Raw genomic sequence first — 269,762 nt, forward strand, 5'->3', positions numbered from 1 at the left:
TACTTTATGTGCTGCCAACACAACGGGGCAACACCAACAAAAATAACAGCAGGATCTGCAGGATACAAAAAAAATAAATAAAACGAGAATTCCACAAAGCGAAATCACAAACAAAATGCAAAAAAAAATAAGAAACAATGAGAGAAAATAAGATAGAAGCTCTGAAAGGCACCGAAAAGCACACGGATGGCAAATGAAAAACGCGTAAAATAAATAAAAAAAAAATTCAAACTGATTATGCATGGCGGAAAAATCCGATTTTTTATAAAAGGCTGCAGTCGTTCAGTCCGCCTCCATTTCGTCCTTTCGGCCGCCCACTCAGTCGGCACGCCCACAACTAAACTGCGAAAACAGCAGACAGCCATCCGCACAAATCACAACAGAGAACAAAAAGGAACAAAAAGGCGAAAATTTGCATTTTAATGCGCTTCACTTGTTTTGGCAACAATGCGAAGGGACGGCCATCCTCCTCGAGAAGGGCAACTGCCGATGGAGAAAATTGCAGAGGCAGTGCAGAGAAGATATCCTTTCTCCCAGCACCATAAATTTCTCCAAAACTATTTTTTTTTTTGTAATGAAAAATAATCCAAAAGTAATCATTAGAGAAACCCTTCCTAATTAGTGTCATTCCTAACTAAATCTAACTAATTACTTACTAATTGCAATCCTAAGCCGACCACAAAACTTTCCAAATATCCAGTTAAATAAAAAGTTTTCTAAAAACTTTTTTGATAGAACAAAAATTTTTACTAATGCCGTTTACAAATGTAAATCACCATCAATTCCTGTATTGTTATATTTGAATGGGCAATACTCGGAATAAAAATTAAAACTTTTAATATAACAAAACGAGCAAAAACTTTTAAAATATTTTCCATACTCTGTGAAAAAGTTTCCTTGCTGATGCTTACATACCTCGTTGGTCTCTTCGTGTTGACCACAGCGTAAGTCTATCCTGATAAAAATACGAACACAATAATCAAAAATCATAGCAACAGACATTGAAATGACACCTGTCTGTCTATTGTATAGTGCTCGGTCCCTTGGTCCGCTTGATTTGGCCTGAAAACTTTTGAATTTGCATATTTCAGTGGCCGGAAAAGTTTCCTTCACATTGTGTAACCCGCTCCACCAATTGTTGTCTGACAGTTGCCACAGTCGTTTTGAATTTGCAATTGTTTGAGAATGTATAGTAGTGGCCAGTGTACTACTACTACTGGCTTTTCCGATTCCGATATTGCTTTGTGGGCGAAAGGTGTTTTTGCATCTACATACCTCAGGCATGCATCTAAATGTACTTTGCAATATTCTTTTCACTTCACGTGGGAGTGAGTGAGTGAGTGTCTGTGGAATTATTTTGCTGTATTTCTATGAATTTATTGATTGGGACTGGCAAGTGAAAATAAGCAAAAGAGCATAGACCCAACTGAGAACACGACAGCATCATAAATATTCTATAAAGATTACACTGAGCCATTAATTTTTAGGAAAAAGTGGCGAAAAAGCAAGAATATCTAAGCTATAATAAGCTATTTTTGTAACATATTTTCTTACTAAAAAGGAAGATATAATGCCTGAAGTTTCCTTTGGTTATAAAACATGCCCGAAACATTCGGATCTTTATAAATTAAGTTAAAAAAAATGCTTGTATTTATGTTAAATTTATAAAGCTTTTTTTATAATACTTTATTTTATTCGTACCTGAATATGGTATAGTATTCCTTCTCCATTAATTATCATAATAATACACCTATTTAGCTTTCTACTTATTTTAGTTATTCGCCATTTTATGTTAATGCTATCTTTACTGCCCTCATGCCAATTAATTTTTATTTTTTCACCTGTATACAAAAAAAAATAAAAACAACAAATACCACAATTGTTGGCCAAGCTTCCACATGCCAATGATAAAGCTCATTGAATCAATTCAGAGCAGAAAACTACAACAAAGACAATAATAATCAGCATATGCAGCTACCAACAGTCATTGGCGTTTGACAAGGACATAAATGTGAGAGAAGTGGGGAGGGGGGAGAGGGTCCTTGGCAGGATAAGACTAAAACAAAGCAATACGTATGCATTGCTGGAAAAGTTTGGCATTTCTTTTTTTACTCTCGAGATATCTGCTTTCCTCGCCTCACTTCTTATCGGTGGCTGTCATAAAAGTGTGGAACATTTTCAGCTACGTCATCATCAGCAACAATGATGCGGAAAAGGTTCTAGGTGGCAGGATGAGGAAGGACATCCACCCATATACATCCGCCCCTCTACCCTCATATCTTGTCAAGTTTTTTTGGGGGTTTGGGTTGGGAAATTTTTAGAGTCTATAATCTTCAAATAATGGAAAAACTTTTGCTGTTAAGCAAAAGGAATGCCAAAGCTTAGATTTGTCTTTTATTTGCTGCTCTTCCTTTTTTCTTTGTTTCTTATTTTTGTGCCCCTGCCCCCGCAATGCCAGGAGTTTTGATATTTCCTGTTGTGTTGTCCTTGTATGGGTGCGAGAGTTTTCCATGCAGTTGACAACCCTGGCATATATGTAGCTGTGTGTGTGTGTGCTGCTCACTCGATTTTCAATTTATTTCGTTTGGTGTGTGGTAGTTTCAATTTTTTCCTCTGGATTTTCTTTCGTTCATTTCTATTTTTTTTTTTTTGCTCTTGCTTTTGCTTCTTTGAACGAAAACTTCATCAACTGTTTTGCTTCTACCTGTGGCTTAAAGTCTTCCAGCCAACACCGCAATGGGTATACACCTCCCAATGGGTAGCCACCTCCCCACCTCTGCCCCTTGAGCAATCAGCCAACATTTTTTCCCAAGCATTTTTTTCTCTTTTGAATTTTTTTTGTATTTTTGCTGCAAATTAAGTTTATGTCACAGCGAGAGGGAGCCAAAGCATTTATGCCTTTGTGGCAAGTTAATTTCAATTTTATTGCCATTTGATTGAGATTTGAATGGAAGCAAGGCATTGGCAAGGTGTCGCCATTAAACCATTGGCAAGTGGCATTGGCCCTTAGCCATGGCTGATTAATTTCTCACATTTCGCCGAAAAGAAATAAATCAATTGAAAACTCGACCACACAAATGTCAACTGCAAAACACAGGTTCAAAATTTTAAATGGACTCGGAGTTTTTATGTTTAGTGAGGGTTTTTCCAATAAATGTCAAATTGAGATGGCATAGTGTATATTAATAAAATAATCCATTATTGAAAAAAAGTTTTTATATTTATATTTTTAATATTTTCACCTGCCTGCCCTAAAATGCTCCCATCTCTATAAGCCATAAAAATCCAGCCCAAAAATAAGTTCAACTTTGAGCCTCACAATTCCCCAGCTTTTCACAAAAAAAAATCAGAAGAGTAATAAAAATGAAGAAAAATGTATACAAATTCCCAACAAAAAATAATGTTTTTTTCGAAGAATCCGAGGTCAATTGCACCAATTCAAAATTCTAAAGAGGCTAAAAACCGGGAGTCTGAGTATAATTTCAGGTCATGGAACATCAAGAGGGTTTCAAAGGTCGAAGGTCAGTAAAAGAGGCTACTTAAAGCTATTTGGCGTCAGCTACCAGTTTTTTTGAATACGAGTAACATTTAATGTAATTTAAGTAAAATATAAAAAGTATGCCAGTATTTATTTGGTTTAAGATACATAGTTCTAACAAGGCAGATATTTTTGAAATTTTTTTAAGCACACAACAAATTCTCAGAGCAATTTCGGCAAGAAAACCCCCAGATTAAAAAATAGAAAACTCTACAAAATGGTGGATGACTGCACTCCTAGTATTTTTATGATTCCGCCCTTTGACCTCCTGGAGGAGTTGATACAGTCGGCCGGGCTGAAGGCCACTGATATTGGCCGCTTCATAGCCATTGTTCTGACCTTGATAGCAATGAGCTATGTCCTGCTCTTTGCGGTTCGCTTCCTAGTGGCTATTACTGTGCCCACTTTGATTGTGGTTGGATTCCTTCTGATATTACGCATAATTACCTTCATCGAGGTGGCAGAAGGATTCAAGGAGCTAAACGGAGTGCTTAACTTTAGCTTGATTGTTATAAAAGATCTGCTTCGCGAATCAATTGTAAAGTCTCTTGACGACAACGTTTCTAAGGACCTGTGAAGATACTTTCTTATTTTACACGGCTAACTTTTCATCAATCACTTTTGTGAGTTTTATATCTGGAGATTAAATTGGTAATATAATTATGTATAAGATATTTTCAAAATTAACATTATTAAAATTAATAAAATCTAAAGAAAAATATGATGTAAGCTGTTTTTTTAACAACTGTCAGTCATTAAATAAAGTGATAATTTAATCCACTTAAAATACGGAAACCAGACATAAGCCACAGGAATCCGGTAAAAGCAATTTCAAGTTTGGCTCATCCACTCTGTCAGAGTCAGAGTTCACTTGCCGCCGAAATATTTCCATTCGGCCGCAAAAATGTCAAAAGCCCAAACAACAACCATTGGCCATTTCCCGAATTTTCACATTTGTGTGCTGGCCTTAATTTACCATTGCTGGTCGCCAATAAGCCAACAATAAATGCACTCTTCTTCCCAAATAAAAACCAAATTAAATTTCCCCAAAAGGTCTCGGTCGAGTGAGTTGGAAGCAAAAGATAAAAAAACTGAAAATGCAATTTGTGTTTTCCTGGGTGTCGGCGAAAAAACCAAATCGTCGTTTTTGCATCACTTGGCTGCAATTTTATTGGCCTTGGCCATCTCGGTTTTCAGGATTCTGGTTGACACACACGTCTTCCTCTCCAGCGACACCCCGCCCCCAGCGTCCATCCATCTGCGGTAAGTTCTGTTTGAGATTGCACCTGCATGCATATCGGTTGCAGGCCCAGTTCTTTTTCCGGCTCCTGGCTCCCGAACCCGGCCTGGTTGCATATTCATATGCCACCCATTGTTGCCAGGCACTTGATGCGGGCGAGCTGATTTTTATGTGGCTGACCAAGCAGCGGGCATGGACCAGGTTTCGTTCGTTTGGCCATTTTCTGTTTGGTTTTTATGGTCTCGACGATGGAAACAAAAAAGAACCATGGTTAAAATCGAGTCAATTATGGTTCAGATTAGGCGACAGGTGAATGCTCTATTTTTTCATCCGTAACAGGTCAATGGTTATAAGAATGGAAAACATAAAAGTTCAATGATATATTTTAACATTTAATCTCAATTATCAATTGAGAACATATCCTTATATAACCAAAATCCTTCCACCATTAAACATACTCTTCCTGAAAAATAGAGAAATGTTACTCCCGCTCCGTTAGCGACATATCATGGATGGATGATAGGCTGATGGCGGACGGCGAACGACGGATGGGGTATGGCGGCTGGCAGGAGCTAAGGAGAGGTCCTGACTGTGTGTGCGTGTGTCACTTTTAAAATATGCGCATTTTTGCAAATGACATTTCAGTCGCACCGCACTATCACTAATTGATATCATATGATGGAATTTATGCACAGACACCAGCCGACCGACCAGCAAATGGCAGACGAACTGCAAAGGACTTGCAGCCCTCGTCCTTCTGGGCCGTCCGGCAGATCGGTAATCGGTGCTTTTCATGACTGTTGGAATGGCGGAGTCCTGGTGGCGACGCAGAAATTGTCGGGTTCATTTTTACCCTTTGTTGTTTTTATTATAGGTAGTTTTTGCTGTTGTCGGTCGATTGCCGTTTCGCTTTTTGCGGTTTGTCGACGCGTCAGGACCGTCATGCGCCCCTGTCCGATATCCTCTAGCCGTTGTCGGATGTCCTGTCCGAGGTCCACTGTCCTCGGTCCGTTGTCCTGTCCGTTGTCTGGTGCCTGAGGTTGGCCGCTCTGCGGCGCTGAGACTGCGGCCCGATCATTCATTTGTCAAGTTGTCAGGACACTGTTCGGCAGCGGTCTCGGGCAGGAATGCTGCCGTTGACATCAAGTGCGCCATTTAGATTTCACAGCTGGCCATTTTGGGTTTATGTTCCTAGTGTTTCGTTTCCTAAAGCAATTGAATAAACAAAGAATTATTCATATTGTATTGAGGGATTTTTTCACAGTAGTAGGTATTGCTTTATTAGTATTTGAATACCGGAAACGCTACAGACAACCAAATCCTTGTTAAATTTTTGTAAATATCTGAAAATGGAAAATAGCAGTGTTCCCAGGAACTTTACCAATCCAATCGCCAAACTTCTGGACGACTTCCTACAATCAACGCCACTTGTAAATGGAGATATGTGTCGTATCATAGCTACAATATTTGTTATGGTATTATGTTTCTACACTATACTCTTTGTGGCAAGAATAATGGTGGCCATAGCCCTTCCCACCTTCATAGTGGTGGGGTTCCTTCTCTTCTACCGCTTTGTCACCTTCACCGAAGTGAAAGAAGGTCTCAGGGAGATGCCGAAAATCGTAGCTTTGCTAGCAAACTTCACCGGTGACATATTAAATGAAGACCTCCTAAAATAGAAGCTCTCGATACACTGCTAAAGTTGTGTAGTTTTACATGATTTAAATTTTGTTAATCGATTAAAATACTTTCGTATCCAATTTGAATAAACATCAAAAATCTCTTAACGTAAGAGTCCCACTGCAGTGCCGCGTATCGATACCAACTTCCCCATCACCATTTCAGGAAGGACATTTAAAAGGCCTAAACAGCAGACAATGAGTGGGGCAGGAACAGATTCCGATAGAGATACGGGACACAGACTGCAAGCCAGACAGAATCCATGTTTATGTCCTGGCCCTGGCAGCCAAAATGGCAAAATGCAAACCCGTTTTGCATTCCCGCTTACCACGAATACCCACTATTTCCACACCCTCTTTTGAAATAGTTTGCTTTCCGTTCGCCTGACTATGCGACTGTGTGGGCCAAGTTTTGTCTGCTTGTTTTCACCATTGACCGTGACGATGCTCGTATCGCCGGCACGGATGCGAACTTTGTTGCTATTTTACCAACTATTCCCCCGCCGGGCTTACTCCGGACTCCAACTGACGGAGAAACGTGCGTTGTCTGCTACCTGACGGTTGACTTTCTTCCTCTAATGAAATGCGGTTACAAATGCAATTTTACATTTTTCACAAAAAAGCATTTTATCTGTCGACGCCAGGCCCAGTCCGAAAACGCAGACTCCAAACTCCGGGCTTTGACTCTGAAGTTGGCTACACAATAAAAAATACATGAGTTTTTCATAAATTATATAAAAATTAAGCAATGAGGAACTGTCATATTTTAATTAGCTTAAAAGTCAAGATTTTTATTAATTAATATAAACACAATGAGCTCAAACTAGAACACTATATTAGTTTATTTCATTTATTTATTTATTGGAATAAATTCTTTGATATTTTTTTGTTATTGATATATTTCTAAAACCAATAAATAAATTCAATTGAAGCACATAAATTTATGCAATCTAACACCTCAGTCATCACTTGCAGATGTGAATTGTTTTATTTGAAATTATTTTCACAGCATCTTGAAATAAATATAAATTTTCTAGATAAAAAAAAACGATATATTTTTTTTTGTTCCTGTACAGGAAAATGGCAGTAGTCCGTGCACGTGACATCCATGTGTCTATCTGGTCTCCTCCGTTCTCCCCCGATGTATGGGAATTTCCTCCATTGTGTTTGTGTTTCGAGCATGTTCCTGTTCGGGCTAGTGTCCCCAAGCTCCACCCTTGGACCTCCACTTCAATAGACACCTTTTCCACCCACCCACCAACCAGTCGTCAGCTTGTTTGCACCTTGTCGAAATTAGTGTTTGTACCGAAATGAACACGATTTGTTTGACCAGCAGGTGTTGAAAATACACTGTCCTCCGTTGGTCGAGTCGGTTTCCAGACCCATTCCCGCCCTGCGTTTGCCCCTTTTTTTCTGGGCCACCCATGAGCTTTGCTTTGCCATGTCATACGCGGCGTATGGGTAATGTTTTTCAAATTGTTGCGGTCAGTTTCAGAGACATTTGGTCGAAATTGCTCTGTTTTGTTTCGGTTTTTATGCTGGCAGCGGTTGCCGGTGATTGTCGAGCAATTTTATAAACATAATGGACACCTTGTTATTCGTTTGTACATTTCACATGTGACTACTGAGCTTGGCCCCAAAGGCGTTGAAGCCCGAGCCCTTTTGAAACAATATTTACATTGCCAGAAATAATTTAATTTAAATGTGCTCTCGAAAAATGCTTTGAAATTCAAAAAGTCAATTTCATATTTTGCAAATAACTTCACAATCTTCACAATCTGATTCACTTTGTCGCATTTTTGTGCACTTGTGCAAGTAAAGAGGAGAAACCCCTTTCAGAGGTAAAATATTAATGTGCAACATCATTTTTCCATTGCAATTTTTCATGGCCAACGAACATCAAAATGCTGAAGTGCGGCCAAAATATGTCAGACTGAAAATCAAAATGGCAGACAGCACTGACAAATAAACAGTCACTCAGCCAGACGGATGGAAGAATGCGCCAGATGGAAGGACCTTCCAGGAGGAATAAGTGCAGAAAAAGGAGAAAAAGCCGGCAACTGCCGGTGATTGCAGTTGGGTTCGTCGTTTCAATGCCAAATGTCTGAAGGTAAGTAAGTGCAGCCTAGGCCTGTCAGCCATCAAAATGAGAATGGTATTCGGCTGGCAGAGGTGGCTGGAGACAAGACTACCCATCCCTTTGTAGAATCACTCACTTCCCCGGCAAACTCATTAACAAGTTGGCACATAAAAGCCCAACAACTGCGGCGGTGAACGAAAGAAGTCAATGCCTTGGCGACAAGCTGCCGCATCAGCAGCCGCAACTAATGGCTGCCAGACTTGTGTCGGTTTTAGGAGTTCAGTCTTCCCCTCTGTCAATCCACACTACCCACAGATCCACAGACTTACCAAAGTTCTTTTTCGGCAAGGCCAAGGCAAATACTTGGCGGCTGCTCTGTGCAAGTTTTATTAAAAGCCAACAGTCGGCGACATCCTGCAAGCGGTTGGCCCAAGCCGAGGACTTCTGGGAAGGGAGGGAGGACACGGCTTGATAAATACAGCCAAAATTATTATGGCCCAAAGTACAGACGAGACTCGCATGGAAATACAAAGCTCATATGTATATAATTTTAGACTACATTCCACTCCTAAATCCAACTAATTTTGGTTTTATTTGCAAATATATTTTTTTTATTTTTATATTTTAAACAAATAAGTTCCTTTAGCCATGAAGTACTTTACTTGCAATCCAAAAGCAACTGCCGCGAAAATTATGGCTCACATGTGTTGCCAGTCGCAAACTACTCATTGGAACTGCGGATTTCTGGGGCGACTCCAGACGGAGGAAGTCGCATCTTCAGTTTTCGTTTGCCAAGATGGAGTTCCCAGTCGAAATTATCGCCAAATAAATATCCTACGGGTGTGAGGCTGGCCGAAACTATCTCCGTTTCTCCACTATATATTCAAGTGGTTCTCGCAGCAGGAATCGCGGGTGAAGTAGCACCGACAATGGCCGGTGGGGCAGCAACATGATCGCAAGATGGTGGAGCTATAGGGAAACACGATTATTTTCCATTGGCCACCCATCTCGAGGCACTCGTAGTGGTAGCCCCGTTTGAACAGAACCATGGACTTTTTGTCCAAGAAGTACGGCATAATCTCCAACAGGCAGGCATCCATGCAGTTGACAAAAAAATGGGTGCACTTGACAAAGGGCGCTAGTCTATAGATGTCCTTGACGCCCTCGTCGAAAAAGTAAATGGCATCAAATTTCGGGGTCTCGAATGCGAAAATCTCCGCCACATCATCCATGGTGTTGAACGAGTGCAATGTGGTGACTCCCGAAGCGCCGCTGGGAAAATACAGATGGGTGATCGTATCGGTAACCAAAATGGGACTGGCACAAGGTGGGGCATCAGCCTCATCGGCCAGCACATAGCTGACGGGGTGAGGACCGTGTTTCAAGGCCGCGAGAGATCGCTCGAAGTTCGGATGGTTGGCCACGTGGGGCTTCACCTGCCGGAAGCGACTTCTCACCCGGCCAATGAAATCCTCCCGTATGCAGCTCTGAACCGCCACCGTGGCCATTGGAAATGGTTGAAACGGTTCGTGCATGGCCTCCGCCAAGCAGTAAGCCGCCGTATTCAGATCTCCGTTCTTGGTAACACACATGAACCTCGCTCCGGGCCAGTATTTCTTCGGTTTCATATCGTGCCTCTAATAAGTGATAACAAAATTAGGTTATATAGATTCCAGAATATAAAGATTAATACTGGCCATTCTGGGTCCTCGCTTGTTGCACCTTAGATTGTGAACCATGTCGTAAGACACAAAGTTAGATTTTCTTTCACACATGATTATCACAGAAAATTTGTTGGATTATTTTATTTTTCTTATTATTGAATAATAAAATGCTTAGCTATATAGAAATTTTAATCTTTTTTAAATTTATTTATTTTTACTTATCAAAGACTTTTATTTCAACGTTTACAAGTCCCTGAATATCTCACAAATTGAGAAATGCAAAGTTGTGGGAAATTAACTTCCCAGAAGGGGAGCTCCAATATTTTTGGCTGACTGAGTCTAGTCTCTCTTCACATACCCACTTATGGCGGAAAGTTAATGGAACACAAGAAAAGTCAAAATTTCCATGGAATAAAGCAGAATTCTCTCACACAACTAGCGAAAACAAATCAAGCGAAAAGTAAGCCCGGCGAGAGAAAAAAATAACATTCTGTCGCGATAAGAAACTTTCTCAGACTTGCAGCAAGGACTAACAAAGACAGACAAAGATGGAGCGAATCGGGTGAAAGAGATGGTGATAGGGAGCTTGCAAGGATACGGAGACAGCCAGGACAATGCTAATGCCGTTCGCTCAAGTGCCATCAGTGCAGGCCTTGTAGTGTCATATAAAGTCTAAACAAAGGTAATAAATAAGTTGGCTTATACTTTTTATACACTTGCCAAAGAAATTTTTACCTTAATGTAGATTTTTATATTTATTATTAGTTTTTGAAGGGAATGGAATTTAAAAATGCTTTTTATAGATATGTATCCACACACTTATAAATTTTATAAAAGTATTTAAAAGTCTTTTTGGCCACATATTTTTTATGCATTTTGATTTTGCCTTTATGGACTCAACAGTGCTTAGCTCCAAGGCCCATAAAATCAAAAAACTCATCTCTGGGACAATTGCGACCGGCAATAAAGAAGATTTATAAAACAACAAAGCCAACTTTACATCGAAATGCACAATTATTTCAGTGAATTTTATCTCCAGTCAAAGGCCGATAAAAAAGGAAAAACAAATAAACCTGTAATATTCAACTGAATACAATGAAAATTAAATTAGTAATTTGTTTTGCGGTTGATTTGTTTGCAGACTGAAAATTCGGTAGTAGGTTGTCACTTACATGTACAGTGAATACCAGAAATATGGTCTGAAAAAGAAACATATTTTAAATAATAAAAAATCAGGGGAAACACTTATAAAAATTGTTTTAAATAAAAGTAGTTTTTTAAAAACTATGTTGGTCAAGCGTTTCGAGTGAATGCTGTGGGAGGCGTTTCTAACTGAAAGACCCCGACACGCTGACAAAAATTAACTAAAACATCAGTCGCAGCTAGTCAACTACCATGGTCCATTCAATTATTCATTTTGCATGCAGTTTCAAATTTGAATTTCATTTATGCAACGTTTTAATTAAATTTTTTGCTTCTTTTCCATTCCTAACCGCACTCACACCCCCAAAGGCACAGCACCCAGGCACAGTATACGCGTGTGTAGCAACGACAGCAGCTGCCGCTTAAAGCCACAAAAATTACGCATACGCACTGTATAGATTAAATTAAAAAAGTTGACAAAACGGCAGCAGCATCGGAGGAAAAAGTTGTGTGACTTTTTGGATTTTGGTTTCCACATTCGGAAATTCAATTTGGATTTTATTTGAGTCGTTGAGTGCGCACAAAATTAGGTGTAATTTGAAAAATGCTTCACAATATGGCAGACACACTGATTGGAAATTGTTATTCGCCAAACAGAGCGAGGTCTACATTTTCAGATAAGAGTTGGGTTACATTTTTTTGTTGAAGATTAAAAAAAAACATTTGTTAAATGTTTTTATAACATAACCCGTGTTCAGGTCCTTGGAGTAACTTCATAGGCATGAGCCTAAACACGAGCCGTGTTTTCTTGGCAGGGACCTAAGGGAGAAAGGACGTATTGTTATTATATATTTACGTTTTTGTGAGTGCATTAATAATATGAAAATTATTAAATAACACCCTTTAACTCGTGAAAAGAGCTGCTGTTTAACTCACAATATAGAAATAAAGTCTAGAAATAATCACTAGAAATAAATAAAATCACTATATAGATTTTTTTGTAAATCAAATCATGGCGTTCACAGTTTTAATGTTAACAGTTTTTTAATAAGATAAAATTTTTTTTAGCATTAAATGCCATACTATTTATTGACTTTTCATTAAGCATTTCAAATGAAAGCTGAAAAAGCTGAATTTTTTAGTGTTGCTATAGTTTTTTATATAAAATATTAAAAAGCACAACCATCAAAAGCATTTTTTGGAGTACAGATACCAATTTTCGTGATGGTTTCCCGCCGTGCATTGCATGATACGGGCAGGCACTTATGGCGAGGCACTCGGATTTGGCTGAGAGTTGCGCCAAATAAAGTATGAAAGTGCTTGAGCCGAGTATTAAACGCAATGAAAATCCTCCGGTCCTCTTGGCCAACCGCCTCTCCAGCCTCTCGAAATGGGCATGGTTGGTATTCGGGAATCGGGATTCGGTAGTCGGGAACCGGGAAGTGCAAATAACTGTTGCCAAACATTTTCAACGAAAAATGTTCGCATTGCATACATTTTTGGTGGGGCAGCCGGTGGCCGAAGAAGGAGCAGGAGCAGGAGGATTTGGCGGAGTGCTGGAGTGCAGTGGCAGGATCCTGGATGCAGGAAGCTTGCCTCGCCTGCTTGTAGCAATGCATGCAAACAAGATTTAACGATAAAATTTTAATTAGTGCATAAATGGGCGCCTGATTGTGTGGGCGTGGTCGCATAGAGAGCAAGACATGACGGCCATATATGTTCGACTTTGGCAGAAACACGGCCCAGAGACCCTACAGCCAGACACATTGCGGCTTTGGCACTATACTGTTTTTATTTGGCATGGTTGTAGGGGCAGGTTGTTCGAGTAGGGTGACAGGATTTTACTCCCTGGCACTGCCTGGCAGAAATTAAGAAATTTTGTGTCTCTGGCATGGCGTGGCATGTGCCGTGTGTTTGTATTGCCATCGATGCGTAACTTTGGGCTGCAAGTCTGCCACGCCGATAAGCGTTTATTTCAAAATTTCTGTGGAAATTTAAAATCAAGAGGATGCATTTAAAGGACACTTTTAGGGTCTGTTACTGTGTAACTATTAAGAGGCATCCACAAACATATTTCAAAATTAATTTTATTTCAAGAAAGTAAGCAAAAATATTTGCGTATTTGTGTTTATATTGGACTCACTGGCCCAGAAAACACTATTAAAGGAGAATGAGGGTGAGGAAAATCATGTCGACGGCTTTTCACCTCAGGGCAAAAAATATATACTATACGTGTAATACATATACATAGTTTAGACGATGAGGCGTAACAGACCGCCAGGTAGTAACTTTATTCAATATTGTTAGATGGCTCCCTGCCTGTCTGTTTTTATTTACCTCAAGTCCTGCCTTTTTCCAGCGTGTTGCCTTTTTTCCTCCTTATTTTTGCTATTACTCGCCTCTGTTTTTTTACAACTCACCTCGATAGCTGCCCGACATGCACTTTGCATACATTTTGCTTTTACGATCTGACGCTGCGTTTAAATATTTAGTAGATAGCTAGTAGTAAGCTATGGCCTGTTCGGATACACTTCCATATGTGAGACTGTATATGGGGGTGTGTAGAAAGAACTGTGATGTGCGTGAGGTTGTTAAAAATTTATTAAAATAACCAAAGGCATGACAAGGCATCGAACATCTCAAGAGATGAGACACCAAGATGAAAAGACATACACATAGTTTGCAAAAAAAAATACACATAGTTTGCAAAAAAAAATTGAATAAAAAGATAAATAAAAAATATTTTTTATAGGAAAATAATGTTCTGGTAGTACTTATTTAAAAAATTCTCATTTTAAATCTCAAAATAGTTATTATTTTTAAATGATTACTAAATGATTAACTGGAGTTTTCATAATAATAATAAATCTATTAAATAAAAAAAACTATTTCCAATATATACCCTTTAATAAATCACATTCAAATCACGGTTAACTTTTCCTGACATCTCTAATCAATTGCGTCAAAAATGCTCTCCGGCTTTCGCACACATCCGATATTCAGATGACTGACTAAAATACAAAATTTATGTTTTAATTAAAATATGTAAATGCGCCAAATCGTGTGGAGGTTCACCCACAAAATCCCCACGTATGTAGCTACGTAGGGGGAAAAACATTTCACACATTCACCAATAATGCAATTGCCACAAAAATGAAGAGCAGCTCTCGCCGCCGATGGGAGCTCTAAACAAATTTGAAAAAGCTGGGTTTTGGTGGAAATTTTTGGACCGCCAAACAATTTTGTTATTTGCCTCTAATTGGAAACAACAGTTGTCTGATTTCTTTCCATATACATATGTATCTTTTGGCAAACTGACTAACGAATTGATATTGGTCAGCGAAAGTGTTGGTCACAGAATACTATGGATATTAAACCTAAAAGAAGTATATGTTTTTGGCGAAATAATCTGCTAAAGTTGAAGCACATTCTGCTTGTTGACCCCTGACCGGAGAACCCAATTTGAAATCGTTAAAGTTCAGTGCCCCATTATTATGCATGCTTCAGTGGCATTCAACATTTGTGTGCTAAACCCGAAACTCAAGCAGCACCACCATCATCGTCCCCATCATGACCAATAAATTCGCCAAGATGTCCATTTTTATTTATTTTCGCATTTCTAGTGTTTAGTTTACGCTTGAGAAAATCGCCATTTTCTCAACTTCATTTTGAGGAAATATTTTTATATGCAACTGCAGGCAACATGTGCCCCAGGATCCAAGGATGAAGCCCAAAGTCCAGGCCTTTCTATACAGAAAAAAAATGAATAAAAAGAAAAACCCAAAGTATAAATAAATCGAAGGAGCGAAAGGGAGAAGTAAACTCAACTCAAGTCGACTCTGTCATTGCCATTTCAATTTCCGTTTGAATTTTGCACTTCATTTCGCAAGTTCGAAATTTTCTTGGGAAAAATCCAGTCCGAAAAGCAAAAAAAATAAACCCAAGCCGGAGAACAGAAGGCAATGCAAATACTAAAGTGTATAAACAACACAAAACGAGCAGGCGACACTCAGCGTGAAGGAGAAGATGACAATAAATTGTCGCAGAGGAAAGGCCATGGAACGACAAAAAAAAAAGAAATTGTAAAAACGAACAGCTCTCCATGATAATGATGGAAAATCATGGGCCCGGGCGAGAGACAATTGCACGTAACAGAAACAGTGACTGTTTTCTTCCAACAGCCACCCCGGCCCAGGCCACGACCAAGCCTGTCAGGATCCCGACATCATCCATTGCCTGCTGTTTATTTGTTTGACAAATAACGAGCCAAGCCCATAATGAAGGAGGTGCAAATGATGTTGGCATTGTTTATTCGACTGCGAAATGTAATAGGCGCCTTCAAGGAGCAGGAACCAGGACCCAGTACCCAAGACCCAGCACCAAGCCATCAAGCTGGGCGGGGTCTTGACTCCCAGATTTCCATTCCACATCGTTCCTTTACTTTACGTTTTTTATGGCTGATTTGACGGGAAACGGAAACGCGGAATTGCAAAAGCGCAATAAAGTGTAGAATAAACAAAGGCGCGCTCGACGAATGAGTCCAAAAACCAGCCAGCAGATGGAAATAGATATATAGGTATGTATGTGGAGGATGTAGAAAGGACAGCAAATATGCTTCAACTTGAAAGTAAATTTGTTTGCCTGGCTGTTGCCGTTTGTTTTATTTTAGGCGGCAAACAGATTGTTGTTCATCTTTTATCTGCACTTTTATATTCAATTTGTTTCGGTTTCCGTTTTTGGGTTTAGTGAGCGGTACTTGCGGCTGCAAAGTTAAGGAAGTTCTGGTAGGCATTATGCTTTATGGCCGAATAGATCCCCCCACCTTAATATTAAAGTTGTTCAAATTCAAACTGACAATATGCATCCTAGATTGTTTTTGTTTTGCACTTATTTTTCCATTTGATGGCGTACGAATTTCCCATGGAATAACAAAAATTCCTGACTCACGTCTATCACCGATACACACAGTACGGGTGTGCGTGTTGGCCATTATGCTGTGTCAGCAAGGCAGAGGAAAAATACTCTCGTATCCCAAAGAATTGCACACACTCGTTGCCCAGGAAAGGCGCCCGGATTGACGCATGCATATCTCGCTTGAGGCTGCCTGCATATTTATGATTCGGGTGCGTCTTATAAATAAAGCAAATGGCAAAATGGAAATGCAACAGCAGCACATCTCCACTGTGGAACTGTGTCAACAATGCGTGCCAGAAGGCTGCCACACAAGAGCATCTCTCACCCTCAGCAGGCTAGAACCTCTCCAGGTTACTTTATGGCTTTCGGTAAATGATTTTCAAAGGTTTTTATGGTAAGTATTTACAAATAAAATAGATTTATAAAATATTTAAATTCTTAAATATGATGCAAAAGCAACCACAAAGTACCTACAAAAAGGCGAGGAAAAAACCGTAACACATTTTATAATATCCCCGGACTTAAGGGTGGCAGTCCTGTCGGATCAACAGTTGGTTACAGCTAGCAGATACTGTATTTGCTGCTCCAGTTACAGACACAGATGCCAAGGGGCGCTTTCTGGGCGCAGTGAGGCATGGCTGAACTGCTTTATCGACGCTATGTGGGTTGCCAAGCGACCGTAACCAAGAAAAAAATTCAAAACACAAGGCCCAAACACTGAGGAGCCAGCAAGGCGTAAGGAACAAAAATCCCAGGCCAAGGAAGAGCTAAGAAAAAATGGTAAGAAATGCGGCAAGCGCCTGAAAAATGTTGTCAGATAGTCCGAGATATACTTATGCGCTTTACAACCAGATACTTTCACGTGGAAAAACCGACTCGGCAAGCTCGAGGAACGCGGCCAGCGGAGGTCCTGGCAGCGGCCTGGGAGTCACCAGGCAGTCGAGAAAGACTCCGGTGCCGGCCTCTCTCGAGGATTTCATCATCAAGCGCGATTACACGGGTGCCAGGGCTTTTCTGGAGGTATGTTGATATTGAAAAAGTAAAGGATTCCTAGTTTTTAGCACTAGTACTTCCTTTAGTACGCAAACGACGACGAAGACGAGGAGGAGGGTGCCCAGGCCATAAAACAGCGGCAAGTGGATCAATGGATTGCGTTTTGCAACTTTCACCTAGGCGACTACCAACAGGCTCTTGGCCAATACAAGTCCATACAGAAAACCGCCCCTGTCCCCGATGGGAAAGTGGATCTTAACCTAGCCGTCTGCATGTTCTATTTGGGCCTTTACGAGGAGGCTCAGCAGCTGATGGAGAAGGCTGCCGACAGCCAGCTAAAGCAGCGTCTCCTGTTTCACTTGGCCCACAAATTGGGCAACGAAGAGGAGTGGAGTGACCTCCAGGAGGAGCTGCAGAACTCGTCCAGCTTGGAGCAGCAACTGAGCCTGGCTTCGATGCACTATTTGCGAGCCCACTACCAGGAGGCCATCGACGTCTACAAGCGAGTGCTCGTAGACAACAAGGACTACATGGCCATCAACGTGTACTTGGCTCTGTGTTTCTATAAGCTCGACTACTACGACATGTCCCAGGAAGTGCTAGATGTGTACCTTGGACAACACAGCGATAGCACCATAGCCATAAATCTGAAAGCCTGCAATCGATTCCGACTATTTAACGGTCGTGTGGCGGAGCAGGAGATCAAGAACATAGCCGACAATGGAACCTTCGGGGCAGATCTTCTGCGGCACAATCTAGTTGTTTTCCGGAATGGCGAGGGAGCCCTGAGGGTCCTGCCTGGCTTACTGAACATCATACCCGAAGCTAGGCTTAATCTAGCCATTTACTATTTGAAGCAGGGGGATATCCAGGAGGCACATGCCTTGATGAAGGAACTGCAGCCCACCTCGCCGCATGAATATATTCTCAAGGGCGTAGTGCACGCCGCTTTGGGTCAGCAACTAGGATCAGTAAGGGCCTTAAATGTTTAAATTTAATTCACAATTCTTATATCTAATCCCCCACAGAAAGAGCACATCAAGACGGCCCAGCAAAACCTCCATTTAGTGGGAAGTTCGGCCACAGAATGTGACACCATACCAGGTCGCCAGAGCATGGCCTCTGCGTTTTTCCTCTACGAACAGTTCGAGGAAGTACTTGTTTACATGAACTCCATTCGGAGTTACTTCGTCAACGACGATGTTTTCAACTATAACTTTGCCCAGGCCAAGTGCGCCACAGGGTACTACAAGGAGGCGGAGGAGTTGCTAATGCAAATTTCCGACATGGACATCAAGAACCAACACACTTACTGCATGATCCTGGCCAAGTGTCACATCCACTGCGGTCATCCGGAGCTGGCCTGGAATGTGTTCATCACCAGGGACACAAATGCCGAGGCCTTCATCCTGTTGCAATTAATTGCCAACGAGTGCTACAAGTGCGAGGAATTTTGGGTGGCAGCCAAGGCCTTCGATATGCTGGAAAAGTGAGTTTAATTAAATTAATAAAAATGCTACTATTTTATTGGTTTACTTGTTTAGACTCGATCCCAGTCCTGAGAATTGGGAAGGTAAGCGCGGAGCCTGTGCTGGAGTCTTGTTTGCTTTGGCCACCAAGGCTCATCGGGGTCGTCCTGGTGGCGGAATTACTGAAGTCATAGGACTCCTACGGGATTCATCGAATGGTCAAGCAGAAGCTATGATTAAAACCATAAGAAAGCACATCAACAGTTTCAAATAATTTTGTTTATGAAAATATATACATTTTGAATAAACCAAAAGGATTCATGACTTTCTCAATTAATCAACAAGGTGGTAAAATAAATCAGATAATGAAATTTAATCCTCAAGAGGTTTTCTTCTTAATCAATTAAATTTCTTTGATTTTCAGTCAATTTAGGATAATTGAAACTGATTCGCCCAACCAAGGCTCAGTACGAACAAAATTGACTTGGATGGTTCATTAAAAATTTATTACGTATTTAGAGTTGAAAAATAATGCTAATTTATTTACAATTCGCCTGGCAGCATTCTTGGCAATATTACTGATTAATTTGCGGCACACACGCCCATCAATTTGTATCCGCAAACCACTTTTGCTAATTAATTCAATAGAATTCAGTAAAGAAAAGTGACGCTGAAAATTGCAAAAGTTATGCCAGCCAGTGCCCACTTAATAAATCTGGCACAACAACTTTCAAAAACTAATTGATAATTAATGGAATAAAATCCCATCTTCGTCTTCTCTAGCTGCTGACGCTGCCAACAAAATTCTCTGCTCAATTTAATTCCCTTGAGAGGCAATTATGCTTGAAATGTAGCCGCCTCGTCCTTCCGTTTTCGTCCTGCCCCCATGTGGCCCCCAAATGCCGCCACTTTCTTTGCCTGCAGTTTGCTTTTGTTCAATTTGCTGGCCATTTTGCCTGCAGGACCTGGAACTGGAACAGAGACGGAATCAGGACCCATTGCCTGAAGTCGGCAGGCAGGAGCCGGAGCCGGGAGCCTGAAACCGAAACAGAGGCCCAGCAGCAAATGAGAGAAACGCATAATTAATGCGATTAGCAAATTGCGAAAGTGTGACAGCAATAACAACAATACAGGCTATGATAATAATGAAAAGGACAACGGTTCTCAGGACATTAAATACTCTTTTTTTTTTTTAAAAATGTTTCTGATTATTATCTGAAGAATGGTATTAAAAAGAGGATAGTTTTCCATCGCAACAAACACAAATTTTAATGAAAAGAAAGGGCTAAGTCAGTTTCATTAATTACAAGTCTTATGTAAAATTTATAAAAATTATAACGATTTTAAAATATTTATATTTTTAAATACTAACTATAGTATTCCAGCATACCTTTAAGACTTAGTTAGATTTTCTTTTTGAACAACACACTACATATTCCGATTTTAGGTCAGAACAAATCAGGTTAAGACCCTATACCCCGACAACAGTTAACGGCCAGAAGATGGCTCAGCCAACCAGCGGAAATGTGTCGCAGCCATTTTGCTTAATTGGCTTGTCTTTGTACTAACACCAACAACAAATTTAGTTGAGAGATAAACCGGAAATGGCGCAGCATTGAGCTAAATATATAGATATGTTTTTTCTGTTTTCGGCAACACTTTTGCTAATTAGTGAAATAAATATTTAAGCAGGAGCTGAGCTCAAAACTTTAACATCCATAGCGCGGCTGCTATTTTGCAGCAATGAATTTTTTTTACTCAAAAAACTTTGACCCGGCTATAAATCAGCTGCTCCCAGTATCTGCCACTCTTCCCGGCCATCCGCTCTTAACAATTCCATTACAAAAATTAAAAGCAAATGCAAAGCGAACTTTTTTTCAACAAGCCCCCGAAAAAAATTGCAAGAAAATAGTTATTAAATATTTCTTTGGCTCAATTGCTGAGCAAACTTTTTCCAGCACCTACAAATAAACGAAAAAAAAAATCCCAAGCCAGCCAAAGGGGACACCGATGAAGTTTTGTACATGAGTTTTTCCCAAGCTCGTTTTTTTAAGTTCTTGTTAAACTATTCATTTAACTGATTATCGTTCTTGCATTTAAATATATTATGGGAACCTCGGCAAGTTCAACCACTTTTGCAAAGTCATGGGTACCTGGTATATGTATAAAAGGAAGTCTTTTTCCATTCAACAAACTTCCTCAAGCACACAAACTTTTAAATTCCATTAAGTACAATAAATCTTGTAGCCGATATAGCCAGACAACCAATGGCGTTGTGTTTTTTCTTGGCCATGCAGCCTTCGCTGGGGCTCATATTGTTCACCCATGCCTTTTTTGAGGTTTTTGATGGGGGTACCCCAGAAAATTTGACTGAAAATCTAAAAAATATTTTGTCTCTAGATTTTGATGCAGATTAATGGAGAATTGATGTACAAATCGTTTAAGGTATTCCGATTCCGAATCGGATGAAAATTGACAAAGATATGGCCTTCGCCGGGGATCATATGGTTCCTCCATGCCTTTTTTGAAATTTTTGAAGGGAGTACCCCAGAAAATTTGACAAAAAATCTGAAAAATATTTTGTTTCTAGATTTTGATGCAGGTTGGTGGAGAATTGATGTACAAATCGTTTAAGGTATTCCGATTCCGAATCGGATGAAAATTGACAAAGATATGGCCTTCGCTGGGGCTCATATTCTTCCTCCATGCATTTTCCAGATTTTTGAAGGGAGTCCCCAGAAAATTTGACTGAAAATCTAAAAAATATTTTGTCTCTAGATTTTGATGCAGATTGATGGAGAATTAATGTACAAATCGTTTAAGGTATTCCGGCTACGAATCGGATGAAAATTGACAAAGATATGGCCTTCGCTGGGGCTCATATTCTTCCTCCATGCAGATTTTTGAAGGGAGTCGTCCCCAGAAAATTTGACTGAAAATCTAAAAAATATTTTGTCTCTAGATTTTGATGCAGATTGATGGAGAATTAATGTACAAATCGTTTAAGGTATTCCGGCTACGAATCGGATGAAAATTGACAAAGATATGGCCTTCGCTGGGGCTCATATTCTTCCTCCATGCATTTTCCAGATTTTTGAAGGGAGTCGTCCCCAGAAAATTTGACTGAAAATCTAAAAAATATTTTGTCTCTAGATTTTGATGCAGATTGATGGAGAATTAATGTACAAATCGTTTAAGGTATTCCGATTACGAATCGGATGAAAATTGACAAAGATATGGCCTTCGCTGGGGCTCATATGGTTCCTCCATGCATTTTCCAGATTTTTGAAGGGGGTGCCCCCAAATTTCACAAAAAAATCTAAAAAAAAATTATTCTCTAGAGTTCTATGCAGATTAAAATGATGGAGTGTTAATGCCCAATCGTTTTACTATTTCTCGTATAGATTAAATTAATATTGGCAAAAATATATTTTTCGTGTTATTAAAAACTTATTGTTAGATGAAGAAATTTTTAGCACTGAAGCCCAAATTCCTACTTGAAGGCACCCAGAATGTTCGGCATTATGAGGAGCTAATATATGCACAGACTGACAAGGAAAACCTCAAGGTTATCTGCATGATTAACGAGTTGAGTAAGTTTGGCAAAATGGCAGAAAAAGCATAAAAACTTTGTAGACATTAGAAGAAAAACTGGCCACAGGCCAATAACATTGAAACGGAGGAGGCTGGGTACAAAAAATATGAAAACGGAATAAGTTCATACCCTTTCACTACTGATATTAAATTCAAATTGAACGGACAAAAATCTCGAAAGTCCCGAAACGTATAATTAAAATTTACCAAGTAGATATTTGAGAATTTAGAAAATTCGTGTTAAACTGAAACAATGAGTTCGGATGAAAATAAGGTGGAGGCTGCCTTCCAGACCATGGTGGAGGAGAGCGTCAAGACCAACTTTGAGAAGAACGGAATCATGGCCAGTCTCAGATGCGAAATGCACGTAAAGGTCCTGCAAATGATGCGAGGACAGCTGGATATGCCCAAGTCAGAACCTCTGATGGGGATCAGCTCATCCAATCGCTCTACTGGTCGCTCTACCGATCGCGCTCTGATCAAGTTAATTAATCAGCTCGTCATGGAGTTCTTCAGTTGGTTCGGCTACCGTCACACCCTGGAGACCTTTCGCATGGAAACTGGCGACCAAATATCCTTACGAAGTGAATTAGAGAAGCAGCTCTCTATTAGTCCCGAGTCCCCGGATATGCCCCTTCTGGCCCAACTAATAATGAGCGTCTGGAATCAGAGTGAAGACCGGCCGATTCCAAAGAGAGTGGTGCATCTTCCAAATCCCGATCTTCCCAATCCCAAGGCTCAACCACAGCCCCAGCCCCAGCCTCAGCGCACCCGTAAGATAAAAGATGAACCGGAAATTCCGCCAAGTACTTCCGGTGCGGTCATAAAGCAGAAAAAACTAGTTCAGCACAATCAGACTCTGATTTTAAACGATCCTCTAAGGAAGCCCATCATGGTCAAGTCAACGAAGAAGCAACTTCCACGTTCCGTCAACAAACCTGAGCGAACAGAATGTACGGAGAGCTCCGAGTCGGAATTGGATTCGTATTACAGCGAGGATTCGGAGGACAGTGATGCCTACGCCGATATTCCTGACAGGCAGTTCTACATTGAGGAACTCCCACCAGAAAGCAAGTACAATCCTGGCCATGGCGAAGAAGGTCCTTACGAGGAGAAGCAAAGCTTTGCCGAAAACCTCTTCCAGCGATATCAGCGGGAAATGAATCAGCGGGACGATGAGCCCAGTACATCGAGAAAGGCATACCAGAAATGTTTCAATGGAAAGCGTAAAGCCAAGTCCACTGAGTCTGAAAACAGTTCGCAGATGAGCGTCAAGGAGGCCTTGGAGTTGCAGCTTAACACTTCTCGAGGGAAAGCATCAACCTCCCAACCCCATTCCACTAGAAAAGCCAGAGGTACTCTTTGGGCAAAAAGCCATCAGGACATTGGAGACGAAGCTCTCCTGGCTGTCACGAAGCCCCAATGTCCTGAAACACATATTGGGAGTGTGGATATGAATAGCGATGAAAATAGCGAAGGGGCGGACGAAGAGGAAGAGGTCAGCGATTAATTAAAAAGGCACTGAAGACTCCGTCTAATTTAACTCAAAATGTAAACCAACGAATGACATTTCAATATTAAATTCTAGTCTGCTTTGTGCTAAAGGATTTTTGTAATTTTTACATTAAATAGAAATTTCGAATAGTGTGTTTTTTTTTTTTCTTTGGGATGCTGTCTATATTTTATATTTTAAACCTCAGGAAGCAACTCATACTTCTCGTTAGTATTCGAATCCCAATCCAAAAAGTGAACAATTAGTAAGCATGCCTTTAGGGCTCCACGGGGAAAGGAACACAGAGTTTGAGGCATGTTCCAGAATGAGGGCCCAGCGTCCATTGTGCTACATCATTATAATTGAAATCAATATCCCCCAGATGCTCCGATGGGGGAAATGCAGTAAACGCGAAACGGATGCCGCCTGTCAATTGGATTGCATTAAAATGGCGTGCGAGTCTTAACACCATTAATTACAATGGCAATGAGTCAATATTATGACAGTTGCAACTGCGGCCCTGCCACACTCAGGCCATGAGCGATGGAGAGGGGAGTACTGAGGATGGAGATGACCAAAACCAAGGACACGGCTGACATCTTCAATCAATTAATTAGGCCTATTGGGCTTGGCTGTGAGGGTTCGTGACCCGTTCAAGCATTTTGCACAGTTTGATTGATTTTATGCAGATGGTGAAAGGATTTACAGGAGTAGCCCTCCAGGGAGGTCCTTCACAATGAGGATTGAGTGATGAAAATCAATATTGCCCAGGGTTATGGGGCATTTAATTAGAAAATTAAATAAAATACACATTTTAAATTATTAGAAAAGTTTAAGTATTGTGTAAAAATTAAGTAGTAGTCCATCCTTATCCACAATAGCTTCAACTTCATCCAATTCCTCGCAAGTCCTCTCCAAATATTGCCAACTGGTGCCACGTTCAACCAATATCCTTCAACATACTGTACTTACATACATAAATGTATGTCCCCGACACACATATGTATATGCATGTAAGAGGGTATATATCCATGGCATATCAATAACCCGAGGGGAAGCGTACGAAAAATGCAATTTTAATTAGCCAGACGTGCGACAAACGCACGTAGAACGCATAACCGCAAGATGGCGCTGCAATTAGGCGAACCCATCAGGATCCTGACCCCGTACCGTCCATACCCTGCACTCCCTGGACACTGGCCGAGTCACTCAGTCATCGGCTACGTGCTGCTCCGCCAAACAAAATTATGTGGCCAAATGTTCGCGGACGGCGGGACGGACGAGAGGGAGCCGGGTTGGTCGGCTATGGCCAAATTACTTTATCGATTTGCCTGGTACATTTGTACAATTTGGCTTGTTGCATACATTACCCGTTGGATGAGCCGGCGTGGGTGGTCCGTGGGCCGCATCTGAGGGGGCCGCATCTGAGGCAAACTGGATGACCACGCTAACGAGCCTCATTAGTGGCATGCGTGGCATCGGTGGCATCATTTTCTTCTTCCCGCTGACATGTGGAAATGGCCTGGAACGTGATTTCTTACGGCAGTTCTCGAAGCAGTAATGAGTGGAAGGCACAAAATTATTAAGGATTAATGGGTCATCTCAAGAAATTTAAACTCTTTTACATTTTTAAATATGAAAAAAGTTTTAAGCCCTGAAAACAGAAGTAATCAACTGTAATCAGCCAACACTCATAAATGCAATAACTTTCTCTCACTTGTTACTCAGCTATTCAAAAATTTGATTTCTTTGGCCAAACTAATCTTATTTCCTACCAAAAGCAATCCCAAGCCTGGTAAGCCATTAAACCGGACATCCAAATCAGTTTTGAATAAAATTTTCCCAATTATGAACTTCCGATGCCAAACAAAATGCCTCATGTTAGCCCGGCTTACATGGCGTATGTGTAATATTTTTGGTCAATTTTCCTGGTCTCAACCTCAGCTCCTGCTGATCTGTCCTTGGCTGGCATGGCCAATGATTTGCGGTTTTATCTAGACCAGGCCAAAAAGGACTGAACAGAAAAGCTTATGAAAATTTGTTTTCTCGGCCCACACACTGTTTACAGCAATTTTATTGTGGCCAACTTTTGACTATCATTTTGTGGCTTTTGCCTTAGCCCACATATTTGTATATCCTTAATCCAATCAGCCACGCCTCGTAAAGGGCGAGAGAAAGTTTCAAACTCTGATGAATTAAGGAACAATTTACGAATAAAAAAACACAGTAATGATAGAGTGATCGCCACACGATTAATGACATTTTGTGGAAGGCCACTGACATTGGCGTTATTAGTGTGTACAGTGTGCCACATAACGACCTTTTTGAAATCAAGCGAAAAACTCATATTAGTGATTTTTAATGTGAAAGCAATTTGGAAAGTTTCCCGCCAAAATAGAAAAGTTCTTACGACATAATGAAGAATTCCTCGAGGAAGGATGCTAACATCTTGATTAAAACAAGATAGCTTTTGGTTTTGATTGAAAAATCAATACATTTATTTATATTTATTTATTTATATAAAAAAAAGTCCAAAAAGCAGTTGACTGCTTTCCAATAACTATTTCCCAATCTCAGTTTGAAGAGGAACTTTCACCAAGTCGAATGAAAGTAATCAGCTTACCTTTCCCACCTACCTACACTTCAGTAAATATTAATGCCACCGACAGGTGCGATTTCCCACAAACCAATTTAAGCAGATCATATATCGAAAGTATTGCCAATAATATCCGATTTTATGGGGATTATCTAACGAAGGCAAACAGGGAAGGCAATCAAACGAGTGCAATTGCCGAGATTAACATTAAGTTGGTGGGGGGGAAGCTAGGGTCTAGGGAAGTCCTGTGCGCCTTCTGTTCTGTTGTCTATTAAGTTTTCCATTACAGGAGATAGCGATCAGGACACGCCTTCGCAGCAAACATTTTCGAAGCGAAAAACACATGTGGGCCAACTTCAAACGTAAATCGAATAAAAGGCCCAAAGTAAAAGCAGTTACCAGTTACCAATATCTAAGGACTTCAAGCCTTCCAGTCCCCACTTCGCAAATGTGTATATGTGTGAGTGTGGCAAGGTCCTGGGAAGTGCAATGTGTGAGTGTGTGACAACAATGGCATTTTGATACTTTTGTGTGAGATTTAATGAAATTTGAATCCTTTTGTTGAGTGGAATGACAACAGCAAGGAAGTTCTTGTAGATGTTGTAAGCGAAGGTGGAAGCGGGGACGTCAAGGAGCAGGAAGTAGCAACGAAACGGGGAAGGACATGAAGCCTTCGCCTGTGGGCAAGTTTCGTGTGGCTGCACAGAAAAAAAATATATTAAATTATTTTTAATTTTATGGTTTGAAAATTCCAAAACCAAAGATTATTTCCAGGAAAGCCTTACCTTTTCTTTATTTTAGTTTTATTAGAATATTGTTTTTTTTTCAGTGTATAGAATATTCATATAGTTGAAGCCCTCATGTGGGTGTGTTGGTATTTATATGTATAAATAAATGTGTACATTCGGGTGTCTTACAACAATAGTAAAACAATCTTCTTAATGCACACTTTGGCCTAAAGGAATTTTTCCACTTGTAAAGCGATACTTGTAGGACAGAGATATGTGCTTGGGTCCGGGACTCCTTACACCAACCACTTCCCCCCGGCCCCTCATCATGATCGTCAATTTGGCATTAGATACTATACACTTTTGCGTTTATTTATAGATAGGGCACAATATATACATATTGACAGAGAAACATGTTAATAAACAGCTGGAAGTTTGGTTTATTGTCGTCAGGAACTCTTCAGAAAGCTACATCAAGTGGATGGAAATAAAATCTGAGAGATGGGAGAGAATCTCTGAGACAATGTGCTTGGGGCATTGGGGGAGCTTGCCAAAAGGGTTCCTCTGTTTGTCCGGGGTCGGGGCTGAGGTATCAATAACAATGTTGTCCTGGCGGGAGAGCTGCGGTGAGGACTGGGAGCCACAAGAACATAGCTCTTCGTCGGATATTAGTTGCCTGGCAAGGATGTCAGCTGGCAGACTGGGAAGATGTCGATGATGATGATGATGAGGGCACCTCCTTTAATGGGTCCACATGGGTGACGATGATAATGACAGAGCCTCATCTTTGTTGTCAAGCTCTGGACCACATTTCAAGTTTACTCTCAGTTAAAACAAATTTTCAAGTTTAATTTCGAGTAGATTCGACAAAGGACAAAATCAATTTGCCAGAGGCCGAGATCAAAGGACCCTGTCGAGAGGTCTCAATCGAAAATGCATATATTGATTGACAAATAATAGTTTACTTTTGTTTTTTTAAAAAAAAAAAAAACGCTTATTTTACTAATATTTTACATAGATTTTACTATATTTATAAAGACAAGGGTATCCTTTTTCCCAAAACATAGCTAAAGAAACCTAATATCCTGCTCTTGACTGTGCTACACCTCCCCTGCCTCTCGGGCTATCTAGACAAGTGCCAATACATGTATACACATCCTTTAAACACACACATGTAGTATGCCTACAAATTTGCAAATTTACATTTAATTTTTGGCCCAGACAAGACACCTAACATGCAATTACTATATAGCATCGAGAATATTCGGTTTCAGGGCGGTTACCTTTCACTTTAAGGTAATTTCAGGATACCTTGCCCCATCCGAAAGTATTTCATTGCTTAACTGACGTTTTAGCGGTTTCAATGGTTTGAGGGCTGTGGCATTCGCTTTTTGGCAAGTTTTTAATTAAAAAATAACTCATATCACACGCCAAGAACTAGTTGCTTTTATTTTCTGTGCAGCGAAAGATAAATTTTTTGGGTTTGACGCAATTTTCTGGCTTGACGAAATATTCTTGTGGTTCGTTTTGCCTTTTTCGCCGGGAAAACTCGGCAAGTTTATGAAAATTCTTTGTTTATGTCAAGGTGTGTGTGTGGATAAGACTAGTGAGATGAGATGAGGGTGTCAGCTTTCCTCGGCATCTGGGGGCGTACAGAATTGTGTTGGTTTGTTAATTTTACTCTCTATGCCACCGTTGCTACCAAATTTATATGCTGGTTTGGCTCAGCTAGGAAAACTTTTCGGCTTTCGCCCGATGAATGTTCATTTGCAGACGTGCGTGTGTGATTTTCTAATTTATGAGCCCAGTTATATGTGGGACAAAAGAAGAAAGTTCGGTTTTCCATTTAAATAAGTGAACAGAGGAGAACTCAAGCAACTACGAATAATTAAAACATTTTCTGGCGACAAGAAAATAAGAAATATTCTTGTTAGTTCAGCTCCAAATTAGTAAAAACTCAAAGAATATACATTCGAAAAACAAAATCCAATTTAATTATTTGATAATTTAATTAAAGAGAAATGTAGCAAAGGTTCCTACCGAAAAATCATACAATATCCAAGGAAAATATGCATTTTCATAAATGAAAACACAAATAATTCTTTGTTCAATCAACTCACACAGCCAGCAAAGTTCAAATGACCCACAAAAGCACAAAACAATGCTAGGAAAACAATAATATTTGCATTTAATACCAAATAGGAATAACTTCTTACTCATCTCACAATGGGCAACAAACAAAAGCTCAGGAAAAAGAAAGGTTTACAGAAAAATCAGGTGCCCAGGCCCGAGAAGTTAAGGTTTTTGGCAGCTTAAATATTTCACAAAGTAATATCAATTCAATTTGTATTCATTGGGGGTCCTGTGTGCGTATGTTTATTTGGATCTTTGGGCACCTCAGTAGTCATAAAATTCCAATTAAAGGAACTTGAAGGCTGAAAAAATTATTTATGAGCTTGGAACAAGACCAACATGTGAAACTATCTAGTGAGGTTAATAGTCGCAAAAGGAATTTGTTTTATATCTCGTGGTAAAAGTGTGTTTTATTTGAAGAATATATACATTTGAATCGAAAGTTTCTAGAAAAAAAATTATAGCAGAAAGAGGCTAAATTATACTTACTTTCAAAAATTCATTTCATAATTAAAATTTTATATACAATTTTGTATAAAAATTTATCTTATATTCATTAGGTTCTACATTAATTTTATGGTTTTAAAAGCCACCGTTAAATTCCCGCCCAATTCATCGATAAATAATACCAGAATTTTCAGCATTTTTCCGGCTAAGTTGGCAGTTTAGCAAAGACACCAACCATTCACTTGAAAAAATTGCATTGAAATGGTAATTTTGTGAAATATATCTACAATGTATATCGATATATTGATAATTTGATAATTTATACGTGGAGCAGAAAGTCCAAGGCGAATAATGGCAAATAAACCTAAAAAAGAAGAAGGAAGTGGCAATGACTGGGACCAGAGCGATGAGGACGACAACTGGGACGATTGGGGCGACGACGAGGATAAGTTTGTGCATGTGGAGCAACAGGATAAACAGGAAAAGCCAGAGACAACTAATCCCAGTGCAAAAGCAACAGGAGAGTTGACTCAAAAAGAGGAACAAGGAGCACCCCTGCAAACTACAACGTCTCCTACAACTGCTACTCCCTCGACGTCGTCACCATGGGGCCTATGGGGTGGCAAGCTGAGCTCTGTTCTGAGCACTGCCACCGAGGGGCTGGGCACCATAACCACGCAAGTCAACCAGGGCCTGAACCAAATAATAGGTGTGCCCGATCCGGAGGAAATGGCTCGCATCAATGCCGCCGAAAAGGCCAAGGATGCACCAGAACCTGCCACAGAAAAGAGTAAAACTCCAGCTAATACGCCAGAAGAAAATCCGGAAGATGACGAATCTACACCAGCCTTCGGTCTTGGTTTCGTCACCAATCTCGGCTCGAAGGTTCTTAACACGGGGCTGGATACCCTCGAGGGAATTGGAAAGAAAACAATGACCATCTTGCAGGACAACGACCCCAAGCTGATGAACAAGAGAAAACTCCTTGGCCTGGAGGCCAACAAACCCAATCTCAGTGCGGTACTGCTGGAGGCAAAGAAGGATGCAGACCAAATGGAACAATCGCTAATGCAGCTGAGGCTAGAGAAACAGAAGGCACAGCTGCGATTTGAGATTCTATTCGAGAACTACTGCGGCTTGGTCCACTTTGAAGCACTAGAAATCCTCTCCAAGGAGTCGTGCCTTAAGCTGGAAACCCTATTGGAGGCGGTCAGTGGAAATGCCCTCGCAGAACTGCAGGAAACAATCAACGAGGTGAAGGAACTTCTCGAGCTGGAGGACCTTGAGTGCGAGAGCGAGGGGGACTACGATGCGGAGGAGTTGGGCGAACGGCTGGAGGGCACCATAGCAGATGCGGAGCTGGGAATTAAGTTCGAGGATGTGGTCAAGTGAGTAGTCTTTGGCGTCTATAAAATTCAACCAAATTAATGTTGTTTTTACTTCATAGACACTGGTCGCAGTCCCTGGAATGGCTTAACTCCGAGGAGGCCACCTCTGCCGATCTGGAGCAGGCGTATGCCAAGAGCATCCATGCTCTGAGTGAAGCCTGCGCCCTGGAAATCTGCAAGCTGCACAAGATAGCCGAACTGCTGCTGGTAAAGCCGCATCATAGCACAGCCAACGAGGTGGATGGGGTCGTTAATCTCTGCAAGCAGTTCAACGGCCACCTTCAAGGACTCAGTCACAGATACGCTGCCGTGCTGAGCAGCAAGCCGGATAAGGATGAGGCTAAGGCCAAAGTCAGCACCTTCTTTGCCGAAATGCTATCCGCAGCACAATTCATCGAAAAAGCCTACAAACTATTTACTCCAATTCTTCAGATGGGAGCGGTTTAAAAGAATTAAAATTAAAACCATTGTTGTACTTGCTATTTTTACGTTTACTTAGTGTCCTCCATAATGCTTGTTTTCTATAAAAAATTGATTCAAATTGTAAATCAACGAGATGCCATCTATGTGATAACATTCCAAAACCATTTTGGGAATCATTTTCTTGGGATGTGGTCTCCAATTTACTTCTTTGTACTTTAGTCCTAATATATATCTCAAATGGTTATGTATTTTATTTAAAAAGTTTTATTGGAATACTGAAATATTTTTGTTTTGAAAACTTATAGTAAGCGAGGCATTTTATTCATAAACTTACTGAATTCAAAAGCACAAGCAAACGAATCTTTCACCATATCTATTTGGTTTTAATAAATTATTTATGACCATGTCGGAGCGAAGTAAGCGATCTGTAATCCTGCTGAAAGCCCCAACTGCAGATGATTTGTATGGTCCGACGATGCGTAACCACAACCTGGATCCGATTTTCATAGCTCCCTCGCACTTTGTGTTCAAGAATTTAAGGATGCTGCGGGCCAAGCTCATGGAACCGCACAAATATGCTGGGATTATCTTTCCCGCACCTCGGTGTGTCCAGGCGGTACACGAAGCGCTAGACAGGAATCCCCTGCCCAGCTGCTGGCGCTCTTTACACAATTACTCCCTGGGAAACCGCACCCACAGCTCGGCCTGGTTTACCTTTCAAAATCTGCCCACTATGGGTGATCATGCCGCCAACGCCCATAACCTGTGTGATCTGATTGTGGAGACATTCGGACCCAAGAGGGATCTTCCCCTGTTGATGCCATGTGGCAATGGAGTCGGACATACGCTCCGGCTGCGATTGGTGGCTCAGGGCTTTCGGGTCGATGCCTGCGAGGTTTACGAGAGTCAGTCTCATCCAGATTTCGCTGAGCAGATGCGTCACGCTCTGAAGTACAAGCGCATGGAGACCATTGTCTTCTTTGGTCCCTCCAGCGTCCGGTGCTCCCTTCAGTTTTTCGAGAAGTACAATGTCTCGCTCAAGGATCGCAAGCTAATAGCCGTGGGAGCGGGAACCAGAAAGGCCATGGAGGATGCGGGCATGGAGATGGACGCAGTGGTGGACCCGACCGACCTGGGCCAGCTAATCAGAGCCATCAAGACTTAGTTTTGTTTAATGTTTTTACTTGTTTTTAATTTGGTATGCTTTCCAAATCAGTTAAGTGTAATTCAAGAGATTAAAGCTCTGTAACGTTTATCTGAAATATTGAGAATTTTGAAATTGTTTATCGTTACTATATTTATACCGTTGTTCTTTTCGATTGGCTTTACTTGGCTCGATGTCTGATATAAGAACAAATAACTCTATACTTGAGTTGTATTTTTTAATAAAAATATATATTTTTTATTAAATATTTAAAACACTCTTTTGTATAAACTTATTTTAAAATTTTTGAATATCATAATGGTATATTTTTAGCGCACTGTCTACGGTCTTACTACGAGCGGTCACTATGGCATTGCAATGTGAATCTATTTTGGTTGTCAGAATTTTTGTATTACTGTCTCTATTGAGATATCTAGGAGTAAACAGTTTAAGCTCGGAGAAAATCTACGATCAGGACGTCGCAATGGCCGGATCCGGAAGTGCCAAGAAGCTCTTTGCTTGCAATTTCGAGGTTTTTGGACGAGTTCAAGGTATGAACTTTTGCAGGTTTTGAATTTTTTTATTTATATTTTATTCTTTTCAGGTGTGTTCTTCCGCAAGGTAAGTTCTATTAGCTAACAAAACTTAGACCTTTAAAAGCTGAAATTTTATTTTAGTACACGGAGCAAACAGCTCAAAAACTGGGTCTCAAAGGATGGTGCATGAACACCAAAGAGGGCACTGTCAAAGGACAACTAGAGGGCCCCTTGCCCCAGCTAAACGAAATGTAACATTTCTGATATATTTAACTGAAACCAATTAGCACTACTTTCTTGCAGGAAGCACTGGCTCCAGACCAAGGGCAGCCCTAAATCTATAATAGAAAAGGCGGAATTTACGCCATCCCAAGAAATTGCTGCTGCAAGTTTTTCAAGATTCGAAATTCGTCGCTAATTTACAAGACATTATCATTATTATTTTAGTTTAGTGTTCTGATAGTTCATAATGCGCATAGAACCCCACAAATCCACAGAGAACACCTAAACCAAAATTGCACGCAAATATTACAAATATTGCAAAACAGATTAATCGAACCACCCCCCAGGGTTGCATTTTTTGGTAGTGTGGCCAGTGTTGGCTTACGCCAAAATATAGCGAAAACCCCATCTATTTGTACTGCTCGCACACCCAACCAGATACGCCATTGCCTTTGAAAAGACATGGGCGAGAGCGAGAACACTAGCTGGGCGACATGCGTACTTTGGTCGAAATCGAAAACGAAACGAGTACAGCTTCGATACACGTCGTTTGCTAAAAGCGTAGCAGGGCAGCAGTAAAGCAATGAAAAAACTAAATGAGGAGGAAAAACCGTGAAGCGAGCACCGTACAATTCCAATCCGCCATTGTGTAAGCAAATAATAAAACCACTGTGAACATTGTGCGTATACTGAGAATAAAATATATTTAATTTTCCGACAAAAATTACACGAAAAATATTCTTGCGTGCGGTGAATGTGGGCATGTGCATGTGTCTGCTGTGTGCTGTGTGAGTGTGTGGTGGTATTAGTGTGTGTACTGGACAATACTTTCGCGCTGAAAACCATTTTTCGTTCTCGTTTCGCGGAAAAATGGCAATTTAATTATTCAGAGCGCATATATTGGGCTGTAATACACACGAAACTAACAAAGGCGATGGGGTAATACTGCAATGAGATTGTGTAAATAACTGAAAATAGTGAGGCACACAGTCGCACGCCTGGTCACTGCTCACTGGTCGTGTATGTGTGAGTGTTTGTTGGTGTTGGTGTTGTAAAGGCGCGCTACTAATTGCCGTCGAAAAAAAAATTCAATAAACGAAATTACATAAAAACATGGTAGGCTGGCACGCATGGCGGGAGGCTCGCCCGCCAATTTTCAATATTATGATGATGCAAATTTTTCGAAAAATTGTGATTTACGTTGCGAGATGAGAGCACTCTCTAGGATTTCGTCAGTATGTAGTAGGAAATGTGTGCGTTTTTCTGTCTGCTTCTGCTAGGCCGAGTGTGTGTGTGTGTGTGTTCTATACAGTTTTTTTTTATTGCGCATCATTGTGTGCAATAGCGCGCTTTCTGCATGTGTGTGTGTGTGTGTGTGTGTGTGTGGGGCCATTCCGTACATAACACGCCGGAAAAGAAATAACGAATTGAGATTTTTTTTATTCGATTTTGGAGGAGGCGGGCTTGCTGAAACGAGATAAAACATTAAAATATACAAAAAAAAAAACGATGCGGCGTTTGAATCTCATTCTCAAACCGCAAGGGACTTCCCAAACAATAAGCTCTTTCATGAAAAAAACTAATTGTAACAAATACTGTATTTAATGAATAATTAAAAAATATATATATATGGAATTAAGTCTAGTAGCTTGGGTGTTTTGTTTTCAAAAAATATTCAAAACCAGTGAGCCTATGGTTTGCCTTCAAAACGTCGATTTTGCAAATAAATCACCTCACCTCGCATTTCATTTCGTTTCTGAAGCGACCTGTCCAGGATTAGCCCTTCGAGCGTAGAGTCCAAGTGAAGAGATTCCGATTCCGAGCGATTCTAGCGAGCGAGGAGCAACCCAAATGCCCAAATCACAACGATGGCACCAGCGCTCACAGCCGAGCCACTAAGTCCCAAGGAGAAGCTCATCAGCACCGCCTCGCCCTCGGCCTCCATCCGCAGCTCCTCCTCCTCTGGCGGAGACAGCAGCGGCGGCGGCGGCGGAGGAGGCATCGGCAGTGCTACGGGCCTGGCCAAGAAGCCATCGACGCCCATACCGGCCACGGCCACGATCACGACGCGGATCACCCGTTCGGCGTCAGCTGCCCAGCAGCGATCACCGCTTGTGATCAACAACAACAACAACAACAAACGAAAATCAACTAGCATCAAGTCGACTAACGACACAATGGGCCTGAGTACGGCCCCCAATCCGCACAGCAGTAGCACCACAGTGGCTGCTGCTGCTGCTGCAGAGCCCGTGGTGGCCTCCACCAGCGACAGCATCAACAGCGCTGCCAATTCCACCAGCACCAGCCCGCTGAAGGACAACTCGACGGCGCAGCTTCTGGCGGATCTGACGATCAACTTCGAGGAGACCCTGTCCGCGGAGATCTGTCTGAGGAAGACCTTGCCCGAGGTCAGTTTGGGCAAGGAGCCGGCGACGTCGACCGCTGTCACGAGTGCCAGTTCGGAGGAGTCCGGAGGAGGAGTGGCAGTGGCTGGCCAGTTACTGATCCCTGCCGTGGAGGAGCTGCCAAAGATAGAAACCGATAACTTGGAGGGTGAGTGACTAGCGACAATTCCAACTTACATGCCGTTTCAATGATTTCCATGGCCTGCTTGTTTTCAGAACGCCTTAGTCAGTTGGATGGCAACGCCAGTGGGATTCCCGTGGAGCAGCTGGCTGCCCAGCTGCCTCCGCCCCCGCCGATCGTACAGGAGCCGGCCGCGCCGAGCACGCCCAGCCGGCCCCAGCAGCAAATGCAGCAACAGTTGGAATCGCCGCAGCAGCAGCGCCACCAACAGTTGACGCCCCAGAGTACCGCCAGCTCGATTAACTTCCTCAAGGACGGAGCTGCTGGCGAGGTATTAGAGGACCAGGACATCGAGGAGGTTCTGAAGGCCTTGAAGACCTTTGACGGCGGTCACGTTAATCCGGATGCCATCTGCGAGTTTTTTAGTGATGTGTGGGAGGAGGCGGCGCCAGCCGCGCCGTTAGCGTCAACGGCACCGGCCAACCTTCCGGAGGAACTGGCCGTGGACCCCAAACCCAGCATTTCCAGTGTGATCGAGGTCGAGGCGCCGGCAAAGCCCGGCCGGCCCTGGCAGGAGAGCCACGCCGAGCTGGAGCAACAGCAGCATGTCATTTCCCGGCGCATCGACTTCCTGCTGCGACGCATGCGGAAGTACCAGGCGCGCCAGATGTGCCGACACACCAGCGAAGAGGTAGCCGGCATATTCGAATGGTCCGCTCGATCCTCTCACAAGACTCCCAACCCGGTGCGGAGTTCCACGCTGTCGGAGCAGGAGGCGACGGTTCAATCCATTGTATCCGGCCGACCAGGCGTCTCCTTCTGGGACGAGCAGAAGAAGCATCCGTTGCCGGCCAGCCAGATGGGAAGCTTGATTCGCCATATTGCGACAGCCGCCAAGCACCAGCAGATTTGCAACTCGACCAGTGGCAGTTCGGCAACGCTGGCGCCCTCGTCCAGTTGGTACAACAGCTCCAATAGCTCCACGGTTCCGGGCAAGCGCCCTCGAAAGAATCAGCTGGATGTGACAGCAACCGGACCGGCTGGAACGATAGGAAACACGACGACGACGGCAGCATCCAGTTCCGTTGTGGAACAGCATGTGCCGCGGGCGGACGATATAGTGCCCAACTATGACACTTATGTGACCAGCGAACTTACCCATGTGGCCGGGCTGTTGCACACGGAGCTGCGCGAGGTCCAGAACGCCATTGACTCGGACGCCACGGAGTCGAGTTCAGGTGGCGAGTCCGCCGATGAAATGGTCACCTACAACAACACCCATCAGCGTTCCCTTTCCATGTAAGTAGCTCCACCTTCCTTCCTCCTTCTAGTTTTATTTTGAATATATATTCCAACTTGATGCTCAGTCGAAGTGCTTCCGAGTCGAATGTGTTGTTAGGCTTGCTGTCAGCTTTTTTTTTTTATCGAATTATCCAGGGGGATCGATAGGAATCTCGTCCGATAACCTGGGGAGAACAAAAATATGTATCTATGTAACCTTTGACTTTAAACTCTTAACCCTTTCTTCTGATTGCAGCTCCCGACGTGCCGTTTGGAGGTACTCGAGGGATCGGGCCGCCATCGCCCTGCGCTGGTCGTGGCTGTGCGCCCAGCTGACCGACTTGGAGATGAAAATCCGACAGCACGGCGACCTCTACCAGGAGCTAACTCAGTCCAAGGGTCAGGTGCAGCTGGTGCCGACGGACAAGTCCGAAGTCGAGCCTGAACCACCTGCAAATCATCAAGAAGAGGCCACATCGTCCGACTGGCTATGCAGTCGAGCGCGACCATTGGTGCTGAGCGAGTTCCGGAAGCGCAAGCTCTTCCAGACCACCAACATGCACGCCTTTTCGAAGAAGGCCGCCCGACCCAGCAACATCAAGTGCGGCTGCCAGTGGCCCCATGTCCCCTGCGCCCTGTGCACCGGGCGAGCGGATCCCACGGCACCGCGCGAGCTGGTCGAGACGATGATGCCCGCCAACAGGGTGGCGCTGCTAGATCCTGGCTACCATCCAGTGCTCAGTTTCGCCAGCGGTGAGTTCCAGATTCGGTTGGGGGGGAGTTCGGAGAAGCGAAATAAATACAATTTTTGTCTAAAATTTATAGTCTTGACTGTTTCGATAGCTTCTATGAACTGATAGCTTCTTGAATTTATAACCAAATCTCTAATCCATTCTAGATGTCAGCCAGAGCGTGCACTTGGAGGCCATTGCCCGCCAGCCGGACTGGCAGTACCGGGTGATGCGCAGCCAGGCCAAGGCCATTGCGAAGAGCGTGTGGAAGGCGGAGCGCGAGGCGGTGGCATCTGGCGGCGGTGCTGGCGGACATGCCGGTAGCCGAAGATCGGGCGATGGAGTCAAGCGACGATATATTCGACGCAAGGAGCGCAACAATAACTCAAATAAGGATGCGGGCAGTGGATCTGCAGCAGCAGCCGGAGGAGCAGCAGCAGCCGGAGGAGCAGCAGCAACAGGAGGAGGCGTTGGCGTCGGGGGAGGGGATAGCGGAAATGGTACTGGTACTGCTACTACTTCTTCTTCTTCTACTACGCCTACTACAACGCCACTTGTGGCCAACAGTAAATTATTGTAAACATGACGAAATTCGATAATTGTTATTAACATAAAACAACAACAATCTTTTGCATCTCTTCTTCTTCTTTTTCTTTACACGAACCATAAAAAAATTGATAATAATATTAATAATAATATTATTAAAACAACAACAACCGACACCCACAACAACATCAACCAACCAACTTCTACAAATCCTCCATCAATTGTTTTATTTTGCCATTCCGTTCTTTATCTTGAACCCGCACTCCCTATAACTTCTGGCATGGATTACGGATTAAACAGCGGGCACGGGCAAAAGGCAACAACAATCACAAAACCCAACTGGAACGAACAGTTCCAGCTCGCCGTGGACAGACTCTCGCCAACGCCAACGACAACGCCACCACAGTCCCTCCTCAACCTCGATCTCGGCCACGACTAGCGGCGCTAAGAAATCCCGCAAATCCACCAACAGCACCACCACCACATCCAGCAATTCCAACCAGCACAACAACTATCATCTAAATGGCTACGGGGATCGGTATGGAGATCAGCACACCAGCAGCAGCAGTAGGAGTCGTCGCAACTCTTCGCCATCCCACAGCCATCGCAACGAAAGGTAGACACATCTTGTCAGAGTTGTTCCAGATTGGTATTTAATATCACTTGACTTCCTTGCAGATCTTCGGAGCGACGCATTCGTCCTGTTTACGACATCGACAACATCGTTATTCCTTATAGCATGGCAGCCCAGACCAGAGTGGAGATCCTGCCCTACAAAGAGATACCTACACCCAAGTAAGTACAAAAAAGTTTTGTTTTGAAACGCACGCCTACTACATCCCACATACATTATCGCTTTCAGGTGGCGCATTGTTGACAGTGATAGTGATAAGGCCAAGCAGTCGGCACAGACGGATGAGTCATCAGCCGAGAGCAAGCTCAGCAATGGCCAGACAGAGGCCGAGCAGCCACAAGTACCCGAGGTGGAGCAGCAGCCGGCGGCCGAGCAGCCTCCGAAGGTCAATGGGTTGCGACAGAAGCAGAAGCAGGAGGCGGCAGTCAAGCACAATAATAACAACAACACAAACGTAAACAACAACAGGAATGGCCTGGTGAATGGAAATGCTGGCAAAGAAGAGACCAAGTTGGAGGAGAAGACGATACCCGAGAAGAAGGACGACGAGGTAATTCCAAAGGAGGAGCCCGCAAAGAAGCCAAAGCTGAATGGAAAAATCACAAAGACTCCGAGTGCTGAGGCCGAGGAGGAGCCACCACTGCCCAAACGGCCCAAGCTGGAGAAGGCAAATGGCCAGATTTTGGAGACGTTGGACAGTAAGCCGGAGGACCCGAAGCCACAAGAGAACGAGGAAGACGTTGAGATGGAGGACCTTTCCGATGAGGCGTTCATTGCGCGACACCATCTGGCTATGCTCGAGGAGCGTCAACGCTACGAAACCTTTCTGAAGTTTCCCTGGACTCCACGGCCGCGTGCGAATCGGCGGATTGATAGTCGCGCCGAGTCGAGTGGTGCCAACACACCGGATCCCGCTTCTCCGGCACCGGCTGGCGCTGGGAACCTGGATAACGAGAGCATCCCCTCGCCACTGGCCCATCCGCTAGAGGGCTTCAACGAGAGCGGCGAGCTGATAAGCGATAAGTCGCGTCCCAATCGCCGCCGAACCACCTCCAGCAAGCTGAAGGATCAGGCGGAGCGGCGCAGCACCACGCCCGACTTGAGGGAGGTGAGTCGAGCACACGACATAGTTCATTAGATCAGTTCCTAACTCCCCTTATGTTATCCTTGTAGGCTTATGCGATGATGCTACCATCACCCTTCGAGCCCCTGCAGTTTCCGCTGTCGGAGGAGGTGTACCAGCGGATGCTGGAGGAAACCTATGCCACACCCAGGTACTTGACTGCTTCGAAGCGAGCCAAAAGCAAGTCAGTATCCTCGAACTGCGACGGAAGCAGCTCCCAAGGAGCTGGAAGCAAGGGGGGGAGCCGGCGTAGCAGCAAGACGAAGACAAAGCTGAACGGGCAGATCAATGGACACCCAGCGGCTGCAAAGAGCAATGGTGTTGGCAAGGATGGTGAAGTGTCCGAGCCAGAGGAGGAGGATTTGCTGCTGGAGGAGGAGGACGATGACTATCCCAAGCATCATTTGGTGCCGCTGGACGATGAGCAGCAATCGGCACCCGATGGGGAGCAGGATGTGTACGATGAGGCGATCAAGGCCTATCTGGGGGATCAGGAGGGACTCGATGAGGATCTGGGCAACGATCCGTTTGAGGACGACGACCCCAATGATCCGGAATGGAGGAACCGGACCGACGGCGTTCGCAACCGGCGTGTCTAGATGGAGAACCCAGAACCCAAAGCAACTAACTATCGATTTCGTTATTTCATATTTTCGTTAATTTTTTTAAAAAAACATTCAACACCAGAGAACCACAAGCTGCTGGAAACACTGACCAGCCGGCGCAGAGCATCAATTTTTTAATTTGTTTTCGAAATGGAATTGTTTAACTCACCACCACCACAACTTTGCCTACTTTAAGTAATCTTTCTAAGTTATTTAGTTCTACAAACCACATACACAACAAAAACAAAAAAAGAAGTGAAAACAACCCAAGAGCAACACTCGTGAAATATTTTATGTAAATATACAAGATAGACCCTAGTGCTAAGGCAGTTATTTGATAAAAATGTTAACTAATCGGAAGAAGACGTAGAGATAGAGTCCATCCGCCTGATGATGGTGTTTGGTTCGTAAAGATATAGTTATATGATATAGGATGCAGAAAACCTTCGATTAAGCAACCCCACAACCCACTTGGGCTTCAAGCCAAAGTGCTTCGATAATAAAAACACTAAGTTAACCTTAACATACGCTATATATATATATATAAACACAAATACACAGTAAATATATATATATTAAAAGCATACATTTAAATGTAAATGCGAGAGACGCGATTTGAAATGTATTCGCACCTGCAGCACCACCACACAAACGATATAAATGAAGCGTTATCTGTAAATTGATCCAGCTATCCCCCTGGCCTCTAGGGTCTAGACCCGTATTTCTTACTATATATATATATATTATTATATTTTAAAGTTTATCAAAATGTAAATGTATAGAGAGGAATCCAAGGAGGAGGGGCGGTTGAGCGATATATGTATGTATATGTATTTTTTAGTTGCCTAGGCGTTTTTCATTTCTATCTTTAAAAGTTAGTTGCTAATTCTAGAGATTAAAAATTAAAAAAAAAAAAAAAACAAAAAAACTAAAAACCTTTAAAAAAAACCTAGTGCGGCTATGTCCGGGAAAAAATGTTTATTCAATTTATGTTTTTTTTAATATACACGCTAGCGACATGTTTCATTCGTTAATTCTTGAAAAACAAATACAAGGAGCGCAGAAATACAGAAATCTATATTCATAAAAATTACACAACCACCAGATGTCGACTTTGGAGGGACTTGGATGGTGTCTTGAAGCATGTGGTGGAGTGACTTCATTAGTTGGTTATTCGACTTGGAATTGGAATGAGGGTAAGATGGGAAGATGAGTCTTCTTCTAAAGCCAAAGAGTATTAAAGAGTTCTTTAAAAAATCAGCTTTCTTTGGTGTTTCTTCTGGCCTGGAGCTGTGCCTTTTTTGGCCAGAGTCATCAGGCGAGCCGGGATCTCGGCTTGGAGTTAAGGTTAAAGGAACTAGCTTCCATTAAGGAGACATTGGACCAACATACCGACAAGCTAAGAGTTTTGGAAACCAATCTAGACCTGGTTCTAAGCAAGGTCCTTTTCCTAGCCGAGCAGGAGGGAAGGAGCTCCAGAGAAGACCTCCTGGAGAAAGTTCTTGCAAAGTTTAAAGAGGAAGAAAGACCTACAGCTATACTTCAGAGGATAGAAGGTTTTTTGATGGCCTGTGGAAGAGGGGTTTCTGAACCCCCGAAAACACCACGAGTGAAGTTAACCAAGAGATGCTACCCGACCTCGAACCTTCCCTACCAGTGGGTAAGTTTTATTCTTCAAGTGACCTCTGCCCCCAAAAAAATACGTCCAACTCACCTGAAACCATGTCCAGACTTCCACCAGGCCAACAAATCCGATTGCCATGAACTGGATGAGAAGCAGCGCATTAGTGGCGTTTATAGATTTCTAGAACCAGATACCAATGAACTCCAGAGGGACTTCTATGAGAGGTACTGCTTCTTCGCCAGTGAGGGACCCGCCTGGACGGTGATTCAGCAAAGGGGTTTCTCCGATCCACCAGAGGACTTCCAACGCACCTGGGAAGAGTATCGTGCGGGTTTCGGCAACTTGTCCGGTGATTTTTGGTTTGGGAACGAATTTACACACAAGATTCTCTACCGGGACGATTACGAACTTAGAGTGGAACTGACGGATGGAGACAAGCAGCAATACAGTGACTGGGCCGAGTATTCACTATTTCGATTGGACAGCGAGGCGTACAACTATCAGTTGACGGTGGACGGTGGATTCCGGGGTACCCTGGACGATGCCCTGGAGTTGCTCAATCAGGTGGACTTCAGCACCCATGATCGGCGGAGTGATCTCTCCCGGGTAGGAGCCTCCTGCAGTGAGTTATACGGCGGCGGTTGGTGGTTCAACGAATGCACAGAGTCTAATTTGAATGGCCACCAAGAAGACCACCAAACAGCCATCATTTGGCCTGGTTGGGTATCAGGGATCGGGCAATCCGGAACCAGGAGCTCGCGCATGATGATCCGACCCGTTGTACGCGCCACGGAAGAAATTACGGATAAAAACGAAGTTTAAGACATTTGAATTATTTCATCGAAGTAACTTGGAGATTTAAATGGAAAGTTGAATTGTAGATGTTGCCTCGTATTTACAAATAAACGTACAAATAAACGTTACCGATAGCTATTACTAATGAAAGCTTCGATAGTGACATCTCTGGTGAAAGTTTCATCCCTCACGAAAGGTCATTTAAAGTGGCCAGATATTTTGTGACGTAGAGGAGTCCCCCCTCTGATGCAGGAGTTTTGAGGGTTTCATAGCACTGATTTGCAGGGGTGTCAGGGTAAAGATGTAATTTAAATTTTAAATTTTTAGTAATAGCTTTTAGTGTGTTGTTTAGCAAATGGTAAATATATAAATATTTTAAATCTTAAGATGTCGTAGGTTTATAGTTTAAAGACTTGTAAAGCATGTTTTTTACCGGCAATGTTTGCACGTCTTAAAATTATATTCTATTGTTATTTTATTAAGGATTTGTAATAATAACAGTGAAAAGTTAAATTTTATGGTTCGATTTCTTGGGTAAATTTCTGTTTTTATTATAAGCGCCATAAATGTTTAAATTTGTCGAGGTTGCCAGATGTCGCACCGTAACTAGTGTGGCATCGCCATCTCGGATGCAAAAGAAAAAAACTGACAAAAAAAATAAACACTCCGGAGCAACAACAACGCGAGCTCTCGCTAAAAGTATTAAATTGTCAAAGGATAATTAGTTTAATTTATTTATTTTTTTATTTATAAACATATGAGAAGCCTGAAAGCTTCTTAAAGTGAAATAAAAGAGGTGGAAATATGATTTTTTAGTTCAGAAACGAAACGACAACAGCGCGTCGCGTATTTATTGATTCGCAAAGGCTAATTTTAAGCCATAACCCAAGTGCTAACTAAACAATAAAAACTCAATAAAATTTAAATAAAATCTTGGCTAAAAAATCAAATATAATTGATGTAAAATTTAACAAATCTATATAATTATTAAAAATTAATTATCATTAGCGTGGGTGAGAGAATACGCGTGTTCTTGTGAGCTCCTTTTAAGGATTAAAGTAAACACCGCCTGGTATCTGTGTGTGTGTTTGCCTGAAAAAAGTTATTAACAAAATCTGGTTTCAAAAAAGGTGAGAAAATGGAAAATTACTTTCTTAAAAAATATTTTCTTATCCTGTTGTAATGGTTTTCATTGAAGAAACTTTAATCGAAACCAATAAAATGATGTCTTAAGCCAATCACCTCACACCTGAGACTGCCGATCTGCCTGTCTCTCGAGTCAAGATGGCCAAAAATACAGAAAAAATAAGAAAATAAAATCGGAGCAGACGTCTGGCGCTCCTTAACAAATTGTTACAAAATTGCAATCGCAAGAGGAAGCAGAAAACGGAACAGGTGGGGGGGAGCAGAGGCGTAAGCAATGGGGGTTGCTGAAGAACCAAGAATATATATCCAGTAACTAATAAATTCTAAGACTAAGGATTAATATTTATAAGAATATTTATATTATATTTTTAAATAAGATATTAATAAAATCTTAAAATGGTATCGTTTTGGAAATCCTTAGAATCCGCCACTGGGCCAGATCCCCCCTTTGGCTAAAGATATCGAGAAGTCGGCTGGTGGCTTCTTTAATTTATGCAGCTCATCTTTATTTAGCCCGCCTTGCGCTTACTTTATATGCCCATTCATTGAGAATCTTTTCAGATCAGATCCGAAACCGAGGAGCGAAACCCGTTTGTGCCTCTGTTGTGGCATGCAATTCGCTTTTATTTGTGTGCCCTGTGTGTTGTGTGTTGTTGGCATTGTATAATTCAATTTAAATTGATTTTTTCATTGTGAGTGGTGTTGCTGTTGTTTCACTTTTCTCTGACGAGTAGTGGGGTTGGCTTTCTATTCTGTTCTAGTGTTTATTTTGTTTATTTGGCCATTCTATCCATCTCTTTCTCAAGTGTTTGTTCTCTCCTTGTCTGTTCTTGAACCCCAAACCAAACGGACTAGTCCACAAAATCTCCCATACTAAGCACCTTCAGGTGTGGCTCGTTGTTTTTACAACGCCCAGGTGCTAATTGGTAGCTTGAGGTTTTTGTTTTTTCATCTAATATTTTTCAATCAATAATATATCTCTACTAAAAGCACTTATTTCTCTCAATGCATTCCAAATCGCAGGTTCCCAAGAACATACATAAATAAATCTATCCATTCGAGTGTTTAGTTTTTTGCGTGTCGGATCGTTGGATTTAGTTATTCGCACTAGCCCGATTAAGATCTAGACACGAGAGATGTCGAGACCCCAGCCCCATATCGGTTCACATGCTTGATGGTGACTCTATTTGCTATTTTGTTGGAGCTTGGAACTTGGGGCTTTGGGGCTAATTTGCAATTTATAAACATTAGCCATTTTAATCGGGAATGCCAGGGCACGTTGGCTCCCATCCGAATCATTCGCCTCATTTGCATCGGCATTCCATTTAGGTGTCAGGGAGGAGGCCCAAGATACTTGAATATTTCTATAATCATAACAATCGATCGATCATCAAATGTAATGGCCTCGAAATCGTCGCTCGTCGTTGGTGGTCAAGTGGTGGGCCAATGGAGCTGAAAAGCTCTTTTCGCCGGCTGCCTCGCAAACTTGGCCGGTTCATTGACTTCCTTCCAGCCTGGGGATGATGCGGATGGACGATGACGAGGACGGAACCGCAACAGTTACACCAGCGACAACAAAAGCCCCCAATAAAACCAACAAAAGCTCTGCCACTTGCAGTCAACAGCTGGAAAAAACAACAAAAAAACCAACAACAATCTACCACAAAAAATTAAACCAACAAAAAACAAGGAAGGAACAAGTGCAGCTGTTGATACCCTTTCATGGATTATTTTTGGATGAAGAAACAGGTGTAGCCAAGGGTTAATGACGTTTTTAAAGAAAACCTTTGTTTTAGAATGGAATGCTTGTTACGTTTATATTTTCTAGACAAAATAGTTAGTTCTTTTACCCTTTCTTAACACATTAATTATTTGAGCTTCCTTTTCTGATTATAGAAATGAGTCTTAAATACGTAATACCCCTTGGTAGGGTAAAAACCAAAACAAAACCCAAACTGCTACTAAACGAAACAAGATTTCAATGCAGGAATCTCCATTACAAATGTTGCGGTTGTTATTGTTGATGTTGTTGGTGCTACCATGGCCTGGTTGACGTTCCTGGTCGGTTACTGGTTGGTTGGTTGGATGGCTTTTGTCAACTACCGTTGGAGCTATGGGATGTGCTCGGGATTGTGGCCAAATCCGTTGGGGGCCCCTTGAAACTCTTGACTGGCAATTTGACAAACGCTGCACGCACTTGGCCAGAAAACAAGACTTTTCCACCGTTGCTGCACGTTGCACGTTGCACGTTTAGGCCCAAGTGGAAAACTCAAATGTCGCTTTGGCTTCGAGTACTGTTTCTGGGACTGGGACTGGGATGCAATTGACCTGCAAAGGAAGTGGGTAAAGAGGGGTTGAGCGAACGGACGGAAAAGTCTGGGGGGCCAGTCCGCAAAAACTCGTTCGTTCGAGTTGATTTGGCATCTTTGTATTCATCTTGTGGTTCAATGAGTCAGCTCCAGTCCAGTCCGCATTTTCGATGCTTGACACAGCAGCGTTCTGCCTTTCTCTCCAAAGCCCCTTTCGCCAGAGCCCCTTCTTTATTTTCGAATCTCTGCCCTGAATCGGTTTGGCCAACAGATGCCATTTGGCAGGCAGGAAAGACCAGGAGGTGGGACTCCAGCGAGAAAGATAAGCAGATGTTCTCATTGAAAATTCAACTTTTATGCGGCATGCGGCAGAAATTATTAATATAATAAAATGAATTAAAACTTTTTAGACATCTGTCTGGCGTTGAAGGCAAGGGCTCTTCAGATGTCTCTTCAAAAATGATTGATTTCGAAATTAAAGAACCATATTCCGCTTTCAAGTTCTAGAAATAGATATAGTAGGGCTATTTTTATGGCCTGCTATATCTATCTATCTATATCTATCTTTTATGATAGTCCTATTTTTATAGTTCTTTATATTCTTTGTTGGAAGTATCTTATAATTAGCGTCCAGCTCTCAGCTTGGGGTCTCTGTAATTCGTACATATCTGCTAATTTCTTCACTTGCACTTGTTAGGTTCATCATAATCAAAAGTTGCAATTATCATCATCTTGTCTGGTGCCCTCTTCAGTGTCTTCTTGCCTCATTTGCGTGGGCTTTACAGACCAGACCCCCGACCAGACCCCCGACCAGACCACAGACCAGGCCCCAGACCAGACCGAGAACAACTTTTTCAAGGGCCTGTGCCAATTCTTGGCTGCTCTCTTTTCTGACTTTGTTTTGTTTGCCATTCTGGGGGTCTTGGTTCTTACGTCTTTTATGGCTGCTTTTACTTCGCAATCAATAAACAACGACCTTTATTTTTCATCCTCTCCAGCTTTTCACTTTGTTTCGCGTTTGAGCCTCAAAGTTACTGGATTCTCCAGTGGATTCGGGATTCCTTTGTCTTTTCCGTTTACGGGGAGCTTATTCGCCACTCGAGGCAGTCAGCCAGCCAGGGCCTCTTGAGATGCACTACCAGCCAGCCTCTTGCCACCTGCCGTCTGCCACTTGCCCCAGCTCTGGGATTTTTTCAACGTTAATTGCTCGTCGGGAATCGGTTGGGGAAGATACAGAAAGGTAGTTAAAGGTTTAGGCCTCTTTGGAAGAAGAGTAACAGTCTTCTTTGATTTTTTTATAGAAGCTTTAACATCTGTTAGTTATTAAGCGAATGGGAGGGACATTTCTGACTCGTGTTATAGTCAGAAATTAGGATCTCCATTAGTTCGCAGATTAAAACGATTTCAAAGTAAAGATTTCCACGTTAAGGCTGCCAGGAACTTAAAATTAGTTCACCAAAAGCCTATAACGTTCAAGAACTTTACAACAAAATATTCTAAAATTATTATTATAATCTTACTAGACTTTAGCAGAGACTAGTCTTGAAGGCAAAGACCTTAAACCATTAAAAATATTGATTTAATTTCAATTTTCTTCCGAATTTAATCACAAAAAGAAACTGGAATAATAAATAATTACATCTCTAGCAACTAGACCCAAAAAAAAGACGGCTTATTTAGGAAATATTTCCTTTTTACAAACAAGGAACCAGCTGGATCCTCTCCTGCTCCTTCCACCAGTTGTAAGACAAAATAATTCCAGCTACTGGCAACCAAAGAATGGCTAAAGGAGTGAGTTCTGGAACACCTCCGCATTCCAAGGCGTACTTGGCAAGCAGATGGGGGAAGGGATTGGGTTGTTGGGATGTCGGGTTGGGATGTCGATGACGGCGCCGACAAAGCAAATAAAACCCAAAGGTATCTGCAGAATACTCAAGGAAAATGAATAAAATATCAGAGATACCCAGAAATAATCTTAAATTGATTCCCATTAAGTGTTGGTTCTTTCTTGATATTATATGTATATTTTTTTAAAGAATTAACTTTTTCTTAAGGCCCTAACTTTCTTCTCCCAGCCCCGCTAACTTTAATTGAATTTGTTTCTAAAATATGAGGTTATGATTTAATTTTAAAAAACAATCCAGACATTTCAGTGGCAATGTCTGGAGTTGGTAGCACCGCCAGCTAAGGAGAGGGAAGCGACCCCCACATGGAGGGGATTTCGGTGGAGCTGCAGCCGGCTGCTGGCGAGCCGACGTGACCCGAACACCGGCCGAACGAACTCAGAGCCGCCCTGGCTCCCTGACGATACTGGAGCTCAGTTGCGTTTTGTCGCTGGCAGAGGGCGCTTCGCGAGCTCCTCCAGGCTGCTACGGGCTTTGATCCTTTTATGTTCGCCGGTCCGGGACGACGCGAGTGGAAAAGTACATGAAAGTTTAAAGGAGGGTGGTGTTCTACGACCAGGAGATACGAGTGAAGGGTCAACAATAGCATTGTCTCTAATTACGAGAATCCCGGTGCCAGAGTGCCAATAAAAAGGATTCACTTTGCCGTGCATTCATTTAAATTACGGTGGAAAGAAAGGTGGCAAAACTTTTCACTACCGGGTTCCCGGGAAACAAGGAGTAACTTCTAGTCCTGTGTGTGAGTGTTTGTGTGTGTGTGCGCGCACTGTGATTTATGTGTTTTGTCCTTGTTCAGCGCCAGGACGCTTGCAGGACGATTTTTTTTCTCGCCATCCCGGTTTTGTGTGTAAGTTTATGTAATTGACATGTAAATTGTAGTTTATTTTTAGGGAAAACAATGAGAAATGAAAGGCTACAGTTGCCATTAGGGTTCCTTACAATTCATTATTGATTTATGTCTGTGATTAGTAGGATATTTTGATAAAAATATACCGCTAGACCCGCATTTTGAAATAGAGTAACTTATGCCTATGATGGTCTTGATTGATTCAAAGTTATAAAATATTTTTTTTCCCAACTTTCTGTTAGTGATATCAATTCCCTGACTTTTTTCCCAACCGGTAACTAAAGTTTACCATATAATGTTTCCTTTGAGAGTCGGGTTACACCGGCTTTGCATGCCACACGCCTGCCTCGTCGATCCCTGCCCCGGTCCCTGCCCCAGCTTGTCACTTAAGTGGGCCCGTGTATCGATTACCTCGATAAGTGTATTTTCTCGTTGTCGTGCCACTAAAATTAGCCTGTCGGACCCAGGCAGCAACCGACCCCCAGCAAAGACAAGGCTTCGATTTTAACTCCATGTGGTTATTATTTATTTTCATTAGTTTGTATAGGCCCGGACTTGGGGATGGCGTGCTGTCAATTTTCCGGTGGCAGGTTTTTGGGCTGTGGCCATGTCATGTCGTCATGCAATCATATCGCTTTACCGCATAAACCGACTCGCACAAATTCATATCATCCGATCCTCCCCCGGTGGAGGGATGTATGTAGATCCTCCAGCCCCTGTCTCCTGCCTCCAGCTGCCTCCAAGCTATGGCCATTATCCAACGGTGGCTAATGATGCGTGACAAAAGCTGGCCAGAAACGTATGGGACACGTATGAGTTGCCGCTGATGGATGAATGTTTCAGTTAGCTCATTATAGTACTATTGGATAACCAACACTTCTAAGCTCGGATTTTGGCTTTTTTGTTGGCTAAATAGTGCAGAACCCAGGTCGGGGCTGATGGTCATCATTGGACATTGATATTCTGTGTTTCTTTTAGGCGGTGATTAGTGACCCAATTGCTAATGACATGCCATGGGATTTGGGCTTAAAAAAGTATTCAATAAAGTATGATTCAGAACTTATAGATTAAAATAATAGCTATAATAAAAAATATAATAAAAAATCATCTAGTTTCCGTTAAGACCTCTCAAGTATATACTTTAATTATCCCCCTTTTTGGCCTCAAAAACCTCAGGGCTCTCTAATTAGTTCATACTTTAAACAAACAGTGAGTCTGAACTTTTATTTCTTTGGATAAACAAATAGTTACAATGGTATTGTTAGACCCATTTCACACCAGAGAGAGACCCTATCTTGGGGGGATCTGTGTCAAGTCAACGGCTCACTCCCAGTTCCCACAACCCCGCCTCACGGATTATTTAACCCATATTTACTTACGTATATGGGATACGATTGGTAACTGTAAACCTGGCCAACAACCGCGTACATGGCCTGTACGCATTTTCCCACCATTTAGCCCACCTGAAATTGAAACGAAAAATTTCATAACCAAAGCAATAAGCGGCTGCTATTGTTTGAGACTCCCCTCCCCAGTCTCCGTCTGTCTAAAATGGCAAACAAAAACAAGAATTAATTTTCATTTCATTTTCCTTAGCGGCAAACAAAGCAAATTCTGCGGCGAAAGACCTTCTCCAGCACACAATGTAAAAAGTCTCACGTTCCTGGAAAAAAAAAATAAGAAAAAAAGAACCAGCATTTTATGAGGCGACTTGTGCTCCAATGCTCCATTGCTCCAGTGCTTTGTCAGCGTTTATAGCATTTTATAGCTTTCGGCGTTAGGGTCTTAGCTCAAGCCATATCAATAAACTAATGTGGATATGGAGCTCGAATAGAATCGCAAATGGCAGTCGAGGGATAACCAGGATATGTGGAATTAAAATGTGCAATTTAGTTTATGGCTTCAGAGAGGGTAATTAAAATGGAACAGGATATATCCTGATAATGTTATTAATTAAAGCCCAATCCACAATCAATGGGTTTTCAATTTTAAGCTAATTAAATAAATGCAAATATTTACAGAGCTGTGAAATAAAATTAATTAGCATACTTTGGTTGGAAAGTTGCTGACCAAAACGTGAAATGTTACGGAAAATGCGGTTATCTGACTCGGCCCGAAACGATATTATTTGCGGTTGATATGGATGATTGTGGATATCTGTAGAAAATCATTAATAAGTGGGGGAAATCAATTGGATTCGCCTAATTGGCGAAACATACGGAGCCATAAAGCATGGATAATTTGATTGATGTTCAAGTGTCTGGAACGGAAGTGCTTCCAACGCGTACACTTGTATCACCATAGTATCGATGGGCCACTTTTCCGCCATCAAGTGCCGACATTAACCAATGAGTTGTGATTGGCTAACAACCGAAACCGCTAAAGTCCAAGAGAAATCAAGCCAAGAGGAGGAAACTGCAACGATCTAGGGGATCTAGGTGAGTGTTAGCTGGGAGCTTCCTGGTGCTCTTGGGGGGGAGTTATGTTATGGAAACCCCGCAGATATGAATGTCGTTGTTTCGCCTTTCGCAAATTGCTTTTTTCCCGTCGACATTTAATCAACAAACAATCCCTTTATGGTCTGGCTGGTCCGTGCTTTTGGCCAAGTTTATGGGCCCGGACTTTAATGTTGTTGTTTCGTTGATGCCTTTTTGTCCATATGTCACGAAGTGAGTAACTGTGAATTCTAACTGGGCCGGGCTAGCTTGGAGGTTCTACTTGTCTAACGGCTTTCGGTTCTGTATACCCCGAAGCCCCCCACATTTCTCCACTCGGTTGGTTGGGCTCCCATTGACATGGGTGTCGGTGGAGAGGGAATACTGCATTTGGAGTTCTTTTAACAAAACATTTTTTTTGTTGTTGTGCTTCCATTTAGTGAATTGTGGTTGTCGAGTGGGTGAGTCGAGGGTTTTAAACACAAACTAGAAAGAGTTAAAATTTAGAACTTTACCTTAAAGGGCATCTTATAAATACACATCTAAAGCATCGCAATTATTTTGCAATATTACACAACCCTTCATTTAATTATCCGGGAATTCTGAGAAGCAAACCAGAACCAGTTCAAGTTAATTATATAAACATTTTCATTCTAATTAATGACTATTTTCAGTTATGCAATTACCGGCACATGCTCGGAGAGCAAACAACAAATCTCTCGAGAATTCTAAAGAATTCAAATCTTGGTGAAAAGTAACTTAAATTAAGTAGAAACCCTATGTTTTAGCTCCACACTTTGTATAGTTAAAAAGCAATTATGAATTATAAAAACAAAATTGGAACAATCTTGATTTCAACATCTCTGCCGACAACTTCCTTTGGCTAGAAGCCGCTCTGGAGCTATCGCCCCCAAACAAATTGCCATAATTCTTGGTTCTTAGTTTTTGGTTCGCTGGCCATGCTAATGGCTTATATCTGGGCCTCCGGATGGGCCCAAGTTATTTGAATTTTTTGTGTGTCTCAGACACAGATTATGGTATAGGGTGGGCACATGCCAAACCCACACGCTCGACTGGCGGCTTAACCGCCGCATTACTCATGCTCATCTGCTCCGGAAAATTGCCATAACTGGATGTGTTCGCCCTTTTGTGACCCCCGACTCTCTCTGGAGGCCCTTTAGTGCAACGCTAGTTTCTTTAATTAAAAAAAACGCCAAAGTCTTTCTAAAGTTCCCGGGTCCTACAAAGTGAACCTCAGCTGCCATTCCCAAAAGTCCAAAGTCAGAGTTGAAATTTCTGTGTGTTTTTATTTGCCTTAATTTTTTTTGGGTGGTTTGGGGGAGGGGAAACTTTTTTGTGTTGGGCTCTAAGAAAACAGCTTTTAACCGTTTCGAGTTGGCTGAATGGCCGAAAGGAAAAAGGGTTGCCTTCAGCTGCAGCTGCAATTTCCGTGCCATTTATGCAAACTATTGTTCTTGGACTTGTTGTTTTTGGCCAACTCCGACTCCAACTCCAACGCTTACCATTTTTGAACTGAATTTACGTTCACACTTTTGCCTTCTATTTTCTTTTTTTGGCTTCTTTTGTGGGCCTGGTTTTTTGGGTTCTTTAGGTGACTGGCATGACTTTCAATTAACTTTCTGAGCGAAACTTTTAATTAAAAGGAAATTAAATTGTTTTAATTTAAAGGTGTTTGGAATGGCATGTAAATGGCAATAGAAATAAAGAATTTTTCTCTTTAAAGTTTAAACATAAAAACCAAACATCACATCGGGAGTGCAACATGTACGGTTCACACACGACTCCTATGTCAGTTTACAGAATAATAAAAAAAATTGGCAAACAACAAAGTTTACAATTGATTCGGAGTGCTTTCAGAAAAGTTTTCTGAACACAAAACTAGAAATTTGGTTGGGACGTGGAGGACGTGTGTGAAGGCAAAGCAAGCCAACCAATCAATATATCAGAGCAACAATGAGATACAAGTTGGAGGAGTAGACTAGGGCTACCCATTATTCTGGAAAATATTTTAACAAATCCTAATGAATACTTCTATATCATTTTATTTCGAAATTTTTAAATATGGTAAAAAATATAAAGACTTAAAGCCTTAAATCCTTTAAGCCCTGTACTCTTCTCAACTATCAGGTAGCAAGGATATCCATTTGCATTGAAAACACATCCATCCACGTGGGTCCTTGCAACTCGAAACGAAATTAAGCTTCCTGAGACGAGGCGTCAAGGGGTTACAGGTTAAAGGACGTGAAGGGTGCAAACAAGATGCAGAGAGAGGTGGTATCAGGCGGGAAAACTGACTTTGTGAGTTGGGTTCTCTGATGTCCTGATGTCCTGATGGGACAGAAAAACACGCACACGCCCGCAATCAGGATAACAGGAAACAGGGCACTAACGGAAAGAGAAGAGCAACAAAAATCATTTTCCAACTAGAAATTATATTGTGCAGAAGAAGGAGGTAACTGACGGGAAGAAATGGCATGAAAAAAAAGGATAACATGGCAACAACTGAGGCAAAGGATGCCCCAAAGGATGCTACGTGTTGACTCCCAGACGAAGGTTGTCATCTATTCAGAGAATACAAAAAGGTTGACAGAGTGCAATTTGCAATGGAATCAAATTTGCCAGAAAGTCTCCACAACATTCGTGATGATAGCCAGAAATTTCGAGTGGAATTCATTCTTAACAAGATGCACTGTAAAATAATAGAGAAGAGTGAAGAAATCCTAAAAGGATTACTCAATAAAATCAAATAAGTAGTATATATTTTCTTCCTGTTTATGATGCCTGATAAGGGTCAAGGACAACTTGTTTTGACTTACTTTTCCCGGAAGTTATTAAGCTTGTTGGTTGGTCGGAAGGAAGTGAAAATGTTGGACTAATTGAAATAATTGAAGCGCACACTTGGGTCGAGGAAACTTTTCCCGAATCAAGGATCTTTAAATGTAGTCCTTTCCTCGACCATTTCCAGAGAGCTTAAGCTTTGGTTTCGCACTTTGTTGAAGACTCTTTCACGGAAATGGATGTGCCTCTGGGGATAGAAGGGGCAAAAACGATTAAATTACCATGCCAGTGGTTTGTAGAGGGGGAGTCTGTGGCTAGTGTTTTGCATTCTGTTCGTTGTTCCACTGGGTGACAGGTGCGGGCTTGTGGCATCCTCACTTAATGTCCGCTGATTAGCATACGAGCTGCACAGTTAGTGGGGGAGGCACTATCTTTTATTTTGTAAGCTCCCCTTCTGGCTAATTGAATGCGAAACCTGCACTGCCGGCCCTTAAATGGCTTTTAAATTTTTAATTAAATTTAATGCAGTATTCATTGGCGAATTGGGGCGAGAGATAATGCTCCTGCAATGCATGTCGAACAGAATTAAAAACATAAATTATCTCCCAACAAACGAAAATAAATCATGTGCAGCCGTGCAAATTGTTTTATGGGCTTTTTTCTGGTGGTGTTGGCTTTTTTTTCACAAATTACACACATTTTTGTTACGGACTATTAATTTATTTGTCCGCAGAGGACTGGCACTAAGTTCCAGGAGTGGGCGAGGTCGTTGGCTAAAACTTTTCACCAAACTATGCAATAATTTCATCATTGCAAAAAGTTCTGCGAACATGTGAAGAGTTTTTGATTGAGTTTTCAGTTTGCACAGTTCGTTTAGTTAGTTTGACTTTTGTTTGCCAGAAGAACGTACATATAGTATTACTCACATGTTAGTAGGTTTAGTCCTGCTGACGTTAGTTTGAGAAACCTTTTAACTTTGAACTTATTCACGCCTTCAAGGAAGACCATATCCGGCAGTTAATCCACTTCCTAATCCAGAAAACATAAAAATTGATGCATTGTTTTAAACATTTCGACTATGCCTCCTAAGAGCATCTAACCGTAGGGACTTTATTCTAATATCCCTGTATCCCCCCAGTAATGCTAATGCTTCCGAACCAGTTATGCATTCTTTACACCAGGCCCCAGGCAGTGCGCCCTCCTTCGTCCTTGTTATGCTTTAATTAAATTCTAAACGAAACTTCCTGCCCTCGTCCTGGCCTGCATGAAATATTCAAACACTCTTGCGGCAAGGACAGCCCAGACAGGATTAGAGCTGCAAAAATAAAATCACTACAAGGATTAGGCTTGGAAGGGAAGCAGAAGGAGGGCAATAGCTTGCTGTAAACATAAATTGTTTTTATTTATTGTGCTTACATAAGAGATTATTTTATTTTTATGATCTTTTTCTTATATTTCCAGATGTAGAAATTAAGTTACGAGGAAGAATTAGTGAGAGTAACTAGTCCACTTACAAGGATGTCGTTCAAACTATTCCGCCGCGGCTCGGCGAGATGCATTGGCCTCCTGTCGGCCTTTGTGACGATCCTCCTCTGCCTCTACTACATCTCCATTGGCCAGCCCAATCCTGCGCCCATCACCGGCACTGGCCCGCCTACAGCAGCCCTGCGGGGCTCGCCAATCAACGGCCTCTCTGCATTTAGCGTGGGAGGAGGTTCCTCCTCAATGCAAGTCCCTAAGACGCACGTCAGCATCCCCTCAAATACGAGGAGAGTCTCCCAGGAGGACTTCACCAACCGGCAATGGGGCAACAAGTGCTATGAGCTGCTCCAGAGCGACACCAACATAACAGCCAGGGAAGAGCACAGCAAGTTTGACTTTCAGGTGAGAAAGTATAACTAGAGTTTGGTTCTAAAACTAATATCTTATCTTCCCTTTCAGCCCGAGTGGATGCGCTCCAAGGAGTATTGGGATCGTGGCTTCGAGGAGCGCTTCGAGGCCCAGAAAAAGGACAAGCAGCGACCTCCACTCAAGATCATAGTGGTGCCGCACTCCCACAACGATCCTGGCTGGCTCAAGACATTTACCAACTACTTCCAATCGGACTCCCGGCAGATTCTCAACCTGCTGGTGACCAAGATGCAGGAGTACACCGACATGACATTCATCTGGTCGGAGATCAGTTTCCTGCAGCTGTGGTGGGATCAGGCTCATCCCACCAAGCAGCGGGCTCTGAAGCGACTGATAGACTCCGGACGGATAGAGATCACCACCGGAGGATGGGTGATGACGGATGAAGCGAATGTTCACATATATCCTATGCTGGATCAGCTCATCGAGGGACACCAATGGCTGAAAAACAACCTAAACGTTACCCCGAAAGTAGGATGGTCCATCGATCCTTTCGGGCATGGGAGCACTGTGCCCTATTTGCTCTCCGGAGCCAACTTCGAAGGAGCAATCATTCAGAGGATTCACTACGCCTGGAAGCAGTGGTTCGCCCGCCAGCAGTCTGGTGATTTCATTTGGAAGCCCTACTGGAGGAGCCGGAGTGGCAGTGACAAGGGCAGCCTCCTCACCCACAACATGCCATTCGATATATACTCGATCAAGGGTTCCTGTGGTCCCCACCCGTTTATCTGCTTGAACTTTGACTTTCGGAAAATACCCGGTGAGTACACGGAGTACTCGGTCAAGGCGCAGTTCATCACCGACGACAATCTGGAGTCCAAGGCACAGCTTCTCCTGGAGCAGTACGCCAGAACTGCGTCTCTGTTCCCGCACAATGTGGCCCTTATCCCGGTGGGCGATGATTTTCGTTACAACAAAGAGCGTGAGGTGGACCAGCAATACCAGAACTACAAGAAACTGATTGACCACATCATGGCCAACAAAAGGCTGTACAACACGGACATCCGCTTCGGCACACCAAGCGATTACTTCGAGGCCATCAAGGAACGAATGAAGGAGCATACCCCAAGCTTTCCCAGCTTCAAGGGCGACTTCTTCGTTTACTCGGACATTTTCTCGGAGGGCAGGCCAGCCTACTGGTCGGGCTACTTCACCACCAGACCATTCTACAAGCTTCTGAGCTCCGAGCTGGAGCACCAGCTCAGGTCCACCGAGATTCTATTCACCCTCGCTTACAACACTGCTCGTCAGGCCAAACGTGAAAACGCCATAAAGATTTATGAGAAGAACTACGAGCTGATCATCAACGCCAGGCGAAATCTCGGCCTGTTCCAGCACCACGATGCCATTACTGGCACTTCCAAGGCGGCGGTGATGCGCGACTATGCCATGCGGTTGTTTGAGAGCACCCAGAACATGGTAAAGATGCAGGAGTCCTGCATGGAACTGCTGCTGCAGAAGGGTACACCGCGGCATCATGGCTTCCTCTTGAGCGAATTCGAGCGGGACAACTTCAACAAGCTGCCCCGGAAAATGCCCATCCAGATGGTGAGCGGCGATGACTCCACACCCACGACCACGGCTGCTGGAGGAGGAGCAGCGACTGCCGGATCTGTGGGCAGCTTCATTATGTACAACTCTCTTGCCCAGAAGCGTCTTGAAATAGTCACGTTGCGGGTTCAGCATCCGAATGTGAAGATCCTCAACGACCAGGGCGTGGAGTTGAGCCACATTCAGATCAATCCGGTGTGGAACATAGCGGATGCTAACGACCAGGGGCTGGGCACGACTGCCTCGGGAACTGGACGGATTCGCACCTCGACCCGTCAGTATGAGGTGATGTTTGTAGCCGAGCTGGAGCCACTCTCCCTAACCACTTACCGCGTTCAAGTGGACGAGACCAACTACAAGCGGAACGTTGCCACAATATACTGCGATGATTGCACGGAGCAACCTTCAGTAGTATCGAGAGCACCTGGAGAACCAGAACCTTCGTCAGGTGCTGTTTTTGAATCGCGAGCCAAGCCAGCGGGTAAGTTAGTTATCTATAGATTTTAGAGATTCAATAATAAGAGTATCCTCCTCCACCAGGCGACATCCAGCTGGAAAATCCCCACATGCGCCTGCTGTTCGATGAGAAGAGCGGTTTTCTGAAGAGCATCACCCGGAAAAACCAGAAGAAAGAGCTTCTGAAGCCCCTGCAGTGCAACATCAAGTTTGCTGCTTACCGAAGCGCCCAGTTCCACTCCGGAGCGTATCTCTTCAAAACGGATCCCGAGCAGAGCGAGGCGGAAAAGGAGGTGCTCGAAGACGATGCGGACATGCGCATAATTATCACTTCCGGACCCATAGCCAGTGATGTGACCGTCATCTACGGCCAGTTCCTGGCGCACACTGTTCGCATTTTCAACACCCGGACTCACCTGGATGCAGCCATCTACTTGGAAAACGACATCGACTTTGAACCACCGCCCAAGAACCGGGAGACGGAGCTGTTCATGCGTCTGGTCACAAACATAGATAACATTGCTCAGACACCCCTGCCGAGGGATCCGCTCAAGGAACCAGCGGAGCCGGGTCCCATACCCGAACTGCCCATCTTCTACAGCGACCAGAACGGGTTCCAATATCATGAGTGAGTTTTAGATAATAGACAGATATAATATCGGTTATAAATTGTGAAAATCGTCTAAATATTCATACAATTGGCTTTGTCTTTGTGTTCTAAACCGATAAAGATGCATTATTATAACTAGGGATATAGTATATAAGTTGATAAGTATAAATGAACTTAAACAAAAGATTGACACTTATATATGTATACATACTAATTAAGAAAAGTGATTCACTCGCCAAAGTTAGCATATGCGGAAGCATTTCCGAGGGATTCCCCCGTAAAGGTGGTTTTTATTTCATGAATAATAACTATCGGAATATTTATTTTATTATAAATTACACTAAAAACTCGCTTATAATTAAGATATAATTTAAGATTAAATATTTATCGTAAATATGATGTAGGAATTAGCTTAATTATTCTAAACTTTATAATTAATCCCTCGCCTATCCATCGATAAACATATCGATATCGCGTGCAGTGTAAATCTAACATTTAAGTCCAGTTGTCGTTGGTTCTGGTTGGAATACCCCTAACAAATTAGCTGTCAATATCGGCAGAAAAACATACATTTCACCACCAAAGTCAGACTGGCCCAGGTGCCTGCTAATCTTATCGCCCGTGACGGACACTTTGGGAACTTATCGTAACAGAATGTATATTTCCAACACATTTTATTGATAAACAAACTGGGCCCAGTGTTGAGCGCAAGTGATTGGCGAACGGAGTGCTTTTAACCGTCGCTGACATGTCCACCGAGAAGCCCACAACGACACCAGCAGCCACAACGGCCCGGGAACTGAGCCAGGAGCGGACCCGGGCGTGGCTGGACTCCATGGACGACGAAGAGCTGGAGTCCATAACAGAGTCTTCGGTGGTGGATAGCCTGGATGACGAATATTATGACGAGGAGTACGAGCACGGGACCAGCAGCGAGATAACCACAATGGCGCTGGGCACTCAGATTCCCGCCAGCAAGCAGTCCCTGATCAACGAAACTCTCCGCGACCTGATGAACTCCATCAACTCCATACAGACCGTGGGCAATGTCAACATCAGTAACTCCACAAACGTACACATCGGCAACGTGACCAACATCAATGGCAACATCCAAATCATAGCTGAGACTCTGAGACCTCGTCGGGAGCGCCGGAAGGTGTCCGTCACAGAAGTGCCGGCGCCTAGCCAGGACCCGGAAGAATCGGAGGAGCGAGTGTCCTCGGATGCGTTCATCAGTAGCCAAAAGTTTAAAATCCCCAAAGAAATCTGTTCGATAAATCCGCGGCACACTTGGCTGGCCCAAGAACCCATGGAGGAACCAATGCCCCTGAAGCTACCAGTGAACTATGTGGTCATCCTGCACACAGCCACCGAGAGCTCGGAGAAGCGAGCGATCAACGTCCGCCTCATCCGCGACATGCAGTGCTTCCACATAGAATCGCGGGGCTGGAACGACATTGCCTATAACTTCATGATCGGCTGCGATGGGAACATCTACGAGGGACGCGGATGGAAGACCGTGGGTGCCCACACCCTGGGCTACAACAAGATTGCGCTGGGCATTAGCTTCATTGGCTGCTTCATGCGCCGGCTGCCCACCCCGGATGCCCTGAACATGTTACGGAATCTGCTAGCCCACGGCGTGGAGGAGGGCTACATCGCCCCCGAATACCGACTCGTGTGCCACTGCCAGTGCAACTCGACCGAGAGCCCCGGCCGAAGACTGTTCGAGGAGATCCAGACGTGGCCCCACTTCTACAATATCGAGAAGGAGCAACAGTGACAGTGACATTGTCGTCGAACTAATCGGACATGATCGTAGATAACATTATTCTTGAAAAGATAGTGCTACGGCTGAAAGACTTACGTTGGTTTTTTAATTCTTTACGGGTATTTAACACGCAAAGTTGTACGATTTTATTATTAAGTTATAATTGTTAATTTATGTGTGAATTAATAGTTTATTTTTTACAAAAGTTTATGCACCGTTTGAACACAAAATATTGAATAAGAATTGTTATACCGCACATGGATACGTTTACGTTTCTAACAAAAATTTAATTATTCTTTTAAAAGTTTGTTATTTCTACACTGCACTCCTATGAAGTTCAAGAGAAATGAATAAATGAAAAGCAAATGACGATTTTCAAAATTTTAAATCGATTTATTTTACAAAAATAATTTATTTCAAATATTTTCTAAATTATCCTATTTTTTACAGACGCATCAAAGTGCCCGCCATTGGCATCGAGGGAAACTATTTCCCCATTACTTCGGGCGCCTTCATCCAGGACACACGTCTTCGCCTCACCCTGCTGACGACTCACGCCCAAGGAGCTGCCAGCTACGAGCCTGGTCAGCTGGAGGTGATGCTGGACCGGAGGACCCTCTACGACGACTACCGCGGAATGGGCGAGGGCGTGGTGGACAGTCGGCTGACCCGCCACAAGTTCTGGCTCCTGGTGGAAGACATACCCGGGGGTCAGCACGTGGTGCAGCCGCCTAGCTACAAGGTGCTCAGTCAGCAGGCCCAGCATCTGGCCAATACGCTGCGCTACCCGCCGAATCTCTACTTTGTGAATAGCTTGGAGCAGCCGGATTTGGCCGCAACGCTGGTGCCGCTGGTGAAGCTCTTGCCCAAGGGAGCCCTGCCCTGCGACGTGCACCTGACCACCCTGAGGACGCTCTCGGATCCGGAGCTGCAGCTGTTCCCGTCCGCCTCGGCACTGCTGGTGCTGCACCGCCAGGGATTCGACTGCAGCGTCAGTGCCGGCGCTGAGCTCGGTCTGGAGAACGTGTGTCCCTTGTCCAGCAAGGGAATGGGCAACGTCCAACTCGGTCGGTTGGCGCTGCAGACCATCGAGGCCAGCAGTCTTACGGGGATGGAGCAGAAGCCGTCAAAGGAGAGCATACGCTCCCTGTCCGAGATAAGCCTCGAGCCGATGGAGCTGCGCACTTTCAATCTCACGTTCCGCGCGGAAGTGTGAAGCATCTCGGATAGTGGCGGATAGATTCATTGTATTTATTTGTGGCTTAGTTATAGTGATTAGTTTTAAGCGCAGGTTGCAAAGTTCTCAGCTTTATTTAGCTCTCGTCTAAAGTCTGTCTCTCCAACAGTTTTGAAAGTACAAAGCACACGACATAGGTACATTTATAGATACATAGGGTGGGTAGATATTTTTTTTTAATTATTATTTTTTTTTAGTCAATGAGAGTGGAGTAGTCTAGAACTAAGAACAATTTTGAAATCAATTCGTCTTGGAGACTGTGTAATATTTTTAAAATTAATGACCAAAATCAACCATTTTTCATTTGTGATAAGTCCTTCTTGTTCTAACGGAAGCTCGATACTGAATCTCGAGAAATAATTATTATTTTCTGGACAAATCCACCCACCCGAGGCATGAACACAAACACACAGGGAAACCTACAATAGGCCAAAACCAAAAACTCAAAACGACTGCATTCCGTTTAGATAATCTCCCCCAGAAACGTGCAATAATCGCACTAACTAAGCGGCGCGATGGAAATGATGTAGAGTAGCCTAAGAAGTAGCTTGATTTAGATGGAAATATTTAGACAGCATATTAGATAAATTTTCGTTGCGCGATTTGCGTTATTATTGAGTTTTTTTTTAGACTGATTAGCCTAAAGCAGTTGCAAAATTTAAACACACTAATCCCATTCACTATCTCAAGCCTAGACATAATTAAAAAAAAAACTAACAGAATCGAATCGATATATCGAGTGTGAGGCCCTGAAATGTAGGATGTAAGTTTTAAATCAGCAACTTAGTGGGGTAGCGAAAGGATAAGCCAAATATAACATTACATTCACTAGAAATATTGTACATAGTCGTATAGGATTTGCAGGCACGGTAAAAATAGCTCTAATAAACGATAATCCACTTAGGCATAGGCCCCCGGTCGAGACGTATTCTAGGGTCATTCAAATAGTTACTACATTCAATCCAAGCAAGACATCACCCCTAGGATACCGGATGGTGTGGGCAGAGCAGGATAACTAATGACGAACGGATACAAAGGATTTGTGTATTTATTTACGAAAAACTTATTACATTATATGTAATTTTATGGAAACTAAATAATAAAGTATTAAATGAAACCAATTTTAAAGCTCTGATTATATTTAAAGATTAAATAAAGTAACAGGTTTGATTAAATCTAAGCACCTGAAAGTATACTTCAAAAGGCAGAACTCAATGGATAACAATACGATATTCATAAAATATATTATTTTTAAAGTGAGAAATGAATTTAAACTTAATTTCAACTTTAAATAGCGATCTAGCCTAATTAGTTTCTAAAATCACTTAGAACGAGACTTTCTGTAAATATTGACTCGGTCATTGTCGCTTTGTTTAGTCCGGAACCACTTCGTACATGTTTGCACCCTTCTTGAGCAAATAGCCCCCCATGTTGGCGGTCTCCACCAGCTGGCTGACGCCCGTCAAGATGCCCGCCCGCGTTGCAATCTCCTTTAGCTCCTCCATCTCGAAAATGCGCCGGCCCAGTGCCTCTCCGCGCCGCTGCATCATGACCACGAAATTGCGCAGTTGGGCGCTTTTTCCGCCTCCACCACCTCGACCGGATGCACTGCGTCCGGGGCCGGGGTCATCACCTGTCTTGAGGCTGGTCTGGGCGATGCTTTCCGTCAAAAGGGCGATCACATCGCGCACGTGCTGGATGGTAACCATCAGAGATAGATCCAAGCGGGCACGAGCTTGGGACAAGCTGATTAGGCCTTTAAGTTGGCTGAAACGAAAAGATTAAGAATATTATTAAAAAAATAAATAAAATTGGCCAGCTATTAAGGAACTTGACCTTCCCACATACAGCCTTTCAGGAAATTCCCTTTTTTGAAAACCAAGTTTGTGACTTAAGTCTTTTGTTTCGTCACATTTCCTAAAATTCTCAACACGTGTTATTATTCTTCTCTACCGTTTTTGAATATCTCTGATGAGTTGGGCCCTTGGGCTTCCAGTTTGGGCCGTTTTCTTCTTGACCCCCAAATCAATTTCGCATTTTGTTTTAGTCATAATCTACGCTGTTCTACATGGTGGGTTCTACTAAATTATGGAAACTAACAGCCATGTTTGCTTGATAGATCCAAACAAAAAAACAGTCAAAACGAGTTTTATTAAAGAATATTTTTTGGGGAATTACATTGGAGGCCTCTTGGCCGAATCTCTACTGGCCAACAGCTGCTGGTAATAAGGTAAGCATAAATCACCTATATGTGGGCGATGGATGGCCCAGCATCGAACATGTTCCAACGCATTTCGATTTTGCTTTTGCGTTTTGTTTTATTTCACTTTTCCGGGGGAGTTTTGAAATGCCCGAACAGCTCGATGCCCCAAACTCGATCATCATCATTACAGAAAATGCAGCGACCGCTGAGGCTTAGGGTCTGAGGCATCCGTAGACTTGAACTTCATTTCATTCTCGGCTCGCACGTTGGCGCAAACGGTTCATTAGCTAGCTGGTCGGTGTGTCGGTTCGATACCGAGTGCATTTCCTAACATTGACATTGGCCGGACAGCAGAAGCCCGTGGGTCTGGGTCTGGTCACTGGAGCAGCTTGCATCTTCCAGCCGCCTCTTTGTTTTTTTTTCGCTTCATTTATATCGTGTGTCGGTTGATGAAATTTCGCTTCTTATTGTTATTAGTGGTGCGCAGGTGTTGTTGTGGTATTTGATTCGGGTGAGCCCACGGCAATTTGGGTGACGAAAGTGCCAAGAGTCTTTGAAACTCAATCAATTAGAGAGTGCATTACGATCGGGGGAGCTGATTGGATTCATCCCACGATGATGCTACAAATCGTGGCTTTAGCGGCGGTTATATCGGCTGCGCAATCTTTTCAATTGAACAGTAAGTTGGCAACCATAAACAGGATTAATGTATCCCATAAAGATGATTTACGATCCTACTATATAAGTGTGCTAATATTTGTTTAATAAGAATTCGTGCCAAAGTTGTATAACAAGTCAACAGATCATAAAGATCCACAGATATATGCCTACTCATTAATAAATTCTTAGGCTGCTAGAGAAGATTGACTAATTATGGTGTGAGTATCGAAAAAACAAACATTAGAAAAGCAATTATGGCACATGATTAATTCACCTTGAATTTGCGTTTTACCCATTTCCTGGACAAAATGGGAAATTTTCCATACCCACAAATCGGAGTCACATAATCTATTGTAAAGTGACATCTGATCAGATTGCATGTTATGCTTGTCAATCGATATAACTATAGAACATTTAGGATAGGACTGTGATTACCCCCATCATCTGTCTGCACCTCATCCTCCCGATCGCGTGCTCGGCAGCGCAAAAGTTCCCCTTCCGAAATCTTTCCGAGACTGGAGTGACGGGGCATTATTTTGACAAACAATTAACTCAGCCAGAGTGTCTGGATCTTGACAAGAGATTGAGGCTCTATATTGGGCAGTACTGACAAAAAAAAGCATTACAATATTTACATTTGGTTGTTTGGTTTTTTCCCCCCAACGCAGATTAGATGAAGATGCTGCGGCTAGTCACTGCAATAAATGCAAAACAAGTTCAAGTTCTGACAAAGGAACGAGTTTCCTTTCACTTGAGTTAACTGCCATTGAACTCGAGGTGTTCTGCGGTTCTAGAGAAAAAGGATCTTTTCGCGGATCCCAAAACTAGTTTTGCTCTTAATGAGCTGATTCATACATCTGATCCCTCATGACGTTTCTCGATCGGTTTTTTTGCAGTGACGCAGTTCTATGAGATGCCGCCGCTGTACGACTTGGATGACTACGATCGATGCCTTCAGGAGTTTAATGGCCAGTCCTCCACCTACTGCTTTGTCAGGGCGGAAGTCCAGCCGGACGAGTCCGCTTCCTCCTGGCGGGCTATAACAGAGATCTCGCAGTACGATCGCCATCACTTCGATCACCGGCAGCTCTACTTTGGTCTCTGCCTGCGAGAGTGCGAGGACTCGCTATCCGAGCTGAATGAAGACGAGCTGGAGGCCCTTCAAGCTGGTCTCCTAACGGACAACCCCAAGGTAAGGCCCCACAGAAGTGTCACCTCATCCGATACGATTCAGCTTCGGCTAACGATCGATTTAATTCAATCTAAAATTTGAACAATCAAACACGCTGATGGGCAGATATTTCAAAACCCATCCAAGGCGTCGCTCGGAATGGTCAATCAACAATCATTGGGCACAGAAGCCGTGATAACAGCACCAAAGTTTATTCAACTCGCAGGCCGCAAATTGAAAAGCCAGAGGCGGTGGTAGAGGGGTATCTTTCTTGTATTCGATATTGTAAAATAAGAATAACCTTAAGAGCAATTAAATCTTAATGAAGGCTTTCAAAGTTACAACAGTAACATTTCCATTAAACTGACTTGCCATTAAACCCCATTCACATGACGCCTCTGGCCTCCGGTGCGTGATCTTCATCTTCATTTATTTATAAACATTGCATAAATTAGAGCCGGAAAATCCGCTGATTAAACGACGGATAGCTGGGTAATGGCAGCTGCTACGAATGGGAATGGGAATGGGACTGCTGTGGTTTAAGCCATTGATGCAGTCGCCATCAAAATGCATCGTTGATGGCAGATTACACAAAAGCTCTTGTATTGACTTAGGCGTTGGCCAAAATTAGACATGGAATTGAGTGGTGGAGTGGCATCCAATCCGAAATCCGATCCAATTCAATCAAAAACCAAAACAAAGCGAATAATATGACACGCATTTCTTTCAAGGCCAAGGGCCTGCATTCGGAATCTGGCTTTTTAACGACCAGCTCTCCCATCAACTTTTTTTATTGGCAGGTGAACGTGTATTTGGACTTGTTCTCGGCGGAAACCGCTAACCGCCAACGGCACCAGCGACTCACCAATGTCTGTCTAAATTGGCGGTTGCAGCGCCGGGGATTTGGTGTCTTGGCCAAGAGCGTTGCGGAGTATTGCAACGAGGCGGGACAGCATGTGGAGGATGGTCAGTATACTAAGGTTATACCAAGAATTTGTCTTAGAAAATTATCACTTTTTGATGCCTCTCTAGATGCCTGGAACCTTAGCTTTTATGGTATCTTGGGTGCCCTTCTGGTTTTGGCCTGCCTGGGCAGCCTGGTGGACCTTCTTCTGAAGCGACGACGTCACGACAAGATGCTCAAGGAACGCGATCATTACAAGACCCCACCCAAGAGCACTGCCCAACAAGTCCTGCTAACCTTTTCGGTGGCCCGGAACTGGTATCGTTTGAACCAGGAACCCACTGGCAAGATCGGACGCGAGCTGCGGTTCCTCGACTGCTTCAAGTTCTTTGCCATGTTCATGGTCATCTTCGCGCACACCAACTGGGTGATCTACGAGAGCGCCATCAGCAACCCGCAGGACCCGGAGCGTCTGCTCCACACCGCAGCAGGCACCCTCCTGGTCTCCGGGTCTCTAATAACAGTTACGTTTTTTGTGATCAGTGGCCTGCTTCTGACCATCAATTGGCTAGCGGTGTCCCGCACAGTGGAGTCTAAGAAGGAACACTGGAGTGTTGGGCAGTATGCTTTGGTCTTTCTGAAGTTCAATGTGTTCCGGTACATCCGCCTGACAGTCCCTTACGCCTTTGTCCTGCTGATGAGCGGAGTGTATTTTGAAAATGCCGGAGGTCCTCTATGGCGGCACATATTCGAGCGGGAGCAGTTGTCCTGTCGCCGCAACTGGTGGACGAATCTCCTGTACATCAACAACTTTGTGCGCACGGATGAGAGGGTAATGCGAAGTATAATCTTAGTGATTCAGATGGAAGATGACTATTTTTTTAATTGCAGTGCCTGCTTCAGGGCTGGTACTTGGCGGCGGATACGCACTCCTTTGTGCTGAGTCTGATCCTGCTCATGGTGGGTCATCGCTTCGCCAAATGGAGCAAGCACCTTTATGCGGGAATTCTCGCCACTTTTGTGGCTATTCCAATGGTGCTCACCTACGTCATGGACTACTACCCCATCTTTATACCAACACCACAGTGAGTGCCATGGAAATTCTTTTTAAAAACTTTTCTAATATTCTTAAAACAGAACCCAAAAGGACTCATTTATCGGAGATCGCCAGTTTACGGAATTCTACACTTCATCCGTGATGAACTTTGGCTCCTACTTCTGTGGCGTTTTGGCAGCCTTGGTCTACGATCAACTGGCCCTGAAGCAATATAAGCTCCGAGAGCTGAAGAGTTTCCAGCTTCTTTGGTTTGCCCTCATCCCAGTGGGTATTCTGTGGCTGTTCAGCGCTCATCCCATCTTCCAGCACTACTATGTGGCTCCGTCCGCCATTTGGGGAGCCATTTATGCCGGTCTGCAGCGGAATCTCTGGGGCTTTGGTTTGGGCATCTTCATTGTGGGCATGGCCAGCAAAGTGGGATGTAAGTTTCATTCAAAACTATATCTTATCCTTAAAATATTAAAATAGTTATTCTACCTCACCAGGGATCTTTCGGAAGTTCGCCTGTCTGCCAATTTTCCGTATTCTAGGGCGCCTTACCTACGGAGCCTTCATTGTACATCTCCTGGTGGCCCGAATAGTCCTGGCCACTGTGAGGGAACCCATCTACTTTGGCACTGGCATGATGGTAAGTCGGTATGCTAGAGACCGAAAGGACATAAATAATACTTTTCCCCACAGTTCGCGTTTATCTTTTTCACGGTGACCATGTCCTATCTGTGCTCCTTCCTCCTGGCCATCTTCCTGGAGCTGCCCGTCTCCTCGTTTCTCAAGCTCATGCGATAGCTGAATGTCTCAACTTACAGCCCACTTACAATTAATTTAATTTAATAAGAAGTCCTAACTTAAATAAAATAAATACATTACCAATAGCTCACCTTACTCCTATCGGGCCGGAGTCGTTGTCAGAGGAAGTACTGCTCTCCTTCAGCTCCAGAAAGTACTGAAGGATGGCATTCATGGCGTCGTCGCTCAACTTGGGAGTTACTTGTTGCCGGGCGTAGGTAATGAACTTCTTGATGAGCACAGGAGGCACTAGTTCCAGGTCCACATCTTCCGGCAGGAGCTCCAACCGTTTATCCAGATCATAGTCCTGCTGCATGATGGTGTCGTTTTCATCCTCTTTCTTAACAGTTTCATCTGCTCCGCCAACTTCAGGAGCGCGGAAAGACGTATCTTCGCACATGGAGTCGCTGATCTTGGGCTTGAGGGCATAGCGAGCTGCGATCCTGGCCCGTTTCTTAGCCCCTGCATGAAGAGCCCGCACGTGTTCAGTCAGGGACTTGTCTCTTTCCGAGGGTTTGTCGAGTAATATGTAGACCAGATGGAACTCCTGCAACAGGGCTGGTGTGATGTTGATGTTTTGGAGAAGATATCGTCCTTCATCGTACTGGCCTCGCTGCGGATTGGCTGAAGCTATAATCGAGGGCCGTGCCGGAAAGGAGCCAAAGGCTCCTGGAAGCTGTACGGTAATCTCGCCCGATTGTAGGCACTGCAGGAGAACGGCCTGCTTGGAGGCCAACTTGTCCACGTCATCGAGAGTGCAGTGACCTCCTGCGCCGGCGGTCATCAATGCACCTGCCTGCAGGACCTTTTTATTTCGTCCCGAAAAGGTCACGCCCAAATGCTGAGCCGAGTGAGCCCCTTTTTTTCCGCTAACGTGTGCACCACGTTCCATGATCTGGGCGCAGCTCTGCAGGATCTTGCTCTTTCCAATGCCAGGATCGCCCACCAGCAGCACATGGATGGGGGAGTCGCCTCCCAAGAGCGAAAGCAGGCAGGCAGCTTTGGCCAGCTCATGTCCATAGACTTCGGGAGCTATCGACTGGACCAGGAGCTTGAAGCTGTTTGGCTCCGAGTTGATCATGGCAATTGCTTCCAGATCCCGATCGCTGAACTCCGTTTTCTTTTTTTCCGCATCCTCAATACTGACTGCTTTGAGATAGGCCTGCTTTTGGTCGTTGCTGGCATCATCCTCTCCCAGTTCCTGCAGCTTCAGCACTCCCGTGATGATCACCACCTGGCCAACTCGTACAGAGTCCACCAGGTCGTGGCGTAATTCAATATCTATTTCCTCCGGCGGTGTGTTTTCAAAGTCGTTCAAAGACAGGGTAGACTCCTCCAGTCGGATCATCTGCCTGGCAGAAAGTCGTGTATACGGGGAGCTTCTTAGTACCAGGAATCCATCGCGAGCCACACACTCGGATCTCTTGCAGTGGTAGGGACGTGGCTGAAAGGTTCCACGCTGACGCATTGCCATCTCCATTTGGCAGCGACTGCAGCGGAAAGCCTGCCACGCAAGGTTATAGGTTGGTTCTCCAATGCTGGCCACGGTCCCGTGGATAGCGAATAGAGTATCCACGCGGTCGTGGCCGATGCTGCTCAGCGAATTAACGGGTATAAAGCCTAATGGCCTTGCATAGATTTTGCGCAGTCGCTGGGTTGGTGGCACGTACTGCTCTGGCGTGGAAACGGCGCCCATGGCAGTATCCGAGGCGTCCAGAAAATGGTTCACAACCACAGTGTGCATGGCCAGAGAAAGAGTCGAAAGTGTTCGCAGGGGGTGTTCCTTGATGTCCTCCTCTAGCCCGGGCCACACTTCCTTTAGCTGCGCATCCTGTAGGATCTGTGAAGCCGTTAAACTGAAGAATCCTCGATCACGGGTCTTCACAAAGTCGTAGTTGTGCGGATTTCTTTGGTAATGAGCTTCCACGGCCATGATCCTTTTCGCCAGATCACTGTCCTCTGTGTAGGTGTCTCTCAAGAAGTACAACCTCCATCCGGAATATGCACGAGGATTATCCACAGCGATACTTTGAACCAGTAGCCCGTCCTCGGGGGCAGCGTAGTTCTCTGGACGCAAAAAGCTGCAGTCCATGGGTGCGCCACGACCGCGTTTGTTGGATGACCGACCCCAACCCCTGGGTTGACGGGTTGCCGGAGGATCCGCATTGGTGCCTCCCTCACCTGTGGCGGCCTCCCGATTTGGTTGCCGGTTGCCACGGGCAGGTATGACACGCCCATTTCGCCGGAAATAAAAGTACGGACGGTAGGCACCACCTCCGCGGGCCCGCCCACGCACGAAACGAGAAGGAGCCCGCCCTCGAGCCGGTGGGGGATTCATTTTAGACCTGGAATGTTTACAAATTTACGCGCTCCTCAATAGTGATGGAACTCATTCGATGAATTTGGGCGATATATTTTCGTCGCAGCGTTGCCGGATCCGGTATATCTTATATCTTATAGATCGCGACCAAAATTGGTTTGTTTTTATTACCCCTATACAATTGCTAGGTTTCTTAAATGCTGTGAAATAATGTATTAAAAGAAACCAAAAAAAAAAAAAAGGATGCTAAAAACGAAATAAAATTATGGTACATACTTAAATATTTTTAATATATTTAAATATTTTTATGAATGATTACATTATTTCATCTATTTGACCATTTTGTCTACAACCACAATTGCTTATTTTTCCTCAATCTCTTGAGATGCATTAAGAATCAAGTTCTGTTGCTTCAGAACGTCCAACTGAGATGGAGAACAATTCTCAAATATTTTCGAAATTTTATCCTTTACGATGATGAACGTGTTCAGGATGAGCTTGTGTTCCGTAACATTAAGCGGCTTGGCACTATTCAACTCCTGAAGGGTTTCAATGCACTCATCCAGCAGGGTCACCTGCCGTTTTTGCAACTCCCGCAGCTCCTCCTGGACAGACTTGAAGGTCTCGATTTGCCCATCCAGGCGAAGCGGCATATTTTTAATCGATTCCATTTGCTCGAGGTGCTTTTTGGAGTCTTCCGAGTCGTCGGAGGACACAGCTTTTAGTATGGCTTGCTCCTCTACTGGCTTGGATTCATTAACATCACCACATTTTTCGGGTTCTTCCTTGATTACAGTCTTTAAGACACTTAAATTTTAGAAATTCAATTGTAAATGTTTAACTAACAAACTTACTAGAACCTCCTTCTTCTGGTTTTGCAGCGATTTCGATTTGAACCTCTTACCCATATTTTTGCTTCAGTACTACTTTCAGAATCAATATAATTGTAATAAGTAATGAAAAGTAAGACAAACTTTTAAGTCAGCGCCTGCTTTTATCAAGTAACTCGATTACAATTGTCTAGATATGGAAACACAAATTGGGATGAATCGATTATTGCTCTTAGGATGAGGAATTCTGTCGGTTTCTCCCCTGAAAAATGGAATTAAAGGTTTGGGGACATTTTTCAAGGCGCGATAACTGCTTGAGCATGTCCTCCAGAAGTAGACTGGGTCCCTCGTCCGGTTCCCGGATAAGCCCATACGCCTCGGCATTGGCGATCCGGTGTTGGAGCAGCGGCATATACGGTCCTCTGAAATGCGGCGCTCCGCTTACCGAATCTTTTGATGGCAATGTCGCCTGCATTCCGGCCGTATCCGTCTTCATGGGTCGGCCAGCCGGTTGATTCGGACGGAACCTGGGAGCCCTGTAGCCGAACTTTCTCTTTCTCTCTGCCTCGGAATGGTTGTCACCCGCATCCTCTGATTCATAAGGAAGGTTATAAAAACGCAACCCGTAAATTCCGGGTCTTGGCTGGTTAAAGGAATAAATTAAAGAAAAATATATATGAGAACGACGATTCAAAATGGGGTATCCCCTATAAAATTCTGATAAATGCATGGAGGAACAATATGAGCCCCACCAAAGGCCATATCTTTGCCAATTTTTATCCGATTCCTGATTGGAGTACCTTAAACGATTTGTAGATCGATTCTCTATCAATTTACATTAAAATACAGAAAAAATACTACTTCTTAGAATTTCTGTGAAATTTTTGAAGGGATCGGAATATTTGTCCGATTCTTAAGAGATTGCCTTACATGCCTTACAAGATTTACGAATACTTACAGCCCTCATATTTCGCTCAGCATTGTATCCATCGTCGATCTCGTCAGAGTAATCGTCCTGTTCTTCCCCTAAATCGACCGCCCTTCTGTCTCCAATATTTGGCACCTGTGGAACGAACTCCGAAGCACTTGCCCTCAACCCTTGTCTGGCCACAGGTGCCGGGGGAGAAGCGGGAGCCACTGGCCCCGGTGCATTGGCAATGGTATCCAGTTCCAAACACAGTCTCTTGTAGGCCATCGCCGATATTTCTAGTTGACTTAAATTCAATTGACCAGAAAATGGGGCCACGTTATGCAAGAAATGTTTACTGTGATCCATAGAGAGCGAAGGGGACCCAAAGCAAATACTCTTCAAGGAGCGCGCACATCTAAAATTTAATTTTTAAGTTTTTTAGCCAACAAATGAGATGTCAAACAGTTGATTATAACTATTTTTTTTTGTTTATCTGAACGGTGACTTTGTGTAAAATACAATTTTTAACATAAAATTTATCATTTTATTAATGCCAAAGAAAAATTCTTATAATTACAAACTTTGACATTGATAGTTTTTAATTTCCTAAACATTTAAATTCTGTTGTGGCGCGAAAGAAAACAAAAGCGAAGCTCGAATTTTCGAACTGAAGGCACGAACCATGAAATTTACGATATAAAGATACCATTTATGCAAAAAATATCGATATATCGATATGGAGTAATTTATGTAAAAAATAACTTGGTCACATTTAAATAAATCACAATAAAATTGTTAATTACTTCTTTAAATAATAGTATTTACTATTTTATCATGCCGGTAACTAATATAACTTATTTAAAACCCACCTAACCAATAAACCTTTAAAGTAATCAAAAGCCATAGTGCATCTATGCTTTTTTATTACTTTGAGACCCCCTGCTAAGGTTGGAGTTTTGTTGAAAAATAAAAATAACATCAAATATTTTCACAGGCCTACCACTCCCAGATCAAGGAATTTCGCCAACAGGTGGGCAACATGGCAATCTTGCCGTTGAGGACCCAGGTGCGAGGACCAGCGCCCACGGCAAACACAGAAAGCGACATCATTGATGAGTCACTTTACTTCTTCAAAGCCAATGTTTTTTTCCGTACATATGAAATAAAGGTGAGCTTTTAATCATGATTCCATTTAAATGCCAAATAATCCCCATCTTAATTCAGTCCGAGGTGGATCGAGTTCTAATCTATGTTACCCTCTACATAACCGAGTGTCTGAAAAGGCTCAATCGATGCACTAGCAAGGCTCAAGGACAACAGGAGATGTATAGCTTAGCCATCTCCAAGTTCGACATTCCCGGCGATGCAGGATTTCCTTTAAATGCTGTTTATGCTAAACCCCAATCAGCCCAGGATGCGGACCTAATGCGTCAGTACCTGTTGCAAATACGCCATGAAACCGGCAACCGGGTGGTGGAAAAGGTTTTCGGCACCGAAGATGGCAAGCCTAATAAGTGGTGGACTTGCTTCGCCAAGAAGAAGTTCATGGAGAAGAGCCTGGCCGGCCCAGGTCAATAAGTAACTTCCCATAGAATCTGCTAGGACTTCTTTTTTATGTTTGCCAAGGCAACTATTGTCAGCTTCCATAATCTAAAAATTTGGTGAAGCTACATTGCTTCGTGTCCTGATTAGCCAGGTTATAAGTTACGATATCAAAGTTTCACCATAAAAGCATTTAGCTGTTTAAAGTTATACATAAATTATTTAAATTCTAATAAAATCTTCTACATCTTTAATAAAAGTCAATCTATTGGACTGCATTTGAGAATCAATCCTTTAAGAAGCAACAAAATATTTAAGACGCAGCCACGGCAACGATCTTTAATTGGAAAATCGTTCTAAACAAGGAAATCTAAAATTTACATTCATAATTAACGATAGAGATGATCGGCCTGCAGGTTAGAGGCGATTTCGGACTCCCACTTGTCGCCATTGCAGAGAAGCTTCTCCTTGTTGTAAAGCAACTCCTCGTGCGTCTCTGTGGAGAATTCAAAGTTAGGTCCTTCCACGATGGCGTCAACGGGGCATGCCTCCTGTATAAATGGAAGATACCAATTTTTAGATATTGATTCTTGCAATTTTAAATTTTATGTTAAAAGAAATGTTTCCCACCTGACAGAAGCCGCAGTAGATACACTTGGTCATGTCGATATCGTAGCGGGTTGTTCGCCTGCTTCCGTCAGCGCGCTCCTCTGCCTCAATGGTAATGGCCTGGGCTGGGCAGATGGCCTCACACAGCTTGCAAGCGATGCAACGCTCCTCGCCACTGGGATAGCGCCGCAGAGCGTGCTCGCCACGGAAACGTGGACTGAGCGGTCCCTTCTCGAAGGGATAGTTGATGGTGGCCGGCTCCTTGAAGATATGTGCCAGGGTGACTGCGAAACCGCGGAAGAGCTCTCCGAAGAACATGGTAGTGGCGGCCCGATCAGTAATATCCGCAAACTCCATGCTCAGCTCCTTGTTGTTTACGTAGACGTAGCCCTGGGGTACTGGCACAATATCTTTCGGTTCGGCTTTTTGGGCGGCCAGCAACCTGGCGCCATGGGTGCCAAACATGCGCTGACCTGCGGAGGAACCAATCCATAGTTAAATCACTGGTTAAAATCAATTATTTATTCAATTTTGTCCTTTGTTTTTCTATGACATAAGCTTATATAACCTCACTCGGCGCTATTTTCCCCCGGATTTTACGGTTTTCCGGCGCTTGGAAGTGAGTGAGATCAAAGCTTTCCATTCGCCACTAACCATTGCGCGATGCGGTGAAAATTCGCATAGTTAGCGACATGTTTGCGGCCCAATTAGTCTAAAAACTGCCAAAAATATTGTTTTGCTATTGAATTTCCTCGAACGGTTATCGAAACAGTGACTGCCAACTTATCTGAAATGAAGAGAGTGAAAGGAGCTATCGATAAATTATTTTTATGAATAAAAAATTGTTATGGCGAGTTTTAAAAGTCAATAGGGTAAAAATAAACAAAGTTAGTAAGTTAAATAGGTATTAACCTAATAAAATATTAATTTCAACAAAGTTTATTTTTAACATGAAAATAATTTTTGTCAAAAAATAATGTAATACGGACATTAAGTGTTCATTATGAGTCGATACATAGAAAATGTTTCTTCCCAATTTTCTAATTCATGCGTAATTATGCATGCATATTCTTGTAGTTCCCCAATTTAAAATAAAATCGATTTTGTCAGTTAGCTTTACAGCGATAACAGAAATCGATGAGAATTTTTATCTCATGTTTCATCCCTAGAGTCTAGACTCGAATTTTTACCGTTCAACTTTAGACGCGGGCAGAAGGCAAGAGAGTTTCGATTCGTGCGCTTCCAAATATTTATTTATACATTTGTGTTTAACAAGACGTATATACATACTTGTATTATAAATATTTATAGAATCGTGTTTCCATTAGTTTTTGAAGGAAACGGCTGATTGACAGCGTGCGGCCTTCAACATGGATGCCGAAATAATGGACTTCTTTGACTTCACCAAGGATTTTAAACGCCAGGAAGCACCATCTGGCTTTATGGCAAGTGATCCACACTCTACGACCACCGAAACGTTCAATTCCAAACCAATAAAACGTGAAGTGATCGGCACAGATTATGTGTCGGAAATCGTTGCCAAAGAAAAGCTTCTCATGTGTGGGGTAAGAAGCAGAGTCAGCATTTTTTTTCGGTTCATTCTTGACATCTGACTCCTTTCTGATAGCAATTGAAGGCCGACGAGATTCCCGGCCAATACAATAGCACAATGGATGACGTAGACTCCTATGACGAAATGGATGACGAGGAGACATTCAAAGTACGCCTCGATGAAGAATATTACAAAAAATACAGATTCAACTTAAACCGCGACAAGAACTTGCCCATTTATGCCAAACGCGAGGAGATTATGAACGCCATAAATACAAATCCAGTTGTTATTCTAAAGGGCGAGACGGGTTGCGGAAAGACTACGCAGGTGAGGCATATAATTATATTATCATCTTAACTTGGGGTTTCCCTGTTCCTCGGCGGCCATTTTGTTCAAGTGTCTGGTCACGTGCCAATCTAGAACACGTGCTTTTTACAGTCTTTTTAATATGATTAAATACTAAGGTTTAAAATATAACAGCATCTTTTAGTTGTATAAAACTACATCTTTTATAAACAAAGCCCCCAAAAACTTGTAAAATAAGTTATTTGAATGATAAAGTATTTATTTATTTTAGAAATATAAAAAAGCAAGAAAATTAAAATTTAATTGTCGCTTTCTGACTCAATAATAAAGTCTTCTGCTTCCAAAATACGTAGAAGCTTCTCCGCTTCATTCTTGTCATGGCTTTCGGCATTGCTTGAGTCCTCTTCTTCTTGATTTTCTTCGCAGTCTTCAGTCCAGCCATTGATCATATACTCCCGTTCCACTTCCTCCGGCAGTGGTTGCTGGAAAACTGTGGCTGATGACATGCGTCGTTGATAAGCTTCTTGAACTTCCAACTCCACCTCTCCGTCATCTTCTCGGGCTCCTTCGTTCTTTTCCCTGCCGTACAGGGCTTTGTATCGAACCTGTTGGCGCACCTCCAGTTGGTTCTTTGAGCTCATGGGCTTCTCGTCTTGGGCTATCTGTTCCTTGTCCTCTTCTTCTCCCAAAAGCCTCTGTATATCCCCAAAGACTTCGCGCAACTGGCCAAAGATTTTCGTAGGTGGCAGGGCTAGTTCTTGGCCCGTCAGACGTTCCTTCCTCTCATTATAGGCTGCCTCCAATTCACACAGTGGTTCACTGGCCAGGCGGAGTGTCCGGAAGCCATCCAGCTCGTAGATGAGACTTACGCTGTTGGGCCGCTGCTGCTTCAGGAGCATATTATCCTTTTTCTGCTGCTTGGCACCCATTTTTGGTTCAAGTCGGTTATAATCCACCAGATCATCCAATCCCAGGCAATAGTCCACCGCTGTGAATCTGAATGCCTGCTCATTGACCAAACGCCAAAACATGAAGGCCACCTGCTGAGTGTCTAGTTTCTCGGGGCTTTCCTGGCGCAACTGCAGGACATAATCGGTTAGTTCCTGCCACGTCCTTCGTGCAACATCGATCTTCACGAACTGGTGCGTGGGCTGTTTATTATATATCACATACAGCAGATAGAACCCGGCTATCCTCAGGTGGCGAGTAGCTTTGAATAATTCACCGGTGGTCCGTCGGGAACAAGCCAACTGCTTGGCTACGTGCAGAGCCGCCAGGGTGGTAGCCACAATCTCTATATTGTTTGACTGTCCAGTGTACAGATGCTGCATATTTAATTCCCGCCAGCAACGGCAGAACACTTCGAACTCGCAGCTCTCACCATCGTTCACCAGCCGCTGGAAACGCTGCACGAGCTCCCAGCAATCGTCGTAAACATTAGCTTCCATTCCATGAGCTTCTGTCTTCCAGCAAATTGTAAACAATCCAAAAGACCGGCTGATGTTATCGATAACCGATAAATCTTCGGTGTTGGAAAACGGAAATAGACTTTTAAAATACGTTAGATTTACACTGTTCAAAATAATAGCTATATTTGTTTTAAAATTATTAACAAAAATGGGCATTAAAAATAAATTTATATTAACTTTATTATTTTCCCTTAACTTTATATATGTTTTTAGTTTTTTTTTTCATTCATACTCATATACATATTCTTTTTCTAGGTGCCTCAATATATTTTAGACGAGGGCTTTAAAACTGGCCAATATTGCAACATTGTTGTGACCCAGCCTCGTCGCATTGGTGCCATTTCCATTGCCGATCGAGTTTCCCAGGAGCGAATGTGGGAGCCAAACACTGTGTGCACCTACCAGGTTGGTCTGCATCGTAAACCAAATACGGAGGACTGTCGTTTACTATATTGTACCACCGGTGTGTTGCTGAACCTCCTCATTCGCAACAAGACCCTCACTCATTACACGCATATTGTGTTGGACGAGGTTCACGAGCGTGATCAGGAAATGGACTTCCTACTGATTGTGGTACGCCGGCTTCTGGCCACCAATTCTCGTCATGTAAAGGTCATCCTAATGTCGGCCACCATTGATGCTCGCGAGTTCTGTGACTACTTTTCCACGAAGGTGTCAATACCTCCTGTAATCACCGCCAGCCATGGTCGAAAGTACTCCATTGAGAAATTCTATCGCGACCAGCTGGGCAATATTAATTGGAAAGACGATCCGGAATCGGAATACATCCCGCAAATTCCTGACGAGGCTTACAAGGCGGCGGTAAAGATAGTCCTTGTCATTGACAACATGGAGCGTCAGGCGGAAGTTCAATCGCAGCTAAGTTACGCCGATGCCAAGAAGCAGGGTGCAGTGCTTATTTTCCTGCCTGGTATTTATGAAATCGACAACATGGCCGAATGTCTTGGCAAAATGACTACGGAAGAGTAAGGATAATATTGTGTTTAAAATAACATTTTTTTTAATATTCCCTTTTATATCAGACCCAGTATGAAATTGTTCGTTTTGCGATGTTTCTCTCTGATGACTCCGGATGCACAACGCGATGTGTTCGCTCCTCCACCACCCGGATTCCGCAAGGTCATCTTGGCTACCAATATTGCAGAGAGCTCCATTACAGTGCCAGATGTATCTTACATCATTGACTTCTGTCTTACCAAGGTGATGGTCACCGATACGGCCACTAATTTCAGCTCGCTCCGGATGACTTGGGCCTCGAAAGCTAACTGTCGCCAACGCGCTGGCCGCGTGGGACGTCTGCGAAGTGGACGCGTTTACCGCTTGGTACACAAGAACTTTTATAAGATTCATATGCAGGAGTTTGGAGTGCCGGAAATGTTGCGCCTGCCCTTACAAAACTCTGTGCTTAAGGCCAAGATGTTGGACATGGGTACTCCCATGGAGCTGTTAGCTTTGGCTATATCCCCGCCGAATTTGACGGACATTCAAAATACCGTTCTGTTGCTTAAAGAAGTGGGTGCCCTTTTCCCCACCGTGGATGGTGTGTACAACGAAATGGATGGTGACCTTACCTACTGGGGCACTATTATGTCGCGCTTACCATTGGATACTCGTCTAGCTCGCCTTATTATTTTGGGTTACGTTTTTAATTTCCTAGAAGAAGCCATTATTATAGGTGACTATTGATATACTCCTATAGTTTATTTGAAATATAATTCCTTCTTAATTTATTTTATAGCTGCTGGATTGTCCATGCGAGGTGTGAGCAGTGAAGCAGGGCGAGGCCGTCTTACATCCGATGCCTTTTGGATGAACTACATTTTTGCTGATGGATCTGGTTCTGACTTAGTTGCCATTTGGCGAATTTATCGAGTAAGTGTCTTGATCATTTTCTTTAATTTTTTCTAACTATTCTTTTTGGATAGACGTATGAGAACATGGTAGCGCATGGTATGCATCAAGAGTCAGCGGAGCCGTGGGCAAGACGATACCATGTCTCCTTGCGTGCACTGAAAGAAATGCGCCTGCTGGTGAATGAATTGAAGTCGCGGTGCACCCAACTCGGCATGACTCCGTTTAATCTTAGCTCAAGTGAAATGCCGGACGATCTGGAAAAGGCACTTCTTCTAAAAGTTGGTATAGCCGGAGCCTTTTATCCAAACTATTTTCTGCGATCGAAAAAGTCCTGCTTGGACCAAGAACGTGATGTCTTCCATGTTATCTCTGGTCGTGATCCGTGTCGTACAGTCTACTTTACAAACTTTAAACCCGGATACATGGGGGAACTGTACACTCGCCGCATCAAGGATATGTTCCAGGAATTAAAGATCCCTCCCGAGAGTATTGAAGTTACTTTTCAGCCTGGATCGCAGAAGATCTTCATCACATTCAAGAGCGACGAGTGTGACGCCAACTGCACTCGACTGATTAATGTGCCAGGCCTAGTGCTAACCGATGTCTACAAGTCCATCAGGATGAGATTGTACCAATCGAGTCGCACAGTGCGCATGATGGAGTGAGTTATATATACCTTAATCATATATATGCTATAGAAATGATCTTCAATTCTAGTCGAAACAACGCGTTGATGTATGTGCAGAAAAATGGGATTGGCACTGTTAAAGAGGGCCACTGGATTCCACCGTCGCGCTCCTTGAACGTGGAGATGGTGGCTCTGCCGTCCGTTTATGCTAAGAAGCTGACTGGATGGATTACCCATGTAAGACAGTTTGAAGTAAATATATGAAGTGTTTCAATATTTATTTATCTTTCCAATTATTCAGATCAATCACTGCGGCAAGTTCTTCTTTCAACCGCAATCATTTGCCAAGTGCATTCGCAATATGTCTGAGATTATTAACACGCCGATGCACTTGGAATACGAAATTCAGAATGCCGGTGTCTTGACCAAGGGCATGATGGTATTAGCCAAGCGGAATGCAGATACCTTTGAGCGTGCCACAATTGTTCGGCCGGAATCCCAAAGAAACCGTCAGCCAAAGTTCTTTGTGCGTTTTGTTGACTATGGAGACACTTGTCTTCTGCGCTTAGATCAATTGCGTTTGATGCCGGCAGAACTTCTAAGCCAGTATGGCGATTTGCCGCCGCGTGTCTTCGAGTGCCGACTGGCGTTGGTGCAGCCATCGACGATGAGTAGTCTTCTTAGTCGATGGTCCAAGGCCGCCAACGATATGCTTCGAGCTGCCAGCAAGCACAATACCGTTGAGCTAGAGATATACTCGTTGGTTCACAATATAGCCGCTGTCCTCGTTCACATACCTGAAGGATTACTCAACGAAAAATTGGTGGAGCACAACCTGGCTCGCCGTGCCGACGAGAATTTTATGTCTCGCCAGGATCATGACTTCCGTAATCGCAAACAGGAAACCGCGCGCTACATATCCAGCCGTGGGAGGCAGCAGGTTAATGAGGAGTATTTGCGCTCTTGCCAAATGCCAGAGGATCTCGATTTAACGCCTCCTCCACTGGAAAAGTGCAACATGATCGTTACGCTTAAGGGACCATTTAGTCCGCTAGAAACTTCGATGTTCTCTACCATTCGTGTGGGGCTTTGGAAATCCGTCAAAATAGACAAATGTTCGGTCAATGCCATTCTTTTGGATTCCGATCCACAGGATAATCACGATCAATTGATAGTGTCACACTCCACGGTGGAGAGTTGCAATGGAGACGAGCTAACGGCTAGGGGAACTACCCTGATGCCCAATATTCACGGATTTGCCCCTTTGATGGCTATGCTTTTCTGCCCAACCATGCAGATAAAGTGCAACAAAGAGTGCACCAAGTACGTTTCCATTCTGGCTGGTCTTGGATTCGATAAGGAAACCATGCAGCCCTATTTCGAGGAGCACGATATGGTTATAAATTTGGACGTAAATTTGTATGAGGATGATGTCCGCATGGTATGTTTTCCTATAAAGAAGTCCTTGAAATAAAATTATTTATAAGCTATATTCTTTATAGATTAATCAAATGCGCTACAGCATTGACACCATGTTCTTTAACTTCGAAGGAGAGGACCTACCATCCCTGAATATGAACGACCGTGTTGGCGTATTTAAGCAATTGAGGACCTTGCTGAATCGGTAAGTTCGTGGAAATAGAATCAAAATTGATTAGTAGTCACTTTTTTAATAAAAATATATACAGTTTGCTGAGTAAGGATCGTAGCTACATTGAGCTTAATGCAAGCAACTCTGATTTTACTTGGGAGAAAGTGGAAAGGATTGAGCCTCAACCCGAACCGTTCGGCAAGCGCTCCATCTTCCCCATGCACGTTATTCCAGAGCTAATGGAGGAGGATATCGGTACTCGCCTCTTTCTTATTGAAAATTGCAAGAAATTGTACAAATGTCGGAATTTGTAAGTGTTCGAAGTCCATATTTGATTATTAAATATTAAACTGCTCTTAATGTTACAGCGAAGGAGCTATGGATGTCCTAAACTGCAAGCTATGTAATATGACTCTGGAAACGACTCCCCAACTACGTCTACACCTACTGACCCAATTACATCGCGATCGCGAAAAGCAAATTGGTTTCAAACAGGAGTAGAAAATAGTTTTATCATAATTATAATAACTGACGTTCTTAGTTTATTGCCAAGTTATTATATTAATATTTTTCTTTTGATCTTATGACTCATCTTTGTGCCTTAGCTTCTTGACAGTAAGCTAAATGTTTCATTAGCTATTGCCTTACTTTGAACATTACCAAATATTCTTATTTTTGGAACCAATTTTCAATACTCAAGAAAAAAGAGTTGAACTAGTATGAGACTAGAAATTTGATTTTTTTTGTTTATCCTAATACTTCTTGAAGAAGTGAAATATATTTAATTTTCTGTTTCAAGAAACCATTATTAATAAAGTTAAATATTGTTCCAAGTCCTGGGATTTGAATGATCTTCCCGGTTGGGCTTAATTTCTCTTTATTTTAGGATAAGCTTTAACACATTATGCTTATGCAACTACAATTACATCGGAGGAGTTCTGGAGAGGAACGTGCACGGGAAGGGGAGTCGTGGTGCCCGTCTCCTCCAGTTCGCAGATCGTATAGTTCTGCATACGGTTGAGGGGCTTGCTGCACAGTCCACACAGCTGGTGCTTGTGCCAGGCATAGATCTCGAAGTTAAGGATATTGTACAAATCGAACTGGATGGTGGCACTTATCAGCGAGCACTCGACGATCAGGATGTTTTGTTCATTGAGCTCCACACTGAAAGAAAATTGTAGTAAAGAGTTAGTTTTAAATAATACAAGTATTTTGTTGTGAAAACTAACCGAAAATCGTAGTCACTGGATTCCAATGGCCATTGGTAGGGCTTCTGGCGCACATTGTGTGCCGTCTGGTTCTGGTTGAGATAGATGAAGACCGGCTCATCCAAGGGTGCCTTATCGGTGTGGACTGTACTATTGCGCGGATGCAGGCTGAAATAGTTTTGGCCGATATGGACGCGTAATCCGTAATTCGTGACATTCTCGGGTGTCTTCGATGGCGTTAAAAATGCGGCCATCTGGGGCACCGGAGAGCAATCGGCCACAAGAAGAGTCAAACAATCGGCCCGCACCGCGATCTCCTCCAGATTAATGAGGTAGTCGTCGAAACTATTGACTATGCCATTGATTACCGAGCAGGAGCGCTTTAGTCCCGAGTCGTAGGTGAGCTCGTGAGAGGCGTCGAACTTGGAGTCCAGTTTGAAGAGGAAGGGTATCTGATGGAAGCGCCACTTCACTCCATTGACCTCCACCGCCAGCCGGAAATAGTCGTGAGGTGTGTGCATGGAGATGTTGATCTCTTGGCTCATGTGGAGGCTATCCACCTTGTGGGAAGATAGGGCAGACACCACGTGATCCAGGCGGTTGGACCACAGCTCAAACCAGGCGGGCATCTAAAATATATATTTTTATTTTTTTATATTATTAAAATATTTTTTGATAGTTCACTTGCCTTATTAAACTTGAGGTCCATGTCGTATTGGGTGATCGAGGTAAAGTTCTCAAAGTTGCTGCGTTTGCAATACTTGGATGTGGGAATGGGCGAGAACTTGAGGACCTCCTTGGGGCAGAACTCTGTATCCGTCAACGAGATCTTATTGGAACGCAGGAAGGCGCGGGCATGCTCCGATGGCTGAAAGTATAAAGTACTATTGGTATTAATTTCTTAACGTGGTTAAAGCCCATCATCTAACAACATACCCCAGCTCGGGCGGCAAACTGCACCGAGGAGCCATTCTCTGGGCATTCACCCTCCTCGGTGGCCAGGCCGAATACCACATTGCCGTATAAAGTGTGAGGTCGTTTGGTGAAGACGAGGGGTTCATAGGTCAACTTGCTGCAGGCCTGTGGATTAAAAAACATTTTATTGATTTTTAAAAAACTTTACTTACTTAAACAACTTTAAGAAAATGAACTTAAAACAGAGGATTCCTTTGGAGTAACCAACAAACCATGTACCATGTACCTAGTAAGTCAACAATCGGCTCTTGACACTAGTCGAGTGCCTTCATTAGGCGGCGGGGCGGACGTGACACCCTGTAAGGTATGTGTGGATACACTGATGGACAGAAACGTAGAAACCAAACAACAGGGACACTCCCCCCGCCACCGGGATGTACGGTCGGGTTCACATTACCATGACGAAACGGTAGACAACGGGACCACAACAACGGCGACAACGATTAGCGAGCGTACATACATCCTGGCTGCACACTGGCCTAGTCTCCTCCTCCTCCTCCTGCTGCGTGGCACTTTGTTACACAAGGCACAAAAGCCCAACCACTGGCCGTACAGCCACAATTGGTGGCCCACTTATGTGGGCGCCTCTCCTTGCCCTCGTCCTTGCCCGGCATCGGGGAGCAGAGAACAGAACGAACAGAACCGAGTCAAGTAGAGTAGAGTCGAGTGTCGGTATCTAGTAGGCGGGTAGAGGCAGGCAGGCAGGCAGGCCTGGAGTCGTACGTCGTGGCGTTTGATCAATACGGGATACGAGCTAAGGGATAGAAGGCAGCCAGTTAAGCTACTGTTCGGACGCATTTCTCCCGTCGTAAAATTTTTTGGGAAAAAATTTCAATTTCAATTTATTTTTTAAGGACGTGCTAAAAATCTGTACAAAAGCCCAAGTGCTGTCGAAAGTCTATTTTCGGATCTGCCATCGAAAACCTTTAACTTTGCGTTGTGTTTTATAAATTTATGTTTACTTGACTTTTGCTCCAACCTACTTCAAAATGACTTCGGTAAGTGGAGGAATGCCAATCCTACTAACGGTTGAGGTATTCCCGAATACAACGTGAATTCCTTCCACCTGAATAGATTGAATCGAAACGCGTGCAATACCGCAAGTATCTGGAACGGGCAGGGGTTATTGATGCTCTCAGCAAGGCTTTGATCAAGTTGTACGAGGAGCAGAACAAGCCGGAGGATGCCATCCGTTTCGTCCGCAAATTCATGTGCGAGAGCTGTCCGGATGATGCTCAGTATGACATCATGAAGAACGATCTGGAGGAGGCCAAGACACACATCTCAAAGCTGGAGCAGGAACTCGAGCGTCTGCGCGGCCAAATGTGAGTTCAAAGAGAGATTCCTAGTGAATCCTATTTCATATTTTCCAATCCAATAGCAAAAAGTCGCCGGAGGAGTACCAGGAGCTCACCATTGCCGGCTACAAATCGCTCATGGATGATGAGGAGAACATCAGTTCCCTGCTCCGCAAGTACCTCTCGCCAGAGCTCTTGGAGGAGTACATGCTCGTCACCACACCGGCGCCTGTGGACGCCTATCTATATGATTGTGCCGTGTCTGGATTCGAGCACCACGAAGCACCCGTGGGAATTTTTGCGGCCGATGCCGACAGCTACGATGTCTTCAACAAGGTCTTCGATCCGATTATCAAGGACTACCATAACCAGATGGACAACGAGAACGACGTGCTCCAGAAGGATGCCGACTTCGGCAACGTGGATGAGATTGAGAACCTTGATCCGGAGCGCAAGTACATTATGTCGGCTCGCATCCGTCTGGCCAGGAACATCGAAGGTCTGCCCTTCTTCCCGAAACTCACCGAGAAGCAGTTCATCGAGGTGGAGGAGAAGGTGCGTGCGGCCACCGAGACAATGGATGGAGAGCTGATTGGTTCGTACCTGACCATGGCGGATATCGATGCTGAGACCCAGGCGGAGATGGTTAAGCGCCACATACTCTTCCAGCGCGGCGACGAGCAGATGACCACCGCCGGTTGCTTCCGCTTCTGGCCGACTGGACGTGGTGTATACCACAATCCCGCCGAGACGTTCTTCATCTGGGTGAACCGCTCGGACCACGTGCGCATCATGTCGATGGCACTGTGCGGTGACCTCGGCGATGTCTACAATCGCCTGGTGAACGGACTGGCCGAGCTTGAGAAGACATTGACCTTTGCGCGTCATCCGCGTTACGGCAACCTTACCGCGTGCCCCACTAACTTGGGCACCACCCTTCGCGCCTCGGTCCATATTCGTTTGCCCTTGCTAAGCAAGGACCCGGACCGTTTGTTCGCTTTGGCCGAGGAGCTTCAGTTGCATATACGCGGTACTGAGAGCGAAACAGCCCAGATCGAGGACGGCATTATGGATATATCGAACAAACGCCGCCTGGGCTTCACAGAGTTTGAGTTGGTGAAGACCCTTCAGGACGGCGTTGTGGCTTTGATCAATGCCGAGGAGGAGCTCGAGATAGCCGGACAGGAGGGCTAATCCAATAACAAATCCTCGAAACACAGAACACAAAAACACACCCCAATGATTCAGAGACCCACATAGACACAAGACAGGAGCAACCCATCTTTGGTTAAATAAATTTGTCCCGTAGTCGCATTAAAGATATAACACTCACCTTCCAGTCCTCCTCATCGTCCTTGGAGTTGCGCTGTATCTGGCCAATTACCTTGAACCAGTGCGATTTGGGCGACGCCTGTACATCGAGGGTGATGTTCCATCTGTGCAGGATGTCGGAGCGGGAAGTTTCATCCGTGTGCTCGAGGGTGAGGCTTATCTGCTTGCCCTTCAGATCGGCGGTTTCCAGCACATCCTCGGCACAAAAGTTTCCCTCTATCTGAAAGGATACGTCTATAAAGTAAGTTTTGTTTCAAAAATTAAATCTTACTCTGGTGGCCTTTTCGTTGTACATCAGCATGGTGAAGTTCCTGTCGTGGCCGAGGTGAATGGAACTGAGCTGGGTGAAGCCAAAAATGTACATCAGGACACTGACGACCATGTTGCCAGAGAAGCCACTAGAATTTCAAAGAAAAAGGAAGTTAGAGGGACATTTAAAAGTGCTCCATTTTCGATTACTTTTCTGTGAACTCCGACTTGAGGAGCATTCCCCGATACTTCATCAGTTCATTGAGATTGGTGCTGATGCTCAGTTGAACTCCCAAATCCGGGAGGGAATATTTAAATTGTTGAACCTAAAAAATATTTAGAGTTATAGATTTGGAAGGAAAACATAATCTGATTGTAAAACGCACCACATCGTTCCTTTTTTCGGGCAGCATTGTTTCCTCGAAGGGCGCCGCTGCACTCTTTGTGATTAGACCCCGAGTTTTGGTCACTACCCGTGACTTGAAGGACAGACCACTGGTCAGGTTCTGGGGTCGGGAGAGGGAATAGCTCCGGCACGTGGTGTCGCTTTCATTGAGAGTTAGTTCACTACTGAACGGAATGTAAATCAGGAAGCCCTGCTCCCTGTTGATCTCATGGTCCAGGTTCAGGAATGGATTGTAGCTGCGGCTGCGCACGGATGCGTATGAGGAGTATCGGGCATCGATTTCCAAGGTGTGCTTGGAGATGGGCAGGTTGCGTTGTTCCGTCATGTTACCACGCAGCGATGTCAGCACCGTCGTCTGCAACAGGACATCGGAGGCGGTGCCTAGAACCGTCGGAACCGAGTACCGATTCATAAAGGGCCAGCGCACTGTCTGCATGTTGATGTGGCTATCCGTACGGATGATCTGCTGCATTCGCTCCAGAACTGAAAGATACATACTTGGTAAGGATTAAGGATAGGAATCTAGGCCCACTCACTGTTGTTGTAGGTCAGTTGGTCAAACATTCGCTGATTGAGGTAGTACGAGAGGACTGTCTTGCCCTCCATTTGCACCATAAACTCCAAGTGGAGGTCCTTTGCATTGATGAGGGGAGCATTCAGCATGGCCAGCAACGCCTTAATACTCTTGACGGTGAAAGGTTCACTGCTGTTCCGCGACTTCCACTTGTTCAGGACGGTGTCCGGTAGGCCACGAGCCTTCACATATAGCTTTTATGGAAAAAGACATCATATTTCATATTTTTATCCGATATATGTACTATGCTCCACCAACTCACCGCCAGTTGTCCCGTGAACTTTCCCAGGGCTTCTGTGTCAAACTTGAAGAATGCCACCACTGGCATGTCCGACTTGGGGTCACCGACCAGGAAGACCTGTAACATGGCTCCGATTCCGAACTTGGAGTCGCGGTAGTCAAAGATGTAGTTACCCGTAACCCAGTATCTCGGCTCCGGCTTCTGGGGCAGGTGGCGGTGCATGTAGGACAGGAGGCGGCGCCTGAAAGAGATGTCCGCATTAGGTTTGGATGTATTTGGGGCAAGTGAGACGGGAGCACTTGCAGCGGCTGGTAGCAGGGATAAGTAGTTTCCGAGATGCTCGTCACCGTGGTCCTATAGTAGTTGATCATGTGCGGATCCGTCTCGCTCTGGATGATGCGATGGATACTGATAAGGCGGGCGGGCGTGGGATTGGAGATCAGCAGCAGGGTTACGGCGGCCACCCGAAGCTCCAGGCTGGCATTTCGCGACTCGAAGATTGGCCAGTAAATCTCGTAGATTCGCTCTGCTCGCCGATCCGCCAGAGCCAGAGTGGTCCACGCTGCTTGGAACTTGAGATCATCGTGCTCGTTGGGGTCCTGGACAATGGGTTCCAGGTAGTCGGCCACGTTACCCAGCTGCAGATTGTTCAATCCCTGGAGGTATAACATCTTCTGATCAAAGTCACGTTGGGCTAGAAAGGAGTTAGGACAATTATAATTAAATAATTTATTAAAACTTATTTTTTAAATACTTACATAAATAGTTATTAAAAAACTGCTGCACGTACTCCTCGAATTCCTCCTTGTCGATGCCCTTGGCCATGTACACATTGTGGACCAGGGTGGCGAAACTGAGGATAGCAGCCTGGCGCACATCCGGACGCTCTGGTCCGATGTTGAAGAAGTCCACACACTTGAGGACCAGTTCCCTGGACAGTTCAAAGATGTGGAACGGCATGGGGATGAGCAGTTGCACCGCAATTTGTGACTTGGTCATCTTGTTGACCACCAAGTGGTGGGTGAGGAAGACGGAGGCCTTGGTGCCGATGCGGGGTATGATCTCGTGGAAGATGTTACGGATGGTCTCCTGACGGTAGGACGTGCCAATGTTGACCTCGTGGTAGAGTCTTTTCAGAGAATCAAAGTCCATTTCGCTTAGCACCTTAATCACGTCGGAAAGAGTGGAATCGTACGGTTCGGAGAACTTGAATTCCGTGGTCTCTAGGCCTTCCGCCAAAAGGTCCAGAATAGCGGAAGCCTGGGCTATTAGGGTCTCCTGTTGTTGCGGATTCCTTCCGCCAGTGGGGTCGTTCGGATCAAGCAGCTGGAGCTCCAGATTCGAGGGCGCAGAGGCCATTGAAGTTTCAATGTCGATGGGATTGTCGATGGCTGTCTCGTTCAGAAATGTGAGCAGCAGCTCCGAGTTGATGTACTGGGCCTCTCCGGTGGACTCAAATGTGTGGATCAGAGTAGTGCCCTTGACGTGAGCGGTTTCGAGGAAGTAGCCGGTCTCGTTGTGGGGCAGTAGTCCGTAGATCGCCTCGTTTCCAATAATTACGCTCTTCTGGTGATCGTACTCGCAGGTGTTTGGTGGCACATTACTCCTCGTGTTGTGTACTGCTTCCGTGTACGGAACACAGGTCTTCAGTTCCGGCGTCTTTCGAATGGAGATGTAGTTGGTCTTGTTCGACACAAAGTACTCGGTGGCACAGGTGCCATGGATGCCAAGCTGTTTCAGGAGATATTTTTTATTAAAAGATAAAGTAATAGTTTCTTAAATGGTTACCTCATTTACGACGAAAGCCCCGCTGGATTTTATCTGAAATTGGAGCACCGAGGCAATAGCCCGTTTGAAGTTCATACTCCAGATGGGATCGCCCTCCTTGAATGCCACGTGCGTGATGGCACCCTCCGGAGTGAGGACGATTTTGAAGGGCTTGTAGGGCGGGTACATCTCCTTGTTCTGCAGGAACTTCTCCCCCGAGTTGTTAAGCGTTACATCGTCTATGACCAGCTGAAATTAAAGAAGGGGTAAACATTGTCAACGATTGTCAACGGGGAAGCCCCGCGATGCTGTAATCTCCCATCCCGGCTAGGGTCGCGTCGGATCCCTATCCGACCGGCTGATAAGGGTTATCACCGTTTATCGGACAAACATTATCTCATTTTTTTCAAATGAGAATCGCGCTCATTCTCTGATAAGCGAGGGCTACTCCTAGAGTCGCTCAGTCAAAACAATCAGAGCTGATTACCCATTCGTATATATGAGCATTCATACACTATACCCCACACATTCACTCTTTGACAGGGAACCCGGGGACCGGGGCTATATGCGGCTGTATTGGCATTATCTGTGGGAGCTCAATGAAAGAAGTTCACAGCCGAGTTCAGCTCATTGTGGGCACTTCGCTCTGCCTCTTGGCGACTCTGTGAAAGGTTAAATTTTCTTCAATTCTTCTGCGAATTCTTCTCGGGCTGTAGCTGTCTCTGGGAATGGGGTATGAGTCGAAGAATGCGCTGATTGAATCGTACAAATTGATAATGAAATCAATAAATTGATTTGATTTTTCACTGATTTTTATTCAGAATCTACATATATGCATGTAGATCGTGTACAGACAGAAATTAAGTATATATATTACTAAATTAAAATATTTATATATGATGATGATCACACGGCAACCGCGTATTTTTTTTGTGTGTAAACAAAAATATTATTTCAAAAAGCAGGGGAATTAATCATCGGGTCAGTAAAGATCAAACGAAACATTCCTAAATTGCTTCCTAAAAAATTCGAAATTATAGCTAGAAGTATAAATGCAATAAAATTGGCAAATTAGAACATTTGTTAATTTCTAAAAAATTGTATTTAAATAAATAGATGCACCAGTTCCTCAAATATTATGGAATTACCTATAGTTAGGGCTAATTCCAAAATTAATTCTAAAGCTTCTCGAAAATGTTGTTTGAAAAATATCCTGCAAGTTCTGGGCTTGAAAGATGTATATTAAGGAACTCCCCCTAGCCATATTACTCAAAAAATAATCCTAGCCTAAAAGAATCTCCAAGAACTTACCGCTGCTGCCAGGACAAGTTCACTTTGCCGCTGGAGAGTAAGCTTCCCCCGGACTATCCAGCCGGTGGTGGGTGGCGACGGCTGGCCCTCGTCCTGGGGCTTGGCACCCACCAGGACATTGCCCGCGTACTCGTAGAGCATCTGTTTGTTGAGGCCGATGATGCTGAGGGCATGACCGGCATCGAAGATCAGGAACAGATCTGCCAGATAGATAGACGGGAAATTGAAGTTCAATTCACACACACAGTATGCGTTCGCCTGTGTCGCATTCTGGCGGATGGGCAATAAACTCTTCAATTATCAATTGAATTTTGTTCTTATATATATATGCATATATATATATAAATATACTCATGGGGATGTGTATATGGAATATATTTATATATACGCATATGAATGATCGCAAAATGCTTTAATCAATGTTGCTCCTCTGCTTCTTTTTTTATGCGCACTCGTCAATGAAACATTACGTCATGTTCTTGAATTAATTTCTGATATAGTTGGGATTATCAACTAGGTTACTCTTACGTACACACAAACACGGAACACTTGAGTCGCCTCATGGCCTGCGACTTCCTTCCGAGTGCTTGACACTCGTTATCTCACGGATTTTCCAACGATTTTCACTCCGCACAAGATTGGATCGTATATGGTATGATGTGACGTTTTCGGAAAAATGTCTATATATAGTATACGAATGCGACTTTGTATTATCAGATATGTTTCAAAGGAGCCGCCGCTTTTACTTCTTTATCTGTTAATTTTTTTCTTTCGAAACACACAACTGCGACGTCTGCTCGGTTCGCGATCCAAACTCGGACTGAAGCTGCCAGCCGGAGCCGGAGATCTGGCCTTGCTGGAGGTTCCATTCCACTGATAAGCATCAGCCCTCCAAAGAGCAGCTGGTCCCTCTCATAAGACGCTTGCCTCTGCTCTTAATAATCCTAAAAGATACTTCTCTAATCTTAAACACGGAGTTGAAACAAACTGGATGTTTGGTCCTTTAATTTCTTTTACAAATTATTTGAAAGTTAGCTATTATTTTTTATTTGTACTTCTTAAAAAGCAATGCTCTTACGCTCCCACAGATTGTCTATAAAAATCTAAGTGTTTATTTAATATAAGAGTAGCGTATAAGATTACTTAAAGACGAACTTAGACTTTGACGAACAGCTCAGACCTATAACAATATACCATTAATCACATGGAAACAGGAATAACAAAAAGTACTTTGAGTTTGTCCGTCTTAGGACTAACGCGCTCCTCCGTGAGCATGTCCTGCCCTAAAATGAGCACCACCACCACCACCGACTCCAGCACCACTTGGTCCGGCTGCGGGTCCTGGTCCTTTACCACCGGCACTGCGTTTCTCCGATCCCGAATCCGTGCCAGTATCGCCGTTGTCTGAGCCACTCTGATCCGTGTCCAAGTTCTTGAGCTGCTGCTGCCACATGTCCGCATAGACTCCATCATCCCGCAGCACAAGTTGATCGTGTCGGCCTCTCTCAACTATGTTGCCCTCTTTCAGCACGAGAATTTCATCTGCGTGGATGATGGTAGACAGTCTGTGGGCCACTATAATTGTGGTACGATTGGCGCAAACCCTGGCCAAGGCAGCCTGTATATTCCGCTCCGTATGCGTGTCTAGAGCAGAAGTGGCCTCGTCGAGCAGCACAATAATGGGGGCTTTCAGGAGGGTCCGGGCGATGGCCACTCTTTGTTTCTCTCCGCCACTGAGTCGCAGACCCCGCTCTCCAACCTTGGTCTCATAGCTATCCGGGAAGCTGAGAATCTTCTCATGGATATCGGCAGCTCGGGCAGCTTCGTAAACTGCATCCGCAGAGGCACCCAGTTTGGCATACTCGATATTATAGAAGATGGTATTGTTGAAAAGAACTGTATCCTGTGGCACGACTCCGATGGCCTGTCGCAGGCTTTGCTGTTGAACCAACTTTATGTTTTGGCCATCAATCAGAATGGCTCCCGTTTGGACGTCGTAGAATCGGAATAGCAGTCGCATAATGGTGCTTTTGCCGGCTCCCGAGGGTCCTACAATGGCCACAGTTTTCCCAGCGGGCACTGTAAAACTCACGTTGCGTAGCACCAATTTTTCTGGAGAGTATCCAAAGGTCACATTGGAGAACTCAATGGAACCACCGGCGGTCAGAAGTGGGGAAGATCCTGGCGCATCGACAATCTCCTCCTCCTCGCGTAGCAGGTCAAACATGTTCTCCATATCGACAAAGTTCTTCTGGATGGCCCGGTAGTAAGTGCCGAACCAGTTGAGTGGCATGTACAACTCCATGAGGTAAGTGGAGAAGAGAACAAAGTCACCCACAGTCAGTGTTTGATGATGAACCACCAGATAAACACAGAGCAGGGATCCGGCCAGCAGTCCCAGGCACAGGATTATGTTTTGGGCCGTGTTTAGCATATTCAGTGTCAGCATGGAGAGGAATTCCTCCTTTTGGTACTTCAGAATGGCTTCCCTGTAGCAGTCTACTTCGTAGTGCTCTGCCCCGTAGTACTTTACGGTTTCGAAGTTCAGCAGGGAGTCAACACTGCGGGCACGTTGCTCATTGTCCGCCAAATTCATCCGTCTCTGGTACTGTGTCCGCCACTCAGTAATTGCAATGGTAGAAGCTGAAGGAGAAAAATAGATCAGTGATGGGAACTATTACATTGATTTTAAAGCTTACCTATATACAAAAACATGGTGAGGAATACGATTAGTCCAAACCACCAGTTGAATGCGTATATAAAGAAAGCCACAGCCACCAGAAGATCCAGGATTGTGGGAGTTATGGAGAAGACTATGTAATTAAGCAAGTTGTTGATGGAATCCGTGCCACGATCCATGACTCGTAGCACTTCTCCGGTCTTCCGGTGCAAGTGCCACCTCAAAGACAGCTGATGCAGATGCCTGAACAGCTCAATCTCGATCTCTCGGGTAGTGTACTGCTGTACACGTATCCAGAGGAAAGTGCGCAGATTGTTAAACAGTCCCATGCTGCCAGTGCCACCCCCTTGAAGAAAGGATAGCGCCACATAGATAAGCACAAAGTCCCAGCGGAAGATAATGGGTGCAATGGTCAAACTGTCCACTGTAAAAAGATGAAATTAGCAAAATGTGACTCAATTCAAAAGATACCCTGACCTACCCAACTTCTTGCGATAAATGGGCAAAAACAGCTTTATGACTCGTCCCGCAATCAGCAGTATAATGCACACAATTACCGCCAGCTGCAAGGCCAGATCCTTTTTGGGCCATAGGTAGGGAAACAATGTCCGCAGTTTGCGCCAACCATTCCTAAAAGCAGAACCTGTAGGCGTTGCTCCTTGGGATTCGCTGGAGGAGTCGTCTAGCCTTTGGTGCGGGTTATACGGAGCCATAATTCCAGGCGCCTTGAGACCCAAAACAAATATGAGCAGGGAGCAAAAGAAGCGGGTAACGAACAGTCCCATTTCAATGGCATCTTTGTTGCTGTTAAGACATGGATTTATAATTTCTGATTTTAAATAAATATCTCCCAGGCTGAACTTACGATTTCAGATGGAACCACCAGTCCTCGTGGCGAAGGTTTATAAACGCCAGTGACTCGTTGATGAAAGCCAGCGTCCAAAAGAGTAAAAGAATGAGGCCATGCCCACGAGTGGGTACTGAAGGAAGCTGATAGAAGCGTTCTTTTAGGATCAAACATATACTAAACGGGTAGGAGACGCACACAACGCAGGTTGAAAAGATCTATAGAAAGAAAAAAAATATATATAATTTATAGATATAATTTATACAAGGAGAGTTTCCCTCCTCACCATGTAACCATAGACGACACTGTCCGGATATATTCGAGCATTCAGGAAGAAGCGAAGCAACGCCACGACAGGAAGAAAGAGCAGGAGGAAGAGTTGCACGGCATACAGGCGCGATCTGGAAAACTGAGTGGGATCCGTGATACGGGTGGCATACTTCCTGTACATCAAGAGCTGAATGCAGCCAAAGAGCACAAGAAATCCGCCATAGACTGCCGGACCCACGGTGTCCATGAAGCAGTGGGAGATGCCATGCTTTGTCCAGACCTCACTGAGAGTCACGTTGGGCGGGCAGTACAACATTCTGAGGCCTTATTCCTAGGACGGACAGAAGAGTAATAGTAAAACACACTGAATGATAAGCTCTGATAGCCCTGATGGAAACGAAAAAGATAAACCCGGGCTGTGAGTGTTCGCTGAACAATTACTTTGTTTTATGGGGCGGGCGCAATTTCGCAACTAATCACCAAATAATCAGCCGACACCAATAGGGAAACCACACTTTCAGTGCAAATTCTCTCAGCTTTTAATTATATTTAATTCAGAATGGGGCTCGTGTGGACCGTGGAAAGTTGCAATTCATCGAGTCCATTGGCTATGTAAAATTATGCAATGGCCCAAATTTTTGTGGGTACCTTCCTTCGCAAAGCACTTACCCGCACTTAAGGGCCCAGATGAAACCGGATAACTAATTAAATCAATTAACGATTTAAAACTCCGGCAACAAGATCGCACCTCGACAATTTTTTTTTTTTTGTGTTGTTATTTATTTACTTGTCGCTTTTGGGGCTGCCAGATCTATGCGATTTGGGCCGTGTGGCAGTACTGAAAAAAGTGTTGGAAAGCGCTGAATAAAACATTTTCAAATAATCCCGGGCTCTTGGCACGACTATTCAAAATTCTTTGCCGATTTTAAACTCCATAATTTTCTTCTTATTTTAAAATTTAAATCAAAACATAATCTGAAGTACCACTAAAAATTCATTAAACTGGTTTCAATCGCAATATAATAGTTGTATTTAATAGTTTACACAGAGTTTGTTATTCGTAAATTTTAAAAATAAATATTCATATTCATCTAATACTTTACTTACACGAAATTTTCACAAATTGCCTACGCTTAACAATTAAGCTAATATCTACTTTAAAATAAGTTTCCGAGTTTGGAGAAAATTAATATTCAAAGTGCAAGGAACAAATCGGTCTTGGGAGTACTTTTCTATATACATCGAGTTTTGTTTTTTAAATCTTCTTTTTCGATTAATTACATTTAAAATTCGCTACTTATGAGTAAAAGGAAAGGACAATTAAACGCTAAATAACATTTTCAGAAGATTTTCCGTACGAATTTCGAATTTGATTCGGTCGACTAAAGAATTTAACCGCTAACTTGTTCAACTTGGGTTTAACTTATTATCACAAACAAGTACCTTTAATATGCATATGATTACGAGTGGGTGGTGTGCGGGTGGGGGGCGGACTTTGACTGCCCCCCACCACTGGCTTATAGCTACGAGTTGATCTTTGCCAGGAGTGGCTGGGTGACGCCACTGCCCGCCACTGGGGGACATTGCTGCTTGAAACTTTTAACCAGGTAGCCGTAGTGATTGCCCTCCGGCGGAATGTTTTGGTTTACAACGCTAGTGCTGCCGCAGTTGCTGCCACTCCCGCTTCCACTGCCACTTCTCTGGGGACTAGCGTTCAGAGGCAGCGACGGTGAAGCTGTGGGCGGAGGAACTGCAGGTAGCAAGGGTGCCTCATCTCCTTCAGCAAACTTGATCCTTATCTGGCCACTGCCAATGCTTCCGGTTTCTGCGGCATCTCCTGCCCTGGCGCCCGTCAGCAGCGTTGAGATCGTGGGCGAGGGCTTTAGCCGGGCGCCCCTGCTGGAACCCATCATCATCATCGGCGGCGGTTGCAGGATGCCGCTCAGATTGGAGCTAGAATTCGATTGCGCATAGTTATGACTATTGTTGTTGTTGAGGTGATGGTGGCTCTTGAGGGCTCCACTTAGGGGCAGCCGGAAGTGGGCCAGCTCCCAGCTGTCGGAGGTCTCCTCCATGTCCCGCAGACTGCGGCTACTGTAGATGTCGCACTGGCGCTGCTGGGGCTCCAGATACAAATTCTCAGTCTTGTGATAGTCGAAGCTACTGCCATTCAGCTTCGGGGAGCTGGAGCTGATTTTGCGCTTCACCCGAAGATTGGGCGAGTCCTTGGATAGGGAAGTGGGCGGCGGTGGCAGGGCAATGGTGGGCGTGGCCACCATCTGGGGCGGGGGTGAGGCCACTACCAGTTCGGAGTACTGCTTGTGCAGGTGATGAGACTGACTGCGTTGGGGCTGCTTAAGGGATGATCGACGGGTTAGCATTAGCTTGCTGGGGGAGATTAGGCTATCGGGACGCGGCACCTCCCCCTCCAGCCAGTAAGTGAGCATCTCACCCTTGCCCTTCATGGGAACAAAGCCACGTCGGGTGGTCACGAAGGTGCCGAACTCGTCGAGAGCCTGTTTGGTAGTTTCGCTAATATGAATCTTTAAGGCCTCCCCGTTAGACTCCATCCGAGAGGCAGTGTTGACCGTGTCTCCAAAGAGACAGTAGCGTGGCATCTTCAGGCCCACTACCCCCGCCACACAGGCTCCCGTGTGCAGGCCAATCCTCAGCTTAAGCCGGTCCTCCGGGCGGTGGTGGATACGGAAATTGTGAACCGCCTCCAGCAGGGCCAGAGCCAAACGGGCTATCTCCCGGGCATGCTGGTTGCCATTTCGTATCGGCAGGCCTGACACCACCATATAGGCGTCTCCGATCGTCTCTACCTTGTACACATCAAAGTTCTCCACTATGGAATCGAAGCAGGTGTACAAATCGTTAAGGAACTGCACCACCTGCATGGGCGTGCTCTCCGCCGAAATGGCCGTGAATCCCACGATGTCACTGAAGTATATCGTCACCTGGTCAAAGGTCTCCGCCACCACGGGCTGTCCGCTGATCAGTTGTGCGGCCACACTCTGTGGGAGCAGCTGGTAGAGCAGCTTCTCGCACTTTTTCTTCTCCTCGTGGTAGTCCTGGGTGCGCTCCTCCACCAGTTCCTCCAGGTTGTTGGCGTACAGCTCCATGCGCTTCAGTAGGTTGTCTACTATATTGCCCGTTTCATTATCCCTGAAAGAAAGGACTTATATGACTTTTGATTTGGAAATATGTGATGGAAGAGGAACTTACTTGTTGAACCTCCTTATCATGGACTTGAGGGTATTGAAGTCTGGGCGGTCGGCAGGATCCTCGGCCCAGCAACGTCGAATGATGCCATTGATGTCTGCTTTTGTGTCGCCATTGGGCTCCAGCTCTGGTCGGAAGGGCTTCTGCATTCGCTGCGGATGATATCCCTTAACCAGTTCGATAATCTCTGCAATAGGAGAAGGCCTTGAATTAATTTGAATATCTTGAATTAGGATGGGAGCATTTTTTCGTCAGTCAGTTATGTAAATTCCTTGTGTTTAGTGTTGTTTTGTGTCAACACATACATATCCTGTTGCCCAGACAATCAACAACAACACCATCAACTCTAATGTGCTCCAGGAAACAATATTTGGACTGGGTGTGTCCCTTTCTGGTGGAGAGGCCATTACGACCGTATGCTCGCGATCGTCAGCCCCACGAACTCCTGCTTCAGGCGATCTGCCGGCAAAAGAAGTGCCTGCCCCACGACCAGCTGGCGGATCTTCTGAGAAACCTGACCGTCGGCTCGACAATGCGTCGGCTATCCAAATCCAGAAAGAGACAATGTGGCGGCTCGGAGGTAAGACCTGAACCCACGGATGCCGAGGTGGTTTTTCTGGACATGAGAAAGTCATCCCCTCATGCCGACCGCTGCAGCTGGGGCAGATCCCGCATCGAGTGGCTCCAGAAGCTGGAGCAGCAACAAAATCAGTATCTTCTGGCGCTACATGAGCCATCAGGAGGGCCTTTGTGCAAAAGCCCCAGTAGGATAAGCTCCCCGACGAAGAGCAGGAGCAAGGACAAAGTACGCAGCATGGATAAGGATATTGGTTTGGGAAAAAGGAAGATACCCGGCTGCTGGGCCTTGATGCCATTCTTCTGCGGTTGGAGTATACCCCGTACCGATTCCGTCTGCGTGGACGTGTCTCGCCCCCAGAAGAGTTCGTGATTTGGTAGAGGCAGCAACTTTTTGGCCAGCCTGCAATTTGATTTCGATTTCCAGAGCGCCAAGACCGCAATTAAATTCGTCCACAGACACAACTCTCTCTTGGCAAGTGGCTGCCAAAGTTGCATTCTGCCTGGCAGACAAGTGGCTGTGCCACTGCGAAGGACGAGTGACTTCTGATTCCCACAGCCGGGGCGCAGCATAATTTGATGAATCCGTCAAGTGTCTGCCAGCCACGGTCGACACACTTTTGCCAACTCGAAGACCAAGTTTCCAACGGCAATTCAAATCGGCGCTAGTCTCGTAAACGGGCTTAAAGTTTTCTATATATTTCGAGGGTCGGAACTTTAAGTGTGGTGGCGCAAAACAATAAAAAACCAGCGCAACCCCAAATCACTTTTGGTTTTCATTATTTGGCATTTGAAATAAAAAAACCAAAATCAAACCCTTAAAGTGGCTAAAAAGTATCTAGGCTGACTTGTAGATCTACTATTGGGTTTCTATCTTTAAGGTTGTCGAATATTAAGTCATTTCAATATAAATCTATTTAAGAAGTTTGAGAAACACATCAACATTCTTGAGATTTTTGGTCGTGGAATTGAGAAATACATACTTTCGCTTCGCCTGGAGTATTTCCAGCACGTCTCGTGCTAATTTGCCCTGTCTCCCACATGCCCACAAACCACACTTGCCACCGAAAGGCCAACTGACGGACCGGAGTAACCGCAGCATGTGCAAAAATCCGGCATTAAAATTCCGTACAGACAAAATCGGCCACAACACGAAACGAAAACGAGCAAGTGGATGGCGGGTTGAGAGGGTTCGGGAGAGGCCATAAGGGCCATAAGAGTAATTCCATTGCATACCTTGTGGGGATTTCTCGTAGGCACACTTGCCCAGATAGAAAGGACCTTGTCGAGTGGTTATCTCATGCACAATGATTCCAAAGGCGTAGACGTCGCCCTTTTGGGTGCCCTCGGGTGCCCTTTGGTGTTCCAATCTCAGCAGCTCAGGGGACGTCCACAGCAGCTCTGAAGAAAGAATATATTTGATGTTAAAGTATTTTTTAAAAATTATATACGTATTATTTATACATATTTAATTAACTTAATCTTTAAAAACTTTAATAACTTACTGCTCCAGTAGGCGTGGCTGTTGCAGTTGCCGCCATCACTCTCGAGATCGAACCTCGTCCGCCGCAGGCTGTGCAGTCCAAAGTCTGTGATCTTGAGCACGAAGCGAGAGTCCACGACGCAGTTGGAGGACTTGAGGTTGCCATGCGACCGAATATCCGAGCTGTGCAGAAACTGCATGCCCCTCACGATGTCGTGCATCAGGGACAGTCGGAACATCCAGTCCAGCTGAAACTGCTCGTTCTCCAGGATGTCCTGTAGGGATCCCTTTGGACAGTATTCCGTTAGCAAGAAGCTGCGACGCTGGTCCAAGCAGGCTCCATAGAACTTGACCAGATGGTCGTGCTGAAGGTCCTTCATGCGCTTCAATTCCAGCATCAGGCTGCGAGTGAGCAGGCCGTGCACGTTGTCCACTTCGATGGGCTTGATGGCCACCTTGCTCTTACGGAACATACCCACCGGTATAAAGATCTGCCGATCGCCGTTGATCGAGACCATGTCCTCAGACATTAGGGTCAGCTGGGAGCTCTGCTTCACCAGAGAGTGGAAGGAGCCGCGTAGTCCCCGCTCGGCCGCGTCCCGAAACATCACATCCTCCAGGGACACCTTCCAGCTCATCGAGTTGATCTCAGCCTCGGCGATGTAGTGACGATAGCCAAAGAAAAAGCACACGGCCATCACTACCACCATGCTGCCCAGGATGATCGAAAGGATTGCATAGCCGGGTAGAGCTGAACAGTAGTTGAAATTATAGATAAAAAGATTAGATTTGAAAATTCAGGGTCTTACAATTATCGGGACACAAGGCACCATCATATCCGCAACTAGGACGATCCGGTGGCGCCTCCTCGCGATCTCCTGCCCAGTGTATCTCCTTGTTGGCCTCAAACTCCAACCGATTGTGCAGGAAATGGGCCACTATCTCGAAGCGTCCAGTGCTGGGATTCATGTCCAGGAGAGAGTAGGCCGAGAGTCGGTCTCCATTGGCGTCAATGGTCACGTTTCCGGTGATGCCAGTGAAACTACGGTTCCACATGCGGCGCACCATGTCCGTGCCGTTGATGGGACGCGTCAGCATGGAGGGATCCTCCCGGATGCTATCGTTCAGGGCATTGGCGTAGAGGAGGACTCCGTCGAAGAAGGAGGTGACGAATGCTGAAATCGGTTCGTTGTCGCTGAACGTGTAATTGTATTTCTCCGCGGCGATGGCTTTGATCTGTAAATGGGACACAGAGTGGGAAATCCCAGACGCATTAATCTCTCTTCAGCTGGCAGTTAGATTCGCTCCATTCTCCCCATTCCCTAAGCCCCATTCCCTGTCAACCAAATGCCGCCAAGGGGCATCAATTGCTGTGCGCTTTTCCAGCGACGCTTTTCCCCCTTTAATTGCTTTGGCCCCCGTGAAAATTCAATTACGCGTCCGCTCACTCGGAACGGAGACGGGATAAAGAAGGAACTTCTATAGAACGTTTTGTCACAATCCATGTGGAAATTATTGCACACCGCACTCCAATCCGCTACTGGCAACTGGCGGATTTTGTTTGCCGTCCTTCTTTGGCCAGCGAGGCTGGAATGGATTTGGCAAGAGCTGCGTTTTCCTAGAAAACTAGCGATTAAAGTTGAATTTCTTAAAGAAAACTGTTGGGAACTATAAATCCTATTAGCGAAAAATTTATAAAGTTCTGAACTGCTTCTTAACACCTCTTACTTCCACTATTAAGAGGCAGTAGTCTGTAACGTTCAAAGTCTTGTTAAGTGCTCCTCTGGCATTTACTTTCAGGTGTTGTGGGCATTGTTGTAATTTACCATGTATCAACAGAATATTGTTTACAATGCCCAAAAGCCCCCTCCCCGCCCCAATGCAAAATAGTCTGCGGCCGAGGGCACTGGAACGTGCACTGGCATTGAGTATGCATGAGGCTGGCCAAAAGAGGAACACGGCTGGCCAAAAGAGGCGAAAGAACCAGCGTAAAAACAAAAGAAATCTGCAAAAATTTTCAAATTGGCTTCCACATCCATTTCCATGCAAATGCCTGTAATTCCCATCCCCAACCGGAGCCACCAAAACTCACCTCATTGGAGACTCGCGTGTATTCGTTGTCATTCGGTTGTTTGGGTGTTACGGTCAGCATGGCGGTGTAGGCCTTCTGTGCCCGCTCATTATTCAAATCCGTATCGTTCTTATCGTACCACGGCTGGGACGTCAGATAGGGAACCCTAAAAATCAAAAAACCCATATATTCATATATTATATTAATTAAATAAATTCGAATAATCATTTTCAATCTGGCACATACAGTAGTCCATCAAAAAAGTAGAATCGTTTGGTTTTCTTTGGTTTTATGGACTTTATTTTTTTGGTTTGTAATATAAATTATATAAATTTATTTATTATATAAATTATGTTGTTTTTATTTTAATCGAGTTTAGGAAAAAACATTTTTAAAGCTAACACTAGTGTATTTATATTTGTTTGTATACATCGCTGAATACATTTATAAAATGTAATTAGTAATAAGTATCCATTTTAAAAATATTCTTTATATTACACCGCTTATTTTTTATGCAATACTTAAACAAAAATATAAGTAAAGTATACACTAAAATAGACAGTACTCTGTAATCATTAAGACTTAAAAGCATTGTGGTATTTTTTAATTTTTTATATCATTTGTTTACACTTCATAGCCCGGAGTATACTGAATGTAATCTTTGTAGTTTGCCCTTTTAATTGTAATCACGCTTAGAGGTTTTTCGATTTGTTCTTCTTTTTTTTTTTGTAAATATAGTTTTTTGTTATCAATGCAGTTTTAATTCGCCTTTGTGCTGCCTTTGGTTTGATTTTATTACCAGCTATTGATATGCGTCATAAAATGTTTATAAATAGAGTGTGTGGTTTCCACATACAAAGGAAAACACACACTAAGTGTGTGGTTTCCACATACAAAGGCCTATGAGAACCAATACTCCTATGTTCGACTTCATGTAAATTGTAAATACATTTGGAATTCATTAGACCCCTCAAGACCCCATTCTGCCCGTCCACCCCGAAGTATATTTACCCTGTTATCATTTGGGGCTTGTTAGTGGTTGGAAGCATTTAAATTTATTGATTTACTTTCTTAGCGTATTTATGAAAGGAATTTATGAAATTCTGGGAATGGGTTTTAATTAAGTTACATTTTTATAAGATCTCGTGGTTGGCTTTTAATCGCATAGCATTCCGATTAGTTCGATCTTTTTTAAAACAGGAAATTGATTAGCTAATCCAAGTAACGTACCGGCATCACATACTATGTACAGTTAGTATATAGATTACTGTGTATATACGCAATAATTTTCCATTGATTGCGAGTGTCATGAAGGTCGGGCGATTAGAATGCATTAAATGCACATGCAAATACAAGCCGTTGCAATTCTATATATTTAGTGTGGAATTTTAGAAAGAATTCCAGGCTGAATCGAACACCACCCCCGTAGAAGTGTTATAAGCGGGTCAAAAACAAAGACCTGGCCAAAAGAGCTGGTCTGCGAGATTGCTTCAGCAAACAAAGAAGCTTGGGCATTACTCAGCACTAATGCTTATGGATAATCATAATGAACTTGGCTCGGAGTCTGGCTTGAGCACTTTGCCTTTTGGCCATTATTCGGACGGCTGCGACCAGACGGAGAGATGAGGTTGAGACTGGGGCTTTAATCGATCGGCCATGTGCCGAAATATGGAATTTCCTCAATTTAAAAATAGTTAGGGCTCTTGTGTGGTAAATGCAGAAGCTATTTTTGTCCAGTGCTTTGGTACATAACATTTCACAACATTAACAACCTTGACTAATGTTGTTCATGCGCAGTTTGTAAAGAATATAAACTTTTTTTTCACAAAATGTGCGCGTGGATTTTTTCACAAATGTTTTATTTTTGTTATTCGATCAAAGTGAAAGGCAACAAATTGTTTGGCAATTGCTATAAATGATCACCTTTTGTGTTTGCCCGTATGTGTATCTGACTTTGTTAAGTAATTCATATGTTTGTCTTCTGTTGAGATACTCACCGCGAAAATAATTCAATATTGATGAAAACGTATTCGCCGCTATCGATCATATTCAACTCCTCGGCTGTCAGCATAATTTGACGTATCGACTGCGGATCGGCGCACATTATGACAACTGCAAAGCAAAAAAAAGAAACCCCAGACAGGTTAAAAATAAAAGTCAAAATAAGATCGATAAATGGGTGATTTTTTTCTTATTTGTGGAAGCTACCAGTCTAACAGGCAACCAACCACAGCCGCTGGTCTTGTCATTAAAAATGTATTAATTTATTTTAAAGCTTCTCCGTCTCGAAACGAAACTTGTAAGCCTGTCAGTCAGTTTCTTTGACGTCAGTGAATGCAAAGCGTAATTCCAAACGAGAAGCACAAAATCACATTGTTTCTTAAATTAAAACTCGAAAAAATCTTGATGGTACTTCAGGTTCAAGTTGATATATGTTTGACAGTACTTGAACAAGTTCTCGATATGTTTTAGATCAGAAGAGAATGGTAAAATCTTGATTGTTGATGAACCACTTTAAGCCAAATAGAATCTTCAAAAGATTGATGTTTAATAAACTCCTTTTGATCTCCTCCTCCTTTATTTGTTAAGTAAAGGATCTTTTTGACAATCTAATGCGGTTTTTACATGCAATTATTTAGTATTGTAAACTCCCAATTAAAAAATATTACTCAGCTCGTATTAATTCCATCAACTAAAATAGATTGTCAATGAAGTTTACAAACAGCTAGGATTTATCGAATCCAGCATAAACTAATACATTGCACATGTAGTTGCATATAGGAGGTGTTGTCCACAAAGCTTGATATGCAAATATGTTGCCATATTTGCTGTACAAATATGTTGCAATCACAAATACGACACAACTATGCCACAATGCAAGCAAATGCCACATTAATTGTTAAGCTTTCACCATTCATTGATACTCACATATCAACTTGCATCTCAACACCCAAGACAATCAATTTCAATTTCAGCGCAGAGCTCTTGCCTCATAATAGAACTTTCGACGTCATCTTGAATCTTTCTGGCAGAAATATAATTACTCAGAGGAGGCGTAGAAGCCGTACAGACAATTTCAAGTTCAGGGCACAAATGTGCAATTGACTTGATTTAATTATAAAATTTTTATTTTCCTTAGTTGTCTCCTGCTTTTATATATTACATGTCTCGCTCTTGTGAGCAGCCAGTTGAGTCATAATATTTATGTTACATACATACATATATATCCAAAAAGGCATTGTTGAGCATAATTGAAGTGAAATGAATCATGGGCCTGAGTTGTAAAATTTGTATACAAATTTAAATAATCACTTTTATTCATAAATCAATCCGCAAACAATGTACTTGTTTTAAAACAATACGAAAACAATAAATAAGTAACGAGTCCAGGAAGTTATCAAATTACCAATAAAAGGTGAGGAATATCTTCCGACGGTATCAAAGTTTGCTTTAACAGAATGACAATATGACCCCCATAAAAGGCCACCAGATTTTTTGTCAATTTTTTTGGAGTCCACAATAAATTTCTAAAAATAGAATGAAAGGTCAATATGAGCCTCAACGAAGGCCATATCTTTGCCTATTTCTATCTTATTTAACTTGTATATCGATTCTCCACCAATCTGCATCGAAATCTACGGACTAATTATATTTTCGATTTTTTGACAAATTTTCTGGAGGGTCCCCTTCAAAAATGGGGAAAATGCATGGAACGACAATATGGGCACCTGCGAAGCTCATATCTCAAAGAATAATCATCCGATTCTTCAGGGGAATACCTTAAACGATTTGTAAGTCGATTCTCCATCAATCTGCATCAAAATCTAGGGACTAATTATATTTTCGATTTTTTGACAAATTTTCTGGAGGGTCCCCTTCAAAAATGGGAAAAATGCATGGAACGACAATATGGGCACCTGCGAAGCTCATATCTCAAAGAATAATCATCCGATTCTTCAGGGGAATACCTTAAACGATTTGTAAGTCGATTCTTCATCAATCTGCATCAAAATCTAGGGACTAATTATATTTTCGATTTTTTGTCAAATTTTCTGGAGGGTCCCCTTCAAAAATGGGGAAAATGCATGGAACGACAATATGGCCACCTGCGAAGGCCATATCTCAAAGAATAATCATCCGATTCTTTAGCGGAATACCTTAAACGATTTGTAAGTCGATTTTCCATTAATCTTTATCAAAATTTAGGAATAAATTATTTTTTCGATTTTTTGTCAAATTTTCTGGAGGGTCCCCTTCAAAAACGGGGAAAATGCATTAAAGATTCTTTATCAAATTGGAATTTTTATTTATTTTTATATATTTTTATATATTTTATATATTTTATATAAAATAATATTTTTTTTATTATTTTATATATTTTTGTCAAAAAATTAAATATTTGAATAAAAACACAAATCACGTCCTGATTTATATCAAACATGTGCTTGATCATTTCTTTGCCCTTGAACTCGGTTCTATTGTTAGAAATCTGAACAATAATTCTCCACTTTCTTTGTCGGCTTCCCCAAATAATTTTTGGCAGACACGAAGCATTTAGTATTCCAGGAGCATGCAAGCCATTAATATGCTTCATTAAGTAAGAAATTGAATTATTTTGGCATCATTTGAAATCAAGGCTTGAATACTTGTAAAATTGATTGTTTCGGCATTTGATATCCGATGCAGTCGATTTTGATTTTATTAGCTAAAGCAAATGCACCATTATGAAATTAATAGCTTTCACCGTATGTGTGCAAATCAATGAACAGAACGCGTTCCCCCACCATTGCCAAGAGCTAGTCCCTAGTTTTTTTTTTCTCGCAGCTTTTTCGCAATTAAAATTCGATTTGCATAGGACTGTTAATCGTAATGCTGTGACTGCCTCACAAAATATGAATAACGATTGTGATTATTTACTGTGTTAATTGCCATTAAATGAAATTAAATGAGCCGTAATTAAACAATTTCGTTACCAGCGCATTGCAAGAATGCAAGTAGGCGAGCGGGTTGATGGTGCGTATGCTTAATATGCGACTATCAGCTGTCTATAATTCGGCTATGACAGCTGACGGCTCAATAACCGCTGGGCTATGGTTTGCCAATGTGATGTTTTAATTAACTGCACGGGTTCCTCCTCTGATCGGAACCTTCAATTCATTAAATTAATACATTTCACAGCGTGTACGTTTGTTGGCAAACATTGCTCATACGCGGCGTAGTACCAGAACGACTATAAATAATATTGTAATTATGGCACATTCACCATCTGCTTTGGCCTGTGGCTTGATTTGGTGCATCTACACACTGCTTCCTATTTATTTGGTTTCTTGAACTTGTCGTTGTTACGTTTGCCAATTATAATTAGATCGATTTCGCTTTCAATGTTGCACGCAATGGGGTCTGGGAGTTCAGGGTGGATGCAGCCCGACATTCATTGGCACGGCAAGTGCATCAGATGGTCAAGTGGCAAGGTCTCTATTTAGTTTCATTACAGATATCACATGGGTGTAATGTGACTAATAAGGTCGATATGTATAGGAAATGATTTTGACTTTAAATAAAATATAAATTATTTAAGAATTTTCATTTTTCGTTTAATATTTATTGCAAAGATTCTAAGAACATCACCACTTACTTCTCGTTTGCATGGCCACATTCTTAAGCATCCGCGTGATGTCCGCCTTGGTCCAGGTTGAGGTGTCGAAACCCAGCTGGTAGACCGAGTGCTCTTCGATGGTGTCGTGGATGGCGGCCAGACACAGGAAGCACACCGAGTTTCCCTTGGTCTTGGCGTTCTCGTTCTGATAGATCAGGGCGGTGCGTGTCCAGTTGAAGCTGTTTAGGATTGCCCGCACCACATTGCCCAGATTGTTCACCTGGGCGCCCTTGAGTCGCGTCAGGGTGGAGTAGCTTTCCGATTTCTTGTTGAACTCCTTAGCATTGCCACCGGTGGTGAGGACGGGAACTTGCCACACATCGGCGTACCTGGAGATGGGGGCCAGGACGTACTCGCAGGGCAAGCCGAAGACGGCGTTAACCTCTGGCCACTGGGTATAGATCTCGAAGAAGCCGATGGGACCGTACTTGGACGAGCAGAAGGTGTCCCGGGATATGAGCTGGATGTCGAAGTGAGTGCCGCCCACGAAGCCCAGACTCTGGATGTGCCGAATACCCAGCTCTAGCACTGGCAGGACCTTGGGCATTATACAGTCGTTCTTGTTATCCGATTCCACGGACGGCAGGAGTGCCACGAATACCAGCTGCCTGTGGGCCACGTTGCCATGGCCGTCGTTGGTGCGAAAGTGCTGCACCAGCTCAGTGGTCTGGGATTTGTGCGAGTTCTTCGTCTCCGGCGTCTTGAAGCTGTGCTCATCAGAGCCAGCTCCGCCCCCCGAGGGTTCCGCATCGTAGAACCACGCCGCCGTAAGTCCCCGACTAGGGATCAGGAGCAGCAGGGTGAGCAGCAGCCGCGGCAGGAGATTCGGAAGCTGGCACTGTCCTCGTTTTCTGGGGCGGAGTGATTTGCCAGCCTGGGGCATCTCGGAGGGAGAGGCTCCTGGAGTTAATTTGTTTGATGGTTTACGCGGTTCGTGTTCGTCAAGCGTTGCTCTCTGTCACTGATTTTGATCGCATTATACATACGAGTATTTAATGTATACGATTATTTTTCAACAATCTTAACTTTGTTTTTGTTTTATTATTTTATCACAGCTCGTCTCCTTTAATTCATTTTGCGAGCGACGCAGCCCGGCGACCTGAGGCAAATTGGAATTTTTTGTTTATTAATTGCACTGTTTTGTGTGTCTCAATTTTTATTAATCACCGTCGATTGTTCAAATTTAATTATCCGTCTCGGACTTTTCATTAGTAAACTGGTTCTCACTCTACCGTATGCACTGGACATGTTTTAACCCTTTTTCGCAATAAATTTTAATTAACACTTTTGCAGTTTATTGTCAGAACAGAATTATTGGAGCGTTCCAAGATGCGTCTGATGGCACAGATGGCCAGCCATTGAGAGAGAAGCCCAAAATGCAAAACAATAATATTTAATATTTGTATTTTTAAATGCAACCCGTGTAGAACAAGCCAAGCCACATTGCAGTTCATTCTTAAAGGAAAAAAACACTTGTGTGTGCCTGTTTCGATCAGGGGATTTTAAATACAAGTCGTAGTCCAGACACTCTCGCAATTAAATTCCATAAAAAACGTATACAATTTTGAACTCATTTAGAATGACTTGAATTTAGTCATTTCTCTAATTATAAACCAAAATTTTTGCATCCACTCATTGCAAAGGCATTAAATTTGGGACTTTGAATAAATTATATATTATTATTAGAATTTCAACCGTAAATCCCCGACTTTCTATATTGGGTTGGACTTCAGATTGTTCACAATTTCACAATTCTTTTACATAAGAATTCTCCTATTTTTAGCCGTAGATCTTTGATTGAACTTTACTTTTCCATATGCAAATTAGGAATAGGCCTAGAAAGTCAAGCTAAATCAGAATTGACTAACAAAGGATTTTTAAAAAATGAAATAAATCCAAATAATACAAACCAGCCTGAGATCTTATTTTTTGTATTTGCTGGCTTGAACTTTGTGTGTGCGAAACGCGAAAAAAATTAATTGATTGAGAGTCGTAAACAGAATATAATTTTTTAAACTCACTCCAAGCTGACAAGGCATATAAAAACAAAAGGGCTAAAAATAAACCGAAATGCGGTATTTAAAATTCTCTTGACCTTCACCTGTGCTGGGTAGAATTTGTTTGCGGTTGACACGTATTCGGAGGGCTTTTGTACTAAATTAGTTGGAACGATTCCGCAGCTGGAATATTACAAAATCTATAAGCATGTAGGTTCCCCCAGATTTCGAATTCGTTGCAAATTTAACGGCAATTAGGAAAGTAAGTAAAGAACGTGGAGAATGGCTTTGTTGTACCCTGAAGAATGATTCGACAGAATCTTCCAATCGCTTTATCGGGGACAGTTCCTGGTCTTGCCAAACATTCTGCCAGATAACTATTGACCAATTTTTCTCCATTCACCGCCGCGTCGGTCATCATCATCACCGGCCGCAGCTATCCGTTCATTAAACTTCATCCGAATGTGAATAAAGCCATGAAGATAAACTTTTAAAGCTAAAAATAGCTTCAGACACAAAAAGAGCCCTCCAGGGCATTTAAATGTGGCCAAAAGCACCAAAGACAAACAAACAATAGTAATAAATACAATGCCGAAAAGAAAAAGTTGCCACAATAGATTTTGGCCAACAAGAAACACGTCCAAAAAAATGGTTAAAGCCCCGTAATGATGCCCTTTGGCGTTCTCGTATATGTAATTTTTATATTTTTGATCCAAGATTATTTTTTGGGATAAAAAATATATTAAATACATATTTTTGTATCCCAAAATAATCTTGTGGTTTTAAGCTTGTCAGCAAACTTATTTCCTGTGACACCGACAGTTGCCAACACTTTCAGTTATTTCAGTTTTGATTGATGCCTGGCAGACGCAGGGTAACTCAATTCCCAAGGTTGTCTAATTGAACGGCCAAAAAACAATTCGTCAAACGCCAAAAATACTGCTGTATGGGAAATATGGGTCAATTTGCGGCTTGAACGGCAGCCAGACAGTCCAAGCTCTCCCTGGTGGGTTTGGTTGTTGTTGCTTGTTTCATGCACTTTTTTGTGTTTATTACTTGAATTTTTTATTATTTATATTGTGGCTGTTCAATTTTCTACGCTTTGGATTGGAGTATTTTGAAGCCATAAGAGGCTACACGTGCCGTGGATTAGGAGACCCCCGTCGGTGGAGCCCCGGCTACCTACCCCTGCCCCGGATCTCATCGTTCAATCAGGTAGCTTTCAATCGTTATAGGTGTCTTGAGATGCCGTTAGGCCACCATCTCCCACTGTGATTGGGCCGAATGATTTATGAGGCTTTAATCTATAATTCGCACATTCGGATAAGGCCTGAAAGAGCTATGTCCATTCATTCATCCATCCATCCATTCAGCCAGCTGTTCATCGGCTTATGCTAATTCATTTATTTGTTTCTCTCGCCTCTGACTAATGAAGTTCACGCTTTATTAATAGGTTGTTTAACTGGTCAACTGGCCAACTGGCCAAATGGGCACTAAGCCCGACGTCACCTGTCGGTTTGTTGGTATCTATTTATAGAGCGTATAGCCCGGTCGAATTTCGCCCCTTCCTCCCACCCGCTCGACTGGGCCATGTTGGATAATTACTTTTCGGAATCTGAAACTATGCAAATAAACCGGCAATGATGTGCTTTCCATTTTGACCAGGCTGACAAGCTGGAACCGTTAAACGTCGCTTAATTTATCATTCGGCCAATTAAATTATTTGTTCTGATTGAGGTTTATGAAAAGTTTATTGGATCAACGCCAAATCATTTATTCACAGTTGCCTTTTGGTTTAAATTATTCATTGGCTTTATTAATTATCACTAATTTGCTGATACGCTTATTAGGGTATTAATATGGTCGTTAATATCACCACTTTAATAGCCTTCTTTGCGGTCATTACTACTCTCCTTATTTGTTGGCTAATATTATTGTTTTGGACTCTTTATTATTTGTTTGTTGGTTGGATTTGTGCTGGCATGGCATATTTTTGTTTTCCTTTTTTTTTCTGTGCCGAGAGAAATATGAGCTGCATATTCTGAGGGTATGGTTTATTTTTAGCTTTACTTTAAGAAAATAAAAACACAATTGAACGACGCGTAATACTTGAAGTTGGGTAATCGCAGACAATAGTAAAAAATGAACGCCATGAACATCCAGTGTTCCGTGGAATTCGGCAAGGCAAGTCTAATAATAATGCCTCCATTTTGCTATAAACTTATAACTCATTAGTCGTGTAAACAAATTGCATGGGAAATACTTTTTAATTCCAATGAACTCATATCAATTACGCTATTTATTGCATTTATCAATCAATTTAATTAGCCATTTGCATGTTGTGATTCAAGCACCTGCTACAGGTGACAGAATGCAGTAGAATGACTGGGCCAACATGTTTTAAGTTCGATCTTTCCGTGGGCGTTTCAATTGCACTGTTTTCATTCACTAGCTCGGTGCGGTCTGGGGAGGTGTGAGTGTTTCCCTTTTACAAGAAAACTTTTACAAATATTTACGATGAACATTTATTTGTACTTTGCACACTTTATGCTGCGAGAATTGAACGGGCAAAAAAACCAAAACAAAACAGGCAAAATGAAAACAAAATGTGAACAATGTTGAATATTCCATGGAGGACGCGAACCCGAGAAGTACGAAAATCTAAACAAAACTATCAAAATAGTCGAAGCTTAGATGCGCTTTTCTGGGGGATTTTAAACCAATTTTTGAAAGCCTATAGTGATGTATTTAAAAGCTCTCTAAGATACTTTTTTGTGAAATATCTTTACGAATGGTATTTCAAGTTCAACACGTCTGTCAACACTGCCGGGTGCCCTGGGGAGTGCCCCAGCACATCGATAGTTTTATAAATTTTCGCACTTCATGTCACTCGTTTGTCAGAACATTTTGTAATGCCTAGTTTTTTTTTTGGGACAATTGGAGGGAGCGATGGAATAAACCGTTTATGCCAACTGGCCGTTCCATAAATATCTCTGGCAAAGCAATTAAACCAACCGAAAAAACGAAACCCCAGAAAAAATATACGTAAGCCTAATAAAACATGCAGGTTGAACCCAATTCTGTTGTTGGTTTGCACCTGAAAACAAGTTTGGCTACTGAGACTGGAATCTGGCTACTGGCTGCTGGTTCTAAGTATTTTGTTTGCTCCGATGGCTAATATTTGGAACAAAGCACAAACATATCAAGGTATCATTTTGCGAAAAAGACAAATTAAATATTTTGAGGACAAATGCCACTTAATATTTCTATCTAGAACCCCTTTACATTCATTTCGCAATCAATTCATAGTCTGTGGGCCATTTTTGGTCAGAAGTGTGCAGTATTGGCATGCTTGTGCCATAAATCAAATATATTGTGTGCCTAGGAAACTGAAATTGTAAACAATCGACATTGACAAATAAATAATTGCGGATTCCGTAAATATTTGAATAACAAATCAAAAGGCAGATCGATAGTGGTAAGCTGGAGAGGTTTTTTGTGGCCAATAGATTAACATTAATATTTCTGTGTCATTGTACCGATATAAAAGTGTTAATTGCGAGCATGGGTTAAGCACTTCATTTCACATTTGGCGGCGTCGCCAGCCGGCAGATAAAACTCATCTGGTCGACAATTTTCAATTTCACTTTTTCTCAACGGGTTATTTATAGTTTGCCTTTCTGTTGCAGCACATTGCGGCCGCTCAAGATCAAATTGTGACTTTATTATTTACTTTTAATTATGCGCTTTTATCTTATCGCCTTGTGGGGGCAGCGGCTGCTACAGCTGCCTCATTGATAAGCCCAAACCGCTGGGCATACAAGATTTTCAACAATTATATCCACTTGAAAAAACCAAAAGCAGTCGCGTTTCCAAATAATACATAAATACTGCGAATTTGAAAAACGCGCGTTTTGGCCTCTGAATTCCAACCGATTCTCGATGCGTTTCGTGCGCAGTTTTCTGAGCGCTTCGCACACGCTCGACCCGCAAAACCGAACTGAACGAGCGACTCGGAGGCAGCGTCCGACGACGATGGCGCTGCCGGCAGTGGGCGGCGACGGAGGCAGCGACTGCGGTGGAGCAGCAGCCCCACGGCAGCAGCAGCAGCGAAGGCGTCGACGGCAGCTGTGTACCGCTAGGCGTATACGCAATATTTTGAATAATTCAAGTCAAAGCAAAATGCAGGAATATGTCCTTTTAAAAAAAATTATAATTTTAATATATTTTAGCTTTTAAAATATAAGAACTTAAAGAATTTTTTTTTTAATTAATAATAAGAATAAAAATATTACCAAGAGAAATGAATTTTCTTTGCAAAAAAATCTTGTCTAAATATAAGAATGGATCGCATTTAATATTTAATATTTTTATGCAAATTCATATCCGTGTGGTTTCTGATCCCTTGTGTTCCCTCATAATTTTTTTCGACAGCTGTTGTTATGATACCCTCAAAAATCAATTCAAAGTTTCAGTTTTGAACTCCAAGTGAATAATAAATCATAATCAACAAAAGGAAGACCGAGCCTTGGGAATACGCATGTGTTTGGCGTAAAAGGTCCAACTTGGTCTTAGCCAGCTCTCACCGGACTGCATACAGTTGCCCGTTGTCCATTACATTCGCAAATCCAATTTGAATTTCAACTACGCTGTAGATACATTCGTCGGCTGTCCTTTTCTCCGGCTTTTGCCCCCTCTATCTCTCAGTATTCTGCTCCCTGTTTTTAGCATAGATTACATAGCCATGCATACAGGGGGCAGATAATACGCATACGCAGCGTGGCACGCATAAAGTGTTCGGGACACAGAACATTTCCTAGTCTTTCCTCCTTCATATTTCAGTTTTTATCTTCTCTGGGTTTTCTTCATTTTTTTTCACAGACCATTTCTAGGACTTGAACCCAATAAATCACTGGGATGAGACAGAATTTTTGGTAGTAAGGACGAAGGAATGAAATGCACTTGTTGCCCATCACTTTATCTGTGTCTACGCTCGGGGGCTCATCTTTTGTGTTTCGAGGGCAAGCGTGTGTGCCGGCGAAGGTTTGCTTTTTGTAATAATTGTTTGCCGACCGAGTGCAAGTTTGTTGTGCCAGCAATTTTCGGGTTAAACCAACTGGGACTTGTCATTGGAACTGGGACAGAGAAAAAGGACATGGAGTGATACTGAGAGCCCTTTATGCATAACCAATTGTGGCACTCAGACACGGACCGGGCCATAAATTAGATTCTTCCTGTCACGCATCAAATTCAATGGCAGCCATTTCTGCGCAATTCCCATTTCCTGTTTAGGCCATCAAATATATGTGTGCTGTCTGATGGTTGATAGTTGATGGTTGAAAAGATAAGCACGCCAATCAAAAGGAAATCTATTAGTTTGACTCCCGACCTATGGCGATGTGGCACTGGCATTGTAGATGCGTCGGGTTATTGATACTCTGGCTAGGCCAGCACTGAATGGGCGACTTAAGACGGCTTTGTCGCACGCGTATCGATTTTCCTTACCGATGCTGGGGCGATTCAATCCTTCCTTTTGAAATTGAAATTAAATTCCTATTCAGTTTTGCCAGCCACTTTGTCAGCCATTTTTATATTCAGCGAGGACGTTTACATTAAGGTTTTACTGCCAATTCGCAGCTCGGCAATCCTTATAAATTGTCAATAAAGCGCAAATGAGTCAAATGAAGTTGCATGGTAAAAATGTAAAGCATGCTTCTGTCCATCTCCATCTCTGGTTGCTACTCCTCCTGCAGCTCCTGCTCTTATCCGACAGTTGTCCTGGCTCTTTCCGGCCAGGAGAACGGAATGGAAATGGTTGCAGCCAACAAAGAAGGCAAAATGCCACCGACAGAGAAGGAGCAAGCCGAAGAATGCCAATGTTGATTGCTCCGGACAAGGACACGGCCGGAAAAAGCACAATGACTGGCTTAAGGGACAAAGCCGTTCACTATTGCATATTACGCACTTTTCGTTTGTCAAGAGACCAGAACGAAATGAAATCCTCTCGTTAAGTAGTATTTTTATCGAAATTAATAAATAAAAAAACACTTAATATTCCCATGCTCCTCCTCTCGCAGGCTGTCTCTGTTTTATTTCATTTCCCATTGGATGCATTCAATATGCGGCATGCCTGCGGCCGGAAGTGCAAGTGCGTGCTGCGTGCCATTCTTATTTGTCTAGGAGGGGAGAGCTTCCAGCAATGAGCTGCGGCTATAAATGAAAACAACAAACAGTTCCTGAATGTCTATCATAACGAACTGGAGAGTTATTGATTGAAGAAATACTCTTTCAATGGCTATGAAACTAAATATTACATTAGTCTTCGATAATGGAAGTCCACAAAAAATATCTGTCCATGACTAGAATATTAAAGAATATTTCCATTAGGATACAAGCCCCGCAAATTTTCATGAAGCTGAGTCAGAAATTAAACCATTCAAAGAAATTCTAAAAATGCTTTCCCTTCGGGAACATGTAATGAAAAAATCTCGCAAATAACTTGTTCACAAGTCAATGTCTAACACACATTTTTATCGCAGCACATGGAGGTGCTTTGTTTTGTGTTGGGATGCATTGTTTAGCCGCTCAAAGGACTCGTGTGTGAAAATCCTGCATACGACAGACCCCACAACTAGCTGATGTGTTGTGTGTTTTTCTGATTTAATTGTTCCACCAATTAAGTTTAGCTTTAACTGGGACTCAGCACCACTCCAGATCCAGATGGAGGTTCAATTGCAGCAGCTTAGCTCTTGTGGAAGCCTTTGTTCAATTAGTCTTATTACGGTATGCTTACTACACAAAATATCCGGTTAACTTTGCAACGCAATTACGGCGTACTTATAGCCAACCTTGGACCGTCTAACGAGGCTAAGATATATTGGATAAAACGCAAAACAATGAATGAAATTTATAATTAATTCGCTTTGCAGATTTTAATCTAAAGGTTGCATGGTCCTTTATGAAAACTTTGCGGAAACTTTTCCAGGACCTAAACTAGTGCTCCGCGGGGTGCAGTGCAGTTTATCAAAACTTTTGCTTCGGCAAAGTCACAAAAATGTAATATGAAAAAAATGTGGTGCATCCTTAGGCGCAATCATGCGGCAAAGTCCACACAAAGTGAATCAGTTTTGTACTCCCACATCCGGCCTCAATCGCCTTGCAGCCTTACAATCCCGGGCGTGACTGTACCCCTGCTTAGTCGTGTGTGAGTTGGTGTGACTGTCAGTTTTGTCAGCTTTTCGGTATGGATAACTGACTGGTTACCAGTATGTATGCCAACCGCATATCAGCATTGCAAACTAATACCCAAGCTTCAAAGTGTTTCCAAAATATGGCTTTTTAATACCCTTTTAAGGATGAGAATATTATTTTGTAATAGTTTGAAGTATACATCGCTTTTCATAAAGCTCACTCTATTTCTCACATCTCTTACCCAATTTATTTAAATTAAATTAAAAAAAGTTTTACTGAAATTGATAAAATAGATTCTCTTCGGCAGAATACCTTCTGAAAAAATAAAACTTCTAAATATTCAGAGAAAAAACTTCCACTGACTGGGACTCAATTTTTGTGAAGTGAATTTCCAGTTCGTTAGTTTTGCCAAATTTGATTGCTGGTACTGAGTACTTGGGGTCTCAGATGGGACGCCTGAGCTATGGCCACATCTGTTGTCGGCGTTATTACCCAGCTCAGGGCTGTTAATGATGCACTGCGGCCGGATGACAGGCAGTTTGGCCATGACACTACCGACCACCACCGACCGCCACCGACCACCACCACCTACCACTGTCACCTCTGCCTCTTTTGGGCCAGTCCATTTCTCTGAAGGGTTTTTGGCATTTTATAGTCTTGCCACTTTAACGATTTGCGCCATGCCGCAATGCCCAGAAGTCAGAATAGCCGGAAGCATGTAAAATAATTGAAAAAATAGGAATTTCATACGATCCACATAACAATTAATTAGTCTAGAAAAAGTTCATATATTTCGTGGCCCAGGGCGAGGTTCAAAAGTGAAAATATTTGAGAGAAACCCAAAAGCACTTGGCCATATTAAATGCGAAAAATTTTAAAATATTTCTAAGGAATAACAAGTGCACTAGAGAACTTATTTAATTAAAAAAATAGAGCCACAAGACATATTCTTCATATTTTTTAGAATAGCTGCAACTGTTTTTGGCTTTAAAAGTAAAACATAAAATTAAGCCTGCAGCAATGTTGGGTATGACCTAGTATGCAACATTTAAAACACTTTTTGGCTACCAATTACATGAGGGAGGAAACAGGAAAAAAAATGAAAACATACAGAATGTATGTTGAACCTTTTTCTGATTGCCTTCCATTTGCATTCTGTGGCTGCTTCTGATTGCTGAAATATACGAAACAACATGCAATTGTATAATTTATGTGCAATTTGCGCCTGATTTCATTTTAATTTGCTAATTGCTAGCTAACAAGGTATAATGTCAGAAAAGTTGGTTCGCCAATTTATGGAGGTCCTATTAAATGATAGCATAGGGAAAATAAATTATGGAGAATCCTTAAAGCTTCTGTTTTAACTTTGTTGACTTCCCTTTGCTGTTCGACCGAAAGACTTGTAGGCATTTGAATAATTTATTCTGGCGCGGGGTTAACTTATCCAGTAGCTATTTGTTTGCCTGATATCCTTGTTTTCAATAAATACCCAATTATTTATAATTAAAGCAATCTGTACATTCCCACATCCAACTAGTGCAATATGGGGATATTAAATGTCACAGAAGCACAAATTGTTTGGCATACCAACCGGGGGTCTAGCAAATGACATTTGAAAAGTGGGGTGCATTGGAGTAGATTTAATTGAATTTGTGTCCAACTTTCAGAGTGGAATGTTCATTTTGAGTTATTTGATTGTTATTAGCTCTTTGGGGGCCTTAGTTCTTCAATGATTTGGTTTGGTGGGTATTAGGAAAGACACATATGTTAATAAGGTTGCCCCTAAAATCACAAATATCATTATTTTAGTGCTATCATGAGCATACATGTAGGATAATATACACATCCGGGCACAAAGGTATAATTTGAATTTAATTTTGTCTCATAAAAAATTATTAGAACTACGGCGTGGCTCTGGCAAACTAATTTGCATACCTACATGCTGGACTGTTTATCCTGGCAGTGGGGCGGTGGGTTATGAAGGGTTGAGTTTGCAGGACAAGTGCCAGAAGGAGTGTGGTAACAAGCTGCATTGTGGTCTATTGTGTTGCCAGTTAATGAGGTTTACAGTGTGCTCCTCGGCCGGGCTTGTAACAACTTTTGTTGTGGGCTCAACACGGCCGTCTGGTGGGGCACAATGTAATTCATAAGTGCGACTGGTTTTTTGTTTGCAAAATACATTTAAAAGATTGTGTGTTTTTTTTATTGTGATACTCTGCACTGGAAAATGGACTATAACTAGCCACTGCTATCGCTAAACTAGCTAAAAATTAAAACCGTAAATTCAGTTTAAACTTTTCGCAGGATTTGAGCGGATTTTCAGCTGTGAACACGGCTTTTCACTCAACGGCGCTAATTGTATGCATTAAAATAAAACTTTTTGCATTCTATGCCGTGGGATGCCGTAGGATGCCGTGGGCGGGGATTTTTATCTAACAGTTGCCACCTTAACGTTCAATTTGCTACAAAATGACAAATCAGTTGGAAAAAATTTGAAAACTGGCAACTGCCAACAGCCAACATCCAACAGTGTAATGGGAAAAGTACAAAAGTAACAAAAAGTGAGAAATAAATTAAGTATGAAAATGAAGCTGTCAATAAACTTGGTTCAACTTGCAAATTTGCAGCAAATATTTGTTGGATTTAATCCCATTTTCCAGTCAGCAAAGTGCTGGCAAACACAATTAGTTGAGTGCTCAGCATTCCTCAAAGATTCTTCTATTTTTTTTTCGTTTCGAAAAAGTTTCCGGCCAAGAGCAAGCAAAGTTTTAACAAACACATTCAGTTTCGGGTCATGGAAAAGAGCTCTATTTGATGGCATGATTGTTTCAAATTTAAGGATAAATTCTTTGATTTTTTATGTGAATTTCGGTGTCGGAATTTTTATCATTCTGTGACTGCAATTTCAACGCTGCATTACGCGGAGATGAAAATACAATTTTCCGCTAACTGACAGGCGACAGCTTAGCATACGCTGACAGCTGCAGGACCGGTGTAAAAAAAAAATGGAAACATAAAATTGACACGGGAAATGGTGCGAAAATCTGTGTGAAAGTTATCACAAAACTGTCCCATTGTTCTAGGAAATGCATTAAAAATAAATGGCGAAAACTGGGAGAGTGTGAATGGTGTTGGCCAGAAATGTGCTAAGCGAAGACCACTTTCTGCAGCGCTTAAGAATTTAAGTTGAGCTTAACCAGACTGCTGAGTAATGGGCAAACAAAGGAGGGATTCGGAAAAGTGGCCCCCAAAATAATAAATTACTGCGAGGGCAATTTTATTGCATACTTGCAGGGGCAAGGAGAGATTCCCCCGTTTGCATGTGGCAAGTATCCGCGTGGTATCCTTGTGGCCGACTGGCAGTGAGTTTGTGCCTCTTGACTTCTCCTCGCTGCTGGGGACTGCAAGCTGACGCCAAAGCCAAGTAAATAAAACCAAGCAGACGCGCATCCACGAAGAATGGAAGCGGAAATGCAACGCATTTCATGGCACTTTGAGCAGAAAAATGCATTTAAGTGGCATATAAATTTCGCACGCTCACAACAAGCCGCAGAATAAACTCGGTGGCCGGACTCAGACTGGCTAAAGCCGGGTTATAGTCAAAAGTCTCGCGGCGGCGATAACTGTCTGCTGCTGCTATTTATAAACAATATGATTGCTCAACAAATTCATCCTTGCGGCCGTGGATTTAAGAGCTAAAGTGAAAAAGTAAAGCGGGCATGTCTGGCATGTAAATTGAGTTTGGCTTGGCCGAGTAATGGAGTGTTCATGAAATGATTTCAACGGCTTCGCCGGAAACTGGCGAGGCTGCCGAGGCGAAGGCCATGGAAAGTGGTAAGACATCTTGCGGCCAGCAAGGCAATTAAAAAATAATTTGCATTCATTTTGCCAGAGATGGAAGAAAGGAAAGAAGCTCTTGAAAAGTAAGTAATTGAGGGAGAAAGTGTATGAATCATGAATTATATACAACGGAAAATGTACTCGATTACTTTTCAATTACTCAAGACTTTAAAGAGGATTTCTTAGAAAATAAGTAGAAACTGTTATACCATTAAATGATATACCATTATAACAAAAATGTATGTATTAATTTAAGGCCCCAATTTTTTGAAAAATACTTTTTATGGTGCCATGCTACATTTTCTTGTGTCAAACCATTTACTAACTCAACTAATTTTTGACCCAACCCAGGCAAACACAATCCCGGCGAAAAACCTTTTACGGCCAACGTCAAGTTGCGGCCACGTTTTTTCATGCATGACCGACCTGCCCAGCCATGGCCACGCCCCCCTGCCCCGTTTTTGCCCAGTTTGAAGCTAACCCAATGTCTCGGCTTCCGGACGCGGCGCGCTCCCGCCAACTTGCAACGCCGTGCTGTGCACAATGTTAACGACAGGACAAGAGGAATGGCTCCGGCATAAAGCGCCGGACAGGTACAAACACATAGCCACCGATACAGATACAGATACGTTGATGGGGACACCAACACAGATACAGATACGTAGAGACAATGCATGGTGAAAAGCGCAAAGCCGGTAAACAAAACAAAAAGAGCAAACGAAACGGAAACTAAATAGGGTTAACAAGCGGCTGAAGGAAGGGAGACTCCGGGTACTAGGACCTAAAATCGAAAGCTTGTTATTTTACTTAATTGCATGGCCAGGATAGCAATTTTCATATTTGCCAAGTGACACGGGAACACGACAAAAAATATGGAGCATTTGGCTAATGCAAGTGATGGGAACAATGAAGACACTTTAGTGGAGCAAGTCACTTAGTTAATTAATAGGTGCCTTAATTGAACACTTTTGATAGGCTAATTCACTCAAAATTAAATGTTTAACACATCAAGAGAATTCTCAGCATTGCCATTATTTTAGTCACGATTTTTTTTCGAATTTTTCAATTCGATTTTAAAACCAATGTGGCGTATGCGTAATCTCAAAAGCCAACAATCAACAAATTACACAGCGCGCAAACAGAAAATTCGCTTTACGTGACACGCAACTCGTTCGCCTTTTGTTTTCCTTATTTTATGTTTGTTTTTCAGCTCAGAGCAATTTTCATTTGTCAAAGGAGCACATCCAGGGTTGGAGCCTGGCGGAAATGTGTTTACCCCTGTCGCATTAGCAGACAGCTCTTAATGCCTTTTCCTCCCATGTTGTTTTTTTTAGTTACCACAGCTCATGCTAAATGAATTACATCGTATGCACCATTTACTAACGTTTTCACATCCCTTTTGATTTATTTATTGTGGTCGTGCAGTTTATGAAAAATTCTAAAGCCTCGGTGTTACATTAAAATTATTGAATGTGCAAATAAAATTTATGGCACTCGCATCTTGCTTAAATATAAGGTTTCTTAATTGTGGTATAATGGCAGGACCGGAACAGGATCCTGAATACTGGCCAAGAATGTCAACAATAAACAAATGGCCGCCGCAGTCATAACACTAAAGTTTCGGTTGATTTTCGGGTGCCGCCTGCTATCTCACCCAGGCAGCAGTAAACGAAATTTATTAAAAACATCACGGCCATTGCAAAAGTTAAATGTTTCGTGTTTTTTTTTTGTGACTTTGCATTGAATTGCAGATTTTACCAGTTTATAATGGGTTTTCTTGGTTAAACGGATAAACTCTTGGGGAACATGCGAAATTCATTATTCAGATGAAAACTTGAACTTTTGCCAATATATATATTATTTTATAATAAAAAGAGACTGCATTTTTCTTTCACATTCGGTTCTCTTCGAAATTGTTTTTTGTCTTGAGTTTCTTTCATGGATTTCGTTGCCTCTAGCTCGGATTGGTATTTATGGCAAGCCGAGGGTGGAACAACAAAAATTGCATTCAAAGAACCGGCAACTGCAAAAATTTATTTATTTAATGTCTCCGAAGCGTTTTGCAAACGATTTTCCATGGTCCTTCTTTGTATGCAAGGCAGATGATGTAGAATCGCCTAACGAGGAATTTGCGAATATCGATGAAAAATAGTTTCAAGCTTAAGCTCTGTGCAATTTTTCAATTTGTTTTAACAAAAGAATAGTACTTCAATAGAGAGAGGATTTATTATTCATTTTTTATTTTGTTACTTTGAAACAAGCATTTGGCAAAAGTTTTTAAAGGAGTTAAGTTCAACACTGTTCTTTTAATTACTTAGGATATCATTTATTTAAAAATACTAAGTAGTCTTTTACTAAGTACCATCATAAAATTTACAAAACCCATCTGGCAGCCATTTCTCATTTGCCTTGTGGCCGGAAAGTATGCAACAGTTTTCTCTTTCCATTTTTTATGCAGATTAAGTGATTTTTCGCTATTTTAGCCTTGGCTCGGGCGTTTTGCAAATGACAAACATGTCGGCTTAGGTACGAGAGCATTGCTCACAATCTGCTCAGGAAGTGCTTCGGATTCTGCATGGCACATTACCCTTATCGCTACCACAGAAGGCATAAGAATGTCTGCCAAGTGCAGGGACAAAGTCTCTTTTTTTTCGTTCTTTCCCTTCAGGATGTGTTCTACATGCAAACATTTGTTTTACGTTTTGTGCAACGCTTCTTTAGTGTTACTCTTTTTTCCTTTTCTTCTTTTTTTGAAGGTGTCTTTTAGAGCTTTTTTCGCTTTCAAGTATCTCAGTTGCCAATAAGCGGCTTACGCTATTTACTAAGAATTGCTTTTGGTTTTCCCAACGGTCGACTTGTGGTTAAATTAAGGTATTATAGTAAGATTTGAATTCAAGACTACTACGAAGTAGTTTAACATTTTTTTGGCTTGGTCTTCGAAGTTAAAAAACAGAAAAAAAACTAAATGTCTTTGTGGTAAACATTTAGAGTAATTTATCTTGGCCCATTTTCCTGTTCATTTTCACAAATAAAGAAAATTATTTAGCATTTAGCAGATGCGCCTTCTACACCAGAATGTTTTCAACCTCATTCCCTTCCCGTGAAGCAAAGTTTTTCTTGACTAATTGTTTTTCTAGGCTTCCTCGCTGACAACTTGGCCAAAGTTAGTGTCATAAGTCGGCTAAAGTTGTCCCAGCAGGAAGTTTAGTTTCCAGAATAAGCAAATCCATATTTCTCTTTTTGAGTAAAATCATTTGGTATGCCAGTAGCGTTCAACTGTTTATGTTAACAGGTTTTGGCTTTTAGTCCAGGTGCAGTCAACACGTTAGTTGGCTAAATGGGTGTGAAAACCCATCTGTGTGTGTGTGCTGGTTAGCCACATATGTAGTACTTTACTTTTTGCGGCAAAGTGCCTGGCATGTGAGTATTGGTTAACAACACTCTGCAACATCAGCAAAAAGTTTTTAATCCAGTGGCAGGGCGGAAAAAGTCGCATATAAAATTTGTGAAAAACTGGTGGAACAATTGGTCCGTTGGCAAAAAGTTTGAGCATTGGCCGACTTTAATTACGGCAGCTTGACAGAGACAAGTTATTTGATTATTTTCCAAATGGTAATTACTTTTGTGATTGAATCAATGGGATATTTTCCAGGATTCCATTTCATATCTATTGTTTTCTAATTCGATCTGGCTCGTCCTGCCATTCGAGCCGGTTCGCCTGTGTGATGGCTAATTGCAAATGCACTTAGCAGGCAGTAAGCCCGGCAACTAGGCAGGCAGGCAGGCAGGCTGGCTCACACACCCACGTGCAGGGGAATCGCAGTTCTCAGAGCCTCATTTGCATGTTTGTTTCTCGCCAAAGCCCCATCTCCATCGCAATCCTGATTTCCATTGGGCACCTTGAGATGGTGGCGCTTTTGATTCCCCCGCTTCGGGAATGGCAATCAAATTTTTCCCTCTGCATGCCAATGCAATCCTCTGCCAAGGCTACTTTGCCACGATGTTTTCATTTCCTACATCTAAATAAATAAACGAAATCTACGTAAAGCCCTCCTCTCTCGCCGTTCAAAACGGCAATGTTCTCTTTATAAAATCTGTGAACGGGTGAATTATATTAAAGGATAGTCAAAATTTCATAAGTAGCTCTCTAGTACCACATAACGTTGAGAAAAAGTACCTACATATGCAAATTTATGGCTTCGCGTTTTCTAACTTAGTTGGTTAAATGGCTTTTGTTGTGAGAGATTAACAAAAAAAAACCGGGGTTTCCCGTTTTGGGAAACGGTCTGCTCCTTTGGACTCTCAAATTTGTAGAGTTTCAAAAGGCGAGTTGCATAACAAGGATGCACTAACGAGTAAGATTTATGAACGGTTTAATGTTATATGATTTAGGTCTTGAGAGAATTGTTGGCTTCTTTTTTGGTAAATACTTGTGTATTCTCCATGGCTGCCACAGGCGCAAAAACGGCACATATTCGGGGGCAAGTCGAGAACGGAGAAACATTTTAATTGTTGGTGGCAGTGCCTTGGCTTGCATATATCTTGGCAACAGCTGCTGGAATGTCCACGGACATGTGGCAAGTGCCAAGAAGGAAGCAGTTTGAATTGGCAGCCAAGAGCCGCCAAAAAGGGCGACTTTTCCTGCATGACAATGAGCACAAGGAGCCAACTTGTGTTCAAAGTTTTTTGAGATTTTACTGAAAACATTTTCCCTAATATGTTTGTGTTTTTGTCACAAATAATAGCATGACATTTTTTAACTTTTACTTGTTACAGATTTTTATTTTAAATTAGAGGCAATATTTTTCTCAAGATGCCCATTCTAGGACTTAAACAGAAAACTTGCAAGCTGGAAAATTGCATCTGCAGGCTTTATCCCCTTGTTGTCCACACAGTTGCCGATCATTTATCAAATAATGCAGCTTTGGCTTGTCAGGCAGGCCAACGCTTTCCGTGCCACATGCCTCAAATTATTCATTATAAGTATAATTTTCTTTCCGTCTTTCACTGTACTTTGATTTGTATTGTTCTATAAATCCATCAATCATTGCTTTCACTTTCCACCATAATTTCCATTAGTTATACGTCAGGTTCTTCACCCACTCTCACTTAAACGGCCGATTTCCGTTTCCGGTTAGACACGCTTTCCGCTTTGGCTGTAGTTCACTTGACGGTTTATCACCGGCTTCTGGCGCCTTTTCGCCATGGCCCGACTCGATTGGTCTTCGTACTCTTTTCGATATCGAAGCATTCGAATTGCACACAGAACCGGCATTTTTAACCAGCAATCAGCTGGTGTGGCAAGTTGCACGTGGCAAGTAATCATAAAGCTTTTGCGGGGAGTTTATAGGATTGGAGAATGGGTTTGTTTATGTTTTTTAAGTTTACGGGGTGAGCTTGTTTATTTTTTTGGCATTTAAAGCTTTTTTTAGTTATATGGATAACTTATATGGTTTTTAGAATTATGGATTAATAAACTTTAATTACCTATTTTCCTTACCTTTTACATAACTAACATATCACCTATCCCATTACCAAAAAATATTTATAATCTTATTTTAATACGTAGAAAATAGTTTTAATAAAAAGTTAAAATAGTATTCAGTCAAATAATATCGCTCGTTAAACTTTTATTTCTACTTCCAAATATTTACACTTTCGCGGTCATTAAGTATACGCAGTGTTGACCACTACAAAAGCTGTAACAGAAAACTTGTATGCGCTTATTGCACTTTCCTTACTGGTTGCTGTCTCAGCTTAAACGTTGGTGAAACTCTTAACAGAGTTTCCCCTTCTTAGCCCAGTTAACAGTGGGTAAAAATCTTTGCTACAAAATCGTTCTAACACTCACTTGCATGTTTATTGCCAATTTCTCGGCGCATTTCCTCCGTGCGATTTGTCAAGTTGGGCTCTAGTGGAAATTGGGCAAATGTCATGTTCTCGTTGCGCATTTGTTTTCCTAAGGATTTCATCATGAGAAAGCAGGTGTGCATTCCGGCGACACTTCGTTGCCCGTCACGTTCGTAGTAGAAGATAGAATGGGACCAATTGTGCCTGCAAGGATGCTAGTGCTTTTGGCAGGGATTATGAATATCAAAAGGATAACACACTTACCGTTTCATCACGTTTATGGTCAGTTCGGAGATGGTCTCGAAACTAATCATTCCCGTTCTCAATAGCATATAGAACTCGTCATCGCAGTCGGTCTTCTTCTGTTCAAAGTCGTAGGTGGACCCACCCACTGAGATCAAGGGAGTTCCCTGGCTATTGAAATACTTGGTGATACGGCTAACAGCAGCTGGTTAAAGGATAAAGGGTTTGTACAATTTTAATTAAGATCCAAGGCTTCAATGTTATAAATAAAAAAAAATTGAGGGACAAATGCAAAAAAGTTCTTGTCAATTTAATAAATTGAATTTATACATTCAAGCTTAAAGATTGAAAATATTATATATTCAAGGAAAATGTCAAAAGAAATTTGCAATTCTTTGTATATTCTAAGTACGCATTAAATGTTCCATACCCTATATTGTTTGTGACCACAAATTTAAGGTGTTTACTTATTTTTGCTGGCTTGGTTCCTCTTGCATTTTTCTGAGAAAACAACTTCAATCTTTCTTGATATATATTTTAATAGTATTCTAAGCAATTTTTAAAAATTTGATGCCACTTACCCAGAGAGTAATCGCAGACAGGTCCAAAGATCACCTGGGCGCACTGCTTGATGATCCCGTCCATGGCCTTGATGACTCCCAAGGAGGCATCGCACTTGGTGTCGTGGGCCAGCCATTCGAAATCTATATGCGGCGGTATCAGAGCCTTGGCCCGGATCTGTTGCTCGGCCACTTTGAGGATAGGCAGGACTCTTGGCAGAGATGCCTGGTACATGTTGTCGTCTGGCAGAAGGACGAGAGCTCTAATCGTGCAGTTCCTGCCACTCGCATCGCATATAGCCTCGCAGTCCCTGGCCGGCTCCTCCCGGCAAGTGGCCACGCAACTTTTGGGTCCCAGAGCCAATACCACAAGCAGAAACAGAAGCATTAGAGCCAGGTGTTGTCTGCTCATTTGGGTATTGTTAACACCTGTTCTTGGCAATTGCGCTCCAATCAAATCGAGTGACTCGCAACTCTCGGCTGCTCTGTCATTTTGAGAACCAAATAGCCTGTGCTGGGCTTTGGCCTGGCTAATTTGCATAGTCTCTGCTTTGAACCAGGGGCCCCCGTTTCTCCGGATCCTTTGCTCCTCCCCTTCCAATCTGTCTCTCCGAAGGACTCTTGTGACAGCCACTGGGTAATTAAGTTGCTTTGATTGCTCGCATAATTGAACCGAAGTTTCGCCGCAACATGTTCTGGCTCGGGGCTGGCTTTTTGAAGAGACTCCCTCCGTGCTCGACTCCTTCGGTTCCTGCTGGTGTGAATCAAGTGATTGAAGTCATTAGCAGTTTCCTCGCACTTTGTGGATACTACATAAATCATTTAAGTTTTAATGGGTTGCCTTTGGGGCTGAAGTGCATTTCTGTGAAACGGCTCGAGTGCCGAGCACTTTAATGTGAAACTGACACTTGCATGCAAATGGAAAGAAGGAATAAAAATGGCAGGGCGAAAGAATATCTAACTTAGAATGCATAGCAGTGCATACTCTGTATTCTTAAAAATCAATTAATAAACAATTTCCTTTTTTATCGAATGTCAAAATCCGAAACAATAAAAATCAGACCCTTAGCCATAAATTTATTTATTTTCCCCGACAGCTATCACATTTTTTAGTATTGATAGCGAAAGACAACAGCCTTTATCTTCGATTGCAGGGGTTCTATAGATGCACGCACGCTCCAAAGTAAACAGAACCTTTAACTGCAGAACCTCCCTAGCCATAGGTATTAATCATATACCTCTTTATTTACGACTCCGCACCATAACAACATTACTTTGACAAGCATTGCGAATGAATGGGTTTTACGATATGCTTTCGGGCCCCACAGTGAGTCACGGCTACTGATGCCCAATAATTTGTTAGATTTTCCTCGACGTTACTGCAGTAGATAATGAACATGGTACCTGTTGTTTGCGGCAATTTCCATAGAATTGTTGTGGATTGCATGCGGCCTGTGATAAGGCGGCTCATAACGAAGGCCATTCGGGGTAATATTCCGTGGAAATCTCACACTCGAATACCTTTCAATTTTCGGCGTCACAACAATTTTTTTGGCCACAATCTCTCGAAACGTCATCAAGAACAAGGGGAGAAATCGGCAAAAAATATAAAAATAATGGTCAGCCCTAGTAGGTAGGGATTTCTAATCTAATCGGTGACAAGCTCTAAACTTGTGATTGTTCTGTATCGCAGAGAGTTCTTTCAGTTAGTCATGCGGCTGATCGTCAAAAGAAATCGATGGGATAAACTTTGGACTTGAAGAAATTAAGGGTTCTCAATTTCTTGAGATAAATCTTTCGATTTATTATGTTTTTGGCAATAACTAAAGGGAGCTAAATCCATTTTATATCATAATAGATTTAAGAGCTGGTAATGTATTATAAATATACCTAAAGTCTTTACCAAAAGTATTTACAATATCGATTTGGTTATTACTATACCGATTCCGGATATACTTTCCATGCCACCGATTGGTAAACTATTTTTGTAATTCTATAAAAGTCAGATAATTCAGTTTATCTCGTTTCCGATAAAGCGTCGTGGGTAGGCTGAACTTTAGATTGCGTATACGCAGTGTGTGCGGAAAGTCCCGATCTAACAACCCACCTACATACTATAAACATGATGATGATGGAGCGGGGAAGCCGCATTGCCGAACACATAAAAAACACTGCAATCCAACACTTGTGGGCAATCGGAGCTGTCGGCAATTAATATGAATTCATCACAGGAACCGTGACAAAACAGAAAATGGAATGCCAAATGGCAGGGAGATATCAAAACTCAGTGTGGGTCATGTGCCTGCCAACATGCCGCGATATCGGTGGCGATTCGAGGCGAAGAAGGCTAATTTCATTTGGCAACCGCAATGACTGTGGCCCAACCAAAAAAGTGCCAACATCAATCATACTGAAGCACACTATTTGCATTGATAGAGGTGCTGGAAATAGAAAAAAAGCAAATATTTCCAGAGCTGCGAACGTAAAAATCAAATAAATTTATTTACAAATTGGCCTGGACATCATTCAGGGAGCCTTATCAATTTCGTTAACTGGCCCAGTCGTCTTGCCGAATGTCAGTTTATTTTTATTTTTAGCGAGCACTGACTGATTAAGATCGCACCGAGCGGCGACCGAAAGCCACAATACGCCGGCCGAATCAATCATGTCCGGAGATTTTGGCTTTGTTTTTGGCCCGAAGCCTGGTCGTAAGCCCATCGACCGTACTAAGCCCCGCACTCAGGCACACATGGACGCTTGTCCAGGGCTGTACTGGAGTATTTGTCGAACTCGTAGTTATGCTGTTGCCTCCCTTTTTTTTATCAGCCACTCGGCGTGTAAAGCAAACAAATCTAATTCAATGTGATTTTCAGTTTTTTGCATGGGTGCTGTAGTTGTTGATTACCGGGTTTTTCTAATTTTATTTTAGACGTAAAGAAACTAAGCTATCAAGATAGTTCAAAAATAACAAAAAATAATAATTTGCATGGAATTTCTTCAAAAGATTCCATGGTTACGGAAAAATATAAATTACTAAAATAATTTTATTTTTATGATTAGATTATTACAAATCCCTCTACCTTTTTTTCTAATTGATAAATATTTTTTTATGTTCCAATAAAATCATACTCCCTATACACCCTTACTCACTCTGCCAGTCGGTCACTTATCAAAACGCAATTTCTATTTATATCTCCAATTGTTCAATGGTAATAAACAGAAATATATAAATCAATATTAGCTCACCCGACGAGTGAAAACACTTCATTATGTGTCCCACTTCAATCCCGGCTACTTGAGAAAAATTTATGTACAATATCAGTATATCAATGTATCGAATATATGACCTTTGGCAAACACACGCCCGCCGATCGGAATGGAAATGAACTGCCGGCGGTGCCGCCAAGTCGGAAGACAAACCGTCTACGATTCGGCTTCTTGTCTATTTTTAGGCATTTGTTTATTTTTAATGTGCAATCAAGCAGCTTTCCAGCCGTCTGCCCGTCCTCTTCGATAAGATTACGGAAAAGTCCATAATAAACAGATAGTTTGTACACGATATTGTTCACGAGAGGCAAGAGCGAATCCATATACCAGTCATGGGTCGCCAAAAAAAATTTTAATAATACCTCTGTAGCCTTGCTTGTTGGCTTGAAAATATATAAATCGGTTTTAGATCTCTGACATTTGCATGAAACTTAAATTATCATTTGTCATCAGGTAATTCCAAAGGGATTTCCCCGCGCTAAAATTATATAATTTACGATTTTTTAATGCATGCATAATTTTCACCAGAAATGGGACAAAAATAAACATGAGTGACAATGAATTAATAATATTTCATTTAATTAAAATAAATAAATCTTTCCCGCCGCTACAAGCAATTTGAAATGAAAATATTTTGATTATTTAATCCTTTAACCCTGTGGCACCGACACGTGTTTTAATGTCTAGACGAGCCCGATAAAGTTTAAATTGTAAACCACCAGGACCAGGGCCAACCAGGCCTTGGCACTGAGCCCTGTATAAACATCCTGGCAGGATGCCACAGAGTGGCCATGCGGTGGCATTTATGACACGCGTGTTAAATTCCAGCGAACTGTTTCCACAGTTTCTGCCCGCAGGCGGTTAATGGACGATATAATTAAATCTGGGCTTAAACGGATTTAATTAATTTTGTTCGTGTTCAAGAGAATCGACATGGGGAAATCTTAAAGCCACTAAAAATAGTATCTTACTACTATAGAGAACCCTATTTTTCTGGCGCCACAAAGTGTGAACTTGTCTGCAAAATAACCAGAGCATGTCCTTGCCATTCATAGTCTGTGCTTTGTCACTGACCAACTTAATATGCTCTAAGAACTTTTTTCTTTAAACCAAATCGTCAAAACAATTTCAAAACTTGCTACAAGAAAAACATTTTCATAAACTGCGCAACTATAAAAGGCTTAGAAAAACAAGCCAAGCCTTTTTGCCAAAAACTTGTTCATATTTGTTGGGGTATTAGTTTACAAATTGATTAATGAAAGCATATATTATCCTGCCGTTAAGCCGATAACTGGGTGTGACTCCAAAGCCCATACATTTGCTCGTGCCGACGGCAGCATTACGTATACGCAGTGTAGTGTTTGGCTTGCTAAGTGCTGCCTACTTCGCAGCAGGACATCAAGGATGCTGGCAAATACTCCACAAATTGTATGCTAAACATGCTAGAAAAGTCAAGTTTAAAAGGGCACAAATACAGTGAAGGGAAAACTGCAAGGGAGAACTGGATAATTGTTGTTTACGCCTTTTCGGAGAATTTAATTTGAAAGTTGGGGTCAAAACAAAGCCCAAGCAGAAGCCTTGACATTTATGTAGCAACTAAGATTACCAAAGTTGGCCTGTAAACTGAAAAAAATAAGCCCTTTAAGTTTTTAAAGCATTGGGTATCAAAGTATAGAACAAGAACCAGAATCCATCCAGATGATTTATGCAAATTCAATAATAACAGACTGCGGCGTATGAGAAAAATGTGTGCCAGATAAAAGCCACAATGTCATCCGGTGCCTTGGCTACACCGTCCTTTTAGCCAAGTTACTTTGTCTAGTCCCTGAACCCGATGGGAATTTCCACAAAGATATTTTATTTTAATTTAGCAAATAGATGGAAAGAACTTTGCGATATTTGCCCTGGGGCAAAATGCTGTTTTGCAATCATTTGCTTTTATCATCATAAGGCGCAAGGGGACGCCGACTCGAAAAGTGAATTTGCATGGAATATATTGCCTGTGGGCGTGTTTAATCCAGTGGAGCAGCAGACAAGGCAAGCAGGATGGGTAAGAGCTTATAAAGAGTTGTCGATGAATGCCCGGAATGCCTGTGACAGGCTTCAAAGGAGAAAATCCTACTATCTGGCTTGGCTCACCTTTGCTTTTGTGCGGAAAATTATTTTGAACGGCATAGATTTTTGTTCACAATTTCTGATCAGCCTTAGGGCTTTTCACTATATTTTATCGTCTTTAATTCAAGAATTTATTTATATGTTTAGCTGTTAGCGATAGTGCTTTAAATCATTTTTATATATCCACATTTATTGCTGATGCAATCACAAAACTTCGAAATTAGTTTATAAAAATCAGGACCACAAGTCACAATCACTCGGCCGTGGGGGAAAAAAAATGTTTTCTATTCAAAGGCGTCGCAGAAAATGCAAAAATATCATCGAGTATATGGCGGCTGATATATTTTTCCGTAAAAAAAAAGAATTTCACGCCCGTTTCGTTGCCGCGTGGTGCGCGCGATGCCGGAATTGAACTGAAATTGGCGGTCGCTTTGGTAAACTGCTCACTTTGTTATTTTTTGTTCTTCATTATTGGCCGAAACTATTGAAAAGCTCGGCAAAGACGTTTTTTGTGGAGCATTTCACCAACGCCGAGACTCAACAACGCTCGATGTTAGGTGATAAGATAACAGTGCCGCACGTAACAGAGTTGGGTCTGTTGGGTCGGTGGCTCTGTTATCTGGAAACTGAGACAATTGGTCGTTTAACTTTTTCCAAGAAACGCCCCTCTATTAACTTACCTGCTAGGTTTTCTAACAAGATACCTTAATTACCTTAACCATACTTTAGTAATCTTAAATCTCTTTGAGGGCCGGATTTTAAAGATTTTTCTTTTAAATGTTTCCTTACAAGTATCCTTAATATTGTTATACCTATATCCTACCTTTCTCAACTTTCAACAATGCTTTATTTTTATGATTGCTGGCACTCCACACATTTCACTAAGCGCTTTTTCATTTGCCAGCACTCTCGCGGGCTCCATGGCGTATACGCAATGTCATCATGACCACCTCTACCAAATGCCGCGCATTGTTTTCCGGGGCACGCATTTCGGCTAAAACGCCTGCAGCTCTGGGCCCACCTCCCCACTGCATTTATGTGTTTTAAAAATGAAAATTAATAGCGTTTTCAGAACAACTGACGGAACAGTGGCTGAGTGATGATTGCAATTGTTTGGCCAACGGGAAACTTTTGGCATGAGTTACAGGCAAGGCTGAAATGGGGGGAAAAGCATAGAGCGGAAATGGTTTTCGAGTGCGCTTAAATGCTTTTTCAGTTGTCCTCTTTACGTGTGAGTAAGCAATTATTGTAATTATAATTTCGTGGGGATTTTCAGCATAAAAGCGTAAGTGAAAATTTGATAAATGCCGAGCAATTTAAAAACCAGGATTTATTACGAAAAGCAGCTTAAATGAAAACGGAAAATGAACTCACTCTGAATCCACACTGAATTTTATTCATAAGCATTGGTTTTTTTTCTGACTGATTTCATTTATTCCTTTGTTATCAAGTGCTTAAGGCTGACAATGGGTTAAAGCTTTACAGAGCAATGCAAGTGCGGGTGTGTGTCTGGAGTGTGGTGTGCGGTGTGTTGTGTGTGCGTTTGTATATGTGAGTAGCTCTACGCAGAAAAAAGTTTCCAGTGTATCTTTGTTTTTTGGACATTCGCATTCATTATTACAAAACGAGAATAGCTAACATTTATCAATTACTTAGAACTACATAAGCTGTGCATGTGTTGCATGTTGCATCAGTTGCATCCGCGGGTGCCACCTAAAATGCCCTCCTCTACTTGGCGTTGCCGTCCTCGTCAATGGCCTTGAACATAATGCCGTAGACATGGTCCACCAACTTGGCCCACGTGGCCGCTTGACTCTCGTTCAGACTGCAGGCGGCGGTAAGGACCTCCAGGATAACTTCTTTCAGTTGCTGGAAATAATAAAGGATTTATAGTAATTTCGGTAATAAAATAAAATGGAATGCTCACATTATAAGACTCCTTGGAAATGGCACGCGGTATGTGACTGACGGCCACCTTGGTCCAGATCTCGTCCAGCTTCTCCTGATCGCCATCCTGTCCCAGCAACTGGATGGACTCGTCAAAGACTCGAATAATCCTGCCAGCATGTGCCCTGAACCGGGCATTGCCCTAAAAAAACATCCCAAATGAATTATAAATATTTTAAAATTTAATTCAAATATTAAACTCACGGCTAGCTCCTCCAATGGAACATCGCGGAAGGGGAACTTATCCAAGGTGGACGGATAGCGGGTGAAAAAGAGCTTCAGTATCGCCGCTCCGGAGTCTGTGGGTGTTGCCACGGGGATTTCCCAGGTCTTTTTGATCATTTGTACCTCATCGCTGTTCATCTTTATGCTCCGTTTGTTGCAAATTGAAACTATTTAGCACTCTCTTACACAGTAGTTGGCCCCTCTCTTTGCGGCGTTTGGTTTGGTCTGAAAGTGTAGCGGCGAGAAAATGGAATTAAGTCAATTTTTGTCGGCCTCTCTTGAGGGCTCAAATTGTAATTGACAGTTTTACAATGCCTTCCTCCCCATTAGCCGTGGGGGTGCGGAAAAAATACACGAAACTGAAAACAACAAACAGTGGCTTACATAAATATGCGCACAGCACGTGCTAAAAGTCAATGCCTTGGCTGTATGGCAACAAACAACACAAAAATAACATCGTCATCATCGTCATTATCATTATTACTATTTCCAAGCTCAAATTAACGTCTGTCAGTTGGGCCGAGGCAGAAGCCCCCCAAACCTTTTACTCATGCATTTTTTATCATCATCAGAGATGGCAGCGTGATTCAAAAACAGTATAAATTAAATATATATTTAATTATATAAAAAAAAATTAAAGCTTTAATACACATTTTTTGAAAATAGTAATTTATTTTCTTGACCCAAACCATTTCCTTATATTTTTTTATCATTAGAGAATACAAAATAATAGCTTGATACAATTTTTTTGTATTGACCCTTAATAACCAGGGATGGTTAATAATCAGACCCCGACCCACATACATACATAGACAGCTCTCGAGTTCATTAGCTGACCCTACCCCTGCCCCCAAACGGCCCCCCAGTTGCCCCCAGATACTTTGTGGCTGGCTTTCGCTTGCAAAAATTACCATACCCCATGAGTTCCACTAAGAGGTGGAGAAAATGAGAATAGAATTGAAAATAAAAGAGAACGGTGGAATTCTCCATTCCAAAAGCGGAAATGTAGACAGCAAGAGCAACCAGAAATGCGAAATAATTCGCAGACATGCCGCCGGGAATATAGTATTCTATATTCTGCAAGCTTACAATACGAATAGTTCCACAATACAATTCTATACAAATCGAATAAAAAATATATTTTTGAAAAATGCAAATAAGACGGCAGGAAAACAAATTATAAGTCGCGTAATTTCGATGCAAATCGGTCATCAAATAAATATTTATGAAGCAACAGAAAAGCTACAACTGACCAACCAAACTTTTATGAATAATATCGAATATTTTTTTTGTTTTTTAACTTGTATTGTTTTTTCAATTATTTTGAAGAAGATTTAAGAGGGAAAAATAAAAGACCCACAACAGGGAAGGCTCATGCTACTGTAAGGTTTTGGGAAAACAAAACAAGGGTAAACGTACAAGTTGATTAAAAATTTACAAGGCAGACAGTCAGCAAGTCAGAAAGTCAGGCCCCGAGCGGCACACAAAAGGAAGACAAGAGTGCACAGTAAATAATAAATTGTAAAAGCTTAGAAAAGATTAATAAATTACAAAAATTATCTTTGTAATCTTAAGAAAGTTATTACATTTTTTTATAAATTTCTAAGGTTTTAATTTTAATAGTTTTTACTATTTTTTACTGTGCTTTGATAGAGAAAAGGATTTTAATAAACAGACAGAAAGAAACCCGTAGAATGGACTTAAGTGCAGCCGCAGCAGGTGGCCGCCATGTTATTGTTGCTTTCAGAAGTGGACTGGGTTAAGGGGAGGTCGGTGCAGGCACAGGATCCTACAATAAAAATTTGCCATCTCTCAGTAACCTTGCCTACAAGACACCTTCGGGGCATAGCAGCCTGGTACATGGTCCACCGTCCATATGTATGCCTTATATCTGTGTGTGTTTTGTAATATCCTTCATGCCAAAATGGCCTGTGGCTTTTGCGGTTGTAGTCTGAGCCTGTAAGAGTGTAAGTGTTGGCCACTCACTCGCCCTATGCGTGCATGTGAGCGTGAGTGTCTGATGCAGTCAAGAGTGAAAAAAGGCAGCAACAAATCAAGCGTTGCCTTGTGTTCCAACACTCCGAGAATAAACTGGCTCATAAGGAGCTTTATTCTATTTAAAGGTATTTAAATATATATAATACTGATAAAAAGGATCATACTTTCTGTATGTTTATTAAAACATTAATATGTCCTATATTCTATAAAATTTGGCACTGTGTATTAATGTTGCCGTCGGCGTGTCAGTGTGAGTCTGTGTGCCAGTAAGGACATTGAGCGCTTAATTAAATTAAGGCAAACTTGATGGACAGCTACTAGACAGCCAGCCAAGTGTGGCAAGGAGCGAGTGATGGGGGGGGGGGTGGATCGAATGGGGTAGGCAGTGGCAGTCAGGCTGGCAGGCAGGAAGCGGGAGGCAGGTCAGGTGTTGCCAAAGTGCCTTCTATTTGTGCGAGTGTTGGTGTATATTTGTTTTGTGATGCTGCCACTCAAGAGTCGCTATGGATTTGGTTGCACTTCTCGCCATCCCGCTTTCACGCTGGCTTTTTTCAACTTTTGGAATGTGTATTTATTTTATAAAAGTCAAAAACAAAACATTGTTGGTTGCCAAGCTCTTGAAATGCGAGTTGGCGATATAACAACTTTACAGGAATTTTCAAATACCATCGGAAAGGTTGAGGGCTCTTCAAAATATGGACATAAAAATCCAATATATTGGGGCCAGGAAAAATGGGATACAGAAAATAAATACCAAATCAAAGTCATATTCAGGACTGATACAGATTTTTTATTAATTTCCTGAAAACCCTTTTCACATTCTTGGGCTTTTTGTTTCTCATATCCTTTATAATTTATTAAAAGCCAAGAAATTCCGTTCCAACTTTAGTTAGAAAACACAACACGTTTAATAAAACATTCACTCTTTAGAAAGTCCTTTAAATTGCCTTTAAATCCCCAGCCTGAATGCTTGATTCCCAGGAACACACACACACACGGTCGGATACACGCACACACACAGATGCACATCCCTGTTCTCATCACAGGCATTAGGGATAATGACTGCCATACCAACAACAACAAAAGCAACAATAACATCAACGACAACAACGGTAATCACAAAAAAAACAACAATAACAATCTGCTACTGCCAGAGGCGACACTTGTTTGCAAGGACACCGCAGAAATCCATAAATCCAAAGTCTACTATTGTGCGCCTTTTTATGGTCCTCTGCTCTTCCAGTTGTTTTTTTTTATCCTTTTTGTGATTCCCTTTTTTTGTTATTTTTTTTTGTGCATTAAATAGTAGGGGAAACGAACCTAGGGAAACTGAAATGTGCGAAATAAACGCACGGAAGGTGTGATAATCAGCTGTTGCCTGTTGAGCGCGGTAGATGTGGGCGATAACGCGTATTTACAGTTCGTTTGCCGAGTGCTTTCTGTCGCTTTTATTCACCCAATTCTTTCATAATTCCGCTACCGTTCCACTATCATACAATTGCTGATTTTAAAATTTGTTCTGTTAGTCGTTTACTAGTCGGGGTTTCCTGGTATTTGTTTACAATTTTTTTATTGGCGAACTTGATTGGTTTTTTGTGGTGGAATTCGCGAAATAAAATCCGAGTCGGAGGGCCGCGCACCGCACACGTTGCGTTCAGGTTGAAAACAATTTGGCGGGTAGCTTATGGAACGGCCCGCATCCGACCATTGTGCCAGATACCGATTACAAACAAAGAAATATCGAAGAAACCAACAACCTGGCAACTCTATCCGCTCTCGCGGAAGTTTTCTCTCCAAACAAAGTCTGAATAAAAAAAGTCAAAATTTTACACGCAGGCCAATATATTAGCCAGAAAACCTACTTTTTAGTTTAGTTTTAAGGTCTGGCACCTGATTTTATTATTGGAAAATCATTTTACAACTTTGAGAGAGAATTTTAAAATCTTTGAGGCTGACGTTTTAAATGCCCGCCAAAATCAAAATGAGCGAAAGCTCCTCCATGAGAGCAACAATGGCACAGTGGCGCTGTCTGAAGGGGATTCCGGTGCAGGTGCGCCTACTTTGCCAATAATTTGGTATTCCATTCAGGCGTAAACTGGACAAATAGGGATCTAAGTAATAAGGCACTCCCTCTACTATTAATTGCACCTGTAATCCAAGGGTGACCGTAAAAGCAAAGAAACCAAAGTACCACCTGTGGACGTACCGTGGAGCATTTACGCTTAAACGAAGGCTTTAACTAAGCTCTCTCTCGAAAGCTAAAACTTAAGGAAATCTATTATAAGGAAATACACTAAGTCTATTCTTTAAAAAACTCTAAAAATGTTGACTGAACTATTTATATAATAGTTATTTTATATATAAAATAATATTTTTCTTTATTTGATATTCGAATTAAAATTATAAATAAATTTGTCTTCTTGCCGCATGTTTCTGTTTTTTTAATAGAATATATTGTATGATATGAAAAATATAGATTTTTAATAGATATAAGTTTCCACATTATATAACCTTAAACCTTTACAGGTTTTATTTTCTTTCAATTAAATCAAGTTTAAACTGCTGTTTTAAATGATTAGTAAACTTTCCCCTTGATAACAGTATAGTGCAGTTTTACGAGCAACAGACCACCAAATTCGAATTTCCTTATCATTTTTATATACTATTTTTAAATTTTCCAGCTCACTATCAGCAAGTAAACAAGTCCCTAGAACTTACACCTCTAAGGCCACAGACAACAAACAAAATCTTTTCAATATTAATTTAATAAATTTCTTTTAAACATCACACCACAAAATACACCGTAAATTGTTTTATTAATTGAAGAGTGTAATAAAGTCAATTGAAAATATTTGCATAGATATCCCCAAATACTATATTTCAATTCACACTCACTGTCTAAATTATTGAATTCCGAGCAACTGCACAGACCGCTGATTAAATTCAAACTGAACACAATATCTTACCAGCTGGTGCCTTATAAAAGATTTCCGAACGTGGCAAACACAATAGCAACTATTGTTGTGCCCGAACTGGTAATCTTCGGTTCCATCTATCATGAAGCCGAAGCATTTAGAATCATTAGAAAATAAACTTGGGAGAAAGTTAAGCTTGTTGTTTGTATGTATATGTATTTCTATTTCCCAATATTGAACACGAATTGCGTGATAATTATTGACGAATCTTTAAGACAAAACAGAAGTTCTAACCAATAAAAAAAACATGCTCAATGACTCCCGGGATAATAGAGCTTTAGATTACGATGACAAATCATCCAAAATGTTGTTTCCATGTAGAATTAGATTAAGATAATTAAAGATTTATATTTATACTAAAAAAAAGTTTCCATTATGCTTTAGTAAATAATTTGAAGATATGAAATAATTTATTGCAATTAATTTGACATATTTTTAGAACTTGTGCCAATAATTACTTCTGCGTGCCAAAATATTGGCTTTCCATTTTGTTTCTGATAATTAAAATTTTGCATGTTGTTACCATAAGAATAATCGTTTTGCCTTCAGAAATGTTCAGTGACGAATGTCGCTTCACACTTCAACTTTTATTATATAATTAAACAATATTTTGTATTAAATTGTATTTATTCAATGTTTTCTCAAGACGTCACTGCTTCCTGTTGGTGGCTTGTGGCCTGGCAAACTAATGTTTAGACCCGATTCGGGTGTCATTAAATTACAGTCGAGATGGTCATACAAATGACGCGATATTTAACCATACAAGCAAATTGGTAATTGCGTGATTAAATTATTTGTTTAAGTAACCCCACAGAGTACTCACTATTCTAGGCACGTTGAAAATTATGAATGTGTGCGAATGGAATTGTTTTGGAATTTTCATACCTGCCTGGCCATATGTTAGCATTTGTAAGAATTTTGTTTGAAAAAGCAAAGTATTTATTACCCCAACGATTTATAGAAGCAATTGATACTCATATATGTATCTTCTGATATGTTTTTGTTTTATTTCTACTGAGTACCTACACGTTAGGGTTATAACAAAACCCTTTTTATTAAAGCTAAAGACTGTTGGTCTCGCATACTTTTGTGTGAGCAAGAATATATTCATGTAACTGACCACTTATCGCCATATGCTGTCATTTTATGAAGTACCCAAATAGTGGGGGGCAACCTGAATCCGCACCTGGGCAACAACGAGCCTCTGGCGAAGCAGACGACAAAAACAAACAGAAACAGATGATCCCCCAGAGAGCAAGAAGGCCCCAACTGACAGAAAGAGCGGGAGAACCAGTTATCCAATTTGGGGGAATTTTGTGCATAATATGAGCAGTGGGATCAGCGCTGGAGCAGAGCTATCTCAGAGATACTTCGACCGTTGTTGTGACCAGATACTTCGAGCAGATAAACTCGATCTTCGCAGAAAAGATCTATTGCCAAAAAGCAGCTAAAAACAAAAACGAATCGAGGGTACAAACAAAAGGCACAAAAACAAATGTTTAACTAATTATTATTAGTGTTTGTTAATTAAATTAAAATGGACGCAGTGCCGCAGCAAACAAACAACAGCAGCAGCCCCTTCGACGGAGAAAAATGCCAGAAACTCAAGAGATTCGTGATTGTTGGCCTGCTGATCACGATTGGCATCTTGAGTTGGCACTTTTACGGTCAGAAATCTCTTTTATTTTAAGAGAAAATATATCTTATATAGTTTATATTTCTTCTCTTAGAGTACTTCCACAGCAAACCGCTTCCCAAGACGCCCGACGATGTGCTGACCCTCTCAAAGAATCTCTACGCGGAGGAACTGGAGGTCAGTCCATACCTCTACAAGGTGAACATTCAGGGAAAGACCTCATCTGGAGCCCACGATGATCGTGCCCCGAGAAAGTAAGTGCTCCTAGAAGGAGGACCTTTCCTAACAAAATTTAATTTGTTACCAACCCATTTCAGCCTCTTTGAACTGCATCAGGACTTGCTGGTTAGGGATGCCAACTCCACAACCGCCCTGCTGATGCGACTCTTTGACAACTATGAGTTGGATGTGGGCGTGGCAGAACACTCCACTCCCGAACATGAACAGGAGCAGCATGATTTCCTTAGGGCGGTCATGAACACCCGGGTGATGAAGCTAACTATGAGATTTTTGGTGAACAAGGGTAAGACGAGATACCAGAATGACGCTTTTAGTATGTATCTAACCTTTTGATAATCTCCCACAGATATTGTGAGCTCAGATTACGATGACCAGCTGCGTCTGCTGCAAGAGCTCTGGTTCACTCCCTACTCCCGGGGACGTGGCATTATAGGGAGCTCCAGTTTCGAGCACGTTTTCATGGCCGAGATCCGGGACCAGAAGGTTCTGGGGCTGCACAATTGGCTTTACTTTGCCGATCAGGAGCAGCGCGGCAATGTGGACTATAAGGGCTGGATGAAGCACCAGGAAATGGGAAAGGTGAGGTGATAAGTTCATCAACTAGGTGTCATTCACACTTCCCAATAATAGCAATAATATTAACGAAATTATTCTCTAATAGCCCAAACAAATGCTTTTGAGTATCAGACACACGTTCTATAATATCCAAAAGCCCTACAACGGACTATTTGTGGGCACGTCGCCCGAGCTTGATATGAGCCTGTACACCGCCTGCTTCCTTACCACCCCGGAAAAGGAGCCCTGCCACATCCAGCTGGGTCACGTGAGTGCCTCCATATTCTCGTACGCCTGGGACTGGAAGGGAAAGCGCCTCATAGCCACCGCATATCCCGACGTATCCTAGGACCCAACCCTTCGGTCAAACACTCAGTAAATTTAAGTTATATTTGTGTGGCAGTACTACTACCTCATCATAAACACCAATCCTCCAAAGTCAAAGTCAAGTTCATTTTATTTTGGCACTTTATGAGTGCTTGGCTGGTTGTCGCTGGCAATTGACGAGCCTGTCTGTCAGGACATTCTGCTCCTATCTGGCCATCATTCTAGTTGTTTTGACAGCGTTGCGTGGTCCTGGGCCCGGGGCATTACATCATAAAGTTGTTTATTAGTTTTAACGTTAATAGTTATTACTTGTGGAAGTAAAGGAGTCACTTAGAGACTTAGAAACTTAGAATTTCTATGGATTGTAGTTTTTTTTGTTTAGTTTTAGACTCTGAAATATAAATAAGTTAAAGCTGGCCTAGGATAGCAAGGGAGCAAGGATATGATAGGGCAGCAGGGCAGCATGAAAAATGGCCAAAATTGGGTCAGATTTTAGGTCGTCAGTTTTTTATACCCTTGCAGAGGGTATTATAATTTTGTCCAAAAGTGTGCAACGCAGTGAAGGAGACATCTCCGACCCTATAAAGTATATATATTCTTGATCAGGATCACCTCCTGAGTTGATATGAGCATGTCCGTCTGTCCGTCTGTCCGTCTGTCTGTTTCTACGCAAACTAGTCTCTCAGTTTTAAAGCTATCGTCTTGAAACTTTGCACACACCCTTCTTTCCTTTGCACGCAGTATATAAGTCGGAACGGCCCGGATCGGCCGACTATATCCTATAGCTGCCATATAACTGATTGATCGGAAATGGTATAACTTTGGTGTTTTTTGAGTTAGAGAGTTCAAATTTGACATGAGAGCTATTTTTGGCAAAATAATACGACATGCCAAATTTCATAAGGATCGGCCGACTATATCCTATAGCTGCCATATAACTCAACGATCGGAAATGACCCAACTTTCGTGTTTTTGAAGATAGAAAGCTGGAACTTGGTACAGATTATATTTTGATCCATCCTACCAAATTTCATAAGGATCGGCCAACTATATCCGATGTTTGCGATATATATCCGGTTTTAGCTGCAAGGGTATATAAACTTCGGCTCCGCCCGAAGTTAGCTTTCCTTTCTTGTTTTTAAATATGAACCTATTCGTCGAGATAAAATCGGGAATGAAAACCATTTGTGGATCGGATAAGGCTTAGCCAAGTTATGGCTATATTCCTGAGGTAAATGAGGGCGAAAAACCTTGTGGACCACGTTAAGACTAAGGGGTGGCTAAAATGGATATTTTCCGACACCTTTTTTGAAATATTTAAGCTATTTAGCATCGGATGTCAAAACGGAATACCATGTACGAATCAAGGATGTAAGCACCTTCGATCTGCATCAAAATATGAAAGAATCCGATGAATAAAATTTTGGGTAGATTTTTGGCCGAAATCATGATGTTGCCCCTTTGTAAAATGGCGAAAATTGGGTCCGATTTTAGTTAGCCTGTTTTTTAGTAAATATGAACCTGCTTGAAGAGTTAAGATCGGGAATGAAAACCATTTGTGGATCGGATAAGGCTTAGCCAAGTTATGGCTATATTCCTGAGGTAAATGAGGGCGAAAAACCTTGTGGACCACGTTAAGACTAAGGGGTGGCTAAAATGGATATTTTCCGACACCTTTTTTGAAATATTTAAGCTATTTAGCATCGGATGTCAAAACGGAATACCATGTACGAATCAAGGATGTAAGCACCTTCGATCTGCATCAAAATATGAAAGAATCCGATGAATAAAATTTTGGGTAGATTTTTGGCCGAAATCATGATGTTACCCCTTTGTAAAATGGCGAAAATTGGGTCCGATTTTAGTTTGCCTGTTTTTTAGTAAATATGAACCTGCTTGAAGAGTTAAGATCGGGAATGAAAACCATTTGTGGATCGGATAAGGCTTAGCCAAGTTATGGCTATATTCCTGAGGTAAATGAGGGCGAAAAACCTTGTGGACCACGTTAAGACTAAGGGGTGGCTAAAATGGATATTTTCCGACACCTTTTTTGCAAGATTTAAGCTATTTAGCATCGGATGTCAAAACGGAATACCATGTACGAATCAAGGATGTAAGCACCTTCGATCTGCATCAAAATATGAAAGAATCCGATGAATAAAATTTTGGGTAGATTTTTGGCCGAAATCATGATGTTACCCCTTTGTAAAATGGCGAAAATTGGGTCCGATTTTAGTTAGCCTGTTTTTTAGTAAATATGAACCTGCTTGAAGAGTTAAGATCGGGAATGAAAACCATTTGTGGATCGGATAAGGCTTAGCCAAGTTATGGCTATATTCCTGAGGTAAATGAGGGCGGAAAACCTTGTGGACCACGTTAAGACCAGGGGGCGTCTAAAATGGATATTTCCCGACCCCATTTTTTCAATATTTAACCTATTTTGAATCGGATATGGAAACGGAATACCATTTACGAATCAGGGATGTGAGCACCTTCGATGTGCATCAAAAAATGGAAGAATGCGACGAATAAAATTTACCCGGGTAAGTATTAGAAAAGTAATTGCTGTTTTCCTGGAATACAAGAATAAAGGAGGAAAACCGCGTAGACTACGTTAGAACTGGTGCATAGTGCCATAATGACGAAACATATTTCTGTTTTCGCACCCTATTTTCTTAATTAAAGATCGATAGTTTTAAATTAATTTATTTGTAAAAAAACTTGAATTTCGTTTAATAATTTATTCCGGAACACATGAGTCAAAAGTACATTATTTATTTTTACTGAAAAAATTTTTGCTGGAGAACTCGGTGCCACTATTCCTGATCTAGATCTAGATCGCGCTCGATGACGACTGTTTCGTTGGCAATGTCCCCCTGCTGCTGGATGGCGGCCGGAGCACTCGACTTCCTGGCCGTGATGATTGTGGTGTGGGCCGGTGACAAGCTCAACTCTTCCTCCTCGTCATCCGGGGAGCCTCCGCCTCCGTAGTCGGGCAGGAGGATGAAGGTCTCGCTGAGATCGGCTAGCTCGGAGCAGGTCTCGTCGTTGGAGGAGCGCATCAGGCTGGGGCTACTTATAGAGCCTTCCAGGGGCAGGGGGTCCTCGCAGTCGGGACTCCAGCTACTTCTTGCCGGCGGTGGTCGGGGCAGGCTGTTGTGGCAGAGTGGATTTGCCGCCGGCGACTGGTCCGACACCAGGAGCTGCTGACCCCACAGCTCCACTGCCCGAGCGCGGTTGTGGTCGGCTCGCAGCGGATACAGGGGCTGCTGGACCTGTTCCAGCTCCGGGAGATCCGGCTGCACCACCACCTCCTGCTGTGGCTGGCGGTGACGTGATGCCCGTTGTCGCCGCTGACGCAGGTGGCGATCGTTGGTAATCCACTCGCTGCTGGGGAGCTGCCTGGTAAGAGGGCTGCGGCTGAGTGGTCGCGGGGCCTGCTGGCGTGGCGTCATACTGGTATCCAGACTGTCCGTAATCGGTGGCTCCGTAGTCGTAGCCGGCCCCCGGATCCCCGTAGTCGTACTGTTGGCCCTCGTACTGCTGCTGGGCGTAGGCGTTGGGATCGTAGGCACTGGCATCGTACTGCTGCTGGTCGTAGGCGCTGTAGTCCGTGTTGTAGGCGGCCAGGTTGGCACTGCCGGCATTGCTGATGCTGCTTTCTGGCAGGGATTGCTGCTGCTGTTTCTGCTGCTCCGCCTGCTGCTGCTGCTCTGCCTGCTCTCGCTCCCTCTCCCTCTCGCGCTCCCTTTCCCGCTTTTCCCGCTGCTCGCGTAGTTGCTGCAACTCGCGGTCTCTTTCCTCGCGCTCCCGTTGGCGCTCCTGCTCCTGTTGTTGCTGCTGCTGCTGCTTTTCGCCCAGGCCAAGGTTGTCCTTGAGATTCTCGTCATCGTTATCGTGGAGTCCATAGTCCGAGAGGAGTCCTTTGCCATTGCTAATGCTGCTCTTGCGACCTGTTGCTGCTGCGGCAGCAATACTGGCTGCGGCAGTGGCTGCAGCAGAAGCTGTTGCTGCTGCTGATGGTGTTGCTGCAAGTGCGGCAACTGTTGCGGGATCTGAAGCTCCGTCCAGGACTCCGCCGGCTGCAGTGGAGTAGTCGTCGTCGCCGGCGCTGTTGTGTGGTTGTGCGGTGCTTTGTATGGGATCGATTGTGGTGCCATATGTGGCTGCCTGGTAGTCGTAAGCGGCTGTGTGGGTACAAGAAATTTAGAAATTTTGGTGGTTAGAGTGGCTCGCCAATCGAATGTTATCGAGTGTCTTAGGGTAAGGGGTGTAACAGTGTCTAAATCGGATTTGGGGCCTCATCCGGCTTCTCCGCTTCCTCGGTTTCGGGTTCCGGCTCTGATAATGAAATCAGTTGAGAATTAAACTCTCGTTCTGTGTATGTGTGTATCGCTCTAGGATTCTAATTGTTTTCCAAACTCTATAAACTTTACCTTTTCCAGGAACTAAGCTAGTATAATCATGTGGTGAGGTATCTAATTTACTCATATGCTCCTCATTACTCAACATGCGATTCGACAGATACTCTAGATTCGATTGTAGAGCAGATATTTCCTCTCTTTGCAGAGGAAAGAAGGTAAGACAGATAGAGGTTTTAGAAAGATAGAAGAAATAGGAAAAATAGAAAGAAAGAGAGAAAGAAAAGAGACTATTAGTCGGATAGTGAATAAAACCTCTTACCGATAATGTTTTCATTAAGTGCTCATCATCTCCCTGCATATCCTCAGAGCTCGGCTCTAAGGATCCTTGGTGCACTGGCAATTGTGACTTGTATTTGGCCCAGATTTGTCTGAGGCGTGACATCAGCTGCTCGTTTGTGGCACGTAGCTGTTGCTTCTCCAAACTTTAAAAATTATAATTAAATAAATCAGGTAAGTGGTTTTTAAACTAAAATTTACATTAATCCATATAGCAACATATTTAAACGTAATTTAGAAAATGAATAACATTTTAAAAAATAAAGTTTTAAAAACTTAACTAGAGTGATTTTTCCCTTAACCTTTATATTAAGAATATACCTTAAACTTAAGACTAAAACGTGGATTAAAAAAACACTATCAAAGCTTGGTTGTCTGCTCCTCCTCCTCCTCTTCCTCGTCCCGATCCCGCTGGCGATCCTGCTCCAGCTCCGCCAGTTGCTCATCAATGTGAGCCAGTTCCGGAGAAGTATCGTTATCCGTCTCCTTGACGAAGGTTTCATTGAGAGCATGGGCCACCGCATCCACCTCCTTGACAAAGGTATCGTTCAGCGAACGGGTGATCTTGTCCTGGACCTTCGGCTGCTTCGGAACTAGCCGCACATTCACATCCACCTTGACGGGAGGGCGTGGCTTCTTGTGGCAGCCATCGCGTTGCAACAGCTGCTCAAAGTAGAGCTTAGGCTTGATGCTGGCGCTCAGAGCATTGCTACCAGGACCTCGGCAGGTGGATGCTGCGGCGGCTTGTGCCGCTTCTGCTGCTGCTGCCATACTCTCAGCATTCACTGTCAAGTTCTGGGCTTGACATGTGGGCTGACAATTGGAGGCACTGCCACTGCTGCTGATGGTCTGGTTCAAAACTAGATGCTGTTGCATCCAAGGCAACGGATCCGTTTTGGACGGATGACAGCACTCCGAGTGGCGATGATGTTGCTGCTGTTCGGCGGCAATGTTGCTGGTGCGGTGCGTTGGGTGTTGGTGGTGATGATGGTGGTGTGTGTCTAGGGTGAACTCATGGCCGTGACAAAGCATGCTCTTGCTGTGAGTGGTTTGTGTACGCGCTTTGCTGCCTGATGTTGCCGCTGCTGCTGACGGTTGTTGCTGCCTGCTGGCGTTACGACTGCGGCAACATGCCTCGCTACCGTTGCTGCCGCTGCTGCTGCGTCTGCGCATTGTATGGCTGTGTCGCATGAAACTGGGGCAAAAGCATTTTGGCCTACTTGCCGCCAATGTTGCTTCTATTGCTGATGTTGTTGCTGTTGCTGTGGCATCTTGAGGCCTGCTTCGGGGCTTCTTGTAGCTGGATAACTTTGGCAACGGTGGCATTTTGGCCAGTTCCTTAGCCAATCTCTCGTTGCTCCGGATTATATTCTGCAGGATCTCATCGCCATCGACAGCAGCAACATCAGCAGCCGTCACAGGAGCAACATCTCCTCCCAATTCGGCTATATCCAAATCAGGCAGCAAAATGAACTCGTTTGCGCTTTCTTTTGTTATTGTTGGCATTGTAGACACTGTTGCTATTGTTGTTGCAGCTTCGGTCAAAGGTTCGTTTGTTGATGTTGTAGTGGCTGTTGCTGCTGCTGTTGTTGTTGGCATCACACGATCGCAAATTGGTTCTAATTAGCGCGAAAAATTTTTGCATTGCAGGCAGGCAGCGAAAGAAAAGTTTGAAGAAGTACAAGTACAGCATGTTAATCCAGTCTCAAGCTAGGTCGAGATGTTTATGTTTTGATATTTTTTTTTTTGCTTTTGCTTTTGCTTTGGTGTGGAACGAATCTCGAAAAAGAAAATTGGTGTCGGATACTGGTGGGAAAAACTTTGGTTGGCCTTGAATTTCATATTGCGCTGTGCGGTGGTTTCCACATATATTTTTATGCTTGTATGTCAAACAGAGTTTCAATCAAAAATTCACATATTCTCAACATTCTAAAGTGTTACTTGAGTAATTAATTGGTGATAGGCATAACTAATAATTTAAGTTCTTAACAATAACCATTGAGTAACATTATCAGTCATATTTACTTGTGCTTGTAGGTCGTATCCTCTAACTTGCCCGTCAGGGTCTTACACTCGCCCGTCAGTTTATCCATGAGTTGCTTCTGAGATGTTATCATTTCCTCAAGTTCATTTACCGTTTCCGCTACAAACAGACATTTAACGGTTTAGTTATAGGGCTTAAAAGCATATATTTTCGATATGGGCTTAAATGCAACACGCTACAGAAAAAAACTCATGGATAAACTATTGAACATCACTCTAAGGGCAATTTCGAATTGGAATTTTATGGGATTTGATTGAATGGAATGGAAATTTTCTTCAAGACACACACAGAAACGCATTACGAGCTTCAATAGGTTAACCAGAGTTTATAGGAAGGATAGTGACAGGATACTAAGGGGTGTTCATAGAAGAAAGAGTGTTCCATTGGAGATAGAGATTACCTTATGTACTTACCATGCTTATCCTGTAGCTCTGAGATTCGCTTGTCCAAATCCTTCTTGGTGGGTCGAACTTCGTTCTTCATTTCTCCGTAAGCCAGCTGTGAATTAAAGTTAGTATATCACTGAGACTTGGATCACCTTTAATGTCTTACCTCCTTCTCCAGGTTGGCTATCTCATCATTGAGACGCAGGACCTCCCTCTTGGAGTGCAGAAGATCGGCGTCCCCCCTATCGAGTCGCTGCCTCAAGGAGTTAATCTCCGCCGTGAGACGAGCTGCCTCTGTCTTGGTCTCCCTGGCAGCCCGGTCCAGCTGGAGCCGGAGCGAGGTGATCTCCTGCTCCAGGGACTGCTTCTCAGCATTCACCTGGGCCATGTCCGCCAAGAAGGTGGTCCTATTGGCTCTCAGCTCCATCTTAAGCTCCTCGATCTGTGAATTTCGACTCGCCACGTCCCGCTTGAGATCGGTTTCGTAACGCTTCTGGCGCTCTAAATCGAGCTGCAACTTGGCCACTTGCTCCCACTGACAGCTAAGATCTCCGCCCAGCTGGTCCACCTGGCTGTTGTAGCGTCTTTCGGCACTGGCCCGCTCCTCCGCCAGTCTTCGGGCCATCTCGTGCTGCAGCTCCCGCACCCGCTCATGCTGCCTGTCCAGCTCATCCCGGAGATGGCGGACCTCCAGCTCTGCCTGGGATCGCTCCATTTGGACAAGGTCGTTGATGTACCTCTTGGAAGAGGCGCTACCTTGGCTCTGGGCCTTGGCCTCGTCCAGGAGCCGCTGCAAGTGGCGCACACTCTCCTCCAGATTAAGCTTATCCTGCTGCAGGGACTCTAACTGCTTGCGGTGCAGTTCGCAATTGGCTCCTCCGGTTAGGGTGGCCACCGTGGAAAGGGGATCGGTGTGGGACAATTTCCGCTTCAGTTCCTCGTTCTCCGTGCGGAGACGCCTCAAATCGATGCTGGCCTGCATCAGCTCCGCCTCCAGTTCGCTGATCCTGGCCTCGTAAACGATATTCGGAGCACTTGCATATCGGGGACTTTGCACTTGAGCCACCTTTGAGCCTCCTTTTCGAGGGGTTGTGGGTGTCTTTCGTCCACTGCCGTAAACCAAATGCTCATCGCTATCCGACGATGGACTTGTAGTGGCCACCACCGGCTGGGACTTGCCCGAACCTAAGGCCACCAGCTCGGATCTGGCATTCTCCGTCAGCTGCTCGTTTTCATTAATCACATCCTTGACTTTTCCGAGGAGATTGGTCAGCTCGTTGCGACAGTATTTGGACTCCTTCTCCAACTGTTCGATGTAGTCCTCCTGCTTCTCAATAAAGCTAAAGATCTCCACGGGAGCCGGGACGCTCTCGGCGGGCAGAGGCGCAGCTGGAACAGAGCTGCTCGGATAGATAACCGGATTGGAAGCTAGATTTTCCTTGGAGGAAGATATGTATCCGGAAGTGTAGCTCTTTTTGGGTCGGTACGAGGTCATTCGTGACTTTTGACTTGGCGACAAGTACTTGGAAATGTCCGAAAAGACAGGACGCTCAATAACCTAATTGAATCGAAACTTTTAAAAACACAATATTAACCATTTTTTATGTCCACCCACCGATAAGTTGTCGGAGAAGTTGTCCCCGGAATCCTCGTTGAAATTCCGTAAATAGGAGGAAGTGGCACCTCCTAGTTTCGGAGCCACGTATGAATTATCGGCCAGCATTACCTTAAGGCGACCCACGGCCTCATTGTAGGCGTAGTTGGTGTAATCCATGGTCTTGCTCTTCTTGCTGATGCCCTTCGAGGACTTCATCGGGAAGTTTCTAAATCGTACAGGAAAGGCACTAAATCAGACATCTAGGACATCACATTGTAATGGAGAAAATTTTGACTAGAAAACTGAGTTGCAGTCGAGCAACTGAAAGGAACTAAAAGCTAAAAAAATTGAAGCTATCTGTTGGGGTGACAATTGGGAAGTGGTGTGGCTATTGTTGCCAGGACAACAAGTTGGGTTTTAACCCTGCTCCTGTGGCCGAGTGCATGCGTCATGGTTGAAATAACACCACCTCCTAGGGGTTGTTCAATCCTTGCTACCCTAAAGCAGGTCCTTTTTAGGACCTATATTGTAACTGTATTTATTAATAGAATTCTAAATATCCAGGTTATCTTTCTTTGAAAAATAAGGTGGGGAGGAAAGCAGAAATCTAGATTTAATATCATGTTTGTTTTAACTTGAATAGCAGGTCTTACTATATTTTAAGTTTATTACACTACCATTCGCTTTTTTCATTAGGATTTAAATACTATAAAACAAGAAATGCCCTCGAATTCCGTATCCTTGCAACATTGAATTGTTACATAATTTCTGTAGAAGAACAAGAGCAGAAGGACTTGAGTTCAATGTTTTTGTCATCCCGTACTTTGTCAGCTCGAAGTTGCTGACCAACTTCCAGCAAGGACAACTCAAGACAGCAGCAAAGTTTGTTATCCTGCAAGTGAAATTACCTCGATCGCCTCTTAATCCTGCCACCCGCACTGCTAACGCTGGCAATGCTCTCCCTGTCCGAGTATCCTGCGGAACGATGCTGGGTGAGATGACGCAAGTCGTCGCTCGTCAGGAGCGAGGACGATGTCAGGTTAGCGATGTTTCCGATGTGGCTGCCTTGCGGTTGGCTCTGCGAGTGGCTCCGGACACTTTTCGAATTGTACAAAGGGGCACCGTACTTGAGGAAGTTGTCGGCTTTCATTTTACCAGCAACATGGATGGGGGGCAGAGACGAACACTAAAAGTTTCTGCGGCACAATGCAACATGCAACGCGGTGGGAGAAGCAAGCTGGAGGAGCTGTAGCTGAGGTGGAGCTGGGGAAGCACTTGTGGTATGCACTTCCTTCCGGCTTGCGGCTTGCGGTTTGCACTTTAATTGTTTCTTTGTTTCAGCGAGAAAGTTGAGCGACAGGACGACAGGACGACGACGCGTTGAAGTTGAACTGAAACGGCCGCAAACACAGGCCAAAGCTTTTATAGACTCGTCTGGCTGATGCCATATAGTATCCCCCATCACCCGATATGTATATAGTTTAGTGTGCTTCCATAATGTGTTTGGTGCCATGGCGTGCCCTGTCAGCGAGATTCCACAGCACTCCCATTAGCATTTCCCTCCGGTGCAATGCAATTGTCGCCATGGCAGCTCGACAGTCCCGTTGGGGGAAAAGTTAAGGAATCTCTACTATATTGGTTCTTCGGCTGTTTGATCGATACCAAAAAGGGGAGCTCGTCAATGCACTGAAGACACGCTCATTTGTGCCAATATTTGGTCATGTATATGTATAAATACCCCCTTCCATCATTGCCCATCCCCCGAATGTCGCTTTTTCTGGTTGCTCTGGGTTGTTCAACTCGAAATCGAGGCCAGAAACGTTTGCGTTGCATATTTTTAGGGGTCTGAACTGGGTTTATGTCTGCAGTTATATATAGTTCTTGGTTACTTTATTTACTGAATGGCTATCCTGCAGTCAATTAATTACAAACAATTAGAATATAAAACTGGTAACAAGGTCAAAGTGTCAAAGAAACCTCAACGAGTTTCGATGTAGGTCTTAGAAAGTCTGCAGAAATGTTTAGACATGGTCTTGTCACTATTACTCCCGGATAATTGAAGACCAGGCATTACTTCTTATCCTACAAGGATTACTCCTTCCGAATTCCTCTTAAAGCCTATTAAATTTCAGAATACCGTTGCCAGGGGCCAGCTACTACTGCCACATTTGGTAACCGCCTAGACCCGCCAACAATTGATTGTCGATGTTCGTATAACTTATGGCCAAATCACAGACATATAATAGCCCAAATAACTCAGGCTCGGGAGCCGTCGAAGTTGCGGCTCCCCCACAATCCCGCGACCCCATCGGCACTGAGGCGAGCCGCGGCAAACCCATCCCAAGTGCAGCCACACAATCAATCAATGCAATCTCTGTTATCATGAATAATTTCCTAGCGGGCAAATGCACAGCAGCAACTTCAACAGCAGCCTCAAATGCCGCAGCACAGCCAGAAACCCTTTTGGCAAAAAAAAAAACAAAAAATGAAGGGTAATGGTAAAAAAAAGAAACCATTTTCCTCTACACTTTGAGCCCCTTTCCATATATTATCAGCTTCTTGCGATTTAATTACCCAGACTATGGAAAACAGCGGCAATAACAGCAACAATAAGAACCGCACAACTGCAGCAGCCACAAAATTAACCCTCTGAGATAAACGCATAATTCCGTGTGCAAAAATCTGCAAGACAATTCATAAACATAACCTACACTCCACCGACTGCTCCACTGTCTTGGGCTGTTGTGTGTGTGTTTGGGTGTATATGAGCGTTATCGATCGTGGTCAAGAGCAGCAGCAAGAGACCCGAACCATGTCCAGTCCCAATCCAAGTTGGAAGCCCTCGGGGCGCTCTCAGCAATTTTCATTGCTCCATCTACAGCAACAGCTCCAGCTCCAGCTCCACGGTCACAGTAACAGCTTCAGATGCACATAAAAAAAAAATATATCAAATATTGTATATTTTTTTTAACATTTTTAACATTCTAAAAGATTAAAATTTACATATTTATTTTAAGAGTTTTTTTTTTTAATTGACCTGTTTTTTTTTTTACATTTTGTGTTCAGTGATCAGCTCCTGCTCCAGCGCTTTGGCCTGATCGTTGTCGCGATCTGCTGGCCAGGTCCTACGACTTGCTCTGATTCTGCGGCCAACAACAACAATGTTGGCCGGACCGCTTACAGTCGCTGCCGGCGTCGCAGCCACGGCCGCCATGGACGTCGGTGCGGCCTTAACTATTTACAACACTGCATTCCTGCGCTGCAGTCATTCAAGAAGCGGTTGGGAGCCGGAGCTGGAGCTGGAGCTGGCTGGAGTTGGCCAGGAACGCATCCAACTGAGGTGAACTGATCTGAACCGAACTGAGCCGAGCCGAGGAGAGCGGAGCAGAAGTCGAGCGCTGAACTTGTTTCATGCCACTTTGGCTTAGAGCTACCTCTCGCTCTTTCGCCTCATAAATGCTGTAATAAGCCAACAACAGCACGGCCAGAAACATGTTTATGAAAAGAAAGAAATTCCATTGCAAACAAAAGGGGCGAGCGTGTGGGATCGCTAGGGAGGGGGGCGGCATGGAGAGGCGTGCGCTGAGCATGCGCGCCTGTAATCCAGCTCACTCACTCGCCCGTACACTCACACCCATACACAGGTGTGTGCAGCCCGCTCTTAGGTCTCTCTGCCAGCTTTCATCGAAGAATCGAAGCATTTCCATGAGCGAGGATCTTGATGGCGGGCGCTCTCTTCGGTTTTTTTGGTATGCCAGTTTAGCCCACAGGCATATTTAGTTATGCCATGGTGGAAATTTTTTTGCAAACACTGCAGCTCAGCAGCAGAATCATAAAAGTAGTACAACATGTTCAACACACGAGATAATTGCGGGAAAGGGGTGAGGATTTCGGAGTTTTGGGAAAGTGTAACGGGTGAAGAAATTCTACCCGGATTATCCCAACAGCATACTAACATATGGCGTAATTCTAAGAAATATTAAGCATTAGCCGGTTTAGAAATTATTATTAATAACTTTATATACATATAAATATTAAATTAAAATTTCTTAGTCGATTTTTGAATTATCAATATTTTGATTATATTTTTAAGGTATTTTTTAAATTTCTTTCTATATTATTTTTAAATTATTTTTGTCGAAAAATAATTAATTAATTAAATGGATTTATATTAAAAATTTTACAATCTGGATTGTATCAGTCATATTATTTGAATTTATGTTTAATTTAAAAACTTTGGTAATTTAAAAAAATAAATAAAATAAAAAAATCTATTTTTAACTAAAAAAACTTAAATCAAAATTTAACTTCAAAATTTTTTTGAAACAAAATTTTTTTGTGGAAACTCAACAAGTTTGTCGCCTAAGTCTTTCGATTTGCGCCTGGCAATGCCTCCTTATAACCACTTGTGGTGAATTCTTTAGCTGGCCAAGAGAGCAAAGACACTCTCCAGCTGCCATCGGATCGGATCTGAGCTACTCTTCGAGCCTCTATGGTGAGACCGTCGACTCAGTTGCCATTTACCTGTTGCCGTGCGCTGTCGGATCGGGATCGTCCAGGTGTGGAACGGACTTTCGTCTTGAGCATTTACGGGCCGCATTTGGTTGCGTGCCTGCCTACGTGTCTTTGTGTGTGTGTTGGTGTGTTTTTGTGAGTGCCGTGAGTCAGTGAGCGCAAAAAGATAACACGGAGGCCAAGCTAAAGAGCCCAGAGTGAAAGATCGGAGAACGCACACACCGAGACACGACCTGCAATGAAAATAAAGTAGAGAAAAGTGTGTGCGATTTGTGAGTGAATAACAACGAAAAAAATTACAAATAAAAGAGAAGAGAAATCAAGAGAAAAAAGGATAGAATCTGAAAATAAATGGGAATTAAATGAAGCTGCAAAAACTGACAAAAAACAAAGTGCTATGCGATGCATAAATGAGAACCATAAGGAGTTACGTGTATAATCAGCAAGGTAGAAAAACAAAAAAGAAGTAAAAAAAAACACAACGATCACAATTTATTAAATTATTAAATTGCAATGCAAGATTCAGGTTTTCTGACTCGCCATCTCTATCTTACCCCATCATACCTATGCCGCTCTACCTTTTGGTCTTTGTGTGGCTTCGTGCCATGGGAATGAAAAAAATATACATATATGTATATTCTTTAGTTTTCTTTATTAATATTGCCCGATCGTAAAACTTTAATGGAATTATTCGTACGCCCATTCCCCTTGACACCTCGAAAAAAGCAAAGAAAACTCTCTAGGCTGGAACTGCGAGCTGTGTGCTGTGAGCTGCGAACAACACGGACACGAACCAGTTGCAAAAGTTGTCACATTAAAATCACACCTTTAGAGATATATATTTATTATTGTTGGTGGTGTTGTTGCTTTTGCTGTTACTGCTGGTGGTGCTGCTGCATGCACCACTTTGGCATATAACTCGTTCGCACAGATAGGATACAAATACAGATACAGATGGCCGTGCACGAGATACAGATACACCCTCTTGGCGAGCTGTTGCATGCAAATTATACACGTAGAGGAAGTTGGGATCTCTCGGCTGGTCATTAACTCAACTAGGAGTTGCAGCAACGGATATGTTTATGGCCAACTGATTGAATTTCATGCCTGCCAACACAACGACTCACTCACCAAGACACACACACACCCTCTAGGAGTATCTATTGGTTGGCAATTATCTGCAGAATACAGAATGCGAAATGACTTTCCTTTTTCCTCCGCGAAAATAGCCGTGTATATTCATAATTTTCCTGGAACTGTCCGAGTCCGATGTAGATAATGTTATAGCTGGATAGCTCGGCTGCCTGGCTGGCCAGCCAATCTGCGGCACACGTGTTGGCCGAATGTTTTCGGATCTTCACATCATTAGCGAACTGCCCAAGGGGGTGCCCCTGTTGCTATTTTAACTGGAAATACCATATATTCCTAAAGGCGTCCCACAGCAAACAAGCAAACAAATTTATTATGTCGTATTCCAAGCTTCTTCCGTGTAATTTCTGCATGTTAAATGATTACAAATTGGTCATTTGATATCTGTCAGGCCAGCAAGATATGCCTTTGATATAAACATTTTGGCATTTGTGTTAAGCATACACTTTCCATGCCGGCGGCGAATAGTCGAAAGCGTCGAAAGATTTCGCTGTGGCACAGAGGCATTTGTCCATTTATTCATGCATTTAACAACAATTTAAAATATTTCCTATAAAAAATGTCAACATATGCGCATTGCAATGACAGGCCAGCCAGCCAGCCACTCGGCCAGCCGGCCAACAGTCGGCTAAAACGATATAGCCATGGCAAGCAGCCCCAAACTCAATCCGGCGCTGGCAATCAAAGCCAAAAAGCTTTCAAGCCAAAAGGCTGCCGCCATCATTGCAGCCCCCAACCACCGGTGGACATGGAAAAGCCCCTCGCCGATTTCATGAGATTTTCAACAGTTTTTTCCTTTATTTATTTATTTCGTATTTTTTTTTTCAATTTCAAGGATCCATTAGCTACGTGGAGAACCATTAACCGTTTATACGAATATATGAAATTCATTTATTTTATTTTTTGGCCAAAGAAATTAATTAAAAAATTGGACATAAAAAATATTTGCCAAAAAATTTATAAAAGTTTGGAATAGATTTTTGCATCACAAAGAGATATAAATTTATAGTTCTTCTTAATTTGCATATAGAACAGCAGAGTAACTTTATAAGGCCAAATAACGATTACTTTTAATATATTTCTTTATAATACCAGACGATTATATGCTTGTTATGGTTTTACCATTAAAGTACAAAAAACCATAAAAACTTCCATTTAGGAAAGACATACGAACCCTCGTGTCTGGAAGAGCTTGTAATATTTTAGTCATTTTATTGGTGGTGTGATTTGTTAATTGGAAATTACGGTCTGCTATATTAAGGGTGTATCCATGTCGGTGTCTACCTTCGGCTAATCGACTTTCCTTTCTTGTCCACAACTTTTATTGTATGTCTCCCTGCATTGTGTGTGTGAGTAGGGGTATTTATATGTCTGTTTGTATGATTTCATAGCTCTTGCAACAGCGCAATCAGCAAATACTAAAATGCAATGCGACGTATTTTTTATTATTTCTTTTTTTTTTTTTGATTAACTTTATTTTTATTTTTTTCTTTTCATTTTTCTGTTATTTTGCTTCGACGGGAATCGTGGCCAAGAGAGCTGGCCCGAGCTGCTGTTGCATTCGAAGTTGCAGTTGCAGTCGGAGTCAGAGTCAGAGTCTCTCACGCCACAAGCGACAGTTTTGTATTAGAAACGGCGACTTGTAGCTCCAGCTAGTTACGAGCTTGACGATCGTCCCACCAGGAGAGGGGTGCATTGGGGGGTTTGGGGCCTATAGGAAGGGGGTGGGGAGGCAGGCAGCTGGAATGTTGTTTCGCTGCTAGTTGGCAATGTTGCCGAGTGACTGACATAGTTGCTGCTTTAGTTGTTGTCGCAATTGTTGATTTTTTTGTCTTTCAGGGCATTGCTGAACTGAACTTTAAAATTTAATTTGTTAAACAATTTATGTGAAGCATATTAGATGCCAAGACAGAAAAATAAATATAAAGCCAAGTCTATGCGGGCGTCTTTTGGCTTTAAGCATGCGGGTATCTCACAGATAACCTGTTTCCTCCGTCCTTCTCTCGATCTCTCTCTAGCCGGGTATATCCCTCCTTTTCTCTGCCTCTGTCTCTGAGATGTCCAAGTGAAAAGTTGCCAAAGAGTCAGACAAAACGGTGCTTTACATTCGCTGTTGTTGGATTTTCTCTTCCACTTATCACTTGATCATCGCCCCATCTCTCTCCCGCCAGGTGGTGCTGTCTCTGTTTGGCCTGTGCTCTCTAATGAAATGTAATTTGAAAAATTGCGCGCGGCAAATTGTTGGCTTCTTGTTAGAAAGACCTCGTTGTCTTCACCAGAATTTCAAATATTTTGTCTTAATTAAAATTTTCCGATCTCTCTTTCGCGCCGAGTGACTCTATCTGCATCTCTGTTTTTGGCCAGCGATGCTGTCTCTTTTCCAAAAAGTCGGGCAACGCTTTTAGATAAATTAACTCTGACATTTGGTCCGTCAAGCATTTGTCGCTTTTTGCATTTGGTCGACATTTTTATTGGACTTTGACTTGGCCTGGATTTATGTCTCTTGGAATCGGAGATCTCCGTTCTTGGATGTTGGATCTTGGATTTCGGATCTCGGATCTGGGGATTAGCTGTGCCATCATTCACGTCCGCAATTGTTTTGGCCCCATCAACGTCAGCACTCCTCCTTGGGACCTCGCCCCCCACCATCCTTTTTAGGTGGAACAGCATGTAATTTGCAATGAGTTTCTGCCTCGTTTCTGGGTTTTATTTTGTGATTTATTTTGCTCCGACTCCAACTACGGGATCACTGGGTATTTAATTTTGGGTTAAGCCCCGCTTTATCTACAGTTTCTGACAAAAGTGCTCTGCGAAGGCAGCAACGCCAAAACGAAAGACTCAAGCAACGAACTGGTTGCGCCTGGAATTTGAATTATGCTCTCAAGCCGGAGGAGAAGCCCCAGAAGAATTTGCCTTTGATTGATGACAGTCTCAATGTTTCAATCGCCGCCATGGTCGCCTCGTCTCCCCATCTACCCTGGCTCTCCCCTCCCTGTCTGTTTTCCTGCTCCTCTTCACGGTCATTTTGTTCACGGTTCATTATATAAGATTCGGTTTAATTAGTTTGACTAAAATCCGCGCGTTCTCCTTTAATGGGTCCGGTGAAATTTTTAGTTACAGATAATGACGAAGAAATGGCACAAAACCATTAAGGAAACTTAACAAAAACCAAAAACGAGAAGCCACAATTTTGCGGCAAGATCAATTTTGATGGATGGACCATAGTCATCAAGAAATCAATTTCTATATATATATATTAAATATTTTTTGCGCTATCAGATCAATCAGCTAGCTATGTAACAGAGATGAAAAAAAAAAACTGAAGACTGAATGATGGCTGAGTGGAAATCGAAACAAGTTTTTCCACGCTGACTGAACAGCAGCTTCCTGAGAAAGTTTTTGCCTAAGTAATTGAGATTGCAGAATCTACAAATTGATACAAAATTCCAATAATTTACAGTTAGAGAGGCCACAGATATGGCATACCTCCGAGGCAGGCCGAATGCTCTAATTAATTCCCCTACCACAATGGCTCTTCATTCATTCCACTCGATACTTTCTACCAGATCAATCTCTTTCACCAATTCTAGGGCCCCATCTACGGCCTATTGATCTGGAACCTTTTCAACGATTGCCTATTTATGCATTCAAACTCGGCGATAGAAATACAAATCCCATTTCAAAACGCCGCCCATGCATATTTAATAAAACGGACACCCCATTCTCCATATTAAGCTGTCTTTCGGTTTATTTTATTTTCGCAAAAATTTCAAATTCTTTGTGAACTGTGTCAACTTTCAATTCCATTCATCGGCTATTTGCATAGAGACAACAGCAACACGAGGAGCCACAAAGCCAAACAGAAATGGAGTTCATTTAACTTCAGTGAACGGTTAGCCGAGCTTCATTTGTGTCTGGGATAATTAAATGTGCTAAAATAAATATTTGGGAGAGAGACTAATTGCTTCAAAATGCCATAAAATAAATATACTTTTTGACTTTTATAGGTGCGATGTGGGGTAATTCGGTTTTTATACGATGCTTGTGGCACAAACACATCTTCCCGCATTAAATTGGTTAATGAATATAAAATGCCACTTAATAGGGCATTAAACATGGGGCTTTAATCGGGCATATTAATTCTCCTATAAAAGGTTGTTAATATTCGTACCTCTTGCATTTATCAGCTTACAAGTTATCGCACATAAATCATGCTCTTCAAGTGGCTATATCTGTGCCTCATCTTAAGTCTCTTTCCGACTTACATGAACTGCCGTGAGTAGAGAATACTTTATTAAGTATATTTTGTTTTTATATAAAATTCTCCAAAGGTCAAGCCCGTTGCCTACTGAATCGCAATAATGGAGTGGGACCTGTCCTTAGGACTCGTTTCTACTTCGACAGGAAAGGAAAAACTTGTAGGCAATTTACTTACCGTGCCAGAAGAAATGAAGGAAATGTTATGAAAGGGAATATGTTTGGCACAATTTGGCAATGCAGAATTGCTTGTAGATAAGAAAAATTGTTAAAGAAATTTTTAAAATAATAGTTTTAAAGGGTAATGGGTCTGTTTATTCGTTTTCTACCACACAGATGACTTAATTGTGTTAAACCCCAACATTAAGTAAATATTTTCAAAATTTTTATTCGTAATTAACTGAAATAAACTGCAGATGATTAAAAACAGCCAGCTTTTAAAACATAAAAAGTATATTTGCTTTGCGCCACCTGCTTTTATAAATTCTGTTGTATAAAAGCCCTGTAAAGAAATTTTTCGTAGCTAGTTTCAGTTGTTCCATCATGAAAATAATATTTTGTCTTATTTTGTTCTTGGTTAGCCTGCATCTTAGTGAGCAGAGTGAGTGAAAAAAACAAAAAATATTAAGTTTCTATATCTTTAACTCAAATACAATTCTAGTCAAAAATGTATGTCTGCAGCCATTGGATAAGGGCAATGGCAAAGCCTACATCCGGAGGTGGTTCTACAATTCCACGTCGCAAAAGTGCCAGAGATTCATCTTCTTAGGTGGGGCACAAAATGGTAACAATTTTGAGACCAAGGCTCAGTGCAAAACAGCTTGCCTATGATAGAATACAAGACTTTCAAGAAAAGCAAAGTATTTAGAATAATATCTGGGAATTAATAGCTAAAATGTCATCTAAGAAAAAGATAAAGTCATTCTTATAATAAACAAGACCAACTGAAATTAGTTAAGATTTGAATCTTATTTATAATGTTGAAAATAATAAATGAGACTTAAATAAGCGGAGGCCCGTCAACTAATTGTATTTTGTGTGAAATCGTTGAGAAAATCAAGTTGATGCTGCGCCCAGTTTGTGTTTTTTTTTTAGCTTGACATGCGCAGCAAATAATTTTTATGACTTTTGCTAAGTTTTTTCAAGAAACTTGTCAGCGCCACCCACTTTCTGTCTATGTGTGTGTGGGTGTGGGTGTGTATTTGCCCAGGAGGTGTTAGGCGGGTGCGCTGACAGTACGATGGAACCGCAATACCAACAGGAATAGCAACAGCACCACAAGTTGCAACCACAAGAGCAGCAGCAATGGCAACGTTTTGCTAAATCAAAATTGACACTATGCAAAAAGCCAACCCACAGAGCGGCAATTGCTGCAGAAAACGGTAGCCATACACACAGATACTGCCACATACATACATGTACAAATAATATATATTTAAGCTTTGGGCCAGACTTGGGGCCAGGCGCTCAGCATGCCGAGCCATGGAGGCCAAAAGGTGCCCACTGGCCCGACTCTGTGTTGCTATAGCTGTTGCTGTTTGCTGCTGTGGCGCCAAGTTGTTGCTTTTGTACTCGACGTTGCTGTTGGCTTTTGGCGTTAGATTTCAACCATGTGCAGACAACGGTCGCCACACACAAACGCTGCGGCAATAGCAGTTATTAGTTTGACACAGCGCACAGTGTGGCGAATGGGCTTTATGATTGGCTCTGAAAAAGTTAATCACAGACCTGGAGAAAATCGTCATAGTCATGGAGTTATTCAATAATTTCTTATATTGAAAGCTGTTAAAAAAAGACACACCTATTGTTGCTTTAATTACATAATTGGGTTTCAGCATACTTAGGTGTTTCCACTAATGGTTTGCATTTATGTTTAGATGGCGTGCCAAGCCAAACGATGCTATTTCCTTGTAATTTAAATGGTAATTTTGCATTATTTAAAGTTTTAGATTGATTCCCAGGAAAATTCCAATTACTTGGCCCGAATTCACCCCACTGTACCTGGGCTGTCTTGGCCTGTTCGAGTGCACTGTGGGCACCAGCATGGCGACATTTGCTCATTAAGCATATTAAATAATTAGTACTTGTTGTTGTCATATTTTATGTGCTCGTTGAGCTCACTTGAAGAGGCTTGGCTCGGCTTGGACGGGGAAATATGAACAAGCTGGTAACGATAGAGAAGGAACATCGACACAGATCGAGATAGATACCGCCACGGACATGGACATGGACCAGTTTATAGACACTGGATATCATGGTCTACGATTTTTATTTGCTCAATAAAATTGTGAAATAAATATGCGGTTTAATTACATGACAATTGATTGAGCCACTTGACAGATACAAAGGTAATCCGGTATATTAAAAAAATAGAGGCCATAAAAGTCATGGTATTTAATTTACAAATTGGAATTTGTGCATAAAATGTATTCTTATTGGCAAATACAAAGTATTGTCGGTGGGATCTACAAACTTTCTCTTTTAGAAGGCTCTTCTTAACCTGGCTTAATCCAAATCGTAATCTAACCCTAGACGTGTTGGAATACAAGAACTTTACAAGATCTGTGGGTTGTTTACAAGGCCTAATGCGTTACTAATGATATTTCAGCCCTCTTCTGGCCCCAAAGACTTGGCCAAAGAATAAAACAAACAAAGTGAATTACATTTGCATGTAAATTTATGCAAATTCCATGCTGTGTTGCCCAATGAACCATTTGACACTTTTGTCCACACACCGAGCGTGCTTTATTAATTATTTATTGTTCGAGTATTGTGAATTATGGCGAGGGCATTGGGAAAAAAAATCCAAATACCCCTCGAGTAGAGTGAAGTGATCTCTGGCTTGGAGCATTTTCCTTTCTTTCTTCTGATTTTTTTCTTAGATGATTTTTTTTTCTCTTCTTACATTTTTCGAACCAGTTGAGCGACATTCCATATGAGGCGCGACAGGCGACAGGCGGCTTTGGTTATGGTTTTTGGTTTTAAGATGCTTTTTTTTTGTTGCCCTGGGTTTTGATTTCGGCTTCGGAGATGCTAAGATTAATCAGCTGCCATAAGCCAAATGACAAGACATATTTCTGTCGACCATCCAAATGTGCTAGGGCCCAGTGTTATTATTGCTGCCTATTTGTGTTTATTTATGGCGAGGCCAGATGCCACACAAAAATCGAAATTAATTTCAAATTTGATTACAATAAAAATAAAGCTCCGTCGTAGCTTCGTAGATCCGTAGCTCCACTTGTGAGCAGCTTGTGATTTACTCGTCCCGCCGAAGTGTGCCACCCCGCCCCAAAAAAGACTGTAGGTGTGCCGGCGCGTCGGCTTCGACCCTGGTCCGGCCCCACCCAAGAAAACCGAATGAAAAAATGCTGGATTTGAAGACTCCGAGAGCCGACAGAAATTTGAAATAAATTTATAGTTTTCTATTTAGATAGCTGGCTGAGTAAATTATGCAAAGCCCCTGCCACAGCCCCGTGCCACACACAGAACCAAAACAGTCAGAATCTTCGGTGGGCGAACGGTTATGGCTTCTGATATGGCTGGCATATCTCTTGTTCCCCGGACGAATTGGGTTACTTTCGGCTTAATTTAAGGTCTTAAGGTTAGGCCAATAACAACGGGCCAAATTGCGGATGGCCACAAGCCAGCAATAGAACGGCCCACGCCTTCTGGTGCCTCTTCGGCGGTGGAAACCCCACCTCCGACTGCCCCAACTCCTCTCCCCACCTGCACCAAAAACTGGTTCCGGGCCAACAACAATGAATGAACGCGGCTCAATGGAAATGACAGCATACGTGTGGCCAAAATATAAGATTTAACCAAAAAACCAAAAACCAAGCCAATGATTTGTTTCACCGTGTGGGCGATCCCCTTATTAATTATAAAAATAAAAATAAACGCTCCTGCATCGAATCCACTGCTATGAACCAACAATTGATAGTTTTCAACAATCCTCTGGCTGGGGAACATTTCACCCACAAATTGCCAGAGTGCTTTTGCATGAATGCCGGATTTGAAAGGTCAACTGTGGTAAACATTCGGAGGAGTGGTCGGCAAAAAATATATACATTTTATGGCTCCCAGTTATGACTCTGCATCACCGCATTTTCCTCTAATAATTGCGAATGGCATGGAGACCCACAAAACGCTACCCACACACATCCAAGAGGCATTCCGTGTTCCCATGGCCATCGCAGATTTGAATTCCACTCGTTTGGGCTAAGACCCAGACACCAGACATCGATAAATATTTTTCTTTCTGCCTTTTTTCCCTGGCTAAGAATTTGGTGGCTAATTAAAAAATTCGCAGATCTTAGTACTGATTTAAGGCGGAATATGCAAACATACAGTTTTTATTGGCTAAGCTTTACCATCGTAAGACCAGCATTTTATTAACCTCCAAACTATTCCTTTTAGACTACCCTGCCATTTTAAAGGGCACTAGCCGAAAGAAGCATCCCGAAAGGATACAACCATGTCGCACAAGACGAGCAGCCGGCGTAGCAGCGATCTGGAGTGCCCTCTGGCCTCCCTGGGCCGCAATAGCAATGCCGTCCGTGATCACTACCACCACCCGCATCCGCTGAGCTCTAGCCCCTTGGATCCGCAGGCCTACAAGATGATGTCCTCCCGCAAGTCTCCAAATCCCAGCTTGGAAGCGTCTAACCCGCCAGACTGTGACCAAGCGCCGACATCCTCGACAGCAGCGGCTGTGCTGCACATGGTGCAACAGAAGGCTGCCACATTTGAGCTGCGTGGACGGCATTCTCGGCCGGATCAGGTTACCTTCGGAGCTCACACCACCGCCTCCGTAGGCCGTCATGCGAAGAAGTCGCCGGAACTGCCTGCCCCTGCAACGAGAAGCGCGGCTCCTATTCCGCAGCCGAGGAACTTTCTCACCCTAGAGCATGTCCTGCAATTTGGAGCCCAAAGACCTAGCTGGATGCATGGCAACAGTGCGGACACGGAAGACTCCAGTGATAACAACGCAGGCGGTGGAACTGGCAGTGGAAGCGGAGGTGGAGGCAGTGGAGCCGGACGAAGACGCCAAAACGGTCGCTGCAGTGTGCCCACTGTGCTGGGCAGCAATGGAACGAGCAACAATGGGGCCCAGTATCTGCTGGACAAGAAGATGGAGTCGCTGTACTTGGGCAATGCCCTGAGAGCTCTGCCGTTGGGCGCGGAGGCGAGTCAGTACCAAAACGAGCGATATTATCTGGAGGATTACAGCAGCGGCAGTGGAAATGAGCGATTGCCAGGTGAGTCATCCCTTCAGAAATCAATGATCTCAGGTCTCAATGTTTCCCCTTATCCCCCAGAACGCTTGCACCACCCGCGCACTTCCAGTCCCAGCGAAACAAGCGGCTCCGATCGCTACCTGTTGAACCGGAGCACCAACTCCTCCGCCAACGCCTTCCAGCTGGACCACCATCACAGCAAAGGTCAGAGCCTGTCCGACGGTCTGTGCAACCTGGGTCGTTTCTCGCCCAGCCTGGACCAGGGATATGCCACCCTCGTTTCCCCCTCGCCCACAGGTCACCACTCCAGCGGAGCGGGCAATATAACCACCTCGACCACTGCCAGTGGAGGAGGCATCATGGCCAGCAGCACCCCAGCCACTACACCCCGCCGCGGAGTCTCTAGCAATGGAGTGGGTGTCACTGGAGCTGGGACTGCGATTGGCCCGCCGCCCTGGAACCGGAAAGGTCCCTTTCGCTGTGGCCCGTTATTCGACCGCCTGCCAGACGAGGCCGTCATTCGGATCTTCTCCTGGCTGGACAGCTGTGAGCTGTGCAACGTGGCGAGAGTTTGTCGGAGATTCGAGAACCTGGCTTGGCGACCTGTCCTCTGGAAGGTGATTTCCCTGAAGGGCGAGCACCTCAACGGTGACAAGACGCTGAAGATGATCTTCCGGCAATTGTGCGGCCAGAGCTGCAATGGAGCCTGTCCAGAGGTGGAACGGGTGATGCTGGCCGATGGCTGCCGCATCTCGGACAAGGGCCTCCAATTGCTGACCCGCCGATGCCCGGAACTTACACACCTGCAACTCCAAACCTGCGTGGGGGTGTCCAACCAAGCCCTGGTCGAGGCCCTCACCAAGTGCAGCAATCTCCAGCACCTGGATGTGACCGGTAAGGAGACTACTAGCCCAACGGAGTACTATCGAGCTACCAACAATATAAACTAATTTTATTCATTCATAGGTTGCAGCCAGGTTAGCAGTATCAGTCCAAATCCCCATGTAGAACCCCCGCGTCGTCTGCTACTCCAGTACCTGGACCTCACCGACTGCATGGCCATCGATGACATGGGCCTAAAGATCGTGGTCAAGAACTGTCCCCAGCTGGTGTATCTGTATCTGCGACGCTGCATACAAATTACAGGTGGATATTCCATTATTTTATTATTATATCTCGTGCCATTATTAACATTTTATATCTTTCAGATGCGGGTCTGAAATTCGTGCCCAGTTTTTGCGTTTCGCTGAAGGAGCTGAGCGTATCGGATTGCCTGAACATCACCGATTTTGGCCTTTATGAGTTGGCCAAGTTGGGAGCAGCTTTGCGATACCTTTCCGTGGCCAAATGCGAGCGAGTTTCGGATGCTGGACTCAAAGTCATTGCCAGAAGGTGCTACAAGCTGAGGTATCTGAATGCCCGCGGATGCGAGGCCGTCAGCGACGACTCCATTACTGTCCTGGCCAGGTCCTGTCCACGGCTCCGGGCCCTGGACATTGGCAAGTGCGATGTGAGTGATGCCGGACTGCGTGCTCTGGCCGAGAGCTGTCCGAATCTGAAGAAACTGAGCCTGCGCAGCTGCGACATGATCACCGACCGCGGGGTACAGTGCATCGCCTACTATTGCCGGGGGCTCCAGCAGCTGAACATCCAGGACTGCCCGGTGTCGATCGAGGGCTACCGGGCGGTGAAGAAGTACTGCAAACGTTGCATCATCGAACACACAAATCCGGGCTTCTGTTAAAAGGACTCTGTTCCGAGACAACCCACAAAGCACAGAGGCAGGCCATATGAGCAGAGATTGTTGTTGGCAGCAACTAATGCCACAAATTCATGATATTCGTTAGGGATTCTTACATGTCCGGTTTAATAAAGGAATCACCCTGTAATTGTCAAGTGCCACGCAAATGTTAGCCATCCCAACCGGACATTTATTTGTAAGGCCCTACAGTTTTAGTTCAAAGGTCATCTAAGTGAAAATATGGAACTGAATGAAATCCCCTTTAGGGAAGCATTCCGGTGATGATCAATGAGTTTAGTTGTTATTGTAAATTGTAAATATGGAACAAGAGCTGGACAGGATTAGCGTATCATAGAACACGTTTAAATAGACTATGCCTAAGTAGACTAATTCTCGGCTTAATAAATTATTTTCCCCACCAGAATTAAAATGACTAGTTTTTTCTTTTGCCGTGCTTGGAATGGTTTTGATCCAGAAAGTCATACATCTTGGGCATCAACTGGGGCACGTTCTCGAGAATGAATGACGGTCGTACGTCCAAGACCTCTCGGGTAAGGTACTTCCGGTACTTCGTCTTGCGCAAACGGTCCAATGAAATGATGGCCTTCTTTACCGGCGTCTCAGTGGTTGTCTTTAATGCGGTTCTGGGGTCCACGAAGGGTGTTATCTTCATGTTGGTGCAGTGACCCTGTTCCAAGTAGTTGATGGTAGTCTTCAGTGCCCGAATATCCGCCATGACTTCCAGTGTTTTGTCATTAATTTTCCTCAGGGTCCTCATATCCTTATTGATCTTTGCGATTCGCCGGTCCACAGCGGATTGCTTGCTGGGATCGCACTTCCTTGGCAATGTAACCTCCAAGTCGCAAGGGTCTTGACTTTTGGGTGGGGCTATTTTCTTTGGCTCTTTACATGGTTTGGGGAATAGATTCTCCGATACCTCCATTAGCCGAACCCTTTCATTAAAATTGTCGTGAGGCAATCTCTTTAGGATGTGATCCAGTTGTTTTTTTTTCTTGGGAGGAAGATTATGCTTTTTGGCCTTATAGCGCTTCACCTCAAGCTTCAAACGCTCCATCATGTCCATCCATACGTCCATGTCCTTTTTCTCCTGCTCGATCCGTTGCTGCAGACTCTTTCTTTTGGCCTTGAAGTTTCGCACTTGCCGCTCAAGGTGCTCCAGCCTCTGCCCGTCATTTTCATTTTCGCGGACTAGCCGATCGTAAGTTTTTTCCCATTCGGAGCCCATGACGGTGAACGGAATTAAATTTACTATTTTTTTTTATTACTCATTGAAATTTTGAATAAAACTTCGTGACAAAAGCCTAACAAGTTAGGAATCCTTTTTTATGTAACTGCGGTCATTGTTTTACATTAATCTTAAGATATAATTATGTATTTTTAAAATAAATTTTTAAATTTTAGACCGTTATACCTCCATTTCGCTTGATTATAGCCAAATATTTATCAAAAAATATCGATAAGAAAAAATCGATAACGGCGCTGCCAACTCGCTGAAGAACAGCTGACTCTCCAGGTTTGTGCCGCATTGAGGTTATATACATTGTAGCAATTGGTTATTTGGATTTAAAATTTTTGAAATATAAATAAAAACTCATTTCAGTCGGCTCAATAAACTCAAGTCAAGAAATAGAGGCATAAGTTTCGTGATACAGCAGTCTCTCATTTGGTAGCACTTACCAAAATTAGCTGTTGCGTAATTTAGCTCACATTTTCATAAGCATATCAACGAGGAACCAAAACAATAGTGTGCCACAAGTTTTACGTTTGATAACCCAATCATACAAAGCAGGCACATGGCCAAGTACATCGCCCAAATCATCGTTCTGGGCGCCCAGGCGGTGGGACGGGCTTTCACCAAGGCGCTTCGGCAAGAAATAGCCGCCTCACAGGAAGCTGCCCGAAGGGCCGGTGGCGGCAAACAGGGCGACAAGAGTGCCGAGTCCAATCTGCGGACTGGTAAGTAAACAATAACCTGCATAATACAAAGACTAATAATTGTACTACTTCTTCATAGGCATGACTCTCGAGGAGGCCAAGCAAATCCTAAACATAGATGATGTTAAGAACGTGGAGTGTATTTCGAAAAACTACGAGCACCTCTTCAACGTCAATGAGCGCTCCAAGGGCGGCTCTTTCTACCTCCAATCGAAAGTCTTCCGGGCCAAGGAAAGGCTCGACCACGAAACTAAAGCCCAGCAGGCGCGAACACCTAAAGAAGAAGCTTCTGGAGCGGAAGCAGCAGAGGAGACGACGCGGAGCAGGGGGCGACAGAGAAACTGACAACAGCCTCTCATTGAACTAGTTAGCTAAAAGTCGATTTAAATACTATGTTTTAAGTACAAAAACGAAAATCTATTGTAAATAGAGGTTTACGAACGGAATGTTGATTGTACTAAATATCTTTAAAGGGGGATTGTATTCATATTTTTTGTTTTGAATAATTCAAACTTTAAAACTCTCATAGTAATACTAAACTAGTATGTGAGTTTAAATTTGTTTTTTGTAAAAGTTATTTATAAAGAATTTATTCAAATGAAAAAGTAACAGTTATTGCAGAAAAAAATTTTTATGGAATTTTTTGAATAAAACCTAAGCTCTTTTTAAAAAAGTTTAAATATCAAAAGTGATACCCCAACAGCTGTTTCGATAACTTTTCAGTGGTTGTTATCGGGTTGCACCATTTATCAGCTGTTTAATGGGCAGCACTGGCCAAGAATAAGATAAATCATTACTGCTGCGCATTTTTGTTGTTTGTGGACAAGACGTGTCATTATTGTTTAACTTTGAATAAGAACGCCAAAACAGCTGGCACATGCGCAAACAACGGGCGGACTTTCCAGCGCACAAAGGAAAACCCACCACCACCTCCACCCACCAAGGAAAATCTTTGGCCTTTCCAGGGAGAAATCGCGAGAGCCCTAAAGAGCTCCGCTATTTGAGCCATCGACATTCCGCTGCTCCGTCAGTTTTCAGAGGACCTTCGAAGTAGGCAGAAATCCAATCCAAAGTATCCTTGTCTCGTAAAGACCAAGAAGAAAAAAAAAAAAGAAAAACCCCCCAGAACTCAAGTGGTAATTGGCTAACGACGCAAGTTACTTTACGGAAAATATTCAAAAAAAAAAAGAAGAAAAGTGCGAAAAGTGTAGAAAATCGATCGAATATTGCAGTCTAAAACTGTCGTGAAATTGTGTGCCACATTTGTCGCCTCGCTTCAGACGATTTATATGCCTGTTTTATTGATTTTCCTCACTGCCTTGTGCAACGTCGTCATTTGGCCAAAAGCCCCAACTGCCTAACTGAATGCTCCTCATGCTATTTTCCCTTCCATCTGGACATTTTACAGCGTGCGAATTGCGAATATAGTTAAAAATTTACATAACACGAGCCGAGAGTTGAAAGTGAAACTTCTGTGGTGCGAAACACTGAAAGAAACCATAGACCCATTACGAAAAGTGTAATAAAAGTAACCAAGGAGCCCACGGAGCACGGAGCGGGAGAGCAGCGTTTTGCAGAACAGGAGAGTCCAAGTACAGACACTAGAGCCAGAGAGAGCCGAACGTGCGCACGTTTTTCCGATTACAGGGAGTACAGGCTAATCCTTGGGAGCATCAACAGTAATAGTAGCAGCCCCAGCAGCAGCAGCAGGAGGAGGAGCCCCCAGGAGCGCATCAGAAAAACACACAAAAAAAAACAGCAAATATGTTCTCGGGACTAACAAATCAATTTACATCGCTGGTGGGTGCCGTGAAGGGCGGCGCCGGCGATGAAGATGTACCAGCACCCACAGGAGAAGCGGCCGCCGCTGCTCAGACCGCCGCCTCCACATCCTCGGAAGCGGTGGCAGCCGCTGCCGCCGATCCAGAGGCAGCAGCCGCCGCTGGCGCCGAGGGACTCGAAGGCGAGGAAGCTGGCAAAAGGTGAGTTCACTCACATAGCTTCCCCCAACTCTAGCTAGAGTCTCCTACTCCGTGGTCTTCCGTGACTCTAAATCCTGACTTCACCTGACCTGACATGGCGTGTCAATGTGACCTTGCAATTTGTACCTTTTAACATTTCGCTAGCCTAGCTCTTTGCCCTATTCCCCCGCCATTTCCACGCCACATTTATCATCATAGTTCTGGAGGTTTGGAGCTCCTCCTCCTGCATATTTCAGATTGCATTCCACACGCGCTCACGTGACTGAACATAATTGCTTAAACTGCAAACCAAATGCCCGATAATTTGGCTCCTTCTCCCGAATATGTATCTTGGGTCTTCGTTTTAAACGAAGTTGATTTATTTGCCTCCAAGTTTTATGGCAACCCATTTCTATTTGAAAATGCTAGGAAAATTGAATAAATTGCTTTTGGATGGATGGGATGGTTCGTGCTCTTCGACTGCAGATTGGAGAATTCAATAAAATTAAAGATTGAATGGGGTTTTAATAGAAATTCTCCCCAAGAGGTTATAGCTTTTGGAGGTTACCACCATCACTCACCATCTTCATCACTTCCTGGCCCATATCCTACACCCATGGATATCCGTAGTTCCTGGCTTAGACAAATGAAAATAAAATCCAATTATTTTGGGGGCTTTTTTGGACAAGTTAAGCCCATTCTAATGCCACAAGTTGTTGGCCAATCCTTTGTAACATGGCAAAGTCAACTAATGCCCTTGTCCCCCCACTCCTGGAGCTATTTTTCACTTAATTTCGCGCATTAATATTTAATTGTGTGAATTGCTCTCGGGCTATGGGCTATGGGCCAGGATGTCAAACGGGGCGGTCACGTTTTTTTTAGCCAGCTGTTGGCAGCTGGTGTCGTTGATGTCCGTGATGTGTCACGCCTACTCTACTACGCCCCCAGGACCCTCACCCCACCACCTCCTTTCACTATCAATTGACATTGACAAGTTGGCCCCAGCTTCGTGTTGTCTTTACTCTCTTCTGGTCTGAGTTTTCCTATGAAAATAATTTGCACGTGGCTTTGGCTGCATAACCACAAAATGTTGAGTCATTCGAGCTGGCTGTTGTCCTTTTAGCCTCCTTCTCCTGCCCTCCCTCCTTTGTACATTCAGTTTTTTGACCAGCTTTTTTCTTCTGTGCGAAAAACTGTCACCAATGTCAGCGAGTGAGAAGACGACGAGGACGAGGTGGTGTCGGGTGGTGTAGGTACCGCGGCAGGATGTGTTCCTTTTTGGTGGTTGGTTGCTTTCCAGTTTCCAGTTGACTTTTGCTCGTTTTGCGGATCGATACCACAGAGAGGGAGCAGAGGCAGAGAGTGAGAGCGTAGACGAGAGCGAAATGTGCACATGTGATGTGGCCAAAAACGAGTAAAAACGACGCCATGTCCTACCGCCTACAGCCTACCACCCACCATCCAGGACCTCCCCATCATGTTGTCCTTTTGTCAGCCTATTTAATAATTGTGCATTCAGAAAACGTGTGCCGTGGGAGGCTCTTCCCCCTGATTTTCCCAACAATCAGCGTTAAATCTCTATAATTTTCAATGAATTAATTTATTCAATTTTCCGCTGCCAGGCATATAACAGTTTTGGCCTCGTTTGTGGCCCAAAATCGATGGGAATTGGTTCGAAAAATAAAGTAAGCCATGATGGGCTGGAGTAATTACTATTCACCTTCACCTGTAAATGCCCTCCTTTGGTTGTTGCTTTTTTTTCAGTGCAAGCACCAGGGCCAATGTTGTTGGGGGCTTTCAAGGGCATTTACACTATTTGCACTTGCTCTCTGCGACTTTTCTGTGATTTTCTGTGTATGTATGCATGTCCTTGTTGCCTTTGTTGTTGCTGTGAGTGTCTAAAATTATGCCAAAATAACAAAAAAAAGAAAGTACTAGTAAACTTAAAAATAAGAACTGTTTCATCTTACGACTAAATTGCTTGGCAAACAAGCAGGACAAACGAGGCGCTCCAGAAAAGTAGGCAATGCATTTTTTAAAGCCCGCTTGACACAATTTACTCGCCAAGATGCACAGAGAAAAATATATAATATTTAATAATAATTTTAAGAATTTCTTTCTGTGTCTCTTGCAATAAAGCAACTTTTGATTGGCTCAACAAAAAGTTTTCTTTTCTATTTGGGTCATCATTAAGAAAACAAAGGAAACAAAAGTTGAGAAACAAATATTTGCACATGCCGCCTGTTGTTGGCCTAGCCTGATTGAAATATGTTTTCTATATGCAAATAGAAATCGTTCCAAAAAAAACTTGAACCCCATGTCCAAGCTTTGGGTTACCTATCCCCCACCTGGGGAAGGTGGTCTTTGGTCGGCAAACATAATAAAATCTAAGCAATGGCCTCAAAATAAATAAATAAATACGAGCCCGCGCCAAAGGCGAGTCCACAGTCCAATTTATCGACGCGACATTTGGCCTCCCACGAGCGCACACATTTCCCAAGGATATCAAAATAAGGATAAATAAGAGAGACAGCCAGGAGGAGTAGGAGAGAAAGACCCAATTGAAAGGCTGCCAAAACCAAAAGCCCCCCGCAACAGGGGCTACTTAAATTTAAAGGCGATATTAAAATTTCATGCCAAAAGCAGGACACTGCCGGACATAGCCATCGTCCAGGATATAGCCATATAGCGTGGGTGCTAACGACGACCGTTCGTCGGTTGGTGGCCATTTGACATTTGCCATTTGCCAGCCAAATTAACGGGCATGGCCGAAAGCAACAATTTTTGCGGTCAGCACTGCACAGGGATCGTTCCCATTTTTTTTTTGCAATTTCATTTTTGGCTCTTGTGGGTCCTGCCTTAATTGCCGTCTGCGCCGTGGGTGGCCGAAACTATTTGTTTTATGTATTTTTTTGTCAGCTTTCGCATTTAATTCAATATACAGTGTCCTTTTTCTGTTATCCTCCATGTGTGTGTGGGAGAGAATTTAAATCATTTCTGGTGCGGCATTTTGTGTTTATTGTTTTGTGCCAGAAAATTAATATTTATAGCCGCGGGTCTACAAAAATAGTAATTTTTATGCAAATTAAGTGTTTGTCACGAATTTTTCAGAACTTAATTGCTGGCCAGGGAATTTCACACGCCCGCTTGAAGTGCAAACCGAAAATAGGTTGATTTGATTAGCTGGCATTTGGCTTAACTACATGGTATTTGGTTTAATTATTTTAATAAACCAGAAGCATACCTGAGGGGAGCTTCTGAAATGATTTATGGCAGAGCTTGTGGTTGGCATATCTAGCCATAAAAAAAACCATTCCCAATTCGAGGCTATTAAATCGGCCAATCAACTTAACACGGATTTTATAGATGCACTTTTCGAACCCGAATTTTTTCAAGTCAGGTCCTACTTCGGCCGCCCAAATTGGCGGTCAATTATGCCAAAGAGCAACGTGAACCGATTTTTATGACCCTGATACGCAGGCAAAAATAAAAAAAAAACATATATATGTGTATATAAAAGTTTATGTTAAGTCGTAAAGTGACCCCGGGGCTGGTTGAGGTGCGAATGGTGCAGATGTTTTCGCCCTGTCCAATGGAATTTAAAGTGTAATGAAATCAGGACACGGCAGGACCATATGGAAATCGAGTTAACCAGGTGGGGTCGTGGAGCATAACATATGCTGGAAGTTGTTCTTTCCTCGAATAAAGATAAATGGAAAAGTTCAGGGCCGGAAGTCAGCAGCAGTCGACTGCAGAGGGAAACAGGAAGCCCAGTTACAGTAACAGAACAAGTTAGAGCCTTTTACGATACGATAATGTGGTGGTCGGCCTGCTGCTGCAGACACACACAAGATGATAAAGTTGCGTTAAGAGCCCAAGACAAGCGTTGGCGAAACATAAATATTAACGGAGCGCGGAAGTGACAGGCCAGGCGAGTAATGGCAACAAACGATGCAACAGACAGCTAGGAAGGAGACAGTAGACAGTCGAGTCGACAGGACCAAAGGACACACACAAAATTTGCACGCACACACATTAAAGGCAGCTCTCAGGAATTTGCTTCAAAGTAGCAAATTACGGCGTATCGTAAACACGGCAGCAGCTCGACTACGTGTTTTGTTTCTATTTTCCCGCTGCCCCCAAAGTGCCATGAAAAATGTTCTGCCAGAAACTTTCAGAGGCTGTATCTCTCCTTTCACGGAAAGTCAAAACTTGAATTACTCTGTTGACTTTTGGGCCAAGAGCTTGAAAAGTTTACCAAAAATTTGTTTGAAATATAACCGCATTTCAAAGAAAGATCTTTAATAATTTTAATAAGTATCTTTAATATTTTGTAGCCCGTTTAGTACACATCTGCAGTGCTTATTCAACTATGCAAATGGAGGAGTATATCACACATCATTCCGCCCATGATCCCTCTGACAGAGCAAGTCATAAAGCCCATGGTTCCAGAAAATAAACCGCCTCTTGTGTAATATTTAAAAATTTACATAAAACACGCCACGCTCTATAAAATTCCAACTGGAAAAAAAGAAACGAGAGTAGAAAACATGAGAGTTTGATAAGCAAACCTCCAACATAAGCTCCGGGCTGGGGGGGAGGTCGGGATAAATACCAAAAACTGTTGGGGTGGCTCTGGCAGGAAGGGGCTCTATTTGCATTGCGTTAATGGCAGCTCAGTTGCCAGTTTTAAAAGCCAGTCCCAATTGCTCATGTGTCTGGGCTGACTGATTCTGGCTGATGCCGCCCTACCTTAGATGGGGGGATGGTATTGGGGCTCTGTGTGATGATTTGGTCGAGTGTAGAGCACATAGCCTGGGGCTTTCAGGACGGCCATTTTGTTTGCTGGCGTGGTTCATAAATTTCTGGCTGGCTCTGCAGTTGAAATTTATGGCTGGGCTTTTTCTGGCTCTTTCCTAATCACACTGACAGGGGGGGAGAGCCATCTGGTTAGCACTCACAACCGGCAACAGGACATCTCATTGTCTCCGGTCTAACCCTTTTATTGGAAGAACGAGCCAACATCTTTAGCCTTTGTTTCCTTATTTCCTGGCAGGGGCTGGCCTAACGCAATTCTGTGGTCGGAGACGGGCCAGGACACAGGCCCAAATGTGTTTATGGTCGGAATGAAAAAACACGCGTAATTCAATTTCTGCCAGAGCCACGTTCACGGCAGCTGCACCATTGCTGGATGCTGTATCCTTTGGCAGCCACATCGCCTCGAATTCAATTTTCGGTTTCGACAACGACAGCTACCAGGAGCCTCGAGGCCAGGACGTTAACGTGCGCAATTAATTCTGTCAACAACAGCCTCTAACAGTCGGTCAGGCTAGGGGAATGGCTTTTGGTCGTGGTTTTTGGGGCCGTTCCGACGCCGTTTTTGCTCCGTCGCGCAATTTGCAATTTAAATGTCCAAACAGCCAGAAGCCAACTAACATTTAAACTCTTTCTAGCTTGGGAGCTCCTTCAGCTCCTTGGTCTTTAATCCAATTTGGTTGGGGACCTTTTTCGGAGGAATATAACTTTTAATGAGCATTGCTTGTGATTTGGGATGATTGTAATCAAGTTTCCTTGGATAGCGTGGAAACTTTCCTATTCGCGGCTTTTCAATAAACAAAATTACTCAACTTTATGGCTAATGACATTATTCAGGATCCAGTATCCAACTACCACCGATAGCCCAGAGAGAGCATATCCTTTAAGTGAAAATTCACACACTTTCCATGGCTGTACGTGACAGGGAAGCCTTTTGCCATTCACTTGCCGAAACTTGTCCAATTTTCGTGCCTTAAAAGGTTTCTGACTTTATCTTCAAATGGCTGTCAAAGTTATCGGAGCGAAATTAAAGTACGCCCACTCCTCCTTTTATGGCCCGCAGCGCTGCTCGGGTTTGGCAGAAAGGGAAACATTGCCTTGGAATATCGATTCTGCAAAATGCTGGATATACAAATGGGAGTATTTCCACTTGTTGTGGAATGGACTTGCATACCAAAGTCAAAAGCATTTCTTAATTAAATGGTTGGCTTTTGCATTAGATCTGTCGGCCATATTGCATCTTTATGGCTGTCTGTATGTCTGTGTGTGGGTGTTCGATATCCTTTCATTCATTGGTGACTTGGCTCTTCTCTGTCTGGCTGTGTATGTGTGTACGTTAATTGAAAATTTCAAACGGCTTAGTCCTTCCATCTGGCGAGAGGCCTCTTCAAACAGTTTGCTTTGTAATTGAGTAATGAAATATGCCGAGTCACAGGACCACAGCACCCATACTGGCGCATTTCGCTGCATACCAATTAAGATAATACACGGAGTGAGAGAGAGAGGCTAGAGAAAGTGTGCTAAAGGTCAACACGTTGCTGCATGGCGCAGTCCTTGGGTGCGGCAATCGGGACTACGCGGCGTATAAGTAACGCTCTCCTTCTGCCAAAAATCACGAGTCCCAGACGGTTTGGAAAAATGCCATTAAAAACTAGTTGCCTACTTATGGGGGCTTATTTTGGGAACAGTTTTAAGACTTGGGCACTGGGCCAAGTAGAAAATACTCTCAAAATATAAGCCATAATCCAAGAAAACCCCTTACCACTTGAATAATTTCGTTCGCTAATAATATTTATCTTCTCCACGACCGAGACAAACAATCATTATCGCATCACTCCGAGGCGTAAGCTCCATATGCTGGCAAGTATTGGTTTTGCAAAACACAAGCAATGCAGCTGGCGAATGGCGCACAACATGGCGTATACTTAATTAGCCTTATAATGAATGCCACGTTATGTAAAAGAGGACGCAGCTAGGAAACTGACGCAGCAAGGCAGCTAGGAACGAATGCCGTCGGAAAGTTTATTCTTCGTTGCTATACTGTGTTGCCGTGGCTGACAATTTGCCATAAACAAGTTGGATGGTTGCGAAAATAGGGTAAAGTCGGTGTGTATATTGGAGAGGGGTATTGTGTATTGTGTGTGGTATGAAATAAAGAGCTTCAGTTAATTGAATAAAATTTTCAGCTGACGCTGTTGGTGTATGTGTGGCATAAATTACGCATGGCCACTCCCCAACATTGTAGCTCCACTGAGTGCCAATAACCAGTGTCCTTGTTGCATGCATTTTGTTACATTACGTATACGCGATGTGTTCAGCCAGCTTAGACTTTTATCTTGGTTGCCCTTTGCCGTGTTGCCTTTCACAGGACGGGTAGAGTGCGGGTATGGTATTTTCATTGGGTCAAGGTCAGGCCACGATTTGCATTACATTTCAATTTGAAAACTTTGTTCCTCCACTCTCTTGTCTTGTGGGTTGGCCCTGCCCTTCCCACCTGCTGGCAATTCGATTCGATTCGAATAGTATTGTTTATCAATAGCCGTCCTTGCCGGCAGATTGTTACATAAATATCAGAACATTTACTCACAATTCCCCCGTCGAGTTGATTTATGTTAAGAAATTGTTTTTCTCTTCCAAGCTCAGCTTGAGATTTACGAGCGTAGGTATGTATTTCCTTTCCCGCGTGAACTCTGGTCTTTTATACCCGCCGCGCTTCTGTTTCGCATTTGTAATCATATCCTTCGGCTTAATTAGACGGTCAGGTCAGGAAGCATTTTAGTTTGTGTGGGCGTTTTGCAGACACAGACCCTTTGTGCCAGGTTTTCCGACACGAAAATGTCTAATTAATTTGCCCAACACATAGAGGATGCCTGGACGATATACATCTTCATTAACTTTTGAAACTTTTCACTCTCTTTGCAGGTAATTATGCCGACGGTGAACAATGCCAGATGAAAGGAGGAAACTCATTTAACTTATTAGTGTTTGCTATTCAGGCCAAGCAGAATTTCTATTTATTATTATTTAATTTATTATTTAATTTGAATTATTTGATGTTTGTTTTATTTATTTTAATTTTTGTAGACTTCCCAAATCCGCATCCCTGGTTGATTCATTTGTTACAGAAGCCACGTAAGTTTATATTATTATTTTGTTTCAGTTTCATTTACTACTTTTGTAATTGTAAGTAATTATCCAACTCCTTGACCACTAGAGCATAGCAATCAAAACTATTTACCTTTTTTTTTCCATCCATTATGAACTTTTTCTCGCAGTCGTAAAATCATTAAAAGCTAAACTTTTTGTTGCACAACAAGCCCTTGGGGGGGGGGGCAAGGCAGCAAAAAGGCTCCAACCAGAGTAGTCCTCGTCATAATCGCTCCAGCAGATTGCAATGGCAAGCACTTGGCCGCCGGCGCTGAAAGTTTAATTGCGCCAAAGCGGTAACACCCACAATCATGTAGTGTCACTTGCGACAGGACTCGTCGCCGACTCCTCGGTGTAATAACATGCCTCGGTGTCCCTGAAAAGCGCCGTGGGAACTTCGAGTCTGGGAACTGTTATGGCCCTCCCACGTGTTGAGCATTAAGCAGAGCCAACCACCCACCCCCATCGTGATCCTTGCCCTTTCCTTTGATATTCATTTCAAGTTAATTCATCTCAATCAGCTTAAATATGAAGCTAAATAATTCATTTGCATTTCGGGGCGTGCTGGCTGCGTATAATTAATGCGCATAAAATGCCAAACACTTTGCACCTTTTTGCTACCAGTTTATGGCCTAAAGCCTAAAGGTGCCCTAAAGCCACCCAGACACATAAATACACATACACCAGTTCCGGGGCTTGATTGAGTGAGAGAGGACCGGCCTGGAGCAGGGCCCCAAGGCAACAATTGTCCCGAACCTTTGCCCTGGGATATTTATCATTTCTCGGGGACTGTGACGCAGTCGTCATTCCTTCAGAGTCATTTAATTCAGAATCGGGCTGGATGGGTCATCGAGGACTATAAATAAATGTGTGTTGAATGTTGGGTGGAACTGCTAATCAGTTGGGATATCCACCCATGTTTACCAAGGACAATTGTATTCTTTGCTATTTATATCCTTTTTCAATCAGAGGCCATCCTTTCGCATTCTATTGTGTTTTCTATCGACCATATTCAACTGGTCAGGACGTATTTTTAGGAAAAGGACAAAGAAAACAGCTTTTAACTTTTATGGAGGGTGATTTAAAGATTCAAGAAGATGATGATTTAAAAATATATCTTTATTTAGCCTTAAAATAATAATAATTCCAACCACAAAGTTTATTGAAATTCAAACAAAAGTTATCTGTCTGAAAATGTTTCTGGTTCAAATACATCCTCTGGAATCCTTCGTCCTGACCCAACATCCAATGCTTTTAGCACCACACTCTTCAAAATCCAATACTCTTTGTTGTGGATTCTCAAATGGAATTCTGTCGGGGCCACAATTGGCATACACCGCAGGAGTGCGTGCTCCGGGAAATGTGAAATGCCTGGCGAGCTGAGAAAACCCCAACCGTAACCGTAACCGAAACGTAATGGGGCCTGTTGTTCCAAGAGTTGGGTAAACTCACCTCTACCTGTCCGTCCACCTGTCACTTGCATGCGGAACAGTATTGTTCTTTGCGATGTTTGCCTATTTTTAGACTGCGGCGGCACATCGCATCAACTTTTAGCCTAATTAACCTTGTTCATCATCGTTGTAGGAGGACCTACTCTTCAATAGTTTAAGTCTCTACTTGATGATAATATTATGTTTAAGGAAGAGTTTCCGCCGCAGACTGCTTGGATGATTATGTCTCGGGGCTTATCGCGGGTGTCCTTTTAAATGGATATGGCTTAGGTGCTCGTTTCCTTTAATGTTTCCAGCCCGAGTCGCTGCGACAGCCGTTAAGCAATCATATTAAGTGGTCTAATGGCTAGGCGGGAGGGACTTAATTACACAAGTATGATTATGTCCAAATGGCAACAAGTAGTGGGGCGTTTAGAGTACATGGTAATTACAAACAGCGGACTAGTCCTGAGGTAATTATCCTGCTTACATAAAGAAGCCACAATAACAGAAGGACATTGAAAAACTTTCTAAAAAGTTATACAGACTTGCGGGGAAACAAATCTGGCCATGAATCACCATTCTGGCCGACAATCTGGGCCTCCTTTTCCGTCAATTGGGCTAATTCACGGCACAAAGAGTTTCAATCTCTGTTGGCCAGTTTGTTCATCAATTCTCGCTCTGAATAATTTATGCCCAGCTCGGCTTCGGCTTTACTTTTATCCCATAGCTTTTTTTTCTTCCATTTCTGGGCTGTGTTTGCTCATGAATATTTGATGGCGCACTTTTCGCCAGTTATTTGTGTTTGTGCAACTCACTTTAATTGAAAATAAACGGAAGTAAAAAACTCATAAAGTACATAACCAACAAGGGGGGTGTAACACATTTTTTAATGTAGTATGAAAATAGAAATCTGAAAGAGCATCAAAAGTCAAATGTCACATGGCCGAGACCATAAATGGAGGATGGCAATCGTGTCGATGGATGGATGGATGATTCGCATTTATGCAGACATTTAATGTTTCGTTCATCTTTTATTAATAGCTACACATGGCCATGATTATGTAGATAGTCCGCTGTAGCCTCCGTTCCAGCGGATTTTCCTGCCTGTGGCTTTCCCTCCTGTCTCGGTTTTATTTGGGGGCCAGGCTTATCCGCCTGCTGTTTACCTGCTTGCTGGTAATTTGTCAAATGCGGATTTTTCCAGGCGTTATTTAGCTGGCTGTTGCGCCTCCAGCAGAGAGGGCATTTGCGAGGGTAGCTTTATAAGTACTTTATAGCGATATTATAACATTAAAGAATTTTTAAGCAGCATTTTGTAAGAATTATTTATTATTTATTCTTTAATTTAATTCTTCCAATCTAAACTTGCTTTTTTTTGGAAGGTCAAAAGTCAGAATACTGCCCTCTAAGAGAGCAAATCCTCTTTTGGGGGTGGCTGCTGAAAATGATGATGGTGGAGATTCTTTGGAGGCATTGAGGTAGGAGGAGGCTCAGCAGGTGCCTTCTGCCTTCGGTGGGATATCATTTATTTTTGCTTTATACACGCATTTAGCTTTATTTCGCTTTGCTTCTTTTTCACGCTTTCGTTGCGAGGCAAATATAATACATTTCCTATAAGCATTATCTTTAAATACATGGCCATTGTGTAGGTGAAAGCCGTTGTCAGAAAAAGGGAAGAATGATGGAGGGCTCAACATGACGGCAACGAATGGTATTCCGTTGCCATGAGCCTCGGATATTGGCCCTTCAGTTCTTCTGGCCGTTGCGTGTCTCATTGCGCTTTAGACCCTTTTGAAATGGGAGAAATCTCTCTTCGACAGCTCCAGCTCCAAATCTCAATCCAATTACAATCAGAGGGTGGCCTACAACTACTCCTACTACTATGTAGCTCCAATTAACTGAAACAACAATTAAAATGGGCAACTGAAGCCGTAAAAAATCATCTCCAACAAAAGGAGCAACGCCATTCTAAGCTGACAATGCAATTTTCGCATCAACGCACCGAGGGGGTGGCCCAAAAGGGGGAGGACTACAATAAAAAAATGGGGAAAATGGAAAATTGGGAGGGCTGTGGCAGTAAAGTGTTACTACACACTTTGCCACATTTTCACTCCTCCATTTGCAGTTGCAGTTGCGATTGCAGACCCTTTTTTCTCCCTTGGACCCATCCTCCTGCTGGCTGCAATTTACATAAGTGCCATGTGCGTTGAATCTTGTTTTGTCATTCACTTTTCCGAGGTCCATGGTGCCACGACTCCATGACAATGTTACAATAGGAGTGGAAAATAAAGGGAGAAACTGTTGAAAATATTCTGACAATTTCTCCAAGGGAATTATGATAAAATTCATGAGGAACTCAGGGCTTACGTTGTTTAAAAAAGATTAAAGTTTTGCATTTTATTCAGAAGCTTTAGGCATTTCTATTTCATAAAAACACGTACGGTTGCATTCTCACAACTAGGCACGTAATTCGATTTAACTGACAAAACAATAAAACCTGTTACTGATATTGGCAATCAAATAAGATTTTCCAATTGACAGTCAACTACCAATTTTCTTTTTTTTTCCATATTTTCCCGTAAAATCCCAGATGTAATATTCTGTTTGTACATTCCCATGAAAAATATTATTTAATAACAACCTGCAGCAGTATTTATCTTGTCTCTAAGCCTCTGGTTTCATATTGATTTCCCCTCCTCCCATAAAGGCAAAGATGAAAGAATGGTTGGTCTAATTAATTCTTGCTGGCCTTGTTTACTCTCTGGATTTATGATGAAGATGTCTGGAGAATTGAGGTCAGCCGCCTGCGTAGCAAAAATATACTCGAACCCTTTTGTTTCTTGTGATTTCTGTTTTTCTGCCATTGCGGCATGTCGTAATTCTTGTTCCATGCGTTATTCCGCAGAGCAGTTTCCCCAAACTTTTATAATTAAAACTTTTCACGGAAAAAATCCAGCGGGAAGACAAAAAAATAAACCAGCAAGGAATTCTTAAAAAAGAGAAGAACTCTTAAAAGTCGATATGAATTTGTCGGGACAAAATATGCATGGAAGTTGATGGGTTTTGTCTTCCTTAGAAGCTCTAGTACTCCGAGTGGACTACTTTAAGAAACCATTGCTCAAGTATATGGCCGACCACTTATCGGTCCGGGCCCGGCTTAGTTATGCAATGCCCAAATGGGAATCCACGGAGCCATAAATAAAACCGGAAAACTGTTGCCGCCGCTGTCAGGTCAACAAAACTGCGTAAAAGCCATACCCCTCAGCCTCATCCTCAGCCCATATCATGCTTCCTTCCTTCCTTTCAGCCAATGACGAAGAAATAAATCACAAAAAAAGGGAAGCGCCGGAAAATAAATGGCAGCAGCCGGACCGAGGGCGGGAGTGGCAGGAGACCACTTCCTTGGAGGCTGGCCAATTGCTAATGATAAGCCGCCATGGACAGGACGATATTCATTGTCGGGCCCATAATACTGATATGCAATAAGTTTGCACCCTAATTGGGCTGGCCAACATGGCGTATGCTCGACGCGGACCGACATATGCTCCTTTAATCTCTTGACCCAGTTGGTTGAATTTAATTTGCGGCCACAATTAAGTGCAGTCGTGGGCGAACTGTTGATTTAATATGGTCTGCAGCAGTTTTTATTCGATTTGCAAAGAGTATTTTTCAGAGTTTTTATATTCGAAGCTTCTGCATCGCTTAACACAACGCACTTCGTTGGCCTTGCCTTGTCATAATGAAGCATAATGCATATGGATCCATAGATATTTAAGTGGAGCGGCATTACCCGGCTTGCATAGCGATTGAAATCCTTTGCCTATCGCTGCGAATTTCATATTATTTCCCTTTTATATAGTATGTGGAAATGTGTGCGTAGCCCATCATCCATACATCCACAGAACCATACACTCTTTTTCATTCTGCGACAGGGCTCCGCTTTATTTTTTCCTTTTGCCGCCGCAGGCCGGGCATTCAATATTGCAATATGTGCATGGAATTTCTGAGCACGATGAGCAAAGGGGAAAAAATGGCGAAGGCGATGGCGATGGCTCCCCAATCGATTGTTCTGAAAGACGAAGGGTCTATTTGAAAGCTGGCTAAGAGCCAGAGAAAAGCGGCTCAAAGAGCTTTATCGGCAGCTGTGTCTCAAGGCTCAAGTTTAGTCCTCGAATCAAGTTTTTATTGCTCTTTTAAAAGGTTTTGGCTGCCAGCAGCTTATCAAAAAACGAAACCGTAATTCCACCAATTTTAAACTCAACAGAACAACGAAATTTATTGGTAACACAAGTAACTACAACGAGAAACAGTTGGATTTTGATGAACATCATGAGCGCAGCCCTTTGTCCTCGAACTAGGAATCCACTTGCCGTCGAACGTTATGAGAAGAAAACTATCTTAACACACGTGCCCCTTTCGCGCTGATCGAGAGGGAAGGACTAAATAAATGAATATTAAATTAGTGGGACATGCTTACAATGTAATATTCGAACGGAGCGCGGCAGAGCGGACATCTGTTCAAGGGTTTCGAGTCGTAGACCTTCCGCAGACACCTCCTGCAGAAAAAATGATTGCACGGCGTTCTCACCCGGTGCCGCATCCGGCAAAGGCACACGGAGCAGTCGCTATTCCCGGCCATATCTCTATACCCGCCTTCGTCGAATTGCCCAAATTATATTTTTCGATCCTTGTCCTTGTGTGGAAACTATTTTAGTGTGCCGCCAAGCAACGACGTTTAAATCAGAGCTCCAAATTTTGAAGGGTCTTGAATTTTTTTTTAAATATTTATCACATGAATGGATAATTGATGTACAAATTGTTTGAGGTATTCCGATCAAGGATCGGTTGAAAATTGGCAAAGATATGGTCTTCTCTGTGGCTCATATAGTCCCTCCTTGCATTTTTCGGAATTTTGAAGAGGAGCACCCAGAAAATTTGACTAAAATTCTAAAAAATATTTTTTTTCCCAGATTTTGATGCAGAATAATAGAGAATCGATATACAAGTAGTTTGGGGTATTCCGATCAAGGATCGGTTGAAAATTGGCAAAGATATGGTCTTCTCTGTGGCTCACATAGTCCGTCCTTGCATTTTTTGGAATTTTCAAGGGGAGCACCCAGAAAATTTGACTAAAAATCTAAAAAATATTTTGTTCCCAGATTTCGATGCAGAACCATTGAGAATCGAAGTACAAATCGTTAGAGGTATTCCGATCAAGAATCGGATAAAAATTGGCAAAGATATGGTCTTCTCTGGGGCTCACAAAGTCCCTCCTTGCAGTTTTCGGAATTTTGAAGGGGAGCCACCAGAAAATTTGACAAAAAATCTAAAAAATATTTTGTTCCCAGATTTTGATGCAGAATCATAGAGAATTAATAAACAAATCGTTTAAGGTATTCCGATCAAGAATCGGACAAATATTATCTAAGATATGGCCTTACCTGTAAGTCATATTTGTCTCCCCCTGACGTACTATTTATGCTATTCTTGGACAATTTTGTGAAAAGCAGCTATACCCTCGGCAAGGATATACAACACTTGGTAAATAGGTGTTTTCCCCAGGCACCAAATCAATAAAATATCACACGAGCTATCATTTGGTATTCACCCTGTATCCTGCATGCGAACTTACATAAGCACTTTCGGATGACAAGAGGAGGCGCCAGCTTATTGTCTGACATGGTACATTATAGATTTTTATCAGGCCCTTATCCTGACTGGGCCAGTCAAATGCAAGCATTCAATATTGTCAAATTAGGGCAAAGATTGATTGTCGTTTTGTCAGGCAGGCCTCGTCATTCCGTCAGGCTGGCAGGCAGGCAGGCAGACCAAGAAGCACTCCTAACTAATGCTCTTTTCCTTTCTTTTTCTTTTCATTTATCGCCGGAACAGCGGATGGCTGGGCAGCGCCAAGGGTTGGCTGGGAAACGCCTCGATACCATCGATGCCAGCCATGCCGGCCATGCCTTCGATGCCATCGATGCCAGCCATGCCGTCGATACCATCGATCCCGGGACTGCGCAAAGCCGGTGGAGCCGAAGGAGCTGAGGGCGCCGAAGGAGCTGCCGCCGGAGAGGGTGGCGCCGCCGGCAGCGGAGCCGTGAGTGGTGGCGAGGATGACGACAAGTCGAGGTATATTAGGTATGGGTGCCAGCTTAAGAATGACGGAATTTTGTATACGAAGCAGCCGCTGAAAATGTATTAAGTGAAGATGAGAAGCGCGTTTGTACTTTAGTTCCTTGGTTCGTTTTCGGTTAAGCCAGCCAAAGTTTTGGTTTTGGCCTTTTGTTCAACTTTTCCGGGCTGCCTTTTGTTTGAAGTCGTTAACCGAAAACCCCAAAAAATATAAAACAATCCAAGTTTTTTTTAGCCTCCTTAACAGTTTCGTAAAGAATATGAGCATAAGTTAAAGTTTTCCTTGATTTTTATTTACAATTAGTTTGCCTAACTAACAGTTGAAGCCTTTTCCACACAATTAACCTAAAAACTAACCAATATACACACGAGTTTCTCTCAAACTACTTATATATCTACTATATACTACACATCAAAGGGGCCTCATCGCCTCTAACATATATTTAGTTGAGATATTGTTGCGCATTCCCACTTAATCAATATACTTATATTTACGCATTCGTTTAATCTACACGATTTATCTTGTGCTGATTCAAAGTTTCACTTTTTCACATATTAATAACGTTTTGTACAAATCGAAATACGACCTCTGTCTCTCTCTCTCTATAAATCTCTTAATCTCTAATCCTATTTATCTTTCATATTTCTAATACAATAATACATACATTTATAAGTCGTTTCAAAGTTTTTGTATATAATGCTATAAATTGGCTGCAGTTGGTAAGCAAAATTTTGTCCTTTTATGAGATGTTGGGTGAAATACTTTAGTTACCTTTTTAAAAACTAACCTTACGGTAAGTTGTCCATGATTCCCATCTATAAAAGGATACAATTTTGGCAAAATCCCAAACAAATCTGAAACATCCATTAATCATTTCATTCAGCTCATGATCAAGTGAAATTTATTAGAATTCTATTTCAACACAAAACAAATACATAAACCATACATTTTAACATTTAGCAGCCCCATCGTTATGATTCGTTTTATTTTATTAAAACCATTTAGATTATAATTTTTGTCGAACGCGTCGAAATCAAAACCAAAATACGTTCTTTAACCATCATTTGTTTAGACTTTGATAAATGCTCAAAGTATCAGATTCCATCATTACTGAGCGGCCCATCGAATCCAGGTCAAGGAAACCAAAACGAGACCCAAAAACCCATCTGGAACAAAGTATCCCATGGCTACATACAGTAGATATGAAAACAAGCTCAAACCTAATTGTTGTTGGTAGTTGTTTATCATTGTCATTATTCCGATCATTTCCATTATCATTGTACTTTTCGATTCGAGCTCATTTTGCTGTGTAGTTATCATTTCTGTGTGACATCCTTTATTTTTCCTCGTCTTTGTTTTTTGTGTAGCGGCTAAGAGTAAACCCACCTGCCCAGTTATTTGGCCAGAACCCTTTCCCCCCCTTCTCTCTATCTCTGTGTCTTTCCTGGGGATCCGGTTTAATTGTCTCTAAATTGGAAAATAATTAGAAAGTACGAATGGGACTCCCCTGCATGATTTCTTAGTGTGATCTGTTCAAGAATCCCTTTCGTTTCATGTTTAGTTACCTCTGTGTAGACTCCTTTTTGGCATTCTTCATCTCGACATCACATGAGATTCTGTCACTCCATTCTGCATTCACGAATCAAATTGAAAAATTTCAATATAAATGATTATCTGTATACAAAAACATGAATACGTGTAAATATACATAAGCGTTATAAAATATTTCCATTAAAAATTTAAGATGTTCTTGAAGACGTCTTGAAAGTTGTGTTTCAATTCCCCAAAGAAAAAAATACATATATGAATAAGAGAGACAGAACCCAAAGTCTTTTGGAATGTTTTTTCTAAATAAATTGATTAAAATAATAGCTTTTATTAAATGGAGTTTTGACTTGAATACTTATTATATTATGAATAGTACCATTTATGCTATTATTTTAATGAATTTTGATATTTTGCATGGCTTTTTTTCTATTCTTGCATGTTCTTTTATTATTCCTTTTATTTCTTAAAAACAGCAAGATTTTTGTGAAATATTGCATGTATAAATTTTATTAAATCTTACATAGTTTAGCTGCATTTTGTCTGAATTACTTCTAGAGCTTTACACAATCGAATATCTATATTCTTTACACAAACAACTAAATACAAAATTATATAAAACTTTATACTTACATTATTTTTTATACTTTTATTTCTTCCTTATCCCTGGATTCAATCCAAAATTGTGCAATTGCAGCGCCACAGAGGGCGCCGACTCGCATCCAGCTTCGGGCGGGGGCACGCCCACCGGCGACGAGGGTCAAATCGGACAGGGTAAGGGCGATGAAGTCAAAAGTACGTGTCACACTTTGATTGGTAACAAAAAAAAAACTATAAGAGACAACTGAAACTCTATGCCAAAAGTCGAATCAATGTCAACTCGAATTGCCAATTCGCATAAGATTGAGTTTAGAAAGCGGTGACAGGTTACTAACCGAGCCAAACTTACTAGTAAACAAGTAGTTGAAGTAGAACCCCTTTTTACTGCCTCTGAATCCATGACACCCCCCACTGAATCAGTTTCCCCCCCCTAGCATCGTTTACTTTGTAGTCAAGTTCAGTTACTTAGTTGCAGCCCGCTTGCGGTTGCCCCTTTTCGAACATTTATTGGCCCACAAAGTTAACTAAGCTTGATTTTAATCCGTCCGACAGTTACCACAAAAGTAACACAGCAAGCCAAACACTTTGGATCCTTCTTGTCATCGGCCATCAGCAAGGCTGGCAGCAAAATCAAGGAAACCGTCAAGGATAATGTGAGTAGAAGCCACTCGGCTATCCTTCCCAGGCATTCATTTCATTCATGGCTTAACCTTTCAACTTTAGACCATTCTCGACTCGTTCAACAAGGAGCAGGAGGCCTTCATTAAGGGCCAGGGCGGTGTCGGCAATGGAGCCGCTCCCTGGATCGGTCATGCCAACGAGGCCAAGATTAAGGAGGAGATCCTGGGACTGTCGCAGGATCGTCGCAACTTCGTGCGTGCCCCGCCAGCTGGTGTGGACTTTGAGTTTAGCTACGATACCGCTTATCCCACGGCCATAGCCATTATGGCCGAGGACAAGGCGCTGGAGACGATGCGATTCGAGCTGGTGCCCAAGATGTGAGTATTCAGAAATGGTTTTAGCTTAAGAATTCTTCTGAGAAGTTTGCCCTATGGACCTTTATTTAAATAACAATTCTCTCACAGCATCACTGAGGAGAACTTCTGGAGGAATTACTTCTATCGCGTCTCCCTAATCATCCAGGCCGCCGAGCTGGGCACCCTGGGCGCCGACGGTGTGGGCCAGGCCTCCAGCGGCGAAGATGGTAAGTTTGTTGTAGCTCCATCCACCCGGAGACGAAACCAAAACTCCAGGATGATATATCTCTTAGTAATGAAATTCAGGAAAACAGTCTGTCTCGCTCACCAAACACACACACTCGTTACTCGCGCGCTCTCTCTTTCTCTCTACCTCTGTACCTCTCTATCTATCAATCTATCTACCTCTTTCTGTCTATCGACCAACCTACCTGTATCTGTATCTATCCTACGACTATCTTTCTCTAAGTATAAGTATTTCAGTTTTTAGTTCACTTTAGCCACACGCGCCTGTTTAACTTATGATTTTCTCTTAGTCCTTTTTCACACACGCTAGCTATCCAAAGTTTTCCGTTCTCTCGCTCTCTATCTCTATCTACCTATCTATACTTCTATCTCTGTTTAAAAATACTATATCCTCCGATTCTCGATACTTGGCTAGCGTCTGTATTACACCGCCTAAGAGTATGCTCAAGTTTTAAGTTGATTCGAACCCCTTGATTTGTAACCGTCCCTCCACCTGCACTGGCTTGTGTCGTCAAGGACGCGAGTCCTTAGTTTTCGGTTCTTGTCAATAGCTCACTCCTCCCAGACCTCCCCAGTTCATCTCAATCGCGTTTCGAAATTCGAAATTAACGTCGCCCGCCAGCCGTCCTGCGCCTCACCTCAATTTTATTTCTTAATAATTTTATTTTTTACTTATGAAATTCCATTTTTTGTTTCTGTATTTTATGATTTTTCAAAAACACGAAATTACACTTTGAAAACGAATCGAAACTCAACTGTGTTGCACAATCAGCCAAAGAAGTGGCCACTAAAGAGAGCATATCCAAGACTGCGGAGCCAGCCAATAACGATTCGATTAAGGCCATTGCCGAGCAGCCAAAATCCTTGGTTGAAGCCGAGGGCGAGGTAACCGAAAAGGCCACCAAACCCAAGACTGGCAACGGCAAGGGCGATACTGGCAAAGAGTTGGCTCACAAAATCTCCGAATCGGAATTCGTTTCGGACGATTTTCAGACCACCTGCGAATCGGACTTGGCTGAGATCCAAGATGGCATGCGAAAATTGGGCATTGATAGCATGACCCAGCAAGCCTTAGCCACGACTGATGGTAAGAGTTGATTATCTTTAGTTTTTCTGATTATCTTAAGTTTATTGTTAAACGTTTCTGTTCATGTTTAATTTTTTGTTTTAATGACTAACATTTATTGTACATACATTTGCCCCATGAAATTGAATTTCATTGGTGTTCTGGTCCACACGAAACATTCATTCATACACATGCCAGCCAGATTAAAAGACATTATCACACTAGGACATGCTACATGTAGTAGATATCGGGATTGCTTATCCGGCCGACTTCAGCTCTATTAATCAACTAGTTTTTAGAGAATTATCAGTGCCAATCGATGTTCAGACCACGATCATTGCCATCTACACACGAAACTGTCTCTTGTCGAAGTGGCGTAGTTTCATTCTCAAGCATCTCATAGCCAGTATTGCAAGCAAAGCCATACAAGAAACGATTTTTTTTTTTAAATACAAAAACAAACAAATCAAACAGAACAAACTATCCAAAAAATAATTAAAACAAACAACAAAAAATGTGTGTACAAATCAAGTGTAAAAAACGAACAATTCTCTTTTTTCTCCTCTGCTCTGTTTCTTTCTTTTGTGTCGATTACATTTTTGTATAAAAATCGTTTTTTCTTATTACGTATACGTATCCGTCAACCAACTCAAGCTCTGGCATTTAATTACTAAAACGAATCTATCAAATTGCAAGTAATATAAAACCAATAATATGAATAACTCACATAAATAATTCTAGAAGTAAAGAAAAAGCAAACTAACGGATAACAAAAGTATTATAAATTATATAAACACATATAAACACGTATATCTATATCCTGGATAAAATAGAGTCAAATCGTTTCGTTTGCCATTCAAGCAAAATCAAATATATATTATATATGATGTATAATTTGATTTCGAGAATCGAACAAGTAAAGCCACAAAACAAATTTCTAACAAGTTGAGTATGACCAAACTGATCAAGAAATTTATATATTCTACATTTATCCTATTGATACAACTTTCGCTCTCTCTTTGCAATTTCGTGCTCCTCTTTTTATATTAAATTTGCAATTAAAATTCATTTACCAAAAAAAATAGCTAGATTCTTATTTCTGTTATTCCCTTTTATTCGATCAAATTTTCGGTTTGCCTTATATTTCTTCACATTTCTCCACATTTTTGAAACCAAAAAGAAAAAAATTTAATATTACCCAAACTGGCAGCGACACAAAAACCGATCCTTCTCTCCTAGAATTACACCAAATTTTTCGAAAATATTTGAAAGAATTTGTTATAGATCAAATTGTTAACAAAAACATTTATTTTCTTCATATATTTCTTGATTTATTTACAAATCATCTTGCAGAAGATTGAATGGATTAAAACCAAAAAAGACAAAACAAAAAACTAAATCTAAATTTCGAAATGCAAACAAAAAAAAAAAAATACAATAACAAAATTATACAAAAAATACTACAAAATTGCCCACAGAAAAGAAAAGAAATTGTTAAGCGAACATAAAAAAAGTACTACAAGAAACAAAATTATATACATACTTATAAATATATTACTTGACAACCAAGCAAATTTGAGTTGAACCCCAAAAGTCGCATAATTTACAAAACCGAAGAAAGAAAACCCCAAGAACCGATACTAAAAACTAAAAAAACAAAACCGAAACTAAATTTTGTGTGGTAAGTTAGAAATTGTTGGTTGAATAAAAGCAAAAACAAAAACAAAACAAAAAAAAATAAAAATATATATAAATTGCAACAAACTTTAGTTGTGATATTTTCGTTTCCATGTTGGTTTTTAATTGCATAACATTTCTGTTCAGCAATATTGTATGTAAATATTATCCTACAATCCAAAGTAGTTGCAACTTCAATCATTTCCCTCTACGCTCCTGTGTGTGTCTATCTACTTGTTGTGCATAACGTTCTAGTCTGTGTGTGTTCCTTATATTCTTTAATTTTAGATTGTCAAAAACATTATTATTTAGCAATTAAGTGTAGTTATCGTGAAAGTGCGTGCTGTGGAAGACCTATTGAGGGAAAGAAGAAAGAAACCTTTTGTGGAAATTGGGCGCTTCTTTCCAAAATTAATTGCTTTTTTATCCTGCACCTATAATGATCAATTTGAAGGATTTTTTAATGAAAATAATTCACCTTCTGAACCAATCAGATACTCAATTTTTAGACCAACTCACCACACAAAATCGATTTTGAAATAGAAAGAGTTCCATCGTAAAAATGAAAACCTGAAGAAGCCTCAGACCGACGTGAAACTCAGTTTCTTTCCCCTGATTCTCTCTATCTCTACATGGCATTTTAAGTTATTTGATATTATACTGTATTGTTTGCCGGCTTTTATAAATAATTAATCTAATGGCAAGCTTCGTATTATATTATGTGTGTAAATAAATAATATATTGTTCAGTTTGCTTGCTTTTTATGCGTAAATGCTGTAAATACACATGAATATTAATTTCGTTACGACCATTTTTTTTATTAATTGATGGAGTGTGAAACGCAAATAAATAAAAAAAAAAAACACAAATTGGTGTTTCGGGGCTACAAGCAAGTCATGGCCTGGTACTGGTACTGGGACTGGGACCCACCTATGTACACAGAGGACCTCTGGGTGCACGCTATCCGTTAATTAGTGCTAGAACGAATACTAAACAGATCTGATTTGATATGATTGACAAAGTGAAAAAATAAACAAATTCTTAACTACTTGTAGACGGCTATTATTCAGTTACGGTGCGAATACCCAAGCGTATTACTGTCTGTGAAAATCTATGTCTTAGCTATAGCCCCAGGGACTAGCCGTTGAAGGTAACGATGATCTGAGAACAACCATGTACTTGCTTGGGATGGTCACCTAACCACACATCAAATGCTTGCCTAGACACCTTTGATACTAAACCTATGATATATCCATATCAATATATTATATACTATATGTAAACCGTGTATGCTAACCTATTATATCCTTATATAAGCAGATATTTGTTAACAAACTTCTAAGCCACACAAATTCTAATTAAAATTCTCAATGTGCTCCGTCTTTTGCCAGAGGAACAATGGGAAAAGGATCTGGAAGCCGAGCTCAAGGACTACGAGGTTGTTGATGACGGTGGCACCAGTGGCGGCGGCGGCGGGGGAAGCAGAAAAGGCAGAAGGACGAAGAACGAGGTGGAAGTGGACGAGGAGGAGGACGAACCGACAATATCAAACTTGCGCACACGCTCGACTAACAACGACTGGGAGGAGTACGCCGATTTAATTGAGGATACCGATGATTTAAAGTAATTAAGAGCTTATATCGTAGTTTCTTCTAAGTTGGCTCTAAGTTTATAACTATCTTTACTTTATCTTTCTTTTCATTCCTTTCTAACCTTGTTTCCTACTTGATTGATTGATTAAATACCCCACAATATTGTTAAACAAACAAAAAAATAAAACCAAAACAATTGAAATTTTGAAATATTCAACCACAGAACTTTGAAGTGCCTAAAGCGCACCATGTTGGGCTATCCATGAGACGAGGCAGCGCTCCCAGCGCTCTTCTAGTGCCGGTGATCCACAGCCCCACTCCTATCCCGGGGGGCCTGCCTTGTGGTGGCCTATTGGAAAAGTTGGTTGAGATACCCAATGTTACCCCCCCACAACCCCACACTAACTCAATTATTGGCCAAGAGCAATGCGTTCTATTCAGTTACCTTTAGACATGATATAAGACACTAAACCAAAAGATATCGATTTTATTCAACCTTAAAGTTTTAATCAAAAAAAGAAAGAAAAAAAAGAAAATGAAATCCCAGCCCAAGCCAATCTGGTATTCTATGTATCTACTATATTCTCTTATATTTGGTTCAAAACACCGAGTGGCAGCGGTATATAGAGGGTCGTCGGTATTACTTGCCAATTGTTCAGCACACGAAATCCGATATCCGATATCAGAAATCCGAAATCGGGCAGTCAGAAGCCTATCAATAAGTACTTATATAGAATTACACACCTATACACACCTACGAATGCAGGCTAAAGGACAAACCGGCTATAATGCTATAGATGCAGATCATATTTGAATATAGTGACTAACAATTGAGTAAAACCAAACAACAGAGAAAGTCAACAAATAAGCTTCAAAGGGAAAATTTTGTTATTTATATTTATAAATAAATTATATATACACATATATATATACAGATAAATTAATGCATTTGAATTTAATGTGTAAAAATAATTATAATAAAGATATAGATATAATATATGTAAAGATACGTGACACCCAAAATAAAAGTTGAAAATTTCAGTTAAGCCATGTATGCTTGATAAAGCTATTTTCTTTAAAAATTTGCAGTTGATATACATAGAAGCGGAGTAAAAAAAAAAGCTAGCAAATCATTTATTTGAGAGCAACAAAATAAATTGAAGAGTATTATTTCTCCCTCAAATAGTTTATAGTTAAACGAAGATATTAAACATTGAATTATCATTGATTGATGCTTAAGCCACATGTTAAAGAATAAAATAAATAAAAAAGTAAATAAAATAAAAGTATCTATTGTTTAGCTCAATTAAATGGCTCGCCAACAAGTCTTGTTTTTCAGAAGAGTTTAAGTTTGAGACTCCATCTTCTTAGGACCTTTTTTAGGCGAAACTATCACCTTGCTGTTCCACTATCGAACTAACTTCCTTGAACGAAACTAAAAACAAAATGCCAAAACAATAATATCTGAATATATGAATTGGACTTGATAGACGAAGAAACTAAAAACGCAATTAACAAATTACAAGTAACAAATGAAAAGTAAACGCAATTATAAACAATAAGCAGTTCAAAACCTTTGAAACAAATATATACACATATATATTTATATACTTCACTAGACAAATTTTTATGCATAAACTAAAAACAAAACAAATTCTATATTATCAATGTTTTTGCTCTAAATGTCTAACTAATTGTTAATAAAACGAAAAATCAAATTATTTTCTGCAGATGAAACGTTAAATAAAAATGCTATGAATGTGTAATTATTTGTTAGCAGTGACTACCAAAAAAAGGCAAAGATATATGAAAGCGAAGAATAAAATAAAAAAAATTAAAAGTTATGACATTTAACTGTATATTGTAAATTTAATTTTAAAGAAATGAAATGTATTTACACGAAACGGCATCAAATATGATATGAACTTAACAAATTTTAAAATTTATATTTACTTTGTGCGTTTTTAAACATGTTGGCGACACAATGACAAGCAAACTAGTACATAAACCAAACTAATAATAACAATTAATGATAAATAATGTAATAATGTTGACAACATACCTATGTATTTTACAAGGCAGAACAACAACCCAGCCCCCTCCAATCCAATAACCCGATCCACACCGATCCCGAAAGATATATCAAGCCCTGCATTGGCACCTCTTCACACATACTTTATTGTCTGCAAAGAGTTTATTATTGAAAGGCGAAACAATTAAATTAACGTTTATGAGCAAGTTTGTTGAGCAGCATTCCATTACTATAACATTGCAAATGAAATAAAATATATGTATATGTACTAATTAAATTATATCACCCCCAAAAAGAAGAAACTGAAAACAAAAAGTATATATTAGTTGTTTAACGATTGATAAAGTTTAGACAGAGGAGAATGCCATGGTGCTGCCTCCGAATGCAAAATTAGCCAACAGAAGGCAGAGAAACACTCCTTGAATTGCCATAGAACATTCTTTCCACTCAATTTTAAAAGAAATCGCGCCGCAGATCGAGGGGTTCCTTCACCGGGAACACCCTGAAAACTAAGCACAGCAAATCGGGAAATAGAAATTTTGTGTAAAGTTCGATGACAGGACCGAAGACACCAGCATGAACACATACGAGTATATATACATAATAATTATATATATATGAGAACAATTTAACGAGATTAAAATCAACTAAAGTAATAAAGGGAAAGTGTATAACTATTAAAACTAACGAAATCCAAACTCTTTTATTATCGGTTTTAGGTTTTCTGTTCGCATAGTGCAATAATTTTATTCACAAAAATTTTCGATATATAAATTACAAGACCTTAACACTAAATGGGTTAAAATAAAAACAAGTTTTTTGAACAATGCACAATGAATTAACAGTGGGAGTTAATAAGCATGCGATTGTGTGCCCAAACGGCAGTCCAATCAAATAATTTACTATATATTGCATTTGGCTAAAATTGAAAAATCTCAAAGGTGCCCATATTTGCGATACAAATATGCGGTATTTGGGGATCGGATCTGATCTACAGGCTTACGGCTAATAACACAATTTGAATGATTCTACTTTGCCCTTCCACCCTGGACTAATTTTCTTCATAAATCATCTAGCTGTAAGATTGTTGGGTCACCATCGGGGGCTCCGGCGATACGGTTCTGATCGCTCGTAGGTAATACTCTTGAAACGAGAGCTCGGCTCTAATTGCGGCTGCTTGGAGACCGGCTGACCACGGTTGACTACATCCTTCCAAATCATGGTTAGCAGTATGAAGATGGCTCCCACGATTTTGTTCAGGAAATCGAGCAGTTTAAACACAATTGGAGTGGCAGTATGGGTGAAGCGGCTCAGCTCGAACAGAAAGCGAACGGCAAAGACTCCAAGAAAGCGCAGCGCTACCGCGGCTCCACCCACGGCCGAGAAGATGAGTAGTCCAAGGAACCGTAATACGCCGACGATATTCCTTTTGTTAACATCGTTGGCCATAAAATCGTAAACAGTCTGCTTTATTCCGTCGCCCCATTGATGCAGTACTGCCAGAAAGTCTTCCATGCCCAGTTGAATTTGCTCCGCAGACTCTGGGATTGTTTCGGGTTCTCCTCCAGTTGTGATAGCTTTACTGGGGGAGCTCCTACTTAGGGAAATGGATCTCCTAGGAGTAGCCAGCGGCTCTTCTTCCACGGCACGCACCATCTTAATTTTAAGTTGCACCTCCTGATCCCGAAAACGAAGTGTCTTAATACTGAACCAGTATTCCCCAAAAGCCAAGTCGCTCAGCTCCGTCCAAATGCATGTCTCCAACTGGCCCGCATTTGGGGTGTGAGTGAAGCTCCCATAACTGCCGCTGGTTATTCCCACCCACATGTTGGGAACAAGCCTTCGGTAGAACATCTGCAGCTGTGCGGCACTGCCCTGAAGCATCTTTTCTAGGTCTCGCTCACTGCGCTGAAGCACCACTACGTCTCGGTAGCCACCCACCGCCTCCACAAAGCAGCGTTCCACATAGTGGCCTCGGAAGAGGCGCGACTTGTACAACTGCTTTGTAAGGGATTGCAGAGCTAATTCCTCTGGAGGCATCGGCCGCACCGACGCCGTTCCCACAATGCTACTGGCGTCCATCGAAATCTGTTGGGAAAAAACTGCATTACTAGCCAGTCATTAAACCCTAGTGACCTTACCAAGTGATAATAATTGGACTTTGTTGCAATCACTTTCCCCTCTTAGTCACCAATTGGTAAATATGGTTGGTTAAGTAATTGCACTAACAGAAAATCGTTGTAGAATTATTTTACGTCTGCTTTTTTATATTTTTTATTTTTATTTCTAACTGTGCATTACACAGCGTTTAATACATAAATAAGACTGAATAGTAACTTTTAAACAAAACCAGGTGTAGAGATAAATATTGGCAAGCAGCTGTTATTAGGTTTATGCGGTGAAGTTCGTGATCATGAAAATCATGGATATAAGTTCGGGGTACTTATGATTCATGATCATTTGTTTCTTCATTTTAAAATAATTCAAAACATGCTCCAAATATGAATTTTAAATTGTTTTAATAATTTAAGAAAAACACGACAATGGCCTCTATAAACTTAAGCGGAGACCTATTTCCGATAGTCGATAACGATGATGCTTTTATCAGAATAATAAATATCGAAAAAAAAAATAAAAAAAACATTTTTGATACTCAATTTTCCTGGATTTTCCACCTAGACTCGTAGGTTCCCACCCCAGACCATCAAGATTGTCTCCCGACGCCGTCTGAAAGATTTTCTCAGGATGACCTTAGTGGGACTAGCAGCCCGCAAGCTGGCGGAGAAACAAAGGTGAGAATCCCCACTATTGCCGGCCTTTCCACCAAGCCACGGTAGAATATAAAAATCCATTTTCTTTGCTTTAGAACCGATAAAATCAATGCCGCCTTTCCCAATGGCATTCGATGCCAAAAGTGCCTGCAAATGGGCCACTGGAGCTATGAGTGCAAAGAAAAGCGCAAGTATGTCCATCGCAGCTCACGCACCAAGAAGTTGAACCAACACATTGCCCAGAAGGAAGCTGAGACGCCTAAACCAACGGAGGTAGTACACGAAACCAGCTCCACCACTAGCAAGAAGACTAAGAGAAAACGCAAGGCTAGCAGAAGCTCCTCCTCCTCCTCCAGCTCGTCAGACGGTTCGGATAGTAGCTCCGGTTCAGGGTCGTCCTCTGACTCTGACTCCAGCGATTCCAGTTCCTCATCAGATGATGATGACGACCAAGGCAGCTCATCGGGATCGAGTAGCAGTAACTCCAGCTCGGATAGTGACAGCAGTGAGGAGCAGGAGGTGCCCCAGAAGAAGAAAAAACGTGCCGAGAGTTCGGCTGAGTCCTCGGATCAAGAATAATAAATAGTTTCATTTGGTCCAGTAGCACATACTAGCTTTAGTAGTTTAGATATTTTTTCTTCATCCGAATATATTTTACTAATTCTTTTAATTATATTTTGTAATTATACATAATTGTGTGGAATAAAGTTATAATCAGTCCGAGTCTACCTCCTCGTCGAATGTTTTAAGGCTGCTTCCAAGCACACCCAGATTGATTGCCTGACTATTAACAAATGTGGCTTCCGAGGCGGATGGCTCTGGCCTTTCGGTGATATCTAAAAAAAGAGGATCCTTGCTGTGGGTTCCTTGTCCTTCGGTAGTATTATGAATGCCCATTGACTTAAGATGCAGTTCCTCCACCTGCGAAAAGAATTTTGTAAAAGAAGTTGGTTTGACAAAGAACTGCCATCACCTTGAGTGAATTTAAGGCCTCCTGGACTACGGGCAGGACTTTCTCCAGCTTCTTTTGAATGGCAAAGAGTTGAGCTTGTTCTTTTTGAAGGACGCGATTTGTTTGGAACATTTTAAAACCCAACAGCAACAATATTAACCCACTTATGCCCATAAGGTTTCAAATAGGTTTCTAAAAATAATAACCAGTTCAAGATTAAAAATTTTTTAAAAATAATAAATTATTTCGAAAATATCTAGTTTGAATGAAATTTCTTTAGGCATAATAAAAAGTCAATTACAATTATTATTGTCGGCATTTTAGGATTAATATTTGTTAGCGATAACAACATTTAAAGACAACCGTAATACCAGGGATGATACCAAACCGATAACAAAGCCGGTTATCGAAGTCGTTCGCGCCTTTGGAAAATTTGCATTGTACAGTCAAAACAACGTTTAAAACCAAAACACTGTGGAATTCCACGTAACTCTGAGAAAATAATAAATAAAGGCAAACAATATAGCTTCAATGAACATCTGCGAGGTGGATGCTCTACCAGATACGCTGCTCCAGCGCTTCTACGCGAGCTGCGAGCAGCTGGAACTGGACCCAAAAATTCAGAATAGCGCCATGGCCACATACAGGCGGTTCGAAGCAGACGGCAATCTCGCCCAAAGTGGAGGCGATGATATGGCTCACGAGTGGCTATGCTGTGCTGTCTACAGCGAGCTGCAGCGCGTGAAGATCCGGGAGATGCGGGAGGAGTCGAAGCGGGGAGCACCAAGTGATCCCCCGGATCAGATCAAAAATAGTTGTTGGAACCTGTCACTGACCCGTCTCCTTCGAAGCTTCAAGGTGAACGTGTCGCAGTTTCTTCGCCGGATGGAACACTGGAACTGGCTGGCCCAGAACGAGGGAACCTTCCAGCTGGAGGTGGAGGAGCTCCAGCGACGACTGGGAATCACTTTGACCCTGAGGAAGCACTACAAACACATCTTCGAGAAGCTATTTGTCCAACCGGCCGAAGATGCGGATTCCGAGGCAGTGACACTTTACACGTCCCTGTACGAATTTGGATGGCTACTCTTCCTGGTGATCCGCAACGAGTTACCCGGTTTTGCCACTTCGAGTCTGGTGAGCGGGTGCCAGGTACTGGTATGCAGCATGGACCTTCTATATGTTAATGTTCTGGAGGTGTCCAGATCCGTAGTCATTCGTCGTGACTTTGCCGGAGTTCCTCCCAACTGGGATTCGGAGGAGTTCGACAGTAGTTTCCTGAGCAAATACAGCGCCTTGGAGCATATTGTTGCTCTCATCCCGCAGCTGCCGGCAAAAGGAGTAGCCCAGATGAAGAAAGCCTTTTTCCATAAGGCTCTTATGGTGCTATTTATGGACCACATCCTTCTGGGAAACAACATTCACATGCGGGAGATCGTCAAGGAGGGTATGTTGGACGTGAACTTGGGTACTTTGAACAGAAAGTACGACACTCACGTGGCCGACATCAGTGAGATGGATGAACGGGTCCTGCTGTGCTTCCAAGAGATGAAAGAGAAGCCAAAGGACCCCAATGCCAGCCCATTGTCCATCTCCACAACCTCTACCCCCTCCTCCACGTCGAAACACAAGAGACTTCTCTCCCAAAGCCTGCCACTGAAGCTGGCCCCTAGGATTGTGGAGTGCCTGAAGGATGAAGGGAAAGGTGTAATAAAATATCTGGAGCAGTCTCTGAAATCCATGGGCCAGAAGTTCAATGCAGCCGCCAAGGATTACATAACGGCCCAGATGGCGGACGAGTGTTTCCGCCTAGCCAGCGGGTTGTACTACAAATTTATAGAAAAAATTGTGACCTCGGAGATGACCCTAAAGCCCTGGCTGAAGATTAGCAAATTAATTAAGCAGCCCACCCTGACCGAAACTCTACTGGCCTGCTGCCTAGAAGTGGCACTGCATGTCCATCACGAGGACGTGGAAGAACTGCAATTCCCATTTATCCTGGACTGTTACTCGCTGGACGCCTTCGACTTCCAGAAGATTCTGGAGGTGGTCGTGCGCCACGATCAGGGGTTACTCGGGCGGGAAATGGTAAAGCACCTGCACGCCTTGGAGGACGAATGCCTCGGGTCACTGATCTTTCGCCGAGGCTCTCAGCTTTGGCGGAGTTTGGGTAAGTCGTCCCACTTACCGGGCTACCAGGATGTCCAAGCGGAGGGCAAGGAAAACGCCTCGACGGGTGCTGAGATATGTCTGCGAAAATTCTACGGGTTGGCCAAGAGGCGCCTCACTGTGCTCTGCCAGAGTATTGGCGTAGTAGAGAGCTTCGCGCGAATCTGGCACCTGGTCGAGCACTCGTTTACCACCAAAGGTGGCCAATTGCTGCGACAGCGCAGTGTGGATCAACTGCTTCTCTGCGCCATCCATCTTAATGCTCGCTTGCAGGACCTGCGTCTCTCCTTCAGTGTGATCATCCAGCACTATAGACGCCAACCGCATGCCCGCAGCAGCGTCTATCGCGAGGTGGCCATGGACGATGGTCACACGGCAGACATAATCCGCTTCTACAACCGGATCTACCTTCGGAGCATGAGCACCTATGGACGACTGCTCCATTGCCAGGAGCCTCTGGGCAATAAAACTAAGAAGGATACCAATGTTTTGCTAGAGGCATCACCCCTGGAGGCCCGGCTCGCTAGGAATATCTGTGTCACTTCGCCCTCGCCGAGCATCTGCTTGAGGGAATCCTGCTCAGCCCTCGCACTACAAACAGAGCGCGAATCCTCGCCGGTTTCCGACGCAGCACCCAACTTGAAGCGCACTCTCTCCAACAAGGAGCTGGGTATCACCAAGCGGCCGAACATCCTGCGAAGACGCACCTGCTTTCATTGATCCACCTGGCTAATGTATATCTTGGGGCTTTAGGATAGATTGTAAAAAATTAAGTCCTTACAGACGTATCCTGATCTTTCAGGACTCTTAAGGAAATCTCCTTACTGTAACACAACTGAGAACTGAATAGAGAACTCCAGCTCCTGGAGCTGGAACATCTGAATCTTATAGAAGTTTTTCATGAAAATGTTATTAAAATATGCAGTTAATATGCATTTTTAATATTTTTTTAACAATTTTAAATAATTTTAAGAGTAAGAGTCAAGTTCTGGAATCTTTTTCAACAAATATTAAAGTCAAAGTTTTAGTATGGATCTCCTCCAGATCATTCCTATGGAAGCGATATGGATCTCCAGATCATTCCTATGGAAGCGATATGGATCTCCAGATCATTCCTATGGAAGCGATATGGATCTCCAGATCATTCCTATGGAAGCAATAAGTTTTGTCAGCTGTGGCAGCTACTTCTCCACAAATCCACACAAATATTTTAATTTTTAAAAACAAGTTAATAATATTTTTAATAAAACACAGTAAAAACAATCATGCTGATAAGTTTAATTAAATTTTTATTGAATGCCATCGTTTTCGGAGTTGAAACTTTGTTCACATAATTGTGCATAATGGTTGCCTGATGGATGGACACAAAACTAAATACACATGGAACTCGTGGGATGTAATCGGGTTGGGGGGGACATGTCAAAATGGGGGTGGGGACAATCCACAGATTACACAAGAGGTTGGGCTTAGAGTGGAGAGTATACATAATACATACTGAGAGCATACGACTTAGAGCTAGTTACTTTAACGTTTGCTGGCTTACGCATAGGATTTAAAATTAGGAAGGTGGAGGGCCTCCGGGGGCAGCGGCGGAGGGAGCGCTCGCGGGGGGAATGCTACCGGCCGGGGGTAGCGCCGATCCTGGTGGGGCGCCACTGGTCTCTGCCGCAGGAGAACTACTCGGCGGGGTAGTATCTGTTGAAGAAAAGACCGTTAAGTGTTTGGAATCTTTGTCGGATGCGGATGCCACTTACCCATAGGAGTTGGTGCCTGAGATTGAGGGGCCGGAGCGGCGGCAACTGCTCCAGACGGATCGCTGGTCGGGAGCGGGGCGCCAGCTGCGCTTGGAGGAACTCCGGCGGGCACAATGGGGGGCGCTGCGAACGGAGCTCCGTTGGGAGGCGGCGCCACGGATCCGGCTATGTGGGGCGGCAACGGCTGGTGCTGAACTGGTCCTACCAAGGGTTGCGACTGAGGTGGAACTGGGGCCTGGTGCGGATGCGGATGTGGTGGCACCTGGTGCGGGTGTGGATGCGGCGGCAGGGCCTGCTGTTGAGGTGGCAGTTGCTGTTGCGCCTGCGGCAACTGCTGCTGCTGTTGTTGTTGCTGCTGCAAGATCATGCCGCCGGCGGCAGCGGCCTGGCCTTGGAGCTCCTGCTGGAGGCGATGGTGAGCCTGCTGGCGCGCCCGGAACTCGGCAGCTTTGAGCTGCTCCAAGTGAAACTGCTGACGCTCGGTGATCAGTTGCTGTCGCTGGTACTCCAGACCTTCTCGCTCCCGCTCCATGGTGGCCTCCAGCTCCTCGAAGTGCCGCAACTTGATCTCCAGCTTCTTCATCTGCGTCTCGACCAGGAGAGCCACCAGAGACTTAATCTTGCGCTCCTCCAAAGCTGCCAAATGCTTGGCCTTCACAGCTGCCGATGCCAGAGCAGCTGCCGCCGCCGACTGCATGTTGTTCTCGCTGAAGGCTCCCTCCTTTGCCGGTGCCCCAGATCCAGCCCCGGATCCAGTTCCCGACACTGGTCCCTCCTTGACATCGGCACCGTCCTTGTTCTCGCCATCGCCGCTGCTATCTTCCGTCTTGATGTCCGCCGCGTCACCGCCGCCGCCGGTTGCTGGGTCTGTGGGGGAGGATTTGTTTGACTTGTCAGTGGTGGCTGGCTTGGTGGCTGACTTTTCGGACGACTCTTTCTTTTTGTTGTCCTTGTCCGTGTTGTTGGTGGTGGTGGTGGTGGTGGTGTTGTTGCCTGTCGCTGATGATGATGTGGAGCTCGAGTTAGAGTCTGTGTTCGTGTTGGTCTTATCCGATTTCGTCTTGTCTTTGGACTTGGCATCGTCTATATCGTTAAGGTATCAGTGGTTGTTGTTGGTTGGTTGGTATTGTTGTTGTTGTTGATGTGAGTGGTGGTGGTGGTGGTTTGGTTGTAACACAAAAACGAAACAAAATACAAAATACAGTGCCAAATATGGAAAACATTACAAATTTTGTACAAAAACATGAAACAGAAACTAAATGGAGAAACAAACATAAGATATCCTAATCCTAATCCTTCCTGATCTCTGCATCCCCCACCAACCCGACTTACCGTCTTTCTTGCTTAAATCTTTCATTTCCTCGTCTGTGCCTGCAGGTGCCGTGGAGGCGGCGCCTCCTTCCTTGCCCTCCTCCTCTTCTTTGTCGTTTCCAGTGCCAGCGATACCGCTGTTGGCCAAACCAAAGTTTGGATTAAACTTCCCTCCGGCCGATGCCTTCTCAACGTTCTTCATGTGGTTGTCCATTATAGTGGCAGGCACTTCATCCTGCAAGAGGTTAGAACATGGACATAGAATCAAAAACATAGATGGGTCTAACCAGGAGTACCTTAATGGCAGCAAACTCCTCCATGGCAGCTTTAGCGGCCGCAGCTGCTACTCTGGGATCCACAACCGAGGCCAGGAAGGCTACTGTGGACATAATGGGATTGCCGCTCTTGCTGAACGGAATGGGCTGACATCCCAGTGGTCCGAGGAAACCACCATCGTCCTCCAGATACGGATCCTCAATGGGCAGCCGGAGGAAGTGCAGAATGCACTCGTCCTGAGTTCGAGAGCCCACATGCTCGCAGACCTTGTTCCAGTCATCCTTGTGCATCTCGAGGCCCTCGAGGAGCAACAGCGTCTCCTGGTCTGTCCATTCACGGGCCATGCTGGCCGCCGTGCGATTTCGCATAGCCGCCGGCTTCTTAGCATACTGGTCCAGCTTCAGACCAAACTGGCTCACCCCAGAGCTCAGTCCTCCGGCAGCCCCGTTCTCAAGCGCCTCGGTTTTGATCTTGTCCACCAGCTCAGAGTCCTTGCCAAGCGGTTTCTTGTCCAGATCCAACAAAGTCTTGGCCGCCGACGGCTGTTGGGTCTTCTGGGGATTAATGGCCTGCAGCCCAGATGGAGTATCGGAGAGTATATGAAAGTGTGAGGTCGGTGGCGGTCCCATTGGCGTGGGACGCAGATCGGCGTCGATCTGGTAGTTGATGAGGCCCCACTGCTCGAGGAAGGCGTGAACCCTCATGATGGCGCACACGTCACCAGCCAGGTTTCTTCTGCAGGCAGTGCTGGTCAAGTACTCGGTTGGATTCAACCTGGAAGCACAATCCAAAGTCAGTAGAAGTTTGGGAACTACTTGGAGACTCACCTGTAGGTATCTATCATAAAGTTCCTGTATGCCATGTAGATTTCCGGTGTCTTGGACTTGTTCTTGCTGTTGAAGAACTCTGGCATGGCTCGCTTCTCAATAACATGGATCGAGTTGTAGTCGAACCAGGCCGAGTACGAGGGCACTATGATGTGGTGCGTCTGCTCGGTCACATTGTCCTCCATGTCTTCCTTAGCTGAGGATGAGAACTCCTGCGTGTTGCTGTTGTCGCTTGTTTTTCCAGTTTGGGAATTGTCGCCATCGCCCGTGGACATGGCCTGGGCGGCACTTCCGCCTGTCATTTCATCATCCAAGTCGGTCATGGTGCCACCTATTTAAAGAGAGTAGGACTGTTAGTTATAACCACCTTCATCTGTAGAGACAGACTTACCCTTTATGGGCATCATATCGTTATCTCCTCGGGATTTTCCGCCAGGAGCCGGACTAGCTGTTGACTGTAGCGCTGTATTTGCCTTGTGCACTTCCTGAACATTTGGCTCGGCCGGTGGGTCATCCAGATCCCGTGTCAGATCCTCGTCTTCGTCGTCGTTCCGCGACTTCTTATGAACCACGGCTGGGGACCGCTTGCGTTTGCCTGGCTTTGAGGTGGAAGCCGAGGCGGACGGCGATGGAGAACGCCTTCGCTTCTGCTTGCCTCCGGAGCTGGCAGCCGGTTTCTTCTTCTCGTCCCCGAAGGACATGATGTCGTCAATGGACATGCGCTGCTTGTGCGTCTTCTTCTTGCCCTGTTCGTCCACCTCGTAGTCCTCCTCGGCCATCCATTCGTTGTACTGCTCTAGATCCAAAATCCAGGAGGCAGATACGCGCCAACGCTCTGCCGGCGACTCGGGATTCTCCGGAATATTTTCCGGCAGATCGAAGTTGTTAACAGCCCAGGAGTCGTACGATTCCGGGAAGTAGTACCAATGCAGCATGACATGACCGCCTCGCTTGAAGATGGGTCGGGCATACTCATCCGGATGTGGGTCCACAATGGGGTAGACAATGTGGGTGGCGTCCTCCTCGTCGGTTACGATCTCGACGCGACGGTTGTCCAGGATTTCACGCAGCCTACTCTCGAAGACCTTCTCGATCTCCGGGCGAATGTAGATGTAGGGAATGCGATACAGATCCGCCTCGACCAGGGCCTGCTCGATCTCGATCAGCAGCTGAATGTTTGGATCCTTCCGTGATGGGTTCTTGCCAATGGAGAAGTCGAACTTCTTGCCGCGCTGCTCGGCCCGAAACCGGAACATGGTCGAGAAGATTATACAGAGTCCGCCACCGCTCTTGAAGTCCAGGAAGCAACGCATCTATGGGAAGAAGGGGTATTAGTAATAGCACTTAATCATTATTCTTTCAAAAAATTATATTTCCATCCCGCTGAGCCAGTAGAGGGTTAATATTTACGTGTACATACGACACATGGGGCACCCTGTACACATCAGACACACACACACACTAACACTAACCGGAATTCTTGTCGCCGGCGGCTCCGCCGAATTCTTGCCGAGCTTAGCCTCCACATACTGCAGGAATTGTATGAGCAACTGGGCCAGAGACTCCTTAGTAATGGGCTCCGAACTGTGGGCCAGATACTGCAAGAGGAAACCAATATATTAATCTTTGTTTTTTCACTACCAGGCGAGCGCCATTTTTGTTGCGACGGCGTTGTTGTTGTACCTTTTTGCAGTTCTTCTGCAGCCAATGTCGGATGGATTCGAAGCCCTGTAGCGTCTCCGGAGACTGAAAAAAGTCAATATTCGGACTTCCGTCCTTTTTAGGACCAAGTGTGTTCATTGTTTTGCACTTTTTAAACTCTTTTTCCACTTATTTTAGCAGTTTTCCACGCCGAAAATCCTATATTGAAAACTCTGGTAAACGACGCACAGTGATGGGATGTATTCGATAGGTTGTTTTTCAGCCCATGCATTTCCAGCTATCGATAACAAGGGAAAATACTAAATATTATTTTAACAAGGATTATAAAAGTTACATTATAAGGAGATCCTATTATTATAAAAATATAACCTTTATTAGCTCGAAGATCTATATTATCTATAACATTGATAAAACCCACTTGATTACTTTGAGAAAATTATCGGATCAGTGAAAATCTAACCTGTTTTTGAAAAATTTCAAAGTTACATCTCGATTTTTGTAAAAAATTTAAAAACATAATCAGGAGATTTAAGCCCTGATTCATAAATGCCGTGTCTTTTTGAAATCGAATGCAATGAACCTGAGGTATTGATAAAAAGTAAAAGTAAGCAATTTGGTCAAAAAGTATCAATAATAATATCAACATTTTTAACGGTCGATTTATTTCGGTCGTATAAAATTATCCTTATCATTGCTAATACTTGCCAGATCAATGAATATAATAATCTACCATTATCTGATCATCAAAAAACTGACCTCATTTAAAGAAATTTAATCCTTTGGTATCTGATCACATCGATCGATAACATCACAACTATTTATAAATAGTGCGCGCCATATTGAATGTATCTCACAGATACCAGATACTTCCGCTGGATATGGATACCAAAAAGTAGCTGTAAACAAGCTAAGCCGCCAACCGCGAATGTCCGGGTTTTTGGTAATATGGCGGTTGCGTTTCTCGGCTACACTGATCCGGGGCTAAAAACTCGATGCTCCGATTTGACGCGGCACACTATAAATGCGACTAGCGACGGGCTAACATGGCTCCTGGTATTGAAAAAAGTGTAAAATTTAATCAAATAGTGCGGTCGGAGTGCGTTTTCGTCGCGAAACCCAATGTTAAGTTAAAACATTGAGAAACAACGCCCCCCTAACGAACGCCTCTTCACGTTCTAATAGTATTCGCCACGCCGGAGACTGTTCGCCTCCCCCACCCAGGTGAGGAGGAGGAGGAGTGTGGGTGTTTTTTTGTGATAGTGTTTGCGTGGAAAATCAATGTGTGCGTGCTGCATCTGTGACGCTGCTGCGAAAAAAACAGACCACCCCCTGCGCCCGCCACGCCCAGCCGCATCGATTGTACAGTTTCAGAGAGCAAACAAATCAATTAGAAAATGCAGAACGCCTGAGCTCAGCAGGGAAAGGAGGCGAGCGCAACCATTGCCAAAGGTGAGTGATATAATAATACATGTAGCTTTTGCATGGCTAATGGCCCCGATGGCCCGATCCTCGCCAGCCAGTTTCAATAGTATGTGTTTTCCCCATGTCGTATACTTAATGTGTGTGTATGTGTGTGTGAGGGGGGCGTTATCGCTGACTGCGCTGCCAGCGTGCTTCCGTTGCCCCGCAGTCGCTGCTTTGGTGGGCAGCGCTGTCGCTGTCGGGCCAAGGGGGCACGCTAAGTGTGATAAGAGAGCGAAGAGAGCAGCCCATTAGGCGGCGAGAGAGCGCCAACGCAGCAAAACTAGAACAAGTCCTTAAAGATTTTTAATAAAGATAGAAATATATATGAAAGATACAGATACTTATAAAGAAAGATAGTTTTTTTAAAAGAAAGATAAAGATAGATGTGTAGTTTTATTTAAAGGCAGTTAATAATAATAGTTTTTAATATTAGTTTCCTATTAAATGGAAGTAAATATGAAGTCAACTTACTAGCAAGATTTTTCTTCCACTTGATGGCTAGCTAGCTTCTTGGCTGTTGGCGTTGTAGATATTTTTAGTCGGCAGCACATTGCTCAATTTGTTTTTAGCCATCATAGTATAGTCGCCTTTGGCTATTTGTGTCACTGCTTCATTCATGGCATCTTTGACTTTTCCAATTTTCCGATTTCCCATTTCCGTGGGTGAAATAATCCAAAACCAAATCCAATACCAAATCCAAAGCATTGTCCACGTTGCTTCAATACCCAAAAGTATTCCGATCATATACGTACAGCGTGTATGTACATTGGCAGGCGGTACAAGGCACCTGTATTTATTTATGGTCTGCTGCCGTAATCGGCTGCGGCTGCGACTGCACACTCCGCCGACTCCCTCTCTCTTTCGGTGGCCGACTTGGTGGGGTAGGGCACTTGAACTAGTTTCCAACAAAGCTTGACTTTCAGCACTCCGTCACTCTGATTTTTTTTTTCGCCATGCACTTGTTTTTTTTTCTAAGTATCGTCTGTGGGATGATCGAGATACATTCTATAGATTGTTTATTCGATCTGCGACAGCTGTTGAAATATTGGCCAAATATTAAGCAAATAATAAACTCTGCGAGTTCAAATACACATGTTCCACATCTCTTGATTGTTCAGATGACCCCCGAATCCCGGGAAAAACCTATTATGAAAATAAAGCTGAAACCACATACATAGCTTTTTGTAGCAAAAACAAAAACTAACAATAAAATAATTCTGAATAATCGCCGTTCAAGCCATATTGATAATGAAAAAGTGGCTTATCTTTCTACTAAAAATGTATAAATGTATAAATAAATGCTCGTCACACAACAGTGGGTAGAAATCAATAATGTCTAGCTAGCTTAATTCAAGTTTAATAACTTGGCTTATGACTCTATGGTTATCTGATCCCATCCCCAGTACCCCCTATCAAGGTCTCTGATAAGTTGGCTTTATGGCTGATCGGACAAGACATATAAATGTTTTCATTATAATATTTTAATGTATGTTTTTAATGGAAGTTTGTGGACAAACATCGCCACAAAAAGTTGCACGTGTCCCCCAAGATTTGTGCCTCTTCTAAGCCTCTTTTGTAATCTTGGTTCAGTGAACTGGGGGTTTTTTTTTTGTCGAGTACTTGTTATCGCCCAAATTAATGTGTGAAACTGATAAGAAGAGTTCTAGAAATTGAAAAACATGAAAAGAAACAGTTTCTATTTTTGAAACACCAAAAAATATTCAGTTTTTCATACGTAATACCTCTGTTATTGTTCGTAAAATGAAAATTTCGTAATTTGTTCAATTGTCACGTTCTGGTCTGAGCTGTTAAGAACGCCTCGGGGGAACAGCCAAGCCATTATCTTCCATTCACGTTGAGTGACTCAATTTACAAACAGAGCCCACAAGCAACCCCACTTGGGTTATCGTAGCTTAGTGTGGCTTTTCTGGGGGAGGAGCTGGCCCTGGCCGCCAGGAAATTCAATCCAGATCCCCATGGCGACCTCCCGATGAACCGACCACGTGGCCGGCGTTTACTGGTCGATTGAATAACGCTGAGAAGGGCTTATCCGAATGCGTCATAGTCTCTAAACTGAACAGCTTATACTCAAAATATTGTATATTTTTAATAATTCCATTAATAGTTGAAGGTTTGCCCCGAACTCTGGCTCTTTTTAACAATTAATTTTAGTAAAAATGAATAACATTGTACTTTCCCTTTTTTGAAAGTACAAGCCTAAATACAGTTTTTAATTTAAATAAGAGGTTGCAATAGATTATAACTTAACAAATTAATCAACTTTTAATTAAAAATTCCCTTTTCTTTATTCCAGATTAGTTACTAGAGTAGGCCGGTCTCTCAGATCGGAAAATCACAAAGCGTATCACAAATCATCATTAAAAAATGACATCTCGGTAAGTCATACTTGATATTCTTGTCATACTTGTCATACAAAAGAACTTTGTCTTTAATATCAAAACATCATGTTCTGCAGCCTTGATCGACTTTTCATCCTACTGGAATCAGGATCCACAGCAGCCACCCGCCAGGCGGCCGCCAAGCAGATTGGGGAGGTACAGAAGCTGTATCCCCATGAGTTGCACTCACTGCTCAATCGCCTGGTGGGCTACCTGCACAGCACGTCCTGGGAGACGCGCATAGCAGCTGCCCAGACCGTGGAGGCCATCCTGAAACAGGTCCCTCAATGGCAGCCCGAGCTGCAAGTGCCGCCCAAGAAGGAGCCATCCACCACTGGCGCTAGTGCGGCTTTGGAGGAGGATAGCTGTCAGTCCAGTGGCTCCAACTCGACCACGGCCAGTGAACGTCTGCTGAGCTTCGATGAGTTCGATCTGCAGCAGATCCTGCACAAGGGAGCCCGTCTCATCGGCTCCGAGGGCAACGAGTTCGATGTGCAGGAGGAGCAGCCGGCCAGCGGTGGCGGAGCCGAGGAACAAAGTCTAGCCAGTCGCCTAAGCCGCCAGCGGGCGGTCTTGAACGACAAACTGGGCCTCACCACAGCCGCCAAGCTGGGCGTCAATCTCACAGACATGATCACCGACGAGGATGTCGCCCTCTCCAGGAGCGGCGCCAGCTACAATGTCAACGCTGAAAAGCTGCCCGTGGAGCACATCCTGAACATAAAGTCATCCAACGGAGCTGGATCCGGCCAGGCCCAGCTCAGTTGCCGGGAGATGAACCGGGCCAAGCGCAAGGCTCGCCAAAACACTTCCGCCGCTGCCAGTTCCGTGGTCACCCCCACCTGCAGTAGACGCAACTCGAACAGCAACCACAGTACAGGGAGTAACCACAGCAATAATGGCGCAATCACCCAAACCAGCCTAGATGAACCGGAAAAGAAGAAGTTGAAAGCCAGCGAGCGCCAGGAAATCTTCTACAGCCTGAATTGTAAGTGGAGGGGATCTGGTTCTTCTAAGGCGTTTTCCTATAGGCATCTGTAGCTTCTTGTTTAGTCATTATATCCCTTATTATTGTAGGGTTTCTGTTTATAGTACTTTACATAGTTTTCTTTAGAAAAGCAACCTAATATCGCTTTCGCTTCTTAGAGTTTGGAAATAAATACATTTCAAGATAAGGCAACTTTATAGGCACCAGAGAACTGCAACGAGTATAAAATTTTTGTTCATACTCGAGTACTGATTCAGTACTCTGTTTGATTTATTCCGTTTGCTTCGGGTATAAGTATTGAACTTTTCGTTTCCAGTCAATGTCAACGAACAAGTTCCAAACACGAGTAATGAGCCCGAATATGATTTTTTCTATGACAGTACCCAATACCCGAAATTTAATCATAGTCAAAAATGTTTGATTTAAATTCTAACCGATTTCGGTCACATTGTGTTAGTGTCACATTTTGACACATAAGTACTTCTAAAAAGTTTTACTGTTTTCTGTCGAGTAGCACGGCTTTCGTTCGAGAAAAATGGAGGAAAACAATAAAACTGTGTTGGAAAAACTTAATCGCGGTGAATATAGCCTTGTTCTTGATTGTGATTGCCGAGAGAAAATAGGTTCATGTAAAATCAAATCACCTGACGTTGGAAGTATTTGAGTTGAATCGAACTCGTTGTGTCAATTGCTTTGAATTGATTTGATTGCCCTTAGGGTATGAGTATTCGATCATACTTAATCATACTCGTTGCAGTTCTCTGATAGGCACTAAGTTCTTGTAAGCTTTTATTAATTTTATCGAAATTTTTTACAAGCTGGTCTATGATAATGATACGACTTGTAGGTCACACCCTAAATATAAAATCTTATCCGGAAAAGGGGCTTTATGGCTTCCACCAACAGAACCTAGAGCTACCACTAGAGAACCACTATTATAACCAAGTTCTCTTTCATTCCAGCTGCCGTTCCTGATGCCACTGGAACCTGGGTGGATGCCGTCTCCTGGCCCTTGGAGAACTTTTGTGCCCGCTTGTTCATTGATCTCTTTCACGCCAAATGGGAGGTGCGCCATGGAGCCGCCACTGCACTGCGAGAGCTAATCAACCAGCATGCCCAGGGCGCTGGCAAGTCGGTTCAGCAGAACCGTGAGCAGATGGATGAATCACACAGCCGATGGCTGGAGGATGCGGCACTGCGTCTGCTCTGCGTTTTGTGCCTGGACAGATTCGGGGACTTTGTCTCGGATCAGGTGGTGGCACCAGTTCGGGAGACCTGCGCTCAGGTTCTGGGCACATTGGTTAAAGAGATCGAGGCCACCAAGGTGCAACGGATTGTAGAGATCCTGCTGCAACTCATCCAGCACAAGAACGAGTGGGAGGTCCGACACGGCGGGCTGCTCGGCCTGAAGTATGTGTTCGTTGTGCGGGAGGAACTGCTCCCCATTTACCTTCCCCTGTCCATATCGAACATTTTGATTGGATTACTGGACGCTGTGGACGATGTCGGAGCAGTGGCCGCTTCCACCTTAATACCAGTGTCGTCCTGGTTACCCAAGCTCTTGAATCCCAGCCAGGTCTCGTCCATCGTAAAGATGCTGTGGGACCTGCTGCTGGATCAGGATGAGCTCACCTCTGCCTGCAACAGCTTCATGGGTCTTCTGGCGGCCATTCTATGTCTGCCCAAGGCGGCCAGCTGGGTGGAGATGGAGCCCATGGCTACGCTTGTGCCGCGCCTGTTTCCCTTTCTATCGCACAGCACCAGCTCGGTGCGAAGATCCACACTGAAGACGCTGCTGACGCTCACCAGTGCCGATAAGGTGAAGGTGGAAGTGAAGGAGGAGGGACAGCCTGGTCAGACCAAGATGAAGCTAAACTTCGGGGTCAGTGAATGGAAGTGGCAGTTGCTGCAACAGGCATTGCGGCACATATACCAGCGCATCCTGGTGGAACCGCAGGCGGAGATTCAGTCACTGGCCCGCCAGGTGTGGTCCAATCTCATCGAGCATGCGGATCTAGGCGCCCTCTTGCACGCCGCCTGTCCGTATGTGTCTTCGTGGATCTGCCTGTCCATGCAGCCGCCCAGACTTGCCTTTGACTCGACTGTTCTTATCCGAGCTGGCGGGGATTCGGGGAGCACCTCGCGCAAGAAAACTGCCCGCATTGGAGATGACTTGGGAGGCGCCATCTTGGCCCACACAAACGCCACACTGAAGCTGTACCTGGGTGGCAGTGAAGCTACGCCCTTGGAAGTGCGCGAGGCGAACTTCATGCGAGCCAGGATCGCCTCCTCTCGGTCTTTGGGGGCCCTCTCCCATTATCTTGTGCAACCTGCCCCCGGAGTGGTGTACACCCCGCAGACCGAAAGCCCCACGGATTGCTACACGAAGGTGCTGCTGGTCCACCTGAATGCTCACTCTGCTGTGCAAAGGATAGTATGCGGACTGATAATAGCCTTTTGGGCTTTGGAGGATGAGCCGGTGCGCCCCGGGCCGCCGAATCTGCAGGAGAAGCTCCACCAGTGCGTTAGCGAGTACATCTACTACGATGAGGTTGCCGTCTCACTGACTCGTCTGCTGCAGGAGGCCCAGGACTTCATCGCCACTCTGAAGCAAAACAAGATTCCCATCAACGACTTCAACAACGCCAAGATACTGACCCTTGATCAGATCGAAGCTGTGGCCACCAAGCTCACAGAGAACCTGCGAGATTATCCCCTAAAGCCGAAGTCGTTGGACTTACTGGAAGAGCGGCGAAGAAGTCTGCAGGCCTCCTATCAGCAGACGACCAGTGAGCAGGGAGCCTATCATGTCAGTGCCCAGGCGGCACTCGCCGGCGCCATCTGCGCCCTTCACTGCCTACCGGAGAAACTGAATCCAGTGGTCAAGCCCCTGATGGAGTCCATCAAGCGGGAACAGTGCCTCCAGCTGCAACAGCTCTCTGCTGAGTTTCTGGTGCACTTGATGGACCAGGTCTGTGATAGAAATCCTAGTCCCAACAGCAAGATATTGAACAATCTCTGTACGCTTTTGAGGAGCGATGGGGAGCACACGCCCAAGCTGGTAAGTACCTGATACTTTTGAAGACCTACAGCACCTAAAACCATCTATTTTGAACAGGTCATGCCCCAGCACACTCTCCAGCAGACTCCACCCTCGCCAGGAGTGACCAACAGTTGTGTCTATTACGGAATATTGACGCTGGCACTGCAGCAGGCAGTGACTCCGACTAGTACCAGAGGAGGAGGGGCTGGAGCAGTCACCCCAACAGCCACCACAGTAGCTCGTGGTCCCGGACGACCGCCGGCAAGTGAGATTCTAGCTGCTGCCTCTGCAGTGGCTGCCAATTTAGATTTAAAGGCGCAACAGGCGAAGGAGGCGGAAGCCAAGCAATGCCGAATCCAGCGCCTGGGAGCCACAAGTGCCATAGAGAAGCTGTGCAGCACCTTTGGGGAGCACATCGTCGACAAGGTGTCGGTTTTCCAGCAGCTGATGTTCGGAAAAGTAACGCAGTTTGTAAAGGAAACGGACGAGCACCAGCTGGCCAACACTCTACCGGAACTAGGAGCCTGTACAGAGCTGATCAGCTCCCTGCAGCTGATAGAGACAGCTGCTCCACATCTTCATGTGGCCCTACATCCGCAAATGTTTGCCCTGCTGCCCTCCTTGGGTTTCATTGTGCGACATCCTCTGAAATCAGTGCGTCACATGGCTGCCAGATGTATCGCTGTGCTGGCGGAGATCGACGCCTGTCAGACGATGCAGTTCGTGGTCCAGGAGTTGGTGCCACAGCTGGGCAAGATCGAGCACCTTATCGAACGCCAGGGTGCAATGGAAGCCATCGAACGAGTAGTGAGCCGGCTGCAGATCAAGGTGGTTCCGTATATTGTGCTCCTGGTGGTGCCTCTGCTGGGAGCCATGAGCGATCCGGATGAATCGGTTCGCCTGCTTTCCACCCATTGCTTCGCCAATCTTGTCCAGCTGATGCCACTGGACGGCAAGGCAGAGCAGCTTAAGAGCGAGCCCCTACAGGCTCAAAAAACGAGGGATCGCGAGTTCCTTGACTATCTGTTCCACCCAAAGAGCATACCGGACTACAGGGTGCCGGTCAGAATCAGTGTAGAGCTGCGCAGCTACCAGCAGGCCGGCATCAACTGGCTGTGGTTCCTCAACAAGTACAATCTGCACGGAATCCTCTGCGACGACATGGGCCTGGGCAAGACCCTGCAGACCATCTGCATTCTGGCCGGCGATCACTTGCAGCGAATAAAATCCAAGCAGGCCGACTTGCCCAGCTTGGTCATCTGTCCACCGACCCTCACCGGCCATTGGGTTTACGAGGTGGACAAGTTCCTGGCGGAGGGCTCTGTCCTGCGTCCGCTGCACTACTACGGCTTTCCGGTGGGCCGCGAAAAGCTGCGCAGCGAGATCGGAACCAACTGCAACCTAGTGGTGGCCTCGTATGACACCGTTCGCAAGGACATTGACTTCTTCAGTGGCATCCACTTCAATTACGTCGTTCTGGACGAAGGCCACATCATAAAGAACGGCAAGACGAAGAGCTCCAAAGCCATCAAACGTCTGAAAGCCAACCACAGACTCATCCTCTCTGGTACACCCATCCAGAACAATGTGCTGGAGCTGTGGTCGCTGTTCGACTTCCTAATGCCGGGGTTCCTCGGCACTGAGAAGCAGTTCGTACAGCGCTTCTCTCGCCCAATCCTAGCTTCACGCGACGCCAAGAGTTCGCCCAAGGAACAGGAAGCCGGGGTCCTTGCCATGGAAGCTTTGCACCGGCAGGTGTTGCCCTTCCTCTTGCGACGCGTCAAAGAGGATGTGCTTAAGGACCTGCCACCAAAGATCACACAGGATCTGCTCTGTGAACTGAGTCCCCTGCAGCTCCGCCTCTATGAAGACTTTAGCAATAAGCACTTGAAAGACTGTTTGGAAAAGTTGGGCGACTCGCCTGCATCGTCAATGGTGGCGGAGAATCTGGGTGCCAAGACGCACATTTTCCAGGCGCTTCGCTACCTACAGAACGTGTGCAATCATCCCAAGCTTGTGCTGCGCCAGTCTGAGGACTTGGCCCGGGTATCTGCCCAGTTGGCGCAATCAAACAGCTCCTTGGACGATATCGAGCACTCAGCTAAGCTTCCTGCCTTGAAGTAAGTATTCTCTGACTTTTCCCAAAGAGCTTAAACTAAAACTTTATCTTTTCACAGGCAACTGCTCCTCGACTGCGGCATCGGCGTGCAAACCGAGTCTGTTAGTCAGCATAGGGCCTTAATCTTCTGCCAACTGAAGGCTATGTTGGACATCGTGGAGCACGACTTGCTGCGACGACACCTGCCCAGTGTCACCTACCTAAGGCTGGACGGCAGTGTGCCTGCCTCCCAGAGGCAGGATATAGTCAACAATTTCAACAGCGATCCCAGTATTGATGTGCTGCTCCTGACCACACTGGTAATTTAAAAACTATTATTATTGAAATACCATTTTTAATGTAAAATTCTTGTATTACAGGTTGGAGGCTTGGGTCTTAATTTGACTGGCGCCGATACTGTGATCTTTGTGGAGCACGACTGGAACCCCATGAAGGATCTGCAGGCTATGGATCGAGCTCACCGCATTGGCCAAAAGAAGGTGGTCAATGTCTATCGGCTAATCACACGCAACTCGCTGGAGGAGAAGATCATGGGTCTGCAGAAGTTCAAGATTCTCACCGCCAACACGGTGGTCAGCGCGGAGAATGCATCGCTGCAGACCATGGGAACTTCGCAGATCTTTGATCTTTTCAACGGAGGCAACGGCAACGGCCAGGGCACATCCACGGCTGGATCTTCTACGGGTTCGGGACCCATGTCTATGAACACAATCATTGAGAACTTGCCGGAGCTGTGGTCCGAGCACCAGTACGAGGAGGAGTACGATCTGGGCAACTTTGTGCAGGCACTGAAAAAGTAGACAACCGCTTCCCACTCCAAGACTTCCAGTAACACGTTCTGACTTAGGCTAGGCTAGAAATGAATTGGAAATTATTATTTTCCGATGGCATTTCGAAATGATTTCTTCTGTTCCTTTATAATTGCAAACAGGAAACTTTTAGTAATAAAAAATAAAACATTTTGAAACCTAAAATTCATTCAACAATATTTTTGAATACTTCCGGAACACATCCTCTAAGTGTTATCGGAGTTATACTGATTAGGTGGAGAAGGAAACCGCCGACCGATAAGGTGGCCCAAAACCCAAAATAAACAATCGATGAGCAATGCTTTTGGAAGCTTTATTTCATAAACGAATATAAGATTGCACGCATCTGATAATAGGCTAAAGGTCCTTAAAGGCAATTAAAAATATCTATTCGAGGCACTTGAGATCCAAGCACCGAAGCACATTCTTCAGAATCGACATGTTTATGAATATTTGACTAGGCCAATCGGAGATGTTTATCCGTGGGCCTATCTGGAGTGTTGATTCTGCGGATTTCGACCGGGCCGGGGGTGTGCAACTGTTATTATTTATATAGAATCTTATCGACGATGTGTTATCATCCTGAGAGCTACTGTAAAACTCTCAAATCGAGGAGCGATAAGATGGACAGGGGAGTCCGTATAAGAAGCGGTGCGTTGATGCGGGTGGCATTGTGAAAGTGAAACCCATATTGCCACCATGAAGTACCTACTCAGCGTGACTCTGCTCCTGGCCATTGGCCTGCAGCAGATCGATGCCCACGGCATGATGCTGTCGCCTCCCAGTCGCTCCTCCCGCTGGCGTTACGACGGATCCGCCCCCCAGAACTGGAACGACAACGAACTCTTCTGCGGTGGACTGTATGTGAGTAATGGATCTACTATGGGCAATATTGGAATACTTATCTAATATATCGATTTCCATGTCCTTGCAGACCCAGTCCAACAACGGAGGACGTTGCGGCCTGTGCGGTGACAACTACTCAGATGGCCAGCCCCGTGCCAACGAAATCGGTGGCAACATTGGTGGAGCGGGTGTGATCACCAGGAGCTACGCTGCCGGAAATGCCATCACCGTAGGCGTGAAGATCACCACCAATCACTTGGGCTACTTTGAGTTCCACCTGTGCAACCTGGATAACTATGGAGCCGAGTCGGAGGAGTGCTTCGATGCCAACCGCCTTCGTTTCCCCGATGGCAGTGACAAGTTGCAGATCGGCGGCCAGAGCGGCGAGTTCGACGTGACTGTCATCCTTCCCGACGGCGTCACCTGCAGCCACTGCGTTCTCCGTTGGACCTATGTGGGCGGTGAGTTTTTGGGTATTCTAATATTTAGTCTAAAACTAATTGGAATTATTTCTTAGCCAACAACTGGGGCATGTGCGACGATACCTACGGAGCTCTGGGCTGTGGTCCCCAGGAGACCTTCAAGAACTGCGCCGATGTGAGCATCAGCTGGGGCCGCAACATGCTCACGGATCTGGTCAACAAACAGGAGAAGCCCGTGGCTCCCATCGAAGTGGTTTAAGATGTGTTTCTTCAATAGTTCTACAACTGCCAATTAAGTCTGAAAGTGCTCCAAGCCAAATAGTCAGCCAAAGTTAATAAATACATGAACATTAAATGAATTGATAAATTTGTTTTTCAACAAAAATTATAAGAATTTCCAGATCATAAAGTAGTATTATGTTAAAGAATTTAAAAATGAAAAATCTTAAACTTATAAACATCTGTATTATGTCATGGCGATAAGAATGGTTCCTCTACCTCTCTATAATGAAACAATCTTATAAAAAGTTTGCAACTCGTATCCAATCAGAATATAAAGTACCATTTTGTAATCAGCAAACCCAAAAGCAACTTTCCTCATTAAAAACATTCCTTTAATATCGTTTTTAAATTTTCCAAAATTTTCCAAGGAGTACCCTCACAAAATTATGGGTTTTCCCAACTTTCCCACTTTTGCTCCTTCCGATGGCCATAGCTCTTCCAATTCGTATCCGATCAGGAAATAAAGTACCATTTTGTAATCAGCAAGCCCAGAAGCAACTTTCCTCATTCAAAATATTGCTTTTATATCGTTTTTTAATTTTTCGAAATTTTCCAAGGGGTACCCTCACAAAATTGTGGGTTTTCCTAGTTTCCCCACTTTTGCTCCTTCCGGTGCCCATAGCACTGCCAATTCGTAAATGCTCAGGAAATAGAGTACCATTTTGTAATAAGCAAAACCAAAAGCAACTGTCCTCATTCAATACATTGCTTTTATATCGATTTTGAATTTTTCGAAATTTTCCAAGGAGTACCCCTACAAAATTGTGGGTTTTCCTAGTTTCCCCACTCTTCCTCCTACAGAAGGGTACAGCCCAGAAAATTTGACAAAAAATCTTAAAAATATTTTGTTCCCAGATTTTGATGCAGATTTATGAAGAATCGATCCACAAATCGTTTAGGGTATTCCGTTCAAGAATCGGATGAATATTTCCTAAGATATGGCCTTCGCAGTGGGTCATATGGGGCTCCCCATGCATTCTGCACATTTTGAAGGGAAAATTTGACAAAAAATCTTTAAAATATTTTGTTCCCAGATTTTGATGCAGATTTGTGGAGAATCGATCCACAAATTGTTTAAGGTATTCCGTTCAAGAATCGGATGAATATTTCCTAACATATGGCCTTCGCAGTGGGTCATATGGGGCTCCCCATGCATTCTGCACATTTTGAAGGGGACACCAGAAAATTTGACAAAAAATCTTAAAAATATTTTGTTCCCAGATTTTGATGCAGATTTATGGAGAATCGATCCACAAATTGTTTAAGGTATTCTGTTCAAGAATCGGATGAATATTTCCTAAGATATGGCCTTCGCAGTGGGTCATATGGGGCTCCCTATGCATTCTGCACATTTTGAAGGGGACACCAGAAAATTTGACAAAAAATCTTAAAAATATTTTGTTCCCAGATTTTGATGCAGATTTATGGAAAATCGATCCACGAATCGTTTAAGGTATTCCGTTCAAGAATCGGATAAATATTTCCTAAGATATGGCCTTCGCACTGGGTCATACGGGGCTCCCCATGCATTCTGCACATTTTGAAGGGAAAATTTGACAAAAAATCTTAAAAATATTTTGTTCCCAGATTTTGATGCAGATTTATGGAGAATCGATCCACAAATCGTTTAAGGTATTCCGTTCAAGAATCGGATGAATATTTCCTAACATATGGCCTTCGCACTGGGTCATACGGGGCTCCCCATGCATTCTGCACATTTTGAAGGGGACAGCCCAGAAAATTTGACAAAAAATCTTAAAAATATTTCGTTCCCAGATTTTTATGCAGATTTGTGGAGAATCGATCCACAAATTGTTTAAGGTATTCCGTTCAAGAATCGGATGAATATTTCCTAAGATATGGCCTTCGCAGTGGGTCATATGGGGCTCCCTATGCATTCTGCACATTTTGAAGGGGACACCAGAAAATTTGACAAAAAATCTTAAAAATATTTTGTTCCCAGATTTTGATGCAGATTTATGGAAAATCGATCCACGAATCGTTTAAGGTATTCCGTTCAAGAATCGGATAAATATTTCCTAAGATATGGCCTTCGCACTGGGTCATACGGGGCTCCCCATGCATTCTGCACATTTTGAAGGGGACAGCCCAGAAAATTTGACAAAAAATCTTAAAAATATTTCGTTCCCAGATTTTTATGCTGATTTGTGGAGAATCAATCCAATCAATCAAAAATTTTAAATACTCGTTGGAGAGCGCTGGCAGCGTAGGCAGTATAAATTGTATTTAATATTTCTGTGTAGTGATTATTTTATATTTCATGCCTAAAATAAGGCAAAGTTCTAACAAACTTAATCAGGCACTTTGTTTAGTAAAATTTATTCATTTTTTACATTTCTCTTTTCCGCGTTAACTTTAATCATTAGAAACTAGCAATCCTTTTTCTTTGGTTTCTTGCACTTTTTCTCTTCAGCCAATTCCTTGCATCTTTTTCTCGCATAAGCTCTGCATTTAATTTTTAGTTCTTGATTCTTGTCTTTTTTTCCTGGTTTTTCACATTTATTTTTCTTTGCCTTTTTTTTACATTTATTTGGCTTTGACTTCTTTTTATCTTTCTTGGCTATTCTCTTGCACATTTCCTCTTCGGCCATTTTGCGGCACTCCTTGAGTAGGGCAGCTTCCTTTGCCTTTCTCTCCATTTTCTTGCATAACTTCCTTGCCAATTTCTGACATTTCCGTATCATCTCCGCGCGCTTATCATCGTCGTCATCTCCTCCTTTTCCGCCTTTTCCACATCCTTTTTTTCCTTTTTTCTTCTTTTTCTTATCCTTTTCGGCCATATATTTGCAGGCCTTTTCCATTGCCAATAGGGTGCATTTTAGCCCCAAATCCTTGTCGTCCGTACATGTGATCTTGCATTCTTGAATTTTTTCGTTCTTCTGGAGCTCCAGGTCGTCCAAAAATATCCTTTGTGTTCCAGGCTCTTGGGGCGTGCTCCCGCACCGTTGGCGAACCCCAAGATCCAAGTCCGTCTTGCCATTTTTAAAAGGTGATTCCGATGGCGCCGCGATTGCTGAAAGGATAAGCATCCAATGCTATTATTTTGAAAGACTCCTTTATCCAACTTACCGTCATGTCCGATGTCTTCGTCAATATTTAACTTCCTTTTCGTGATATCGACCTGCCACTTGTGGGCTAGTCGGGTAATGTGGTTGGTAGGAAACAATATTATGTAACGATTGCAGGCTTGAAGACATGATGTTGTGTATCTAGATAAAGTTAACACGGTACGTGGAAACATACTAATTTTAAAACCAAAAAGTTAGAATAGTAAAAACAATAAATTTAGGCCGAGAAAAAAGGCTTAGTATAATTTGGTGTATTGCCTAGGCAAGGCAAGCCAATGACTGATATATTTGGGGAGAAACATAGCTTATCTAGGACCCAAATTTCGATGACATTAGAATCATAGTTATACTGTTAACGAAGTGGTGGGCATCGTCTCTTATCTAAAATAATACTTAGCTATGAACATATAATATCCTTTGTTAAAAAAAGGATGAATATGACTCTGCTTAGCTCAATTCCTATCCTTAAAGCTGGTATTGCAGTTCATAGTAGTAGTTCTTATAACCATCGTAATCAAATACTTTAAAATTTTATTCACCTTAAATTAATATTATTAAATTTCCCAAAGTTTTTGTTATAATATTGAAATAATTTTGAACCAATTTTTAAATGTGCCACATATTTTAAGTGTTTCTAAATATTTTCGTTCAATTAGCGTTAACTTTAAGGAATTTTAGCATTTCGGTTTCGGTTTGTTAGCCATCCTCTTGCATTTGTCTTTTTGGGCAAGTTTCCTACACTCTTTTAGCATTTTGATCATCTTTTCTCTTTTGGCCATCTTTTGACATTGGTCTATCTCGGCCAACTTTTGGCAAAGCTTTCGCATTTTCTCTCTTTCCTTGCATGGATCTTTAGCACAGGGATCTACTGGCTCCTTGCAAGGATCCTCCTTGTAGCAGGGATGGCCCTCAGGAAAAGTTATCTTTTTTTTCTTGCAAGGATCAATATTACACGGATCCTCTTCCACGCAGCCCGGCTTCTCCGCTTTCCGGCACGCCTCCTTGTGGCGTTTTTCCTCTTCGAGCCTTTGTTGTTCTTCCATCTCCCGGGCTTCACGCAGAAGGGCCAGCTCCTTGCACTTTTTTTCCATGTCCGGTTTTTTCTTGGGCTTGGGCTTTCGTTTCTTACATTTGTTTTTTGCAGCTAGCTTCTTACATTGCTCAGCTATGGCCATTTCCTCGCACTTTTTTCTCAGTGCGATGTCGCAAGGATCACACGAGGCGCCCCTTTTGGCCAACTCCTTGCACTTTTTCTTCAGCTTCAAGAGCTCGCACTTCTCCTTCATGGCCAATTGGCGAAATAGCTTTTTCAACGCGTCCTTCTTGCGTTTCTGCCTGTTGGCCACTTGCTTGCACTTCTTAATGATTTCCGCATCCTTGACCTCCTTTCCACAGTTTTTCATAGCCATTTCTTTGGACTTGTGTAGACACTCGATTCTAGTCTTTTTAGATTCCTGCTTTTCCTCGGTCTTCTTCGGCTTACTTATGTTTTGACGTGTTTCCTCTTCTGGTTTTCGTATCCTTTCATCCTGTTGCGTCTGCAGCTCATCCAGGAGCTTTGTACGCAGAGTCTGGAACACGAAAGTATCGTTTGCCTCTTCTATTTGAATTCTTCCGAGACGCTTTGGCATGAGACTTGGGAATACATTTGGTTGGGTCTCTTCTTGAGGATCTAAACAATTAATTAAAAATTCACTGCAAAGATCAGTAATAAGTCGTGATTCTTACTTGTTGTTGGCTTAGTTTTTGGATCGGATTTTTGCAGCTCTTGAATTTGTGGCAAGTGCATGCATCTACAGAAAAGATTCGAATGCAGCCTTCCATTACACAAATACGACCCATTGAACCGACTCAAAGCTAACGCCGTTCTCTTGAACATACTACAAATTTTCACACTAACCAGTATTGCACATTAAATTTTGAAAGAATCTAAAAAAAAAAAACAATTATTATTTGAATGTTTGCCAACAAGTCCTTAGGTTACTTATGAAATGACCCATTTTTGGAACACGAACACTTATGTGACGTAAAAATCACAGACAGGAAAGTATAATATTTGTAGATGGACATCCAGATCACTTTCAACTTGTGTATTGTTTTAAGATTCAATCAAAAAAATTAGTTAAAGATCCATTAAACGGCTGCACACTTATTTCTAATTGGAACTCTAATTTAAAAACAATATAATCTATCCTAGTCCGAATAGAAAACATATTTTCAACACCACTGATTTCCATTATAAAAGATAAGACCAAATAATTAATTTCCTGTTCATTACCTTAAAAAAACGATTTCCAATATATTTTTTCTTTAAAGTTTAAACAACGAATTTTATTTCCATAAAATAACATTTTCTTTCATTTAAGTTCAGTTGTGATAAACTAATTTATAAAATCCAGGAAACTTAATCGCAAATAAGTAAAGCTTGTTTCTTTAATTTTGAAAGTCCCGGAACATTATCCTAATATATTTATGTACATTAGGTTCCAAAAAGATAGTACCATCAGCACGACTCTCCAATGGATTGGCGTTATCAGGACCAGAAACGTAGCCAGGCTGACGTCCAGTCCGCAAAGATATGGAAACTTCACTTGGCCTTGTTGGAGCGATCGGTTGAATCTGAAAATATAGAAAACTGTCCCGCCCCGAAATCGGTTAGTGATTATGGTCTTGACCTACAAACAACCTAAAACAAAAGTCTAAAACGCCTCCCAGTGTTTATTTATATATTTGTGAACGGCTGTCGGCTGTCGGTGGAGGCGCTACAAAATTTGCACTATCAAAGTTTAGCCGACGCTGATTTGTGGCCCCTTATCAGGCCCCGAGGGTGGTATAAAATTTTAATTGACGCTGAATAATTCCCCCCGTTTTTTATGATGTCGTGCGAAATGGAGAGCTAATCTATAGAGTACAGCTAGCTGGGCTTCAATCACCTCGATATGACATTCAGAAAGGTCTCTCTGATAATAAAATTGCGATGCCTGAGTTTCCGTTCCATTTGCCCCCAAAAATTGTCGATGGAAAGGGTATGGCTTAATCAAGAATTTGGATTATTAGAAAGAGGAAAGTTTTTAATAAAGAAATATTAATTAAATTCTTTAAATAAATAGATTTTGAATACAGCTGGAAAATCCTATTAGGATCCATAAATAAATAACCATTGAAAGCCAATTAAATACTTTTCATTATCAAAGTGTATACAAGTGTTGCCGTTAATAGACGATTGTTGGGGACTTGACTGACGTCACTAGCTTTTAGTTCAATGGACTGACCCCCAAAACTCACCCAGATCTGGCGGGCGAATTGCGATACGCCGGAACTAAAATTCCGGGTGTTACAGTCGTCGTCTTGACCATCTTTCTCAAGGGAGGCCAACTTCTCGGCACAAGGAACGGAGCCGCCCAAGATTTTAATATCCCTGCTCTGGGCTTTTTCCTTGAGCAGTTCGCGTGGCGTTTTCTTGGGATCTTTGCAGAGAGGTGAACCGCCCTGGATCTCAGTCAGGTCCTTGGACTTCTTTTTCTTGTCCTTCTTGCCAAACAGGTAAAAGGAGCGCTGGGGGATCTGTGGTTCCTGCATAGAACAGTGACTTGGGCTTTGCTCTTTTCCTTCAGGCTCTGGGATTTCTTCTTTCCTGACAGGTTGATTCTCAATCACATGAGTGGCGGAAGGAAATATGAAGGATGAGGTAGTACTGTATTGACGGCGACCCACGTACGTGGACATTTTTCGCTTGGGCTCGTCACCGCCTTTTTTGCCGCCGCCCAAGATTTTGTCAAACAATATTTGTATAAAGGACTTTTCAGCAGGCCGAGGAGGAGGAATAAGATCCACGGGAGGCTTGGCCGTTTCCTTGTCCAGCAACTTCAGAGCCAGTTCGCCTCGGTCCACCTCGGGTTTCTTTTTCTCCAAAATATTTTCCTTTTTTACTTCTTCGTCAACCTTGGTTTTTGCTTCATCTTCGTCAACCTTCGTCTTGGCCTCATCCATAGACAGGATAGTATCTTTGTCGTCCTTCTCTGATTTGACTTCGGAAGACTCTCGCCTCCTGATTTCTTTGGGACTGTCTTCAGCATCCGCCGTTTCCCGCGGATTGTGTGACGAGGACGAAACCTCGTCGGCAATGGGATCGTAAAGATCACCCGGAGTTAACTCGGATGTAGGCTGGTAATCCTTATCCGAGTCTGCATACTTGGCTATTTGGGTGGCTTTCCTTATTCGGCGCCTCTGCTCAGCGGCCTCCATAAAGGACGATATTTTGTTATTCAGCTCATTAGTTTTCTTCTTATGGTCTTCCTTCTCCTCTAACTCGTCCTTTAGTTTGGCTATCTCCTCCATGTACTTCTTCTTGTCGTCCTTTCCCAGGCCGTATTCGTCGTCCAAAATTTTAGAATCCATATGGGCCAGCTTGGCAATTTCATCAGAGTTCTCCTTCTCTTCTATCTTTTCATCCATGAGGTCCTGTAAGGTTGGCTTCCTTATCTTTGTATTTAAGTTGCTTAGATCCGAAAAATGATCTTTACCGCCCTTATCTTTTTCAACACTTGCCTTGGGAGTATTTTTCTCGGAGGCATCTTTTTTGGAGGCATCTTTCTGGGAAAGATCTTTCTTGGATAAATCTTTCGGGGATGAGTCCTTTTTGGAGGAAGTTTCTTTGGCAGACTTAGACTCCGAAGTAGCGATTCCGGGGGTCTTACTTTGGTTGGCTGAATCGTTTTCTTTGCTAGACTTGAAATCCGAGGTCGAGATGGTAGTCTTCTTACTTTTAGTGGTTAAACCAGGGGCCAATATGGCCCGAACTTCTGCCTGACTGGTCTTGGTCGCCTTTGAGAGATCGTCTAGAGTCCACCAGCGATCCTGTCCCTTATCGAATTTGTCCAGCTGTTCGAATAATTCCCTTACTCTGCCCTCTTGAGCTTTGGTCTGATCACCTTCGGTGTCATCCTTAAACATGGCCACAATCTCCTGGGTGGTTTTTGGGGTAGTGTCTTCCTTTTTGGTAGAACCCATCTTCCAAGAGTGATCCGAGCCTTCCCCGGTCTTACCGAACACTGAGACAGATTCTGCAGTAAACTGCCGCTGCGAGGAGGACGGATTCAGGATAAACTCGACAGGCTTCGTGTCCGCACCAACTACATTCATGGTAATGCCCTTATCCGACTTGAGATCCGAGCTGCTTATCGGTTTAATATTCGAGGACGATGTATCTGGCATGTCGTTATTGCATACGATTTTGATGGGTAATGGCATTTCAGACTTAAACGAGTAGTCTGGTGCTTCCTGTTTCATAGAAGCATAGGGGGAGTCTGGATTTGCAGGAACAGTGCGACGGGTGCTATCCTTTGATTTTTTTACGGAAACTGCATCTACATCCATCGCTTGCTTATCCTCAAGCTGCACTTTGAACTTCTCTATCCATTTCTGGACATAATCATTATTTACAAGATCTTCGTCGGGCTGTTTATGGTACTCAGTTCTAGTTTGATTGTAAAGATCTTTAAAATACTCCGAACTTTCCTTATCGGATGCTTTACTTTCGATAGTCTTACTCCTTTTATTCAAATCTTCAGTAGTTGAGGTAACTGCTTTCGGCAAGGTTTCCGGTATCTTTACCAGGTTTAGTATCTCCCGAGCTACTGCTTCTGGTTTTCGTTCTTGCGCTCCGGTTCCAGTTTCGTGTAGCCGCCAGTTTGCTGCCTCAGATGTGACTGCTGCCTCATCTCCTGGAAGACCAGACGCATCTCCCTTATGCACATTCAGATCTGCGTCTGATCCTTCTTTAGTGCTATCATTGGGACGCCAAAACTTCCGGTAAGTGTTCTTTGTTGAAGGAGGAGGTATATCCTTAACGATCGACGACGGTGCATTTGGGGGCGTTTTGAGGCTGAGAGAAGACTGCCCGGTCTTCCTTTGTGGCCCAGCGATCTTGCCTTCTCCAGGCAAATCAAAACTGGAGCTCATGGGTTTTTGGTTTTTGGAGGAGCTTCTTTCTGAGTTGTCTGCCGAGGTGCCAGGTTGGGCTGGGGTCTGAGCAACTGACTTTCTTTCTATCGGCGTCGCTGGCGTGGACTTCATAAAGAGATTCGGATTAGAAGATCCCGCCTTATTCACCTTAGGATCATGCTTGGACTTTATAGCCTTCTGATCCAGGGCAGAGTTAGGATTCGCAACTCCGCTGGCCGCTTTGGATTGGAACTGAGGCGAGGGCTTGGAAGTGGCTTTGGCTCCGTGATAGTCCTGTTTGTTGGGCTCCTTTTTGGCAAATTTGGTCGCATGCTTCGACGCGGTTTCTTCTCGTTTTGCCTTGGCCTTGAGCAGCTTGGTCGTTTGTTCTTCTTCGGACAGAGACTGAAGCGCGGCTCTTATCCGGAGTTGCTCCGGCGTCATTGGTTCGTTTGAGAAAAAGTTGGCATAGCTGGTGTCCTCTGTGGCATCGATAAAACCTTTGGATTTACCTTTGCCATCGGGTACCTTGGGTGTATCAGTACCTTGGCTATCCGAACCTAATTCAACATATACGGGATCATCATTATACTTGGGATCGTTGATGAATTCAACAGTCGGCTGAGCCGGATTTGATTGGAACTTATCATCAAAGTTCCCATTATTATCCTCGTTGGAGGACTTTACATCCAATTGGCCGAGCTGAAAGAAGGTTTGATTTGGAGAGTGGACATCGGAGTCCTGATTGTCCGAGATGCAAGTTATGGTGTTCGGACTTTGCGGCTTGACTTCGGCGGGTGATGGGCGAGCACTTGGTAGCTCCGGGCTGTTCTCGAAAGGAGCCTCCGGTCGTCGCTCGGAGGGAACCTCCGGAGGGTTGGGTGGTGCTGCCACCCCGGCGCCCTTGCCCGGTTCCTCCTTCTGGCCTCCTTGAGTGACCCCTGCACCCATGTGAATGGGCACCACCGGGCGCGTACTACCGGGAGCCTTTGATATCGCGTCATCAGAATTGCCGGACACCGGTCTAGAGTCGTCGTGCTTACGGCGGCGCGGCTGAAGTGACGCCAGCGGCCCCGATAGGACGCAGCGGGAGCGGTATGAGACACGCAACAGCCCGAGACAGTAACTAGAGCGGCGACAGGCCGCGATTCCAGTAAGGACGATGCCGGACATGGGGCGGCAACTGGATCGGCTTGTGCTCGGATTGGCGGAAGGTCGGAAAGTCGCGAGGTGGAAAGGGGAGTCGACTGATAGACTACTGGGAACTCAACGAATTTCGGTTTATTTCAGAAATACTTAGTGTCGAAAGGTTGGATTTAGTATACGGGCCAGGCTAAGATTGTCGCTTGATTGAGACGGAACAGTGTACTGGGGTTTGTTACTAAGCTAAACTTCTAGGCTAATACGATCTAAAATTTGCATGGATTGTTGGTGTCCCTCGGCTGCACATGGATCATCACTTTGATGGCGCCTCCGAGTCCCTTCCTCGCTGTTTCGAAGGCCTTGTCCGTCTCCTTGATGTCAAAGTGATGGGTCACCAGTCGCTTTACGTTTACCTTTCCAGAGGCCACCAAAGCCAGGGCACTAGCGTAGCTGTAGAAAGTCAAAGGTTGTCAAGAATTGCCCTTGGAAGAATTTACAAATAGACTTACTCATTGCAGTAACGGAACACCCCACGAATATCCACTTCACGGGCCAGGGCATTGATCATTGGCAGCTTCACTTCCGGAGCTCCCATGCCCACAACCACCACAACGCCTCCGGAACGGGTTGCCTAAAAAGAAAGGTTTCCTGGGTTAGTATTCTGGGTCATTATTTATGATTTCATGACTTACAAAAATGGCCAAACGAGCACTGCTCTCGGCTCCACAGCAATCGATGGCCTTGTCCGGCTCACCACCCATTATTTTCTGGACGAGTTTCGCAGTCTCCTCAGCGGATTGATCCTTCGACAGCAGGAGCGTGTGGGTGGCCCCCAGCTCCTTGGCCACATCCAGACGTTGCTGCAGCAGATCCGTAATCAGGATCTCTGAGGCACCCATGGATTGGGCAGCCAAAAGAGTGACCAGACCAATAGGACCAGCTCCCAGGATGAGAACCTTCGAGCCCAGGGTCACCTCAGCCCGGTTGCAGGCATGGACGCCCACGGACAAAGGCTCCAGGAGGGCACCCTCCTCCATGGAGACGTGGTCGGGCAGTTTGAAGCAAAAGTCAGCAGGGTGCTTGTAGAATCGGGTGAGATTTCCATCGTAGGGGGGCGTGGCACAGAATACCATGCCGGGGCACAGGTTGTACTTGCCCTGCTTGCAGTGATCACAGTAACGGCAGGGTACACCCGGTTCGATGGCCACACGATCGCCGACCTTCACATTGGTCACTTTCTTGCCCAGTTTGGTCACCACTCCGGAGGATTCGTGACCAATTACCATGGGCTTAGTGAGGATAAAGTCACCGATGCGTCCGTGGGCCAAATAATGAACATCTGAGCCGCAAATACCCACACTGTCCATGGCAATGAGAACCTCTTCAAAGAAGGAAATTAAGATTAATTATAAATTATATAGTACCTAAATAATTTGACCTTGAAATGTATAATATAGTACAAGCACTATGCTATTAAATTTGTGGAAAACGTTTATTCCGAATTTTGATAAGAAAAATTCCAAAGTCACGAGCTATACTTTGATAATGAAATTTCAAGTTTTATGTTCTAATGTTTCATTGAAATAACATGTTCTTATCACAAGATCCATCAATATTGTAATTTTGACCTTGAAATATATTCCATTAGGGCCATATATTTGATAGAAAATTTTATAAAATATTTAAAAAAAATAGAAAATATAAACTAGAAATTGTTATAAACTACTTACCATCATCAGCAATTTGCGGAATAGGACGCTGCTCCTATAAATTCAGAAAAAATTGAAATGGTTACTAATAGTTCTGATTATCCTTAAAGGTAGTACTTACCAATCGCATGTCCTCGATGCCATGCAACACCGCTGTCAGATTATCCTTGGCCATTTCAATGCTTCCGTCGCAAGTATGCCTAATAGACTGAAGAACACGCCGATCGAAGAGCCGACTGGAAACTAATTTTAACATTTTGAACGAATCGGTAGTGGACCCGTGGATGTGGCCTTATCAGCCCCTGTGACGTATTTATTTGGGGTTAGCGATAGCAATGTAATATTCGCCACACCATTCCACGCCGCTCCACACCCTCGCTAGAGGTCAGAATAGTTATCTGCCCACTCGAACACAGCTGTTTCTCAGCCTCAGACTAAGTTACTTGTTTACATGCCTTATTTTAGTAAGCCCATCTAACAATAATGACAGTACTAGTCGGAAGGTGTGTGTCCATTCTGACACACCTTTTTCGATAACTAATCAATAGTTATCGCAGCACTTGAAGACAATAATAATAGAAATCAGAAATTATTATACTTTAACTATGTATTAAGTGAATGATAAGGTAAAACTATCAGTTACAGTCTCATTACTAAGGGAAAATTTCAATCCAATTCGTGTGAGAAATGAAATGTAGATCGCTACTAGCCACTAATGTCCTGCCATGTCGCTCGTGTACTTCTGCACGATTGGGGGATGTCCTCAATGTGTCATTGTGGACATTTAACAGAACATCAAAAGTGGTTGCGCCATAAATAAGCAGACCCTAGCATTGACCCCCACATCTAAGAGCACTGTTACCCTCGCCAGGCCTCGCCAGCTTCGGCATCCCCCTGACAGGACATCCTACCCCCTGGCACTCCTCGAACTGAACCATTTGTAATTTTTTGCTTGGACAATAACAACGACAAACAAATTTTAGTCCACTTCTGTTTTATGGCAAATTAATGGAGCGACATGCTGGCCATGTTCGCAATGGAACTTTACTCCATGCACTCGAGCCTAGCAGGTGGCCCCAGCATCCGGACGTCCTGTCTCCCGCCGTACCTCTGGCCCAACCTCACTCCCCCGCAATCATCTTTCCTATCAGTCCTCGGTTCACACATGCGAATGGTCATGTTTTATTATATACCCTGTCAGAGGGTGGCTTAAAACTAGTATTTGTTGGCCAAAAGGTATTATTTTGGCTAAAATATTATAACTAATTATTTTTTTTAATTTTGCAAAAAAGATTAAATATTAAAAAAAACTATATCTCTTAATTTTTTGGAAAGGGTATCAGGCTTCTTCAATAGAGAACTAAAACCTCTTCCCATGCAATATTGTTGTAGTTGCCATTGCTGCTGTCACTGATGTCGATTGTGTATTTGTGTGGGTGTGTAGGCGTTGGATTTGTTGTTGCTGTTGCTTTCTTTTGGCTCCATTTTGTAGTGCATGTGTGTGTGTGGGTGGGTGTGTGATAGTGCATGAGTATGTGTTGCCAGGGCGGGCTAACATATTGGACATTTATTATTTTTCGTGAGTGTTTTTGCTCGTCGAGTAAATTATGGCGGGTCCATGGCGGACGGAAGTGGACCAAAGCCGTAACCCTTACTCACATACCCTCTTTCTCTTACTAGTTCTATCTCTGTCTTCGAATACGGCCGTACAAATTGGTTCACAATACGTGCGACTCAGCTGCCGGTGTCTGTCCGTCCGCCAGTCTGAAATTTGGCCGTAAAACGCTTACCCGGCTCGGATTCGATCTGTATTTTTGTTTTGTCATAGCTTTGATAAACCCAATGGGAATGGCATCGGATCGACGGGGCTTAGGAGGCTATAGGGCTCAAATATGGGGGCGGGGCAGGGTCAGCTGGCAGGTCAGGCATGGGGTTTGGGGGCGGCGGCAGTGCTGCAGGCGTGTTAAATTAATAATTGCATAAATTTTACATGTGCTGTTGCATGAGTTATGAACGAAGCGGCATAAATCGCGAATAATGTGCACACTGGCCGTGCGAATATTTATGGGCGTGACTGTAAATCATCAAACCATAAACGCACTTGCAACGCCAACGCCAAGCGGTCAACATGTCGCTGGCACTGCTTCCACAGGACGCCGCCCCTATTGTCCTTTTTTTCATAAAAATGTGATAGAGAGTGAGAGTATTGAACAAAAAAAATTATTAAATTTCTAATTTTATTAGTACCATTTTTTTTTTTTTAAGTAAACGAAATATTGTTATAATGATATTAAAGGTTCTGTTAGTTCAGACCTAAAGCTGGGTACTTTATTATTCGTTTATTTATATTTTTATTCACTTGGTTTGTGCGATTCCGTTTGCAATTTCAATCTTTTCGATGCACTCGCACATGATAAATGCACAAATTTAATGAAGTAGCATAATTGTTAATATACGATATTTATATAGAATGTGGGTGCAGTCCCGGGCTTTCGTTTTAAAATAAAATTTAAATAAAATATATACCAGTTTCAAAAAATACTAAAAACGATCATGGAAGCCATTTTCTAGCAGAGCCTAAGATTATGCTACATTTTTTGTAACCCTCACAAACAAACACACTTATAAATTTTTCTCTTGCCAAAGATGTTGTCTTCGAATATCCTCCGGTACTGTCTTTGTCAATGAAGGAGTTCCGGCAGCATTCGGCCATTAGTCTTAATACACGCATGGAGATGAACCGAAATTTGCCCAATAAAAGTTCGATGCCATAAATTAAGAGCGCCGTCCTGCATCCTGCGCCATGTCCATGCCGATGGCCCTGGGCCAAGGATAGCAGGCGCCAGCTGCCGGAAGGAGTGGATGGCTTCCCAGGATGCGGAGAGAAGGTATGTGGCGCAGGACCAATGGAGCAAGAGATATGCGATCAGTAAATACGTTTCCGTTTCGTCTGCTAATACACTTCCTTCATCCGCAGGACTTTAATTCTTAAACACCCGCCAGCCGGTGATGGATGCAAAAGTGGGAACAACAAAAAGAAACATTACAAAAAAGAAACAGGGTCGCAGATAGCCATTATTCTCATCTGGTGTACTGCAAACTCGCAACACTTTGATGTTTCAAAAATTATTTCATTTTCTATATCCAGCAGCAGGAGCAGGACCAGGACCAGGAGCTGAAACAGGAGCAACAGCAGAAGCTGAAAACCGAGCATGTCCTGAGGAGAAGGATGGAGGACAGGACGCGGACTTTAGATTTATGGCCGGGAGCCAGACAAAGTGTCTGCGGTTCGGTCAGAGCCTTCAAGGCGAATTCTGCGGGTCTTTGTGTATCGTCCTTCCCATCTCGGGTGCATCCTGTGCTGCAGGAAAAACGCAAAAAAAAAAACATAAAACTGCACAAAGTGTGAGTGAGGGGAAAGGGGCGAAAAACTTGGCCGGGTCATATGTGAGTCAAAGTAAACGAAGACATTGGTTAGTCAAGTTTTTTCATTTCGCAGTGTCATTGCAATTCTCAAGACGAAAGTGCAACCGTGGCGAAAAAAAAAGGATATGTATATATAGAGAACCGGATGTCGGAAGCACTCCATTCAATCTGCAAACAAGACCCAAGCACGACTGCAGCGAAATGAGAAATTCGTTTTTTATTTAAATTTCGAGTTGAGAGAAAAACATCCTTGTCCACTGTTGCACTAGCTTCAGATGTTGTTGCTGTTCCATTTGCTGGCTTTCCACTTGCAACTGCTGAATTTTCCACTGCTGCTGCGTTTCCCACTGGATCTTCTTCCGGCGCGAGGAAGATGAATGCTTCGCCAACGACAACACGATGACGCCAATAGTTTTTCCCTTCTGTTCGGCCTCAGCTGGTTTTTGGGTTGTGGTCTTCCTTGGTGCCCGTACCCAGGGCCCAGCCCAGCTTGTGGTCTGAGCAAGTTTTGTTGATTTAGGGAGCCGAAAGGAATTCTTGTGCGTAACTATTTGGTTTTGCGAAAGTTCTTTGAAGAGCTTACATAATTTTATAATTTGTCAAAAACGGGATACATAAAACTCAAGAATCCTTGGTGTTGCAAGTTGGTTGGGAGAAAATAATAAACAAGTCAGGACATTTGAAAAAATTCTTTATAGGTTTCTAGTATTCGTATAAAGTCGGTGAAGGTATTCCAATTAAGAATCTGATTTTTCGGATTTTTGGAGGACATTCTCCCAGAAAAGAAGGCAAAATATGTAAAAAATATTTAGTTTCCATATTTTAATGTAAATTTTTAGAGAATTGCTTAACAAATCGATTATGGTATTCATATCAAGAATCGGTTCAAACGGGAGTATCCTTCCTATGAGGGTCCCTCGAAGCATTTTTTATAATTTTGAAGGGCATCCTTAGTCTGTGCTGAGAAAATCATTGCCCTTACAATTTCCCAATTGTTGGAATATCAAATATCATCGAATGTAGTAAAAAACAAAGCAATGGACAAAGATCAGCCACTATTTAATACCATAAACACATGACGACTTTTTCGCGTTAATTCACACATCGGCGATATAAATTAAATAATGTGTCCCATTGAGGGGGCGCCCACTAAATTAAAAATGATATAGAGGAGGCAATTTTCGCAGTCATCACAGGCATTGTCAGGGGAGCCGACCCGTCGGGCGTTCGCAGGGAACTTGCCTAATTAATTTCCATTACAACGTGCCATGGGTTGCAGATATTCAAGGGCAGGCGGACAAAAAAAAATATTTAAAATTTCGTGCACTTGCCCCAAGCATGTGCAGGCGATTAAATTAAGTGACGCATTAACCATTGCAGTGCCGAAACTAAATCATTTTGTCGCCACGGCGTCACAATTCACGCCTGCAGGAATCAGAGGGTGCAATGAAAAAAAAAAAAAGAGCAGCGAGAGCAGGACACTGGGCTTGGATCCTTGAAGGCTTTTGTGCAATTTGTCAAGCTGGCAATTGGCTGGCTCAGGGTTTGGGATTGGGATTTTGAAGGGTTGCAGGAGCAGCTTTTACTTCCCGCCTCAAAATCGTGGCGCACTCAGGGAAATTGGCTCATTTGCATTCGAAATTTAAATTAATGCAAAACCGCTGAAAATGCCGAAAAATATGTTGGGTAAACTTTTGGCCGGACTCGTTTGTTGTTGTATGTTTCTCGAGGAGCCTGGGGTGGCAAGACGGGCAGGACATGAGCCCAGGCTGATCATAAATATTCGCCAGGGCTCGTTAGAGCTACGAACGAATGAACGCGACTTCCTTACTAACTACGCACGAAATCAAGTGGGGAAAATTCTCGGGGAGCAGCTGCCGCGCGAAATGGTGTGCGGCCAGCCCAGGGATTCCCACCCATCCGCCCAACCTTCCAACCGCCTCTACTCCTGGGCCTGCGAGAGCTACTTTTGCCGCAGTTCCTTATATTCCGTATATTCCCAGGAGCCGGAGCAACAACATTAGGAGGAACATCTTACTCGCCTTTTTAAAATGTCCAATAAAAATTGCCGACACATTTCGCCCATATTTCTTCGGAATCCCATATAAATCACGCGCTGTAATCCCTCATGCTATCGCCGCGTCGTCTTGGCTCTTCTTGCAGCCTCTTCTCAAGGCCCCCCACCCTCGGACCACGAATGTTTCTCGACGTTCAGGGGGATATCGAGGCTGAGGGCGTGGAGTGGAAATGGCAGCCTTCTGACTTTGGCAGTTTGGCAATAAGAAAGTTTTTCTTTTCCCCGTTTTCCCGTCTGCTTGTGGTGCGGTTACTTCATCTCCTCGCTCCTTTTTGTGTGTTTGGTGGTCCAAACCGAATCTCAAAAACCACCCACTCGCCGACGCCCTGGCCCCTTTTAGCCATGCGTGCGTGTGTTGGCCAACAAGCGCACATTCCCCGGCCTCATTATTGGGCGCTGGCGATTATTTGAAATTGCAAAAGTTTCATTTATTGCCGAGGAGCTGGGGTCGAGAGGCATACGTAAATGGAAAATATATGTGCTCCGGCCAGATAAATCAATAGGTACAGCCAAACATGTCCGGAATTCACAATTCAAATGAGCAGCTTAGTTGCCAATCCACCTATATAATATGTCAGGCTTTTGGGTTAAAAAAAATATACCTTTGGATTTATTGATGTGGTTTTGACAAAAATTTTTTAAAGCACTTGGTGAAGTAAACTTAATTTTAATTAAACTTTATAAAACAAAAGAGATCTTAAAGTCTGCTGCTTATAATTATAATGGCCGGGGTGCAATGCATCATTTTAATGGGAAGAGGGAGAGGTGTTGCAGCATCAGACATAATGTGGCACTCGCATGCGGCCCTCGTCCTGGAAAACGATGCAGGAACACGCGAGTATAATGCGCGCATATTGTCCAAATTTGTTCTCTATAAATTTCGTAAACAAAAACACACACAAAAAATAAACAAAAACTGGGGATGGGAAGTGAAAATCGTGTTGCTTCTTCTGCAAAAAGGTGAGGCAAGACCAAAAGGATCAGGTCGGGGTCACCACTTGGCTTGGTTGGATGGTTGGTTCAGTCGCCGGCGGATTCATTTGAGTGGGCGGGTATGCGAGGGTGGTGTGGTGCTTGGGTGGTGCGGTGGTTGGCTGGGGTGGGGGGTTAGAGGAGGCTGCCGAAAGGCAAAAGAACTATGTTTGGCGAGAGAGATAAAGCAATAAATTCTGTCAGAAATTTAATTTGATAATAAATCTTTGCTTCTAGCGCTACGGAATTTATTTCACTCGCACACTCACTGGCACACCCCATACACACACGTTTCGGGTTGTATATAGAAATTCGTGCACATAATAAAACAAAAAGCAACAACAACAGCAACCAAAAAGGGAAAGAAAGGAACCACCGGATCGAAAAAACGTGCGTGCATGCCAAGGATGAATGAGGATACCCGAACATGACACTTATGGATGTTCCGTCGCACACACTCGAATCTACATCCCTTTTTTCCTCCATCAGGATACGCACCTTTCTGTATCTGTATTCGGGTGACTGTGTAGGTGTCTGGGTGTGGGTGTGGGTGTGGATGAGGGCACCACAAAATGGATTCTAATCCGGCACTTTCCCTTTTTTCCCAACTGCCATTTGGCCCTTATCACATTCTGAATTGCCCAAAGCGTTGATAACTTTAAAATGGAAATAAAAAGGTGAACATCTTATATAAGTATATATCACATACTTACCATATATCATATGATTGGACATTTTTTGGTCAGATAGGTTACACAGGATATGGTTAAGATGAGAAAGTGATTTTCAAAATTATAGCATACTTTTGGGTGGCATGGATGGGCGGGATAAAAGGATTTATATATCAAATGATTTATTTTATGTTAAAACTTTTCTGTTTTTGACTTAAAATTTCTCTGTTTTCTAACCTTAAAATATAATTAGGATTCTTTTGTCTAGAACCCAGATTATAACCATGAAAGATCAGTAATTTTTGGTTAACAACCGTGACCAGGCTGTTTAGACACAGCAAGGACATACTGTTTGGACCAAATCGAACAATTGACAGGTGAAAATATGGCCTAACCTATGACCTTGGCCATCTATTTTTCAGGCGTTATCATTGTCCCTGAAAAACGACGCAATATTGGGTCACTTTTACTTTTATTATTATTATTTTTGTTATTTTTTGTTGGTTACGCACAGGTAGGTATGCGATTAATTTGGCCATAACGAGCCATAAGAGAGCTCGATTTTCAGGGATTTTCAGTTCGTAGCTCATTTCAATAGAGGTCAGGCTGAAAATAAATGTCGGCTGCAAGTCGGTGGTGGTGGTGGTGGTGGAAAGAGCTGGCCAGAGACCCAAGAAAAACAGAAATTTCGATAAGATTTCGCCAAGATGCTGCCAACAAAAGTGTCATAAATCTTGGCGCTAAGGATTGCTCTGTTAAGCGACGGAGAAGGAAATCCCCACGAGAAATGCTCAAGAGATGCCAAAATGCGAAAGAGTTGTCGAGTTCCGAAAATACACTTGACACATCGCACTGTCCCATTCTGGCTCACTGGCGGAGTGCACTGATTTATTTGGCCGGTTTGCAGTTGAATTTTTGATGCAGCATAAGAAGACGACGGCAAAACAAGATAAATGACGGCCTGGCGACTCTTGGCCATGCGGAGATTTTTGGTTCCAAAAACTAGCTGGCCAACAACTTCAGACAAACAGTGAGATGCCCGTAAATAAAAGTATATACGACTGTACGACCGACATACAATACGTGTCCCTTTTATCGCCCGCCTCTCGCCATCGTGTCGGCCATCATCCCCATTGTGAGCGCGACGAGCTGAACCCTTAATTCCCATCATAGATCAACCATTTTGGGTCGTAAATAACCCGCTCAAATCTCTAATTTGTTTTGGCCCGACAAGCAGCCAAAGGTGGAAAACCCTTTTTATCCGTGAAACTGAGAGTGAGCAGAGAGAAAGCAGATTAGGTAACCAAACAAAGGCCCAAATTGGGGGGGGGAACTGGCATCCTGAAACTCCTCGAGTCACTCGATTGTCATTAAACATCTGTTGAACAGTGAGATACAATTTATCGATAAGTCAAAGGCATGCAAATGCAGAGAGTCAATTGAATCGCCATGCCAGACACGACAGATCCAGCGAATTAAAAGACAATATCATCAATTATATTATGGCAAAGGAACGCCAAGGCCCCAGAGTACCCCTCGTCGGCAGCGCATCCATCGGATTCCTTTCCATTGACCAACGAAGCTAAAATACTTGGCAGCGCAATGAATCGTGTCTGGCATACATTGCCCGCAGTAATCCCTGCCCCAATGCCCCATGCCCCATGCCACCACCCGTTTCGCGTAAAGGCGGTTGCATAAATAAAGAAGCGGACATGGCCCAGAGGATGGGATCGGGTCGGATCGGATCGGATTGGATTGGATTGATCGTGAGTTATGGGTTGTCACCTGTCTGTCGCAGCTGTCAAATTGAAAGTGGATTGCACCGAACGCAATGCAATGTGCCGGGTGAGTAAGTAAGTAATCGCGCAAAGGGTAATCGCCATCGATTGCCGATAAGAATATCAATTAATGTCGCCTCTGCAGCGATCAAGTGCGATGATCAAGTGCAACGCAACTTGAAGTAAGGCCAAAAGGGAAATTGCAAAAAAATATAGAAGGATTATCATAAGACGATAGGTATTCTTCTTTATAAATCTCTCAAACACACTACCTGTTTAACATATAACCCCTAACCATATCAAGTTTCAGTTTCAGGATTAAATCTGGTTTGTCCTAAAGGCCTCTACTTCTTTTTGGTTTAATGAAAATTAATTGCGCCACCAAAGTCGTGTGTTTGCGATCGCGTTTAATTGCATTTCTTACACTCGCATCCGCCATCGGATCCCCAACTGGAGATCCAGCCTAAACCTTTCCTGGATCTCTCATTCGGTTTGTGGCCAATATATCATGGACACAGACACACATATGGTATATAGAGGTATGTATGAACATAAGATCCATGCGGGACAACAAGAACATGATTAATTTCTGACAAATGTGCGACACAAAAGAGATGTGACACACCTTGGACCACAAGATGGCTGGAATGCAAACAGAGAAATACACTTTAAATAATTTCTAGATGTTTTAAAATATATATAAAGATAAAGAGCTTAAGAAGTCAGAGTAAAGCCATCTAACTACAAAAATGGGCAAACATTTATCCCCAGTGTGAACCCCATTGCCCTCTCCTTTGCTCGATCGTTTCTACGAAGCTGCGTTGAACTTGGCCGGCGGCATCAGGTTGCAGGTTCCACACGGAGCAGCACACGCGTCCAAAATGATCGATGTCATGCCCCAGACCCAGCCCCCAGCTCCAACTCCATCTCCATCTACAGCTGCCCGCTGTCCGACACCCGTGCCCCATAACAGAGTGTAGCTTGTGGCAGGGGCAAGAAGTGGAGTGGAGAAAAAGTAAGTGACCCTCCCAGGTAGGAGATGGTCGCCTCTATATATCACACAGTCTTATCAACTAGACAAGTTTCGCACTAATTCGTGAGTAATTTTTTATACATCTCATGCGAATATTTCACACCACGACCCCCACTGTTTGAAAGTCCAGTGCATTGCTTCTTCAAAATTAGGGTGACCCAAAAAATGCAAGAAATATGATGGCGCTTGGAATAAAAACAATTGTTGTCGAATACGATATAATTCTTCCGTTAGCCACTAAACGGGACTATAAAGATAAGTCTGCTCAAAAAAAGGTCCTGCGAAAAAAATATGGAAACCAAAAAAAGGTCCTGGCGCAGGCAGGCCGAAAAAATATGTGTGTTCAAGTCAAAGTCCCAAAGGGAAGGTGGAATAGACCGCTTTACCGCTTAATTGTTGCAACGTTGCTGGCCAGCAATTATTTGATAAGGCGACGTCTCACATTCGAGCACTGGCACAATAAATTCTCTGGCCGCAAAATAAATTAAATGAGAAACTGGCAAATGTTTAGTAGTTACTGCCAGCCAACCCAGCAGCCAAACAAACAGCCAAACAAAAAAAAATTAACTTTTGTTCACTCTCTCTCACTTTTGGGAAACACTCGGGAGCCGAGCAACAGCCAGAAGACGACCAAGTTGAGGGGGAAGAATTTGCAGTTTCTTGAGTTCATAAATTTTCACTGTGGACTCGCATTAAAACACCAGCATATACAAAACAATTCAAAAAATGTTGCTAGCCCCTCAGGAGAACTCGGAAAGTGCAGTAAATTAATGAATGTTGTTGCCATTTCTCCAAGGTTTTCTTCGGAAGGGGTTTAAAGTTTAAGGAAATAACTTACTTGAGTGCATTTGTTAGTTTTCTTAAAAATCATCTTGAAACATTGTTTGAAGGTGTATTTATTTACGAAAGATGGAACTACTTTGCAATATTAGAAATCAGCTAACCCCTAGCCAATGGAACTACTTCTAAGTCCTTGAACTTCCTCATAAACGAAATCTTTTAAAGAATTCAAGTGTTAAATAGCCCAAGAAGCCCCCCGACATCTAACATCCAAAAACCGACAACCACATGAGCAAGCATCTCAAGTTTATAAACTTGAACACAAAACTCAAACACGGCCAAACTAAAAAACCACAATAGCAACAGCAGTTCATAAGGAAAATGTGTAGACTTTAAGGAAGAATAGAAGCCAGAGGCAAAATAAAGTTTCCAGGGCTCAAAACAGCTACAAAAAAAAAAAACGAAAAAAATGTGAAACCAAAGAAACCTCAAGGAGCAAAGTTTCCATTTTGGTTTTTCAGGGAGACCCACACTCCTTGAGAAAGAGGTGTTGGGCGGGGTGTCCTGGGCCGGGATGAGGGCATTCATGTGTTTTGTGACAAACTATCTTAATGGGTTTTCGCAGCTTGGCGGCTGTTAAATGCGATTTTAATTAATTGGACACTTAAGTTAACGACATTTCTTTGGTTCCAGCCCACCCCACTACCAACATCCAGCTCGAAACTCTGCCACCCTGCCACCCCGCCATTCTACCATCCTGCCACTTTGCCACCCAACTTCGATTCCGATTCCAAAACCCCGACTCCGGCGACTGCACACGGCGAGGATTTTGATTAATTGGCGGACCCGTAGAGCGGGGCCATCCACTCGCCGCGGGAAGGCGACGGACGGACGTAAGCCGAGACGTTCGGAGGTGTTGGATGCTGCTATGGATTTAATTGATGGCCATCGCAAGTTGCGCTTTGGGATTGCAGTTCCAGCTCCAGCTCCACTCCAATTTGTTTTATTTTGCATCGCCGTCCTGGCAAAATGGCGTTGTATTTTGGAGCTTTTGGCTTGGCTGATGAGCTGATGAGCCTAACAGTGGCATAGTATTTAAAAAAAAGCTAAAATATTTGGTACTAAAATACACATAGATCTTGGCATATTTAAGAGTTTTAAGAAGTAAGAGTAAGTATATCCTTTATTCATTACAAAAAAAAGGTTTAAAATATACTAAAACGTGACAAGGGTTTAGGGACTAAAGGTTTTATATTTATTTGAAAAATTTTTATTTTTGGTAATGCCAATAATTAAAAATTTAATTCTATAGATCTCCAAACTAATATCCAATACAAAACAGTCATTAATCTTAATCATTTATCCTTATTCTAATTTAATTAAAAATGTTCCCGATTTCCATTCGCTGGCCAGCCTCCCAGCCAGATGACAAATGCTCTCTAATAGACGCGCTTACTCCTAAATTCCTAAATGATTAATAAAGTAATTTTCAAGTTCAGAGCCGGCATAAAACTCATAAATTGAGAGTCCAGTCGAATTGAGTTGAGTGGGTTTGTTGAGTTCCACTCGAGAGCTCGTAAATCCAGGTAACAGCAGTAGAAGTCGAAGACGGCAAATACATACACCGTTACTGTTAACAGTAAGTTTTAATAACAAAATTTCGTATTTTTCCTAAAAAACTAGTTTAAAAAATACTAGTCTTGTGGTATCCCCAAGAGGCCTAATCCACTTTACTAAATTACCAGCCTAATTTAATTTGGGTTTCTTCGCTGGCACATCCTCATCTTCGCCCATCACCTCTTCAACCTGCAGATGACTCTCCGACAATTCAAAAAAACATTTTTTGTAAAAGATATATATTAATAAATGAATAAAATATAAATATATAAAAACTTACGATTTCCTAAAATTCTTGTGCATACTTTGAATGAGGGAAGTTGTCCACGTTGCCATGAATCCAACTGCCTCATTTGGATTGGCAAGGGCTGCATTATTTTGGAACCCATCTTCCGCACCGATGTGGACATGGTCGGCCAGCTTGGCACCCACTCTTTCTAAGTGGTTGGAGTTGAGACACCTTATGTTGAAAGTCCTATTTGGGAAATTGTTAGACAAATTTCTCAAAAAGGGACTCAAGGTTCTAGCCGCTAGAAGTAATAAAAATAATAAATAATAGTATTATACTAATTAATTTTGAGAAACTTACCTCCTCATTATTACCTCCAAACTTACCTCCTCCCCATCTTTTCAATGCCACTTGCTGCCTATAAAAATTGTGGGTTTGTCCATCATAACAAAATTGAGATTACTCTCAAGAATGGTGAACCCCTTTTGCAGAGTAGGTTTTCGTTGTCCAATTATGTTAGAAAAGCTTCTGATTAATTGACTTCCAATATTTCCAATGAATTTACATACTCAATTTTGATCACAAAAATTTTCAAAACAATTAATACGTACTAATATGCACGTATTAGTAACATGGGTTGCCAATGTAACTATTTACGCCATATTTAGTATAGGGTTGCCAGTGTGTTAGACGCTAATTATTATGTTCTAATATTATATTAGGATTATTATTAATTATTATTCTATTTTTATATATTTACATGCATATATTTAAGATCAATTATTTGCATTTTTCATAAATTAGCACAAACAAGGATGGACAAATTTAAACATTAAAAGAATCAAACTACTTATCGTTCGATAAAAAGGGTTCATGAATCATCAATTAATCATCATCACTAATTCAAAATTAGGTGAGATAACTACAAGCGGAAAATATTAATCCAGAAACATCGAGGCTTTTTCATCAATAAAAAGAAGAAAAATGAGGATCAAATTAATCAATTGCTCAGTAAGTATTTAGTTTTTTATTTATTTTGTATTATTATCATATAAAGAAATTACCAGCAATTATATAGTGCAGGTAATTAAAAAGAGCTGAGTCACCTTAATTGGTGTCTATTCAATAAATAGTTCGGTTTATTCAAATGATATTGATATAAGTTCGATATTGCTATGTTTTTTTGTGGTAATAAATTTGTAGTGAACAGATTTGTTGTTCCAGATTAGGATGATAATTGAAGGTGCTCTTTTAAAGTTGAAAAATGTATTTCTTTTGTCAGAATTTTAATAAATATAATATTATGGCTCAAGAAAATGAGTCGTCGGCGCAGCCAGTGGTGGAGGACGTGGTGGAGCCGGCGGTGGAAAACGTGGCGCGGTTGGCGGTCCACGAGGACGTGGCGCGGCTGTTCATTAGGCGGCCGGTGACTGTGCGGCCGGTAGTAGCGGAGGACGTGGCGCGGCCAGTGGAGTTATCGGTGCAGGACGTGGTGGAGCCGGTGGCGCAGGTGGAGATCGAGGAAGTGGCGCGGCTGTTTGTTGGGCGGCCGGTGACTGTGCGGCCGCTAGCAGCAGAGGACGTGGCGCGGCCAGTGGAGTTGACGGTGCCGAATGTGGTGGAGTCGGTGGCGCAGGTGGAGATCGACGTCGTGGCGCGGTTACTTATTGGGCGGCCGGTGACTGTGCGGCCGGTGGCAGTGGAGGACGTGGCGCGGCCAGTGGAGTTATCGGTGCAGGACGTGGTGGAGCCGGTGGCGCAGGTGGAGATCGAGGAAGTGGCGCGGCCAGCGGCGCAGATGTCGGTGGAGGACGTGGCGCGGATGCTTATTGGGCGGCCGGTGATGGGGCGGCGGGTGGCATTGGAGGATGTAGCGCACGTAGCGTAAATGATCTTGTAAAATAAATGCCAATAATTCAGCTTTAATACATAATAAATAATTAATTGTAAAAATTCAATTCTGTAGATTTCCAAACTTCTGTAGAATTCTAAAAATCAAATACAAAACCATCATTAATCTTAATCATTTATCCTTATTCTAATTTAATTAAAAATGTTTCCCATTCGGTGGCCAGCCTCCAGCCAGATGATAAATGCCCTCTAATAGACGCGCTTACTCCTAAATTCCTAAATGATTAATAAAGTAATTTTCAAGTTCAGAGCCGGCATAAAGCCGGAGTTGAGTTGAGTGGGTTTGCTGAGTTCCACTCGAGAGCTCGTAAATCTGGAGCCCGTGATGTGCTCGGCGAAAAGTAAACGCCCATAAACAATGTTGTTTCTCAATGAAAGTGGAGCCACGTGCAGCCGTAAATCTCACTCCGTCTCGCTCTTGCGGTGGAGCTTGGGGGCTTCTCTAACAGGTTTCTCATTAGGCCAGTGCTGGGGAGCGGAGCAAATGAGTGAAATGATGAGCGGGATTTGGCGGCCAGAACTTTGCAGCACTGAAAGGGGCGGGGCTAGTGGACCCCCATCTAACCCCCACCAATTTTCCACTGGTGGGGAAAATTTTCCACCCACTTCTTCCCTCTCGTTCCCGCCACATATGCTTGACACAGAAACAGCTGCTCTCACAGAAACAGAGAGAAAGAGCGCCGACTCAGTCTGTGAGAGGGTGTGCGTGTGTATGTGTGTGCGTGTGTATGTGTGTGCGTGTGTATGTGTGTGCGGCCATAAACCATTCGAACGGTTTGCGGCGGCGGCCATAAAGCATTGTGAGAGCGAGAGAGCGCTACGCAGCAGATGCTGCGCTGCCGGCGTCTCTGCCAGCGTCGCTGCCATGATGGCCGCGACTGCGACTGCGCTCGTAATTCTCCCGTTTAATGGTTTGTTTACATCATAAATAAACATGGCTGAGCCTGGAGCTGGAGAGCAAGACAGCTTGAGAGCGCGACAGAGAGGGCGAGAGACGGAGAGAGTCTGCGTGGAAAGAGCGGCTCCCGAGTTTTTGGCGCGCGTTTTCGATGGGTGGGTGTTGGGGAGTGGGGGGTGGGAAGTGTTGCCCCATTGATTGGGCTGTGACGTCAGCACAAGCCCCACTCGATCCAAGACATGACTTCGATCACGACCATGATCACGATCGGAGGCAATTAGCTGGCACGGGCCGATCAGAAATTAACCGTCCCCAGATGACTCATAAAATGGTAAAAAAAAAACTTGATAACTTACTTAAAAGGAGATTTAGATATTTTTAAGAAAAACCAGTTAATTGAAAAAGATTCGTATTTTAAGAAAAATACATATCTAACGCTCCTTTTATGAAAATTAAAAAGTCTAAAGAGCTCTTACTAAGAGACTATTTATAAGGCTTCCAGATAGCTAATAAAAATAAATGACAATACATAAAAAATGGAATAATTTTAACGAATTTATTGGGGTAAAAAATAAGTCATTGAGAAGCTTACAATTGTTTTAAATTTATTCATAAAGAAAGGAGAAACAAAAAACAAAATTTAATATTTTAAAAATACTAAAAAAGTCATTAAAAATATATATATTTTTTTCATAAAGATGTCTAAACAAGAGCATTAAAATTATCCATAAAAATAAAACCAAATATCAAAAAAATCCATGAAGTTCTATCTCCTTCCCTGAAGTATCTTCTACTTTCATGGCAAGTACCGACGGATTTGTGACCTCAGAATGACGAGACCGTCGGCTGGTAAGACAGTGCGTGTCTGGAAATACCATCAGTTCAGGGAAAATCAAGGAAATGAGCCTGATGTGTCCTGCTAATACAGTAAAGTAGCTACCAAGTAGAGTTGGTATGGAGTCAGCGAACCACTTGTGGCTGTCTCACTAATTTCAAGGCCCGAAAAATAGCACGCTCGATGGTCACACAATTACGGATGTAATAAAGTAATTTGCCGTAATTGCAATTGAGCCGAGGGCGCGTCAGCAGCTGCCACTTTGTTATTGCCACTGCCGCCTCCTTGGTCGGCGTAAAACTTTGTCTTCCCAGGCCAGGGGGAGGACCAACCAACCCTTTGTTTGTCCTTTTGTTTCGGCAAAGTTTGTCGAGGATAATGTGTGACAATGTCTTGGCACTTGCCGTGCACAGAGGGTGATTTTAATTTAGCCACGAATTCCCGATCCCAGGTAGCAGAACTTTGCTCTAATTTTTCCGGCAGTCTTGGGCACTGCGAACTGCTTAATTATGGACAGGATATTGTTCCTTTCAGCCCTTTCAGCAGGCGGTGTGAGTTATGATGTCTTTATGATCCCGCAACCAAATCCTTTTTGTCCTGGCCGCTCCTGGTCCGGGCTGGCTAATGAGCAGGTTTTATGCCTTATTATGATGATTATTATGTGTGGCAGGCCGAGTTGGCGGAATGGACTCGAAAAACAAACAACTACGGGACGGGAACAAGTGTTGAGCAATCCAGAAAGAAAAACAAACACCAGAAATGCCTTTTGCGATGGGGCCGGAGGAGTGCCACCATAAAAATTAGTCTATAAAAACAAACACCCAGGCCGGGCCGGGCGACCCCCGTTGGATAAACAGAGAGCCGGGCTGTACCAGAGCGCCCCCATATCATGTGGCACCTCATTTCGCCCAGTGGAGCAGTGGGAGACGTCGAGGAGACTCTGTGGCATGCTGCGAAAATTTCCTCATTCACGTCTCCATCTCCCCGGATCGGAGAATGGGTGTCTGAGTTACCAATCCCCTAGGTAAATAAACAAACAACTCTATTTCATTTTTTTGTTGCCCTAAGGCTTGGATTTTTCTCGGATTTTCAATTTATTTATTTTTTAAATAGCCCCTTTGACGATATCTAGTCGCTCCTGAAGGTTATGTTGCTTCTATTTTTGTGGCTACAAAAAATATACAATATTCTGGTAAGAAGGCATATCCCTTAGCAGAATCAGACATAAATTCTGATACACTTTTAAAGGCTAATTTAATTAACAATTTGTTGCTCTCACTCACTATCTGCGGGCCTTGCACTTGAGTCGGTTCAATAATTATAAATCAATACTGAATCAATTATGGGCTCTTACAATTATTATCTGTAAACGCAATACACACAGATCCGAGAACAACACAGACCCGACAACAAAAAATTCAAACAATTTTCAAGTGATGCCAACTTAATTAAGTCACAAAATTTATGAGCTCCTTCTGGTTTGGGGGCTGCCGGCATTTTCATGAAAACATACACACGCGCACACTCACCCGGAGATACAAATAGAGACACACAGATACATATAGATGGGGAGATGAAGATACTATCAGTATGGATACCCAGATACTCAGAACTTACCCGATTGACACGCGTCCCGGGAACTCACAACTCCAGAAATGAAGACATTCGGGCTTCGGTGGCTGGCGGGGGATTGTGAATCGATTGCCAACCGACAGAGATCGATTTTAACGATTTGTTTTGATATTTTTACGATTATGGAGCATCGTTTGCACAACATAAATGGAACATAAAACGCCGCACATGACGAGGGGGTGGTACAATGTTGCATGGCATCGTGACGCGTGCTGGTGTTTCTATTCGGGCCCCATTGGTCGCCCGGCCTGTGGCTCCTTTAAATTCAATTAATAACAAATTAGCTGCAAGTGGCTGTGTGAAGAAATCACAAATTAATATTTTCATTTTACGATGCAGTCGGGTTGGATTGGCTCTTAATTGCACCACCGCTGCGTCTTGAATGTATCCGAGAGATACTTACGCCTGCTGTTTTATTTTCCTCTGCGCTGCTGCTGTCATCTTGACGCTTTCCGCTTGCATCATCATAAATCATATGCGCCACATGCAACGCCAAGAGGCAAAAAAATGAGACCAAAATATGGAAAAATATTGTCAGCATTTTCTGTTTAATTTTCTTGTATTTTATCCTCAATATCCCCGAAGCGTTGTGCGTTGTCCTTGCTATTTTATGGCTCCTAGGTCCTTTGCATATATGCAAATAGTAACGCACTCGTCTCGGCTCAGCCAAGCCGTCGGCTTCCTGGCACTCTCAGGCAGAACTAGAGCAGGACATCTTGCCGGCGGCTTTTCTTCAGCGCGTTGCTGGCGTCCTTTTATGATTTATGGCCCCTGACGCTGAAAACCAGAAGTCTTGGGCTGCGGCAAGTTGTTTTTCGTTTCGAGGATGCGACGATGACAAATAGGATCGGTTTAGTAGGCCATATGTAGGATCATAAAAAATCTTTGGATATTTTTTGCACCCCAGAAGTATTAGTCTGTCTCTTGTACTTACTAATGGAAAAAGTCTACAGCACACCCTTAGAAATTTCTTCCAAATTCTTGGCATAGTGTTAACTAACTTTAGCCAGATGAGAAATACCCGAAAGTCACGTGCGAAACGGCATCTGCCATCGGCTTTCAAACTCAAACATAAATAGATTCTAAAGCCCCCAGATGAGCATTCTTGTCGTGGCCACGGAATGCATCTCGTGCTCCACACCCGCATCTCAGTCTGAACCCATATGGCTGTCTTAGAAGCAACAAAATGGTGTACAGATCCATATTAAAACATGGGGTTGCTCTGGTTCTGAGCTGATGGTGATAGATACGGAGGAGCAGCATCCCAGATATCGTCCTTTTAGCAGGAAGACCATTTCCAGGCAAAGCGTGACGACTTTCAATTGAGCATGATGCTACCAACCCCACCCATAACTTACTCCCCCGTTGTTCCAGCCAGTTGCTGATAAGCCTCAATCGAACACCAATCGATTACCCAAAAACTGAGCATGATTAATGTTCAAATTATCCTTGGGTTACCCCCTCACAGATGTCAGTTGCAAATGAAATACTCCCACAACCCAGATCTTCTCTATCTTGTATTTCCCCTCGCTGAGGCAATTGGTTGCAAGAGGTAGCTGAAGTGCCGAATACAGATAAAGGTTCAAAGTTCACATAGCTATTCTTTGTAGTAGATAACAATGCTAAGAAAAGTATTCATCTTGTATTACAAGATCTTTATTTCATTTAAGAATAGTTAGCTCGCATTATGGTGACCTTTAAACCCATTTAAAAAAATCCTTCATGCTTCAACTTTACTTGTTTAATGACAAACTTCAGTGATGCGGACATTTCACTGTAAAGCAATAAATATTCACTTGAAATCTCAAATATATTATGTCGGATCGCTGCAATAAAGAACAAATATTAAGCCCGAATGCATTTTTGACCATCTCAGGATCTCTGTCCCTTCATCTCCCCCCAAAAAAAAGGGGTGTGGCAACGCCTACATATTACATTTGGAGCCACATACTCGTACACTCCGGGCAGAGGACACGGAAACGAAATAAATCGAGAGCGAAATGAATGGACACAAAAGGATGAATGGTCAGTCAGTGAAGGCAAGCCATACAAAAAACAACAACAACAGGGAACACAACACAGCGAGGGAGGTAGGGGGATCAAGGCATGCAGAAATATTGAAACGAAAAATACAACTGACAAAAAATTTTATTTCGTTTTATTTGCAAAGCGGAGCACTCCATAAATTTTCGTGCGCTCAATATTGTTTCAGATCATAAATCATGGCTGCATTTGCGTACGGACACTCACACACACACATACTCATTTCAAACACAAGCCCACTCACACACACACATTCGCATTTTTGCACTGTCTGATGCAGTGCCAGCTGCGGGAGGGAATGAGAGGGCCAGACACCGACAAATGCACGTTGTACCTTGTAGCCGTACCCGAACGTTGGGATGCATCACGGGCACTGCAGCCAGAACAACAACTGCCACAAAAAACAACAACGCAGCAAGACTCCAAAAAACATCAGGAAAAATCCCAGCAAAAACGGCCAAGAAAGAATCACAAATGATCGCGGCTAGTAAATATCCTGTAAAGTAGGTCTCAAGCCCCAGAATGTATGCTACAAAAAAGCCAAGACCGGAAGCTGAAGTCAAGATGTGTTTTGAGATAATTTTAAAAAATCTTCTTTTTAAAGAATAGGCTTTACAATATGTCTTAAAAATATTTTAAGTCTATAGAATTTAATTCAAATTAAGATAATAATTATTTCGCAGTGTAATTTAAAAAATGTTATTATAATAATATTTATGAATGATTGATAATAATTGAATAATAATTTTTTAAATAATTAAAAATTATATATAAAAAATTAAGTATTAATATCAGTATTAATATTTTGATAAACAATTTTAAATAATGCCCAATAATTCGTTAGATGCTGCCCTGACAATACCAACATGCACTTATAGTGCATTTGTTTCTACTGGAGGCCGCTGCACTTGTGGCACGACCCTCCTGGCCAACTACACCCATCCTCTCCATAGATGCCACATTCACGGCGATGCGTCGGCGGCCAGAATGCAAATGCAGAATGAAAGCAATCCGCCAGTGGAGGGAGCAGGCGGGGTGGAAAGGGGGTCAACCAACTGGAGTGGTCTGCAAATGCACATTAACGCAAATTCCGTAAGTGAAGTATGTTGCATTTGCCGCACGTAAATTTAAAAAGCGCGGCACAATAACAAAACAGTGCTGGACTGGACGGTGCCCGCTTGCAGATGCAGATACTACACTCGTATGGTGGTGCTCCGAAGCGGAGTAGGACATGGACCTGGCGCTGGATATGGATATGGAACTGAAACCGAAACTGGAGTCGGAGTCAGAGGAGACGCGGCCCCACCTAGGAATCGAGGCCTGGATACCACAGGGCGGCATAGGCATTCGGACTGGACTTGGCCTCGCACACAGATGCACATATTTGAGATACATAAATCTTGCGGATGAGCGTGCAGCATTTGGTGGGGTATTTTTGGTTTTTTTGGTCCAGCCAGCATTGGGGATTTGGGCCAGAAACTGAAGGAAGTGAAGTTGGGGGAAGGGGAAGGATAGCTGAGACTCCGCAGCTGAGGCTCATACGATTCGGCGGTATGATACTGGAGATATTATTCTTCTAAGTTGGAAACATAATACAAAACCAACACCAAAATATTTTAAAATCAATCCTTGACATATACCTTTAATATCCATATATATTTAAACCTCTATAAACCTCCCATATCCTTTAAAAATCCCCTACATTCAAGGCCTGAAAAAAATGGCCTTACACAAAAAGCATTTCACCTGCAGCCGCCTACAGATGGCGCTTTAACACGGATGGCAATCCATCTGCGGCGCTAATAAAAGATTTCGCTAAATTGATACTGTCGATGGAGTAATTAAACTGCAATTTTTATGAGACATGCCGGACAGAGGCCGTGGCTATCACAGATCGAATAAATTATATTCGCCTGGCCACGCACACACACTCATACAGGTCAGCAGGACTCGCATGCAGGACGAGAGCGAGAGGCAGGAAGTGAAAAAGAGATAGTGATGGAGGGACGGGCTGAAATCCGTGTGTCCTTTGGCTCGTTTTGCCGGTAAATTTTCCAACGCAATTTTACCATTCTTCCCAGCGAGTGTGCGGTCAGCTACTGCAGTTCCTGCAATTTCAGGTCCTGACCCTGTGGCTCGCAAATAAATTTTTCGACCAAAAACTGTGCAGTATTTTTCGAGGCATAACAATGCGAATTTAATTTAATACTTTACACCCTTAATCTTAGGGGCTATAACACTTATTTTTATAACTAATAACTTAGTTCGCTCAATCACATTGTGAAGATCCGTGGCCTAATAATTGTTTTATTTAAAAGGCTCGATGCCAGACACCCATCGGAGGCCTTGAAGTTGTTAATTTTTATGACGTCATTACTCGGCTCGTAAAATTCCCGGCTCAACAGTTGGTTGTGACTCTGGCTCTGTTTGTCTACGGGTTTATAGCTGCCATCAGCCGCAGCAACAGGCAATGATTTTATGAACATGTTCAATGTCTGTTGTGGCACTTTGGGATCCCATAGCTATGGGTCCTCGTCTGGGCTTCAGATTTGGATGAGGATGCGGAGGAATCAAAGCCCGAATCTCGGCAGGCCGCTTCAAACTTTATTTCGCTGACTTTATTTGCAACCGGAATTTTTATTGTTATGGCGACATTTATGAGTTTTACGAGATTTGTCTGTCTCTCGCAGCACTTCTAATTGGGGGCTCATTGTTTTCAATGTTTGCCTTTGTTACTTGGTTACTGGTTACCCCATAAACTTTCCAGAAGCAGGAGTCCTGGCAGGGGATACATGTTGGATGAAATATTTAGAGACACTATGACTGGCAGTAGTCTGTATTTCCGTCGTGCTGGCGATAGAGGTCGGTTGATATTAAAAGAATATGTTGGTTTATCAAAGTAGGTTGGTTTTATCATAAAGAGGACTGAAAGTCTAAGGCTCTTAGGCTCGATCCTTTTAACCATTTTTAACATTTTAATTTTCAGACATTTCAGATATTTATGATGTCTCCCCCGCAAAAAAAACATGGACAGGGAAAGGTAATATTTGAGTGGGCGCTGTCATTCAATCCTTCAGTTGCCACAACCCCCGGTGAGGTATTTTTAGGGATCCAACATTTATGCACCATGTTCTACTTATATTTTTATGACTGCTCCTTGCTACCCGAAACCACAGACACAGGCAAAGGATACGGCGAACAAGGAGCGGTTACATGCACATATTTAAAACATGGATTCTTAATTAGTAGCAAATGTATCCCATTTTTTGTGACACGTAGCCAAGTCGTAGTAGCTCCCACCACCCACAGCCCCTAGCCAGTCGAGTTAGTTGACACCCCGGTGGGTCTCAGGTCCGGGGAATTGGCCCCGGAACTGGTTGCGTGAGGTGGGTTCGGGTAATGCTCGCTAATTAATCCAGCTTGGTTCGGATTTTCCCGACATAATTATATTTACAGCCGCCATGCGAGCCAGAACGGCACAAAGGGACTCCTGCCAGCAGGATGCTAGCTCATCTTTGGCCGAGGCTTCCTCGTATATATCTAATATATATACCCTCAGTTGGGATGGCTCCCCTCGTTATGGCCGTGGAGCATGCGAGCTGGATGCTGGATGCGTTGAAAAGGATACGCGAGGATATTAAATTAATTTTTAAGTGCGAGCACAAGACGTCGAGTGAGCTACGGTGAGCAGAAGATGAGCCACCGAAGTAATGGAGGTGGCCCGAGGAGGGAGTGAAATTAATGTGCTTTTCTTACGCGCTTCTATTGTCTGAGGGAAACTTTTAGCATGTTTCAGTACTTTCTTATAGAGGGTGATTTTTTAGAAAGACTAGAAAGGGACCTTATTTTAAACTTGCTTAAAAAAAATCTTAAAAATAGTATTTAATGCTAGTATGTTGTTTCTTCTGACTACGATTTTAACCCTTTAGTTTTAGGTATTAAGCTCTAATGACCCTGTTTATTTTTGAACTTTTGTTCACACAGCTTGTTTTTAGAGAATTTTTCTTAGTTTCTTCCACTGTTTGTTACTGAGCTGTGTTGCAAATATAAATAATGACTACATTTTGTTTATTTAACTTTGTTATTCTTCTTTATTTTTGTAACTCTCCTACTGCTGCCACTGCCGCTGCTTTATTGCTTTCCACGCGGGTGGCGATAGAAAGATGAGTTGGCCCGGAGGCGGTGGCGGAGGTGGAGGCGAGGGCCAAGATGACGGCCGAAACGTGGCGAATGAGAATTCGTTGGCAAATTAGTTCCATTGTGGCCTCCAAACTTTTTCCCCATAGAAGACTCGACTATTTTTGCTCTACATATTAGCCAATGATGATAAAGACGCCCCCAACTAGGGGTCCAGAGGGGTTCTATAGGATTTCCCATGGTCGGAAGATTTCACAAAACTTAAGTGATTACTTGTTTTTTTTTGGTGTCCGGGGAAGCGGAGACGGAAAGTTGCGGTCGTAAATTTATTAGGCAAAAAACTTGAGTCTAACTTTGGACATAGTGCGCAAACGCAAGTTTTGTAATTGTATTCATTCAATGAAGTCCATTTTATGCATTATTCATGGGTTCTATATCAGAGCATCAGGATCTGTTAAGAATCTTTGTTGTTTAATAGGAAAAGGGACACTTTCAAGGCTCATTGTTGAACTACGATTTAAATATGTATTTATTTTTGATGACTTTGTATTAAAGTTGGCATGGAAACCCTCTTCCGTTGGCCACCATTTTTTGATAAATGCCTCATCGTAACCTCCCGAGCCATAAAGCAGCTTAAGTGGGCGTTTTCCCGTACCTCTGACCAAGTGCTAAGAAAGCTTCCTGATTCGAGGCTCTCAGCTCACACCTTGGCGACCCGACATAGCCCCCAGGCCCGACCCGGCCAGGAACCAAGCGGGAATAAAGTTATTGAGCATTTAACGAGTTATAAACGCCCAGATGGAGCATCTTCGCCGCATGCAGCGGGAGTTGCTGGCTCAGTGGCAGATGCAGATGGCAAAAATGCATCCACCAGATACGAGCAATGGATTTATAACTGAGTGCCAACAGCGAATAGAGCTTAAGGTGGCCCCTGGCTGATAATGATAATGTGCTCCTCTCGTCAGCAATGGCTCTGCTAGTTTTTCTAGGTAGGTAGACAAGGAGGTGGGTGGGAGGTGGGGCTTAGAGCTCCAGGATGCATTGCCAGGATAAGCCGGGCCGCGCGTTGCTCGGTGCCGGTGTCGCTTTGGGTTTCGGTTGTTGGTTGTCGGTGGGATCTATGAGCTCAAAGTGCCGCCATTATGACGATGGGGCATTGGCTGTGCAAGAGGGAGGGAGTGCATTTGTAGTCACAACTCGCAGATGCAGCCAGTCCAATGGACTCCAGTTCTCGGGGAGAAGCAACTGCAACCAAAGCTGCAACAACACCAAATGCTGTGGAGTAACAACAACAGCTGCAGTTGGAAACCATGACAATGAAGGCCACAGTGGTGTTTATGGAGGAAACACATTCCATAAATAACTAAAAAGCTTATTGAATTTTAATTAATTGATAAATATAGTGAACTATAAAATTGATACAAAATTGTCATGTTTAAAGTGTATTCATATTTTTTTGATGACACCCCACGAATAATTGGTTACCACTGTTCTCCGTCGAAGCCTTTTTGGCTGCGAGTCAAGCATTTTGGATTCATAAATCAAACATTTATATGCGCACAGCTTCGGCATTGCCTCGCCTTGCCCTTGCCCATGTGCACTCCACCAGCAACCCCACCCTGGTGGAGCTCCGCCCCCCACGCCACTGCCGCCCCTCGCCACCTCCCCTGGCAGTCACACATGTGCAGTGTGCTCCGAGAAGACGGCACTTGAATGTGATTACGCAGCGCGAGATTGTCCAGGAGTTGGGGGGGACTAGAGACCAGAGACCCGAGACTGGCAGACTCGAACACAGACAAGCCCCAGTAAGAAGAGCCCCCCATAGCCCCCACACCTTCCGTCGATAACTGAGTCATGGCCCGGGCATCAAAGGCGTCTCCGACTTGACTCTGACTCTGACTCCACTGCAAAATGAAGACGAATACGATAACTGTGAGGGCACTGAGACAAAAATTTATTAAATGGGAAATATAAAACAGGTATAGATAGACTAGTACTTCTACTATCCCCATCTTAAAGAAGTATTCTAGAAAATGTAATATAAACTCCTATAATGTTTTTTTTTTTATTTTTTGGAGTGTTCTCCTTGGTTATGTGATAAACTTTGGAGTGGGGCTACTCCACTGCAATGATGGATATTATTCCTAAGGCGAAAAGTCTTTGCCCAGCGGTGCTTTGCGACACCAAAGCGATTTGTGCTTTGATTGATTGCTTCATTGCGTTGCTGCCCCTGCTGCATTCAACATGATGCCAGCCAAGGATTTTGGCAAAGGATATTCTCCCCACCCTGCCTTTGAATAATATTTTTTTTTTGCTGACGATACGGCTTATAATGCGGCATAAAAATTGGATTTAGAAAAGCGGGTTAGAACAATTAGCGAATTTTCGAATTTCAATTCAATTAATACTCTTAAATTTCAAATCACGCTTTTCTGACTAATAATTTTAAAACTTAGTTTTCAGATAATAAATTTTCTATCTTAATAACCTTTCCAATGGAAATTGCTGAAACATAAACTGATTTAACATATTTAAAAAACAATATTCATAAACAACACTTTCATTAACTTCCAGCATAAGTACCCAGAAGGGCAGAACTGTATTATTTTGGCCATTAGAAGGATGTTGGCCTGCCTTCAACAAGGAAATAAGAAGCCAGCGAAGACTGAGCGAAAATTGCAGAGGCATTGGATTTGAAGAAACGACAAATAGTCACGGCTCCACCCCAGTCGGTTGTGGATAAATTGAAATCAGGGCAGAACTCGCCATTTGGAAGCTATCCAAAATATTTCTTTCCTTCCCAGACCCTCCAGCCAAACCATCCAAAATAATCTCAGTCTTCTCCCCTTGAACCAAGTGACTGACTGACTGTCGGTCTCCCTTATTGGATGACTGCAAAAAAAAATCGTGGAGATCCAAACAAAAATTATACGGAAAGGCACATAGAACTTTTCTCATTTTTTTGCCAGCTCTGTTTTGTTAGTTTTGGCTTGGCAGAAATTTATTTTTTACTTAAAACTTTCTGTTGTAAGCAATGAAAAATGGAGAAACAAACTTTTTAGCTTTTCAGCAGAACAAATAGGAAAAAAAGAACGTCTTTGTTGCCGCAAAGTATCGAATTGATTTTGGAAGAAGGAAGTTGGGAATTTTCAAATGCAAACGGCTAATTTATGCGCAAGTTCCGCCTTCTCAGCTTATTTGACTCTATTGAAGGACTTTGTCCTTAATTTATTTACTTTCTTTTTATTGGGTGAAGACAGGGGGGCAAGAGCGTATAAATTAAGGACGAAAGAAAATGTTTTAGTGGGGGAAAAAAAAAATAAGAAATATTATTAAATAATTCATAAAACTTCAGATACCAAAAAAAATTGCTAACCATACAAGCTGACAAATTTTTCTCAGCTTTTTTTTTGGATGATCATAATCCTGTAAAATGTTTTATTAAGCCGGAATAAGTGTAATTTATAGATTTACGATTATTTATTGTTTTGGAAATCAAATTATTTGCCAAAAACTTGAGTCAACAACCAAAAACGATGCCACAAGAAGGCACTGCCAGTCTGCAGGGGAAAAAACATCAGACAATATTTTAATAGTTTAAAGCAAAACAATAAATAAAATAAAATCAATTGAGGAGAGTGGGGTGGAGGCAGGAAGGGGGATTGCTGACAAAACAAAAGACAAACAATCCAAAAGCGCAAATAATACGAAATGTAATACGACGTAAACGAAAACAATAAATGCAACGAAATACAACGAATCCTGTTGGTATGAGTACTATATGTTAGTTGCAATAAAATCGTTTGTTTCCGGCCACTGCCACTACTGGAATTTATTCTTGTTCGAACAACAAACACAGAAGGCCAAAAACTGCAAATCGGCAAAAGCAAAGTGCAAACATACCCAGTCTCTCCCTGGGCGCTTGACTATTTGCTAAAGTCATTGCGATGTTTGTCAGCCTCCCAGTCCGCCTCTTAGCCAGCCCCGCCCACTTTGGGAGCAGAGTCGACATCTCCAGAGCACACAATGCCAAAGGCAACAACAATTTCAGTAATAATATTCACATTTATGGATTTGTAAGTGGTTCCGCATGACTGACCCAGCATCCTGGTCTTCTATTGGATTGTTTGCATTGTGCCGGGCATTAGGGTTTCAATAAGGTTCACTCTAATTCGGGTCTACACTTTTCAATTGTTTTATTGAGGTGGTGGGTGGGGCAGGGCAGTGTCCCTCGGGCTAACAAATTCATAAGTCACTCACAGGCCACTGAATAGTTTGTTAAGATGGGAGCATCTTGGCTGGAACGGCTCTAAAATTAGGCAAGGTAATTTGCCAATTGAAGGGAAGGTAATTAAATCAATTAATTATGGTTTAAAGTTATTTCTATATATGAGATCTGATGAAGGGCACCCACACTCCGAATACAAAATGAAGTCATTTTCCATTTCCTGTTAACAAGCACCCTCTTGGAAAAAATGGCATCTAAAGAATTTATGTGGCGAAATAATTAATTCCTTAAAAAAGAATTCGCTGCAGCAGAAATTGACAGACTGAATGAATAAATAAAGCGACAAAAGTGCACAGGCTCGGAATCGCTTTTCGATTATGTTAATTTCCCACCGCCATGACCCAAGACTGGCAGGAGGAGCTGCTACAATATGGGGATGTCTATGTGGATTCGGATGCGGATTGTGATTGGGAACGAGTGTGGCACACATGCCGGCAATATGTCCAATGGTGCGTTGGGAATAAATCCAAATCATGCGATCCAATGATCACATTGTGCCGCAACTTGAGTTATGGCCGATGGCAAATACACACAAACATCGCACAACCAAACAATCAAACAAACAAACAAATAAATAAACAACTTCGATGCCCGATGATGGCAAATAAATTGCAGATGTGAACACGACAAATATTCAACATTGAAAACAAACACAGATTGGAGTGCAGATTCAAGAAGCTTTAACGCTCTCGAGATGTACAATTCTTGAGTATTAAAAATAAATTAAATACTATATAACTCTTTCTTTTGGTGGCCCATCTTTTAACCATTTTGTAGCCCCAAAATCCTAGGCATTTTTGTTTTCTGACCAATGTTGCAGATCCCCCCACTCTGGCCAACTGTCTCAGTCTGCTTAAATAGATGTCAAGCATTTCGAGCCCTGGCATCGCGACAGAAGATTATATTATTTTTCCTTATTTATTTGTTTTATTTTTTGTTTTCCTCTTACTTATTTCTGTCTCCGATTTGAATAACGTAGCCGCATCGTATGTATGCCTTGCAATTTTTAATGCTATTTGTTTTATATGCCGCAGATTTTTTTCTTCCAAGTGAAATACGTTTTAATTTATGGCCCTGCTTGGCGCACATTATTCGTATGAGAGAGTTGTGAGTGCTACATGCACTTGGCAGCCATCATACAGGACATGTAAGGAGCGATCTTGAGAGCCCAGTACTCCATTTTCTTAGCAAAAGTACATAAAATCGTTTCATTTTCAAGCTATATCGAATCAAGCTTATTTATGAATACGAAATAGATCTGTTTGTGAAACCAAAACGAATTAAATCATTAGGATTGGTATTCCGTAGCCCTTGCCAGGCGCTAATTAATGTTCGAGAGGGATAAAGTGTGAGTCATTGACCAATATTGCGCCACTTGAGTTCGGGTGGATCCAGAAACCAGAAACCATCGTCCAGAGTCTGAATTGCTTTTCACCATAAATTTCAAACGAAATCGAAAGGAAACCGTGAACATCGTAAACACCATTTGCAGTTTCTTTTCGGGTTTTTGGCTAAAGCAATTTGTAATTTTCCGTATTTCATTCGCATACACTTCATTAACATCAGTCGGGGGAAGAGTTGGCTGCGGTGCGCTTGAATGGAGGCTGACATGGCCGGGTGCGTGGGCGGAGTGGGTGCATCATTAGAGTCGGTCCTTTGGAAATTTACGTCCCTTTTGGCAGGGACCTTCTCTCTAATTTCTTCAAGGATTCCGGCATGTGTGGTGGAATGGGACGGGGGGCTCTCAGGCTCGCTTTTGGCCGGGAGTTTGGTTCAGTGGTTCGGTTTCGGCTCGCATCAGCGACAAACGACACAAAAAGTCCTTGGCCAATGACAGCGCCAGGAACCGGCAAAAGGAGCTGCTGGCTCACAGGCTCTCTGGCTCAGTGGCAGGCTGAGACAGGAAAATGTTTTTTCACGATAAAAATGATGGATGACATCATAAATAACGTTGGAGTGCGCCCAAACAGAGGGTTTCCAGTGGTTGTTTATTTCGATATAAATGAAATTCCTCTTTCTTTCTTTCTCCACTTATTTTCGGCCACCAAGAAGTAAAAGAAAACTTGCCGGGCCCCCGCCCAAAAAAAAAGTATTCGCCAATATATATATTCTTCTTTTTTTTTTGGTTCCAGGGGGCCCAACCAATGCAAATGGCGAACTGGCGATACCCTCTCCATTAGAGATACCTCCCCGGGCTGGCAACAGGATCAATGTAAGATGAATATCTTCGGGGGGGTTGATTGGGTGGCGCTTGCCTTGTAATCACATTTCACGTTTCCAAGCTCGGAGGCACTCGTATGCCTTGTCGATGTTTCCCGTCATAAATATCGAAAATTATTATTAATGTTCTACACAATATATTTATACATATAAATATATACTTTTTTTTGCTGTGCTCACTTGTGTCCTTGCTTGGGCTTTTGTAAGTTTTCCAAGGAGATACAATGGGAATAAATTAAAATATTTTTAGTAAAAGATTGAACTGAATTCTATAGTAAGAAAATAAAAAACATAATGTTTAGTTGATTAATAAATGTTTATTTAATTAACTTGAAAGTACAGCTCACAAAATTTTCTTTAATAATATTAATTTAATGTCCACTGTCCTTATTTTGAAGGACAAACGCCGGCTTAGTGATTGTATGAAAGTGAAATCCTGCCAAGAACCCGGGCTCTGGTGTGAGTGTTTATTTAGTAACTGTGTGGGTGTGTGGTTGCGCTTTAATGATATCCTTATAGCCTGCTAAATTTATGGCAAAGCCGCATAAATTTAGACGATTTTTTTCACGCTCTCACTACAAGGCCCAAAACCTTATCGCATTCTTATTTTAATGGATTTTTTATCTGCTGCGGCTTCGGCTGCCTCTTGCCTCCCGAAGGAGGATGATGTTGCTGATGATGTTGCCTCACTTTCCTTGAGGACATCAGGGTCTAACCGCACTGGCCAAGTGGCTGGGAGCATTTTTCATTTCATTTAACTGTAAGTTGATGCAGGCAAATGGGATTTAATAAGCCAACATTTATTTTAGACATTATTGATGGCGTTTTATTTATCGAGAGGGGAGCACGAGAGGAGTGCCACGCATCGAGTAGACCCTGGACGGGTTGGTGGCTCTATTAATGCTAGCCACCGTCTCCTTATGCGGCAAAACTCAAAAGGATTAAGTCAACACACTGGCAACGGGGCAAGAAGGAGCCAGGACACACGAGGCTACAATGGCTTAGAGAGGGCGGCTGGGCAGGATGGAGACAAAGGGCAGCCCGAAAAAGATTCACTGCCGCCGCACAATGCAAAAGCCGCCTTCATATGCGGCCCCCCCTTCCACAAGGACCGTCCGACGATTATTCAAAATGCAAGTCACAAAGTCATGTGTGTGTATGAGTGTGTGTGAGCCAAATGGTGGCAGTGTGATTGTAACAAAATCCCTGCAGCCATGTTGGCGTCAAAATTGTGTACACTGAAAGAAATATGTGGAAAGGTGGGCAATAAAAATACATAAATCACACTATTAATTATTAGCTATTAGCTTGTATTAATAAGCTTTATTCTTGCTTTAATTTTTCTTTAGAATTTGTCTTTCTTTTTTCCAAACATATCCAAAATATAAATCCCAAATATGTATTAACAATTCCAACTTCAATTATATTCAGTATTCATAATTTTGTCCAGGCGAGCCCTTTCCTTGGGAGTTAGTTGGAAAAAGTCCCTTTCGAAGTTTCCAAGCTCCTGTCTTGAATGAATTGGCGGCCAAAGTGTTGTATAAGCAACAGTTCTTTGGCCAAATAAATATTATTTTAAGTTTAAATAAGTACTTATAAATATAGTTACCTAACAAATTGCCAAGCACAATCAGCGTTTGGTTGATTATCAATTAAAAGTCTCAGTTCCCTTCTAAATTGGCTGGAAAACTTTTTTTTGGATTTCTGAAAACGCTCCAGACATCGAACATGGCTAAAAATAAATCCCTATTAAATTAAAACAATTTAAATTAATATTTTTTAATAAAACTTACAGTGGAACTTGGTGACGTTTAAAAGAAGGATCATAGAATGGCTCCTTGTCGTCATCATTCCTTAATGAATATGCAATTCCAAGATATAGATCCGCCTTAGAAGGGGCCTCCAGTCTCGACTCAAACTCAGGTTCAACGAATTTTTTATCGTCCTGATGACGTTTTGTCATAGTCCAAAAACTATAAGTCCATGAATTTTCAGGCATTTCAGGTATCATGGAGACACGAATAGATTTCATCCCCTTGCTCTTACGCCGGGCCTCCAAGGTTTTCCTTTTTTCGAACATTTGGGTCTTGCGATCCATGGCGTGGCCAGAATCATTGCTCGTGATTTCCACATTACCACTCTTTACACTCCTTAGACTTGAGATACTTTTACCAACAACTGACATTGTGATTTAATAATATATCTAAAACCAGCTTGGTTGCAATTGGTTAGGTTTTATGATTCGTATGATCCGTGTGGATACTTGTGTGATAGTAGGACTACTTTTGAATCTTGGCAGTTTTAAGTTGACAATAGTATGAAATATGTTCCAAGATTAAAAAGGTAACTGAGATGAGAAACAATTTTTTTTTAATTTTTTCAGTGCAACTCTACTTTGAATTTCATGCCGTTGGCTTTGGATTTTGGCGGAGCGCGAACGTTAGCTCGCACGCCTCTGATGCCGCTGGCTGCAATTGCCGCATGTAAATTCTTAAAGTAGTACTTAGCGCTATTATTTATTATATTCCAACACTTTCAACACCTTTCAACAAGTAAACGAGTCGACTAGCGGGGCAGGACGTGGCACATCCGGATTCGGGGTACTCAGAGCTGTGAGCTACGAGCTCTTAGTTTGGGAGTTGGTTTGAACTCCGCTGTGAAGCTGCATGCATTTTGCCCATTGTTGCACTCTGCCAGTTGTGTTGTTGCATCGCTATTGTAGTTGCAACGGGGCTGCTGCTGTTGATGTTGGTGCACTCCTCTATGTTGTTGTGTAGAAATGAAATTTATGAATATTGCATGGTAATAAAGCGAAGGATTCCATTACGAGCGACTCATAAGATGGCATATGAGAGGGTGTGAATTGCTGGTCGAAAGCAACTTAGTTACAAGTGAATTTTATTAAAACATCACAACATTACAAAATAAAACAATTTTCTCATAACTGTATTGAAACACAATACAGTATTGTATTCTCCGTTGTTCTGCATCAAAATATGAGGACAAAATATTTTTTAGATTTTTTGTCAAATTTTCTGGGTGCTTCCCTTCAAAATTCCGAAAAATGCATGGAGGGACACTGTGGGCCACAGAGAAGCCCATATCTTTGCCAATTTTCATCGGATTCTTCATCGGAATACCTCAAACGAATCTTTTTACCTCAATACCTCAAACGAATTCTACGATTATTCGATCCGAAGCTTCTAACTTTCCTTGGTAACTGCAATTTAGCCACAATCAATTATACTTTATGATTTAATTTCAATTGCGTGAACTCCTGCCAGCGAATGGCAACCTCAAACCAAAACCCATTTCAGTGCACTCACAATGAAATTTATATAATTCTGAAAATTAAAACAATACGCCACATAAATGCTCACGGAGGCGAACTTCCCAGCTGCGATGCCATTGTCCTGCATCCTGCGGCGGCCCGACCTCAGAGACCGACCTCTCCAGCCATTCCAGCCGTCTATTCAAATGTAAATTTTTCATGAGCAATGAAATGCGTTCAAATTTCAGTTGGATATACTTTTTTTTTTGTATTTGGTCCTGGCTTTGTTTTGAGAGGCGTTTCCACAAAACGAATTGCCTGCCATATCCTTCCGCGTATTAATTTTTTAACCGCATCACAGCGAAACGAAAAAAAAGGACGAAAATAAAATGTGAAGAGTCAGCAGAAAATCTGAGGCAATCATACAGCCAGGACTCGATGGGATTGGGTGAAATGGATTGGGATGAGCCGGCTGGGTGGCTGTGTGGCTGGGGAGGACAAACAATTGGCGGCCTGTTGCCAGAGAAATGTCGAGCCGTTTGTAATTGTCGGCGCGACCATCAACGCGTCTGAATCGCTTTTAATAATTATTAAAATTATTCTTGTTGAAATGATTATGGCGCTTGTAAGTGGCATGCCACTTCCCTCTCGGCCAATGTGCCTCCGTTTCCCAAACGATTATGCGCAGCATAAATCTTATTTTTTGGGGTTTTCACAGTCAATGTGGCTGTCCCCGAGCTGGGTATTATATTTTGTGGCCCAAGCATGTTCTTCGTCCTTTAAATAGATGTGAGCAAGAATATAGTTTTTATTTATAGATTGATTGGCTAGGTTTAAATTGGATGATGTATAGGGGACTTGGTAATTTATTACAGAAAGGATTGTCTTTTCTTTCAAAAAAAGACTAGAGTTCATTCAGAATTCACATAATTTTTCTTAATAGAATTCTTTCCTTTAAAGCCCTAACTCTCGGAGTAAAGACATCCTAAAACCTAAAACCCAATGGTAGAACCAACACGCATTTCACCAATGTCCCGATTTCGTGTCACGTTCCATAGCAGCAGTGGCAAGTGGCAGTTGGCAGGATAGGGCCGTCGGCAGGCGGCAGGATCTGTGGCATGGCTGTCACACACATCCTGGCACAGCTTGCGGTTGGCGCGTGTTCTGCTGCTGCAACTAAGCCCCCGATTTTCCCCAATTTCCAAATTCCCCTCGGCTAATGGCATTCGCGCATCGGAAAACTTGCATTCAAGCGTTTTGTCTTCCAAATTAATTTGGTGTCCAGCAGTTCGGTGCAGTCCTTTTATTGGTAGGACAGTTGGTACGCTTTGGTATAGTCCTGGCC

At 43.0% G+C, this 269,762-nt stretch overlaps 43 protein-coding genes and 3 long non-coding RNA genes across 80 annotated transcripts; 25 read left to right on the top strand and 21 right to left on the bottom strand.

Annotated features, from left to right (window-relative positions):
* The first annotated feature begins 6,046 nt into the window (after positions 1-6,046).
* Positions 6,047-6,581, top strand: LOC122321604 (uncharacterized). The gene has a single exon (XM_043212226.2). It carries the CDS (start codon positions 6,128-6,130, stop codon positions 6,455-6,457), a length of 330 nt encoding a protein of 109 aa, XP_043068161.1. The 5' UTR covers positions 6,047-6,127; the 3' UTR covers positions 6,458-6,581.
* A 2,584-nt stretch (positions 6,582-9,165) lies between these two features.
* Positions 9,166-10,438, bottom strand: LOC108129410 (uncharacterized). Its single transcript, XM_017247391.3, has 2 exons — positions 10,235-10,438; positions 9,166-10,174 (listed from the first exon to the last, which is right to left on the bottom strand). Exons 1-2 carry the CDS (start codon positions 10,310-10,312, stop codon positions 9,413-9,415), a joined length of 840 nt encoding a protein of 279 aa, XP_017102880.1. The 5' UTR covers positions 10,313-10,438; the 3' UTR covers positions 9,166-9,412.
* LOC138926710 (uncharacterized) lies at positions 10,426-11,389 on the top strand. Of its 2 annotated transcripts, none has more exons than XR_011443324.1 (3): positions 10,426-10,661; positions 10,705-10,883; positions 11,105-11,389. It is a non-coding gene; the product is annotated as an uncharacterized lncRNA (long non-coding RNA). The 2 variants fall into 2 exon arrangements; XR_011443323.1 differs by having other exon boundaries at positions 10,431-10,661; positions 10,717-10,883.
* Positions 11,390-16,764: 5,375 nt separating this feature from the next.
* On the top strand, positions 16,765-18,994 carry Ttc26 (tetratricopeptide repeat domain 26). The gene is made up of 5 exons (XM_017247349.3): positions 16,765-17,038; positions 17,111-17,278; positions 17,338-18,222; positions 18,280-18,740; positions 18,796-18,994. The coding sequence occupies exons 1-5, from the start codon at positions 17,036-17,038 to the stop codon at positions 18,992-18,994; spliced, it is 1,716 nt and encodes a 571-aa protein (XP_017102838.1). The 5' UTR covers positions 16,765-17,035.
* A 3,445-nt stretch (positions 18,995-22,439) lies between these two features.
* LOC108129377 (uncharacterized) lies at positions 22,440-23,958 on the top strand. Its single transcript, XM_017247350.3, has one exon. The coding sequence runs from the start codon at positions 22,568-22,570 to the stop codon at positions 23,822-23,824; it is 1,257 nt and encodes a 418-aa protein (XP_017102839.2). The 5' UTR covers positions 22,440-22,567; the 3' UTR covers positions 23,825-23,958.
* A 6,052-nt stretch (positions 23,959-30,010) lies between these two features.
* LOC108130036 (protein FAM114A2) lies at positions 30,011-31,682 on the top strand. Its single transcript, XM_017248385.3, has 2 exons — positions 30,011-31,098; positions 31,158-31,682. The coding sequence occupies exons 1-2, from the start codon at positions 30,062-30,064 to the stop codon at positions 31,543-31,545; spliced, it is 1,425 nt and encodes a 474-aa protein (XP_017103874.2). The 5' UTR covers positions 30,011-30,061; the 3' UTR covers positions 31,546-31,682.
* A 154-nt stretch (positions 31,683-31,836) lies between these two features.
* On the top strand, positions 31,837-32,783 carry Uros2 (Uroporphyrinogen III synthase 2). Its single transcript, XM_017248386.3, has one exon. It carries the CDS (start codon positions 31,919-31,921, stop codon positions 32,684-32,686), a length of 768 nt encoding a protein of 255 aa, XP_017103875.2. The 5' UTR covers positions 31,837-31,918; the 3' UTR covers positions 32,687-32,783.
* A 237-nt stretch (positions 32,784-33,020) lies between these two features.
* Acyp2 (Acylphosphatase 2) lies at positions 33,021-34,147 on the top strand. Its single transcript, XM_017247880.3, has 4 exons — positions 33,021-33,216; positions 33,270-33,286; positions 33,343-33,452; positions 33,505-34,147. The coding sequence occupies exons 1-4, from the start codon at positions 33,033-33,035 to the stop codon at positions 33,617-33,619; spliced, it is 426 nt and encodes a 141-aa protein (XP_017103369.2). The 5' UTR covers positions 33,021-33,032; the 3' UTR covers positions 33,620-34,147.
* Positions 33,949-41,804, top strand: nsl1 (non-specific lethal 1). Of its 4 annotated transcripts, none has more exons than XM_017247873.3 (9): positions 33,949-34,072; positions 35,186-35,976; positions 36,045-37,248; positions 37,487-37,983; positions 38,129-38,527; positions 38,808-39,123; positions 39,186-39,302; positions 39,370-40,249; positions 40,315-41,804. In XM_017247873.3, the coding sequence occupies exons 2-9, from the start codon at positions 35,292-35,294 to the stop codon at positions 40,861-40,863; spliced, it is 4,647 nt and encodes a 1,548-aa protein (XP_017103362.2). In that variant the 5' UTR covers positions 33,949-34,072; positions 35,186-35,291; the 3' UTR covers positions 40,864-41,804. The 4 variants fall into 4 exon arrangements, with proteins under 4 accessions (XP_017103362.2, XP_017103366.2, XP_070137859.1 ...); XM_017247877.3 differs by having other exon boundaries at positions 38,129-38,461; XM_017247872.3 differs by having other exon boundaries at positions 33,968-34,103.
* LOC138926711 (uncharacterized) lies at positions 35,805-42,723 on the bottom strand. The gene is made up of 4 exons (XR_011443327.1): positions 42,584-42,723; positions 37,108-37,415; positions 36,006-36,989; positions 35,805-35,945 (listed from the first exon to the last, which is right to left on the bottom strand). It is a non-coding gene; the product is annotated as an uncharacterized lncRNA (long non-coding RNA).
* Positions 41,930-43,315, top strand: LOC108129682 (angiopoietin-related protein 1). 2 transcript variants are annotated; one of them, XM_070281761.1, is made up of 3 exons: positions 41,930-42,065; positions 42,131-42,529; positions 42,600-42,731. In XM_070281761.1, exons 1-3 carry the CDS (start codon positions 42,060-42,062, stop codon positions 42,675-42,677), a joined length of 483 nt encoding a protein of 160 aa, XP_070137862.1. In that variant the 5' UTR covers positions 41,930-42,059; the 3' UTR covers positions 42,678-42,731. The 2 variants fall into 2 exon arrangements, with proteins under 2 accessions (XP_070137862.1, XP_070137861.1); XM_070281760.1 differs by lacking the exon at positions 41,930-42,065 and having other exon boundaries at positions 42,393-42,529; positions 42,600-43,315.
* A 624-nt stretch (positions 43,316-43,939) lies between these two features.
* On the top strand, positions 43,940-63,385 carry alpha-Man-IIb (alpha-Mannosidase class II b). 4 transcript variants are annotated; one of them, XM_017247827.3, is made up of 6 exons: positions 49,067-49,386; positions 49,444-49,494; positions 56,190-56,612; positions 56,670-58,671; positions 58,731-59,274; positions 61,478-63,385. In XM_017247827.3, exons 3-6 carry the CDS (start codon positions 56,247-56,249, stop codon positions 62,241-62,243), a joined length of 3,678 nt encoding a protein of 1,225 aa, XP_017103316.2. In that variant the 5' UTR covers positions 49,067-49,386; positions 49,444-49,494; positions 56,190-56,246; the 3' UTR covers positions 62,244-63,385. The 4 variants fall into 4 exon arrangements, with proteins under 4 accessions (XP_017103315.2, XP_017103316.2, XP_070138254.1 ...); XM_017247826.3 differs by lacking the exons at positions 49,067-49,386; positions 49,444-49,494 and adding an exon at positions 43,940-44,418; XM_070282153.1 differs by lacking the exon at positions 49,444-49,494.
* On the top strand, positions 59,710-61,415 carry PGRP-LE (Peptidoglycan recognition protein LE). Its single transcript, XM_017247833.3, has one exon. It carries the CDS (start codon positions 60,005-60,007, stop codon positions 61,037-61,039), a length of 1,035 nt encoding a protein of 344 aa, XP_017103322.2. The 5' UTR covers positions 59,710-60,004; the 3' UTR covers positions 61,040-61,415.
* Positions 63,386-63,564: 179 nt separating the features above from the next.
* Positions 63,565-71,428, bottom strand: rec (recombination-defective). The gene is made up of 2 exons (XM_017247830.3): positions 69,138-71,428; positions 63,565-64,031 (listed from the first exon to the last, which is right to left on the bottom strand). The coding sequence occupies exons 1-2, from the start codon at positions 71,381-71,383 to the stop codon at positions 63,638-63,640; spliced, it is 2,640 nt and encodes an 879-aa protein (XP_017103319.2). The 5' UTR covers positions 71,384-71,428; the 3' UTR covers positions 63,565-63,637.
* On the top strand, positions 64,661-69,108 carry LOC108129657 (nose resistant to fluoxetine protein 6). The gene is made up of 9 exons (XM_017247831.3): positions 64,661-64,684; positions 64,945-65,146; positions 66,024-66,319; positions 67,099-67,264; positions 67,331-68,034; positions 68,094-68,287; positions 68,340-68,680; positions 68,745-68,887; positions 68,941-69,108. Exons 1-9 carry the CDS (start codon positions 64,661-64,663, stop codon positions 69,043-69,045), a joined length of 2,175 nt encoding a protein of 724 aa, XP_017103320.2. The 3' UTR covers positions 69,046-69,108.
* A 200-nt stretch (positions 71,429-71,628) lies between the features above and the next one.
* Positions 71,629-72,361, bottom strand: LOC108129365 (uncharacterized). Its single transcript, XM_017247336.3, has 2 exons — positions 72,220-72,361; positions 71,629-72,162 (listed from the first exon to the last, which is right to left on the bottom strand). Exons 1-2 carry the CDS (start codon positions 72,271-72,273, stop codon positions 71,728-71,730), a joined length of 489 nt encoding a protein of 162 aa, XP_017102825.2. The 5' UTR covers positions 72,274-72,361; the 3' UTR covers positions 71,629-71,727.
* Positions 72,340-73,637, bottom strand: LOC108129363 (uncharacterized). The gene is made up of 2 exons (XM_017247335.3): positions 73,154-73,637; positions 72,340-72,838 (listed from the first exon to the last, which is right to left on the bottom strand). Exons 1-2 carry the CDS (start codon positions 73,469-73,471, stop codon positions 72,428-72,430), a joined length of 729 nt encoding a protein of 242 aa, XP_017102824.2. The 5' UTR covers positions 73,472-73,637; the 3' UTR covers positions 72,340-72,427.
* A 172-nt stretch (positions 73,638-73,809) lies between these two features.
* Arpc3A (Actin-related protein 2/3 complex, subunit 3A) lies at positions 73,810-74,906 on the top strand. Its single transcript, XM_017247226.3, has 3 exons — positions 73,810-73,945; positions 74,100-74,273; positions 74,330-74,906. The coding sequence occupies exons 1-3, from the start codon at positions 73,940-73,942 to the stop codon at positions 74,681-74,683; spliced, it is 534 nt and encodes a 177-aa protein (XP_017102715.1). The 5' UTR covers positions 73,810-73,939; the 3' UTR covers positions 74,684-74,906.
* A 53-nt stretch (positions 74,907-74,959) lies between these two features.
* On the bottom strand, positions 74,960-76,049 carry ND-23 (NADH dehydrogenase (ubiquinone) 23 kDa subunit). The gene is made up of 3 exons (XM_017247225.3): positions 75,911-76,049; positions 75,278-75,729; positions 74,960-75,198 (listed from the first exon to the last, which is right to left on the bottom strand). The coding sequence occupies exons 1-3, from the start codon at positions 75,948-75,950 to the stop codon at positions 75,037-75,039; spliced, it is 654 nt and encodes a 217-aa protein (XP_017102714.1). The 5' UTR covers positions 75,951-76,049; the 3' UTR covers positions 74,960-75,036.
* A 408-nt stretch (positions 76,050-76,457) lies between these two features.
* Positions 76,458-83,510, top strand: spn-E (spindle E). The gene is made up of 12 exons (XM_070281673.1): positions 76,458-76,472; positions 76,585-76,821; positions 76,884-77,135; positions 78,839-79,569; positions 79,627-80,279; positions 80,343-80,476; positions 80,530-81,119; positions 81,176-81,323; positions 81,388-82,527; positions 82,589-82,710; positions 82,775-82,987; positions 83,046-83,510. The coding sequence occupies exons 2-12, from the start codon at positions 76,627-76,629 to the stop codon at positions 83,176-83,178; spliced, it is 4,311 nt and encodes a 1,436-aa protein (XP_070137774.1). The 5' UTR covers positions 76,458-76,472; positions 76,585-76,626; the 3' UTR covers positions 83,179-83,510.
* Pbp45 (proximal sequence element A Pbp45) lies at positions 77,359-78,611 on the bottom strand. Its single transcript, XM_017247148.3, has one exon. It carries the CDS (start codon positions 78,560-78,562, stop codon positions 77,414-77,416), a length of 1,149 nt encoding a protein of 382 aa, XP_017102637.2. The 5' UTR covers positions 78,563-78,611; the 3' UTR covers positions 77,359-77,413.
* Positions 83,502-92,846, bottom strand: cv-d (crossveinless d). The gene is made up of 15 exons (XM_017247852.2): positions 92,571-92,846; positions 92,039-92,238; positions 90,749-90,976; positions 89,719-90,691; positions 89,264-89,654; positions 88,982-89,201; positions 88,682-88,913; positions 88,126-88,628; positions 87,950-88,065; positions 87,762-87,888; positions 87,492-87,710; positions 84,822-84,965; positions 84,574-84,753; positions 83,907-84,514; positions 83,502-83,841 (listed from the first exon to the last, which is right to left on the bottom strand). The coding sequence occupies exons 1-15, from the start codon at positions 92,599-92,601 to the stop codon at positions 83,586-83,588; spliced, it is 4,428 nt and encodes a 1,475-aa protein (XP_017103341.2). The 5' UTR covers positions 92,602-92,846; the 3' UTR covers positions 83,502-83,585.
* On the top strand, positions 85,602-87,477 carry LOC108129669 (arginine kinase). The gene is made up of 3 exons (XM_017247855.3): positions 85,602-85,858; positions 85,935-86,185; positions 86,242-87,477. Exons 1-3 carry the CDS (start codon positions 85,850-85,852, stop codon positions 87,350-87,352), a joined length of 1,371 nt encoding a protein of 456 aa, XP_017103344.1. The 5' UTR covers positions 85,602-85,849; the 3' UTR covers positions 87,353-87,477.
* A 212-nt stretch (positions 92,847-93,058) lies between the features above and the next one.
* Positions 93,059-96,636, bottom strand: Hmt-1 (ABC transporter ATP-binding protein/permease Hmt-1). Its single transcript, XM_017248335.3, has 6 exons — positions 96,505-96,636; positions 95,852-96,166; positions 95,584-95,783; positions 95,200-95,522; positions 94,738-95,142; positions 93,059-94,681 (listed from the first exon to the last, which is right to left on the bottom strand). The coding sequence occupies exons 2-6, from the start codon at positions 96,149-96,151 to the stop codon at positions 93,291-93,293; spliced, it is 2,619 nt and encodes an 872-aa protein (XP_017103824.2). The 5' UTR covers positions 96,152-96,166; positions 96,505-96,636; the 3' UTR covers positions 93,059-93,290.
* A 205-nt stretch (positions 96,637-96,841) lies between these two features.
* On the bottom strand, positions 96,842-134,027 carry LOC108129823 (atrial natriuretic peptide receptor 1). 5 transcript variants are annotated; one of them, XM_070281052.1, is made up of 11 exons: positions 133,934-134,027; positions 128,549-129,278; positions 127,989-128,172; positions 127,726-127,928; positions 105,188-105,302; positions 103,212-103,356; positions 101,929-102,355; positions 101,142-101,870; positions 100,873-101,037; positions 99,064-99,247; positions 96,842-99,003 (listed from the first exon to the last, which is right to left on the bottom strand). In XM_070281052.1, the coding sequence occupies exons 1-11, from the start codon at positions 133,967-133,969 to the stop codon at positions 97,359-97,361; spliced, it is 4,563 nt and encodes a 1,520-aa protein (XP_070137153.1). In that variant the 5' UTR covers positions 133,970-134,027; the 3' UTR covers positions 96,842-97,358. The 5 variants fall into 5 exon arrangements, with proteins under 5 accessions (XP_070137153.1, XP_070137152.1, XP_017103568.2 ...); XM_070281051.1 differs by having other exon boundaries at positions 128,549-129,281; positions 133,934-134,008; XM_017248079.3 differs by lacking the exons at positions 127,726-127,928; positions 127,989-128,172; positions 128,549-129,278; positions 133,934-134,027 and adding exons at positions 108,826-109,945; positions 114,577-114,826.
* Positions 99,304-100,399, top strand: LOC108129825 (uncharacterized). Its single transcript, XM_017248080.3, has one exon. The coding sequence runs from the start codon at positions 99,410-99,412 to the stop codon at positions 100,007-100,009; it is 600 nt and encodes a 199-aa protein (XP_017103569.2). The 5' UTR covers positions 99,304-99,409; the 3' UTR covers positions 100,010-100,399.
* Positions 134,028-135,279: 1,252 nt separating the features above from the next.
* On the bottom strand, positions 135,280-141,034 carry glob1 (globin 1). 2 transcript variants are annotated; one of them, XM_017248332.2, is made up of 4 exons: positions 140,975-141,034; positions 136,061-136,306; positions 135,837-135,998; positions 135,280-135,778 (listed from the first exon to the last, which is right to left on the bottom strand). In XM_017248332.2, the coding sequence occupies exons 2-4, from the start codon at positions 136,217-136,219 to the stop codon at positions 135,638-135,640; spliced, it is 462 nt and encodes a 153-aa protein (XP_017103821.1). In that variant the 5' UTR covers positions 136,220-136,306; positions 140,975-141,034; the 3' UTR covers positions 135,280-135,637. The 2 variants fall into 2 exon arrangements, with proteins under 2 accessions (XP_017103821.1, XP_017103822.1); XM_017248333.3 differs by lacking the exon at positions 140,975-141,034 and adding an exon at positions 139,400-139,743.
* A 1,266-nt stretch (positions 141,035-142,300) lies between these two features.
* EndoU (Endoribonuclease U-specific) lies at positions 142,301-144,040 on the top strand. Its single transcript, XM_017247383.3, has 5 exons — positions 142,301-142,721; positions 142,785-142,944; positions 143,008-143,213; positions 143,277-143,509; positions 143,592-144,040. Exons 1-5 carry the CDS (start codon positions 142,592-142,594, stop codon positions 143,832-143,834), a joined length of 972 nt encoding a protein of 323 aa, XP_017102872.2. The 5' UTR covers positions 142,301-142,591; the 3' UTR covers positions 143,835-144,040.
* A 2,523-nt stretch (positions 144,041-146,563) lies between these two features.
* Positions 146,564-153,919, bottom strand: LOC108129912 (serologically defined colon cancer antigen 8 homolog). Of its 4 annotated transcripts, XM_043212182.2 has the most exons (8): positions 153,448-153,919; positions 152,558-152,765; positions 151,109-152,500; positions 150,970-151,054; positions 150,538-150,655; positions 148,249-148,373; positions 147,197-147,999; positions 146,564-147,135 (listed from the first exon to the last, which is right to left on the bottom strand). In XM_043212182.2, exons 1-8 carry the CDS (start codon positions 153,687-153,689, stop codon positions 146,629-146,631), a joined length of 3,480 nt encoding a protein of 1,159 aa, XP_043068117.1. In that variant the 5' UTR covers positions 153,690-153,919; the 3' UTR covers positions 146,564-146,628. The 4 variants fall into 4 exon arrangements, with proteins under 4 accessions (XP_043068117.1, XP_070137904.1, XP_070137905.1 ...); XM_070281803.1 differs by lacking the exon at positions 148,249-148,373 and adding an exon at positions 148,496-148,658 and having other exon boundaries at positions 146,564-147,999; XM_070281804.1 differs by having other exon boundaries at positions 146,848-147,999.
* A 3,116-nt stretch (positions 153,920-157,035) lies between these two features.
* On the top strand, positions 157,036-169,620 carry Fbxl7 (F-box and leucine-rich repeat protein 7). The gene is made up of 5 exons (XM_017248246.3): positions 157,036-157,501; positions 166,877-167,718; positions 167,779-168,591; positions 168,664-168,843; positions 168,906-169,620. Exons 2-5 carry the CDS (start codon positions 166,935-166,937, stop codon positions 169,439-169,441), a joined length of 2,313 nt encoding a protein of 770 aa, XP_017103735.2. The 5' UTR covers positions 157,036-157,501; positions 166,877-166,934; the 3' UTR covers positions 169,442-169,620.
* Positions 169,621-169,717: 97 nt separating this feature from the next.
* On the bottom strand, positions 169,718-170,778 carry LOC108129932 (uncharacterized). The gene has a single exon (XM_017248247.3). It carries the CDS (start codon positions 170,682-170,684, stop codon positions 169,872-169,874), a length of 813 nt encoding a protein of 270 aa, XP_017103736.2. The 5' UTR covers positions 170,685-170,778; the 3' UTR covers positions 169,718-169,871.
* A 205-nt stretch (positions 170,779-170,983) lies between these two features.
* blp (mitochondrial import inner membrane translocase subunit Tim16) lies at positions 170,984-171,835 on the top strand. The gene is made up of 2 exons (XM_017247312.3): positions 170,984-171,415; positions 171,474-171,835. The coding sequence occupies exons 1-2, from the start codon at positions 171,253-171,255 to the stop codon at positions 171,737-171,739; spliced, it is 429 nt and encodes a 142-aa protein (XP_017102801.1). The 5' UTR covers positions 170,984-171,252; the 3' UTR covers positions 171,740-171,835.
* A 316-nt stretch (positions 171,836-172,151) lies between these two features.
* Sap47 (Synapse-associated protein 47kD) lies at positions 172,152-199,313 on the top strand. Of its 15 annotated transcripts, none has more exons than XM_070281599.1 (11): positions 172,154-172,530; positions 172,803-173,376; positions 181,255-181,302; positions 188,643-188,891; positions 191,129-191,226; positions 191,584-191,684; positions 191,755-192,029; positions 192,117-192,235; positions 193,027-193,341; positions 196,389-196,620; positions 196,813-199,313. In XM_070281599.1, exons 2-11 carry the CDS (start codon positions 173,159-173,161, stop codon positions 196,853-196,855), a joined length of 1,698 nt encoding a protein of 565 aa, XP_070137700.1. In that variant the 5' UTR covers positions 172,154-172,530; positions 172,803-173,158; the 3' UTR covers positions 196,856-199,313. The 15 variants fall into 15 exon arrangements, 11 of the variants coding, with proteins under 11 accessions (XP_017103106.2, XP_017103109.2, XP_017103110.2 ...); XM_070281600.1 differs by having other exon boundaries at positions 172,154-172,444; XM_017247617.3 differs by having other exon boundaries at positions 172,153-173,376; positions 188,643-188,882; positions 191,129-191,205.
* Positions 187,000-187,500, bottom strand: LOC108129558 (E3 ubiquitin-protein ligase RNF125). The gene is made up of 2 exons (XM_043211948.2): positions 187,228-187,500; positions 187,000-187,171 (listed from the first exon to the last, which is right to left on the bottom strand). Exons 1-2 carry the CDS (start codon positions 187,387-187,389, stop codon positions 187,130-187,132), a joined length of 204 nt encoding a protein of 67 aa, XP_043067883.1. The 5' UTR covers positions 187,390-187,500; the 3' UTR covers positions 187,000-187,129.
* Positions 199,314-199,330: 17 nt separating the features above from the next.
* LOC108129555 (uncharacterized) lies at positions 199,331-201,000 on the bottom strand. Its single transcript, XM_017247629.3, has 2 exons — positions 200,763-201,000; positions 199,331-200,709 (listed from the first exon to the last, which is right to left on the bottom strand). Exon 2 carries the CDS (start codon positions 200,701-200,703, stop codon positions 199,714-199,716), a length of 990 nt encoding a protein of 329 aa, XP_017103118.2. The 5' UTR covers positions 200,704-200,709; positions 200,763-201,000; the 3' UTR covers positions 199,331-199,713.
* Positions 201,001-201,229: 229 nt separating this feature from the next.
* Positions 201,230-202,120, top strand: LOC108129556 (zinc finger CCHC domain-containing protein 10). The gene is made up of 2 exons (XM_017247631.3): positions 201,230-201,413; positions 201,488-202,120. The coding sequence occupies exons 1-2, from the start codon at positions 201,367-201,369 to the stop codon at positions 201,969-201,971; spliced, it is 531 nt and encodes a 176-aa protein (XP_017103120.2). The 5' UTR covers positions 201,230-201,366; the 3' UTR covers positions 201,972-202,120.
* Positions 202,022-202,746, bottom strand: LOC108129557 (uncharacterized). The gene is made up of 3 exons (XM_017247633.3): positions 202,646-202,746; positions 202,366-202,536; positions 202,022-202,313 (listed from the first exon to the last, which is right to left on the bottom strand). The coding sequence occupies exons 2-3, from the start codon at positions 202,516-202,518 to the stop codon at positions 202,107-202,109; spliced, it is 360 nt and encodes a 119-aa protein (XP_017103122.2). The 5' UTR covers positions 202,519-202,536; positions 202,646-202,746; the 3' UTR covers positions 202,022-202,106.
* On the top strand, positions 202,732-205,776 carry Rbf2 (Retinoblastoma-family protein 2). Its single transcript, XM_017248376.3, has one exon. The coding sequence runs from the start codon at positions 202,876-202,878 to the stop codon at positions 205,231-205,233; it is 2,358 nt and encodes a 785-aa protein (XP_017103865.2). The 5' UTR covers positions 202,732-202,875; the 3' UTR covers positions 205,234-205,776.
* Positions 205,777-205,785: 9 nt separating this feature from the next.
* mor (SWI/SNF- related protein mor) lies at positions 205,786-210,594 on the bottom strand. 2 transcript variants are annotated; one of them, XM_070281598.1, is made up of 8 exons: positions 210,365-210,594; positions 210,154-210,279; positions 209,073-209,994; positions 208,682-209,012; positions 207,875-208,628; positions 207,600-207,813; positions 206,268-207,134; positions 205,786-206,208 (listed from the first exon to the last, which is right to left on the bottom strand). In XM_070281598.1, the coding sequence occupies exons 1-8, from the start codon at positions 210,479-210,481 to the stop codon at positions 206,072-206,074; spliced, it is 3,468 nt and encodes a 1,155-aa protein (XP_070137699.1). In that variant the 5' UTR covers positions 210,482-210,594; the 3' UTR covers positions 205,786-206,071. The 2 variants fall into 2 exon arrangements, with proteins under 2 accessions (XP_070137699.1, XP_017103640.2); XM_017248151.2 differs by having other exon boundaries at positions 206,268-207,350; positions 210,365-210,593.
* Positions 210,595-211,314: 720 nt separating this feature from the next.
* Hel89B (histone acetyltransferase 1) lies at positions 211,315-221,330 on the top strand. The gene is made up of 7 exons (XM_017247917.3): positions 211,315-211,792; positions 214,122-214,203; positions 214,284-215,194; positions 216,157-218,255; positions 218,313-220,357; positions 220,415-220,655; positions 220,716-221,330. Exons 2-7 carry the CDS (start codon positions 214,193-214,195, stop codon positions 221,154-221,156), a joined length of 5,748 nt encoding a protein of 1,915 aa, XP_017103406.2. The 5' UTR covers positions 211,315-211,792; positions 214,122-214,192; the 3' UTR covers positions 221,157-221,330.
* A 124-nt stretch (positions 221,331-221,454) lies between these two features.
* Positions 221,455-222,769, top strand: LOC108129710 (uncharacterized). Its single transcript, XM_017247918.3, has 3 exons — positions 221,455-222,029; positions 222,100-222,472; positions 222,529-222,769. The coding sequence occupies exons 1-3, from the start codon at positions 221,865-221,867 to the stop codon at positions 222,690-222,692; spliced, it is 702 nt and encodes a 233-aa protein (XP_017103407.2). The 5' UTR covers positions 221,455-221,864; the 3' UTR covers positions 222,693-222,769.
* A 2,336-nt stretch (positions 222,770-225,105) lies between these two features.
* LOC108129419 (axoneme-associated protein mst101(2)-like) lies at positions 225,106-227,435 on the bottom strand. The gene is made up of 3 exons (XM_017247401.3): positions 226,544-227,435; positions 225,806-225,871; positions 225,106-225,749 (listed from the first exon to the last, which is right to left on the bottom strand). Exons 1-3 carry the CDS (start codon positions 227,433-227,435, stop codon positions 225,106-225,108), a joined length of 1,602 nt encoding a protein of 533 aa, XP_017102890.3.
* LOC108129871 (myb-like protein X) lies at positions 227,293-232,920 on the bottom strand. 3 transcript variants are annotated; one of them, XM_070282194.1, is made up of 5 exons: positions 229,090-232,920; positions 228,083-228,439; positions 227,820-227,992; positions 227,533-227,733; positions 227,293-227,476 (listed from the first exon to the last, which is right to left on the bottom strand). In XM_070282194.1, the coding sequence occupies exons 1-2, from the start codon at positions 232,918-232,920 to the stop codon at positions 228,392-228,394; spliced, it is 3,879 nt and encodes a 1,292-aa protein (XP_070138295.1). In that variant the 3' UTR covers positions 227,293-227,476; positions 227,533-227,733; positions 227,820-227,992; positions 228,083-228,391. The 3 variants fall into 3 exon arrangements, with proteins under 3 accessions (XP_070138295.1, XP_070138294.1, XP_017103638.2); XM_070282193.1 differs by having other exon boundaries at positions 227,789-227,992; XM_017248149.3 differs by lacking the exon at positions 227,820-227,992.
* Positions 232,921-233,003: 83 nt separating this feature from the next.
* Sodh1 (Sorbitol dehydrogenase 1) lies at positions 233,004-235,063 on the bottom strand. The gene is made up of 5 exons (XM_017248150.3): positions 234,721-235,063; positions 234,621-234,654; positions 233,583-234,271; positions 233,400-233,521; positions 233,004-233,340 (listed from the first exon to the last, which is right to left on the bottom strand). Exons 1-5 carry the CDS (start codon positions 234,853-234,855, stop codon positions 233,157-233,159), a joined length of 1,164 nt encoding a protein of 387 aa, XP_017103639.2. The 5' UTR covers positions 234,856-235,063; the 3' UTR covers positions 233,004-233,156.
* A 13,027-nt stretch (positions 235,064-248,090) lies between these two features.
* LOC138926699 (uncharacterized) lies at positions 248,091-249,174 on the top strand. Of its 2 annotated transcripts, none has more exons than XM_070281719.1 (2): positions 248,091-248,193; positions 248,465-249,174. In XM_070281719.1, exons 1-2 carry the CDS (start codon positions 248,167-248,169, stop codon positions 249,068-249,070), a joined length of 633 nt encoding a protein of 210 aa, XP_070137820.1. In that variant the 5' UTR covers positions 248,091-248,166; the 3' UTR covers positions 249,071-249,174. The 2 variants fall into 2 exon arrangements, with proteins under 2 accessions (XP_070137820.1, XP_070137821.1); XM_070281720.1 differs by lacking the exon at positions 248,091-248,193 and adding an exon at positions 248,390-248,425 and having other exon boundaries at positions 248,496-249,174.
* Positions 249,175-266,451: 17,277 nt separating this feature from the next.
* On the bottom strand, positions 266,452-267,988 carry LOC108129435 (uncharacterized). The gene is made up of 4 exons (XR_011443146.1): positions 267,974-267,988; positions 266,940-267,907; positions 266,756-266,878; positions 266,452-266,699 (listed from the first exon to the last, which is right to left on the bottom strand). It is a non-coding gene; the product is annotated as an uncharacterized lncRNA (long non-coding RNA).
* Positions 267,989-269,762: the final 1,774 nt, after the last annotated feature.

This window comes from Drosophila bipectinata, chromosome 3R (genome assembly GCF_030179905.1).
Source record: "Drosophila bipectinata strain 14024-0381.07 chromosome 3R, DbipHiC1v2, whole genome shotgun sequence".
In the NCBI taxonomy this organism is placed as follows: Eukaryota; Metazoa; Arthropoda; class Insecta; order Diptera; family Drosophilidae; genus Drosophila; species Drosophila bipectinata.

What these genes read in the sequence shown, in the direction of transcription:
- LOC122321604 (XM_043212226.2), top strand. Translation starts at nt 6,128, where the DNA reads ATGGAAAATAGCAGTGTTCCCAGGAACTTTACCAATCCAATCGCCAAA.
- LOC108129410 (XM_017247391.3), bottom strand. Translation starts at nt 10,312, where the DNA reads ATGTGTGAAAGAAAATCTAACTTTGTGTCTTACGACATGGTTCACAAT. An exon ending in ACAAGCGAGGACCCAGAATG is followed by an intron (nt 10,175 to 10,234) that starts GCCAGTATTAAT and finishes ATCACTTATTAG; the next exon opens with AGGCACGATATGAAACCGAA.
- Ttc26 (XM_017247349.3), top strand. An exon ending in GTGCCAGGGCTTTTCTGGAG is followed by an intron (nt 17,279 to 17,337) that starts GTATGTTGATAT and finishes TACTTCCTTTAG; the next exon opens with TACGCAAACGACGACGAAGA. An exon ending in TGGGTCAGCAACTAGGATCA is followed by an intron (nt 18,223 to 18,279) that starts GTAAGGGCCTTA and finishes AATCCCCCACAG; the next exon opens with AAAGAGCACATCAAGACGGC.
- LOC108129377 (XM_017247350.3), top strand. Translation starts at nt 22,568, where the DNA reads ATGAGTTCGGATGAAAATAAGGTGGAGGCTGCCTTCCAGACCATGGTG.
- LOC108130036 (XM_017248385.3), top strand. Translation starts at nt 30,062, where the DNA reads ATGGCAAATAAACCTAAAAAAGAAGAAGGAAGTGGCAATGACTGGGAC. An exon ending in AAGTTCGAGGATGTGGTCAA is followed by an intron (nt 31,099 to 31,157) that starts GTGAGTAGTCTT and finishes TTTACTTCATAG; the next exon opens with ACACTGGTCGCAGTCCCTGG.
- Uros2 (XM_017248386.3), top strand. Translation starts at nt 31,919, where the DNA reads ATGACCATGTCGGAGCGAAGTAAGCGATCTGTAATCCTGCTGAAAGCC.
- Acyp2 (XM_017247880.3), top strand. Translation starts at nt 33,033, where the DNA reads ATGGCATTGCAATGTGAATCTATTTTGGTTGTCAGAATTTTTGTATTA. An exon ending in TTGCCCCAGCTAAACGAAAT is followed by an intron (nt 33,453 to 33,504) that starts GTAACATTTCTG and finishes ACTTTCTTGCAG; the next exon opens with GAAGCACTGGCTCCAGACCA.
- nsl1 (XM_017247873.3), top strand. Translation starts at nt 35,292, where the DNA reads ATGGCACCAGCGCTCACAGCCGAGCCACTAAGTCCCAAGGAGAAGCTC. An exon ending in CATCAGCGTTCCCTTTCCAT is followed by an intron (nt 37,249 to 37,486) that starts GTAAGTAGCTCC and finishes TTCTGATTGCAG; the next exon opens with CTCCCGACGTGCCGTTTGGA. An exon ending in AGTGCTCAGTTTCGCCAGCG is followed by an intron (nt 37,984 to 38,128) that starts GTGAGTTCCAGA and finishes AATCCATTCTAG; the next exon opens with ATGTCAGCCAGAGCGTGCAC.
- LOC108129682 (XM_070281760.1), top strand. Translation starts at nt 42,496, where the DNA reads ATGCTACCCGACCTCGAACCTTCCCTACCAGTGG. An exon ending in CGAACCTTCCCTACCAGTGG is followed by an intron (nt 42,530 to 42,599) that starts GTAAGTTTTATT and finishes AACCATGTCCAG; the next exon opens with ACTTCCACCAGGCCAACAAA.
- alpha-Man-IIb (XM_017247826.3), top strand. Translation starts at nt 56,247, where the DNA reads ATGTCGTTCAAACTATTCCGCCGCGGCTCGGCGAGATGCATTGGCCTC. An exon ending in ACAGCAAGTTTGACTTTCAG is followed by an intron (nt 56,613 to 56,669) that starts GTGAGAAAGTAT and finishes CTTCCCTTTCAG; the next exon opens with CCCGAGTGGATGCGCTCCAA. An exon ending in ATCGCGAGCCAAGCCAGCGG is followed by an intron (nt 58,672 to 58,730) that starts GTAAGTTAGTTA and finishes CTCCTCCACCAG; the next exon opens with GCGACATCCAGCTGGAAAAT.
- PGRP-LE (XM_017247833.3), top strand. Translation starts at nt 60,005, where the DNA reads ATGTCCACCGAGAAGCCCACAACGACACCAGCAGCCACAACGGCCCGG.
- LOC108129657 (XM_017247831.3), top strand. Translation starts at nt 64,661, where the DNA reads ATGCAGCGACCGCTGAGGCTTAGG. An exon ending in TCCTAACGGACAACCCCAAG is followed by an intron (nt 66,320 to 67,098) that starts GTAAGGCCCCAC and finishes TTTTATTGGCAG; the next exon opens with GTGAACGTGTATTTGGACTT. An exon ending in ACTTTGGCACTGGCATGATG is followed by an intron (nt 68,888 to 68,940) that starts GTAAGTCGGTAT and finishes TTTTCCCCACAG; the next exon opens with TTCGCGTTTATCTTTTTCAC.
- rec (XM_017247830.3), bottom strand. Translation starts at nt 71,383, where the DNA reads ATGAATCCCCCACCGGCTCGAGGGCGGGCTCCTTCTCGTTTCGTGCGT. An exon ending in TCCGGCCCGATAGGAGTAAG is followed by an intron (nt 64,032 to 69,137) that starts GTGAGCTATTGG and finishes TTTTCGTTTCAG; the next exon opens with CCAACTTAAAGGCCTAATCA.
- LOC108129365 (XM_017247336.3), bottom strand. Translation starts at nt 72,273, where the DNA reads ATGGGTAAGAGGTTCAAATCGAAATCGCTGCAAAACCAGAAGAAGGAG. An exon ending in ACCAGAAGAAGGAGGTTCTA is followed by an intron (nt 72,163 to 72,219) that starts GTAAGTTTGTTA and finishes AGTGTCTTAAAG; the next exon opens with ACTGTAATCAAGGAAGAACC.
- LOC108129363 (XM_017247335.3), bottom strand. Translation starts at nt 73,471, where the DNA reads ATGGATCACAGTAAACATTTCTTGCATAACGTGGCCCCATTTTCTGGT. An exon ending in CTGAGCGAAATATGAGGGCT is followed by an intron (nt 72,839 to 73,153) that starts GTAAGTATTCGT and finishes TCCTTTAACCAG; the next exon opens with CCAAGACCCGGAATTTACGG.
- Arpc3A (XM_017247226.3), top strand. An exon ending in TCCGTACATATGAAATAAAG is followed by an intron (nt 74,274 to 74,329) that starts GTGAGCTTTTAA and finishes ATCTTAATTCAG; the next exon opens with TCCGAGGTGGATCGAGTTCT.
- ND-23 (XM_017247225.3), bottom strand. Translation starts at nt 75,950, where the DNA reads ATGTCGCTAACTATGCGAATTTTCACCGCATCGCGCAATG. An exon ending in TTTCACCGCATCGCGCAATG is followed by an intron (nt 75,730 to 75,910) that starts GTTAGTGGCGAA and finishes GTTCCTCCGCAG; the next exon opens with GTCAGCGCATGTTTGGCACC. An exon ending in TCTACTGCGGCTTCTGTCAG is followed by an intron (nt 75,199 to 75,277) that starts GTGGGAAACATT and finishes CCATTTATACAG; the next exon opens with GAGGCATGCCCCGTTGACGC.
- spn-E (XM_070281673.1), top strand. Translation starts at nt 76,627, where the DNA reads ATGGATGCCGAAATAATGGACTTCTTTGACTTCACCAAGGATTTTAAA. An exon ending in AGAAGAAGCCATTATTATAG is followed by an intron (nt 80,280 to 80,342) that starts GTGACTATTGAT and finishes TTTATTTTATAG; the next exon opens with CTGCTGGATTGTCCATGCGA. An exon ending in CGCACAGTGCGCATGATGGA is followed by an intron (nt 81,120 to 81,175) that starts GTGAGTTATATA and finishes CTTCAATTCTAG; the next exon opens with TCGAAACAACGCGTTGATGT.
- Pbp45 (XM_017247148.3), bottom strand. Translation starts at nt 78,562, where the DNA reads ATGGAAGCTAATGTTTACGACGATTGCTGGGAGCTCGTGCAGCGTTTC.
- LOC108129669 (XM_017247855.3), top strand. An exon ending in GAGCGTCTGCGCGGCCAAAT is followed by an intron (nt 86,186 to 86,241) that starts GTGAGTTCAAAG and finishes CCAATCCAATAG; the next exon opens with CAAAAAGTCGCCGGAGGAGT.
- cv-d (XM_017247852.2), bottom strand. Translation starts at nt 92,601, where the DNA reads ATGAGGCGACTCAAGTGTTCCGTGTTTGTGT. An exon ending in GTTTTTTAATAACTATTTAT is followed by an intron (nt 89,655 to 89,718) that starts GTAAGTATTTAA and finishes ACTCCTTTCTAG; the next exon opens with CCCAACGTGACTTTGATCAG. An exon ending in AGTTTGCCGCCCGAGCTGGG is followed by an intron (nt 84,754 to 84,821) that starts GTATGTTGTTAG and finishes TTATACTTTCAG; the next exon opens with CCATCGGAGCATGCCCGCGC.
- Hmt-1 (XM_017248335.3), bottom strand. Translation starts at nt 96,151, where the DNA reads ATGTTGTACTGCCCGCCCAACGTGACTCTCAGTGAGGTCTGGACAAAG. An exon ending in GTGTCGTCTATGGTTACATG is followed by an intron (nt 95,784 to 95,851) that starts GTGAGGAGGGAA and finishes TTCTTTCTATAG; the next exon opens with ATCTTTTCAACCTGCGTTGT. An exon ending in CATTTATCGCAAGAAGTTGG is followed by an intron (nt 95,143 to 95,199) that starts GTAGGTCAGGGT and finishes ATCTTTTTACAG; the next exon opens with TGGACAGTTTGACCATTGCA.
- LOC108129825 (XM_017248080.3), top strand. Translation starts at nt 99,410, where the DNA reads ATGTGCTCCAGGAAACAATATTTGGACTGGGTGTGTCCCTTTCTGGTG.
- LOC108129823 (XM_070281051.1), bottom strand. Translation starts at nt 133,969, where the DNA reads ATGCCGTTCAAAATAATTTTCCGCACAAAAGCAAAG. An exon ending in TGCCTTGTGTCCCGATAATT is followed by an intron (nt 101,871 to 101,928) that starts GTAAGACCCTGA and finishes ACTACTGTTCAG; the next exon opens with CTCTACCCGGCTATGCAATC. An exon ending in ATGATAAGGAGGTTCAACAA is followed by an intron (nt 99,004 to 99,063) that starts GTAAGTTCCTCT and finishes CCTTTCTTTCAG; the next exon opens with GGATAATGAAACGGGCAATA.
- glob1 (XM_017248332.2), bottom strand. Translation starts at nt 136,219, where the DNA reads ATGAACAGCGATGAGGTACAAATGATCAAAAAGACCTGGGAAATCCCC. An exon ending in TTCCATTGGAGGAGCTAGCC is followed by an intron (nt 135,999 to 136,060) that starts GTGAGTTTAATA and finishes ATGTTTTTTTAG; the next exon opens with GGCAATGCCCGGTTCAGGGC. An exon ending in TTTCCAAGGAGTCTTATAAT is followed by an intron (nt 135,779 to 135,836) that starts GTGAGCATTCCA and finishes TATTATTTCCAG; the next exon opens with CAACTGAAAGAAGTTATCCT.
- EndoU (XM_017247383.3), top strand. Translation starts at nt 142,592, where the DNA reads ATGGACGCAGTGCCGCAGCAAACAAACAACAGCAGCAGCCCCTTCGAC. An exon ending in GAGATTTTTGGTGAACAAGG is followed by an intron (nt 143,214 to 143,276) that starts GTAAGACGAGAT and finishes AATCTCCCACAG; the next exon opens with ATATTGTGAGCTCAGATTAC. An exon ending in AGCACCAGGAAATGGGAAAG is followed by an intron (nt 143,510 to 143,591) that starts GTGAGGTGATAA and finishes ATTCTCTAATAG; the next exon opens with CCCAAACAAATGCTTTTGAG.
- LOC108129912 (XM_070281803.1), bottom strand. Translation starts at nt 153,689, where the DNA reads ATGAAAGCCGACAACTTCCTCAAGTACGGTGCCCCTTTGTACAATTCG. An exon ending in AGGATTAAGAGGCGATCGAG is followed by an intron (nt 152,766 to 153,447) that starts GTAATTTCACTT and finishes TGTACGATTTAG; the next exon opens with AAACTTCCCGATGAAGTCCT. An exon ending in AGAGCTACAGGATAAGCATG is followed by an intron (nt 150,656 to 150,969) that starts GTAAGTACATAA and finishes GTCTGTTTGTAG; the next exon opens with CGGAAACGGTAAATGAACTT.
- Fbxl7 (XM_017248246.3), top strand. Translation starts at nt 166,935, where the DNA reads ATGTCGCACAAGACGAGCAGCCGGCGTAGCAGCGATCTGGAGTGCCCT. An exon ending in TGGAAATGAGCGATTGCCAG is followed by an intron (nt 167,719 to 167,778) that starts GTGAGTCATCCC and finishes CTTATCCCCCAG; the next exon opens with AACGCTTGCACCACCCGCGC. An exon ending in CCAGCACCTGGATGTGACCG is followed by an intron (nt 168,592 to 168,663) that starts GTAAGGAGACTA and finishes ATTCATTCATAG; the next exon opens with GTTGCAGCCAGGTTAGCAGT.
- LOC108129932 (XM_017248247.3), bottom strand. Translation starts at nt 170,684, where the DNA reads ATGGGCTCCGAATGGGAAAAAACTTACGATCGGCTAGTCCGCGAAAAT.
- blp (XM_017247312.3), top strand. Translation starts at nt 171,253, where the DNA reads ATGGCCAAGTACATCGCCCAAATCATCGTTCTGGGCGCCCAGGCGGTG. An exon ending in CGAGTCCAATCTGCGGACTG is followed by an intron (nt 171,416 to 171,473) that starts GTAAGTAAACAA and finishes ACTTCTTCATAG; the next exon opens with GCATGACTCTCGAGGAGGCC.
- Sap47 (XM_017247613.3), top strand. Translation starts at nt 173,159, where the DNA reads ATGTTCTCGGGACTAACAAATCAATTTACATCGCTGGTGGGTGCCGTG. An exon ending in TAAGGGCGATGAAGTCAAAA is followed by an intron (nt 191,227 to 191,583) that starts GTACGTGTCACA and finishes TCCGTCCGACAG; the next exon opens with TTACCACAAAAGTAACACAG. An exon ending in TTCGAGCTGGTGCCCAAGAT is followed by an intron (nt 192,030 to 192,116) that starts GTGAGTATTCAG and finishes ATTCTCTCACAG; the next exon opens with CATCACTGAGGAGAACTTCT.
- LOC108129558 (XM_043211948.2), bottom strand. Translation starts at nt 187,389, where the DNA reads ATGGCCGGGAATAGCGACTGCTCCGTGTGCCTTTGCCGGATGCGGCAC. An exon ending in CTCCGTTCGAATATTACATT is followed by an intron (nt 187,172 to 187,227) that starts GTAAGCATGTCC and finishes CCTCTCGATCAG; the next exon opens with CGCGAAAGGGGCACGTGTGT.
- LOC108129555 (XM_017247629.3), bottom strand. Translation starts at nt 200,703, where the DNA reads ATGGACGCCAGTAGCATTGTGGGAACGGCGTCGGTGCGGCCGATGCCT.
- LOC108129556 (XM_017247631.3), top strand. Translation starts at nt 201,367, where the DNA reads ATGACCTTAGTGGGACTAGCAGCCCGCAAGCTGGCGGAGAAACAAAG. An exon ending in AAGCTGGCGGAGAAACAAAG is followed by an intron (nt 201,414 to 201,487) that starts GTGAGAATCCCC and finishes TCTTTGCTTTAG; the next exon opens with AACCGATAAAATCAATGCCG.
- LOC108129557 (XM_017247633.3), bottom strand. Translation starts at nt 202,518, where the DNA reads ATGGGCATAAGTGGGTTAATATTGTTGCTGTTGGGTTTTAAAATGTTC. An exon ending in AGGCCTTAAATTCACTCAAG is followed by an intron (nt 202,314 to 202,365) that starts GTGATGGCAGTT and finishes TTCTTTTCGCAG; the next exon opens with GTGGAGGAACTGCATCTTAA.
- Rbf2 (XM_017248376.3), top strand. Translation starts at nt 202,876, where the DNA reads ATGAACATCTGCGAGGTGGATGCTCTACCAGATACGCTGCTCCAGCGC.
- mor (XM_017248151.2), bottom strand. Translation starts at nt 210,481, where the DNA reads ATGAACACACTTGGTCCTAAAAAGGACGGAAGTCCGAATATTGACTTT. An exon ending in AGGAGTTTGCTGCCATTAAG is followed by an intron (nt 207,814 to 207,874) that starts GTACTCCTGGTT and finishes AACCTCTTGCAG; the next exon opens with GATGAAGTGCCTGCCACTAT. An exon ending in TCAGGCACCAACTCCTATGG is followed by an intron (nt 206,209 to 206,267) that starts GTAAGTGGCATC and finishes TTTCTTCAACAG; the next exon opens with ATACTACCCCGCCGAGTAGT.
- Hel89B (XM_017247917.3), top strand. An exon ending in GCTAAGCTTCCTGCCTTGAA is followed by an intron (nt 220,358 to 220,414) that starts GTAAGTATTCTC and finishes ATCTTTTCACAG; the next exon opens with GCAACTGCTCCTCGACTGCG. An exon ending in TGCTGCTCCTGACCACACTG is followed by an intron (nt 220,656 to 220,715) that starts GTAATTTAAAAA and finishes CTTGTATTACAG; the next exon opens with GTTGGAGGCTTGGGTCTTAA.
- LOC108129710 (XM_017247918.3), top strand. Translation starts at nt 221,865, where the DNA reads ATGAAGTACCTACTCAGCGTGACTCTGCTCCTGGCCATTGGCCTGCAG. An exon ending in TCTTCTGCGGTGGACTGTAT is followed by an intron (nt 222,030 to 222,099) that starts GTGAGTAATGGA and finishes ATGTCCTTGCAG; the next exon opens with ACCCAGTCCAACAACGGAGG. An exon ending in CCGTTGGACCTATGTGGGCG is followed by an intron (nt 222,473 to 222,528) that starts GTGAGTTTTTGG and finishes ATTATTTCTTAG; the next exon opens with CCAACAACTGGGGCATGTGC.
- LOC108129419 (XM_017247401.3), bottom strand. Translation starts at nt 227,435, where the DNA reads ATGCCAAAGCGTCTCGGAAGAATTCAAATAGAAGAGGCAAACGATACT. An exon ending in GATCAAAATGCTAAAAGAGT is followed by an intron (nt 225,872 to 226,543) that starts GTAGGAAACTTG and finishes TTACCCGACTAG; the next exon opens with CCCACAAGTGGCAGGTCGAT. An exon ending in CGAAGACATCGGACATGACG is followed by an intron (nt 225,750 to 225,805) that starts GTAAGTTGGATA and finishes TTATCCTTTCAG; the next exon opens with CAATCGCGGCGCCATCGGAA.
- LOC108129871 (XM_017248149.3), bottom strand. Translation starts at nt 232,920, where the DNA reads ATGTCCGGCATCGTCCTTACTGGAATCGCGGCCTGTCGCCGCTCTAGT. An exon ending in AATTCGCCCGCCAGATCTGG is followed by an intron (nt 228,440 to 229,089) that starts GTGAGTTTTGGG and finishes GGGGCGGGACAG; the next exon opens with TTTTCTATATTTTCAGATTC.
- Sodh1 (XM_017248150.3), bottom strand. Translation starts at nt 234,855, where the DNA reads ATGTTAAAATTAGTTTCCAGTCGGCTCTTCGATCGGCGTGTTCTTCAG. An exon ending in GCATCGAGGACATGCGATTG is followed by an intron (nt 234,655 to 234,720) that starts GTAAGTACTACC and finishes CTGAATTTATAG; the next exon opens with GAGCAGCGTCCTATTCCGCA. An exon ending in GTGTTCCGTTACTGCAATGA is followed by an intron (nt 233,341 to 233,399) that starts GTAAGTCTATTT and finishes GACTTTCTACAG; the next exon opens with CTACGCTAGTGCCCTGGCTT.
- LOC138926699 (XM_070281719.1), top strand. Translation starts at nt 248,167, where the DNA reads ATGAGGATCAAATTAATCAATTGCTCA. An exon ending in TCAAATTAATCAATTGCTCA is followed by an intron (nt 248,194 to 248,464) that starts GTAAGTATTTAG and finishes TTCTTTTGTCAG; the next exon opens with AATTTTAATAAATATAATAT.